The sequence below is a fragment of the Pan troglodytes genome, chromosome 1, assembly GCF_028858775.2.
Source record: "Pan troglodytes isolate AG18354 chromosome 1, NHGRI_mPanTro3-v2.0_pri, whole genome shotgun sequence".
Taxonomy (NCBI): domain Eukaryota; kingdom Metazoa; phylum Chordata; class Mammalia; order Primates; family Hominidae; genus Pan; species Pan troglodytes.
Genome location: NC_072398.2, coordinates 116,203,541 through 116,460,161, shown reverse-complemented (window position 1 = coordinate 116,460,161; position 256,621 = coordinate 116,203,541). Strand labels below are relative to the sequence as shown.

The following is a 256,621-nucleotide window of genomic DNA, read 5'->3' as shown; positions in this document are numbered from 1 at the left end:
AGTGGAATTTTTCCTTGAAATGCAATATTGTTCAACTTTTGAAAGTAAATCTATAGGGCTGAGCACATTGGCTCACACCTATAATCCCAGCACTTTGGGAGGCCAAGGCTGGCAGATCACTTGATGTCAGGAGTTCGAGACCAGCCTGAACAAAATGGTGAAACCCTGTCTCTACTAAAACACAAAAAGTAGCTGGGCATGATGGTATGTGCCTGTGGTCGCAGCTACTCAGGAGGCTGAGACACGAATCTCTTGAACCCGGGAGACAGAGGTTTCAGTGAGCTGAGATCACGCCACGGCACTCCAGCCTGGGCGACAGAGCAAGACACTGTCTCAAAACAAAAACAAAAACAAAACAAAACAAAAAGAAAGTAAATCAATAGGAATTACCATATCAGCCAAACTAAAGGAGAAAAGCCATACCTTCCTCTCACTAGATGCAGAAGGATGGTTTGACAAAATTCAACAACTATTCATGAAAACTCTAAGCAAACTAGGATTACAGGTTGAGACTTCCTTAACCTCATAAAGGGCATCTTTGAAAAACCTATAGTTAATATCATAACTAATGATGAAAGACTGGGTACTTTCCCCCTAATATCAGGAAAAAAGGTAAATATGTTCACTCCTATTACTTCAGTTCAACATCGTACTGAAAGTCCTTGTCAGTGCAGTAAGGCAAGAAAAAGTAACAAAAGGCATACAGATTGCAAAGGGATAAACAAAACTGCCTGTATTCACAGATGACATCACCTATGTAGAATCTACATAGAAACTTAGGTTTTAGTTGCTTTTCTTCCCGTTCTGTCTTTTTTTTTTTCTTTTGTAGAATTGGTGTAATATTTTCCTTAAATGTATGCTAGAGTTCACCAGTGAAGCATCTGGAGTTGTTTTGAGGGATGGTTTTAAACTATAAATTCAAATTTTAAAGTAAATGTAAGACTGTGTAGCTTATCTTAAGTTTTGCTAATTTGCATCTTTCAAAGACTTTATCCATTTCATATAAGTTGTCAAATTTTTGGTGTAAAATAGTTTATAATTTTTTTGTTATCCTTTTAATATCTCCTTTGTTCAGAGCAGCAGTTCAAATCACAGTCAAACTCTAAACTTCACTCGATGGCTTGGCATCTGTCCCATATGAGAGCAGCTCAAAGGTCAGTAAGAGATGTGGGCAGATGGGCATCCCCCTTTAGTCTCTATTCTTTCGGGGATTTCCTCTTAATTTTCTTTGTGCTGTGGTTGCCCCATACTCTGGTTCTTCTAGCCAGTAATATGTGGGGTTTATATGGAGCTTTAGCCATTCTACATAGTGCAGGCTAGAACCTGCCTTGGCCTAAAAGCTGTTAAATCTAAAAACTCATCAATGCCATTTTCTTCTTTCATATATTGGCTTCTTCCAGCATCTTCCTGCTTTTAATCACTCTCCAGTGTCTTCAGATACTGTTTTTAAAAATATATTTTGTCCTCTGTGTGTGTATATAATTTTTTATGTAGATTGATCTGATAAAAGATGCTCAGATCTTACTGGAGATGAAATCTCCATTGCTTTTTATTTTTAAACCACTACCACTAAGACTCCAAAATTATCAACTCTTTTCCATATGAAGTATAATCCACTTATAAAGAACAAGATTGTGGGGAAAATCTTTCACAGATCCTATAAGTCTGAGATAAATCACCCCAATAATTTCAGATCCTGTAGCATTTTCTTGAGTCCGCTTGAAATTGTAGGTATCAAGCAATAAACCAGGAATCCCATACCCTTCCTGGCTTTTAACAGGGCAAAAGTTTGAGTCCTCACTTTATTACACTTTGTACATCATGCTTTCATATGTGACAGTGCAGGGAATACTTAAGTCAGATAAAAGTTTATTTTACATAAAGATTTTTGCCCTGAATCCTCCTTCCTTTCCTATCCTACTGAGCTAAGCTGGAAAACCTAAAAAGATATATGAGGTTCTCTTTAATAATTTTTCCTTAAGCCCAGTGGAAATGCTACACTATCAGCAACTTGCTTTTCTCTTCCAGGATGTCCTGGTTCCCTTTATCTTCCAGGCCATCAAAAAGTCCCAGAACCTTGATCATGCTTAGATTTTAAAAAAATCTCCTAGATAAAAGAGCTAGCTAAGTGAGGGACAAGTGGAGTAAAATCCTTTCTCTTGGGAGGCTGAAGCAGGAGGATCACTTGAGCTTAGGAGTTCAAGTCCAGTCCAGCCTGGGAAACATAGAAAAACCCTGTCTTTTTTTTTTTTTTTTTGAGACAGAGTCTCACTATGTTGCCCAGGCTGGAGTGCAGTGGCATGATCTTGTCTCACCGCAACTTCTGCCTCCTGGGCTCAAGAGATCCTCCCACCTCAGCCTCCCTAGACTACAGGTGCACGTCAGCACTCCCAGCTAATTGTATTTTTTGTAGAGACAGGGTTTTGCCATGTTCCCCCAGCTGATCTTGAACTCATGAGCTCAAGCGATCTGCCCGCCTTGGCCTCCCAAATTGCTGGGATTCCAGGTGTGAGCCACCACGCCCAGCCAACTGTATATATATAAAGCACAAGAATCGCTTGAATCTGGGAGGTGAAGGTTGCAGTGAGCCAAGATCACGCCACTGTACTCCAGCCTGGGCGACAGAGCAAGACTCTGTCAAAAAAAAAAAAAAAAATATATATATATATATATACACACATACATATATATATACACACACACACACATACTTTTATGTAGATTGATCTGATAAAAGATGCTCAAATACGTATATATATGTGTATATATATACATATACATATATACGTATATATACACACATATATACATTTACATATACACATATATACACATATACACATAAACACACATGTGTATATATATACACACACATGTGTATATACATACATACATATATGTGTGTGTATATATACACACACATATATGTGTGTGTATATATATATAAAAAACCCTTTCTCTATGGTAGGGCATCACTCTACGTCTTTATCTATTCTTCCTTTCGATTATCAGTAAATAAAATGCTTATTTGTGCACAGACATCTTGATAGGCAAAGGAGAGTTGATAACTCAGGAATAGTCCTTGTCCCCAGGTCCCTTTCGTTTAACTCTGTAAATAAAAAATGCAGCAGCATGTTACAGGCTTTATGCTAAAGATGCGGACAGTGTCAGGATTCACAAAAGAAGGAACGATCAGTTTTGGCTGAGGGTGGGGGGTCCAGGTGAGATTCTGTGTGTGAGTACGTGTTGGCAAGGTGCACAGAGATGAGGGTGAAAGAACTGGCAGCTCAGGTATGGAGATGCCAGGCCTGAACCCACCTGGTGTTTTCAGGAAACTACAGGGACATTTGTATGTTTGGTGTGTAGGGTATGAGGTATGATAGAAGGGGAGGCTGGGGAGGGAGGAAACATGAAGGGCTTTGTTACATGGTTAAAGAGTTTGGACTTCATTTTGTAGAGTATACTGAACTGTGAAAAATGTCTTAATCAGGACAATAGCAGGATTACCTCTATGTTTTAGGACATGCATTTATTTCTGTATGTTCTTGATGCTTGTCAGGGTCCCTCCCTAAGGAGTTGGTCTGAGAGGTAAGAGATGGGATCACAGGGAGGAGACATGGTCAACCATCTGGTCTAAAATTAGACTACAGTCATCTATTGTGTGCTACACTGAGCCTCTTTTCATGCCAGATATGGTCTGGGGACCAGACCTGTTTGGACATGGCTTGGGTGAGAAACTGGTTGCCTTTTCCAAAGATGATTTGGATTTCAAGAGGAAAATCACAGCATCAGAGTTCCAAGCAAAGGGGCACTGTAGGCCAGCAAGACTGTGCAAAACTTAAAGGTGCAAAACTTAAAGCTGCAAAACAACCAGAATTAAGTCTACCTGAGAACATCGCTGGGAAGAAAATTAAGGCCATAGGTATAGCTGGAAATAAAATTGAGAAGTGTTACCATACTGCTACTGCTTAAAAATCAGAAAGAAAAGAATAAAGATGAATTCAATCTCTTCCTGAAAGCAGGACTAAGAGGTCCAGGCATGATGCTTGGAGCTCTAAAATGAGCGTAATAATGGAAAGTTGGGAGCTGCATGCAAATGGCACAGGAGAAATGTGTTTTTCCACAAGTCTACCTTTTCTTCTCAGGATCCGAAGGTCCCCACCAAAATCAGGGCAGCTTCTACAATAATGGGCTTAGGAAAGAGTTAGGCAGATATTCTCAAACTGTCTGTGGCTCACTGAGCCTCAGGCCAATCTTAGCTAGTAATGACATTTATAATGTGACAGTGCCTAAACCACTTGCCTGAAATGAACTATAACATGACAGTTGATTAAAACTATGACTTACCTCACCAGGGTCTTTTCAGAAGCAACCCCATCAGAAGCTGAATCTGTAAGGAGAGAGAGATTAGGAGGCCAAAGTCATAGGTTTATTCCCTGTATGGGTCACTTCATTCTGCTCTGCAATCCCATATCTCCTGTGACTTCCCCCAAGATAGGTTAAATGCCCTTTCCAAATGCTCTCATAGAACCCTCTATCTATCCTATTACAGCACATGTTATAATTTACTGGACCTGCTATTTAATTTTCTTTCTTTCCCATCAGAAGGGAGTGAGGGAAGCCACCAAGTGGAGGTTTCTTTCTGCAATGGCAGCAAGCGTGTGGCATGGTGGGAAGCTCTGAACCCAGAACACCTGCTTCCAAGTCCTTGCTCTACCACTGAATAGTTTGAAATTGAACCTGTTTTTCAACAATAAAGAGGAAATAATGGCACTTATTACATGCCATTATTAATGAGCCAATGAAAGTAAGGATTCTTTACTAAGGGCTATTTGGATGTTAATTAATCATAATATTAACCAGTCTTGAGACTGTCCTAGCAGGGTGGGTGCGATTGAGGTGGCAGAGGTATAGGGAGGGCATTTCTGAATGAAACTGATAGTACAGAAGAGGGAAGAGGAGGGGAGCAAGTAGGGGCACAGGGCGTAAGCAGTGGAAAGACAAATGAAAAGGAAGAGAGAAAGGAAAATGAAGAGGGTCCCAGAGCTGTGCTGTTGAATACAGTAGCAGTAAGCCCCATGTGGCTATTAAGCTAGTTCAAATTGAGATGGGCTGCTAGAGTTGTTATAAAAAAAATGAAAAATGGCTCATTGATGTTTATGTGACATGCATGTGAAATTACAATATTTTTGATATATTGGGTTAAATAAAATATAGTATGAAAATTAATTTTATCTATTTAATTTTACTTATTTTAATGTGGCTACTAAAAAATGTAAAAGTATGTATGTGGCTTGTATTTGAGGCTTGTGCTACATTTCTATTGGGCAGTATTACTCTAGGGTATTTGCTGTCCATGAAATAAGTGATAAGGAATATAAAAATTTTTGAGAATTTGGCTTTTCAAAGTAAAGTCAGGGTACATGTAAAAATTGAATTTATCTCACAAATTTATCCATTTTTAAAGTTAATTTCACTGACACGCTTTAAGCATCTGTTCTGTGCCAAGGACTGAGTACAACACAGGCCAAGCCCTTCAGGAGCTTACACTGTAACCATAGATGAGGATGGGAGAGTCTCTTGTAGCTCACAGTATTCCATGGTCATCAAGAAAGTGTTTGACTGACTCTAATTCAGTGTCACCAGACTAGGGGTCCCCAAATGTATCTTCAAGTTAAGAACAAACAACATGATGCCAGGAAATCTAACTTGGTTTGAATGTTTTTCTTCTTGCTGCTGCCAGGGTGCCTTTGAGTGTTTCAATGTCGCATGTGGACTTAGATGAAGGGCAGGCTTTCGGGAGCTGTATTAGCTGAATCTGTAAGGAGATAGTGCTTAGGAGGCCAAGGTCATAAGTTTGTTCCCTGTATGGGTCACTTCACTCTGCTCTGATCCATGCCTCAGACTTGCTCCCTGTAAACCCAAGCCAGCTGTCTTGTAAATATGCTTTGAAACACTTGGGGAACAGGGCGAGAACATATGCAGGGAGCTGGGCAAATCTATCACCACCGATGGATTGGAGCAACAACTGAAAACACATTCTCAGTCAAAAGCAAGGAATCCCGGGAGGAGAGCCCATAAAACTTACATATCACCTCATAGAGTGGACCCAACTGAAACCAACTTTTCCCTGCACATTTCTGCCTGAAGTCATTAACTAGGATGGAGCTTGTAGGGCAACGCTTCTGGAGGCCATAGTTCCTCGATAGAGCAGAACACAGGCAGCATTCACTGGGAATTCAGACTTCTGCTAAAGGTGGTGTTGCCAACAAGCACGTGGGGCCTCCCTGTTTGACCTACAGAGATTGTTTAGACTTGGAAATACGGGCACCTATCTCTTGAGTGACCTGTCTGCTGGTAATATTTACATCCACATTCACACAGAAAGGTGGTATGTTTTAATTCCAAGCTGAGATTCAGCCCCATGCTCCTCACTGAAGCATCGCTGACAGAAAGGCTGGTCTGGGATCTCCAGCTACACAAATAAATACTGAAGCAAGGCCTAACAGGAAGACTCTCACTACCCAATTTCTTCCAGATGGCAGTGATGGATGGCTGTATGTTTATGTTTACTTGGTTTCCCAGGTGACTGGTGTCCTGGTTTCCACTGGTCATGGTTTGATGAGCATTTCTTCGAAGATGTGAACTGCCTACCCCAACGGCCCAGCTCTTGGCCCAACGGTCTACACCACGCTCAAGATTGTCAAGAGGTCATTGTGCTTGTTGGATGGCTAGTTAACTCTTTACTCACCACTTCTTCCCTGACCCTCTTCTTGTAAATTTCTAAAACTAGCAATACAAGATTCAAATCTAAATCATCATACAGAACTGCATGTTGGGCAGAATAATGGCCTCCAAAGTATCCATGTCCTAATCTCCAGAACCTGTAAACATGTTACCTTTCTTGGCAAAAGGGAATTAAATTTGCAGATAAAATTAAGGTTGCTAATCGCCTGACCTTAAAGTAGAGAAACCAGCCTGGATTATCTGGGTGGGCCCAATGTAATTACAAGTCTCCTTTAAAGGGGAAGAGGGAAGCAGTAAAGATGGTCAGAGGATGAGATGTAAGAGGGACTCGACCTGCCCTTGCTGAAGGAAGGGGGCCACGAGCCAGAGTAGTGTCCTCTAGAAGCTCTAAAAGTCAAGAAGAGAATTCTCCCCTAAAGCCTTCTGAAAGGAACTCTGCCCTGCTGATGCCTCAGTCTTAGCCCGGTGAGATGCATGGTAGACTACTAATGGAACTGTAAGGTAATACATGTGTATCAATTTATGATAATTGCTTATAATAATTTGTTATAGCCACAGTAGAAAACAAATACACACCTAGACAGGTTGAACACTCCTTGGCCTCCACACTCTGCTTAATGTAAGAAGTACTCCTTCCCTTAGCACAGTGTAACCTAGTGGAATGCATTCTTCCTCAGGGTTGCTAGAGGCTGGAGCACACACATGGCTTTCTACAAAATTTAGGAAAGTGAGCAACGATGGAACCCTAATTGGAGAAAATATGTAATCACTCATCAAGTCCTCTTGGTACTATCTGAGTAGAGAGAAAGCACATGGGCTTTGGCATCTAGCAGACATTGGTTCAAATCCTGGCTCTGACATTTAATGCCTGTGTGATCTTGAGTGAGTTAGCCTCCCAGATGTTCAATTTCTTAAGGGACACATCATACCTACCTCATGGGGTTGTTGTTGTAAAGAGTAAAAGAGTAAATAAAATAAGGTGTATAAAGTACCTATCTCAGAGCCTGGGGGGCAAGATAGAAATCCAATAAATCATGTTATCTTCTACCTTCTTTGTAATCATTTCTCAGATCTCTCCTGTTGTCTCCAATCTCATGACCCTGGATTGAGTTAGTTTCATCATATCTCTTGCCAGGACTGTTTTAACAGCTCCTAAAGGGCCGGCTCCAGACTCCAATCCTTCTTCACAGCCTCTACGGCTATCTTCCTAAAACATAGATTTTCTCATAACACCTCTTCTGCTGTAAAACCTTCAGCAGCTCCCTGTGGCTTGTGGATGAAAAAGTGTGAAGTCCTTTTCAAGGTTCGCATGTATATTAGTCTGTTTGCGTTACTCTAAAGGAATATCTGAGACTGGATAATTATTTTTTTGTTTAGGTAAGGCGGATAATGTGCTGATGTAACAAGGTTCAAGGGTGGCATATCTCATACATGCTCATGAACAGCCAATCATCACACTCTTGAACTACAAAAGAATTGGGTAACATAAAGAAAAGAGGTTTATGGCCAGGTGTGGTGGCTCACGCCTGGAATCCCAGCACTTTGGGAGGCTGAGGGGGGCAGGTCACAAGGTCAGGAGATCGAGACCATCCTGGCTAACATAGTGAAACCCTGTCTCTACTAAAAATACAACAAATTAGCTGGGTGTAGTGGCGGGCACCTGTAGTCCCAGCTACTGGGGAGGCTGAGACAGGAGAATGGCATGAACCCGGGAGGCAGAGCTTGCAGTGAGCCAAGATTGTGCCACTGCACTCCAGCCTGGGTGACAGAGCAAGACTCCATCTCAAAAAAAAAAAAAAAAGAAAAAAAAAAAGAGGTTTATTTTGGCTCACAGTTCTGTAGGCTATACAGGAAGCTTGCTGCCAGCATCTGCTTTAGGTGAGGACCTCCAGAAGCTTCCACTTAAGGTGGAAGGCCAAGGGGGACCTGGCATGTCACAAGCCAGAGAGGGACCAAGAGTGAAAATGGGGAGGTCTCAGACTCTTTTAAACAACCAGATCTTGAATGAACTGAGTGAGAACTCACTCATCACCAAGGGGATGGTGTTAAGCCATTCATGAGGGATCCATCTCCATGATCCAATACCTCTCACCAGGCCCCACCTCCAACATTGGGGATTACATTTCTTTTTTTTTTTTTTGAGACAGAGGCTCGCTCTGTCACCCAGGCTGGAGTGCAGTGGCGTGATATCGGCTCACTGCAAGCTCCACCTCCGGGGTTCACGCCATTCTCCTGCCTCAGCCTCCTGAGTAGCTAGAACTACAGGTGCCTGCCACCACACCTGGCTAATGTTTTATATTTTTTGTAGAGACAGTGTTTCACCGTGTTAGCCAGGATGGTCTCGATCTCCCGACCTCGTGATTCACCCACCTTGGCCTCCCAAAGTGCTGGGATTACAGGCGTGAGCCACTGTGCCTGGCCGGGGGATTACACTTCAACATGAGATATGGAAGGGACACACACCAAAACTGCATCAGTATGAATCCTTCACAACTTCACCTCTGTCCCTTGCCTCCTTTATCTGTCTAGCCTAAGTTCCTTTCTTGTCATGTGTTTTTCTCATTTCTGTGCCAATGTTTTTTTTTTTTCTTTTCAGCTTAGTTGCTATTTTCTATCTCTGTAATTCCTGCTGCCTCCCTTTTTACCTAGAGAGCTCCTTCTATCTCTTAAGGCCCATTTTAAATGTCACCACTTTTGCAAAGTCTTTTCTAATTCCTCCAAGAAGTTAAGCACTCCCTCTGCTGTTTCCACCATACTATGTACACTGTAGAACTTATCAGACTGCACTTTATCATTCTACATTTTCTGATGACAGAGACAATGCATTTTGCACCTTTGCTCTCAAAGCTTAGAATATTTGCTTTCCTTATAACATATACTCAATATAAAAATATACTTAATATTTGTTTTTATTAGTATGAATAAATGAATGAACAAATATTATGTGAAGAACTCACATCTTTAAAGCTGTTTCCAAGGAATGGAGTTATACTTTTTGCATCCCAGGTTAGCTGACCCAGGATGGCCCTTCTGCGATGTTGTGCATACAGTGAGTCTTCTAACATACTTGGATTATTGAGCAACTTGGCATTTATTCAGTAAGGTTTTAAGGATTTTAGTCATGTCACTTTTTCATTTAAAATTATTTAGTTGTTTCTCCTTGCTTTAGGAGAAAGTCCAAAGTCCTTAGGAGGCTATTTAAGGCCTTAGGTGATTTGACACCTACATATCCCGCTTTTTAATTTGCCGACTACTCTGCACTCCAACAAAACATTTGTAAAACAATTTCTTAAACATGTCTGGCCTTCACTCTCATCTCCATGCCTTTGCAAATACCATTCCTTTACCCATACCTCAATCTTCATCTAACAACTTCTTACCCTTAGAAATGAAGCCCAGGCATCCTTTGATCCAGGCATCCTTTGATACAGGAAGTCTTCTCTGACATTCCCCTTGTCTATCCTGGTTCAGATGCCTGTCCTTTGTATCCCATGAAACCCACTACCTCTATCATACAACATATGGCAGTGTGCTTTTAAATTTTTAATTTATTTAAATAATAGGAATGTAGCCACATAGAAAAAGAGAGAGAGAGGTAGAAAAAGAAAAGTAAAACATGTCATACCACCACCAACAGATCTTTGTGCCCAACTATTAACACTTTCTGGTTAACTTTCAGAAAAATTATTTATGTATCTATCACTCTACGTTACCCATAATTTTTTATTTATAAATAAGATAATATTAAATATGCTACTCTGCATCTTGCTTTCTTCACTTATATGAGAAAACATTTTTATCCCAACACATAGACATCTACTTTAAGATTGTAATGGCTGGCCAGGCTCACTGGCCTACACCTGTAATCTCAGCAGTTTGGGAGGCTGAAGAGGGCGGATCACCTGAGGTCAGGGGTTTGAGACCAGCCTAACCAACATGGTGAAACCCCATCTCTACTAAAAATAAAAATTAGCCGGGCATGGTGGCAGGCGCCTGTAATCTCAGCCACTTGGGAGGCTAAGGCAGGAGAATCGCTTGAACCTGGGAGATGGAGGTTGCAGTGAGCCGAGATCAGAGCATTGCACCCCAGCCTGGGCAACAAGAGCAAAACTCCATAAAAAAAGAAAGAAAAAGAAAGAAAGAGAGAAAGGCAGGGCAGGGCAGGGCAGGGCAGGGAAGGGCAGGGCAAGGCAAAGGAAGGCAAGGGAAGGCAAGGCAAGGCAAGGTGGAAGGAAAGAAGGAAGGAAGAAAGAAAGAAGGAAAGAAAGAAAGAGAAAGAAAGAAAGAAAAAGAAAGAAAAGAAAAGATAAGAAAAGAAAAGATAAGAAAAGAAAAGATTGTAATGGCCAAGGAGTTCAATACCAGCCTGGCCAACATAGTGAAACCCTGTCTCTACTGAAAATACAAAAATTAGCCAGGCGTGCTAGCAAGTACCTGTAATCTTGGCTACTCCATAGGCTGAAGCATGAGAATGGCTTGAACCCAGGAGGCTAAGATTGCAGTGAGCCGAGATCATCCCACTGCACACCAGAGTGGTTGACAGAGCTAGCTAGACTCTGTCTCAAAAAAAATGTATATATATAGTAATGGCCAAATAGTATTCCTGTAGCAATAAAGCAGTAACTTTAATGAATAATTAAATAAAAGCAATAAAAGATAACTGTAGCAATAAATAACTTTATTTAATGATAAAATTGATGAATACTCAGGTTATTTTCAAGTTTTACAATACTGTCCATCTTAGGTTACATTTGTAAGTATATATTTAGGATAAATTCCTAGTAGTGCATCAAAGGACATTTAAAATTTTAAAATATGTTGCCAAGTTGTACTCCAAAAATTTTGCACCAATTTAAATTCCCACCAACAGTATACAAATGTGTTTATTTTAATCTTTGCTTTCCAACCCCACATATAGCAAAACTTTCTAGTGTCTCCCTTTTTGATGAAATATCTCTTTGCTGTTTTGATTGCATTTAAGTATTTTCAGTCAGGTTGAGAATCTTTTCATATATTTCAGGTCATTTGTTGTATTAGTCAGGGTTCCCTAGAAAGACAGAACTAATGGGACAGACGTATATAAAAAGGGGACTTTATTAAGGACTATTGGCTCATATGATCGCATTGTGAAGTCCCACAATGGGCTGTGTGCAAGCTGAGGGGCAAGGAAGCCAGTCGGAGTCCCAAAACCTCAAAAGCAGGGAAGCCAACAGTGTAACCTTCAGTCTGTGGCCTGAGGCCTGAGAGCTCCAAGCAAGTCAGTGATGTAAGTCCAAGAGTCCAAAAGCTGAAGAACTTGGAGTCTGATGTTTGAGGACAGGAAGCATCCAGCATGGAAGAAAAATGAAGGCCGGAAGACTCAGCAAGTCTGCTCATTCCACATTCCTCTGCCTGCTTTATCCTAGCCGCGCTGGCAGCTGATTAGATGATGCCCACCCAGATTGAAGGTGGGTCTGCCTCTCCCAATCCACTGATTCAAATATTAATCTCCTTTGGCAACACCCTCACAGACACATCCAGGAACAATACTTTGTCTCCTTCAATCAAGTTAACACTCAATATTAATCATCACATTTGTATTTTATCTTTTTCTGAGAACTACCTGTTTATATTACTTGCATGTAGTTATTGTTTTCTTTTCTTTTCTTTTTTTTTTAATTTGGTAAAACTTTTTGAAAATTAAGTAGCCATTTATCTGTCACATTTATTTTGAACAACCAATGTAGTATTTGTCCTTAGACTTTGGCTATGGATTTTTTTATTTTTTATTTTTTTTGCCATATAAATGTTTTAAATTTTAAGTTCTTAAAATTTCCTTTCTGGCTTCTGGGTGTGCTGTGTATTGAATGTATTTTCTTGGCTGCTTTTGTTTACCTATTAACAGGAGGACCTTTCAGTCACCTTTCTATTCCCAGTGCTTAGCAGAGGGACCTGCCCATAGACCACTGGATACCAATGGAATGAGGAGATGAGTAAGTGTGAGCACACATGCTCCTACTGGCATAGATTGACATGTTGCCAAAATAAAACAAAAACCAGGCTGACAACGGTTTGAAAACGTCTCTGGGATTTTCGTGGGCAAATGCGAGCAGTTACTTGATTTTAATTCCCACAAGCAGGCCAGAGTACATGATTCTGTGTGGCTCCCACTTACCTACAAACTTTACCAGTTTTACCACCACCTCTATATCCTTTAGTCCATGTTCAAGGATCCAGGTTCAATAACCTAAAGTGTGTGGGCCAGGTAACAGGGTAATTGAGCAAGAAATTAGAGCTGGGCTCTCACAGAATAGAATTCAGGTCACGTTTTTGTCCGCTTGCCCAGCCAAAATTGCCTTTGACAAAAGCAGAAAATTTCCATCTTTTTTTTCTTTTCAGTAAAGCCCTTTTTCCCTTAATAGATAGTTACATATGTAGATAGATAGACAGATAATCTGTCTAGAGCTACATATTTATCTACATATCCACAAACATAAATACATATAATAATGAATTATTATCACTATGTAGAGATATCCAACAATTTCTATTAGGGAAATAAATCTTTTATTGAAGTTCAGAGAGAAAAGCAATCTTTCCTTTCAGAGTTTCAAGGCAACCAATGAACAATTTGTGATTCTAATGTGAAAATGAATATACATTTTATAGATTCTCCTGGAAATTTAAACTGGTTATATACTAGACTGTGACTATTTATATTATTTTTTCTTACTTACAAAATCATATCTTAAAATGCAGAAAACACATTAGTATTATTTCACTCATGCCATGTAATAACAACAAAAATAATATTTGTACAATGTATTACAGTGTTCATTTGTAGGCACTTTCTTGTTTACCAATCTCAACAAAATGGTAAAACAGGAATTATTACTATTGTCTCTTTCATTTTTGTGTGACTCATGCAAACATATACTCTTGGTAAGATGAAATACGAACCTTGGCTGACTCCAAATGTAATGTTTTGCCTGATAAAACACTAGGGTAAAAAAAAACAGAGTGTTTTCTTTATGTAGTCCTTTTACCTCTCCTCCCTAGCATTAGTTAGGTAGGAAATTCAGAATTGGGATTCAAAGGGAAAATGTCCATTCATGCCAAAAGATTATTTTAAGAGGCAAGAAGAAATGAAAAATATATAAGGAATTTTATTACAATATGCTACAGCCACCATATACCTCAGTTCATGTTCAAGGATCAAGATTCAATAATCTAAGCCATGTGGGCCAGGTAATGGGGTGGTAGAGCAAGAAATCAGAGATAGGCTCTAAGAGATTAGGATTCAGGTCAGATTTTTGCCCACTCACCAGTCTAAAATTGCCTCCAATAAAAGCAGAAAATTCCAACCACGCCCCCCCGCCCCCCACCCCCACCTCAGGTGTTTGCTTTACTGAAGGCAAGAAGTCCTGGGTCCTAAGGAGATCCTGTGTCTGCTCTTAAAAGCTGGCAGGGCTAAGAGGGCCAGACAGTCTTAATTGAGAATTTCTTAACTTAATTGAGGTTGGGTTTCAATTCCAGTCTTGGAAGAAGCCGTATCTCTCTAACCATCTCCCTTGTCAATGCACAAATCTCACCCCAGTCTGCTTGTTGAGAAGCATGAGAAGAAAGGTCCTTAACTATGCAAAGCCATGGTTCTGATCCACACTGTATGGTTTAAAAGAAATTTAAGTTTACTCCTGGACTCTTTCCACATGTTCTTGATATATCATGAATTACAAAATAAATAAAAATCCTCTTTTGGAGAGGTCAGTGTCCAAGCAAACTAAGAGAGACAGATTGGCTCAAGCTGGTGGCCCTCCATTTTCCTGCATATAGTTATAACTTAAGAAATACATACCACTTTAGACAGGTTGCTTCCAAAGTATAGAGGCTGTTAGAAACCACAGCACTGTGACTCCGGCATGACATTCTCATTGATTTCTCAGTCATCTCACCAGGATTCTTACGTGAAATTGAGAACAACTTCCCCGATGGCAAGTGCCCCGTACGTGGGGAACTTCTGTTTTTTGGTATCCCTTCTCCCCAGCCCATCCTGGCCTCTTGACTGGCCATGTCAATGTTAAGACAGGATAATAGTAGCTTTGGAAGAGGATTGGGCAATGAAAGAAAGTGTAAGGAAAATGTCCAAATAGAGTCCCAGAAAAAAATCTGAGTCATAGAATTGGCCAGAATCTGACAGTAGGTAAACTCAAGAGAAGACACTCAAGTGGAACAGAGGCAGAAACAGAATCTATGGGCAAATCTAAGGTCTAAGTCATAAGGAGTTAATAAGGAAGCAAAGCACAGAAGTCACGGTACAGAGATAGTAGTCACAATAGTCCAGTTAAATTCTAAAAAACAGCAGGGACGTCCTCTTTTAGAAGCCCTAGCTCCTTGACCTGTGGACATGACTTCACTTTGAGACCAAGGGTTGCAACCCTGAATTTCAGGAATAGAACAACAGCTGCCTGTACTGCAGCAGGAGCAACAATGATGCAAACATTGATTGGCTCTGCTGCCAGAGCATCACAAGTCCGGGAAACAGGTTGGTTCTGAAATGTCAGTGGTCAGGCCTGTGGGAAGAACTAGTAAGGAAACTCCAGTCATGGGAATCTCCAGGCTCTGTGTCCAAGCTTGTATTCCTTGGCCTTACTACTACTGTCAGCTTTAGCTCTTTATTTTTCTTGTTCCTGGTTAAAATACTAGTTTAACGTTTTTCTTTTTGATTTTGTTTTGTTTTGTTTTTGAGACAGAGTCTTGCTCTGTTGCCCAGGCTGGAGTGCAGTGGCATGACCTTGGTTCACTGCAACCTCCTTCTCCTGGGTTCAAGTGATTCTCCTCTTTCAGCCTCCCGAGTAGCTGGGACTACAGGCACACACCATCACGCCAAGCTAATTTTTGTATTTTTAGTTGAGATGGGGTTTCACCATGTTGGCCAGGCTAGTCTTGAACTCCTGACCTTAGGTGATCCACCTGCCTCGGCCTCCCTGCCTCGGCTGGGATTACAGGCGTGAGCCACTGTGTCCGGCCTCTTTTTGATTTTTAATTGTATTTTTTAAAAAATTAAAAAAGTACTGCATGATCATTGTAAAAATTCAAGTAACTTAAGAGTATACAAAATACAAAGCAAGAGTGCCATTCTCACACTCTACTCTCACTCCCCAGTGGAAACCAATGTTAAAAATTAGACCTGTATACCTTTAGAATTTTTCAAGGTTATTATATTTTTGAGTATGGTCACTATATATATATATATATATATATGTGTGTGTGTATATATATATGTGTGTATATATATATGTGTATATATATGTGTATATATATGTGTGTATATATGTGTGTGTATATATATGTGTGTGTATATATATGTGTGTGTATATATATATGTATTTATATATGTGTGTGTGTATATATATATATATATATATTTTTTTTTTTTTTTTTGAGACAGAGTCTGGCTCTGTTGCCCAGGCTGGAGTGCAGTGGCGTGATCTCGGCTCACTGCAAGCTCCGCCTTTTGGGTTCACGCCATTCTCCCGCCTGAGCCTCCCGAGTAGCTGGGACTACAAGTGCCCGCCACTGCACCCAGCTAATTTTTTTTTTTTTGTATTTTTAGTAGAGACGGGGTTTCACCATGGTCTCGATCTGACCTCATGATCCGCCTGCCTTGGCCTCCCAAAGTGCTGGGATTACAGGCGTGAGCCACCGTGCCTGGCCCCATCACACTGTGTATATTATACTGCAACTTCTTTTTTTTTCTCATTCACATATTACAGATTCCATTCCATTTCAATATATATGTGTCTACCTTATTCTTGTTGATGGCTACATAGCAGTCATAGTAGAAATATGTAAAATGTATTAATCACCCCTCTATTAATTTGCTATTATAAATAATGTTGCCATGAACATTGTAATACAAGTATTCTGGCCCATTTGTACAAGGATTTCTATAGTATAAATTCTTAGAAGCAAATTGCTGAGTCAACAGGTATGTATGCACATTAAAATTTTTTATAGGTCCTGCCAAATTCCCTTCTTTGTTCCAGTTTATACTTTCACTAACAGTGTTTGTGAGACTCTTTCCTCCACACCCTAATCATCACTGGATGTTATTGCTTATTTCACAAACCAGAGTCCGATTTGATTTACAGTCCAGGCTTTGTAGCTACGGGCCTGGCACTAATCTTTTGGTTCTGAATGCTACCCTGGCAGGCTAGAAACCCTGGTGTAGGCTTCTTTTTCGTTTGTTTGTTTGTTGAGATGGAGTTTCACTCTAGTTGCCCAGGCTGGAGTGCAATGGCATGATCTCAGCTTACCGCAACCTCTGTTTCCCGGGTTCAAGTGATTCTCCTGCCTCAGCCTCCCGAGTAGCTGGGACTACAGGTGCGCGCCACCACACACAGCTAATTGTTTGTTTTTAGTAAAGATGGGGTTTCACTGTGTTAGCCAGGATGGTCTTGATCTCCTGACCTCGTGATCCACCCGCCTCGGCTTCTTGACTTCTTCTTCTGCTACTACTACTCTTGCATACACTGGGGATTATAAAAAATTTGATACCAACAATTTCATACATTTTTCAGTTTACATAGTGTCTTCCCTATGTGAGGATTTCATTTGATCCTCACAAAGTTTCTGTTAGGTGTGTAGGGAGGAAATTTTTATCTTGGTGACTCATACCAGCTTTCTTAAGTTCACATGGTTAACAAAGGAAAGAACTAGGACTTAAATACAAGTTGGCTAAGTTCAAAATCCAGGTTCTATTTGCCATTTCCCCTTCTTCCTCTTTGGAACAGATAACCATCAAAAAGTTTGTGTTTCTATCAATTGCTTTCTATTCATTTGAGATGTCCACGATCTCTAGAGAAGCTCAAGTTTGTTGATTGGTTGGATGGATATGGAGCTGCTGTAATTTGTGACTTAGACGTATCAATGTTGCTTATAAAAATGCTTTTACAATTTCAATATTCTGGCATGTAACCCAAGATGACTCAGGGCAACATCTCCAGGAAAAGATGCCTGGCAGGGTGCCAAGAGGCCTCATGATGACCTTATCTAGTAAGTCTCAGTGCGGCAATTGGAACCAGACCTGTCAGACCCCAAAGCCTAAGCCTTTTGCATTTACTCTATGCACTTCCTCGTATAGACCAAGATGCTCAGGGCAGAAGATCAATGCATTCTTTCCTTATAGGCAAATTACACGAGAAGCCAAATTCTCAGAAGGTTGCATGCTGAGCATGGAATCAGAATAAGGAGAGTTCAGGGTGTCAAGAAGTGAATTTCAGCTCAAGTAGCTGAAGGCATGCTTACCCATTAGGGAGTCACACATTCAAAATCCAACAGATTCAGAAGAGTGTAACATAGATGAGTGAAGCATGTCAGGGAGCAGGCGATGATAGGGAATAGTGGGGACTATGGGGGGCCAACTGGAGAGTGCATGCCCTTCTAAAGGAGGCAGCCATGGCATCATAGCTACAGCCCATTGTGGCCAGTCTGGTTAATCTAGGTTTTCCCAATTTTTCATGAAAGGCTCGATATATGGATTTTTCTATGTGAAATTAGTTAACAACTTATTCAACTTTAAAAAACAGTATGACTCAATGCAGTGTGGACCAGACTTGATCTACCAGCTGCTGGACCGTGAAGTTTTACTACGGGTAAACTTTCACCAAGAAAACTTCAATTCTCCAAGCCATTTAAAAATGGCATCTTCACCTCTAAACAAATCAAGATCAGCATTCTTCAGATCTTCCTTTTTCCCCTTTGGGGCCAACCTCTGTTTATGGTCATTCTCCAGATAGAATAGAACATATTTCATTCTATTTCCTCATACTAAAATACACTTACATTTCAGTCATATCTTCTTGGAGGATTCCCATCTCAACTTTTGATTGGATTCACACTTACGTAGCATGACTTATTCCTTTGCATTTTTATTGCTACCATTATTATTTTTGGAGTTGTCATTCTTATGCTAGATGACTTTGCTGCATTGAGTGTGAATTTTACTAATTGACCTCTCAGAGACACACCAATTTCCAAGTCCTAAGAGGTCTTTCACTGCTGTTATATTGTGGGGACAACAAGATTATTTTGCCTTTTCAGACATTAAGAAATTGTTTTTAAGTAAACACATAACTTTATTGCCTTACAGATTATTATTTACTGAATGATTTATTCTCCTAAGAGAATTTGGCGAAGGAAGTGAACAGCTTATAGGAGAAGAAGGAGAGAATAGGGAAAGCTCTTCTAGATACCAAAACAAGCAAGAAGAGTTGGGCTGGATTTTAATTCAAAATAAAGTCTGAACTTTTCTTCCCCATCTCAGTGATGCTGAATTGACCCTCCTCCTCTCCAAATGGAGAGATGGCAGCTCCTGCCTTGTGGCACACGGTAGCCTTCAGGAACCTGAAACCATCACTGAAAAGTGCAGGAGGAGGGAAGGCACCCAGAGAATGGAAGGTAGCTCTGCCCTTCCTCAGGCACATCACATCATGCCAACCCATATACGACATTGTAATGCATCGGGTACATTTCCAGAAGAAATGAACTTGTGAATTTCACAGCATTTGGGCATGGGGACTTCACCAACATCTTCAGTCATATTCATAATCAACTAAAAATACTATCTTCAGTTAACAAGTGTTGGTAACATTATAAAAGTATTATTTCTGAGACTAGTTCAATTTTTAAAATTCTTTTCTTTCTTTTTTATGTGTTCATTTTTCGTTATTTTTATTCTTTTAAAAAAATTTTTGATTCTCTTTTCCTTTTTTTAAATCTTTGATTTATTTTTTGTCTTCAAAATCTGTTCCCATGTAATTCAAAATTTACTAATCAGACTACCATCTTGCCTTTAGTGTTGAGAGATGACACACAATGACACATTACAAAATAGATGACATTCATCTAGAATCTAAATAGCTAAGAATCTAAAGCAACCAGATCTTTCTCTCTCCCCCACATGGTCTTGTACAATGACACTGATGCCCACTCAAATGAGCCTGATATCTTCTAAGATTCTAAAATTTACCTGAATCATGATAAAGATTATTTTTGCTCTGTAAAGTGTGTCCATTGTTTTCACTGTATGCCAATTCTTTGAAACTTAGAAATCCAAAATAAAAGACTTCCCAGTGCATCCTTAGCCAGAAAATTCCCCACATTTGCTTCTTGACAAGTCTACCAGATTATCCACAAATTTTGGGGGTTTCTACTCCTTAAACCCAGGTGGTGAAGAACATGGTTAAACAGACATGGGCTCAAATCTTGTCCACTTATACCTATAATCTTGGGCAAGTTGGTCAACTTTCTGAGTTCAATTTCTTTAAGTGAAAATTGAGAATAACAATATCTACCTCATAAAGTATTGGTGTGGGGATTAAATGAGGTAATGTGTAATAACTATATATATATATAAAATAATCCTTTAATAAATGTTGCTGCCAACATCTTTTTCAACTCAATCACCTGTTAGAGGGCAAATCAATGACAATGAGGCATATCAAAATGCATTCTGCCCTGAAGGAACCCCCTCCTTTGCTGGAGAGAAGCTGCAAACACCCATGCAACATTGAGACCAATCTAAGACACTTTGCAGGAAAGAGCTTAAGTGACCAGCATATGATGTCAGCATTGCAGGCACTGAGAGATATTCTTACTCCTCCATTTTCACCTGGTCTCTATTGCAGAGCTGCAGAACTGGGACAGAGGAGACCAAGCTCCCAATCTTCCTACCCAGTGTGCTTTACAACCTGCAAGCTGCAGGCTGAGCCTCACAGCCAGCCAGGGATAGTGGATACAATTATCTCCCAGCCCTTTGAAGCTCCAGTCAGGAATATCTGTTGTCACTATCACACGTGATTAGGACAGCAACGTCCTCTTGCAGAAGACATAACTCTTTGTACATCACCCTCCTTCCACCCCTGTTAGAGATCAGGAAGTGTGGAGAGAGGGTGGCTGGCCTCTCTCCTTTTGGTCCAATTTCACATATTGGATTCCCTGCATTAATAAATTGGTTACATTTGCCCAGCATTTGGCAGGCAAGGTTTCTAATAACATTCTGATCCCTTCAGAGAACATGAATCGCTGGCATGCAGGGGGTTCTGGTTACCTCCTCCCCCACTCTCTGCTGCTAAAGGTCCTATACATTAGTAGGGGTCAGGCACTTGCCTGGGCCAGGGCAGTCTAGGACAAGGGCCATGGCTTCGAGGCACTGTCACAGAGCTCAAAGATTTTCCCTCAGAGGGAAAACAGATAACTTTAAGCCCAGGCAATGTGCAGCTTTCTTCAGCTGTCAATCCTACCTGGTTTGCATACAGATTGAGAAAATGTGTGATATTTTACCACAATAATCGGTCTGGAGAATTCAAGGGGGTTGGTGGTGGGTGGAGAGTGAATGGGAGAGAAAAAAATGTGTGATGCAGATGTCTGAGAGTCCCATGCTGCCTGACAACACTCCCTTTGTGAAGCCAACAGTCTTTGGGGATGGAGAGCCTGAAGGGAGACTGTGTAGAATGCATCTACATTGCTCTGACACAGCCTTTCCTATTGCCATGGTGCTCAAAAGTTCCCTGAGCAAGGAGAAGCTCTTGGGCTGAGAAGAGACCCAGAGTCAGGGTCCAGCCACACCTTCAGCCTTGGCGAGCCAAGCAGAGGGAGCAAAGCAAGGGGCAAAAATGAGCTAAAAGAACACCAGCCGACCTGGGACAAACCTAGGGAATCAAAAAGGAGAAAGAGATGGAGAGGGAAAGGAAAAAGAAACAAGAAGAATTGAGAAGAGAGGGAGAGGGAAGGAATTCGATTGAATTCAATAGATATTTTATGTTAGCCTGTACTGGGGAGAAAAGAGTGGGGTGTTTGTTTGTTTGTTTTTTCCGAGACAGAATCTTGCTGTGTGGCCCAGGCTGGAGTGCAGTGGCACAATCTTGACTCACTGCAACCTCCACCTCCCAGGTTCAAGTGAGACTCATGTCTCAGCCTTCTGAATAGCTGAGATTACAGGTGTGCACCAACACGCCTGGCTAATTTTTGTATTTTTAGTAGAGATGGGGTTTCGCCATGTTGTCAAGGCTGGTCTCAAACTCCTGGGCTCAAGCTATCCTCCTGCCTCGGATTCCCAAAGTGCTGGGATTATAGGCATGAGCCATGATGTCCTGCCAAAAAGAGTGTTTTTTTACAGAGCAAATGTATATGGAATCCAGTTCCTGCCCTATAGGAGCTTGCAGATATCAGGCCAGGTGCTGTGGCTCAAGCCTGTAATCCCAGCACCTTGGGAGGCTGAGGCAGGAGGATCACTGTAGCCCAGGAGTTTGAGACTAGCCTTGGTAACACAGGGGAGGCCCCACCTCTCCAAAAAAATTTTTTTTAATTAGCCAGGTGTGGTGGTGTGTGCCTGTAGCTCCAGCTACTCAGGAGGCTGAGGTGGGAGGATTGCTTCAGCCTGGGAGGTTGAGGCTGCAGTAAGCCGTGATTGCTCCACTGCACTCCAGGCTGGGCAACAGAATGAGACCTTGTTTCAAAACAAAACAAAATCAGCCACACAACTCAGTCCTGCAACAGTCCATGACAGGGTGTAATTCCAGACATCAACGCCATGAGGTATGGTAAGGAGAGAGATGATGGTGGGGAGACTTTGTGGAGGTGGTGAGTCTTGAGACTGTCCTAGCAGGGTGGGTGCAATTGAGCTGGCAGAGGTACATTTCTGAATAAAATTGATAGTACAGAGAGGGAAGAGGAGGGGAGCGAGTAGGGGCACAGGGAATAAGCAGTGGAAAGACAAACGGAAAGGAAGAGAGAATGGAAAATGAAGAGGGGCCCAGACTGCCACTCACAATTGCCATAAGCCACCTACCCTTACCTTTAGACCTTTTCATCCAAAGGAATTGGAATTAGAAGCTTCCTATGGGATCCTGGAAACCCCGGGAAATCCACCAACCCAGAAGCCCAGCTCCAGGCCCAGAGGGAAAAGAAGGAAAGAGGGCTGGTGCACACTGAACTTAAGTAGGAAACCTTCCCCTTTCCTGCTGACTTCAGCCAGCCTCACCACAGAGGTCCCCAGTCAGCAGATCTGGAGCCACCGACACATCTCAAAGCCTCCCGTGGGAGAGTCCCAAAGTGGCCATGGGACAGTCCATGATCTGTCTCTCTGCTATTATCCTTTTCTCTGTGGTTTCCAGTATTTCCCAGGGAGATAGGATTTTTTTTTCCCATCTATTTTTTCCAGCTTTTTATTTTGAAAAATTCCACATCTTAACATAAGTTGAAAATATACCATACTGAGCACAAGGTACACTTGAAATGTTTCACCAATTATTATCATTTGATTCCATATGCGGTAGTATGCTGATAAACTGGATCTAGGATAGGAGAAACCCTCATTTGTAGTAATTGCCAATTTCTGTGGTGTAAGAATTCCCACCATGGATGATTTTTTTTTTTTTTTGAGATGGAGTCTTGCTCTGTCGCCCAGGCTGGTGTGCAGTGGCACGCTCTCAGCTCACTGCAAGCTCTGCCTCCTGGGCTCACACCATTCTCCCGCCTCACCTCCCAAGTAGCTGGGACTACAGGCGCCCACCACCATGCCCAGCTAATATTTTGTAGTTTTAGTAGAGACCAGGTTTCACCATGCTAGCCAGGATGGTCTGGATCTTCTGACCTCGTGATCCGCCCGCCTTGGCCTCCCAAAGTGCTGGGATTACAGGTGTGAGCCACCATGCCTGGCCCATGGATTATTTTGAGCAAATAATGACTTAACAAATGGCTTGCAAAATTCCTAAATATTTATCTGCTCTCGAGAGCTGGTAAGAGTTGGCTGCCGTTTATCATATTTTTTTCTGAACTGTTTAAAATTGCAGATATCGGAGCACTGAATCAAATACTTCAGATACATTTCCCAAGAATATAATGTTCTCTGACATAATCACATTATCACACTTAGGAAAAAAATTAGCAACACATGTCCTAATATTAGCTAATATACATTTCCCACTAAAATTTTCCAAACTGTCCCCAAAATGTCTTTTAATAGCATTTTTTAAAAAAATGAAAATCTAGCCAAGATTATATATTGCATTTGGTGTTTTGGTTAGTTTCTTTTATTATTATTTTAATCTTTTTATCTATTTATTTATTTTGAGACAGGGTCGGTCTCTGTCACCCAAGCTGGAGTGCAGTGGTGAGATCTTAGCTCACTGCAACCCCTGCCTTCTGGGTTCAAGTGATTCTCATGCCTCAGCCACCTGAGTAACTGGAATTACAGGAGACCACCACCACACCTGGCTAATTTTTGTATTTTTAGTAGAGACGGGGTTTCACCATGTTGCCCAGGCTGGTCTTGTACTCCTGGCCTCTAGTGATCTGCCCGTCTCGGCCTCCGAAAGTGCTGGGATTACAGCTGTGAGCCATCGAGCCCAGTGGTTAGTTTCTTTTTAAAAATTTTAATTTTTATTAGTGAATAATTGTACATTTATGGAGTAAAGAGATGTTTTGATATATATATACATTATGACATTATTACATCAAGCCAATTAACATATTTATCACCTCATATATTTATTTTTTTTTTGTTAGTGAGTACCTTTAAAATCTATTCCTTTAGCAATTTTGAAATATATAACGCATTATTACTAACTATGGTCACCTTACTGTGCAATAGATCTTGAAAACTTATTCTTCCTAATTGGAATTTTATACCCTGTGGTCAACTTATCCCTATTGCTTACCCTCCCTGCCCCCAGACTCTGGTAACCACCATTCTACGCTCTACTTCTCTTTAGTTTCTTTTAATCGGAAATGATTCCTCTATCTTCTTTTTTTTTTTTTTTTTTTTTTGAGACAGAGTCTCGTTCTTGTCTCCCAGGCTGGAGTGCAGTGGCGTGATCTTGGCTCACTGCAACCTCTGCCTCCCGGGTTCAAGTGATTCTCCTGCCTCAGCCTCCTGAGTAGCTGGCATTACAGGTGCCCGCCACCGTGCTCGGCTAATTTTTGTACTTTTAGTAGAGACGGGGTTTCGCCATGTTGGGCAGGCTGGTCTGGAACTCCTGACCTCAGGTGATCCACCTGCCTCAGCCTCCCAAAGTGCTGGAATTACAGGTGTGAGCCACCATGCTGGCCTATCTTCTTTTTCAGTTGTAGTTTTGTTTTTGTTTTTTAATGACATTGACCTTTTTGAAGAGTCCAGGCCAATTGTCTATAGAATGTGCCACATTCTGGATTTACATGTTTGTTCTTCACAGTTAGATACAAGTTAAATATTTTTTGGTAAAAATATTCCATCAATGTATGTCATATCATGCATGCCTCTTATCGGAAGTCACACAGAATATCAGATTGTTCCAATATTGGTGATGCTAAGCTTGATCATTTAAAGTAGTAGCCACCAGGCTGGGAACGGTGGCTCATGCCTGTAATCCCAGCACTTTGGGAGGCCGAGGCGGGCAGGTCACCTGAGGTTGGGAGTTCGAGACCAGCCTGACCAACATAGAGAAACCCTGTCTCTACTAAAAATACAAAATTAGCCAGATGTGGCTGCGCATGCCTGTAATTCCAGCTACTCGGGAGGCTGAGGCAGGAGAATCGCTTGAACCCGGGAGGCAGAGGTTGCGGTGAGCCGAGATTGCGCCATTGCACCCCAGCCTGGGCAACAAGAGTGAAACTCCATCTCAAAAATAAAATAAAATAAAATAAAGTAGTAGGCACCAAATCTGTCATTTAAAAGGTATCTTTCCTCCTTTGTAATTAACAAATAATTTGTGGGATAATATACTGATGCTCTGTAAATATCCTAAAACACCAAAACCTTTTACTCAGTGGTTGGTATCTGTTGATGATCCTTGCCTGAATCAATTGTTACATTAGAGGCCAAAATATTGTGATTTTCTAATTTTATCACTCTTCTACATTTATTAGATGGCTTTCTTTTTTTTAAAATATGCTCTTTTAGTATCATAATGGACTCAAGGACTTAAAAAAATTCAATGGATTATAATCCATTACTGTTGTTTCCTTCTTGATATTGAAATTACCCCAAATTTGGCCATTGGGAACCTCTTCAAACAGGATCCTGTGTCCTTTTGACATGACCCCATTGATCTTTAGGCCCTTCCTTTCTTTCTGGCACACCAGGACTCCCCAGGCTCATTTGTGTTTGCCCTGTAACAGAGCCAGAAGCACGTATTTCTTCAGAGAGCCCTGATTTCTTTAGTGGGAAATGTTGCTTAGAAATCAAGATCTGGGTGCTAGCTGTGCTCACTGCTGCAGGAATATTATTGCTTTTCGATTTTTTTCAGTTGACGTGGTTGGGGGGAAATGTGTATATATGTATATATAATACATATTATATATAATATGTATTGTATATATAATATGTACATGTATGTATATAAATTAAATTATATATAGTGAATTCCCTAACCCCTATTATTTCAGAATATAACCTTATTTGGAGATAGGGTATTTACAGAGGTAATCAAGTAAAATATGGTCATTAAGGTGGGTCCTAATCTAATAATTCTGGTGAAAGGGGGGATTTAGGTGCAGAGGTACATACAGAGGGAAGATGATCTGAAGACTCAGGGAAAAGATGGCCATCTGCCAGCCCAGGAGAGGGGCCTGGAACAGATCCTTCTCTCACAGCCCTCAGAAAGGACCGCCCTGCTGACACTCTGATTTTGGATAGAACCATGAGACAATACATTCCTGTTGTTTAAGCCACGAATTTTGTGGTAACTTGGTATGGCAACCCTAGCAAACTAATATGCTGCTACATACATTACCATAAGTTTATCAGCATCATCTTGAAACAGCACATATTTATTATCTTACATTTCTGTAGCAGTCTCACAAGGGTCACACCAGACTAAAATCTAAGTGTTGACAGGGCTGTAGTGCTTTCTGGAGTATCTAGGAGAGAATCTATTTACTTGCTCATTGAGGTTGTTGGAAGAATTTAGTTCCTTGTGGTTGTAGGACTAAGGTCCCCATTTTCTTGCTGTCCACTGAGGGCCTTTCCCAGCATCTAGAGGCCATCTGAGTGCCTTGGTACATGGCCCCTTTCCTTCATCTTCAAAACCAGCAAAGGCAGTTTGAGTCCTTCTGGTGCTTTGAATCTCTCCTGCTCCTGCCTCTTCTTCACTGTTGCATCTTTCTTGCCTATGATTCTTCCCTCATCTTTCACTGTTAAGGGCCCATGTAAACTCACTGGGCCCACTGAGATAATCTGCAATAATTTTCCTATCTTAAGGTAACCTGAATTCCACCTGCTAAGTTGCTTTTGCCACGTAACATAACATATTCATAGGTTCCAGGTGTGGACACCTTGGAAAAAGGAGCATTATTCTGCCTACCATGTAGTGACATTGATATACTTACTATTTGTTTTGTCCAACAGCATGCATGGAATAGTTTCAGAATGCCAGTAACATTAAAATTATTTAAAAGTAACCAACTAAGTAAAGTTAAAATTTCTTTGGAATTATTTTTATCTCTAGAATATTTCCCACTGAGGTAGTGAACACAGAGTACTATATTCAGAATTTTACTTGAATTCTTTTCTCTGTGTGGTGAGGCTATCAATGTGATATACAGCTAGATAGATTCATTTGTTTGCTTTTGTATTTGATTTAAGGTTTGTTTATTTTTCATCTTTTCATATTTAATTTTATTTTGTGAATAAGTAAGACATTTCTACAACTGAGAAGTCAAAACTATATGAAAAGGTATTCCTAGAGAAGTCTCATTTCTATCCCGATCCCAGCTCCTGGTTTCCAAGGACTGATCTGCTTCTCTGATTGCTTGTTCTGATGGTCACTGCTGTTGCAGAAGTCAAATTACTAACATATCAATAGCAAATATGTGTTAGTACAAGTCTATCATCATTTTCATCAACTATAGTCATTTATTGCAGATTAAATACTGAGAACAAAAAAGAAGAGAGCAGTCCCTGCCCTAGGGTGTGACAGTCTTCTTGGCGAAATAGACCTGAAGTGCAACAGAGAACCACAGGCAAAGTAGGCTCCACATATGATGAAAGGTTTACCCCCAATGTGTGGTGACCCTGGATGATTCCTCATGATTAGGCCTCCTAAGAAAAACTTCGTGGAGGATGTAAGACTTGATTCAGAGCATTTTAAGAAAGAAAAATGACATAAACAAAGGCAAAAGGGTGTATACCAGAGTGTTTGGGAAACAATTAGCCAACCAGTCTGGAGGATGGAGCAAGCACTGGAGTTGGACCACAGGGAACTGGCTCCAGGTTCAAATGCTGCCCATGTGACCGTGGGCAAGGATTTGCTCCACCGACACCCTTCTCAGTTTCCCTACCTACAAAATGGAGATAAGACTAAGTATTAAGCCATTCTCAGAATAGGTTGATTAAAAAGCAGAGTTTCTTTATAGAAATACTGGGGTAGGGTGGGGGAAGTTGGAGAATCAGGTTTGAAGCACATCACATAGAACCTTCATTATGAGGCTAAGAAGTTTGGATTCTGTCTTATAGGCAATAGAAGCCAAAGGGAGGATTTTTTTAAAACATATGTAATAAATGAATTTTTTTATTACTTATGAGTAAATAAAACATTTACTCATGAGTACATAAAGTATACTTTGACTTTGGTTAGTAATATTATGGGTATATATTTCTGTAACTTGTTCTTTTTTTACTAAGTTATATATTCCAATGATCTCTCCATGCTAATACTTTTGTTCTTTAACCAATGCATTGTATTTCACAGGATACATCAGTCTAATCTATTTAGCAACTTTTTATCATTGTATAGTGGCTCTTGTTCACACAAAGGTACTTCCTTAGAAAGGGTATTTCTATATCAGTGGCTCCCAAATTCTAAACACGCATTAGAATCACTTGGAGGTCTTGTTATAACAAAAATTCCTGGATCTCACCCCCAGAGATTCTGATTTAATAGGTAAGTGGTGGGGCCTGAGATTATACAATTTAACAAGTTCTCAGATGATATTGATGCTGTTGGTCTATATCAAACTTTGAGAACCATCTTTCTATATGATGGACTCTTAGAATTATTGGGCCAAAGCTTATGTGAAATTGTCACTTTGATGAAACCTGCACATCACCTTCCACAAAGATTGTTATCAGTTTGCATTCCCACTGACAATTGTATGAGCATGCCATTTCCCTGCCAACCCTGGTTATGATAACTTTTACTTTTTTGTCAATGAAATTGTAAAAACTGGAAGCTCATTATTGTTTTATTTTTCACTACTCTGAGTGTATTTTTCTTATTTTTATAGTAGCTTTTTATCTTATTACAAGAATAATACTTACTACAAAAAATTTTAAGAACTACAGATAAGCAAAAGATAAAATCATCCATAATTCTGCCACACACAGATCATCACTTTTTTTTTTTTTTTTTTTTTGAGGCAGAGTCTTGCTCTGTTGCCCAGGCTGGAGTGCTGTGGCATGATCTCAGCTCACTGCAACCTCTGCCTCCTGGGTTCAAGTGATTCTCCTGCCTCAGCCTCCCAAGTAGCTGGGATTACTGCACACCACCATGCCCAGCTAATTTTGTATTTTTAAGAGAGACGGGGTTTCGCCATGTTGGCCAGGCTGGCCTCGAACTCCTGACCTCAGGTGATCAGCCCGCCTCAGCCTCCCAAAGTGATGGGATTACAAGCGTGAGCCACTGCACCTGGCCCAGATCACCAATATTAACATTCTATGTATTTTGTAATCTGTTTTCTTTTCACTTAATAACATACTCTGAACATTTTTTCCATATCATGTCATTAACTGCTATTTTGCATTATCAGCCTAAATGGCTGCATGGTGTCAATGGAGTGTTTCTGAATGAGAGCTGACATTGCAAAATGATGTTTTGAGAAGATTATCTAGCAGCGGGATTTAGAATGGGAAAAGACAAGGAAAGTTTCGAGGCAAGAAATTAGGAGACTACTGAAATAATGTAGGAGAGTGGTGACAGTGGGACTGGATAGACAGGAGTGAACACAGGAAACATTAGAAAGAAAGAATCAACAGTCTTGTTAGCCTCTATGATGGAAGCGAGGAAAGATGCAAGGCTAATCCAGCAGGAGGTCCCCAGTTACTAGGATCATAAATTTAAGAGATGCCTTACAAGGAACAATCACTCTTCCAATCTCTGCTCCATGAATTTATCTTGGTACAGGGGATGAAGGGATAAAGTTAACTTTATAGTGGAAGAATTTCATTTAGGAAAGCAGCAGACTTTAAATCACAGAGCCCAGGTTTGATGCCCCCCATTTTAGTGTAAGTATTAATTATTTGAGAGATCCTACGGTGAGGTGTAAAGACCATATACTTCAGTATTAGACAGCATTGTGCCTTACTGCTTTGCCACTTCTTGTGACCTTCAGCAAACCTCTTAACCACCTTGAACTTTTTTGTCTGTAGACAGTAATAATGTTTATTTCATAGGGTGGTTGCAAGAATTGAGATTTTATATATATATATATATATATATATCTCATATATACATATAACATATCATATATATCATATATATATGAGAAACTTGTGAATCATCCCATAACTCAGCTCTTCCTAGAGAATCACTCATGGCCGACCTAGACATGTTTGCTTGTCAGTGAAATGAAGCTCATTGATGAAATAAAGTGAGTTCTGAAACAGTTCCTTCCATGGGTAGCTATCTGCACTGGCATGCAGAGTGGGCTGTGGCTTACTTCCTGAGCTTAGGCTTTGAGGGGTGCTGTGGATGGCTGGAGAGATTATCTGTGTGCTGGGCAACTCCAGAGGTGCCTTGAGAACGTTGCAGAGATGTACACAGAAGAAGCAATGGAGACTTGAAATCAGTGTTGACAAGCTTGGTCCTTACTCTTTCTTATTTCCTTCATCTTCTATCAGCTCACAAGGAACTCAGGCTCAATGTTACCTCTAGTCTCAGTATAGATACTGAAAAAAATAAGTATGCAGGCAAACAATTCAATCCTTCTCAATTAAGTCTTTTCTTCCTTAAAGTGGAGATATTACCATGGCAAATCTGAAGGGCAAATGAGATGTTGCATTTGAACGTGCCTAGCATAATATCCAAGAGGAGTGGACACATTGTTGAGTTTCCTTTGGGAACCTCTGTAAAGCTATCTCCCTACAGGGCAGCAGTAAGTCAACCATGCCAGAAAATGTTTCAGCTGCCTGGTAACCATCTAGTTAGTTATGATTAACAGAGACATCAAAATAGCCATCATCTCCTACTCCTAACCAACAAGTCTCTGACACAGCAAGAAAGACAAAATATCCATTTTCCTAACTTAACTCCCATCCCTCAAGGTTGGAAAAAGGGTAAACTTAGATCCAGTCACCAATACCCAATTTGCCTTAGATGACAATACATGACATGTCATGTATTTCTACAATACCTTATTTGCCTTAGGTGACTTGTCATTTATTTCTACAATACCTTATTTGCCTTAGATGACATGTCATGTATTTCTACATGGCAGCCAACAAATGATTGCCAGGAACACCGGTGAGGTGACTGTGGATCTGGGCAGAGGGGTCTGCCAGAGAAAGTAAACCATTTATTTACTCAGTATCTACTGAGCTGTTGTAAGTCCTTGTGTAATCTTATCTTCACAACAAGCCTATGAAATGGGTGGTATTATAATCATTTTGCAGATGAGGAAACCAAGACTCAGAAAGATTAAGTCGAGGTACAGCATACTAGGTGGCAGCTACCTCCCCCTTTTCCATCTTGCTTTTAATTTAGTTTTTCAACACATATTCCTATCATCTTGATTGCTTTACAGACCAACAATCCTTTAATCTGCCCTAAAGAAGAAGCAGTATAGACCTGATTTCCATCTTTGAATCAGTCTGTCCAATTTCATCCAATTTCAAGCTAAGTGCAAGTTAAATTCAGTGTGTATAGCATTAAATTCCACTGTCTACTAAAATATTAAACCTTGTTATTCTAGTAAGTACTGTCAAGCCCACATTGATGAGATAGTGAATAGTAAAGGCGGCATTATTGTAATTTTTAAGTTAAAGCCTGATTTGTTTGCTCATTTTTTAAAAAGCAAATTCTCATATAGTATGAACCAGTCACTGAATTTTTTAAAACAATTATGTTTTTAAAAGTGAAATGAATGGAAATATGCTGTTTCCTGCTGTTTTCCCCACTCCTTTGCTCTCCTTCCCACCCCGTGTGCATATATTATACATTTCTTTCTTCCAGAGATGCTCACAGCTGTTTCTCTTCCTCTCTCTTGAGCTCTCTAGGCAGCTTTCATTCTTTCACTTAAGCATGCTTGGAGCCTCATGCAAACTCCCCCACAGTATGATTGCTTCCACACTTTCATATGCTTTAAGGAATATCAGCTGAGAACTGCTTATTGATCCCAAGTGGGGAATCCTCTCTTACAAAGCCGTTGGCCATTGATGAAGAAATGTTAAGGCATCCTTGTCCTTGTCCTTGTCCACTTCCAGTTCCTCATGCTGATGCCTCCCAAACTAGGCCCACCCTCAGCTCAGAGCCTCCTTTTCTAAATATTTCTGGTGGAGCTGCTTTTTCTATTTCTCAGACTCTGATCAATGGAACCACTTGGTCATTCTAGTTTTAAATTAGATTGCTATCCAGTTTAGGGATTTTATTTTGAAATCCAAATATGGAAAAGAGTTAGTTGCTCCCCAAGTGCTTAAAGTCTTAAGAGACAAGGTTTCCATCTGCTCAGGTAGCATCACCGGCTCATGTCTTCTTCCACCCACCAAGCAGCAGGAACACTGAGTGGCTGGGCCAGGGTATAGTAGGCAGACGTCGCAGATCATGCTATTCTTGGTTGGCAGAGCCAGCTTTACTGTAGCCTTGTCAGTGCTCAGTACTGCAGGAAGAAATGAAGGAAGGAGCCAGCATGTTTGGAGTGCTTGTTTTGCTCTAGGAAGTATCCACAACCTCTTGAGAAGATTCAATCCCACAATCCTAGAAAGTGAAGACTTTCCAAGGACCTCTCTCCTACCATCACTGTTTTACCAATGAGAAAATTGAGCCCCCAAAAGTTGAATGGTTTGCCCAAGCCCACACAGCACATAAGTAAAAGTGACAGATGGCAGCCTAGCCCTCTGACTCCTAATTCAGTGCATTTTGCATTTCTCCACAGCTGGCAGGTGTTCCACATGCTAAAAGCTCACATTGGAAATGAATTTGGTGCATTGGAAAGCGGCACTGTGATGCCTGCAATCGTTTAATTGTTACATATCAACATGACTCATATTCCAAAGGTGATGCTTCTTTTCTGCCCAGGCACTGACTTTGGAAGCTGCTGCCTGGGCGGCAGCCATGATATCCACACTCTCTGCATCCCCTTAGGTATGGGTAACTGAGTCAGAAAAAAATATAGCACACTTTCTGAATGGTATGCCTTTTGTCACAAAAATTTAATTTTTATTAAGCAACTAAAACTAAAGACTTACACTCTAGCAGGATGACATTTAAAAGATAGTAAGTAAAATTTGGAGCAAGGGTTTTAAAAAAAATAGAGTTCAAAATAGAAATGAGTTAACCTCTTAGCCTTTCCCTCATTTCTGTATACTGCTTTAAAAAAGAATGCTTAACTATTCTTTCATCTACATTATTAGGTAATAAAGTATTCCTCTCCCTGACATTAAGTTTGCCTGTAGGATTTTTCATCTAAGGAAATATGTAATCTCTCACTAATTTTTGGCTAATCCCAAGAAGAATTTTTCTTTACTTCTCCATGTATGCCCTTTCTAATTTATGTTTAAAAAATCCTTTTGATGTTATTATTAAAACCAAAATGAAAAATTCTAGCTTATAACAAAATTAATTCTTAAAATACATTGAGATGAAGCATTATGTGGTTTTTAGATACATTAGATGATGTCTTCACAGGTATTCAGACCATCTACAATCCTCTAAAATTCCCATGAATATTTTTCAAATACCTCTATTCCAGTATCTTGTCACCTTTCTTGGATGAGTGATTTCTAAAACATTGTTTATTCATCGTTGCAGAACAATGGCCCCAGAACCACAGTGGCAAGAATGACTTACAGACCAAACAATTACATTGAAATCATTAAGGTATAGCAGTTGACTCCTTAGGATGAAGACAGACACCTAGAGAAGTAAAAAAGATATACTCATCAGCCAATCATTCAGCAAGTATTTACTGTGAGGCGTTTCAGTCAAGGCTCTTTGATTGTAGGGCCAGCTAGTTTAAATAAAGATAGAGACTGTTGTAAAGGTATCAAGATCTCATGTGAATTGGAGCTGGGAACTGGAAGGCCGCAGGGAGCTGAGACAAACCTTCACACATCACTCCATCTCAGAATACAGGATTCCCCATCTTTGATCCTGTTTGTGCAGCTCCATCCTCCTCTCAGGACACTGTGGTCTTCTCTTGACTTATGGATTCTGCTTCCCCATTCTCCAGCCTGCATCTGAATTTGGCTTGCCATACTGTGGGTTCAGGTCCTAATTCTGCTAGTCCTTTCAGCCTGATTCCCACAGATGATTAGCTCAAATGCTGAGTGTCCCAAATTTCAGAAAGGGGAATGTGATTAGCCCAGGTTGGATCAGGAGCAGTCCAGTCTGCTGTGGCTGTAGAGTCGTGTTTTATAAGCATGGCCATCTCAGGACGCCTTTCATCAAGGGCAAGAATTTGGGGCAGTTACCAGGGAAAAAAGATGTGGGCTGCTTACTGTGAGCACCAACTATGTGTTCTTTCTAGTGCAGTGTGGTGGAACAAAGCTCAGGTATTAGAGTCCATGTAGACATGGCATTCAAATCTAAGTTTTACCACTTGCTAATTCTTCTGGACAAGTTAATTAACTTTCCATTTTAATTTCTTAATCTGTAGAATGGGAACAATAACAGCCTCAGAGTGTTATAGTGAAGATTAAATAAGATGATGTTTGCCAACTGTTTGGCACTGGAAAGTACTAAAAACAATGCTAGTTTTCTTTAGTTCTTGTATATGCTAGGCTATATGCTAAATTTAGAAGTAATACATCTAATAAGGGTTTTCATGACACGTGGAAAGCACGTATCACATTAACATTTGGACTGCTGAAAAACCAAGAATTCTCTATAACAAAAAAGAAGGATATTAAACAAATAGACACTACCCCAACATCTCTCTTTTTGGCACCAAATAACAATATGAGTGACTAACATTTGCTTAATGCTGTACAGCATAAAGGTGTTTTCTTTCTTTTCTATTTTTTTTTTTTGAGGTGGAGCCTCACTCTGTTACCCAGGCTGGAGTGCAGTAGTGTGATCTTGGCTCACTGCAACCTCCACCTCCTGAGTTCAAGCCATTCTCCTGCGTCAGCCTCCTGAGTAGCTGGGATTACAGGCATGCACCATAACACCCAGCTGTTTTTTGTATTTTTACTAGAGCCGATGTTTCTCCATGTTGGCCAGGCTGGTCTCGAACTCCTGACCTCAAGTAATCCACCTGCCTTGGCCTCCCAAAGTTCTGGGATTACAGGTGTGAGCAACTGGGCCCGGCCATAGGTGATTTTCACTTTCTTTTTGTTCTCTTTTCATTCTCCCTACAACCCTGTGAGACTGATACACTTACTAGCCTCTTTTTACTGCTAAAAAATTGGTCAAGATCACATGGTTTGTAATTAACTGATGCGGGATTCAAATCTAGGCCCTTTGACTCTAAAATTCATTATGCTTTTCAGCACACCCAACAGAAAATAATTAAATTCTGTATTGGTTATTTCAGGAGCAGATTGCCTATTTTATTATGTGATTCTTCACCCCCTGCCCTCGCTGCATTGAGATACAATCCAGACACTTTACCATGGCTGCTAAAAGCTCTTCAACAGTTTATTCCAACCTCCCTTTTCAACCTTGTGTAGCCCATTGTCCAAACGCTTCATAGTCTAACATGCCTCTTTGGGATTTTTCAACTTTTCCTATCCTAAGAGTGTCCTTCTCCATCCTCTGGTTCAGTGAAGTCCTGTGAAGCTTTCGTCCCATTCAATCGTTGCCTCCTCTGGAAAGCCTTCCTCTTTGTCCTTCAAGGCAGCTTTATTCCTTCCCTCCTCTGGGCTTCCTTGGCAGTGTGTTCACACCACTTCAAATTAGAGCAAATATGCAGGCTGTGTCAGGAATGAAAGCCTTTTCGCCTTTGTCTCCTAGTGTCTACTACAGCACTAGATATGGTGCCTGTAGCAACAGAACAGGTTGCAGACCTGTGAGATAAAGGCCTGAGCCCCTGAAAAAACATTGGTCTGTGTCAGAGTGGCTTCAGAACTGGGTAGGGCTGGGCTCTGCACGTACCTGGGAAGGAGGTACTCTTACTTTAAAGGACATGTGTCAAAGGGGCAGCACCTTCCATTAAAACAGAGGAGGGTTTAAAATGAGTACTTAGGAAATAATTTTTTTTTAAATAAAAAGCCAGAGCTATTCCTGTCTCCATCAGACAGCCTAATTTGTATAACCGGGCTTCTGCCTCCATTTTTTATTAAATATTTCTCTTTTGAGCTGGCACTCTGCTCTGAGCCCCAGCTGACTTAGCCAGCCTGGCTGCTCCTGTCAGTCCCCCTCTCATGGCAAGGAAGGAGGGCACTGTCAGTAAAAAGGCTTCAGCTTTCAGTGCTTTTATGGGACAAGCTTAAGTTTGCTGAAGATTCAGGTCAAGACCAAGGTTAACTCACTGCAGGGAAATGCTTACAATGGCATAGTAACTCAGAACAATAAACTTGTGCCAAGACTAAAAATGTGTTACTATCCTATACTGATTGCTGCCATATTGATTCATTATGTCAGAGCTTCTTGGATAGCAGTGGCTTCAATCAAGTCTGAATTCACCGGCATCTTTGGGCCCCGGACATTGGGCAATACAGTAACTTTCCAGAAGATGAACTGAGCCAGAAATAATTCCACCCCCTACTTTATACCTCCAGCTCCTACAACAGAATCTCTGCTTAGCTTGGTACCATTTCCTCTGAGACTGGACTTTCTAGAGCTTTCCTGATCGAAACCAGGGCTCAAAAATAAATTTAAGGATGGGAGAACATACCAACTTTAATACAACACCAAGTTTAGAGTCTTTTAACTGAGTTCCGGGAGCTGCCACTGGCTCATCAAAACAGGGTACCGGCTGGGTACAGTGGCTTACAACTGTAATCCTAGCACTTTGGGAGGCCGAGGCAGACTGACTGCCTGAGCTCAGGAGTTCGAGACCAGCTTGGGTAACACCGTGAAAAACCATCTCTACTAAAATACCAAAGAAATTAGCCAGGCGTGGCGGCATGCGCCTGTAGTCCCAGCTACTCAGGGGGCTGAGGCGGGAGAATTGCTTGAACCCGGAATGCGGAGGTCGCAGTGAGCCGAGATCGCGCCACTGCACTCCAGCCTGGGCAACAGAGTGAGACTCTGTCTCTAAAAAAGAAAAAAAAAGGTACTCTGATATCATTCTCCAGCCCTTATTCCCCCAACATTGTCATTTCCAACTACGAAGGTTTTTATTTGGTGCGCCTATTTGCCAAAACTCATATAAATCAGAGTGTATACTTTGTAAGGCTTAGGTTTAATTTTTAAAAATTTAGAAGCTGCATGAGTGAGGTTTGAGATTAAGTGTGCAAAGATGTTTAGGAGCAGCTGCCCCACCCACCTTCAGATTGAGATGGATGGGGAGCAATAGTGGGTTTGAGCTGCCTATAATTGAAAAAGTGTGTGCCCCAAATCTCATACTTATTCTGCATTTCTACAAGAGCCATAACTCTAAGGCTTTCCATTAGAACCCCAATAAAGGGGATGTCTTCAACTTTAAGCATCCCAGATACTCTTGGTGTTTGTTATACTTATAGAACAAGGTTAGACATGTCAAGGATAAAAGGGGAGAGAAGGAGGGCCCATTCCCTGGACAAGCAGCATAAACTAGAAGAGTAGCATTTGTGAATGAATGCATAATAGGAGGGCAAATATGAACCACACAAATCCAATCGCTAACCCTGGGAGGCACACCCATATTGACCACAACAGTTCTCCCAGAAGGTGTCCAGGGCACAGTCAGAGCTGCCAGGTGTCAAGTCTGAGGTCTCCATTCACACTGTCTTCTATGTAAGTGAATGTGGTTCCTAAAGTTGTGCAACATGGTGGTTGTGAGCAGCGGAAGCCACAGGGGACACCAAAATGTGGGTCCCTAGGGCAGAATCCCAGATCTTCAGGCCGGCCCTCTGTAAGCCCTAAAATTGTGTCAGTGGCACCTTCAGAAGAAGCTGAGGAATGGCATTCATATGAACATTCAACTGCTGATCACCTGCTCGGTGAAAAGTGTACTGTATGGTGTGAGGAATCAAATGTGTATGAGAGATGTTTAGTGAGTATCTGAAGGTGCATATGAGGATGGGCTCCCATCTCTTATCTGGCTGTGAGTTTGCTGCTTGACTATAATTTTAATGTGCCAACAGCTCATATACTGTACACTCCTAACACCAATCCCTGTACTTTCCCACCTCACCCTCCCCTGTTTCCTTAACTCTTTCCTTTTAAATGACATGCTACAGACCACAAAATATAAACAACTGTAGATTAGACTTTGGAGTTAGAATCTCTCCACAAATTTGATTTTGTTCTTTGCTCCTTTAGAATATTTAAATTTTGACATTTAAAAGCTCTACTAGTGCTTTGTGTGTGCGCATGTATTCACACTCATTACCTATACACAAATAATTCACAGATGACATTTCTAGTTAAGTACGAGCCCAGGGCTATAAAAAACAACTTTCAAGGGAAACCAACTTTCAAGGTGAATCATAAATTATAGTATTTAAAAGTTGGCAAAAATCCAAATGTGATATTTTATTTTCATTGCAGGTCTATGGAATTTGAATAAGGGCCATTCATAGTTGCTCAGTAGAAGAGTGCTATTTTAGAAAAAGAAAGGAGCTGATTTTCTTTGTTTATTTTTCTGGAAGAGTAAGGCAGGACCTAAAGAGACGATATCAATTAGCACAATATTCTAGTTACTCATTGGAGCTTGCGGAGTTGGTAACACAAAGAACTAAGGGGCAAATTCACAAGACACCTGACTCAGTGTGAGGCTTACAAAAGGGTAGTTCACAGTTATCAGCACACAAACATTACCTGGGGAATTGCTCAAAGTACAGTAGCCCCGGCGGCCCTGAGATCCTATATAAGAGGTCTGAGGGTGATGTAGGTGGTCAGGAAACCATACTGAGAAACCTCTGTTTGCAGTGAAAACCTGCTGACTGATAGTGAACATACATGAAGCGGACATGGGGGCTCATTTGGCTATTCTCACAACTTATTGGTAGGTTTACATTTTTATAGAATAAAAAGTAAAACAAAACAAAAACCAAAACATCCTCTCACTATGCACCTAATTCTCCAAACACCTCCATGTCTCAGAAACATAAGCAAATAAGACAAAGGACCGGGGGGCCTCGGCGAAGGGGATCTCCTCCAGCCTCCAATTCGTGGCTCTGCCTGGGGTTATGTGTGCACTGAAATTTTCCACACTTGTTGAAAAGCCACATAGGGGATGCTTACTCAGAAGTCTGACCACTTCCAATCAGACCAGGTGTCAGACTGACAGCATGTGAGAAGGGGTGCTTTTGTCCCCGAGCCTTCCAGAGGACAGAAGGGGGCCCACTCAAATCCACAGGTGTAGATGTGCTTTGCACGTTGCCAGGTTGCATTTTCTCCACTAGCTGTGGTGAGGAGCCACAGCTAGAAATTCTTTTCCTAGGGGCTAAGAACCCAAACATATGTGACTGATTAGAGCTAATGTCTCATTTCTAATTCTATTGATTCCTTGAAAAGAGCAAGTCTCAAAGACTGTGGCTATTCTTAGCAATTTTGCCTCCTCCCCCACCGTGATCGCTGCCTCTGAGAGAGGAAGGTGGAGGCCCGCAGGGACTCACTCTTGTCAGCTGGGCAGCAGGGATTCCTGCCTTCCTGGTATCAGTGGGGCTCAGTCTCCAAAGCACATGCCTGCAGATCAACACACACTCACACACACCCACATGTGGGTCTCTCTCACCTCCCTTCTTTCCCATTTCTAAGCCACAGCTGTGGTAAGGCCACTCTTAATAACAACAGGGCTTCTCACTAGGTTTAAGAACTCTGTGACTTCCACAGTCAAAGTGTGTTCCTTCTCCTTAGTCTGTCGTCTTCCTGTGATTTGGTAGGAAAGCCTCTTCATGGTCTTTCTTTTAGTTATCACAGGAAATAAAGGAAAAGCTTAAGCCTCATTCATCCAGATCAAGACTTTGGTCCTAAGAGAGGCTTTTCCAATGCAGACATAGCAACATCCCAGGAGGCCTGATCCTTGTGCCCCTCAGAGCAGAACTGAGGAAAAAACACTGTTGCCCGGCCATACCCAGTCAGCCTTTAGGGGAAGGTGGGGCTCCATGCAATGCCCTGCGAGGTTTTCCCTGTGGTGGCCCCATTCAGTGTTTGTTAAGTTGAACTGAATTAATCACATGGAAGTCCCCTGAGTGTTCTCCAAGTGTATCCAGCCCTATTCTGTGCAAAGCCCTGTGGTTTCCCAGACAGTGTCTCAGACCTCATGCCTCAGACCTGGTACAAATGACCTGATGTCTAGTTCTAGCACTGCTACCAGGTAGATGCATGATCTCAGACAATCTCCTGACTTCTCTGAATCTTATTTTCTGCATTAGTGAAAACAAAAGCCTTGAACTGGAATTACTAAATGTTTTCTATGACCGCCTCCAGCTCTACAGAGGTAAGGATAACGATCTGATGGAATACCGGTTTTCCCTTTAAGTGAAAATGTCCACTAAGTTGCCAAAGCCCATCATATATGTTTGTACTCTGTTCTCCATTCTTCTGGCTTGGAAAACAGAACAAGTTGAATGCAATCTCATAGTTCACATTCATACAACAAAAATCAGAGCTTTCCAAGCCAGCACTGGGGATAAAATGATGATAAATGGAAACTAACTTTATCATCCAAAAATACCCCCTCAAACGCTGAAGAAATATTGATAATAACACTCCATCTGCTGAATAAATCAGAACAAGACTGGAGATTCTACTCAACATTGTTTGAGCATGGAGGACAGCCAGTAAAGTACTAGGGTTTCATGAAAACTGATCTCAGGAGAACTGACATAAATAAAGCATGTCAAAGTTTAAAAGAGGAGAATGAAAATAAAAGGAATAGCAGAAGTGTTTTCTGTTTGTTATTATCTTCATTGTAAGAACTCTTGTAGAAATAGCACAGGTCTAGAAATCAAGATGCTTGGCTTCTAGTTCAGTCTTTACCACTGATTCCCACCTAAACTCAGTAAAGTCACTTCACCTCTCTATACAGGCTACCTTATTTGGTGACTGTGAGGCTTAAACAAAAAACATAAAAAGACACTTAGGGAGAAGAAAAGGTGTCTAAAGCTTAAGATGCTATGTGAATAAACTGCATGGTTAATTATAGATAATAATAGTAAAATAATCCTTCCAAGTACTGTAGTAAAAGAGCCCAGGGAGGTAGCTGCAGTTTGAGGGCACCCCCTGCAGGTTGACCCAGAAGTTGGCATCAGAATAGAGACCCGGATTTCCAGCCTTTTGGACCTTCAAGGGAACTGCGCTCAGCCTGGGCTAAGCAATGAGACTTGCAGTGGAGATGGGTGGGGGGAAATTGAGAAAGCCCAGTTTAGTCTTTACTGCCAAGATTCCTGCAGCAATATTATTAAGGTCCACTAGGGTCTCCTCCCCACCCCACCACCAGTCTCAGATCTTTTGGATAAGGTCCAGATTCCTAAAAGAGAGGCTGTTAGTTCTCTTGGCCTTTCACTACCAATGTAAATACTCTGGGGAAGTGCCCAGGTTCTCCCAAAGTCATCTTAAAGTGCAGGGTAGCCCTAGGTGACTGACGGTCAGCTGGTATTTGGAGTTGGAGTCCTCAGGTTTGAAAAGTTCCACCAGGTTGCAGAACTCTTGGCTTATATATAGATTCTTGGTTCCTCTAGTGAGTATCTGTGAGTTCCCCACCCCCAAACAATGTAATAAATGGAGCCTACAGTCTAAATGACTAATCAGCCATATAAATGGGCCCAAATAACTTCTGAGGCTAAAGTAGTAACAGCTGTAAATATTACAGTACATAGTTGGAAACTTAAACTGGGATAAGTCCAGTAATTTATAGGTATCTCTGCATGTTTACATAAATGTGGTGAACTGCCAGGATTGCTAGCATATACCATATGGAAAATAAAAATCATTCTTTGTAGGGGGAAGGGATGCTCTCTTAGATATTCTATCTGGGAAAGAACATGAAAATACATGGAACATGAAAATAGAAAGTAGGGCACGCAATCTGAGCTACATATAATAATCTTTGGGAGTTCAATACCACAAAAAAATTCTTTTTAAAAATTGTGATTTCTGGCTTTTTCCTCCTCTTTCCCAGATCCTTAGCTTCCGATGCTAATAAAATATCTGAATTGCTGCTGCAGAAGCATACCTCTATATTCTCAGGCTTCTGAAATTGTGAGTGTGGAAAAAGGAAGTGTCAAAAATTGTGTTTGACTTTCTAATATCCAAGGTAAAGAAATCCCCAAAGATAAAGAAAAGGGGATTAAGCTATTACTCTGCTTGTCAATCATGACATAGTCCATTTGCACAGGTTTTTAGAGAAAATTTTTGGAGAAGAACTTTGGATTATTTGAACAAATGAGGTATTTCAAAGAATCATAGAATTTTAGCAGTAGAGGGAAATCTAAGAATTATTTTATTTTACAGATGCAGAACTATTTTCCAAAGAGGTAAAGTGGCTTGTTTAAAATGTACTAGTATCAGAGCCATGTCTTTCATTTGAAAATGGGAGAGAAAAAATTAAGTGGAAGAGGAAGAGGCAAAGGAGGGAAGATACTGATTTAGTAGAAAAAGGTACACACAGAAACAGAGATAGATACATACAGAAGGAGAATAAAGAGAGAATAAAGAGAAAGGAGAAAGAGAAGAAGGCAGTCTTGTAAGAGGGCAGAAGATAGAGTGGTTGATGCACAAATATGAGAAAATGCCATCGTACATATTAATAGTAGCCCATGCTTCCTTTTCTTGACATTCTCTACATAATGAACCTACTCTCCAACTTACTAAATGGGACATCTTATAAGAATCCAGATTTCTGGGCATTCCTGAGCATTGGGAAGCTTGCCACCAGCTTAAATAAATTGCTCCTAGTCTAATTTGGACAGTGCAACTTAATATAAATGGCTGGATGAGACCTGAGCAGTATCTGCTCATTTTCTGTTCTTTGTTTTTGTTTTTTGTTTTTTCCCTCAAGCACACCTAAACCATTCCAGAGAGATAAAATTCTTTAGTGATTTTATTTCCAGAAGGAAGTTGAATGCCTTGAAGCATCTGGCCTGATGTCCTCATGTTGTCATAGCTCATAGCTCATCTTTCTTTGTGCCCTGGGCAGCTGATCTGAATATAGAGTATACACGAACTTTGAAGGAAGCTGGTAGGATGGAGTTGGGGCCTCACTGTTTTAATCAAGATGAATTCAAAACCTTTGCTTATCGAGTAGAAAACTTAAACCAGCAGTGAAGAAACAATTGACACTGACAGAAAAGGAAGTGGCAATCAAAAAGGTGCAGGGAGCATAATAAGATTATATTTAACATGGTTATACTCTCCTAGCAGATGACGATGGATTAAATTTACTTGTTGCCTCCATAAATAATTTTAGCATGTGGAATAAGATAGCCTCCTAGAATGTATGAGATAAGAAGTTCAGGAAAATATGTAATAGCTCAAGACAAAACCACGGTTTCCACCTGTATGTCATGGTGATGATGTTTCTCCCTCCTTGAGCTGGGGACTCCCTGTCCAAGCTTCTCCAGCCAATGTTGGGAGCTGCATCACTGGCCACTCCCTTGTGACTCTGCACCTATGTGGGCATCACTGCACACTGCATTTGCCTCTTCTCTTCTGGGGCTCTACTTCATATGGGGGCTATCCACATGGGATACATCAAATGATGACTTGGATCCGGAGTTATTTTTCTCCAAATCGGTCTGCTTCAGGGAAGCACCGAATCTGGCATATGGCAAGTGCTTGAAAATGTTTTTTTGAAAAAAATAAATCCATTATTCCTGAACCCCCTTCCCCACATCCAGCACAGTGCTAAGCACATAGATAATATTTGAGCTTCTTGATGGAGTTTTGCTTTTGTTGCCCAGGCTAGAGTGCAATGGTACAACCTCAGCTCACTGCAACCTCCGCCTTCCGGGTTCAAGTGATTCTCCTGCCTCAGCCTCTGGAGTAGCTGGGATTACAGGTGAGCATCGCCATGCCCGGCTAAATTTTTGTATTCTTAGTAGAGATGGTGTTTCCCCATGTTGGCCAGGTTGGTCTCGAACTCCTGACCTCAGGTTATCTGCCCGCCTTGGTCTCCCAAAGTGCTAGGATTACAGGTGTGAGCCACTGCTCCTGGCCAATATTTGAGCTTGTTTCATTGCCTATGGTGCCCTAAGGGACATGGTGAGGGCCTAAGGCTCAAGCCTAAGGAGTTTACTTTGTCCCTTGCTAAGAGGATACCCAAGAGCCACTCAGAAGCCTCCCAGTGACAAGGCAGGAAGAAGACTATGGGGAAAGGAAGGTGAACAAAGGAAGAGGTGCCTGGAGCCAGTCCTGGTCATGAATGCCTCAGCAACCTTTCCATAGAATACTTCTCTGAGTCCTCTCCTTCATCCAAGACAAAGAAAAGTGATTTCTGGGATCACCACTTCCGTCTCACCCTCTAATAGATATCAAAGGACAAAGTGTTCAACATAGAACCCAAGGAAAGAGACACTAACTGATTGGGTGTCTTTATCCTCACTCAGGGAGTTTTCTCAAATCACACAAACAAGAACAGCACCCACTTTCCCCACCCTCAGCCCCACCCTGAATCTGCTGCTGCTTCTGCTGTGCAGTCTTCTTCACGTAAAGATGAGATCAAGGAGCAAGGATGCAGAACACTCTTGGGACTTTCCCCGGTATTCCAAGGCAAAAGAAGAAACCTAGAGAGAATTAGTAACAACAAACAAATCTCTCTAGGGAAGTGTATAGTACTTTTTAAAAAAGATTCTCCAAAGAAGATATGTAAGTGGTCAAGAAGCACATGAAAAAATGCTCAACATCATTAGCCACAAAAGACATGCAAATCAAAACCACAGTGTGATACCGCTCACACAGGTACAATGGCTAAGATTTAAAAAGACAGAAAGTAAGAGGTATTGGTGAGGACATGGAGAAACTGAAACCCTTCTGCAACGCTACTTGGAGTATAAAATTATGCAGCTTTTTTTGGAAAACAGCTTGCCAGTTTTTCCAAAAGTTAAACAGAATTGTATGACCTAGTAATGCTATATATCCAAGAAAATTAAAAACATGTATTCACACAAAAACATATACTGAAATGTTCATAGAAACATTATTCATAATAACCGAAAGGTAGAGATAACCCAAATTTTTATCAACTGATGAGTAAATGAATAAAAAGTTCTACATCCATATTATGGAATATTATTCAGCCATAAAAGGAACGAGGTATTGATACATTCTACAACATGGATGCACCTTGAAAACATTATGATAAGTAAAACAAGCCAGATATGAAGTCCACTTATTATGTAATTCCATTTAAGTGAAAATCCCAGAATAGGAAAACACATAGAGATAGAAAGTGGATTATTAGAGGGTGTCAGGGGTTGGGTGGAGCGGGGAGGGAGGATGCAGATGCCTGCTACTGTGTCAGGGTTTCTTTCAGGAGCAATGAATATATTCTAGAATTACACAGTGATAATAGCTGCACAACCTTTTGAATATATTAAAAGCCACCGAATTGCACACTTCCTAACAGTAAATTATAGGCATGTGAATTATACATCAATTAAAAAATTATAAGAAGCAGCCTTTAGACTTGTTCAAAGGACAATTAGGACCCTGCTGGAAACTCTAATCTCAACTTGAAAAGTTTTGCTAGACTACTTGCCTCTTCATCTCACCCCCCAACTCATACTCCAAAGCAGCCCCAAACCACAGTCCCTAGCTATTACTAAAGGAAAAAAATAGGAGAGACACCAATCAGCATTGGAGGTGACTTGAGAAGCATTTGATGTTTGCAGACATTCCCTGTAGGGTGTGGGGGAGGAGGTTGAACATAGGAACTTGAATTAATGGAAGATAAATTGCTCCATCTCATGAAGGGATCCAATGCTGACTATGAAAGGAAACCAAAGTGTCTCCAGAGAGGCCTCTTTTTAATACCTTCCCATGTGTTGACTATAAGGGAGCGTGGCCAACATAATCCTCTTTAGACACAAATGTATTTGACTTGAAGAGGAGAGGTCATCCTGAGCAATTCTGAGGCTTGCTTGCTTGCTTACTGAGCTCCTCCTTGGGTCCCAACATTTCTGCTGGCCTAACTTCTCCCCTGACTCAGAGGCTGTGGGTTTCTTCTCCTTGAATCCTCTCTCTCCCTGTGATGTGTGTGAGAGAGGAAGGAATGTCAAAGTGCAACACGAGTAGTTGCCTATTTAACTACTTTAAAATCAGCTCTAAAAAACCAAACTGATTCTAACCAACAGAGTGCAAGATTTTCAGTTTTGCCACACTGATGATGGGAATCAATTTGCTACAGCTACTATGAAAAACAGCATGGAGTTTCCTCAAAAAATTAAAAGCTGAACTAAATCACATACCATATTATTCAGCAATCCCACTTCTGGGTATTTATCCAAAATAATCAAAATTAGGATCCTGAAGATATATTAGCACTCTCCTGTTCATTGAGACACTATTCACAATAGCCAAGATATGGAAATAACCTTGATATCCATCAAACTATGAATGGATAAAGAAAATGTGATATATACATACAATAGAATACTATTCAGCCTTTAAAAAGAAGGAAATTCTGCAATATGAAACAACATATCAACCTTGAGGATATTTCATTAAGTGAAATAAGCCAGTCATAGAAAGAAAAATACTGCATGATTCTACTTATATGAGGTATCTAAAATAGTCAAATTGATAGAAGCAAAGGATAGAATGGTGGTAGCCAGGAACTGGGAGAAGTGAGAAGTGGGGAGTTATCAATAAACAGGCATAAAGTTTCAGTTAAGCAGGATGATAAGCTCTAGATATCTGCATTATAATATAGAACATACAGGCAACAATAAGGTCTTGTACACTTAAAAGTTTCCTGAGGGTAGATCTCATGTTGTGTTCTTACCACAATAAAATAAAATTGCCCCCATCCCCACGTCCACCCCCTGCCAAAAAACCTAAATTGATTATCTTCAGAAGATGCTAGGGAACCAACTAGTTTTTGGAAAATTGGTAAATAAAAGTTTAAAATTTTTAAGGTTTCCTTTTGTTTTTACTATGCAAAGTGTGCCACCGAAGAAACAAAAACCACATGGGTACTTAAATTTCAACAAATTCGAGTTCTCTTTCCCATCCTGCAAGATGATGGGTGAAAAAGTTGAGAAGCTGCATACCAAAGAGAAGAAGCCCGAAGCCAAAAAGGCTAATGCTGGTGGCAAAGTGGAAAGGGGTAACCTCAGGGCTAAAAAGCCCAAGAAGGGGAAGCCCCGTTGCAGCTGAAATCCTGCCCTTGTCAGAAGAATTGGCACATATTCCTGATCTGCTATGTATTCTAGAAAGGCCACGTACAAGAGGAAGTACTCAGCCACTAAATCCAAGGTTGAAAAGAAAAAGAAGCTTCTTGCAACTGTTACAAAACCAGTTAGTGGTGACAAGAATGGTGGTATCTGGGTGATTAAACTTCACAAAACGCCTAGATATTATCCTACTGAAGACGTGCCTCAAAAGCTGTTGAGCCATGGCAAAATACCCTTCAGTCGGCACGTGAGAAAACTGCGAGCCAGCATCACCCCCAGGACCATTCTGATCATCCTCATTGGACACCACAGGAGCAAGAGGGTGGTTTTGCTGAAGCAGCTGGCTAGCGGCTTGGTTGGTACTTGTGACTGGACCTCTGGTCCTCAATCGAGTTCCTCTACAAAGAACATACCAGAAATTTGTCATTGCACCTCAACCAGAATTGATATCAGCAATGTAAAAACCCCAAAACATCTTACTGATGCTTACTTCACAAAGAAGAAGCTGCAGAAGCCCAGACATCAGGAAGGTGAGATCCTTGACACAGAAAAAGAGAAATACGAGATTACAGAGCAGTGCAAGATTGATCAGAAAGCTGCGGACTCACAAATTTTGCAAAAATCAAAGCTATTAAACATCAATGACTACTAACATCACAAAAAGAGAGACATTGAGACATACGTAACCTCTAAGGAAGAGCACCTAATAGTGAGGTCCTATGCTTTAAAACAAGAAGAAAGAAGAAAGAAGAAGGAGGAGGAGGACCTGGATTGGTCACTTAGATACAATCAGAAACACAGAGACTAAAGGAACAGAGTAAACTTTACTGTGGGGAAGCAACCAGCTAATTCTAGACTGTAGGAACCTCTTTAGATTAAGTGTTGCATTTCTTTCAATGAATTAATTGTAAGGAAAAATAAGGAGATGAAGGGGAAGCCTATGGATTAAAAGGCACTTAAAAGATGTTTATCAAAAACAGGTAAAGCTAAACAGGTGTTTAGGAATATACACTTAGGTGATAAGACTATTTTTAAAAAGTGAGAAGTGGTTGCAATAAAAGTTAGGACAATGGTTACTTTTGCTAGAAGAGGGGAGATGTTTGAGAGATGGGCATGTAGAGGGCTTCTGAGGTGGCTGGAAAAGTTCTCTTATCATGGGTAGTGTTTACAAGAGTTATACCTTTAAAACCATTATTTTAACTTGTACATTCTCTTTTTATGGTTTTTTGGTACTTACAATATATTTAACAATAAAAAGTTTTTTAAATAAAAATTAATTAAATAAAACAAGCTTTGATGGGAGAAATGGGAAAGAAAAAACAGAAAATGGAGAAAAATATTAGGAATGTAAGAGAGAAAAGGGTCACATTTGTGACCCCACATCTACATTTCATAGCAAAAACAGAACCCATTTTTTTTAATCACAAAGATGATTTTGGGTGTCATCTAGGACTTCCCTCTTCAAAATGCACAGTTAATTTTGGCCACCTATGACCCTGACAATGAAATCCAGGAGGAGGGGGAAGAGCTGGTGGAGAAGAGACTGGAATTGAGACTGGCTAGCTGATTGTGCATGTGCTGGCTGGAAGAATGGGAAACCAACATCTTAAGACCACCATTTGTGAGAGGCCAGAGTGGCAGCACAGCCCCCAAGAAAGAATGTGGAATAGTGTCTTCAGTGACCCCATCAGAGAGACACCAGCATCCCCAGGAGCAGCTGGAGAAGTCAGGACCCATGTAGGGAAATGTCAGCTGTGTCAGAACCATGGGAGTAGAGAAGGAAGGCCTCTGTAAGAGAAATCTTTCTCTGCCTGTCCACATGTCTGTCAGCATGACATTTTGGGTCAATAAATATTCATCAGGATGCACCATTCCAGCTGACCTATGTTACCCCCTCCACTGGAGGAGAAAATAAACAGGACTGTGGGTGCAGAAGACGTCTGCCCCCTTCAGAGGTGCCTTTGTCCTTTGTGTGTGAGCCAGGAGTTCAGATGAATGTTTACCTCCTTGAATCCTTTGGGACTTTTGCATCTAATATCTGGTAGAGAGTCAGCTCCTTCCCTGTGTGTTAAACAGCAATACAGTGCCATCAACATTGTCAACTGTCAGAGAATAACATTCAAATGGAGGTTAGCTAATCAATGAGCAACTCTTTCTGTTACCTGCTAATGGGAGGGTTCCCCAGGTGGAGTTTGTTTCTTCCTTTTTTGTGCTCCCAACATCTGTTTTCATACATCTGTTTTGGCTTTTCCTCTCATTGCTATTGTTTCTGTATCTGTCTCCACAGTGAGACTGGGAACCTCTCACTAATTTCATCAATATTGATTGAGCAACTCTTATGTACAAAGCATTATGCTAGCTAAAGTGGCAAACAAAGGAGTAACTCCTAGAGCTAAGAGGCAGATATTAAACAACCACACAAATACATGCATAATTATACATTATGTGAGTGCTAAGAGAGTGAAGGGTGAGATGAATGATTACCCAGGGAAGTCTGTTGGATAGTTTCACATTAGGAAAGGCTTCAGTGAGAAAGAATGTGGAGGGATTGGCCAGGCTAGGGACAGGGGAGTGTGTTTCTGGGCAGGGAGTATGTCCAGAGCAGGGGGTAAGAGGAACCCTGGTGCAAGCCAGGGATGGAGAAGCAGGGCCATAATATGAAGAGCCTGGTAGACCATGATAAGGATCTTAGAGTTTTAACCTAAGTACCACAGGAAGGGGTACATGTTTAGAAATGGGGAGATCACTTATAACACTGGACAAGCAGAATGATGATGGAGGCAGAAACAAGAGTGAAGAAGACAGTGATGAAGAAGTCAGCAGATCTGAGAGGTATCTGGGTGACATATTTGGTAGTGTTCTCAGGTGGATGCAAGCAGTAAAGGGTCATTCCAAAACTTCTGGAATGAACATGAACATAGATAAAGGTGTCATTTATGAGCATAACTCAATATCAAAACAAGACAAGACTAGTACACGCACACACACACACACACACACACACGGCATGACTAAACTCATTTACAATTATCGATACAAAACTCATTTACAATTATCAATACAAAAACTCTAAATAAAAAATTAGCAAAGGTAACCACCCAGTAGCATAATACTAGTAGCTAACACTTAATGAAGTATTACTATTTACCACAGGCCAAACACTGTTCTAGAATTTTATTACCTCATTAAATTAATATTTGCTTACAACATAATTACTTGCATTAACTCATTTATCTCCACAACCACCATATGAGAAAAGTACTATTATTATCCTCATTTCACTGATTGGTGAATTGTAGCTCAGAGAGGTGGGCTATTTTTCGTGAATCAGCATAGATGACATTCCCAGACATAATGGCTCCTTTCCATGTAGGATTCCATTTATATGAAGAGGCAATACTAATCCATGGTGTCAGGACAGTGGTTACCTCTGTGGAAGGTATTTACTGGGGAGGAACATGAAGGCCCTTCTTGGGTACTAGAACTGTTATTTGCTAGATCTGGGTGGTGGTTGTGATATATGCATATGGAGTTGTAAACTTAAGACTTGCACACTTTGCTATATGTATTTTTGAACTCAAAAGAAAAGGTATGTGGAGGACATATAGAAGACAAATATTCAATATCTTTATATATGGTGAGCTCTAAAAACCAATGAAAAGTGAACATCAATCCATTAGTGGATGAAGGATATAAACACAGAGCTCACAAATAAAGAAATATAAGTGGAAAATAAATTTGTATGAAATATATGTAAACAGTAAATAAATAAATGCAAGTTAAATATTAATGAAATATTTTTCTCCTAGCAAATTGATCAAAATAAAAAAGGTTGATAATACTTAGTGTCAGTGATAATATGGGGAAATAGATATGCAAATGCTGTGGAAGTAGAAATTGTTACAAATTTTCTGAGGCTAATTTGGCTGCATGTATCAAAGTCTTTTCAGTTGTTACACTTTGAAACAGCAGCGATTCTAGTTCTACAAATTCATCATAAAGAATTACTTGGCCAGGCTTGGTAGCTCACACCTGTAATCCTAGCACTTTGGGAGGCTGAGGCAGGTGGACTGCCTGAGCTCAGGAGTTTGAGACCAGCCTGAGCAATACAGTAAAACCCCATCTCCAGTAAAAAAAAAAATACAAAAATTAGCTGGGCGTGGTGGTGGGCAACTGGAGTCCCAGCTACTCAGGAGGCTGAGGCAGAAGAATTGCTTGAACCCTGGAGGCGGAGGTTGCAGTGAGCCAAGATCATGCCACTGCACTCCAGTCTGGGCAACAGAGAGAGACTCCATCACAAAAAAAAAAAAAAAAAAAAAGAAAAAAGAAAAAAGAAAAAAAAAAGGACAAGCTCCATTCCTAGATGGCCGAATAGGAACAGCAACACACTCCATTCCAAGATGGCCAAATAGGAACAGCTCCTGTCTGCAGCTCCCAGCATGACTGATGCAGAAGATGGGTGATTTCTGCATTTCCAACTGAGGTACCTGGTTCATCTCCTTGGCACTGGTTGGACAGTGGGTGCAGCCCATGGAGGGCGAGCTGAAGCAGGGCGGGGTGTCGCCTCACCCAGGAAGCACAAGGGGTCAGGGGATTTCCCTTTCCTAGCCAAGGGAAGCTGTGTCAGACTGTACCCGGAAAAATGGGACACTTCTGCCCAAATACTGCGCTTTTCCCAAGGTCTTAGCAACTGACAGACAAGGTGATCCTCTCCTGTGCCTGGCTTGGTGGGTCCAACACCCACGGGGCCTTGCTCACTGCTAGCGCAGCAGTCTGAGATCAAACTGCAAGGCGGCAGCCTGGCTAGGGGAGGGGCATCCACCATTGCTGAGGCTTGAGTAGGTAACCAAAGTGACCGGGAAGCCTGAACTGGGCAGAACCCATTGCAGCTCAGCAAAGCCTACTGCCTCTACAGACCCCACCTCTGTGGGCAGGGCATAGCTGAACAAAAGGCAGCAGAAAACTTCTGCAGACTTAAACATCCCTGTCTGACAGCTCCAAAGAGAGCAGTGGTTCTCCCAGCATGGCATTTGAGCTCTGAGAATGGACAGACTGCCTCCTCAAGTGGGTCCCTGACCCTCGTGTAGCCTAACTGGGAGACACCTCCCAGTAGGGGCCGACAGACACCTCATATAGGTGGGTGCCCCTCTGGGACAAAGCTTCCAGAGGAAGGATCAGGCAGCAATATTTGCTGTTCTGCAGCCTCCACTAGTGACACTCAGGCCAACAGGGTCTGGAGTAGACCTCCAGCAAACTCCAACAGACCTGCAGCTGAGGGACCTGACTGTTAGAATGAAAACTAACAAACAGAAAGGAATAGCATCAACATCAAAAAAAAGGACATCTACACCAAAACCCCATCTGTAGGTCACCAACATCAAAGACTAAAGGTAGATAAAACCACAAAGATGGAGAGAAACCAGAGCAGAAAAGCTGAAAATTCTAAAAACCAGAGCTCCTCTTCTCCTCCAAAGGATAGCAGCTCCTCGCCAGCAATGGAACAAAGCGGGATGGAGAATGACTTTGACAAGGTGACAGAAGTAGGCTTCAGAAGGTCAGTAATAATAAACTTCTCTGAGCTAAAGGAGCATGTTCAAACCCACTGCAAGGAAGCTAAAAACCTTGAAAAAAGGTTAGATCAATGGCTAACTAGAATAAACAGTGTAGAGAAGACCTTAAATGACCTGATGGAGCTGAAAACCATGGCATGAGAACTACGTGATGCCTGCACAAGCTTCAATAGCTGATTTGATCAAGTGGAAGAAAGGGTATCTGTGATTAAAGATCAAATTAATGAAATAAAGCATGAAGACAAGGTTAGAGAAAAAAAGAGTAAAAAAAAAAAAAGAATTACTCCAGTATGTATTTGGTTATACAGATAATCATCATAACTCTGTTGTTAAAAGCAAAAATCTGGAAACTACCTGTGAATATGTGATTAGTGAAAAAAGTATTTTATATTCATATAACAGCACAATATGCAGCCATTAAAAGTGATAATGTTGATCAATATTTATTGGCATGAAAATATGGCCATGATATATTATTTAAATCTTTAAAATTGAGGGCCAGGCACAATGGCTCACGCCTGTAATCCCAGCAGTTTGGAAGGCCGAGGCAGGCAGATCACTTGAGGCCAGGAGTTCAAGACCAGCCTGACCAACATGGTGAAACGCTGTCTCTACAAAAAGTACAAAAATTAGCTGGGCATGGTGGCATGCATCTGTAATCCCAGCTACTTGGGAGGCTGAGGCATGAGAATCGCTTGAACCCAGGAGGCAGAGGTTGCAGTGAGCCGAGATCTCACCAATGCACTCGAGCCTGGGTGACAGAGCAAAACTCCATCTTAAAAAAATTAATTAATTAATTAAATTAAAAAAATCACATGTAATTATTGTGTGTATAATATATAAATAAAATTGTATATATGTATGATATAGGTATATATGTCTAATGTATATATAATTATATCTACGTTGGATGGTTGGCTGGATATGAACCAAAATGGTAAGAGTAGTTGTTGGCTGGTAGAATTACTGGGTGGCACTTACTTCTTCTCTACAATTTTTTGTACTTCATGAATTTTTTTAAATTTTAAGTTCTGGGACACATGTGGTGAATGTGCAGGTTTGTTACATAGGTATACATGTGCCATGGTGGTTTGCTGCATCTATCAACCCGTCATCTAGATTTTAAGCCCTGCATGCATTAGGTATTTGTCATAATGCTGTCCCTCCCCTTTCCCCCCAAACCCCGACAGGCTCTGGTGTGTGATGTTCCCTTTCCTGTGTCGACATGCTCTCATTGTTCAACTCCCACTTATGAGTGAGAACATGAGGTGTTTGGTTTTCTGTTTCTGTGTTAGTTTGCTGAGGATGATGGTTTCCAGCTTCATCCATGTCCCTGCAAAGGACATGAACTCATTCTTTTTTATGGCTGCATAGTGTTCCATGGTGTATATGTGCCACATTTTCTTTATCCAGTTTATCATTGATGGGCATTTGGGTTGGTTCCAAGTCTTTGCTATTGTAAATAGTGCTGCAATAAACATACATGTGCACACGTCTTTATACTAGAATGATTTATAATCCTTTGGGCATATACCCAGTAATGGAATTGCTGAGTCAAATGGTACTTCTGGTTCTAGATCCTTGAGGAATCGCCACACTGTCTTCCACAATGGTTGAACTAATTTACACTCCCACCAACAGTGTAAAAGTGTTCCTATTTCTCCATATCCTTGCCAGCATCTGTTGTTTCCAGACTTTTTAATGTTCACCATTCTAACTGGCGTGAGATGGTATCTCATTATGGTTTTGATTTGCATTTCTCTAATAACCAGTGTTGACAAGCTTTTTTCCCCATGTTTCTTGGCCACATAAATGTCTTCTTTTGAGAAGTGCCTGTTCATATCCTTTGCCCACTTTTTCATGTTGTTTTTTTCTTGTAAATTTGTTTAAGTTCTTTGTATATTCTGGATATTAGCCCTTTGTCAGATGGATAGATTGCAAAAATTTCCTCCCATTCTGTAGGTTGCCTGTTGACTCTGATGATAGTTTCTTTTGCTGAGCAGAAGCTCTTTAGTTCAATTAGATCCCATTTGTCAATTTTCACTTTTATTGCAATTGCTTTTGGTGTTTTAGTCATAAAGTCTTTGTGTATCCCGATGTCCTGAATGGTATTGTCTAGGTTTTCTTCTGGAGTTTTTATGATTTTAGGTTTTACATTTAAGTCTTTAATCCATCTTGAGTTAATTTTTGTATATGGTGTAAGGAAGGGGTCCAGTTTCTGTTTTCTGCATATGGCTAGCCAATTTTCCCAGCACCATTTATTAAACAGGGCATCCTTTCCCCATTGCTTGTTTTTGTTGGGTTTGTTGAAGATCAGATGGTTGTAGATGTGTGGTGTTATTTCTGAGGCCTCTGTTCTGTTCCATTGGTCTCTATATCTGTTTTGGTACCAGTAACATGCTGTTTTGGTTACTGTAGCGTCAGGTAGCATGATGCCTCCAGCTTTGTTCTTTTGGCTTAGGATTGTCTTGGCTATATGGGCTCTTTTTTGGTTCCATATGAAATTTAAAGTAGTTTTTTCTAGTTCTGTGAAGAAAGTCAATGGTAGCTTGATGGGGACAGCATTGAATCTATAAATTACTTTGGGCAGTATGGCCATTTTCATGATATTGATTCTTCCTGTCCACAAGCATGGATTTTTTTCCATCTGTTTGTGTCCTCTCTTATTTCCTTGAGCAATGGTTTGTAGTTCTCCTTGAAGAGGTCCTTCATATCCCTCATAAGTTGTATTCCTAGGTATTTTATTTTCTTTGCAGCAATTGTGAATGGGACTTTACTCATGATTTGGCTCTCTGTTATTGGTGTATAGGAATGCTTGTGATTTTTGCACATTGATTTTGTATCTGAGACTTTGCTGAAGTTGCTTATCAGCTTAAGGAGTTTTTGGGCGGAGGTGATGGGGTTTTGTAAATATACAATCATGTCATTGCAAACAGACAATTTGACTTCCTCTTCTTCCTATTTGAATACCCTTTTTTGCCTTCTCTTCCCTGATCATGAATTTTTATAATACAAATTTTATAATCATATATGTAATATATATTCAAAATAAAAAAGATAGCACATTTATCTAGATTTTCTAGCAATTTTTATTTTTAAGCTTCGTCTACCTTGTTTTTCTTTAAATAGTAAAACAAGCTTTAAAAGGCAGTAATTACCATACACATAGTGCAGGGGTTCTTACTTGGGGTGTTGATTCTCACCTGGGTGGAGTAGTTTGAGAATGCCTAATATGTTCTAAACATCTTTTATGAGTTTGGAGAGTTTTCCACATTGTCACTCCACAAAGTGGGGCCAGAACTCACTGTTTCAGGCTCCCTTGCTGCTGACCTGAGAGCATGAGTCTTTGCATCCATGTGAGTCCCAGCTTGGAAGGTAATGCTACAACGAGGTAGACATGCATGGTGTCCATTCCAGGTAAACATGACCACAGGAGCTCCTGGCATCTAGTTCCAAGCATTATCAATGCAAGCTACAGTGTCTCTGCAAGAAGCAGAGTTGTTGCCAAGCATTGGCAGTGACGACGTTTTCAATGGAGCAGATCGTACAGTGTGATTTGATGTTTCTGGCCTGATACTTCCTAAGTCTGCTTCTCTTGCCCTCCAGGAGATTCTGTGAGTTGCTTAATATTTCGATAATTTGTTTTCTTTGCCTAAACTAGAGTAGATTCTACTATTTGCAACGAAGAACTATGCCGAATAGTATTACCTTCATCTCCATTTTACAGATGAAGAAAGTGAACCTTTTTTAAAAATGAAGAAAATTTCCTAAGATTACACAGCTAATAAGTAATGAGGCAAGACTTAAGTGCAAGACCTTTGAGTCAAAGTCTAGGTTCTTCCTACCATGCCATGCTGCTATCTGGAAGATATGTACATATATTTTTACAAAGATTATTAATAATTATAATCTTTGTAATTATATTTGAGTATGGGATATCCCAGAGGAATTTAAAACTAAGATATTCCAATACTCACCATGAAGTGAGGTCATCAATAAAAACAAACGTTACCACTTCACAAATAATTACTGTGTGCCAACACTGCCCATCAGCTATGGGAGGGATCCCAGAGATTAAACACTCTCATTTACAGATGAGGAGCTTGCAGCCCAGAAACATGATAGAATTTTCCTGTTTCAGTCAGTAGGGGAGAGTGAGGAGAGAAAAGCAATTTGTTGACTCCCTTTTCCTTTATATCAGTGGAGGGTGAAGCCACTTATTAACCCATTTAGAAATGCTTGTATCACACAAGTTCAATGCCTAAATGAAAATCTTATTTTAAATGTTAGAAGAAATAAATATTGAATCTATGAGGAATAACCATATTTAAAATATTGCCAACCAGTCCCAGAGATACCCTAGACTACAGCATCATCAGCCCTTCAGGGTGTGTAACTGAGAAGCCTAAAATAGCTTTTGAGAGAAACCTCATGAAAACATCCCCTGGGGAGCTGAGATCACATTTCCACCCAGCTCTGAAACACAGAATTTATTTGACCAGATTCAATGCAAGAAAATTGTTCCTTCTGCAGAAATTGGGAAAAATGTTAAATCCCTTGTGAATCCATGGAAAAATGTAAGATTTAGTGTCTAAATGTTTTAAAATAAAAACATTTTATAATAGACATTACTATCTCCATGTTCATAGATAATATTTTTTGTTTTAATAAAATCCAAGATGTGTTTTACCCTAAGGGCCATTTCTATTGAATCTGGAGGGGGAGAAAAAAACCAACTTGAGTTATACAAGGAAAACTGAATCTTTAAATTTCTGATTCATTTCCCCTTAAATCATCCAAACATTGCTTTTTATGGGCTATGTAATAGCAAAACAGTCTCTGAGGGGGTGTTAAAGCATTTCAAGCCTTGCTTCCCTTAAAATAAAGTAACATAAAATAAGTTTTAAAAGGAGGAAGCAGGCTTCAAGTGAATCTAAATGGTTTACAAAAGGTCTCATCAGGCCAATATCTAAAATGTTTAAGTGAATTCTTAATTTTTAAAATTCTCCTTTTCCTGTTTAATAGTGGAATCTTGCATGAAGACTGTCTTGAATGCTTAAAATATGTCTTCCTATCGGAATAAGAATAAACTTGGTCTCTGAAAAGAGAGCACTCTGCCTTTCTCCATTAGAAATCACCTTGAGATATTTTAAAGTAAAGGAATCGTACCAATTTAAACCATATGCTTGTTTACATCTAATTTATCAGATAACTATTGGAAAATTTTACCTAACTAAGAGTCTTCTTTTTCGTAACCATTGGCTGATTCAAATAGCGGAGTGTGCAGTTCACTTAGGGCCAAATGCAGAATCACGTTAATAGAATTTGAACTTCTTCCATTTTTTAACTCTATTATTGAGATGAATGTTGAATGAAATCAGCTCACTTTTGCCTTAAGCTCTTTTTTATTTTAGTTCTCCCATGGGCCTACTTACATGAATAATAACTTAGGTTGTTTGGAAAGAAAGTCTAAGAAAGCTAATAGCCAGTCGCGGTGGCTCATGCCTGTAATCCCAGCCGTTTGGGAGGCTGAGGTGGGCAGATCACCTGAGGTCAGGAGTTTGAGACCAGACTGACCAACATGGAGAAACCCCATCTTTACTAAAAAAGCAAAATTAGCAGAGCATGGTGGCACATGCCTGTAATCCCAGCTATTTGGGAGGCTGAGGCAGGAGAATCGCTCTCCAGCCAGAGCAACAAGAGTGAAATTCTGTCTCCAAAAAAAAAAAAAACAAAAAAGGCTAATATTGAACGAAACATTTTCTCAAAAATAGTTTAAGACATTGCACTAGTTTGCAAAGCAGAAGAAATCTGCCATACATTCTACATTTCCAAGTAATTGGTGAATTGTCCATTTGAATTTTTAGCTGGTTAAATTTTTGGCTGCCTTGAATCTGAAGAAAGACGGGCAGAGATAACAACATAGTATCTTAAGCAGAAATCTAAGGAAGCCATTCAGAAATTCATCCATTCATTCCATCATCATTTATTCAGTGACAACTATGGGCAGGCAAGATGTTTGGGACTGGAGATATAACAGTGAACCATGGAGCAGGTATTTTCAAAGAAATTGGATGACAAGAGATCTGTTTGGGAGGGCCACAGTTTGGTAAAACAAATACTAATTCTGGGACTCATTTGTAGCATGTTTTATATTTTTAGAGAAAGGAAACATCAAAGCACAAATGGTGACATCTCTTCATTTTTAGTCCTGTGATATTTGGCCAATGTTTTGCATACCCTGAAGAGCAATTCCTATCTGAGATCCAATAACTTCACTCACTAGAGCACATATGATACCCTGGAACATTCATCATTTACCTCTAGTATGCATCTCACCTCTATTTTACTTGCTCCCAGCTTTGGGTCTTTGCCTCCTAGTTCACTATGAAAATTGAAGTGATTGAACTTGTATTATCCCAACCTTCTTTTTGCCACCTTCAAATTTATCTATGTCCTATACATTTAATGCAATTCCAATAAATAGTATTTCCAATATTCAAGAAGGAACTTGCAGTTCATGCAGAAAAATAACATGTGAGAAAACTCAGAAATCTTAAAAATAAAAATGAGAGACAGTTAGCCTTACTAGACAATGCAATATATTTTGGAACTCCAATAAGTAAAAAAGTTTAACATTAGACAAAAAGTGGAAAATCCATGGAGTAGAATAAAGAGTTCAGAAATAGATTCAAATTCTATGAAGGTTCGGTTTATGACAAAGGTGCCATTTCAGACTGGGTAAGGAAGGAAGGGAAGAATTCAAAACATGACGTTGGACAACTGGCTGACTACTGGAAAAAATATTAAAACTGTATTTATCTCATCAAAAATAAATTCCAGATGGATTAAAGATATAAATTTAAAAAATAAAAGATTTTGAAGAAGGCATGAGGAGTAACAGGGACCATATTTACCTTCCTGTCTGAAACAACTAAGAAAAAAGACAAAAATACAATGATTTTAAAACATTAGACAACAGGCAACAAATGACAATGATCCTTGAGAGACACGAAACAAACTATATGAACCCTATTATTGCCCCAGCTCACTGCCTGGAAAGAGTTTTGAGGCCACAGCATAGGGAAGGGGAAACCACCTAGAGCCCAATGATCTCAAGAAATTGAGGAGATGGAGCTGGAGCTGGAGTCCAGGAGGGCCAAGGCAGCTGAAGCTCACAGGGCAGAGTACCAGAGAAAACTGCAGTCCAGAAAGAGAACCCTGGAGATCTTCAGAGGATCCCCTTGCAGTATTCAACTCAGTACTACTCAGCAAATGTGTGTGAGTAAACTAGCAGAGGACCCAGATGCTGGGAAACAACCATCTGAAAGGACTAAAGAGAACAGTGTCTCACAATGGACTGGAAATAGTTCCTGTTCCCATCAACCAGAGTGAAACACCTCAAAACTCACAAGGCGTCATGTAAACTACTCATAAGAGTTTTGCCTCATTAATGGGGGGAAAATATCCCTACTAAATGCTTATCTGGTCTTGCCTAACAGCTTAAAAACAAGACTAAAATGAACCAGAAAAAAATCAAGAATATTTACAAGATTACAAAAATAATAAACATCCAACAAGGTAAAATTTACAGGATCTGGTATCCACTAAAAAGTTACCAAGTATGCAATGAAGCAGGAAAATGGACCCATAATACCAGTGGTTAATTCTGATGAACCAAGTAGGAAAAGACTTAACTTGTTTCACTGTATTTCCTTCAGTCTCTTAAAATTACATAAATATATAAAAATGTACTATATATTTATATATAAGATATATGTGTTTTATGTATGCAAATGTGCATTTATATATACTATATATATATACACACACACACATCTACTTCCTCCTGTCTACCTACTCTGCAGACTATCTAGAAATATAGATGGAGAAAAAATACACAAGAGATGATAGCAGGCATAGAGAATATATTGAAAAGTTTGACAAGATGTTAATTGTGAGTCCCATAAGGAAAAGAGAAAGTAGAAAGAAATGGCTGAGATCTTCCTAGAACTCATAAAAACATCCACAGGTGTAAGAAGCAGGCCAGGACTGCTTTAGTGGGTTAAGGATATATATATATATATACACACACACACACACACACATATATATATATAATTTGAAAGGATCAGAATGTTCATTAATGTGGACTGTAAAATTATAGTATAATTATGTTATAGATGCTATGTAGCCATAAAGTATACTAAAGGAGCTATTTTTTATGTCAGGATATGGACCAACCTCCAAGTCTCCAAAATATACTGCTAGGAGAAAAAGCAAGGAGGAAAGCAACACATAGAGTATACCATCTTTGTATGGAAATGGAGGTGGAGAAAGTCACATTCACACACAGATATAAATACCTATTTGGTTGTAAATGAACAAAATATTTCTGGTATGATACACATATAAATAAGTAATAATGGTTGCCTCTGCAGTGTTGGATAGGCTGGGTGACAGGAATAGAAGGAATAGTTTGTTCCTTGTATATATTTTTGCATCTGAAATTCTGCAGGAGGTGCGACTATCATCTATGTAGATCAACCAATAAGAAAATTTAAAAGCAAACCCCAGCACAATCAAAATGGTCTTCCGCTCTGGCCAGCCAAGTCCTTTTCCCTTTAACTACCTTCTCTGGCCTTTTACAGTCTGTCACTTCTTGGAAAAACTTGGAATTGAGAATTTAAAAGCATGAGGATATCTTTCCTCTATAAGCATCAAACCCAAGGCTGGAGCTCTGTATGGGTTTGCAACAGACTGCTTTTAAATCCACAGGGTGGAGAATTTAGCTTATTTTTAAATTAGGTGGAATTCAGAAAAGAGCTGCCAAAATGATTAAATGGACTGGAGAGACTGGTTTATAAAGAAAGATGAAAAGACCTAAATGTGTGTAATTTGGCGACATGACAGCAGGCCTGGACTGTGGTTAACACATACAAGTACTGAATTTGATGAGTTCAAACACCAGTAAAGGAGCAGAGTAGTTGAGGATATAAGTAGGAAGAGAAAGGAGAAAATACGAAAAGAAAAATAAAGTGAACAGATACTCAGACAAAAGTCTTAGTTGGCCTGTCTGTCTCTAACTACAGAGAGGCATCTCCAGGGAAGCAACTGATGTCTTGTTTCTTGGATACTATCCTAGAACACCTTTACCTTCTCAGCAATTATAAGCTGAAACCAGCTGCCAGACCAGGGGGTTAGAGGTCACCAGAAAAGCTTTTATCTCAACTTAAGCTCCCCTTTCCCACTGTCTATCTCCCTGATCTGGCACTTTGCTGTATTCAAGTGGCTATTTTGCTTCCATGTGCATAACCAATAAGGGGCAGACAGCCTTTTAGGGAGGAGTCTATGCAGAGTACATTGATCAATCAGTCATATTTCAAGTTTCACTGGGTGTCTATGGTAAGTCTGAGAAAGAAGATTGCAGTTCCCTGCTACTGACTGTCAAGGAGTTTGTGGTAGCTCCTGATAGTTCTATCAAGAAGGGACAAGTGAGATTGCCACGTGGACACAGACCAGCTTAACAGCAGCACTGTGAGCACTATGCTGCACATTGGATGGTCCTATGTCCCTAATCAGCCTCTCACTGAGCCCATCTCTGGAGAATATTAAAAAGTCACATTATTGCTATGCCATTGAAAGTGAGTACCATGGGGGTGACTTTGCTTGCTTGTAATGTAACTGCCCAGTCTCTTCACCTGCTACATCTAGTCCATTCCTTTTATTTCATATTCACTAATTCTTAGTCCATATTTATTTGGGCTTGCAAATTAACTTGCCAGAGTATATGCTCAAGGGTGTGCAAATTGATGTGGGTGCATATATAAAAATCTACATTTGTATGTATATGTAATCATGCACAAGTCTGTGTGTGCATTTCTGGATTCACATCCATGTGTTGCTGTGTATATGAGAAAATGCACATATGGGTAAAATGAACCAAAAATTAATTTAAGAAACACTCTGGTAGGGATTCCAAAACTAATACATAAGAGCATATTTTAAAAACCATTCTTGGTTTATGTTTATTTTAAATTTTCTCCATTTTTCAAATGAAGGAACTGAACTGTGGCTGTAACTTGATCCTGATATGCTTATTACTGGCAGCATTAGGTGAGGCCATTCCCCTGTGGGAATAGAGTAGGGTTGGAGGGAATAATCACTATAACTCTCAATTATCCTGGACAAGAGGCAGCTTCTGGGTCAGGAGATGAAAAGTTGGCAGCTATGCCTTAGACTGTGGGTAAGGAAAGAATTACTTCTCTCTGGGCCCCAGTTCTCTTGTGAAGAGGCTCTGAGGAGTCCAGACATGCTAAAGGCCTTTCCCACGTGGTGGAGAGAAGCTGAACTCTGCCATATGGAACAAGGGGAGGAGGCAGGCTCATAGCTACGGTGCCATGATTAGGTTTGCCTACAGATTACAGAAACCCCCAAATAACAGTGACCTAAACAAAAAAGTCCAGGGATACTGTGGTAGCTTCACTAGGTAATCAGGAACTTCATCTCCTCTCGCTCTGCCATCCTTGGCAGCTATTTCCAGCTTCAAGACCATCTCATGTTCCAGGAAGGCTGCTGTAACCTCTGTCATCACATCCTTTTTTGGGCAGCAGAAAAGACAAAAAGGAGGCATCTCCCAGTTTTTTCTGTTGTATTAGCCAGAACTTAGTCCTGTGACCATATCTAGCTGTAAGAGAGGCTGGGAAAGACATCCTTATAGGCTGGTTCATCACCATCTTGAATAAAATTGTTTTTCTGTAACTAAAGAAGGAGAGGATAAATATTGGGGGAAAAGTATTTTCTGCAACAGTTGGGCAAAAATGTGGCCTAGAGAAAAGCCCATAAGGATATGTAGTTGCCAGCTGAAGGATAATTTTGGTATATGCTTCCTTTCGGTGATACCTGAGGCTGTACCAAAAAAGTGATATTAGCTGTTATAACCTATAACCAATAACCAATAACCAATAACACAGTTATTGGTTGTGCTGTGGGGTATTAAAGAAAGTGTCCGTGTCCACTCTTGGGCAAAGGAGACAGCAGCACTCAGAGGCAAGTATGGTGTGCCTGCAGTGACCTCAGGGAGCAGTGGCCCACAGAGAGAACCACAGAGAGCTTTCTGGAGCAACAGAACCACTTCATGCTCATAGGCAATGTGTCTGAGTCATCACAACTGGTGAGGGGGACACAAGCAAGAAACATCCTAGAGACTCCCTGGGAAATACCAGCAGTAAGAATACCTCAAAAGTGGGACTGGGGTCTTGCTGTCCCACAAGTGAGGGTTACAAGGTCAGTACGCTGTGCTGAACCATTTATATGACCTCATTTATAACCATAGACAGGTGAGGCCAGGGGATTATTTGAGTGACACGAAATAAAGGATATATTTCAGAAGTATTTGTTTTCTAAAGAAAGAGTTGGTTAAGAAAATGTGGATGCATGCATTTTAGACGAGACTCCACCTTTTTAAAGTGAACACCAGTGAGTGAGCGTGGTGATTTTCAATGCATATTTCATGGAACTCTCTAGTTTCATGAAGTGAATCAGAGTGCCTCCAAGACCAGAGAGAGACCAATGGGCTAGACTTTGGTCCCCAACCCATACTGATTACATCATATTCATATTTTTAGATTTCAACATAACTTCTCATTTGAAAAATTATTTCTACTGGCCCCACCATTAGAAAGTAATGGTGTAGGTATTAAACTTAGTAATGGTAATCACCTAACAATGTTGACCTCACTGCCTTAAACTAAGAAATACTGTAGAAATGCTATTTAATAAAAGGAAATAGATATGTTAAATCTGCTCCTCTAAAAATTCCAGTCTATCAAGGCTATAGAGAAAATGAAACATTTATACATTGTTGGTAGGCATGTAAATTTAGTTCAATCCCTATGGAAAAACAGTACGGAGATTTCTCAGAGCTAAAAACAGAACTACCATTCAATTCAGCAATCCAACTACTGTGTAACTATCCAAAGGAAAAGAAATTGTTTTATCAAAAAGTTACCTGCATTCATATGTTTATCACAGCACTACTCACAATAGTAAAGTCATGGAATCAACCTAAGTATACATCAATGGTTTACTGGATAAAGAAAATGGGGTACATATATACCATGGAATACTACGTAGCCATTAAGAAAGAATAAAATCGTGTCTTTTGCAACAAAAAGGATGGAGCTGGAGACAATTATTCTTAGTGAAATAACCCAGAAATAGAAAATCAAATGTTCTCACTTATAAATGGTAGCTAAATGAAGGGTACACATGGACATAAAGATGGAAATAAGTCTAACTGGATGCTCCAAAAGTGGGTATGGTGGGAGGGGACTGAGGGTTGAAAAATTGCCTATTGGGTACAATATTCACTATTTGGGTAATGGGTTCAATAGAAATACAAACCTCACCATTGTGCATTCATCTAACAAACCTGCACATGTATTCCCTGAATCAAAAATATGATAAATAACAAACAACAACAACAATTCCAGCCTATACCTACATGAACTGAGATATGCAATATTGGTTACCATGATTAACTCACTAACGAAGGTTCTAGATATCAGTCAAAACATTTAGGAAAAGAAGGGATTCTACATGAAGACAGGCTTTGAAAATTCTTTTCATTATTTTTTAACATTTTTGTATTATAAGTTCTGGGATATATGTGCAGAACGTGCAGGTTTGTTACGTAGGCATATATGTGCCATGGTGGTTTGCTGCACTCATCAACCTGTCATCTATATTAGGTATTTCTCCTAATGCTATCCCTCCCCAGTCCCCACCCCCATCAGGTCCCAGGGTGTGATGTTCCCCTCCCTGTGTCCATGTGTTTTCATTGTTCAGCTCCCACTTATGAGTGAGAAGATGCGGTGTTTGGTTTTCTGTTCTTGTGCTAGTTTGCTGAGAATGATGGTTTCCAGCTTCATCCATGTCCCTGCAAAGGACATGAACTCATTCTTTTTTATGGCTGCATAGTGTTCCATGGTGTATATGTGCCACATTTTCTTTATCCAGTCTATCATTGATGGGCATTTGGGTTGGTTCCAAGTCTTTGCTATTGTGAACAGTGCCACAATAAACATACGTGTGCATGTGTCTTTATAGTAGAATCATTTATAATCCTTTGGGTATATACACAGTAATAGGATTGCTGGGTCAAATGGTATATCTGGTTCTAGATCCTTGAGGAATAGCCATACTGTCTTCCACAATGGTTGAACTAATGTACACTCCCACCAACAGTGTAAAAGTGTTCCTATTTCTCCACATCCTCTCCATCATTGTTGTTTCCTGACTTTTTAATTATCGCCATTCTAACTGGCATGAGATGGTATCTCATTGTGGTTTTGATTTACATCTCTCTAATGGCCAGTGAGGATGAGCTTTTTTTCATATGTTTGTTGGCTGTATAAATGTCTTCTTTTGAGAAGTGTCTGTTCATATCCTTCGCCCACTTTTTGATGGGGTTGTTTTTTTCTTGTAAATTTGTTTAAGTTCTTTGTAAATTCTGGATATTAGCCCTTTGTCAGATGGATAGATTGCAAAAATTTTCTCCCATTCGGTAGGTTGCCTGTTCACTCTGATGATAGTTTCTTTGGCTGAGCAGAAGCTCTTTTGTTTAATTAGATCCCATTGGTCAATTTTGGCTTTTGTTGCAATAACTTTTGGTGTTTTAGTCATGAAGTCTTTGCCCATGCCTATGTCCTGAATGGCGTTGCCTAGGTTTTCTTATAGGGTTTTTATGGGTTTAGGTCTTACGTTTAAGTCTTTAATCCATCTTGCGTTAATTTTTGTATAAGGTGTGGAGGCCTAGTCTCCTCCACACCTTATACACCTTATTCTTCTGCATGTACACCTCCACACCTTATTCTTCTGCATGTGAATATCCAATTTCCCTAGCATTGTTTATTGAAGATTAGCTGGCTATAGTGCATGAATGTTTTCTGGAATCTCTATTCTGTCCCCCTGGTTTATATGTCCATTTTTATGCCAGTACCATGTTGTTTTGGTTACTATAGCTTTGTGGTGCGTGTGTGTGTGTGTGTATATATATATATATTTTATATGTGTGTGTATATATATATATTTTATGTGTGTGTATATATATATTTTATATGTGTGTATATATGTGTATATGTATATATGTATACATATACATGTATATATACACATACACATATATAAATATATATACACTATGTATACATATATACACACGCACATATATAAAATACATTTATAACACACACACACACACACACACACATATATATATATATAAAATGAGATGGGGTCTTGCTATGTTGCCCAGCCTGGCCTTAAACTCCTGGGCTCAAGTGATCCCCCAGCCTTGGCCTCCTAAAGTGCTGGAATTATAGGTGAGAGCCACCTTGCCTGGCCTAGCTTTGTAGTATATTTTGAAGTCAGTTAGCATGGTGCCTCTAGCTTTGTTGTTTTTGCTCAGGATTGCTTTGGTTATTCAGGGTCTTTTGTAGTTTCAAAAGAATTCTAGGATTTTTTTTTTCCTATTTCTGTAAAGAATGTCACTGGCATTTGTACAGGGATTAAAATAAATCTGTAGATAACTTTGGGTAGTATGGCCATTTTAACAATATTAATTATTTCAATCCATGAACACAAGGTATCTTTCCAATTATTTGTGTGTTCTTCAATTCTTTCACCAGTATCTCAAGGATTTTTCATTGCCTTAGTTAAGTTCATTCCTAGGTATCTTCCTTTTTTTATATTATTGTAAATGAAACTGTTTTCTGGATTTCTTTTTCAGATACTTCACTATTACTATATAGAAATGCAGTTGATTATTTTTATCTTGCAAGTTTACTGAATTTATCAGTTCTAATAGGTTTTTTTTGGTAGCATCTTTAGGATTTTCTATATATAAGATCATGTCGTCTGCAAACGGACAGTTTGACTTTCTCCTTTTTAATTTGGATGCCTTTTATTTCTTTCTCTTGTCTAATTGCTCTGGCTAAGACTATGTTGTCTTTCAACATTACGTTACATAGAAGTGGTAAAAAGTGGGCATCCCTGTCTTTTTCCTGATCTTAGAGGGAAAGCTTTCAGCTTTTCCCCATTCAGTAGGACGTTAGCTGTGGATTTGTCATATATGGCCTTTTTTTGTGCTGAGGTACATTCCTTTTATATATAATTTGTTGAGAGTTTTTATCATGAAGGAATGTTGAGTTTTGTCAAATGAATTTTCTGCATCTCTAGAAATAACTATATGGGTTTTGTCTTCCTTTCAGTTAATGTGGTATATCAAAGTTATTGATTTGTGGATGTTCAACCATCCTTGCATCCCTGGAATGAATTCCACTTGATCATAGTGAATGATTTTTTTTTTTTATTTTTATTTTTGAGATGGAGTCTCACTCTGTCACCCAGGCTGGAGTGCAGTGGCACTATCTTGGCTCACTGTAAGCTCCGCCTCCTGGTTTCATGCCAGTGAATGATATTTTGAATAGGTTGCTAAGTTTGATTTGCTAGTATCATTTTGGGAATTTTGCATCTATGTTCATCAGAGATATAGGCCTGTAGTTTTCTTTTTTTGTTGTGACCTTGTCTGATTTTGGAATTAGAGTAAATCGTGACCTTGTCTGATTTTGGAATTAGAGTAAATTGTTGTGACCTTGCCTGATTTTGGAAATAGAGTAATGCTGGCCTCATAAAATGAGTGTGGAAGTATTCCCTCCTTCTCCTCTTTAGCTGTCTGAAAAGGTCGAGGGTCAGTATTAGTTCTTTAAGTGTTTGGTAGAATTCAGCAGTGAAGTTTTCAGGTCTTGGTTTTTTCTTTGATGGAAAACGTTTTATTCCTGACTCAATTTACTCACTACTTATCGCTGTGTTCATATTTCTATTTTTTATTATTTAATCATGGTAGGTTGTATGCTTCCAGGAATTGATCCATTTCTTGTATGTTATCAGATTTGTTGGTGTATGGTTGTTGTTCATAGTACTGTCTTACAATCTTTTTAATTTCTGTGGTATGAATTGTAATGTATCCTTTTTCATTCTGATTTTATTTAATATTTTTTCTTAGTCTAGCTAAAAGTTTATCTATTTTATCTTTTCAAAAAACAAAACTTCATTTTATTGATCCTTTCATTTATTATTTTTTTAGTCTCTGATTTATTTCTGCTCTGAGCTTTAGTATTTCTTTCCTTCTACCAATCTTGGGTTTGGTTTGTTATTGTTTTTCTAGTTCCCTGAGGTGCATCATTAGGTTTTTTATTAGAAATCTTTCTTCTTTGATACGGGCATTTATTACTATAAACTTCCCTTTTAGAACTGCTTTTGCTGTGCTCCACAGGTTTTGGTATGATGTATTTCCATTCTCATTCATCGCAAGAAATTTTTTAAATTTCCCTTTTTATTTCTTTATTAACCCATTGGTTATTTAGGGGCATGTTGTTTAATTTCCATGTATTTATAATGTTTCTGAAGTTTTTCTTGTTGTTGACTTACAGCTTTTTATTAAAGCTACCGCTATTGCTGAAATTCCAGCAGGGAAAAAAATTATTATTGTAAATCCAAGCCTCTATCTTCTAAGCACTTTGTTATCTTCTGAAACAATGGGATTTGGGGGTGGGGTCACACGAAAGTCCTTAGAAAGTTAACTATGGCACTACAATAGAGCTGCTTGCAGTTGGGAGCTTTTAGTAGGCAATATATCATAATCAGCAGCAGAAGATGTAGATTCATGAAAGTAAATCAGTGAGATGTGACTCAGGCTGCTTCTGGAAAGACAGGAGTAATTTCCTTAAGACAGGGTCTGCTCTAACACTGTGAGAAGTGGAGCTCTTTGCAGAAAAGATGAGAATTCCTTCTGAATTAAAAAGCTGCAAGTGACCTTCCAAGGTCACCTAGTTTATTCCCTTCAGGCAGAAACCTGCACTAATGCCATGATAAGGTGGCCTGTTTCACAGACCCTGAAAGAGAGCACATACATTCCAGAATCCCACACTCCAGCATGAAGAACCTTCACTCCCAAGAAATTCTTCTTGGGCGTAAACATAATTCCTTCTGCTATGGCTAGTTTGCTTTTGTTTTTGCTTTCTATTTTCTCTTCCTGAGAGACAAATAAGCTGGTCAAGTAAGACTAAGGAACCAAAGAAGCACAACTTCACAACTTGCCCAGAGTTGGTGAATTCAAAACTAGAGAACTCATTATAGTATCCATTCTTATCCACAGATCTTAAGTAAATGCCTTTCTTGGCAGATAGAGAGCACTGACAGGAGGCAGCTGATCTACCTGTTTGCAGATAACTAAAAATCTTTAAAGCTCAAGGTACTACTCACCAGGGAATCAAGTGTTAGTGCCCCCGTAATCCCTCCACAATAAAAGGTTAAAAAAAATACAGGGAAGGAAAACAGCAATTTAAAAGTCTATAAAAGTGCCAGTTGCAAGGTCTGAGGCTAGTGCTTAAGGGTGAGCAGGAGGTCTCTTTCACCCAGGTAATGACTGTAAGCCCCATAAGGAGATGGTTAAATCAAACACTGAGATGACTGCTCTTAAGAGGGGAAAAATATGTCAATCACACTTTGCCTTTGAAACAAGGAAATTCCTTGAAACTGAGAATGGAGAGTGGAAGGGAGGGAGAATGTCTCCTCATGTGGGTGGCCAGGAAATCAGGGGCCAGAAAAGCATGAGAGGAGAGAGGAAGAAAGAGCCTGAGAGGGAAAAAAACACAAGATTGAATTCTAATCAAAATGCTATGAGGCGTTCACACCAGGCCTTGAGAGAATATTAACAAGGTTACCCAAGGGGGGGCCTTTAGCCCCAGGAATTATTAGTGAATATGGAATTATATTTGCACAAACACTACCAGATGCAAGGGGCTAAATGTCCTGCAGATGTGGAAGGAGCCAGTGTACGTTCCAATAGGCGGCAGCTTTATTTGTTTTACCCTTCATCCAAAAGTCTGGGCAGCACGTTTCTGAGGGGTTGCATTTCTAGAATGACCACCACATCACTAGGCCCCTGTTTCCCAACTGCTGCTTGCACCAGCCCCAAAAGTATCTCTGCCTAGGTCAATGTGGAGTGGCCCTGAGTAAGGTTTGACCAGCTTACCAGCTGACCTCTACCATTTTTTTGTGTGGGGGGAAGGGGATAATAGCAATCCTACGAGAGATTTTCTGAAAGATGAAAGAGTTCAGAGCCAGGTAAATCACAACAATTTCAAAGAGTAGTTTTGAACTCAAATTTTAACCAGTCAGTGTTGGGAAAAGAATGTACAGCAAAACAAAAAGGGCACAAAGGGTCTCCTTATATGAACCTTTAGAGCCCCACAACTCAATTTTATTTATATTCACCACTGCTGAAAGAGACATATCTCATCTCTGTGGTTGGATGAGATGCTGCCTTCAGGGGGTCTCCTGAATGCATAACCCTGAATCATGACCACCATCTTGCTCATGCTGAGCAAGGATTGCCCGTCTGGAGAGAAAGAACTGTTCAGCACACTGATATGACATGTAGAGGCAGTTGACCCTGAAGCTAATGCCATGAGCCTCTCCCAAGTTCCTTGTAGGGCCTTTATCAATATGTAGGCATGGCTGTATGTTTTCATAAAGTTTACGACATTAAAGTATATAACACCAATTAGTTAATACTGTCCTGATTTCCCCTCTGTCACATTTCCCTTTGTGTAGGGTGGCATCAGAGTTGGGTTGAAGATATACTTAGCTTGAGTGGAATGAAATGTATTACATGGTTGGCATCACTTTTGTGTAGAGCTGACTGCTAACCACCTGGTTGTATTAATGGATTCCATAAACACTTCTATCACCAACTGCTCACCAGTGAGCTGGGTGACCAAGGGACATCATGTTGGGATGACCGGCATCCTATGATGCTGAGCCTATGTTGAATTCTGATGTTATGTGAATACATCCCACAATGCCCAGCCCTGAAATTAGGAGAATAGTGGAGAAGAAATAAGATTTGAAATGTACAGAGCCAGAAACTAGTCATAGAAGTATCTAAATCTTACAACTCTTACATGTAAAATCTTGATAAAAGTTTTCCCAAATTTGACAATTGTAAAATTTTACATGACGTTGCAAGCAACAAAATGTGGTATTGAAAAAAATTTCCCTAAACTATCAACAATAAAACACAAATTTTAATAATCATACTAAAGGAAAGTTGAACCATGTTTCTATTCTCTCTATACAATATGGTATTACAAAATTGTCATATAAAGAAGCAATCAGAATCTGTACAACTATATTATATATATTAGAATTATATATATTCCACATAATAGAATATATTACATATTCATATATTATCTAATTATATATTACTAAATATAATAGAATTATATTCTTATATATTATATGTAATATATTATATATTTATTATTTATTTTATATTAAATTTTATATTTTATATATTTATTATGTATTACATGTAATATATTACATATTTATATATTATATCTAATATATTATCATATATAAAATCGTATTTTTATATATTATATGTAATATAATATATATAATGATATAAGTAATATATATAGTATACAATATATGCAATAGAAATATTTCAGACAATTAATAAAAGCAGCATGTTGTTCTCCTGGATTTTGTGATTTTTGTAATATTTGTCAGCTTTCTTTTCGAATTAGTGATTTGTTATTTATTTATTTTATTTATTTACTATTATTTTTTTGAGATGGAGTTTCTTTCTTGTTGCCCAGGCTGGAGTGCAATGCCGCAATCTTAGCTCACTGTTCACCACAACCTCCGCCTCCCAGGTTCAAGTGATTCTCCTGCCTCAGCCTCCCAAGTAGCTGGGATTACAGTTGCTCACCACCACACCTGTCTAATTTTTTGTATTTTTATTAGAGACAGGGTTTCACTGTGTTGGCCAGGCTGGTCTTGAACTCCTGACCTCAGTCGATCCACCCACCTAAGTCTCCCAAAGTGCTGGGATTACAGACGTGAGCCACTGAGCCCAGCTGATTTGTTATGATTTCTTACTGTAAAATATATTCACTTTACTATCTAATTTTATAGCCAGAGTTGTGTATTCTTTTTCTTAAAGAAGGCCTCCAATATTATATAAGATTCAAACCCTATATAACCTGGATTTGCCTTTGGTGCCATGTACCTTCTAAGCATTTTTCAGACTTAAAAATTTTACTCCTCAGCTTATAAGGTAGGCCTTGTTTATACTATTTTACAAATAAAGAAGCTGTGACTTTCAGTCATAGTTTCTAAATGGATTTGAATGAAATATCTGTCTTATGCCAAAGGAAGTGAGCTAGCTCTAGCCCTAATTGTATTTCCCTGTCCCCATAGCTCTATGCTGATTCCAAACTTGAACTTTCTCTGCTTTATTCAGTCTGATTCAAATGGCTTCCACTAAGACCATTCTCTCTACTGTTCCACCCATCTGCCCCCTGAAATACCTCATTATGAACCGATCTGAAAGAACTCAATGTCAGAAAACTTTTCTTCATTTATTTTCCATTATTCTGAAATATGTCCTTGTGGACCCATCTGGCAATTTCTCTTTCTTGTGATATTTACCAAGTTTTATGTAGTGTTTACACTTAATAGAAAGAACCAGGAAAAACATTTCATCTTGCCCGAAGGATCTTTGAAATATTTTTTTAAATTGAAATTCAAAACACACTCCCTCCAGGAAGCCCACCAGATTAATTCCAGGCGGCAAGTCCCCATGCCATCCTCTTCCTTTGTAACTGATTACTAGCTATTCACAGCCACACTGTATGTATTTGCGTATACAGTATTCTCTTTCTTATTAGAAATCAAGATCAGCAATGCTTTAAAATCTTTACTACTTAAACTTAAATGTATGTTTGGATTCCAAAAACTTTGTGGGAACTCAGCAGAATTTTCAGACTACATAATGTAAGGAGGTGAGGTCTGATTTTTTCTTCAGCACACCTCAGTATCTATCATGTTGCTTTCAAAATGAAAAATAAGCAAGTCCATTTAATGCAAAAACAGAAAACCTCAGTTCTGTGGTGGAACAAAAACTCATCAGTCTCCTGGCCTGGTTTCCCTGAATTCTAATGCATGGCTTTAGCTCTTTCAGTGTGTAACCTCCACAAACAACATGGCTTCTATTTCTCTATTTGTAAAATAAGAATTGTGTTATTTCTTTCCCATTTACTTTACAAAAGTCTCATGGGAACAAGAGTTAAATGATTAATGACTGAAAGCCTTTGCACAAACACAAAATACCGAATAAAAATAATCCCTCATTGCCACAGTGCTAGGCACCAATGACCTGATGCTAAATCTTGACTGAGACTGAAGGTAATTCAGATCAACTCTGGGCCCTGTCTACGAATCCAGGCTGCTTTTCTCCTTATGAGGACAATCTGGGCTCATGTACCTTGACTTCCTTCACTGATAGGCCCCCTGCTCATGGCCGTCCCTGCTCAGACCCAACCCCAAGTAATATGAAATCTGGCTTACTGGTTGTAGGGAAGCAACGTGTAGGAAATTGTAACATGTGCAATATAAATTTATTCTCTTTTTCAGCTTATACCACAATATTATTTAGAAAATTATTTGAGATCAAAGCTCAATATTTCATCTAGTTTAGGCCTTTCCAAAGAGAAGCCCCTGCATAACTCTGTAAATGGTTTCCAAGTCAAACAAGTTTGCTGTCAGGACTGAAATAACTGGGGTGTTCTTGAGGAGCAAATACATCTCTATTGATGGAAATTTGTCAAGGTTATTTTAAAGGAAACAAGGGATTCGGGCATATTTTTAGTCAATTGTGCTTATTGAACATAATCTTTTTCTGGTCTTCAGGTATAAAACAGCCATGGGAAATCACCCTGGACTTGAATCTGATCCCTGAGTAAATTCAGAAAACTCAAGATGCATAACTACTCTACCAACCCTGATGCCTATAGTACTATCTTGCCCTAAAACAATTTTCTTTTTATTCTCTCCTCTAAGATAATGAAAGACTAAATGGAGGAGTTCGTCAGAGAAAATAATCACTAAGCTTTGCTATGTTTCATGGTAACAGAGGACAAAGCAATACAATGTGCTTGAGTTTTGGAATCAGACAGACCTGGGTTTGGAATCCCAATAGTACCAGTTACTAGTTGTAGAATCTTGAGCATGTTATTTAATTTCCCTGAATCCGTTTCCTCATCTATAAAAAAAAGACTAAAAATTTAAAGGTAGAGAAATAACAGCAATGGTTGCTACTGTTACATATTGAAAGAGCTAAAGCCATACATTAAAATTTGGGGGTATCAGGCCAGGAGTTTGATGAGTTTATGTTCCATCACAGAAGCAATAGTGATGATTGAATTAGATACTGTATACAAAGTGTCTGGCAGATTGCCTAACTTATAGTACACAATCAATCCATAATAGTTATATTAATCATAATAATGAAAAAATATATTCCTGATCTACCAATAAGTCTATTATAGCCAAACAAAAGATAGTTTTTGAGGATATATATGCTGGGCACTATGGGAAAGGGAAGTACAATGACTTAGAGAAAATGAAACCTGCTTTCAAAGATCAGACTGTCAGAGGCATCTGAACATGAGCAACTCTATCTTGAATAGGGGCTGGGTAAATTAAGGCTGAGATCTACTGGGCTGCATTCCCAGGAGGTTAGGTATTCTAAGTCACAGGATGAAACAGGAAGTCAGCACAAGATACAGGTCATAAAGACCTTGCTGATAAAACAGGTTGTGGTAAAGAGGCCAGATAAAACCCACCAAAACCAAGATGGCGATGAGAGTGACCTCTGGTGGTCCTCACTGCTCATTATATGTTAATTATAATGTATTAGCATGCTGAAAGACACTCCCACGAGTGCCATGTCAGTTTATAAATGTCATGGCAACATCAGGAAGTTACCCTATATGTTCTAAAAAGGGGAGGAACCTTCAGTTCAGGTAATTGCCCACCCCTTTCCTGGAAAACTCATGAATAATCCACCCTTATTTAGCATATAATCAGGAAATAACCATAAAAGTAGACAGCCAGCAGCCCTCGGGTCTCTTCTGCCTGTGGAGTAGCCATTCTTTATTCCTTCACTTTCTTAATAAAGGTGTTTTCACTTCATGGAATCACCTTGAATCCTTTCTGTGTGAAATTCAAGAACCCTTTATTGGCGTCTGGATCAGGATCCTTTTCCAGTAACACAACCATCTAGTTTCACTTTTTAAAATGTTATTAAAGATCTGTCTTATGTATTCTCTGACTTTGCCTGAAGTATATACCAATCATACATTTCAATTGCACAGGTTCTTTAATTGTACAGGCTATAGCTGCTATACCACAATATATGCATTCTTCAAAATCATTGCCTACTATAAAAGTTCATGTTAAAAGAGAATGAGGATAAATGTACTCAACTTTGTAACCACAGCACTAACAAAAATGGTAATTATTACCTGAGAGATAACTTGAAAGTTATTCAAGTCCAGGAAAGCAGAACAGTTGGCACTTGCCTCTGGGGATATTTTTAAATGCATAAAAACAATAGTGTGGTCTGCTGGATGCAGTGGCTGATGCCTATACTCCCAGCAATTTGAGAGGCCAAGGCAGGAAGATCACTTGAGGCAAGGAGTTCAAGATCAGCCTGGACAACACAGCCAGACTCTGTCTGTACAAAAAAATTTAAAACTATTATCCAGGCACAATGGTGCATGCCCACAGTCCCAGCTCCTCAGGAGGCTGAAGCAAGAGAATCGCTTGAGCCCAGGTGGTTGAGGCTGCAGTGAGCCATGATCGTGCCACTGCACATGAGCCTGGGTGGCAGAGTGAGATCCTGTCTGTAAAAACAACAATAACCACAAACAATAGTGTGGGACTTATGCTTCCGGCCAAGATGGAGTAATAGAAATTGGATTTACCTTCTTGCATAAAACACCTAAAAAAACCTGGACATCCTAAGCTAATTAACACGAGAACTGAAAACCAAATACCACATGTTCTCACTTATAAGAGGGAGCTAAACATTGGGTACTCATGGACATAGAGATGGTAACAATAGACACTGGGGACTACTAGTGGGGGAAGGGAGGGAGTAGGGGAAGGGTTGAAAAACTGTCAAGTTTTTACTATGCTCAGTGCTGGATGTCAGGATCATTAGTACCCCAAACCTTAGCATCACACAATATATACCCAGATAACAAACCTGCAGAGGTACCCACTGAATCTAAAATAAAAGTTGAAAAAAAACCCGTCAAAATATCTGGACAAAACCTGGACAAAAATATAAAATTAGAGCTCTCAAGATATTGGAAATAAACAATAAAGGACAGTGATCTCTGAGTGAAGGAAACAAATGAGGCAAACTTCAGAATTTCCCAGTTTACTCTTTAAAAAGAGTTTCCAGGTCATGACACAAAGGACAACACAGGTAGAGCCCAGTGGTCTCCCTCAGGTGAGGAGATGGAGCTGGGAGTCCAGGTAAGCCAATATGGCTAGAGTTCTCAGAGCAGAGAACCAAAGAAGAAAGTGCATGGAGAGTGAGTGTCTGAGATTTGCAGAGGGTCCCCTTCAAGGTTTCCGTTGAGAACTGATGAAGCATGTGAGAGGAAACTACCTGAGACCAGGGAATAAACCATGGTAAAGGATAATAGCAAACTACCCCACGTCTCATACAGGGCCAGGAATAGTAGCTATTTTCATCATCCAGAGAGTAAAACCTCATAATTCATGGGGCTGAGGTTAATAATATGAAGGATTTTGACTCAGTAGTGAGAAAAAATTAACCCTAGGGTAAATGTTGCTCTGGTCCTGCCAAACAAAGCGTAAAAGCATGACTCAAAAGTATCCAATTATCTCTCAATAACCTGACCACGCTCCAGAAAAAGTGCAAGAATATTTTTAATAAAACAAAAATATACAGCATCTCTCAAGATAAAAATCACAATGTTGTGCATCTAAAAAAAAAAAAATGACCAGGCATACAAAGAGTCAGAAAAATCCAACTGACATTGAGGAGAAGAAAATAATTTATCAAAAATACTTTTAAAATGACATAGATTATAGCATTAATAAATAAGAGTAACACAGTTATGATAACACAGTTATATTTGAACACATCCCGTATGTTCAAAAGTTTAGAGAAAAATTTAACAAATTAAGATACATAAGATGTTTTTAAAAATGAACTTCCACAGATGAAAACTAAAATGTATGAAATGAAAAACACAATGGATGGGATAAACATCTGATTAGACATCACAGAAGGAAAGATAAATGAACTTGGAGACACAGCAATAGAAACAATCCAAAACGAAGCACAGAAGATTAAAAAAAAAAAAAGACCAAGAAAAAAATAAACAAAGCATCATTGAACCATGGAACAACTTCAAGCAGCCAAATATGTGTGTAATGTGTAATGAGAGTTGCTAAAGGAAAGAAGGCAAGCAGGGAGTTACAAAATATTTGAAGAAATCATAGCTGAAATATTTCCAAATCTGAAAAAAAACTATAAACTCATAAATCCAAAAAACTCAAAAGACTCCAAGCACAAGAAAGAAAACATGAGAACGTGGGGATACACCATAATCAAATTGCTTAAAACTAGTGATAAAAGGAAAATCTTAGAAGAAACCTGAGAAAAATGACACTTCACATAAAGAGAAACAATAATAAAGATGACTTAGATTTCCTGTCAGACACTATGCAAGCAAGAAGATAGTGTAGCAATATATTTAAAGCACTCAAGGAAAGGCCAGCATTGGCTGGGTGCAGTGGCTCACTCCTTTAATCCCAGCACTTTGGGAGCCCAAGGTGGGTGGATCATCTGAGGTCAGGAGTTCGAAACCAGCCTGGCCAACATGGTGAAACCCTGTCCTACTAAAAATACAAAAATTAGCCAGGTGTGGTGGTGCATGCCTGTAATCCCAGCTACTTGGGAGGCTAAGGCAGGAAAATCACTTGAACCTAGGAGGCAGAGGTTGCAGTGAGCCGAGATCACGCCATTGCACTCCAGCCTGGCAACAAGAGCAAAACTCCGTCTAAAAAAAAAAAAAAAGAAAGAAAGGCCAGCATTATCCTGATACCAAAGCCAGACAAGAGCACTGCTGTAAGAAAAGAAAATTACAGGCCAATATCCCTGATGAACAAACATGCAAAAATCCTCAACAAAATACTAACAAACAAAATTCAACAGCATATTAAAAGGATAATTCACTATAACCAAGTGAGATTTATCACTGGGATGCAAGGATGGTTCAACATATGTAAATCAATAAATGTAATACACAACTTTAACAGAATAAAAGACAAACCCATATGATAATCTCAATAGATGCAGAAAAGATACTGAACAAAATTCAACATCCTTTCATAATAAAAACTTTCCACAAATTATTTATAAAAGGAACGTACCTCAACATAATAAAGGTCACATATGACAGGCCCATAGCTAACATCATATTGATGAAAGTCCATAGCTTTCATCAACAGTGAAAAGATGAAAGCTTTTCCTCTAAGATCAAGAACAATACAAGGGCCAGACACAATGGCTCACACCTGTAATCTCAGCACTTTGGGAGGCAGAGGCAGGTGGATTACTTGAGGTCAGGAGTTTGAGACCAGCCTGGCCAACATGGTGAAACCCTGTCTCTACCAAAAAGTACAAAACTTATCAGGGCATGGTGGCACATGCCTGTAGTCCCAGCTACTCGAAAGGCTGAGGTGGAAGGATCGCTTGAATCCAGGAGGCAGAGGTTGCAATGAGCTAAGATCGCAATGCTGCATTCCAGCCTGAGTGACAAAGTGAGACCCTGACTGGAAAAAAAAAAATAATAAAAAATAAATAAAAAGAAAAAGAAAAAAAAAAGAACAATACAAGGAAGCTCACTGTCACCGATCCTGTTCAACATAGTACTGGAAGTCCTAGCCAAAACAATTAGCCAAGAGAGAGACATGAAAGGCACACAAAGGGCCCAAAACTATAAAACTATTATACTAGGAGAAAACAGAGGAAATTCTTTAGGACACTGGTGTAGGCAAAGATTTTATGGGCAACACTTCAAAAGCATAGGCCACTAAAACAAAATAGGTAAATAGGACTATATCAAACTAAAAAGCTTCTGCACAAGAAAGGAAATAGCAGAGTGAAGAGACAATGTATACAATGAAAAAAAAAATTTGCAAACTATTTATGTGACAAGGGACTAATATCCATAACATATAAGAAACTGAAACAACTCAAGAGCAAAAAAAAATCCCAAAAATCCCATTAAAAAGTAGATAAAGGATCTGAATAGACATTTCTCAAAAGAAGATATACAAATTACCAACACATATATAAAGAAATTCTCAACACCAGTAATCATCAGGGAAACGCAAATCAAAACTGGAATGAGATATCATCCTACTCCGGTTAAAATGGCTATGATAAAAAAAATTTTAAAATAACAAATATTGGAAAGGATGTGGAGAAAATGGAACTTTTATATACTCTTGGTGGAAATGTAAATTTGTAGAATCATTATGAAAAACAGTATGGAGGTTTTTCAAAAAAATAAAATTACAGCTATCATATGATCCAGCAATGCCACTGAATATTTATTCAAATGAAAGGAAATCAGTATATTGAAGAGATAATCTGCATGCCCATGTTTATTGTTATTACAACAGCAAAGATATGGAGACAAACCAAATGTCCATAAATGAATGAATGGATTTTTAAAATGTGATACATATGTACAGTGGAATACTATTCAGCTGTAAAAAAGAATGAAATCTTGTCATTTGTGGGAACATGAATAAGCCTGGATGATATCATGTTAAGTGAAATAAGTCAGGCATAATAAGATAAACACCACATGTTCTTACTCATATGTGGGAGCTAAAAAAAAAGGTTGAGCTCATAGAAGTAGAGAGTAAAACTATAGTTATTAGAGGCTGGGTAGGGCATGGGGGAGGGGAGGATAGAGAGGTAGGTTAATGAATACTAAATTACAGCTAGATAGGGTAACACTAGATAAATTCTAGTTTTATATAGTACTGTAGGGTGATTAGAGTTAATAATTTATTGTATATTTTCAAAAAGCTAGAAGAAAGGATTTTGAAGGTTTCTAACAAAGAAATAATAAGTGTTTGAGGTGATGGATATGCTAATTACTCTAATTTGATCATTACACAGAGGTATCAAAATATCACTCTGTATCCCATAAATATCTACAATTATTACACGTCAACCAAAAACAAAAGGAAAGGAAAATAAAAAGACACAAATATTTTCCTTAAAAAAAAAAAGGCCCTCAAATTGGAAAGGAAGAAGTTAAACTGTCTCTGTTTGCAGATGACATGAAAACTCTAAAGACTCTACCAAAAATGTTGGCACTAATAAAAAATTTCAGCAAAGTTGCAGGATACAAAATCAATAACAATAAAAAAGTAGCATTTCCATGTTCTAACAATGAACTATCTGAAAAAGAAATCAAGAAAACAATCCCAACTACAATAGTCACCAAAAAAAAAAAAAAAAAAAAACAAATGTGTAGGAATAACATTGATGACAAAGATTGAAGAAGGCAAAAACATTTTGTGCTCATGGATTAGGAAAATATTGTTAAAATGTCCATAATACCCAAGGTGATCTACAGATTGAATGCAATCCTTGCCAAATTCCAATGACATTTTTCACAGAAATATAAAAACAATCCTAAAATTTGCCTGGAACCACAAAAGACCCTGATAGCCAAAGCAGTCCTGATAAAAAAGAACAAAGCTTCAGGTATCACATTACCTGCTTTCAAAATCTACTACAAATCTCTAGTAATCAAAACAGCATGGTACTGACATAATAACAGACACACCAATGGAATAGAATAGAGAGCTCAGAAATAAATCCATACATTTACGGTCACTTAATTTTCGACAAAGGTGCTAAGAACAAACAATGGGGAAGGCACAGTCTCTTCAATAAATGCTGCTGGGACAACCGGCTATCTACTGACAGAATAATTACATTAGACCTTCATACATTAGAAAAAATGGTTAATATCTAAAATATATAAGGAACTCAAATAACTCTAAAAAGAAAACAAATAATTGGGTTGAAAAATGGCAAAAGTTAATGATCATGCCTTTGAAGAAAACAACAAAAGTAAATAAAAAGAAAAAAAATTGGGCAAGGGACCTGAATGGATATTTCTCCAAAGAAGACATATCTTAAAAGAAATAGATATTTCTTAAAAGAAGGCAAACAGGTATATTGAAAAATGCTCAACATCACTAATCATTAGGAAAATGCAAATTAAAACCACAGTGAGCTATCATGTCACACTTGTCAGGATGACCATTATTAAAAGACAAAAGATAAGCGTTGGTGAGAATGTGGAGAAAATATAACCCTTGTATGTTCCCGGTGGAGATATAAATTATTGCAGCCATTATGAAAAACTGTATGGAGATTCTCCAAAAAACTAAAAATAGAATTGCCATATGATCCAGCAATCCCACTTCTGGGTATTAACCCAAAAGATCTGAAATCTTATGTTGAAGAGATGTCTGCACTCCCATATTCATTGCAGCATTATTCACTTGGCAGTTATGGAACCAACCTAAGTGTCCACTGATAGATTAATGGACAGAGAAAATGTAGTATATGTACACAATAGAACACTAAAAGGAAATGCTGGCCAGATGCAGGGGCTCACACCTGTAATCCCAGCACTTTGAGAAGCTGAGGGGGGAGGATCACTTTAGCCCAGGAGTTTGAGACCAGCATGGCAACATAGTGGGACCCCTAGCTCTACAAAAAATAAAAAAATTGGCCAGGTGTGGTGGCAACCATCTGTAGTCCCAGCTACTCAGGAGGCTGAGGCAGAAGGACAGTTGAGCTTGGGAGGTCAAGGCTGCAGTGAGCTGTGATCATGTCACTGCACTCCAGCCAGGGCAAAGGAACAAGAAGACCCTGTCTCAAAAAATAACATAACATACATAACATAACATGACATGACATGACATGACATAACATGACATGACATGACATAACATAACATAACAAACATATAAAATAAATAAAATAAAATAAAATAAAATAATGGAAACTAAAAAGAAAGAGATTTTGTCATCTGCAAAAACATGGATGGAACTGGAGAACACTGTGCTAAATGAAATAAGCCAGACACACAAAGACAAATACCATAGGTTCTCACTTATATGTGGAATCTAAAGCAATCAAATTTATAGAAGCAGAGAGTAGAATGATGGCTACCAGAGGCTAGGGGTTTGGGTGAATGGGAGATGACTGTCAAAAGGTACAAAGCCTCAGTTGAACAGGAGGAATAAGTGTTTGTTTTTTGAAATCTATTACATCAGCATGATGTATATAGTTAATTCTAGTGTACTGTGCAATTCAAAATCACTAAAACAGTAAACTTCAAATGTTTCATGACAAAAAAATAAGTATTTAAAGTGATGGATGTCAATTTTATTGATTTAATATCAACCTAGATTTAATTATTCCACATTGTATTAATAAACCAAAACATTGCTTTGTACCCCATAAATATATACAACTATAATTTGTCAATTTACAAAAAAAAAAAAAAATTAACTAGACCCTCATCTCACACTTTGTAGAAAAGTCAACTCAAAATGGATTAAAGACTTAAACATAAGACCTGAAACTATAAACTTACCAGAAGAAAACCTAGAAAAAAAGCTCCATTATATTGGTCTTGGCAATGATATTTTTTAATATGACCGAAATCACTTCTCAGCCTTTTGGCTAAGATCAATTATGGGTATGCCCCCAAATGACAAGCAACAAAAGCAAAATTGGACAACTGGGATTACATCAAACTACAAAGCTTCTGCATAACTACAAAAATAATGAACAGAGTAAGGAGACAACCTGCAGAATGAGAAAATATATTTGCAAACCAAACATCTGACAAGGGGTTAATATCCAAAATATATAAGGAATTGAAACAACTCAATAGTAAGAAAGCAAATAACCTAATTAAAAACTGGTCAGATGACTTGAATAGAATTTCTCAAATGAAGACACATGAATGGCTAGTAGGTATATGAAAAAAATATTCAACATCACAAATCATCAGGGAAATGCAAATTAAAACCACAATGAGATACCACTTCACGCCTATTAGAATGACTGCTATCAAAAACACAGAAGATAAGATGTGTTGGCAAGGACGTGCAAAAAATGGAACCCTTATTCACTGTTGGTGGGAGTGTAAATTAGTACAGTCCTTATGAAAAACAGAATGAAGGGCAACCCCGTTTGTGTCCCCTCCCATTTTATGGGAGCTCTGTTTTCACTCTATTAAATCTTGCAACTGCACACTCTTCTGGTCCGTGTTTTTTATGGCTCGAGCTGAGCTTTCGCTCGCCGTCCACCACTGTTTGCCGTCATTGCAGACCCGCAGCTGACTTCCAACCCTCTGGATCCGGCAGGGGTGGATCTGCTGCACTTCTGATCCAGCGAGGCAGTGTCCATTGCTGCTCCCAATCGGGCTAGAGGCTTGCCATTGTTCCTGCACGGGCTAAGTGCCTGGGGTTCATCCTAATTGGGCTGAACAGAGCTATAACACTCAACGCATGGCCCAAGATTCCATTCCTTAGTATCCGTGAGGCGAAGAACCCCAGGTCAGAGAACAAGAGGCTTGCCGCCATCATGGAAGCGGCCCGCCATCATCTTGGGAGCTCTAAGAACAAGGACTCCCTGGTAACATTTTGGCAATCATGAAGGGACTTCCAAAGCGCTTTCGCTTGCTATTCTGTTCTATCCTTCCTTAGAATTGGAGGAAAATACCGGGCACCTGTCGGACAGTTAAAAACGATAGGGCGGCCACCAGACTTAAGACTCAAGTGTGAGGCTGTCTGGGGAAGGGCTTTCTAATAACCCCCAACCCTTCTGGGTTGGAAGCGCTGGTCTGCCTGGAACCAGCTTCCACTTTCAATTTCCCTGGGGAAGCCAGGGGCCGACTAGAGGCAGAAAGCTGTCATCCCAAACTCCCGGCATTAGCCGGTTGAGATCATGGCGCAGCCAGAAGTCCCTACTCAACAGTCACCCGTGCGTGTGCCTCTACCTTTCCTTCTGACCCATACCTCCTGGGTCCTGACCACAACTTTCTTGAAAGTGTAGCCCCAAAATTCTCCTTACCTCTGAATCTACTTCCTCTGATCCCTGCCTCCTAGATACTAATGCTTCAGACTTTCACTTCCTCTCCCAAGTATTAGTATCTCCAAAGGGATCTAAGGAAGCTCTACGCTGCGACCTTAGGCCCCTAGGCTATGAACCCAGGGAGTCTTGTCCCTGGTGTCCCTCCCAATTTAGGCATACAGCTCTCGACATGGGCAGTTATGTGGGACCTGTTCCACACCACCCTTGCCAGGGCCTTAGAACTGATAACCCAGTATTGTAACAACTGGAACTGGGTCTACAACAACATAATAGATCAGGATAAAAGCAAATTGAGTAAATAAAAGGGAGGCGCATAGTCCTATAGTGGCAAATGGGGGCAATGAGCGAACATCCTTCCACTGTGTTTCCAAAATCCATTTACAAAAACAGAAAGGAGAAAGAAAGAGAGAAAGAGAAAAATAGAAGTAGTAAAGAAAAAAGTGTACCCTATTTCTTTAAAAGCCAGGGTAAATTTAAAACCTATAATTGATAATTGAAGGTCTTCTCTGTGACCCCATAACACTCGAATACCATTTTGTTGTCAGTGTAAACAAGGGCGTAGCCCGAAAGCACTGAAGCCACTGACAACCAGTAGCCTTTCCATCAAAAATCCTTAACCCAGGAACCCATGGATGGCCCAAATGCATTCAATCTGTAGCAGCAACTGCTTTGCTAACAGAAGAAAGCAGAAAAATAACCTTTAGAGGAAACCTCATTGTGAGCACACCTCACCAGTTCAGAACTATCCTAAGTCAAAAAGCAAAAAGGTAGCTTACTAACTCAAAAATCTTAAAGTATGGGGCTATTCTGCTAGAAAAAGGTGATTTAACATTAACCACAGCAAATTACCTTAACCTAGCAGATTTCCTAACAGGGGATTTAAATCTTCATTACCATACAAAGGTCTGACCAGATCCAGCAGAAACTACCTTCAAGGCAGGATGATAGATGGTTCCTCCCGGGTGACTGAGGGAAAAAAAAAACCACAATGGGTATGCAGTAATTGATAGGGAGACTCTTGTGGAAGCAGAGTTAGGAAAATTGCCTAATAATTGGTCTGCTCAAACATGGGAGCTGTTTGCACTCGGCCAACCCTTAAAGTACTTACAGAATCAAAAAGCCCAGTGTAGACCCTCACTGGGATGCAGAATACATGGAGATTGGTGCCACAGACATTTACTAACTTGCATGCTAGAAGGACTAAGGAAAACTAGGAAGAAGCCTATACATTATTCAATGGTGTCCACTATCACACAGGGAAAGGAAGAAAATCCTACTGCCTTTCTGGAGAGACTAAGGGAGGCATTGAGGAAGCATACCTCTCTGTCACCGGACTCTATTGAAGGCCAACTAATCTTAAAGGATAAGTTTATCACTCAGTTAGCTGCAGACATTAGAAAAAACATCAAAAGTCCACCTTAGGCCCGGAGCAAAACTTAGGAACCCTATTGATTTCACAACCTCGGTTTTTTATAATAGAGATCAGGAGGAGCAGGAGGAAGGGGACAAATGAGATAAGAAAAAGGCCACCGCTTTAGTCATGGCCCTTAGGCAAGCAGACATTGGAGGCTTCGGAACACGGAAAGTCTGGGCAAATCGAATGCCTAATAGCGCTTGCTTCCAGTGTGGGCTACAAGGACACTTTTAAAAAGATTGTCAGAATAGAAGTAAGCCGCCTCCTCATCCGTGCCCCTTATGTCAAGGGAATCACTGGAAGGCCGCTGCCCCAGGGGACGAAGGTCCTCTGAGTCAGAAGCCACTAACCCGATGATCCAGCAGCAGGACTGAGGGTGCCCGGGGCAAGTGCCAGCCCATGCCATCACCCTCAGAGAGCCCCAGGTATGCTTGATCATTGAGGGCCAGGAGATTAACTGTCTCCTGGACATTGAAGTGGCCTTCTCAGTCTTACTCTCCTGTCCCAGACAACCGTCCTCCAGATCTGTCACTATCCGAGGGGTCCTAATGTGTCTGGAATTGGTGGGTTCTTGGTCTCACTGACTTCAAGAATGAAGCCGCAGACCCTCGCGGTGAGTGTTACAGTTCTTAAAGGCAGCGTGTCCGGAGTTTGTTCCTTCTGATGTTTGGATGTGTTTGGAGTTTCCTCCTTCTGGTGGGGTTCATGGTCTCACTGGCTCAGGAGTGAAGCTGCGGACCTTTGCGGTGAGTGTTACAGCTCTTAAGGCGGTGCGTCTGGAGGTGTTCGTTCCTCCTGGTGGGTTCGTGGTCTCGCTGGCTTCAGGAGTAAAGCTGCAGACCTTCACCGTGAGTGTTACAGCTCATAATGGCAGTGTGGACCCAAAGAGTGAGCAGCAGCAAGACTTATTGCAAAGAGCAAAAGAACAAAGCTTCCACAGTGTGGAAGGGGACCCAAGCGGGTTGCCACTGCTGGCTGGGGCAGCCTGCTTTTATTCTCTTATCTGGCCCCACCCACATCCTGCTGATTGGTCCATTTTACAGAGACTGATTGGTGCGTTTATAATCCCTGAGCTAGACACAAAGGTTCTCCACGTCCCCACTAGAGTAGCTAGATACAGAGTGTCAATTGGTGTATTCACAAACCCTGAGCTAGACACAGGGTGCTGATTGGTGTGTTTACAAACCTTGAGCTAGATACAGAATGCCGATTGGTGTATTTACAATCCCCTAGCTAGATACAAAGGTTCTCCAAGTCCCCACCAGAGTAGCTGGATACATAGTGTCAATTGTTGCATTCACAAACCCTGAGCTAGACACAGGGTGCTGATTGGTGTGTTTACAAACCTTGAGCTAGATACAGAGTGCCGATTGGTGTATTTACAATCCCTTAGCTAGACATAAAGGTTCTCCTGGTCCCCACCAGAGTCAGGAGCCCAGCTGGCTTCACCCAGTGGATCCTGCACCGGGGCCGCAGGTGGAGCTGCCTGCCAGTCCCGTGCCGTGCGCCCGCACTCCTCAGCCCTTGGGTGGTCGATGGGACTGGGTGCCGTGGAGCAGGGGGTGGCGCTCGTCAGGGAGGCTTGGGCCGCGCAGGAGACCATGGAGGCGGGGGAGGCTCAGGCATGGCGGGCTGCAGGTCCCAAGCCCTGCCCCGCGGGGAGGCAGCTAAGGCCCGGAGAGAAGTAGAGCACAGCAGCTGCTGGCACAGATGCTAAGCCCCTCACTGCCTGGGGCAGGTGGGGCCAGCTGGCCGCTCTGAGTTTGGGGGCCCGCCGAGCCCATGCCCACCCGGAACTCACGCTGGCCCACAAGCGCCGCGTGCAGCCCCGGTTCCCGCTCGCGCCTCTCCCTCCACACCTCCCTGCAAGCTGAGGGAGCCAGCTCCAGCCTTGGCCAGCCCAGAAAGGGGCTCCCACAGTGCAGCGGTGGGCTGAAGGGCTCCTCAAGTGCCGCCAAAGTGGGAGCCCAGGCAGAGGAGGCACTGAGAGCGAGCGAGGGCTGCGAAGGCTGCCAGCATGCTGTCACCTCTTACTAGGACAGCCAGTCACTAGATACTTCTCCCAGCCACTAAGTTGTGACTGGGGAACTTTTCACATGCTTTTCTAATTATGCCTGAAAGCCTCACTCTCTTGTTAGGGAGAGACATTCTAGCAAAAGCAGGGGCCATTATCCACCTGAACATAGGAGAAGGAACACCCATTTGTTGTCCCCTGCTTGAGGAAAAAATTAATCCTGAAGTCTGGGCAACAGAAGGACAATATGGATGAGCAAAGAATGCCCATCCTGTTCAAGTTAAACTAAAGGATTCCACCTCCTTTCCCTACCAAAGGCAGTACCGCCTTAGACACAAGGCCCAATAAGGACTCCAAAAGATTGTTAATGACCTAAAAGCCCAAAGCCTAGTAAAACCATGCAGTAGCCCCTGCAATACTCCAATTTTAGGAGTACAGAAACCTAACGGGCAGTGGAGGTTAGTGCAAGATCTCAGGATTATCAATGAGGCCGTTGTCCCTCTATACCGAGCTGCACCTAACCCTTATACTCTGCTTTCCCAAATACCAGAGGAAGCAGAGTGGTTTACAGTCCTGGACCTTAAGGATACCTTTTTCTGCATACCTGTACATCCTGACTGTCAATTCTTGTTTGCCTTTGAAGACCCTTCGAACCCAACTTCTCAACCCACCTGGACTGTTTTACCCCAAGAGTTCAGGGATAGCCCCCATCTATTTGGCCAGGCATTAGCCCAAGACTTGAGCCAGTTCTAATACCTGGACACTCTTGTCCTTTGGTAAGTGGATGATTTACTTTTAGCCACCCGTTCAGAAACCTTATGCTATCAAGCCACCCAAGCGCTCTTAAATTTCCTCGCCAAATTTCCTTTCCATGGCTACACGGTTTCCAAACCAAAGGCTCAGCTCTTCTCACAGCAGGTTAAATACTTAGGGCTAAAATTATCCAAAGGCACCAGGGCCCTCAGTGAGGAATGTATCCAGTCTATACTGGCTTATCCTCATCCCAAAACCTTAAAGCAACCAAGAGGGTTCCTTGGCATAACAGGCTTCTGCTGAATATGGATTCCCAGGTATGGCGAAATAGCCAGGCCATTATATACACCAATTAAGGAAACTCAGAAAGCCAATACCTATTTAGTAAGATGGACACCTGAAGCAGAAGTGGCTTTCCAGGCCCTAAAGAAGGCCCTAACCCAAGCCCTAGTGTTAAGCTTGCCAACGGGGCAAGACTTTTCTTTATATGTCACAGAAAAAAAAGGAATAGATCTAGGAGTCCTTACACAGGTCCGAGGGACCAGCTTGCAACCCGTGGCATACCTGAGTAAGGAAATTGATGTAGCGGCAAAGGGTTGGCCTCACTGTTTACGGGTAGTGGCGGCAGTAGCAGTCTTAGTATCTGAAGCAGTTAAAATAATACAGGGAAGAGATCTTACTGTGTGGACATCTCATGATGTAAATGGCATACTGACTGCTAAAGGAAACTTCTGGCTGTCAGACAACCGTTTGCTAAAATATCAGGCTCTACTACTTGAAGGCCCAGTGCTGCGACTGTGCACTTGTGCAACTCTTAACCCAGCCACATTTCTTCTAGACAATAAAGGAAAGATAGAACATAACTGTTAACAGGTGATTGCTCAAACCTATGCCACTCGAGGGGACCTTCTAGAGGTTCCCTTGACTGATCCTGACCTCAACTTGTATACTGATGGAAGTTCCTTTGTAGAAAAAGGACTTCTAAAAGTGGGGTATGCAGTGGTCAGTGATAATGGAGTACTTGAAAGTAATCCCCTCACTTCAGGAACTAGCGCTCAGCTGGCAGAACTAATAGCCCTCATTCGGGCACTAGAATTAGGAGAAAGAAAAAGGGTAAATATATATACAGACTCTAAGTATGCTTACCTAGTCCTCCATGCCCACACAGCAATATGGAGAGAAAAGGAATTCCTAACTTCCGAGGGAACACCTATCAAACATCAGGAAGCCATTAGGAGATTATTATTGGCTGTACAGAAACCTAAAGAGGTGGCAGTCTTACACTGACAGGGTCATCAGAAAGGAAAGGAAAGGGAAATAGAAGGGAACTGCCAAGCAGATATTGAAGCCAATAGAGCCGCAAGGCAGGACCCTCCATTAGAAATGCTTATAGAAGGACACCTAGTATGGGGTAATCCCCTCCGGGAAACCAAGCTCCAGTACTCAGCAGGAGAAATAGAATGGGGAACCTCACGAGGACATAGTTTCCTCCCCTCAGGATGGCTAGCCACTGAAGAAGGAAAAATACTTTTGCCTGCAGCTAACCGATGGAAATTACTTAAAACCCTTCACCAAACCTTTCACTTAGGCATTGATAGCACCCATCAGATGGCCAAATTATTATTTACTGGACCAGGCCTTTTCAAAACTTTGAAGCAGATAGGCAGGGCCTGTGAAGTGTGCCAAAGAAATAATCCCCTGCACTTCAGGCCACACATTTCAATCCCTGTATCTTTAACCTCCTTGTTAAGTTTCTCTATTCCAGAATCGAAGCTGTAAAACTACAAATCTTCAAATGGAGCCCCAGATGTAGTCCATGACTAAGATCTGCCGCAGACCCCTGGACCAGCCTGCTAGCCCATGCTCCGATGTTGATGACATCGAAGGCACCCCTCCTGAGGAAATCTCAACTGCACGACCCCCACTATGTCCCAATTCAGCAGGAAGCAGTTACAGCGGTCATTGGCCAACCTCCCCAACAGCGCTTGCGTTTTCCTGTTGAGAGGGGGGACTGAGAGACAGGACTAGCTGGGTTTCCTAGGCGACTAAGAATCCCTAAGCCTAGCTGGGAAGGTGACCACATCCACCTTTAAACACGGGGCTTGCAACTTAGCTCACACCCAACAAGTAAGGTAGTAAAGAGAGCTCACTAAAATGTTAATTAGGCAAAAACAGGAGGTAAAGAAATAGCCAGTCATCTATCGCCTGAGAGCACAGGGGAGGGACAATGATCAGGATACAAGCCCAGGCATTTGAGCCAGCAACGGCAACCCCCTTTGGGTCCCCTCTCATTTTATGAGAGCTCTGTTTTCACTCTATTAAATCTTGCAACTGCAAAAAAACAAAAACAAAACAAAACAAAAAAACAGTATGAAGGTCCCTCACAAAATTAAAAACAAAACTACCATATGAGCCAGCAATCTTACCACTGAGTATATATCCAAAGGATATGAAATCAGAATGGTGAAGAGATATCTGCACTCCCATGTTCACTGCAGCATTATTCACAATAACCAAGCTATGAAACCAACTTAACTGTCCATCAACAGATGAATAGATAAAGAAAATGGGGTACATATACACAATGCAATAGTATACACTCTTTAAAAAGAAGGAAATTCTGTCAATTGCTACAACGTAGATGAACCTAGAGGACACTATGTTAAGTGAAATAAGCCAGACACAGAAAGACAAATACCACATGATCTCACTCATATGTGAATCTAAAAAAGTTGAGCTTCGCTGGGCACAGTGGCTCATGCCTGTAACCCCAGCACTTTGGGAGGCTGAGGCGGGTGAATCACTTGAGGTCAGGAGTTCAAGACCAGCCTGGCCAACATGGTGAAACCTCACCTCTACTAAAATACAAAAATTTCAATTTTTAAAATAAAAAAATTCAATTTCTAATTGCTTCTATTGTATATAAATACTATTAAATTTGTAAATGTACAAAACATCAAAAAGTATGAAACAGGGATAAACTTGACAATAGATGTTTAATATTTGGTTACTGCAAACTACAAAATATTGCTGAGAAAAATTAAAGAAGATCTAAGTAAATGAAGTGATACATTGCATTAATGAATAGCAAGATTCTATATTGTTAAGATGTAAACAGTACTCCCCAGATTGATCTATGGATTCAATGCACACCCAGTAAAAATCTACATAGGCATTTTTTGGAGAAATTGACAAGGTGATTCTAAAATTTATATGACAATAGAAAGGCACTGGAATACTCAACACACTTTGAAAAAGTAGAATAAAGTTGGAGAATATACTACCTGACTTGAAGACATTATAAAGTTGTAACAATCACGACACTGTGGTATTGATGTCAGAAAGATAAATAGATGTATAGAACAGAATAGAGAGTCAACTGATTTTTAACAAAGGAGCAAAGGCAATTAAATAGACAAAGGAGAGTTTTCCAATAAATGGTTCTGGAACAATTGTATATTCATAGGCAAAAAAAGTGAACTTCAATCCATAACTCACAACATACTACAAAAAATAACTCAATTTGCATTATACACCTAAATGTAAAACCTACAATTACAAAACTTTAAGAAGTATTTGTTTGCTAAGTCATTTAAGTTACAAATATAACATTTCAACCCTAAGTACTTCAGCATATATCTGAAAAATTGATTATTGTATTTATTCATGTTATTGTTATATCCAATAAAGTTAAAACTGACACCATAACATTACCTAATATACAGTCTATACTCAAATTCCCTTAATTGACCCAGTAATATTCTTTTCCTGCTATTTATTTCAACCCAAGATCAAACCCAGGGTTACAGACGAATTTATTTTTCATGTTTCTTAATCTCTTGTAATATAGGACAGTTCCCTCCTTCCAACCTTTACTCACTTTATGACATGGACATTTTTCAAAAGCCCATATCTGTAGTCTTAAAGAGTGCTCAACAATCTGGATTTGTCTGACTGGTTATTGCTGTTTGGATGCAGGTTAAATATTTCAGCAAGTATACTACATAAGTGATGTTGTACACTTCCCATTTCATCCCAGCCAATACACCTAACATCAGTTTGTCCCATTGGTAATGCTAAGTGTTAATCATTTATTTAGGTGGCATCTGCTGAATGTCTCCATTTGGAATATGCCTTTTCCATTTGTAATTGATAGCAATCTGTGATGTAACACTTTGAGATGTATGGATAATACTCTGCTCTCTATTAGCAATTTATCATTGATGATTTTTACCTGAATCTGTTATTGCATAAACGTTGCAAAATGATATATCTGTAAATTTATCATCCTTCTACATATATTAGTTGGTATTCTTTTGTAAAGGAGAATTTTCCTCCGTCCTCCTGTCTTTTCTTTAGTATCACTATACACATGGATTTTTAAAAATTCAATGCATTATATCCAATTATATTATCATTATATATAATAAGTAATCACACATTATAATTAATGTGTTATATGTTATTGAGATTCTCAAACTGTCTGAAATGTGGCCACTGGGAGCCCCATCCCATCAAGCCTGTTCCTGTGTTCTTTAGACATCTTTTTTTTTTGAGACAGAGTCTGGCTCTGTCATCCTCGCTGGAGTGCAGTGGCATGATCTTGGCTCACTGCAGCCTCCAGCTCCTGGGCTCAAGCCATCCTCCCACCTCAGCTTCCCTAGTAGCTGTGACTACAGGCACGCACTACCATGCCTGGCTAATATTTTGTATTTTTTGAAGAGATGGGGCCTTGCCATGTTGTCCAGGCTGGTCTTGAACTCCTGGACTCAAGCGATCTGACCATCTAAGCCTCACAAAATGCTGGGATTACAGGTGTGAGCCACCGCATCCTACCTAGACATGTCTTTTCCAATCTTTAAGCACTCCATTGATTTCTGACACTAAATATTCCAGGGTTGTCTTGTGGTTTCCTTTCTCCAAACTTAGAATTAGCCATTTGCCCAAAAAGTCCTGTTGTCTTTAGTGAAGAATGATATCTGGAAACCAAGATCTAATTTCCAGATGTGTTTAATGCTACTGGTACAGAGCTCATCATGGTATCCTCCAGTTTCAGAGTTCCTCCTAACTTTTCCCCATTTATATTTAAATCTCTTTTCTTAAACAGGGAAAACCTAAGTTCCCAACTGTCTGAACATAATTTTTTCTCCAGCCTGCAACACAGATAAAATAATTTCAGTACTCTAATGCCACTTCTAATAACAAATCTACTACTTCAGATTTTATTGCAGATCTTTGAGTGATGGATCCCATTCACATTACTATCTTCAAAAGTTACTTTCATTCTTTTTACCTGCATCACTATGTTATCAACTTGTCAAGTGTTTTTTTTTTTTCTGAATGTATTCAATTGTAAGGTTTGCTTCTTTCAACTTTTCAGTTTATTTCTGAAATTGTAAAACATTCATATGACTCAAAAATTCAAACTGCATAAAAAGATATACTCAGGGATATCACACTCCCCTCCCTGTCTTATCTAGCTCATTACCCCGCCCCCCCCCCACCCCACCGCCCAGTCACCTCAGGTCATTATTTGCATTTTTGGTTTATCCTTCCTGTGTTTACCTTTTACAAAAATATGCAAATACATACACATATTTTTATTTCTCCTTCTTTCTGACATAGATAAAACTTACTATATATACTCTGTGGAACGTTGCTTTTTTCCACAAGAGTATATCCAGGAGATTGTTTCATATTGGGACATAGAGGCTTTCCACAGTATTTTTTTTCTGAGACAGAGTCTCACTTTGTCACCCAGGCCAGAATACAGTGGTGCCATCTCAGTTCACTGCAGCCTCGACCTCCAATGTTCAAGCCATCCTCCTGCCTCGGCCCCTGCCAAGTAGCTGCGACTACAGGCCCATGCCACCACCCCTGGCTAATTTTGGTATTTTTAGTAGAGATGGGGTTTTGCCATGTTGGCCAGGCTGGTCTCGAACTCCTGAGCTCAAGCCATCCTCCCTTCTTGGCATCCCAAAATGCTGGTGTGCCACCATGCCCAGGCAGCTTTCCTCAGTTTTTTTGTGGGTACATCATACCCCACTGTGTGAATATATCATAGTTCACCATTCTCCTATGGCAAGAAATTAGTTTGTTTCCATTTTCGTTCCTTTTTTGTGAATAATTTTTGTGAATAATTTTAATTCTATATATATATCTGTGTGTATATATATGTGTGTGTGTGTGTGTGTGTGTATATATATAAATTTTTTTGAGACAGAGTCTCGCTCTGTCACCCAGGCTGGAGTGCAGTGGAGCAATCTCGGCTCACTGCAACCTTTGCCTCCCAGGTCCAAGCAGTTCTCCTGTCTCAGCCTCCCGAGTAGCTGGAACTACAGGCACCTGCCACCACACCTGGCTAATTTTTGTATTTTTAGTAGAGACGAAGTTTCACCATATTGGTCAGGCTGGTGTCAAACCTCTGACCTCAGGTGATCCACCCACCTCGGACTCACAAAGTGCTGGGATTACAAGCATCTGTTTTGTGGAAATATGTTTCCGGAGTTACGTGTCCATGAGTGTCTGAGTCTGCTAGGGCTGCCATAAAAAAATACCACAGATTGGGCCAGGCGCAGTGGCTCATGCCTGTAATCCCAGCACTTTGGGAGGCCGAGGTGGGCGGATCATGAGGTCAGCAGATCGAGACCATGCCAGGCGTGGTGATGGGCGCCTGTAGTCCCAGCTACTAGGGAGGCTGAGGCAGGAGAATGGTGTGAACCCGGGAGATGGAGCTTGCAGTGAGCCAAGATAGCGCCACTGCACTCCAGCCTGGGTGACAGAGCGAGACTCCATCTAAAAAAAAAAAAAACCAGAGACTATGTGGCTTAAATAATTCGAATGCATTTTTTCACAGTTCTGGATGCTGGAATTCCAAGATCAAGGTGGCAGCAAAGAGGATTTCTTCTCAGACCTCTCTCATTTGGCTTGTAGATGGCTAACTTCTCCCTGTGTCTTCTCTTCACTTGGTCTCTGTGTATTGTCTGTGTCCTAATCTCTTACTACAAGATTGGATTAGGGCCCACCCAAATGATCTCACTTTACCTTAGTTAACCTCTTTAAAGGCTCTGTCCACAGATACAGTCACATTCTGAGGTACTGGGGGTAAAGATGTCAACATATAAATGTGACAGGAACACAATTCAGTTCTTAACAAAGAGTAAATGCTGGTATTGTTAAATTCACTTCATTGGGTTTATACAAGCTTGCACTATCACCAGCAATCAAGTGCTTCTTTTTATTTATTTTTTTTAAATACAGTTGAAAAAAACTACTGCTTAGCAGCAACCACACTAAAAGTATTTCCTTTCATATTAGAGGCTATAATTTTATTTCTTCTATTTCAGCTCTCCTTGCCTAGACGATCATGTTTGAGTTTCACAAATTTCACGTTATATTGACATAATTTTCCTTTTCAAGAATTGCATATGAGGTACTTAATGTTACAGAAACACTTTGTGGCAGGCCAGGATGGATTTTAAGTTGTCATGACTCAGATGTCTTCCCTTGAATCTGGATGTTGTTTCCCAAGGAATCCTTGCCCTGAATATCTTCTCTACTATAATAATGATTCTGAGAGTGGGACACGTGGGTTTTCTAAACTAATGAAAATGTGTCAACCTGGAGTTGCATCCTAAAGTCGCCGAGTTTTCAAGTCTATGTGAGGAAGAGAGGAAGTAAGTACACTCTATTCTAAAAAAGCATAAAATGAAAAACATTTTAGGGTATGAGAAAGAAAGACTAAGTGCAGTACTTCCTGATCATTGTCCCTTGCATTATCGGTGTATCATGAAAAATAAATTCTCATTCTAGGGATTATGACTTCATGCGGAGGCAGTAACACTGCAAGAGATTTATAGCTATCTCTGGTCTCCTGCATTTTGATACCACAGGGTTACCGTCTCCAATTCTTACAGGTGAGTCCTTTTTAAGGTCTGTTCCTTTCCCTGCCATCAGCTTGCCCTTATTAAATAGAGCTTTACCTGGTAACTGCTCCCTACAATGGTTTTCTATTGATGAATAGTCTCATATTCTAGGCCTTTATTTTCCAAGTGAAATTTCATTCCAAAACCAGTTACAAACAAGTATTCTGAATCTCTTTAATCTTTTAATTACAAAAGAAAACATCCTCACTATATCAAGTTTACATAGTACAGATGTCTATGAAAGTAAAAAGCAAAAGTTATTCTTTAACTCCAGAGGTAGCTTATAATAGTATTTATATGTTTTTTAAAAATCTCAGTGAGGGAGCAGTTGGGAAATACACTGTCTTGCACTGTTGCTGGGTGTGTATGTTTGGTAACATCTCTGGAGATGCACATAATCTCAGAATTAGTGATTCACTTTTAGAAATTTACTCTGCAGGTATAAGATTTATTCTCTTATATATACAAATATATATTTACAAAAGTTCACTGGAAGTATTGTTTGCATTAGTAACTATCTAAACACAATTCAAATGTTCACCAAAAAGAGGTTGTATAAACAAATAATAATACTCTTACTCAACAGAATACTATAAAGCTTTTGTTTTTTTTTTTTAATTATACTTTAAGTTTTAGGGTACATGTGCACATTGTGCAGGTTAGTTACATATGTATACATGTGCCATGCTGGTGCGCTGCACCCACTAACTCGTCATCTAGCATTAGGTATATCTCCCGATGCTATCCCTCCCCCTTCCCCCCACCCCACAACAGTCGCCAGAGTGTGATATTCCCCTTCCTGTGTCCATGTGATCTCATTGTTCAATTCCCACCTATGAGTGAGAATATGCGGTGTTTGGTTTTTTGTTCTTGCGATAGTTTTTTTCTTAAGAGACAGGGTCTTGCCAAGATGCCCAGGGTAGATTAGAATTCCTGGGCTCAGGGGATCTTCCTGCCTCTCTGCCTCCCAAATAGCTGGGACTACAGGTATGCATCACTACACCCAGCTGTTGATTTTTTTAACTGAGGTGTATATGTTTACTAATATGCAAAGATGCTCAAAGCACAGTAAAGAGAAAAATCAAGTCACAGAGCTTGTAAGGGAAGAAAGCATGTGGGTATTTGTGACACCTCTGTAATATGCATAGAATTCTTCTAGAAAGATGCACAACAAATGACTGTTTCTCTTGGCAGTGGGATTCAGGAGTTGGGGTAGTAGGTTGGAGGGTAGAACTTTTACTTCTTATTTTGTATTCTTCTTTAGTTTGAGGGTTTTTTTTTAAACCATGTGAATGTATTCCTTTTAAAATTGAAAAAAAATATTTTAAAGAAGCAATTTCCATGGTCTGGACTTGACTTCTATTTACAGTCCCCTGTTAAGCAGATCATGACGCATTAGTTTTCCACTGTTTCCTGAAAAAAATTTTTCTACATCCCTTCTTTTTAATAGCCACTGTACATAATGAAAGAAAATGGTTGAGTTTTGTCTAAGTTATAGTACAGCTGGTAGGGAAAAGAAAAACAAGTTGGGCTTTATATTACATAATTCTTTGTTCTGCTGTAGTAACACACATAAACTTCCAGGCAACATACCAAGATATGCTTAAGCAAAAAGGAAAAGAGCAAGAAATCTGAAGTGGACAGCTTAGGCTGGAGACGTGTAGAACATCTGACTACCCGACACCACATTCCTAATTGTTTGTTACATGTTTACTTTCTAGATCCTGGAGACCAGGAAATAGTTTTCTCATACCAAAACTACATTACAGTTGTAAAACGTGAATGCTTAGTTACTTAGTTATTGGGAAAGATTTGACTAGTATTTATTTGAGGAAGATCAAGAATGATTAGAACTCACTAGATTGAGGTTTTATGAAAGAATATATTACCATCTTAGACTTACAAAATTTTTTACAGTTACACAGAGAGAAGTATACGCTAAGTCTTGTACAGCTGGCCACAGTGAAAATCACACAGCATTGGACTGCAGGACCATCAGCATCTTATTCGGAGAATTTCTAGCTGTATCTCAGAGTTGCAACATATTATTGTTGGTCATGTCATTCCACGGTACTGACATCTTCTAAAAGTATTGGATGGCACATGTAAATTAAAATAAAATGAATATTTAATTTCATTTTTAGAATACTTAGCAGTATTTTGCAATTCCCCTGGAGAACTGGCAGCTCCATGGGCTGCTGCAAAGCCAGGGCTAGCAATCCCTGCCAGAGAAGACCACTAGCATCAACTGCTTCTAAGAAGTCAGGAATGGTATGAAATGGAAGCAGAATATGTCACTGTCACTGCTTTGATTTGATTTTTTAAAATCAAGAATTGGCTTTCCCAAGTAGGTACCAGAACAGTGCTACTGTTCAAATATTTCTTAAAACTCTGTACTGTCAATTATGGGAAAGCAAAGCCTGGGCACTTTCCCTGCCCTCCCTGACCAATTCCAGCAAGGAAAACCATCTGCTTTTCTTTGGCAAAGCCCAGAACAACTGAATGCTCTGTGCAACAAGAAACAGTTCCTCCCACCATTCCTCTGCCTCATCCAAATACAGCTGTTTGCTTCAGTCTGCAAGTGACTGAATGCACGGGTGATTTTTGTGTCCATTGTGTGAAAACAAACTAACATTTGCAACCCACTTTTAGAGTTTTCAAAGCATTTTTCCCTCTTCTATATCCTGTGCTCTTTCTTCACACACAATCACAAGTTAGAGGTAAACTGAAGTTTTTATGATGTACTCAACCTTCCCCCCGCATCAGAGTGTCAAATCAGGTTGAAAATGAAATTGGTAAATAGCTATTTGAGAATTGTAGGAACATTTTTATGTTTTCTGAGAAATAATAAATTAAAATTGAATTTTAATCACAACCCCACCTTCCAAAATGAGAGTTGAAGTTCTGATGTTTTAAAATTTGACCAAACTAGTATCTATGCTGTTTTATTCTATTCAGTTCAACGGAGCAGTTATTTATTGAGCATTCACTGTGCACAGGGTATATGCCATACAACCTCAAGCAAGGCTGGTCATGGCTCTAGAAGGATCTTAGGGGTCTGTGGAGAACATTAGACAGTGAGGAAATGGGCTAGGGTGTGAGTGATCCTTTGAAATGTGGGAGCACAGGGTGCTGAGGGAGCTCCAGGAGGGACACTAACTCCATCTTGGGAGAACATTTCTCATGTGGCTTCACATCTTCACAGTATGTTAAGCAGAAACATACTGTTTGGATTATAGACAGTGGTGTGAAAGCATCCTGTTTGGGAAAAGCAAATGAAAACATGCATATTTTTCCCCTTGGCTTTGTCCATGTTCATCATGTTTTCTTCCAAGTTCCTCCTCTTATCTCATCATGGGCTTATGACTCCTCATGAGCTGCACAGGATGCTGGCTATAAACAGAATCCTGGGAAAGGGTCTGAAAATGCCTGTGTAATGCCAGGGCGTGGGAGGCAAAGAGTGAAGGGTCCAGGCGGGGACACCAGGAGAGAGGAAAAGACACCCACAACACAGCTGGCTCTGGTTAGCAAAACAACCAAGGCCAGGGTAGGCAAGGCCAAAGGGCCTGAACCTTGCTAAGGATCAGACTGCTGAGCTGAGATGTTACTTTTGGGAATCTCTACTTGACCCTCTCCACCCCAGTACTGTCCTCTAAGCAGGGTTGAAGGACCCCTCTGGGCCTCCACAGAAACCTTGTTTCTCTCTCTGGTCACAGGAGCTTCGGGTGGGGCAATCCCCTGTTCACTTGTCACTCCTATTTAGCTGTAAGTGTGTAGAGTTCAAGGCTGCTCTTTTATCTTCAGTGTCTTTCATACTGCCTGGCTCAGACTAGCTTTCGGAAAATATTTCCTTTTTTTTTTTTCCCCTGAGATGGAGTCTTGCTCTGTCGCCCAGGCTGGAGTGCAGTGGCATGATCTTGGCTTATGCAACCTCTGCCCCTGGGATTTAAGCAATTCTTCTGCCTCAGCCTCCAGAGTAGCTGGGATTACAGGTGCACGCCACCATGCCTGGCTAATTTTTTTGTATTTTGGTAGAGATGGGGTGTCACCATGTTGGCCAGGCTGGTCTCAAACTCCTGACCTCGTGGTCCACCCACCTCGGCCTCCCAAAGTGCTGGGATTACAGGCGTGAGCCACCATTTTTTTAATTAAAAAAAAAAAAAATACTGGGCTGGATGCCATGGCACACACCTGTAATCCCAGCACTTTGGAGGCTGAGGCTGGAGGACTGCTTGATGACCTGTAATCCCAGCACTTTGGAGGCTGAGGTGGGATGACTGCTTGATGCCAAGAGATCATGATCAACCTGGGAAACACAGTGAGAACCCTTTTCCAAAATAAAAAAATAAATAAAATAAATTGCCTGGGTGTGGTGGCACATGCCTGTAGTCATAGCTATTTGGGAGGCTAAGGTTGGAGATTCTACTTGAGGCCAGGAGATTGAGGCTACGGTGAGCTATGATTTTACCTGTGCACTCTAGCCTGGGTGAGACAGTGAGACCTTGTCTCAAAACAATTAATTAAAACATGAAAAAATACTGGAAATCTTCAAATTAAATTACACACACACACTTAATCCTACTGCTTTTTTAAAAAAATTACATTAAGATGTAAAAGTTCCCCTTTCATGTCCTCCCTGTTTTCTTTGCTAAAACGGATATATCAACGTATACACTAAATGGTGGTTGAGTCAACTAATAAATGAGTGAATAAACACTCTTGTCTGTGTTGAGATCAAATCCTGGAAGCAGGCTCCCGGCTGTTGCATCTGGAAGTCTAAGCATTGGTCTCGAGTCAGGTGCAAATCCTACCCCCTTGAATTCAAGGTTGGCCATTCACTAGCCATAGCTGTAGCTGCTAACTAGTAAGCTTCTGAGAGCACAAATTATGTTCTTTACCTCATATTACTACACATTGTTCCACCAAAAAAATGAGGAGGGGTGCTCAATAGCTACTTATTAAATAAGGAATCAACAAACTGTCCCTGCCTTACCTGCCCAGCCTTTTTCTCTTAAGATGCAGTGAATAGAACTTGTATTAGTTTCCTATTGCTTCTCTAAGAAGGTATCACAAACTTGAAGGCTTACAACAACCCAAATGGCTGGGTGCAGTGGCTCAGACCTGTAATCCCAGCACTTTGGGAGGCCAAGGCAGGTGGATCACCTGAAGTCAGGAGTTCGAGAACAACCTGGCCAGCACATGGCAAAACCTCGTCTCAACTAAAAATACAAAAAAATTAGCCGGGCGTGGGGTGGAGCCAAGATGGCCAAATAGGAACAGCTCCAGTCTACAGCTCCCAGCGTGAGCGACGCAGAAGACGGGTGATTTCTGCATTTCCAACTGAGGTACCGGGTTCATCTCACTGGGGAGTGCTGGACAGTGGGTGCAGGACAGTGGGTACAGCGCACCGTGCATGAGCCGAAGCAGGGCGAGGCATCACCTCACCCAGGAAGCGCAAGGGGTCAGGGAATTCCCTTTCCTAGTCAAAGAAAGGGGTGACACACGGCACCTGGAAAATTGGGTCACTCTCACCCTAATACTGCACTTTTCCAACGGGCTTAACAAATGGCACGCCAGGAGATTATATTCCTCACCTGGCTCAGAGGGTCCTATGCCCACGGAGCCTCACTCATTGCTAGCACAGCAGTCTGAGATCAAGCTGCAAGGCAGCAGCGAGGCTGGGGGAGGGGTGCCCGCCATTGCCCAGGCTTGAGTAGGTAAACAAAGAGGTCGGGAAGCTCGAACTGGGTGGAGCCCACCACAGAACAAGGAGGCCTGCCTGCCTCTGTAGGCTCCACCTCTGGGGGCAGGGCACAGACAAACAAAAGACAGCAATAGCCTCTGCAGACTTAAATGTCCCTGTCCGACAGCTTTGAAGAGAGTAGTGGTTCTCCCAGCATGCAGCTTGAGATCTGAGAACAGGCAGACTGCCTCCTCAAGTGGGTCCCTGACCCCCAAGTAGCCTAACTGGGAGGCACTCCCCAGTAGGGGCGGACTGACACCTCACACGGCCGGGTATTCCTCTGAGACAAAACTTCCAGAGGAATGATCAGGCAGCAGCATTTGCAGTTAACCAATATCTGCTGTTCTCCAGCCACCGCTGCTGATACCCAGGCAAACAAGGTCTGGAGTAGACCTCCAGCAAACTCCAACAGACCTGCAGCTGAGGGTCCTGACTGTTAGAAGGAAAACTAACAAACAGGAAGGACATCCACACCAAAAACCCATCTGTAAGTCACCATCATCAAAGACCAAAGGTAGATAAAACCACAAAGATGGGGAAAAAACAGAGCAGAAAAACCGGAAACTCTAAAAATCAGAGTGCTTCTACTCCTCTAAAGGAACACAGCTCCTCACCAGCAATGGAACAAAGCTGGACGGAGAATGACTTAGACAAGCTGAGAGAAGAAGGCTTCAGAAGATCAAACTACTCCGAGCTAAAGGAGGAAGTTCGAACCAATGGCAAAGAAGTTAAAAACTTTGAAAAAAAATTAGACAAATGGATAACTAGAATAATCAATGCAGAGAAGTCCTTAAAGGACCTGACTGAGCTGAAAACCACAGCACGAGAACTACATGATGAATGCACAGCCTCAGTAACCGATGCAATCAACTGGAAGAAAGGGTATCAGTGATGGAAGACAAAATGAATGAAATGAAGCGTGAAGAGAAGTTTAGAGAAAAAAGAATAAAAAGAAACAAACAAAGCCTCCAAGAAATATGGGACTATGTGAAAAGACCAAATCTACCTCTGATTGGTGTACCTGAAAGTGACAGGGAGAATGGAACCAAGTTGGAAAACACTCTGCAGGATATTATCCAGGAGAACTTCCCCAATCTGGCAAGGCAGGCCAACATTCACATTCAGGAAATACAGAGAACGCCACAAAGATACACCTCGAGAAGGGCAACACCAAGACACATAATTGTCAGATTCAACAAAGTTGAAATGAAGGAAAAAATGTTGAGGGCAGCCAGAGAGAAAGGTCGGGTTACCCTCAAAGGGAAGCCCATCAGACTAACAGCGGATCTCTCAGCAGAAACTCTACGAGCCAGAAGAGAGTGGGGGCCAATATTCAACATTCTTAAAGAAAAGAATTTTCAACCCAGAATTTCATATCCAGCCAAACTAAGCTTCATAAGTGAAGGAGAAATACAATACTTTACAGACAAGCAAATGCTGAGAGATTTTGTCATCACCAGGCCTGCCCTAAAAGAGCTCCTGAAGGAAGCGCTAAATATGGAAAGGAAAAACCGGTACCAGCCACTGCAAAAACATGCAAAATTGTAAAGACCATCAAGGCTAGGAGGAAACTGCATCAACTAATGAGCAAAATAACCAGCTAACATCATAATGACAGGATCAAATTCACACATAACAATACTAACCTTAAATGTAAATGGGCTAAATGCTCCAATTAAAAGGCAAAGACTGGCAAATTGGATAAAGAATCAAGACCCATCAGTGTGCTGTACTCAGGAAACCCATCTCACGTGCAGACACACACATAAGCTCAAAATAAAGGGATGGAGGAAGATCTACCAAGCAAATGGAAAACAAGAAAAGGCAGGGGTTGCAATCCTAGTCTCTGATAAAACAGACTTTAAACCAACAAATATCAAAAGAGACAAAGAAGGCCATTACATAACGGTAAAGGGATCAATTCAACAAGAAGAGCTAACTATCCTAAATATATATGCACCCAATACAGGAGCACCCAGATTCATAAAGCAAGTCCTGAGTGACCTACAAAGAGACTTAGACTCCCACACAATAATAATGGGAGACTTTAACACCCCACTGTCAACATTAGACAGATCAACGAGACAGAAAGTTAACAAGGATATACAGGAATTGAACTCAGCTCTGCACCAAGCATACCTAATACACATCTACAGAACTCTCCACCCCAAATCAACAGAATATACATTCTTTTCAGCACCACACCACACCTATTCCAAAATTGACCACATAGTTGGAAGTAAAGCACTCCTCAGCAAATTGAAAAGAACAGAAATTATAACAAACTGTCTCTCAGACCACAGTGCAATCAAACTAGAACTCAGGATTAAGAATCTCACTCAAAACTGCTCAACTACATGGAAACTGAACAACTTGCTCCTGAATGACTACTGGGTACATCACAAAATGAAGGCAGAAATAAAGATGTTCTTTGAAACCAATGAGAACAAAGACACAACATACCATAATCTCTGGGACACATTCAAAGCAGTGTGCAGCGGGAAATTTATAGCACTAAATGCCCACAAGAGAAAGCAGGAAAGATCTAAAACTGACACTCTGACATTACAATTAAAAGAACTAGAGAAGCAAGAGCAAACACATTCAAAAGCTAGCAGAAGGCAAGAAATAACATCATAGCAGAACTGAAGGAAATACAGACACAAAAAACCCTTCAAAAAATCAATGAATCCAGGAGCTGGTTTTTTGAAAAGATCAACAAAATTGATAGACCACTAGCAAGACTAATAAAGAAGAAAAGAGAGAAGAATCAAATAGACGCAATAAAAAATGACAAAGGGGATATCACCACTGATCCCACAGAAATACAAATTACCATCAGAGAATACTATAAACACCTCTATGCAAATAAACTAGAAAATCTAGAAGAAATGGATAAATTCTTTGACATATACACCCTCCCAAGACTAAACCAGGAAGAAGTTGAATCTGAATAGACCAATTACAGGCTCTGAAATTGAGGCAATAATTAATAGCTGACCAAATAAAAAAAGTCCAGGACCAGATGCATTCACAGCCGAATTCTACCAGAGGTACAAGGAGGAGCTGGTACCATTCCTTCTGAAACTATTCCAATCAATAGAAAAAGAGGGAATCCTCCCTAACTCATTTTATGAGGCCAGCATCATCCTGATACCAAAGCCTGGCAGAGACACAACCAAAAAAGAGAATTTTAGACCAATATCCTTGATGAACATCGATGCAAAAATCCTCAGTAAAATACTGGCAAACCAAATCCAGCAGCACATCAAAAAGCTTATCCACCATGATCAAGTGGGCTTCATCCCTGGGATGCAAGGCTGGTTCAATATACGCAAATCAATAAATGTAATCCAGCATATAAACAGAACCAAAGACAAAAACCACACGATTATCTCAATAGATGCAGAAAAGGCCTTTGACAAAATTCAACAGCCCTTCATGCTAAAAACTCTCAATAAATTAGGTATTAATGGGACGTATCTCAAAATAATAAGAGCTATCTATGACAAATCCACAGCCAGTATCATACTGAATGGGCAAAAACTGGAAGCATTTCCTTTGAAAACGGGCACAAGACAGGGATGCCCCCTCTCACCACTCCTATTCAACATAGTGTTGGAAGTTCTGGCCAGGGCAATTAGGCAGGAGAAGGAAATAAAGGGCATTCAATTAGGAAAAGAGGAAGTCAAATTGTCCCTGTTTGCAGATGACATGATTGTATATCTAGAAAACCCCATCCTCTCAGCCCAAAATCTCCTTAAGCTGATAAGCAACTTCAGCAAAGTCTCAGGATACAAAATCAATGTGCAAAAATCACAAGCATTCTTATACACCAACAACAGACAAACAGAGAGCCAAATCATGAGTGAACTCCCATTCACAATTGCCTCAAAGAAAATAAAATACCTAGGAATCCAACTTCCAAGGGATGTGAAGGACCTCTTCATGGAGAACTACAAACCACTGCTCAGTGAAATAAAAGAGGATACAAACAAATGGAAGAACATTCCATGCTCATGGGTGGGAAGAATCAATATCGTGAAAATGACCATACTGCACAAGGTAATTTATAGATTCAATGCCATCCCCATCAAGCTACCAATGACTTTCTTCACAGAATTGGAAAAAACTACTTTAAAGTTCATATGGAACCAAAAAAGAGCCCGCATTGCCAAGTCAATCCTAAACCAAAAGAACAAAGCTGGAGGCATCACGCTACCTGATTTCAAACTATACTACAAGGCTACAGTAACCAAAACAGCAGGGTACTGGTACCAAAACAGAGATACAGACCAATGGAAGAGAACAGAGCCCTCAGAAATAATGCCACATATCTACAACTATCTGATCTTTGACAAACCTGACAAAAGCAAACAATGGGGAAAGGATTCCCTATTTAATAAATGGTGCTGGGAAAACTGGCTAACCATATGTAGAAAGCTGAAACTGGATCCCTTCCTTACACCTTATATAAAAATTAATTGAAGATGGATTAAAGACTTACATGTTAGACCTAAAACCATAAAAACCCTAGAAGAAAATCTAGGCAATACCATTCAGGACATAGGCATGAGCAAGGACTTCATGTCTAAAACACCAAAAGCAATGGCAACAAAAGCCAAAATTGACAAATGGGATCTAATTAACCTAAAGAGCTCCTGCACAGCAAAAGAAACTACCATCAGAGTCAACAGGCAACCTACAGAATGGGAGAAAACTTTTGCAACCTACTCATCTGACAAAGGGTTAATATCCAGAATCTACAATTAACTCAAACAAATTTACAAGAAAAACACAAACAACCCCATCAAAACATGGGCAAACGATATGAATAGACACTTCTCAAAAGAAGACATTTATGCAGCCAAAAAACAAATGAAAAAATGCTCATCATCACTGGCCATCAGAGAAATGCAAATCAAAACCACAATGAGATACCATCTTACACCAGTTAGAATGGTGATCATTAAAAAGTCAGGAAACAACAGGTGCTGGAGACGATGTGGAGAAATAGGAACACTTTTACACTATTGGTGGGACTCTAAACTAGTTCAACCATTGTGGAAGTCAGTGTGGCAATTCCTCAGGGATCTAGAACTAGAAATACCATTTGACCCAGCCATCCCATTACTGGGTATATACCCAAAGGATTATAAATGATGCACTATAAAGACACATGCACATGTATGTTTATTGTGGCATTATTCACAATAGGAAAGACTTGGAAACAACCCAAATATTCAACAATGATAGACTGGATTAAGAAAACGTGGCACATATACACCATGGAATACCATGCAGCCATAAAAAATGATGAGTTCATGTCCTTTGTAGAGACATGGATGAAGCTGGAAACCATCATTCTCAGCAAACTATTGCACAGAGAAAAAACCAAACACTGCATGTTCTCACTCATAGGTGGGAATTGAACAATGAGAACACATGGACACAGGAAGGAGAACATCACACACTGGGGACGGTTGTGGGGTGGGGGGAGGGGGGAGGGATAGCATTAGGAGATATACCTAATGCTAAATGACGAGTTAATGGGTGCAGCACACCAACATGGCACATGTATACATATGTAACAAACCTGCACGTTGTGCACATGTAACCTAAAACTTAAAGTATAAAAAGAAAAAAAAAATTAGCCGGGTGTGGTGGGCGCCTGTAATCCCAGCTACTTGAGAGGCTGAAGCAGGAGAATCGCTTGAACCCGGAAGATGGACGTTGCAGTGAACCAAGATCGCTCCACTGCACTCCAGCCTGGGCAGCAGAGCAAGACTCCATCTCAAAGAAAACAAAAACAAAAACAAAAACAAATGTATTAGCTTACGATTCTTGGGGTAAGAAGTCCTGAAATCAAGGTGGAGGCAAGGCTGTGTTCCATCTGGAGGCTTTAGGGGAGAATCCAGGCTTTTCTTTTCTACCTGCATTCCTTGACTCTGGGTCCCCTTCCATCTTCCAACCTCTGTTTCCATCATCACATTTCCTTCTTAGACTGACTCTCCTGCTCACCTGTTAGAAAAACCTCTATGATTACATTGGACTAACCAGAATAAACGAGGATAATATTCTCATTTCAAGATTCTTAATCGCATCTGCAAAGTTCCTTCTGCCATATAGCCATCTTCAGGGCCCATCATTCTACCTACCTTTGGGGCAGAGAAACAGAAAATCTGTGCACGTACTGGTCCACACTCTCCTAAAGAGCAGTGTGACTTCATTTGCATTCTCTTTGATCTTAGTTTCCTTACTTGTAAATAAGAAAATGCATTTAACAAATATGTTACTAGACATGCACATTCTGAACTTTGAGGATGCATAATAAAGCAGACAAAAGGCCATGCTCCCATGCTGCTTATGTTCTAGAGGAGGAGAAAATAAAGTAAAATGTTTTAGGTGGTAACTGGTGAGCACTGGTGAGGAGACCAGCATGTCTGGAGTAAAGCAAAGCAGGGGGAAGGTAATGGGGAAAGGGCCAGAAAGAGAGGTTGGGATGGGGGATGCAGGTCACTTAGGTCTTATAGGTTTTGAGAACTTTGGATTTTTTCCAAATGACATGGAAAGTCACTGGAGGGTTTTGGGCAGAGTAGTGACCATGACCTGACATGCATTTTAATAGGTCACTCTGATGGCTGATTGAAAATACACGGAAGCGGGTGAAGGAGGAAGCAGGGAGATGTCTCGGTACCTTATTCTCTTTACTCTCACCTTTCTTTATGCTCTATTCATTTGCATATCCTTGCTTTCTTCATGCAGTTCTCTCTCCTAAAGGCACCCTGCTCCTCTTTCCAATTCAAAATTCTATACAGACACTCCTTCAAGATTGAGCTCAGTACTCATCTTAGAGCAGTAAGGAAACTTTGGGAGCTTATTCTTTGCCCCCATTTTCAGATGAGGGCACTGAGGTCCAGAACTCTTAGGAAGCCTGTCCAAGGTTATACGAACAGCAAGCAGTGAGGCTAGGATTGCTGACAAAATGTGATTCTAAGGAAATCGCAAGGGCTTCCTGATACAAAGATGTTTCTCTTGAATTTTTTTCTTTTTTTTTTTTTTTGACAAACCCACAGCCAACATCTTATGTCTTGAAATTCTGTTTGTTGTTTGCCTTCTCCTTCATTAAACGGAGATCTTGACAAGCACAGATGGTACCCTATTCAGCTCTGTGTATTTAGTACAGTGCCTGGCACAAAAGACACCCAGTAAGTATTTGCTAGGTGAGTAAATAATGGAATGTCAAGCTCTTGAAAATCTGTGTGTGTGTGTTACTAGTCTCATGTCTTCCCCAAGTTCACCATCTCATGGTGTTAAATGTCAGTTGGACAGGTCTATAAACTTTTTTTTTTGAGACGGAGTCTCGCTCTGTCTCCCAGGCTGGAGTGCAGTGGCACGATCTCGGCTCACTGCAACCTCCACCTCCTGGGTTCACACCATTCTCCTGCCTTAGCCTCCCGAGTAGCTGGGACTACAGGTGCCTGCCACCACGCCCGGCTAATTTTTGTTATTTTTAATAGAGTCAGGGTTTCACCGTGTTAGCCAGGATGGTCTCAATCTCCTGACCTCGTGATCCGCCCGCCTTGGCCTCCCAAAGTGTTGGGATTACAGGCGTGAGCCACCACGCCCAGCCACCAAGGACAGGTCTAAAAACTTATGAGCTGAGTGTTCTAGAAAAGGAGACCTTATTATTGTCTTAAAAAAAAAAAAAGGAGTGGCAACAGGATTAGAGTGGCGATCTTCCCAACACAGTAAAGATCAGAGCTAGAGACCCTCTTCTTTTCCTTCCCTCCTTAATTCTCAAGCAGTCTGGGATAAGAGGGATGAACTAAGTTCTAAACGAATGTCACTCTTTGAGGAGAAACCACAGTCCTGTGTCCTGTGACCTTCTGTGCACTAGGCATGGTAGTCTTGTTTTTACTTAGGTGATAACTAGCAGTGACAACGTAAGTGGTAAGTGTACCCCCGCCTCTTACTCCTGTGGTGGGGTTGTGCATGCAGACCAGGAGAAAGGCCCCAAGAAGTATGTCCCTGTTTTCACTGTCAGTGGTTGTGTGGACTCATAATGAATTATCTAGTGGCTAATATTTTTAAAAATAGGGGACTTGGCTGGGCGTGGTGACTCATGCCTGTAATCCCAGCACTTTGGGAGGCTGAGGTGGGTGGATCGCCTGAGGTCAAGAGTTCGAGACCAGCCTGCCCAACATGGTGAAACCTCATCTCTACTAAAAATACAAAAATCAGCTGGGTGTGGTGGCGGGCACCTGTAATCCCAGCTACTCAGGAGGCTGAGGCAGGAGAATCACTTGAACCCAGGAGGCAGAGGTTGCAGTGAGCACAGATCACTCCACTGCACTCCAGCCTGGGCAACAGAGTGAGACTCTGTCTAATAAAAAAAAAAAAGGTGGAAAAGTTAAGGACTTTCCAATGTCACTTTACTTGCTATAGCAGTGTTAGAACTGGGAATAAAGTCCCATCTTCTTTTCAGTGCACCCACTGCCTTCTGGGACACATTTTCTTGTTTTTTGCTTCAATCCTCCTAGTGGAAGTTTACCCTCTCAGATTACAACTGATATGAACAGATCCTTAAAAACAGAACTGGCACACAGAGAACTTGATGATAAATTGGAAGATGATGCAAGCACAAGGACTGCATCCAGAAATAAATCATATCTTCACATAATGTTTGTAGAAATTGCATTTTGAAAATTTTCCATAGAAATTATTTTACCCACGACAGGAATGCTACTCTCTCCCACAGGGATTTGACCAAACAGAAGGGGAAGCAGAATGGAGGAAGAGTAGTAATTTAGATTTATATACGAAACATTATTTGGAACCTAAGTAATAATCCTTAACTAATCACAATGTTTTATGCATTCTGCTTTTTAGCGGAAAGAGCAAACCACAAGAAAGCAAGCATATATTAGAGAATTAAAAAATGCTTCCAGGGTTTCTTAGGCTCAAAAACTTTTTTTCCCCAACTCTCTGCACTATCTAAAATATCCCATTGCACATTTCCCTCCTCCCTCTCACATGTGTTTTGTTCATTTAACCAATTTGCCAATATTTATTGAGCTCCCCCCTTTTTTTTTCTTAGTTTCCACACACAGCACTGATGAGCCTCTCTTGCATGTGCCTAGTACTGTAAGTCAGAAATGAAGATAAAGGTCTTGCCTTTAAGAAGTTTAATGCCTGGTTAAAAAGTTATCCTAAGATGATTTTGGTTTTTATCATTTTTAGTTTATTCCTAGTTCTGTAAATAGATAGTTCTACAGTGAATATTTTCATTCGGATCCATTGTCTATCATTTTGCATCTTGTTCTGTGCATCTGGGGAAGGGGCTGGCGGAGGGACTGACCTTTACTGACTGGTTAAGTCATATTCCTTTGCCCTGAGGTTCATCAAATGGGAGTAACCAAGAGATCAGAAGATCAAAGGGTGAGAGGAGAGAGAGGCAGGGGTATTTATTTCCCACCCACCACCTCTCCAACACACATATACTTTGTTCTCCACACCTGCAAGCTGTGCGTTGACAGTGGCTCCATTCCTCTTCTAAATGCCACAGCACCTGTCAGGTAGCCCTCTTCTGGAACTCTCTTTTGGGCTAGCAGCTATCATACAAATCATTGCGACTGCCGATTACAAAAGAAGAAGCATATTTCTGAGAACAAGCAAGAAGTAATCCAGTTGGGAGCTAGAGGAACTGCCACAGAGAACAAAAACAGGTCAAGATATTCTTCCTACTTACCCTTCGAAAAGAGATCTGTGGAAAGCCACTTCATATTTAGGTGGCTGAGAGAGTTGTATATTCTCTGTCTTTCATAAACCAAAACCTATACTAGGATGACAAGTAGGGCCAATTTCATTTGGTTGAGCATAGCTTCCTGGAGCACAGTCTTCAGAAAAATTTTGAGGCCCATTCTCAGTACCTGCATCTCAGTCTCTTCCACAGACATGGGGTCAGCAGATATACTCTAAAACGTGGATTCTGACTGTAATACCTATTTCTGTATCTCTAAATGATTGTAATCTGAGACAAGGCAGAAACGAGTGTCTTGAAATACAAGAGTTACAATGGTATCATCTAGCTCTCCTCTTTCTTTCACTCATTTTACATACAAGGAGAAAGAGGCACATACATGGAAAAAGAGGCACGTGAAGGGTAAATGGTTCAGAGATCAGTAATGTATGCAGATTTTCTCCAAGATCATGCTCAGTTCTACCTATTAAGGGAAAAAGTAAAGAAAAACATAGTGGATTGCAGTTGTTAATGCATCTGGGGAAGTCCAATGAAATCTCACTGGCTGAAATGGAATTTGACTGGGACAGTGAGGTCAAGACCCCATTTTTAGAGAGGCAAAGATATCTTTTAATCATGTTTTTATAAATATCAAGATCTAAGCATTATGTTTTACTTTCAGTAGTCACACCTAGGATCATAGCATCATACTAGATAGACAGGGTGTTGGATAGGATCTAATGTAGTTTGATTACAAAGACAAACAGAAAAGAGCCTATCTAAAAGCCACTCGAGGGAGCTTTTTGGAGATCTTGTTAAAGTTCCTTTTGTAAAAGATAAGCTTTGAACGGCAAACCCTGCTCCCCCAAGTTATAAAGTAGCTGGGAGCAAAAGATGGTGATTTTAAAATAGAGTAAGTGTACAGATAGCATAAGGATCTTGTCTTTAGGACCATACCAAGTGGAAAAGATACACCATGCAAAGAGAGACAACAAAGTAAAATACACTTTCAAAAGTCGAATTTTGCTAATTTTAAAGTTGTATTTCCTCTATGGGATACATGTCCTAAGACTGAAGATGAAAAATGGGGATAAGGACCATTGAAATAGTCTTACAATTCTCCCAAATTATTCTCTATTCTAGATCCATACCCAAGGGAGCAATTCTCTGCCTTCTTTAAAGACCTGTTCTCTAATGTTGAAATGGCCATTTGTAAGAGTATGGAGAGAAAACATTAAATAAGAACAGGAATCCTGGGGCCTGTAACATTCCTATGTAATCAGTATTCCTCCTGGTTCTGAACACTAAGGACTCTACATGTAATGGAGTCAGTTTTCATGCATATTATTCACTTGTGTCTGCTCTGACTCTACCCACCTTCCCCACCTTCTCTCAACTCTCATCAAAATATCTTCACTGTTGTGGGGTGGAAAATTGTCCTTAAGGCAAGAAGTTGAACCTGGCAATATAAAAAGTGTGGCCTTGACCCTTAATCTTAAGAAAAAAGTGCTCTGAGAAAAATCCCATTTTGCTATTCACATCACTTAGTCTCTTCTTGGATTTAGCCCTTTCTTCCAGAAATAAAGTGATAATGATGGCTCCCTAAAAAACCCTTTAAGCCTTCCCAAAGGTAAGATGAGCTTCTGATTATTGTCCTTACAGTAAGATGCTATAATTTGCTCTCTCCCAAAAACTACTAGGGAAAGACAACATCTTTTTACATTAGGGGTGGAGATGAGAGTATCAGCCTTTAAAAATAGGACATTTGCTTGTTCTGACTTTGAAACCTGACACAAGGATGTGGCTTTATGTGGAACCTTCCCCATTTGGACCTGCCCTAGCTTTAGCCTCTTCAGCTTTACCGTGGTGTCAAAGTAGAACATTCATCTGGAGATGGATTTCTTTTTTTTTTTTTGAGATGAGTTTCGCCCTTGTTGCCCAGGCTGGAGTGCAGTGGCACAATCCTGGCTCACTGCAACTGCCGCCTTCCAGTTTCGAGCGATTCTCCTGCCTCAGCCTCCCGAGTAGCTGGGATTACAGGTGCCTAGCACCATGCCTGGCTCATTTTTGTATTTTTAGTAGATGGGGTTTCACCATGTTGGCCAGGCTGGTCTCAAACTCCCGACCTCAGGTGATCCGCCCACCTCGGCTTTCCAAAGTGCTGGGATTACAGGTGTGAGCCACTGCGCCCAGCCGAAGGTTCTTCTCATTGTTGCTTTTATTTGTGTGATTTTGGTCAAGGTACTTAATATCTGTGGACAAGTTTCATTAGTTATAAAATAAGAGGAAGAACTAAAGTTAAGCCAAAGGCAAAAAAAGAATAATCATTATTACAGTTTCCCATATACTTTTATGACTCTTGGAGGTTATCTCACTCAAAAGCAGGATCTGCCTCACTTTAATTTGGGTCCTTATAATAGGTCCAGCATAAGATGGCATGGTCAGAGAACATGTACAGAGAACTATAGTCCATAATTATGAAGAGAGAGGTTTGTTTGCTTTTATTATGGAATCTCTTCTATATTTGAAAAAACATACTCAATATAAATGAAAGGTCAGGGGTGAATGAATTGTGCTTTAAATAAGTTTTGAATACAATTGCCATCTAGTCTTTGCAGTCTGCAAAATTCTTCTTTAAGTGAATAAATGTGTAGGGCAACTCTCCATTACCTTGATCAGCATCTAATACCAACCTGACACTTAGAATTAAATTAGAGAAAGAAAATTGGATACTTTGAGACTTGAGGGCTGATTATACTGCTTGAACTAAGAATGGATTTAAACTCTTCCCTTATCCCATTTAAATCTAACTAGGTATAAACTCTCCATTACTAAGGAATAGAGGTGTGTCTGCAGAGGTGGAGGTTCCCCTTGATGTTCTTGGACAAGGAAACCTAATCCTTTCTTCTGACACACATGGTTGCAATAGAAACCATTTCCCAACTGCCAGTCTGGTTTTAATCTGTTGTTTCTAGCAGGAGAGGATTTGCAGGGAATGTTAAGGAGAGAACAAAATTACCAGAACTTACTATAAAGTAAAAGTGTTGATGAGAAATCAAAATTTAAACAAGTGTTCAAAATTGTAAGCATGAACATATGTAGACATATAGTTCACGTTATAAGGATAGGACTATAAAACTTTTTAATCTTAGGTATGTTTAAAGTCTGCTTTCCATACAACATTTATATCTTACTTTACCAAAGTTCTTTAGCTTACTCAAATGATAGCAATGGTAAAATACCATCATTAAATACAGTGGTGCTTCATTTAAACACCACTGTTGGAGAATGAATTATTCCATAGGAGAATTTTCCATATAACCAACTGCATAATACACACTTTTCTTTTCTTTCTTTCTTTTTTTTGAGACAGTCTTGCTCTGTCGCCCAGTGTGGAATGCAGTGGCTTGATCTCGGCTCCCTGCAACCTCTGTCTCCCTGGTTCAAGCAACTCTCGTGTCTCAGCCTCCTGAGTAGCTGGGAGTACAGGCGCACACCACCATGCCTGGGTAATTTTTGTATTTTTCGTAGACATGGGGTTTCACCATGTTGGCCAGGCTAGTCTCGAACTCCTGACCTCAAGAGATCTGCCCGCCCCAGCCTCCCAAAGTGCTGGGATTACAGGTGTGAGCCACTATGCCCAGCCCATGATATATACACACTTTTAAATGTTAACCATTTTGTATGAAAACATTTCAAAAGTGTATTGTAGGTTTTTTCTTCAAAGATACATTGAATAATATATCTTTCCCCGAGGAGTCACGGTTACCATTATTAAAAACTTATTAAAATAAGTTAAATATACTGAGCTGAATATATTCCTCCTCTTAGAAGATGGTGAGCTTTGTAGTCATACTTTCCCCAACACCAAAATGCTTACTGTGAAAAAGTACAAAAGTAGACAGAACTGGTTCATTTTTAATACATCCTGTGTCTTTTCTGTTAACTGTTCCTTCTGGCTGTTAAAAGCATAACAATTGCTGACAATAAGCTGTGTAATTTGTTAAAATCCAATTTACTTTTAAAAGAGGTGCCTACTCTGCATAAGAGACTATTCTAGGTGCTGGGGGAGATGTTAGAAATATAAACTATAGTCCATGTCCAAGAAGCAAGGCTGGCTGAGTGACACCTGAGAGTTACCAGGTCACCGCCACGGTGCAAAACACAGTTTATTACTTCTAACAAAGTCTAAAAATTAGCAAATATTTTCAATTTTAAAAATCAGGATACTAAAGTTACAAAACTTGTGGTCTTAAAGTCCCACCTTTTTTAGTGGGACTATGTCTTGGAAATACCTCCCACGGAAATATTATTGGTCATAGGAGTCTGCAGATAAGACTAAGAACTACTTCTTGAAGAAATAAAGTAGGTACACCCTTTGACAGCTTTTGGTGCACCATAGTCTTATTGCTAGGTTTTATCTCTCTATCTAGATGACTAAAGATGTCAGAAAACTAATCTTGCTAATTGCTAGGGTCATGTAATCTCATTAATAAAATATATGTAAAACACTGTACTATAATGCTTTGCTCTATGTATGAGTAAAACATGTAGGGCATTTATTAAACTGCATTTTACAAGGCATAACATATATCCCCCTTCCCCTGGCAAGGTTTGTTTCCAGGGTCTCAGTAATATCACATTCTTTGGGTTCTACAACACCTCTTGGCTCCTTTATTTCCATCATCTGGCTACTTTCATTCCACAAACTCTATCTGATGGTCTCAAGGATTTCCTTGGTTTCAATTACCATCTGTTTTGTAGTTCAAATCTCTTCTGAGCTCCAGACCCATGTATCTATTTAATGGGCATCACATTTTGGAAGTACTACAAGCACCTCAAATTTAACAGCCAAAACCAAACTGATCAGCTTTGTTGAAGACTATAACTTGATTTCCTAGTTTTTTTTTGCCTTCATCCCTTTCCTGCTCACTTCCAAATTACACCAATTATACTTGAACTTCACCAGTACTTTGTATACCTACAAGATTATACTATATGGTTTTAATTTACTGTTTTGTCTTACCCTGGTAGATTTCAGCTCCTTTATAGGCATCTCTTATCTCCTACCTCTCCTTGGTAATTTTCAGTAGCTGGATGAATTATAAACAAAACACATAAAGGAATTGTCATGAATTTCTTCCAGTTATATTTTTACTGAAACACTCGTTATCTGTCTGGGAGACTTTTAGGTGAATTAACAGAAGCAGAAGAACTGTATTAAACTTTCTCATAACCCCAAACAAAACAATTTCTTCCATCAGGTATAACCTTCCTGCAGCCTTCCCTAGACTAGGCTGAAACACCACAGTCATAACCACTCCTCCTTAAAACTTGCGGTGCTTGCTTCTTTAACACCTATTAAGTGAACATCATTTATTTATCCGCTACTCTATTAGACTGTACACAACTTGAAGACAAGATATGTCTTTCTCTGTACCTTCAGTGCCTAGCACATTACGGTAGGGTTCAACAAAGTTTACAGGACGAATGAAATAAGGCCACATAAGCCCAGTGCGGTGGCGCATGCCTGTAATCCCAGCACTTTGGGAGGCCGAGGCAGATGGCTTGGCTTGAGCTCAGGAGTTTGAGAGATCCTGGGCAACATGGTGAAACCCTGTCTCCACAAAATACAAAAATTAGCCGGGCGTGGTGGCGCACCCTTGTGGTCCCAGCTACTCAGGAGGCTGAGGCAGGAGAATAGCTTGAGTCTGGGAGGTGGAGGTTGCAGTGAGCCGAGATCGCGCCATCGCACTCCAGCCTGGGCGAGAGTGAGACCTTGTCTCAAAGAAAAAAAAGGGAAATGAGGCCACACATGTCTAAAAAGACCACTTATATTACCCTCTAAGAGAACTGGGAGTTCCTAAACAAACTTTTTAAAGGTTGCCTTCACATAGCTAAGATCAGAAATGCAGCCTACTTGACTTTCTTCCAGTCTAAAGCGTTGCTACTAATAACCCCCAAGGAAATTCTCCTTCCAGGAAGGCTGCGCAGACAAGGGATCCAGGGAAAAACACTAAAGCCCCACCCCGTTCCTGTCCCCACCTGCTCGGCAAGAACTGCACTCCGCCTGATAGCGGCTGCGCTGCGCAGCCTGGAGGCCCAGGCCGCGCCCCGCAAGCAGGAGTCGCGAGACTGGGATTGGCTCTCTGAACAGACGTCATTCCGAACAAGACGGCTCCGCCCTTCTCAAGATGGCGCTGCACTCAATGCGGAAAGCGCGTGAGCGCTGGAGCTTCATCCGGGCACTTCATAAGGGATCCGCAGCTGCTCCCGCTCTCCAGGTAACCAAAGACGGCCCTTCCCTCCGCGGCTTCCCATCCCGCGAGGTTCTTCTCATCCCACTGCCCTCTATTTATTTCTCTCCTCCCGCTTCTTAGGGAAAGTACATGCCTTCCCTCGCCTAAGGTCTACTCGTCTATGACTGTCGGCCTGTTCAGAGCGTAGTGACGTTGCAAGGATACGTGATGACGTAAAGGTTTCTTGGTGGAAAAAGCGCGCCGCTTTCTGACCTCTTGCTGCCACCTCCAGTTCTGGGAGCGGAGCGCCGCCGCTGTTGCCGGGCAACGCGGTGAGCCTACCCCGCGTGTGATGTTTTCAGAGACCGGTTGTTTTAGAGACTGCTCTTCTTGTGGTCTTATTACTGTTTTTACCCTCCTTACCCTAACAACACGCTAAGGGGCTATCGGAGAGATTAGAGAAGTTTTGTTAGGCATTGGGCAGCTTGGGTCGGGGCAGCAGGTTGGCAGTGTGGTACTTGAGCAAGTGTCAGTGCATCTTCCATTCTGGTTGCTCCTGGTGGCTCCACAGCACTGCTATATCTAGCAGGCTGTGAAAGAGTGACCGCAAGCTGCTACAGAGTTTGTCCTGTCCTGCGCTTGACAACACTGCTGTTACCATTAATCTCGTCGTACGGAGACCATGTCGCGGCCTGGTCTTATTGGGAATTGTCTTAAATATTTGGAATTTTACCCTCATAGCAAAAAAGTCAGGGGGAGGGGATACCCTTTCAGTTATTCGGGCTTTTACCAAACGTCTTCCAAGTACAGTCTCAGTGGCAAGCACTTTGACGTACTTTATCTATGGGAGATATATTCTGGGAACTAGAGAGAAAGGAGAGAATGTGATTTTATTAGGTAATTTCCTGGCATCATTTGCATATGCATTGCCATAATGAGTAGGTGTGAGGATGTCACACCTATTGTAACTGTTGTGTTGAAAACAGCGCTAGACTGGAAGGTAGCCTAGAGGTCAAGGGTTTGGTCTGCCACTTGATAGCTGTGTGACAAGTCACAGTCTCTCTGGGACTTTTTTTCTTTTTTTGCTCATATTGAGTGGAGGAAGAGAGCTGGACTGATTGACACGTTAATGTTCTTTCAACCTCTGGAAAATCTATAGTTCCATGATTATGAAGCCAAAACAAAGCCAATGAGAGTAATTATGAAAACCAAAATTTAAGTTCAACTTATTTTTCTAGTCATGTCATAAATTTTTTGAACTTCCGTTTTTTATTAATGTGAGCCTCACAAAATTCTTATAAGCTAATATATTAATATATACCAGAAAGCTGCTTGTCAACAAACAACTATTCAAATGTTACCTTAAATTTCAGCAGCAATGTTAGGTAAGACAATTCAAAATTAGATAAATTTATCAAAAATTCCTCTCCTTGAAATTTGAGGGTTTGATTCTGCAGAACTAGAATTAGATGATTATTTATAATTAATAGCACATTAACACCTATGCTATCAAAGTAGCTAAGCCGTAGACCCAAACTTCCCCTTATTCCAAACTAAAGAATTGAAGATGTCTTGAGAATAGAGAATCAAAGAGAGAGAGAAAAAAAAGACAAACTGCAGCCTGCTAATGACTGCCCAGGGAAGTTTAAGACACTAAGTCATTATAAATGCTAAAGAAAAAATTTCTTAAACCTCTACTATTGTTTCAGTGGCATTTATGAATAGGGCTATTAAAGTTAATTATTAATCTAGATTGTTTCAAGATGTAGAAATTCCAGTACAGATGAATGTTTCTAAACCTTTAATTTAGCTTTGAGTAGAATAAGTATTAAATGTGAGAGTATTTTTTTAAAGTATAAATCTACATATAATTTCAGTCATTGAAAATGATGGTTTGAAAGATTAATGTGGTTTTTTGAAAGACTGAGAAAAGATACAAAATTGTGTTCATAGTGTTATTACGATGTTATGTTTATATATAAGTGTTTATATAAACGTATACATAGAAAAAAAGCCTGGAAGGGAACAAACATTTTTAACTTTTTTATTTTGCTTTGGCCTTCCTAAATAGTGGGTTAAAAGTTATTTGTTTCCTTTTATAGCATTACATATTTTTCACATGTCTAAATTGAAGACACACACTTTTTAATAACCAGAAAAACGTTTTGAAATCATAAATCTTTATACAGATCTTTAGTCATTAATATCATTTGTGATATTTTAGGTTTCTGAGGAAGATACTTGTCCCACAATGCCGTTATTAAAATGGCCTTAAAAAAGGACTACTAAAAATTTATGGCCACTTTTCCTGTATGTATCTTCTTTTTCTCTTGAAAAGCTTCCTTTGAAGTCAAAGGGATTTTGTGAACAGATGCAGAAATATGTGAGAGAGGCATTGGATTCTTAAACCAGATGCATTAGACATTTTTATGATATCTCATAACCTTTGTAGAAAAAAATTATTTTGCAAGAGTATAGTATAATGGGAAAAAATGTATATTTATCATATGAATGGTTCCATCAAAAACCAAGAAATAGCCAAGTTAGTTTTTATTAGCCTTGGCTGTGCACTTACTCCCTTAGGTGTAAAGCAAAAGTGAATGAGCCATAACAGTGCTATGTTAGAAACTCTAACTAATAAAGTGTTGTGATTCCTAAGTTGTTTTAATGGTTTTTAGTGTTTTCTTTTTTTAAAACAAAATCTTCGGTAAAAATGTTGGCATAGGGCATCTTTGCTTATCTCAGATGCAGGCTTTTACCTCTCAAGGCCAGATGTAAACTCAAGTTGAAAATAAAACATAGGGAGAAACAGGAATAACAGCACATCACTCCATACTCATTATTGGATGTCTACAATTTATATGAAAACGGTTTATTTTGCCAGGTGTTGCCTGACAGAAAACTGTTGAAATCTGACAAGATGAGCGTAGTCATAGAGTCAGAGGAATTAAGATCTGACATGTTCTGTTTAAATGTTGATGGTATTAGGTAAATTTAAGCCTGTCATCATTGGCCAAACACAGAATCCATACTTCTTTAAGCACTAAGTCATGATTGTATTGTGCAAAGAGTGAAATATTGATGGTTAGATTTTTGCAAAAATATTTGTTATTCAGTTGAAGTATGATAAAGTGTCCACATTTTATTGCAGTTGAACATGTTTCATTATTAGCGGTTCCTAGCCTGGGTTTGGCCAGTATTCACATAATGTTCTTGCTGTTAACGATCGCTAAGTATAGCCATTAAATGAAGAATTACGCCTAAAAAAAAAAAAAAAGCGTGGTTTAAAATTTTTGACCCTGTATTTAATTCTCACAAGATTTAAATTTTTTTAATTTTAAAATAATTTTAGATTTACAGAGTTGCAAAATTAGTACAGAGAATTTCTGTATACCCTTCACCAAGCTTTGTCTTGAATAATCATAATACAGTTATCAAAATCAAGAAATTAATATTGGTACAATAATAGTAATTTAGCTACAGACTTAGTTCAAATTTCACTAGTTTTTTCACTGTCCCTTTCCTTAGTCCAAGATCAAATCCAGGGTCCCACAATGCATTTAGCTTTCATGTCTCTTCTAATGCATACATTTTCTCTTTCATGACCTTGGCACTTTTGAAGAGAACTAGTCAGTTATTTTGTAGAATGTCTCTCAGTTTAGGTTTGTCTGATTTTTCTTTGTGATTAGACTGAGGTTATGGATTTTTGGCAAGAATACCATGAAGAGATATTGTTCATAACAAGGCCTTGAGGCAGGTATTGCCACCTTATTTCAAACGTGAAGAAATAGTCTTTGGTTAAGTAACTTGCCCAATGTCACACAATGGTGGAATTAGGATGGTAAGATTTAATGTAGGCATTTCATTCCATATTTTGCAATTAGTATTTGTTATTGTAGGTTTCTGCAATGTTAATAACATTAAATTGGTGTAGTGTTCCCACTGACTTTTAGCTTTTCTCTGCCATGTATTGTTCATGCAACATGCAACATGAGCTAATCAGCATGGTATGTGTTCAAGAGCTACTACAATCATCTGGGAATTTTGCTAGTTGATTACTCTGCCAGTTTGATGAGGTTACTTCATCTCTCATGGCAAATAAAGGTGTTGCATGGATCCAGTCTAAAGCTCCTTTTAATCTCAGTCGGTGAGTCTTATTTGTTTAAAGTGCTTTTGTGGTTGGTTGCTTTTGTGAACTGACCTAGTTTATTAAAATGATAATAATATTTAAATTCTTTGCAATATAGCTTTGAGCAGCTAATGAAAACTACTGACAGTAACTGTTGAAAATATAGACGAAGGAAGAACTGTAGCTGAATGCTGAGGATTTATGCTAGCAGATAGTACGGCAGCCATGGCCTGGAAATGCTGAAGAGAGTGATGCTGCTGACCTCCAAATTCTTGCTCAGTGTATCTTTCGAATGACTGCAAGTTACAGAAGAGCTGTCTGCAGAAGCTTCTACAACTATATGTACACACACACACACAGACAAATATATATTTTTGTATAAATATATTTATACAAATTTATTTATTTATTTATTTATTTAAACATCTATTGGCCAAGCACGGTGGCTGACGCCTGTAATCCCAGCACTTTGGGAGGCCGAAGCAGGTGTATTTCTTGAGCTTAGGAATTTCAGACCAACCTGGGCAACATAGTGAGACCTTGTCTCTATAAAAAATTCAAAAAATTAGCTGGGCTTAGTGGCATATGCCTGTAGTCCCAGCTAGTCAGGAGACTGAGGTAGGAGAATCACCTGAGCCCAGGAAGGCTGCAGTGAGCAGCGATTGTGCCACTGCACAGTTAAGATCCTGTCTGAAAAACAAACAAACAAAAAAACCCCAAAACCCGTCTCTATCTATCTATCTATCTATCTATCTATCTATCTATCTAATCTATCTATCTCTATATTCCATGTCTTTCAGAAAAGGAACTAACAGCTAGTGCCTGCTATGTGCTAAAGTCTCATGGTATGTGTTATACATACTTTATCTTATTTACTTCATACAACAATTTGTAAATATTATTCATCCCATTTTATAAAAGAGGAAACTAAGATTCAGAGAGTTTAGGTAATTTTCCCAAGTCACAGAGTAAGTAAATAGCAGTGACACAGTTCAAACCTAGTCTTGCCTATGCTTTTCCCACCTTACCAGTAGTCTTTTATCAAATGAAATCTTACATGAATCCCTGTTATATAAAACAGGTAAAAGCAAAGCTTTTCTGATTTAAGAAGCAGAGGAGTATTTTTAGCCCTGCTTGTTTGATTTCCCTCTCCCCCATTACCCGCCCCACTCCACAACCCAGGGGCTCCTGAGACAGTGCCACACAATTTTGGATTTCTTAAGATGTAGTTTGAAAAATACTGCAGCTTCCATAAATATCTAAGTAAGTTTGTTGATCAGGACCACATATGATGGATGGATTATTTTTAAGGAGCTGCACCGTAAATGAGTGGTTTGAGAGTATTTACTTTGATGTGTATATATTTTATAACTACAATACAGTATTCTATTGATCTTAAGCTACATGAGAGTACATGAGATAATAGCAGTCAAACAACTTTCTTTCCTTTTCTTGCCTTCTTTCTTTTTTACAGCTTACTGCTGCCAAACATGCTGATCTTTGTGCCCAACGATAATGCTTTGGATTCAGTCTGTCACTGTTGTAACTAACCTAGCCTCTAGCCTCCTCACAGAGAACACTTATTCTAGTTCTTTTCTTGACTCTATTCTAATGCCACCATTCAAGAGTTCAAGAGTTTCTCTTCTGAAGATTACAATATGAGGCCTAAATCTTTCTCCTAAATTTCAACAGAGAAATTTACTCCTTTAGGGTAGAAGCTGCTCAGCCACACTGTGAGACCCTAGATGCCGAGAGATAATTTATAGGCACAGAGATGATATGCTGACTCCAGCTTGACTTAATTTAACTCTGCTCAGGCATTTAGTTTTCTCTCTCTACCATTTCTTAACAATATTCTATCTTTTTTTTCTCCAGTTCAGAGGCTTCACAGATTTCCTGAACTTCTCTGCTTACTGAGCATAGCAAGGTCATTTATAGGTCCTTGCACTGACCCATCACCTGAGTTCTGTTAGGTTTCTACTCATTAACCAAAATTCATCTGTAGCTTTCTTTTTTTCTTGCCACACAGTCTTCTGTTTTTTTTTTCTAGAGCTACTGCTCCATTTCTAATTGAGAAAGTCCTAATTGAACCGACTTCTGGTTGGCTAAAGAACTGTTTTTCGTTTTTGTCTTTGTTTTTTTTTTTTTTTTTTTTTGCCCCTTTGCCTCCTAAAAAGCAGAGTGAAGCCAATCTGATGTTTAATTCATGGATATTCTTACAACTTCCACTTCTACATCTTTTGCATTCTTTGTGGATGCACCAAACAGCATGCAAGAATGTCAGTTTCTCCTTCACATTCTTATCTTCATGTTCTGATTGTGACTCACTGAGGATGGAGCCCTGAATGACCTTGGTTAGGTTGCTTATTATCCCATTTTCTTGAGATGATAGGTGTAGATTTTTCAGTAAGGTAGTTGAAAGTATAAAATAAAATAACATTTACCTTGTAAAACATTTTAAAGTGGAATCTATTCTCTTTAATAATATCCTATTTTAATACAGCATTTTGTAGTTTTTCAGAATGCTTCACATTCTCATTTACTCTTGAATACAACATACAAAGTTCCTCTATTTAGCCATCAAAAATTTTTACTCGTTGATTAAACTTTTATTGTGCCTTCCCATTTTTTTTAACCAGTTTTGCAAGATGATGAATATAAAGTAAATATCAGTGTTCTTTCAAGTTTTACTTCAGTGACTATTATCCTATTTGTACTAAAATTAGTTTAATGTTTAATTCATTTTTGGGCCCTGGTCTGATAGTACCATGATAATTTCAGTTATTACTAAACATGATGATAATGGAGGTGGTGGTGATAATAACAAACATTCATTGGATGCTTACTATGTGCCAAGCATGGTTTTAAGTATTTGACATTCATTAACTCATTTAATCCTCATAACTCAATAAGGTAGGTGCTATTAGCCCTATTTTATAGATGACGATGTTGGGAGGTTAAATAACTAACCTAAGGTTACATAGCTAGCAAGTGTCAGAACCAAAATGTAAACCCAGCTAGCCTGATTCCAAACCCTGTGCACTAACTACAATGATGATAAATTCTGAAACAAAGTACACATGTTAATTTGCTGATAACTGCCTTGTAACTTTTAAATCTGTTCTATGAAAGTCACTTATATATCTTGCCATGGTGACATGTAGAGTAGAAATTATAAATCATCCTTTGTTGTTGCTATTCTTACAGTCTTGTTTGGCTCAATGAATTATGAGAAAGAAGCAAAGCTGTCTTGTAAATTTATCTCCATGTCTCTATTTGGCTACTACCACTAGGATTACCTTGTATAAAATAAGGGCTTTTAACACATGAGTCCCAAGGTGCATGTAGGAAGTTCTATTTATACACAGTCTATAGCTAAAAGGGCAACCTGCACAGAGCCCTGCAGGCAGAGGAGAGGTGGTGAGAGCTAAAGCTGATGGCTGACCAAGGGACTACTATCTAGGGTCTAGTTGGGATTTATGGCTAGAGTGCTTTCTTCAAGAAGTGGCAGAAGTACAGTCGGAAGGTGGGAAATATGAAGATAGTGTTGTGGGCCATTTCTGCAAGGGACAAGGAAGAATTTGATTCTGAAAGATTGTCCTTTGAAGGAGTTCTTAAAGAGGTCTATAATTCATTAATTATAGAGTATTAAGGTGAGTATATTAGTATATTAATTAGAATGGTGATGAGGCTTTAAAATTAGCAATATTGAACAGAATTCATTTTATACATCAAACAGGGCTTCTCATGAACTTTTTGTCATACTCCTCATGAACAGAGACTTTGCATGGAGTGTTCAACTTTATTATATGAATAAAGCCTACTCTTTATTCACCATGTTACTTTGGACCCCTTTTGGGAAGCAGGAGAATATAATAGTGAAGGGAAATGGAGCTGTTTACTCAAATCGCAGATTTGGATTCCTGTCCTCCCATGGGGAGAATGGTCTGAGCAGCCAGTTCATAAATTTGCTGGAAAAGAGAAGAGGCTTCTTGGGCTGAGGGTAAGTGTGCAGTGCGAAGTTGGAGTCCCAAGGGAGGTGTAAAGGACCAGACTGTGTGGAACTCTTGCCAGTCCTGGGGAGAGAGTCAGATTGGCCCACCGACTGGCTACTAGCTACCTGGCAAACTTTGGCTTTTCCCATGGCTGGCAACCTTCCAGCTACTCCCATGCCACTAAGCTATGAGACATCCAGACTCAATAAGTTGACTGGCTCTTCATTAAGAGGAAGTGGGGGAAAGTAGACCATGCATGACTATTTGGATCAGCCAGGCCTGGCTCTACCACCACATTTTAAATGTGATTCCAGGCAGTTTTTTGACTTCACTAAACCTCAGTTGTCTCATGTGCAACATGTTAATAATACTCCTCACATTGTAGGAATTTTATGTAGATTTGAAATCCTACCATATATAAAGTTCCTTGGCCACTGCACAGCACCTGGTAGGTCCTCCCTGCTTGATGATGACTTCTTCAATAGTATATAATTCTATCCAACAACCTTTCTCTCTTTTACTCTTATCACTCTTAGTAGGATTCTTCCCATTGCCATACTATTCTTCCCGCCCCCCACCACACCCCCTAGAATCAGTCTGACTTTGTTAATCTCCCAAAAGCAGAGCTCTAATTATGTTGTTCCCTTGCTGAGAAGCCTGTGGGGGCTTCTCATAAAGTCCAGACTTCCCACAGAACGTTTAAAACTTTGTACAGTCCGGGCCGGCGCTGTGGCTCACGCCTGTAATCCCAGCACTTTGGGAGGCCGAGGCGGGCAGATCACGAGGTCAGGAGATCAAGACCATCCTGGCTAACACGGTGAAACCTCGTCTCTACTAAAAACACAAACAAATTAGCCGGGTGTGGTGGCGGGCGCCTGTAGTCCCAGCTACTTGGGAGGCTGAGGCAGGAGAATGATGTGAACCCGGGAGGCGGAGCTTGCAGTGAGCCGATGATCGCACCACTGCACTCCAGCGTGGGTGACACGAGTGAGACTACGTCTCAAAAAAAAAAAAAAAAAAAAAAAAAAAAACTTTGCACAGTCCGGATCCAAAATACCTCGCTAGACCATTGCTATCTTACATAGATCCTTTGCCCTAGAGTTCACAAAATTTCCAAGTTTCCTCAGAGCTACTCCCTTTTACTTCCTTATTAATGCCATTACCTCTTCTTGGAAAGGCCTTTCTTCCTATCCTTATCTGTCTGTATTCTATCATTCTTTAAAAACAAAACAGAAATATGTACAGCTTTTTGCAATGTCAATTATACCACAATAAAGTGTTTTAAAACAAACAGCAACAACAAAAAAACCTCAGATATCGGTTCCAAAAACTTTGTTCTTAAGCTGGAAATGATTGCTTCCATTTTGAAATTTTATAGGACATTGTATCTCTCTTATAGAAAAAAAATACATCCTTTATATTCTGTCTCTGTTTTTAGACATTTGCTTTAAGATAGATGGAAGAGCATGCTCTTTTTCATTTAGACCTTTTGTGAATACCTCAGCAGAAAAAAGTTTAGTATGCACCATACCACAGGTGCAGCATAAGCTGCTACTCAACAGGCAGACCTCACCAGGCAGTATGTTTCTAGAGGCCACCGCCAGTCATGAAAGACAGGAAGATTTTCCTGTTGAGCCCTGGCTGTGATAACTATTTGTGTGAGAAAATGAGTTATTATAATAAAGATTTAATTCTTAAATCTTTGGCATAATAACTCTTGTTACAGAAGGAGCTCAATAAGTATTTAATGAGTGAATGAATTCAGTGAAAAAAAATCAGTGAGACAACACATGAGACAGTGCATAGCATTGTCAGCAAGGAGATTGTTGAACTTAAACCATACATTTTTGTGTGCATTTTTATTTATTTAATTACAAAAGATGTGTAATGTTTGTTGCAGTTAATAAGTGATCTTATTATTGCCCAAAGTATCCACATATTTATAAATGATTGGAAGGTCATACCAATTTTATTTCAACAATTTTCTGAGAGGGTATGAATTTCAAACTTGTCGCTTAACTGACTTTTATTGTCACTCTGGCCCTAATTGTATTTTTCACAGGTACCACTAATTATACTAGGATTTGCCACCTCTTTATATTATACTGAGGTTTGTTACATCTGTATATAGAAAAGTGTAGATAGACATACTCAAGATTGAGATGAAAAGATTTTATTTTGAGTATGGTTTTGTCTCAAAGGACTGTCTAGTTCAATAAATGTGCCATATTATCTATACAACAACTGATGTGGTTTTTGCTTTTATAATCAAGAGTATGCTTTCTTCAACTTATAAAGGAAATAAAAAGCTCATTTATTGTATTGACATTGCCTTTTTTTTTTTTCTCATTTACCCACCTTAAGTCCCATTTAAGCAACCTGTCAAACCATGCCTAGCACTTTTGCTCTGTAGATCTTGGTATGCCCTGCATAGATGGAGAGAACAGCCCTAGGTCTCACTGCACCGTTACACGATGTAGACAGGCCATTTGTAAGCTAATGCAACTTCATTTTTCTTTGCACCTTGATAAATGCAGAGAAATGTGATTCAAGCAGATTTTATATCTATATAGCCAAGGTTGTGCAAAGAATTTATATTTTCTTCTTTTAAAGTGGCCAGTGATATTATAGTAGTTGGTCAGGAAAGCTTTATTGCAATGCTTGCTTACCAAATTGTCATTACATGTTTAATAAAACCTTTAATTGTGCTATATCATATCTGTTAGAGAGAATGGGATTTCTTTTGTTTTATTTTTATTTATTTTTTATTTTTTATTTTTGAGATAGAGTATCGCTCTGTTGCCCAGGCTGGAGTGCAGTGATGCAGTCATAGCTCACTGCAGCCTTGATGTCCTGGACTCAAGTGATCCTCCTTGTGATACTCAGCTTCCTGCGTAGCTGGGGCTACAGGCACAAACCACCACATTTGGCTGATTTTTTTGTTTTTTATTAAACACAAGGTCTCACTATGCTGTCCAGTCTGATCTCGAACTCCTGGGCTCAAATGGTGTTCCTGCCTCAGCCTCCCAAAGTGTTGAGATTACAGGTGTGAACCACTCTGCCTGGCCAAGAGGATGGGTTTGATTGCGGCATCTTTCTGGTAAATCTATGTCTAACTGTATTCAAGCTGCTATAACAATATACCATAGACTGGGTATCATAAACAACAGACATTTATTTGTCACAGTTCTGGAGGCTGGGAAGTCCAAGATCAAGGTGCTGACACATCCAAGTCTGGTGAGGGCCTCCTTCCTAGTTCATTCTCTGAGATCTCTTTTATGAGGGCACTGATCACCTCCCAAAAGCCGCACCTCCTAATGCCATTACATTGGGAATTAGGTTCCAAAATATGAATTTTGGGAGGACACAAACATTCTCTTGCAGTCTGTGACTACAGTGGCCAGACATCTTGTAAAATCCAGAACCAGTTATACTTTATAACCATAAATCTTTAAAGTGTCTTTGAAATTTCAGTGTTTCAGCATCCACATGACATCTCCTGCACCATTTCTCACATTCTAAAATAGAACAAAACTTCTTTAGCAGACCATATTTCCTTAATTTTGATTGAGAATATATTAACATATCTATGACTAAAATAGAGACACAGCTTGCCCTCTTGTCTTTCTTTTCCATCTAACTAGCAGGGTTTTTGGTCAGGCTTCCATGACACCTGTCTTTTTGAAAGTCAGATGCTTACCTTTAGACCAATCATGTGGATATAAAGTCAGCCAGTTTCCATTTTGACCACAAGTTAGAAGGAATGGGGAATGAGAGGGGTGGCTCTTCAAAAACGAGTAACAAAGCCATGACCACTGATGGGATTACTGTCAGCTGAATACCATTTAAATTGCATTTTCTGCAGGGAGATCATTAAGAATAAAGCATGTACATTGTGGGGGGCGCAGGGTGGGGGTGGGAGTGGGTGGGTGGTGGGGAATGTTAAATCAAGCTTTTTTAAACTTCTCTCAGTTCAAACCCTGGGGAAAAGACCAGAGTTGAGGAATTAAAAAAGGGAGACAGAGATGGCAGAAGAATCATTAGAGTGTAGATCTAAGGATTCCGAGGGTGTAGTGAATGTCAGGAAGAAGAAATGAAGAGCAAGATAGTGACATGGTAAGATAAAGACTAAAAATTATCCATTAGAATTTAGCCTATAATCCCAGCACTTTGGGAGGCTGAGGTGAGCGGATCACCTGAGGAGTTTGAGACAAGCCTGGCCAACATACTGAAACACCATCTGTACTAAAAAATACAAAAATTACAGGCCAGTGGTTGTGGGGGCCTATAATCCCAGCTTCTCGAGAAGCTGAGGTAGGAGAATAGCTTGAACCCAGGAGGCGGAGGTTGCAGTGAGCCAAGATTGCACCACTGCACTCCAGCCTGGGCAACAGAGCAAGACTCCATCTCAAAAGAAAAAGTTAAAAAATTTAAAAACAAAGAATTTACAGTTGGTATTATCACTAAAGACATTAGCAACAAAAGCTTTAGAAGAGTTATTAGTGCAGAAGGTTAGTTACAATGAGAGAAGAGGTGAGAAAATGAGTTTTGCTCTTTTGACGATCCCGATTGAGAAGGGAGTGAGCATGTAAAGGGAGCTATAAAGAATGGCCTTACCAAAAATTTTCTTGAAGGTAAGGTCTTTTGGGATGAAAGAAACTTGAACATGACCATTAGAGCAAGTAAAGATAGAGAGATTGACAATACAGGAAAGAGATGGAAAGAAATGGGAAAAATTGTAGTCCAGAGCGAATGATTGAACACTAGGAGAGTGAGAGAAAGGTAGAGGTAGGTGTGGGTCTAGGTAAGTTTGCTGAGAATAGTGTGGGAAATCGAGGAGCTCCAAACCCTGTTGAGCATCATTCTCTCAGATGGCTTTAGTCCTGAGGTGATGGTATAGGTTAGTGGGTTTGTATATGGGTTCTGCAATAAGTCTCCTTGCATTCAAACCAAAGTTCTTCCACTCAATAAATGGGTATCCTTGAGCAAGTTACTGAGCCTCTCTGTACCTCATTTTCATTTATAACATCGATAAGAACATCGAGAGAAAAGCTTGAGCTAGACTGCCAGGATTTGGAGCTAGTAAGCTCTACTGCTTACTGGCAGTGTGACCTTGTGCAGTTGCTTGATTTTTCTGTGCCTTAATTTTTTTTCATCTCTAAAACAGAGACAGTAATAGTATCTACCTCAGTTTTTGGCTCTGAGCAGCACCATGGCGATTGGAAAGAACAAGCGCCCTATGAAAGGCGGCAAAAAGGGAGCCAAGAAGAAAGTGGTCGATCCGTTTTCGAAGAAGGATTGGTATGATGTGAAAGCACTTGCTATGTTCAATATAAGAAATATTGGAAAGATGCTAGTCACCAGGACCCAAGGAATCAAAATTGCATCTGATGGCTTTGAGGTTTGTGTGCTTGAAGTGAGTCTTACTGATTTGCAGAATGATGAAGTTGCATTTAGAAAATTCAAGCTGATTACTGAAGATGTTTAGGGCAAAAACTGCCTAACTTCCATGGCATGGATCTTACCCATGACAAAATGTGTTCCATGGTCAAAAAATGGCAGACAATGATTGCTTCATCTGTTCTGTGTTGGTTTTACTAAAAAATGCAACAATCAGATACGGAAGACCTCTTATGCTCAGCACCAACAGGTCCTCCAAATCCGGAAGAAGATGATGGAAATCATGACCTGAGAGGTACAGACAAATGACTGGAAAGAAGTGGTCAATAAGTTGATTCCAGACAGTATTGGAAAAGACATAGAAAAGGCTTGCCAATCTATTTATCCTCTCTGTGATGTCTTCGTTAGAAAAGTAAAAATGCTGAAGAAGCCCTAGTTTGAATTGGGAAAACTTATGGAGCTTCATGGTGAAGGTAATAGTTTTGGAAAAGCCACTGGGGACAAGACAGGTGTTAAAGTTGAACGAACTGATGGATATGAACCACCAGTCCAAGAATCTGTCTGAAGTTCAGACTTTTAATAGTGGCAAATAAAAAGTCCTATTTGTGAAAAAAAAAATAGTATCTACCTCAGAGTGTTACCATGAGTGTGAGAATTCAATCAGTTAATATTTGTAACGATGTAGAACAGTGCTAGGCACACTGTAGGTATTATGTAAGTTTTTAAAAAGGGTTTTATAAGCAGGGTTGAGAGCTTAATTGAAATCAGAAATTGTAAATTAGATTTGAAACAAAATTCTGCATTATTTTGAGATTTTTTTTTTTCAAAACTGCTCAGCTATTAAGGGGTATAAGTGAAGAATGAGTTCTTTAGCCTTGATCCAGGATTGGAGTTTTTGTCTTGGCTATTGGGACACTATGGCAAGGGGAGTTGAGGTTGCTCGGGAGAACATAGTCCAAGTGATGACCATGGGGCCAGGCTGGGTAGAGAAGAAGAGAAGACAGGTAGGGAGTGCTGTATCAGCAAAAAATGGAAAAATCAGAGTCTGTAATTTCTAAATAAGCTTGAAGATATAGTGGGAATTAAAGGATGAAAGAGTTAAAAGGTAGAAGGTTGCAGACTGAGTAGAATATTGACATTTATGATTTCAAAAATGGAGAAATTCTGTGTCATGGCAAGGCCCAGGGTATAACATGGGAATAAAGGATTGAGGTTGAGGAGATCCAACAAATGTATTGAATGCTAGTGTATTGGATGGGTAGTCTACCTGATAATTGAACTCTCTTGGAGAACAGAATTTGACGCAGAGAGACAGCCAGCTTCCTAATCCTTTAATCAGTTTAGAAGAGTATTCAAGAGGTGGAAAGATAATAACAGAGGCCTGAATAAGTGTAAATATCTACTCTCCTCTCATTTATGTAGTCATGTAAAACTTTTTGGACCCATTGTCTCCTGAATGATTAAAAGACCCTGTTCAGTGGAGGATTATTTGAATATGTCACCTGGTGAATTCTGTCCTCATCTCTAATTCATGAGAGTAATAAGGTTGTGAGTATTTTATAGTATTGATTCATTCAACAAATATTTATTGAGTACTTATTATATGGTAGGTATTGGAGATAGACTAGTGAAAAGCAGAAATCTTAAATTCTAGTAGGAGAGACAGGCAAAAAGTAATTAAGATATATAGTATGTTAGATAATAGTGATATGGAGAATAAAACAAAACAAAGCAGGAATCAGGAGGTGGGGACTGCCAAAGGGTATCACAGTTGTAAATTAGGTGGTCAGCAGAGGCCCCCAAGAAGGTGACTTTTAATGGAAGACCTGAAGGTGGTGAGAACATGTACAAAGTAGACATCTGAGGGAAGAGGATGCCAGGAAGAGGAAAGAAGAATGGAAAAGCCATGAGGTGGGGGCTAAACTGTCATGTTTGAAGACCAGCATAGAGGCCAGTATGGCTGCAGGAGAGTGAGCATTTTCTGTAACAAATGCTATATAGCACTTACTATGTGTTGGATACTTTTCTAAATACTTCACAAGCATTAACTCATTTAATTCTTGTAACAGCCCTATAAGACGTTACAGATGAGAATCTGTGAAACAGATGTTAAGTAACTTGTCACACAAGCAACAGAATGCACACAGCTAACAACGGTGAAGAGCCAGGGCCTTAACCTTGGGGTGGTTTGCATTATGCTGTTTATTATAGTAATAGTATACGAAGTCAGATGGCTAACAGGAGGGTGGACGTGGGGAGGTCAGTTGTATAGTACCTTAGAATAAATTGTAAAGACTTTGGCTTTTTCTGGGATTAAACTGGGAAGTCATGGGAAGGTTTTGTGTGGGAAAATAACCTGATCTGATGTAAGTTTTAAAGTCTCACTCTGGTTATCATGTTAAAAATAGAATATAGAGGAACAAGAGTAGAAGCAAGGAGACCAAGTAAGAGGCTACAGGATTCAAGCAAGAGATGATGGTGGCTTGGACTACGGTGAGTGGTGAAGATGGTTTCATGAGGCATGATCAGGTTCTGGATATTTATTTTATTTTTATATTTTATTTCATGTCATTTCATTTCATTTCATTTCATTCCAATTTTTGAGACAGAGCCTCACTCTGTCACCCAGGCTGGAGTGCAGTGGCACTATCTCGGCTCACTGCAACCTCCACCTCCTGGGTTCAAGCGATTCTCCTGCCTCAGCATTCCAAGTAGCTGGGACTACAGGCGCACACCATACCTGGCTAATTTTTGTGTTTTTAGTAGAGACAGGGTTTCACTATGTTGGTCAGGCTGGTCTCGAAATCCTGAGCTCAAGTGATCTGCCCACCTTGGCCTCCCAAAGTGTTGGGATTACAGGCATGAGCCACCATACCTGGCCATGGATATTTATTTTAAAGGTAGAGCAAATAAGATTTTCTGACTAATTAGATGGAGGATGAAAGAAACAAAAGAGTCAATGATGATTCCAAAGTTTCTGGCCAGAGCAACTGGAAGAATGAATTTGCAATTTACTGAGACACAAAATAATGCAACAGTAACACGATTTTGGGAGGGAAGATCAGGGGTTATCAGGAGTTAAGTTTTAGGCAAATTGAGTTTAGATGCTTCGTGAACATATAAGTGGAAATGTCAGGTAGGCAGTTAGATATGTGAGACCAAAGCTCAGGAGAGAGGTATAGATGGAGATGTACATTTGAGAGTCCTTAGTATAGACTGTGCTGAAAGCCTTGAGATAAGGTGTAATTATCTGTGCAGTAGGTTTAGAAAGAGAAGAGAAGAGAGGAGAGGAGGGGAAGGAGGGAGGGGAGGGGTGGTTCAAGTACTAAGCCTGTGAACATTCCAACATTAAGAGGTTGGGATGATGAGAACCAGACAAGATAGTATTATCCAGATAGGTAAAAGATGAGGAGGAAGTGGTAACATGCTGGAAGCCAAGTTAGGAAAATGTTTTATAGACTAACATTAACGTGTGTGTATGTGTGTTTGCATGCACACAAGTGCATGCTCTTGCACACAGTCAAAAACACCCTCCCCTCCCTGACACACACATATCTTATATGTACATGGAATGATAAGGAGTATCAACTACTTTTCTTCCCTGATTAACATAGTCTCTACTTGCAGGCAGATTTAATTGGGAAGCCAAATTATTACGTAAGATAGCTTGATGGGTATGGAATCAGAGCAAAGGGAGTTCATTGAAGCACCTCATTCGCTAGGGTAATCAAGCTATCATTACCCAAAGATCCATCTCCAGTATGGGACACACGTGTTCCTTGGGCAACACATTGCTGGCCTGTGCCATAGTGCCAATTGACTTGGGCAGTTCTTTAAAACACAAGGCCAAAGTTTTCCCAGTAGAGCTTCTTTTTTAAAGTTTCCACCCTTCAAGGGAACATATTCTTTCTTTAGATATGTCAATGTGCCTAACTTTGTTTCTATAAGTGTATTAAGTCTTGTCCTCAGAGTTCTTAACACTTTTTGATGGGGAAGGGTGTGGTCACTATTTCCTTTGATTAAAATGTGGATCTTCTATCTTGAAAAATGCGTATATGCATTCTCAAAACTGTATACAGTTTCACAAGTTAATAAACCCAAGTTAAGAACTCCTACATTTTTTTCCTATCAGAGAGCTGATTTTTTCTTCTCAATTTCTCTTACTTCTCTTTTTTTTCTCCATCACCCCCCTCGCACCCATTTCCCCAAGTCCCCAGAGTCCATTCTATCATTCTTATGCCATTGTGTCTTCGTTGCTTAGTTCCCACTTGTGAGAACATACTATGTTTGATTTTCCCATTCATAAGTTACTTCACTTAGAATAGTGGTCTCCAACTTCATCCAGGTTGCTGTGAATGCCATTATTTAATTCCCTTTTATGGCTGAGTAGTATTCCATGGTATATATGCCACACTTTCTTTACCCACTTGGTTGATGGGCATTTAGGCTGGTTCCATATTTTTGCAATTGTGAATTGTGCTGCTATAAACATGTGTGTCTACATATCTTTTTCATATAATCACTTATTTTCCTCTGGGCAAATACCCAGTAGTGGGATTGCTGGATTGAATGGTCATTCTACTTTTAATTCTTTAAGGAATCTTCATAGTGTTTTCCATAGTGGTTGTACTAGTTTACATTCCTACCAGCAGTGTAAAACTGTTCCTTCTCACCACATCCATGCCAACATCTATTACTTTTTGATTTTTAAATTATGGCCATTCTTGCAGGAGTAAGGTGGTATCACATTGTGGTTTTGATTTGCATTTAGCTGATAATTAGTAATATTGAGCATTTTTCCATGTGCTTGTTGGCCGTTTGTATATCTTCTTTTGAGAATTGTCTATTCATGTCCTTAGCCCACTTTTTGATGGGATTGATTGCTTTTTTCTTGCTGATTTGTTTGAGTTCTTTGTAGATTCTGGATATTAGTCCTTTGTCAGATATATAGATTCTGAAGATTTTCTTCCATACTGTGAGTTGTCTGTTTACTTTGCTGATTATTGCTTTTGCTGTGCAGGCACTTTTTAGTTTAATTAAGTCCCATCTATTTGTCTTGGTTTTCATTGCATTTGCTTTTGGGCACTTGCTCATGAATTCTTTGCCTAGGCCAGTTTCTAGGAGAATTTTTCTGATGTTATCTCCTAGAATTTTTAGGTTTGAGGTCTCAGATTTAAGTCTTTGATCAATCTTGAGTTGATTTTTGTATAAGGTGAGAGATGAGGATCCAGTTTCATTATTCTATATGTGGCTTGCCAATTATCCCAGCACCATTTGTTGAATAGGGTGTCCTTTCCTAACTTTATGATTTTGTTTGCTTTCTTGAAGATCAGTTGGCTGTAAGTATTAAGCTTTATTTCTGGGTTCTCTATTCCTTTCCATTGTACTACGTGCCTGTTTTTATACTAGTACTGTGCTGTTTTGGTAATTATAACCTTGTAGTATAGTTTGAAGTTGGGTAATGTGATGCCTCCAGATTTGTTCTTTTTGCCTAGTCTTGCTTTGGCTATGTGGGCTTTTTTTTTTCTTACATATGAATTTTAGGATTGTTTTTTCTAGTTCTGTGAAGAGTGTTGGTGGTATTTTGATGGGAATTGCATTGAATTTATAGATTGCTTTTGGCAGTATGGTCATTTTTACAATATTGATTCTACCCATTCATGAACATGGGATGTGTTTCCATTTATTTGTGTCATCTATGATTTCCTTCAGCAGTATTTCAACGTTTTCCTTGTAGAGCTCTTTCACCTCTTTGGTTAGGTATATTCCTAAGCATTTTATTTTATTGCAGCTGTTGTAAAAGGGGTTGAGTTCTTGATTTGATTCTCAGCTTGATTGCTATTGGTGTATAGCAGTGCTACTGATTTATGTACATTGATTTTGTATCTGAAACTTTACTGAATTCATTTATTAGATCTAGGACCTTTTTGGATGAATCTTTGGGTTTTCTAGGTATGTGATCATTTCATTGCCAAAGAGCAACAGTTTGACTTCCTCATTACCAATTTGGATGCCCTTTATTTCTTTCTCTTGTCTGATTGCTCTGGCCAGGGCTTCCAGTACTATGTTGAATAGAATTGGTGAAAGTGGGTATCCTTGTCTTATTCCAGTTCTCAGAGGAAATGCTTTCAACCTTTCCCCATGCAGTATAATGTTGCCTGTGGGTTTGTCATAGATGGCTTTTATTACCATAAGATATATCTCTTCTATGCTAATTTTCCTAAGGGTTTTAATCATAAAGGAATGTTAGATTTTGTCAAATGTTTTTTCTGCATCTGTTGAGATGATCATATGATTTTTGTTTTCATTTCTGTTTGTGTGGTATATCATTACATTTATTTACTTGTGTATGTTAAACCAACCCTGCATCCCTGGTATGAAACCCACTTGATCATGGTCGATTATCTTTTTGATATTGTGTTGAATTCAGTTAGCTATAGAAGATTTTTGCATCTATGTTCATCAGGGATATTGGTCTGTAGTTTTCTTTTTTTGTTATGTCCTTTCCTGGTTTTGGTATTAGGGTAATGATGTTTTCATAGAATGATTTAGGGAGGATTCCATCTTTATCTTTTGCAATAGTTTCAGTAGGATTGGTACTAATTCTTCTTTGAATGTCTGATAGAATTCGGCTGTGAATCCATCTGGTCCTGCACCTTTTTTTGTTGGCAATGTTTTTTATTACTGTTTCAATCTCATTACTTGTTATTTTTTTAAAGAGTTTTTGTTTCTTCCTGGTTTAATCTAGGAAGTTTGTATATTTCCAGGAATTTATCCATCTCCTCTAGGTTTTCTAGTTTATGCACATAAAGGTGTTCATAGTAGTCTTGAATTGTCTTTTGTATTTCTGTGGTGTCAGTTGTAATATCTCCCATTTCATTTCTAATTGAGCTTATTTGGATCTTCTTTCTTCTTGGTTAATCTCACTAATGTGTATCGATTTTGTTTATCTTTTCAAAGAACCAGCTTTTTGTTTCATTTATCATTTGTATTTTTGTTTGTTTCAATTTCATTTAGTTCTGCTCTGATCTTTGTTATTTTTCTTCTGCTGGGTTTGGGTTTGGTTTGTTCTTCTTTCTCTAGTTCCTTGAAATGTGACCTTAGATTGTCTATTTGTGTTCTTTCAGACTTTTTGATGCAGGCATTTATTACTGTGAACTTTTCTCTTAGCACTGCTTTTGCTATATTCCAGAGGTTTTGATTGGTTGTGCCGCTATTATCATTCAGTTCAAATAATTTTTTAATTTCCATCTTTATTTCATTGTTGACCCAAGGATCATTCAGTAACAGATTATTTGATTTGCATGTATTTGTATAGTTTTGAGGGTTCCTTTTGGAGTTAATTTCCAGTATTATTCCACTGTGGTCTGAGAGAGTACTTGATATAATTTCAATTCTCTTAAATTTATTGAGATGTGTTTTGTGGTCTATCATATGGTCTATCTTGGAGGATGTTCCATGTGCTGATGAAAAAATGTATATTCTGCAGTTGTTGGGTAGAATGTTCTATAAGTATCTGTTAAGTCAGTTTGTTTTAAAGTATAGTTTAAGTCCATTTTTTCATTGTTGACTTTCTGTCTTGATGACCTGTCTAGTGCTGTCAGTGGAATATTGAAGTTCCCCACTATTATTGTGTCTATCTCATTTCTTAGGTGTAGTAATAATTGTTCTATAAATTTGGGAGCTCCAGTGTTAGGTGCATATATATTTAGGATTGTGATATTTTCCTGTTGGACTAATCCTTTTATTATATAATGTCTCTGTTTGTCTTTTTTAACTGTTGTTACTTTAAGGTATGTTTTGTCTGATATAATAGCTACCCCTGCTCACTTTTGGTGTCCATTTGCATGGAATATCTTTTTTCCACTCCTTTACTTTATGTGAGTCTTTACGTGTTAGGTGAGTCTCTTGAAGACACTAGATACTTGGTTGGTGAATTCTTATCCATCCTCCCATTCTGTATCTTTTAAGTGGAGCATTTAGGCCATTTACATTCAACATTAGTATTGAGATGTGAGGTACTGTTTTATTCATCATGCTAGTTGTTGCCTGAATACCTTGGGTTTTTAAAAATTGTGTTACTTTTTTATAGGCCATGTGATGTTTATGCTTTAAGGAGGTTCTATTTTGGGGTTTTGTTTCAAGATTTATGACTCCTTTTAGCAGTTCTTGTAGTGCTGGCTTGGTAGTGGTGAATTCTTTCAGCAGTTGTTTGTCTGAAAACAGCTTTATCTCTCCTTCATTTCTGAAACTTAGTTTTGCTGGATGTAAAATTCTTGGCTGATAATTATTTTGTTTAAGGAGGCTAAAAATAGGACCCCAGTCCCTTCTGGCTTGCAGGGTTTCTGCTGAGAAATCTGCTGTTAATCTGATAGGTTTTCCTTTATAAGTTACCTGATGCTTTTGCTTCACAGCTCTTAAGATGTTTTCTTTCGTCTTGACTTTAGATAAACTGATGACTATGTGCCTAGGTGATTATGTTTTTGTGATGAATTTCCCAGATGTTCTTTGAGTTTCTTAAATATGGATATCTAGATCTCTAGCAAGACCAGGGAAGTTTTACTTGATTATTCCCTCAAATAAGTTTTCATAACTTTTAGATTGCTCTTCTTCCTCAAGAACACCAATTACTCTTAGGTTTGGTCATTTAACATAATCCCACATTTCTTAGAGGCTTTGTTCATTTTTAAAATTCTTTTTTCTTTGTCTTTGTTGGATTGGGTTAATTCAAAAGTTTTGTCTTTGAGCTCTGAAGTTTTTTCTTCTGCTTGTTCAATTCTATTATTAATACTTTTCAGTGTGTTTTGCTTTTCTTTAAATGTGTCTTTTATTTCCAGAAGTTGTGATAGTCTTTTCTTTACCATATCTATTTATCTGGGAACTTTTTCATCCATATCCTGTATTTTTTAAAATTTATTTAAGTTGGTTTTCACCTTTTTCTGGTGCCTCTTTGCTTAGCTTAATAATCAACCTTCTGAATTATTTTTCTGGCAATTCAGAGATTTCTACTTGGTTTAGAGCCATTGCTGAAGAGCTAGTGTGATCTTTTGTGGGTGTTATAGAACCTTGTTTTGTCACATTACTAGAATTACTTTTCTGGTTCCTTCTCATTTGGGTAGACTGTTTCAGTGGAAAGATATGGAACTCAAGGGCTGCTGTTCAGGTTCTTTGGTCCCACAGGGTGGTCCATTGATGTGATGCTCTTCCCGTTTCTCTAGGGATAGGGCTTCCTGAGAGCCAGACTGCAGTTATTGTTATTGCTTTTCTGGGTCTAGCTACCCAGTGGGGCTACCAGGATCCAGGCTAGTGCTGTAAAGAGTCCTGTGATGTGACCCATCTTCAGTTCTCCCAGCTGTGGATACCAGCACCTGCTCTGGTAAAGGTGGCAGGGGAGTGAAGTGGACTCTCTGGAAGTCCTCGGTTGTAGTTTCGTTTAGTGCACCAGTTTTCTTGAATACTGGTTATGCTCACAGTGAAGTTGTCACGTGAACAGACTCAGGACCTCTGGTTAGCCAGGGTGGAATTAGCTGTTGTTTTCTCTTTCTTTGGAGCAGGGTTGTTCTGCTATTAGTTGAATTGGTTGGCCTCCAGCCAGAGGTGGCACAGAGTGCCAGCTGCAATAGTAGAAGGGGGATATAGTCTTGCCCTACATTGGCCAGGATGAGTACTCAGGTTTCTCAGGTGATGGGCAGGGCCATGGAGCTCCCAAGAGATTATGTCTTTTGTCTTTGGCTACCAGGGCCAGTAGAGACAAACCATCAGGTGGGTGCAGGGTTAGGCAAGTCTGAGCTCAGACTCTCCTTAGGTGGGGCTTGCTGCAGCCACTATGGGGGATGGAGGGGTGGTTCTCAGGCCCATCGAGTTATGTTCCCAGGGAGATTATGGCTGCCTCTGCTGTATCATACAAGTCACCAGACAAGTGGGGGAAAGCTGGCAGTGACATGCCTCACTCCACTCCCATGCAGCCAGCAAGGCCATTCTCACCTTCACCGTGCCTCCCTAACTGCACTGAGTTTATATCCAGGCAGCAGGAGAACAGGGCTGAGATCTTGCCTTAGCCTAAAAGCCTCCCAGCTGAGAAAGCAAGCAGGGCTCTCAGTCCTTACCTCCCTGCCTGCCTGAACCTTTGGCTGTGACTTCTGTGTTTGTATCTGCACTTCCTGTTCATTCCTCTCTACTCCTCTGCCCTGGATTCTACTTAGGGAAGTTCGTGCTCGGTTGAAATTATTACAGAGTTCAGCTAGGAGCTTCCCTTAGCCTGTGGCCTCTCCCCAGTTCCACTGGCTGCATTTCCTTCTCCAAGGACCTCTGTGAGATAACGCCAGGAATGGCTTCCCTGGGGCTTGAGCTGAAGACTGGGAATGCTTACAGGGCTCTTTCTGCTACTTGTACTTTTATATTTCACTTAGCTCCCTAAATCCATTTCAGCTCTAAGTGTGGTTAAATCCTCCCGCGATCTGGATTTTTAGGTTCCCCAGTGAGGATGTGTGCTCAGAGGCTTTTTCCCCCTTTCACACTTTGGGAACTCACAGTTTTTTGGCTATCTTGTGGCATTTGCAGCAGAAAGCCACTTCTTTCAAAGGGTCTGTGAATTTTTTCAGTTTTCCTGGTATATTCCTGCGATGGTTCTTGGAGCCAAAGTTCACAATGTGAGTCTTCAGACACTGTTCTGTTCTTTCTAAGTGGGAGCTGCACATTAGTCCTGTCTCTTACCTGCCATTCTTTTTTTCTCCCTAACAACTCCTACTTTAAGTTGACTTATCTTTGTTTTACGGAAGAACCCGGAAGGTAAACGTATTTATTTCTTTCAAATGCTGAGCCCCCCCTCCTCAATGTTGCCTCCTCCACTTACTAACTATACTTACTCCACTTACTAACTACAAAGCTGGTTTTATGCTGTATACCACAGGACTTTTATGTGAATAGGTATTTCTGGTATGATAGAAAGTCAAATCTTCAATAAGTAAAGTCTGGGAGAATGAAGCAGACTTTATATCATATTCCTTACTATACAAATGTACTTAGAGTGAAGGTCTAGTGTATGCTTACACAATAGCGCAAACGCATAATGCTTATGCTAGTCAATTCTGAAATCAGCCTTTAGTGAGGGTATGAGAGTCTTTCTATAAGACAATGCTGCCTAAACATTTGGGAACACACACACACACTTGGTTAATGTTTTGAAGGAAATAGTGGAAGAGTAAAAATATTTGCCTGAAGGGAGAGAAAAATGCTTTCCAGAATATTAACAGTAACACCCATCTGAACTTCACAGAAAGTGTCATGGGTGTCAGTGATTAGAACTCATCAGATATGTGGCTGTCCTTTTCAACCAGAAGATCGATTTGAACCAGATTACCACATTCATGGTTTAGTTTTGAAGAGAGAAAGAAAGAGAGAGAAAACTAATTATTTGTCTCTTTGTTCAAAGGCCTTTTTGTATTGTATATCCCTGAAAAGCTCATAGGGGAGCCAGCCTTCACATCCATTAAGGTTAGCCCTGAAACTGTTGAATTTGATCTCTTCCATTTGCCATCTGGATACAGTAGAGAAAAAGCTATGCTACATTGGGTTGCTGGACACTATCCAGAAAATAACATGTCAGGGCATCAAAGGCTTGAGGCACTTGGTCCAGTCTGTCTAATGATCACAGGCAGGGTCTGCTCTCCAGTTTTGTAATATGTTTTATTTTTTCAGTGACAATATATATCCCAGCAAAATAGATCACAAGGGTTACTGCCAACTTGTCAAAGCTAGGATACTTCCATCATAGACTTCAAAAAAAGACCATATTTTAATTGGGCAAAGCTCGATTGCCACAACTGAGGAAGCTCCATCGCCCTTTATCCTAGTCTATCCCCTTTCTTATAGACAGCACTTACTGCAAGAAGGATTCTAATTCATAGATTGTTTCATCCCATCCCCAAGTCCCAAATTTAAAATGTCATTAATATTGACACTATTTAAAATTGTATTAATTATCCTGTTTGTAAGTGGGCCTAGTATCTGGCTAGTTAATGACCATACTGGCAGCTTTCCAGAAATCTGACAACCACATCTCATTATTCACACCAACTGGAGCCAATTGAAGCTGATTTTTTTTTTATTCTGTTATTTTAAAATGTGGATGGGAAGCAACAGCAGTGGCATGTCTTCTAGTCTCCTCTGAGATTGGGGAGGAGGCTTGCATAATAGGGCTTATAATATCAGGGAGCATATGGCTGCATTTAAGGTAGCTGGAAGCCATCTACGCTGTGATAAAACAGGCTTTGGTTTAGTTCTTTGCAGGATGTACTTAGGAATTCATTTATAGCTTCTGCAGTAGGTAAAACTGTAGGGAATTGCTATTTTGTCTCTACACAGGGATGGGATGGCAAGAAGAGTTGCCAAATCCTACCCATGAAAATTACTTTTCTTGTGGACAGTAATGGTCCTCAACTATACTCTGATTACTAGGACAACTCCCAAATCTCCTAACCTGAACCAGGAAGCTGAAGAAGCCTTGCTAAGTTGTGGCTGGGTTACTAAAAGGGGTGTTGTGTACCTTGTTCAGGTTATCTGGAAGGTCCAAAGTTATTATATTCTGCTCCAAACTGATACTGTCAGTACTCCTATCTTCTCATCATTTAGGGACTTTACTCCAGAACTTTCTTGTTATTCTTTTCTTCTTTTAGATCCTGGTATTGAAAACAAACAAAGTCTCCTCCAAACTATAAAACAAGCAAAGCAGTGTTAATTCTTAGCAATATTATCCATGCTAAGCATTGTACACATACTCATAGCTTCCATTTGGGCACTTTCAGACTAGTCTGTCCCTTTCTGTAGGTTGGTGACTTGTTTTTCCTTTAGTGTTTACCTGCTCTCAGATCCCCTCTCGGTTTAAAAATAAAAGAGGAAAGGCTGTTAAAATCAAGTCATTACTAGAGCCAGACTTCCTGGCCCCACAATCTCCTACCTGAGTTACTTAAACCCTTCTGTGCCTTAGTCACCTTATCTGTAAAATACAAATAATAATAGTGCCTATGTTATAGGTTTGTTTTGATAGCTAAGTAAGGTATATAAAGAAAAGAGCATAGTGTAGGAGAGTGCTCAGTACTGTGTATATTTACTACTGTTGTTTCTTATTAGATATAACTTAGAATAGACAAGTTTACTTATTTTTACCTCAAGCAAGTATTTAGCATCTTAAGCCTTTTATTAATTATTGTAAATGAAAAGAGCTCGAGGTGTGCTGAAAGAATTACAGAGATTAGCAAGCAGGAGAGTTGAAGCAAGAGAGATCCTTAAAATTATATTATTGTCTTATTATAGTTGAAGAAATAGTAGAAGCATAGGGTGTTGGAAAGAGCCAAGAGGCTCAATCCCCTATGAGAAGGTAAACTCCAAAAGTGCAGGGATTTGATCTTTTTGTTCAGTTTTGTCTTACCAGTACTTAAAACAGTGCCTGGCCTCATGATGGTGACCTCCTTATCTTCAGTCATCTCCTTGATCTCAGCTTAGTCCCTCACAAACTCCCATGATTTTTTTTAAAGGACATTTATCTTTTACTTTTAAACTTTAAAAAAAAATTTACTGCCAATATCTGTCTAGACCCCTTCCTAGTCTTAAGGAATCTGCTATCTGAGTGAGCTTTGGGGTGACACAAACCCTTTCTGCTACAATGGAAGCCAAATTGAGGGATATCCTTACTTTCTTTGCCCTTAGGTAAAATGAGCAAGGAAAGGCACATGACCTGGGCTTAGACAATAGGTTTCACCTGCTTGGGCATATGACTCTTACAGGGGGCAACTAAAAGACAAAGGGGTGGAGGATGAGATTCATGGTTGTGGTCTAGGCCCTAGCAGTATACAGTGGCAGTGTCAGCATCCTGACTGCGTTGTTTCTGCTACTCAGCCTTTTCTGCTTTAGGTAGGCAAACTCAATTTGTTGCGTACAGTAAGAAATTTTGAATGGCTTCAAATCCAGATCTTGTCATCACTAACAGTAGCATAACTTCACAAATATCACCTTTTAGCATTCTAATCTCTAAACCCTACCTACTGACTGTGGACTCACTTAGTCAACTATGTTTCAACCTCATCATGTCACTTATCTATTGACCTTACTTCTTTCTCATGATGTGTCACCCTACTCCTTACGGTCAGTCATGGTAGTCACTGCCTTACAAATACTCTCAATCCCTTTGCAGTCTCTTCCTCTGTTGTGTGCACTCAGCAAACCCCCACTTACTCTTCACTTTCTTCACACTTATGCTCAAAAAGCCAAACAAGACTGCAGAAGAATATTATATATTACAGTTAGCTAACTTTAAATTCCAGAACAAAAACTGCAAATGGGCATTTACTGTTGCCTGGTAACTTTTTCTAGTAAATTGGCTTGCCCCACTCTCTGAAACTCTGTGTTATTTCTACTTCTGAAACTCTCCTTACTTCCCAGACAGTGTTCTCACTTCATACTTCATTAAGAAAATAGAATGAGACATGAGCACCATATTTTTGTGTTAGCAGTACGCCTGTGTTCTCTGTTGTTGCAAGACACAATGGAAGAGATGTTCCTGCTCTTAACATTGGTTGCTCAGTCCTTCTGTGTTCTGCATTTACTCTCTGCTGACTTTGATGATTTAACACCTGTTTTTATATTCTCTCTCTTCTGCATCATAAATGTCTCCCTCTCTGCTGGGTAATTTCCATCACCATAAAAACTGCTCTGATATTTCCCAATTAAAAAACAATTTCTTGGCTCTACATCTTTCTTTACTGTTGCCATGCTTCTCTGCCACCTTTCATGGTAAACTTTTCTAATAAAGTTGTCAGAGTTGGGTATATAAGGAATTTAGACATCTCCACTTCATCCTAACAACAATTAAAAAGCTGAACAGGCCAGACGTGGTGGCTCATGCCTATAATTGCAGCCCTTTGGGAAGCTGAGGCGGCCAGATCACCTGAGGTCAGGAGTTTGAGACCAGCCTGACCAACATGGTGAAACCCCGTCTCTACTAAAAATACAAAATTAGCCAGGCGTGGTGGTGCATGCTTGTTATCCCAGCTTCTCAGGAGGCTGAGGTAGGAGAATCGCTTGAACCCAGAAGGTGGAGGTTGCAGTGAGCCAAGATCGCACCACTGCACTCCAGCCTGGGCAACAAGATCAAAACTCCGTCTCAAAGAAAAAAAAAATGTGAACAAACTCAAAAATCAAACCTTCTTAGATCTGTCAAAGAAATGAGGTCACAGTGAAGACTTCTGCCCCCAAAAATTGGAGATACAGATATTTGGATACAGAGAACCACAATGTACTGGTATAAAAACCCATGAGCAGAAACCTCCCTAGGAACCAGTGACCGAGCAGGGATATCCAAGCTGTAATTGATGAACTCCTGGAGGCTCAGCATGGAAAACTCTGACAGTTGAAAATATGAGGGGGACTCAGTCATGTGGGGAAGCCTGCATTTTTGTGAATTTTCCTTCCAGAAGTTTTACCAGGTTCTCACAACAAATATTAGAGAAAAATCCTCTAGTGCTTCCAGCAGGGAGAAGGGGAAAGGAGTCATTTTGAAATATGCCAGAGCACTTTTTTTAACAAGGCCTCAGAGGAAACTATTTTACCAGAGACTAATCTACTGAAATTTGGCATAGTTGAACCTACCTGGAGGAAGGCAGATTCCCAACTTCAGCCTCCTCCAGCCATCCTGTCTCACCTAAGAGGGGGAGAGAGATGAAAAAATAAGCTGAAAAGCACTTGCGAATTTCACAGTTCAGGGTCACAGGTTCACCAAATCACTGAGACCTAATCATAAGACTGTAGAATACTTCATCGCCCCCTACAACTTGCCACTACACTATTAAAAGCCTGTTTACTGAAGTTCCTTTTACCTAGTAGATTATGTCCACCTTTGAACAAAAAGTTACAAGACATACTAACCAGTAAAAAACACAATTTGAAGAGACTAAACAAGCCTCAGAACTAGAGTCAGATATGTCAGGAATATGAGAATTATTAGACCAGGAATTTTTTTGACTATGATTAATATGTTAAGGGCTTTAATGGAAAAAGTAGACAACATGAAAGAACAGATAGGTAATTTAAGCAGAGAGATGGGAATTCTAAGAAAGTTTTAGAATGCTGGAGATCAAAAACATTGTATTAGAATAGAAGTGAAGAATGCCTTTGATAGGTTCATTAGTAGGGTGGACATAGTTGTTGAAAGGACCTCTGAGCTTGAGACAACAGAAACTTCCAAAACTGAAAAGCAATGAGAAACAATAAAAGATAAACAAGAAAAGAATATCCAAGAACTATAGGACAACTATAAAAGTTACAAATACATGTAATGAAAATATTTGATGGAGAAGAAAAAGAGACAGGAACAGAATCAATATTTGAATAAAAATGACTGAGAATTTTCTCCACATTAATGTTAGACAGCAAACACAGATCCAGGAAACTCAGAGACCACCAAGCAAGATAAATGCAAAAGCAAACAAATAAAACCCCCAAAACTATACCTAGGCATATCATATTAAAAATTCAGAAAATCAAATATTAAAAAAAAAAGTCCTGAAAGAAGCCAGAGGGAATAAACACCTATAGAGGAATAAAGATAAGAATTACAATTGACTTCTCTTCAGAATCCACGCAAGCAAAAAGAGAGTGGAGTGAAATATTTAGTGTTAAGAGGAAAAAAAATCAATCTGGAATTCTGTTCCCTGTGAAATTATTATTTAAAAGTGAAGAAGAAATAAATACTTTCTTAGACAAACAAAGATTGAGAGAATTTGTTACAGGACACCTGCCTTGCAAGAAATGTTAAAAGAAGTTCTTCAGAGAAAAGGAAATTGATATAGGTCCGAAATTTGGAGCTACATAAAGAAAGAAAATGCATCAGAGAAAGAATAAGTGAAAGTAAAATGGAAACTTTAATCTTTCTTATTCCTAATTTAGCTAATAGATAACAATTCGTTCAAAATAATAATAGCAACAATGTATTTGATTACATATGCATATGTATATGCTTATTTATGCTTATGTATAAGGGAAATGAATGACACCAATGATACAAGGATGGGAGGAAGGAATTAGGCATATTTTGTTATTACTAGGTATTTGTACCCCCTGTGAAGCAGTAGGTGTTATTTCAAAGTCACTTGGATTAGTTGTAAATGTATGGTGCAAAGTCTAGGGCAATCGTAGAAAAATAAAAAAAGTGTAATAGATATGCTAAAAAAGGAAAGAAAATTGAATCATATAAAATGCCCAATTAAAAACTACAGAAAAGTGTGGAAGACAAAAATAAGAACAAAAAGCCACAAGTAGAAAACAGTAGCAAAAATGGTAGATATTAATCCACCTATGTCAATAATCATTTTAAATGTCATTGGTTTAAATATACCATTTAAAAGACAGATTGTTGAAGTGGATCAAAAAAACCAACAAGAATCAACTTATGTTGTCTACAAGAAACCCACTTTAAATATAAAGACACATACGGATTTAAAGTAAAGAGATGGGGATATACCATGATAAAACTAAATAAAAGAAACTAGCTAAAAGGGGATCAACTGTATTAATTTCAGACGGAACAGACTGAATGTCAAGGAAAGTTATCAAGGATAAAGAGAAACATTACATAATGATAAAGAGGTCAATTCTCTAAAAAGACATGATAATCCTTAATGTATATGTGCCTAACATCAAAGTGTAAAAATACACGAGGCAAAAACTGATAGAACTCCAAAGAGAAATAGATGAATGCACTCTTATAGTTGGAGAAATGGAGAGATCTAGCAGGCAGAAAATTAGTAAGGCCATAGAACTCAACACTCCATAAATCAACTGAATAGAACTGACATCTATAGATGATTTGTATCTCACAATAGTAGATTGCACATCTTCTTAAGCTTACATGGAATATTCACCAAGATAGACCACATTCTGAACCATAAAACAGATCTTAACAAGTTTCAGAGAATAGAAATCTTACAACATCTGACCTTAGACCATATGGAATTAAACTAGTAGTCAGTAACAGAAAGATAGCTGGAAAATCCTCAAATACTTGATGATTAAACAACAAACTTATAATAACACGGTGCTCAAATATAAAATCTCAAGAGAAATTCTAAAATATTTTGAATTCCATGAAACTGAAGGTACAACTTATTGAAATTTGTGGGATGCAGTGAAAACAGTGCTTAGAGGGAAAATTATTGCATTAAATGAATATATTTGAAAAGAAAAAGATCTAAAATCAGTTATCAGAACTTTCACCTTAGATAGTAAACTAGCAAAATAAAAGCACATTAAGTTGAAAATAAGCAAGTGAAAATAAATAATAAATTGGAGCAGAAATCAATGAAATTGAAAATGGGAAATCAATAGGGAAAACCTACAAAACCAAAAACTAGTTCTTTGAAAAGTTCAATAAAATCAATAACATGCCTCCCAAAAAAATAGTAATAAAATCACTAACCCTTAGCCAGGCTAAGAAATAAAGAGATGACACAAATTACTTATATCATAAATGAAAGAAGGAATATTACTATGGATCCCACAGACGTTAAAAGGATAATAAGGGGATGTTATGAACAACCCTATGCCCACAACTTTAATAACCTAAATAAAATGGGCCAATTCCTTGAAAAGCACAATTTGCTAAAACTCACAGAAGAAGAAATAGACAATCTGAATGGGTCTAAATCTGTTAAATCAATTGAATCAATAATTTAAAACCTTCCAAAATATAAAGTACCAGGCCTAGATGGGTTCGCTGATGAACTCTAGTAGATGTTTTAGGAAGAAATTGTACCGATTCTCTGTAATCACTTTCAGAAGATAGAAGCAGAGGGAATACTTCCAAACTCATTCTGTGAACCCAGGCATTACCCTATACCAATAAAAGACAAAATACAAAGACATTACAAGAAGAGAAAATTATAGATCAGTATGTCTTATGAATATGGATGCAAAAATCATCAACAAAATACTAGCAAAGTGAATCCAACAATGAATAAAAAGAATTATACACCATAATCAAGTGGGATTTATATCAGGTATGCGAGGCTGGTTTAATATTTGAAAACCAATGAATGCAATCCATCACATCAATAAACTAAAAAAGAAAAATCACAAGATCATATCAATAGATGAAAAAAAGCATTTAACAAAACGCAACACTCATTCATGATAAAAACTCTCAGTAAACCAGGAATGGAAGGGAACTTCCTCAACTTGATAAAGAATGCCTGTGAAAGACCTGCAGCTAACATCATACTTAATGCAGAGAAACTTGAAGCTTTCTGCTAAGGTTAGAAACAAGACAAGGATGTCACCACCCCTTTTCAACATTGTGCTGGAAATCCTAACTAATATCTCTCTCTCTCTCTCTCTCTCTTTCTCTTTCTATTTCTCCAACTATAAGAGTGCATTCATCTAGAGAGAGAGAGAGAGAGAGAGGCATTATATAGGAAACAGGTAGAAGGAGACTATATCAGTTGACTGTGTATATATTTACAGTCAAAGAAAGGCAATACAATGGAAGAAAGAGTCTTCATCAAATGATGCTGGAATGATTAGACATCTGCTTGAAAGACACGAATCTAGACACAGACACTACACCCTTCACTTAAATCCAAATGGACCCTAACACTAAATGTAAAATGCAAAACTATAAACCACATAGGAGACAGCATAGGATAAAGTTTACATGACTTTGGGTATAGCAGTGACATCCATAAATGAAATAATTGCTAAACTGCACTTCATTACAATTATAAACTTCTGCTCTGCAAAACACAATGTCAAGAAAATGAGAAGTCAAACCACAGACTAGGAGAAGATATTTGCAAAGGACAAATCTGATAAAGGACTGTTACCCAAAAATATACAAAGAACTCTTATAACTCAATAATAAGAAAATGAACAACCCAGTTGAAAAACGGGCAAAAGACCTGAACAGACACTTAAACAAAGATATACAGATGGCAAGTAAGCATATCAAAAGATGTTCAACGTCACTTATCATTAGGGAATTGCAAATCAAAACAACAATGAGATATGACTACACACCTAACAGAATGGCCAAAATTCAAAGCACTAATACCTCCAAATGCTGGCAAGAATGTGAAGTGACAAGAACTTTCATTCACTGATGGTGGGAATGCAAAATAGTACAGACACCTTGGAAGACAATCTGGCAGTTTCTTACAAAACTAAATATACTCTTACCATACAATCTGGCACTCATGCTCCTTGGTGTTCACCAAAATCAATCGAAAACTATGTTCCAAAAAACCTGCATGTGGATATTTGTGGCAGCTTTATTTATAATTGCTAAAAGTTGGAAGTATCCAAGATGTCTTTTAGTAGGTGAATGGATAAACTGTGGTACATCCAGACAATGAAACACTCTTTAGCACTTAAGAGAAATGAACTATCAAGCTATGAAAAGATATGGAGGAAATTTAGATGCATATTACTAAGTAAAAGAAGCCAATCAGAAAACGCTACATATTTTATGATTTCAACTATATGACATTCTAGAAAAGGCAAAATTATGGGGACAGTAAAAAGCCTAGTGGTTACCCAGGCTTTGGAAAAGGGAGAGATGAATAGCCACAGCACAGAGGATTCTTAGGGCAGTGAAACTCTCCTACATGATACTATAATGGGGGATACGTGTTATTATACATTTGTCCAAATCCATAGAATATACAACTCCCGAGGGAAGACCCTAGTGTAAACTGTGGAGTTTGGGTGATTATGATGTGTCAGTGTAGGTTCATTGTTAACAAATGTACCACTATGGTGTGGGATGCCAGTAGTGGGGAAGGTGATATATATGTGGGGACAGAGGATATATGGGAACTCTATTTTCTGCTCAATTTTGCCGTGAACCTAAAACGTCTCTAAAAAATAAATTTATTAATTTAAAAAGAACTGTTAATACTTTCTCTACTTCTGACCTTCTTAAACAGCCTATTCCAAGTTGGTTTTTATTCCGTTGTCTTCCTTCTACCTATTTCCTACCTATCTTTCTTATTAAAATCTTTAGTAACCTTCACAGTGCCAAATCCAATGGTCAATATTTAGTACTCATATTCTTTGATCAGTCATTAGCATTTGACACAGTTGACTCCACCCTCCCTCCTAATACACTTTTTTTTTTTTTTTTTTTTTTGAGATGGAGTCTCACTCTGTTGCTTAGGCTGGAGTGCAGTGGCTCAATCTCGGCTCACTGCAACCTCCACCTCCCAGGTTCAAGCGATTCTCTGCCTCAGCCTTCCTAGTAGCTGGGATTACAAGCGCGCATTACCACACCGGCTAATTTTTGTATTTTTAGTAGAGACAGGGTTTCGCCATGTTGGCCAGGCTGGTCTCGAACTCCTGGCCTCAAGTGATCCGCTCACCTAGGCCTCCCAAAGTGCTGGGATTATAGGTGTGAGCCAATCATGCCCGGCCTAATGCCCTTTTTTAATGCCTTGGTTTCCAGGACACCACGTTCCTGTTTTACTCCTACCTCCCTGGCTGCACTTTGTCGGTCACTTATCTTGGCTCCCCACTCCACCAACCTGTATGAGTTGGCAGCTCCTAAGCTACCTCCTGAGTTCTCTACCACACAGTTTCCCTCAGTGAGCTCATCTGGTTTCATCTTTTAAATACCATGAATATGCTGATGATTTTTGAATTACTGTTCCAACTCTCCCCTATGCATCAGATTTGTCTCCATTTACCTAATTAACATTTGTGTATAGAAGACTAATACTAAGCATCTTAAACTTGTCCAAATAGAACATTTGATGATAATTTTCCATATTAGTCCCATCACAGAAAATGGTCCTAGGTACCAGTTTTACCAATTAATACTTAGTATTCATCCTTGGTACCACCCTTTTCCTCAGCCCCACACCCATTTCACCAGCAAGTCTTATTGAAATTCCCTTCCAAGTATTTGTCAAGTCTGTCCACATCTCTCCATTTGCTTGCCAAAAATACCCTAATCAAATCCACTGCTGCTGCTTACCTCTGCTCCTGCAATGATTTTCCTGCTTGGATTCTTGACTGCCTTCTATCATTTCTTGATCTAGAGGCCAGAGTAATCTTTGTAAAATATAAATCTGATTGAATCACTCCTTTCTTAAAAATCCTCGAATCATTTGCCAGTCCAAGCTCCTTGTCATAGCATACAAGGCCTTGTATGATCTGCTCCCTCACTGCTTTTCCAACCTCATTTCCTGCTGCTCTTCGTCCTGTGATCACTTGATCACTGCACACCAGGAACACTGATTTCCCTTTTTGTTCTTGCCGGTTTTTTTTTTTTTTTTTGGCCTCTTCTTACAATTTATTATCTCCCATATTATTTAGGTAAAAGTTCAAATGTCATGTGCTCCAAGGTACTTTTCATGTGCGTCCTATCTAAAGTAGGGAATTCTCCATTACTCTGTTATTTCACCATGTTTTTTTTTTTTCATGGCACTAATCACATTCTGTATTTATCATTGTTATTTGCTTTCTTATTTTTTACATGTCTCTTTATGGAATTTAAGCTCCACAATACCAGGGCCACATAGTAGATGCTGAACAAATAATTTGTTGAATGAATGACTCTCCCACTAATTTAGTGTTCTTGGGCAATTTGGTTAATTTCTTGAGGCATCAGTTTTTTCATCAGCAATGTGTTGCTGTTTGACTTTTCTATATTTATATTTTTATATTTTATATTTTTAATATTCTTATGTTATATGATTCTCAAAAGGAAGAAAATGGAGGCAAGGACACCAGTCAAAGTTTATTGTAAAATTATAGGTATAACGGGGAAAGGATCCTAATATTATGGGTATTAGATAGTTTAAAAAGAATTTGTTACGTCTATATATATTGACCTGGAAGGATGTCTATGGTATATTGTAAGATGGAAATAAAAGCAGAGTAATATATGGAAATATATGGAAATATGGAAAGTGGAAATAAAGGCCTGGCTCAGTGGCTCATGCCTATAATCGCAACAATTTGGGCGGACGAGGTGGGAGGATCACTTGAACTCAGGAGCTTGAGACCAGCCTGAGCAATATAGTGAGATTCTATCTCTATTTAAAAATATACTTTTTTATTTTAAAAATACATTTTTAATTAAAAATAATACATTTTTTAATTAAAAGAAAAAAATATATATTTTTCCTTTTTAATTAAAAGAAATCTGTATTTTTTCTTTTAATTAAAAAAGAAAGTAGAAATAAAGTGCAGAGTAACATATGATCCCAATTTTGTTTAAAAATGTGCCCTAACATATGTAAATTGTTTCATATTTTTAAATAAAGTTATAGATAAATACACTTGAGTCTTAATTTTGATGGCTTTATTTAGGGTAATATGAAGGAAGGAAGAACAAATTTTTTACCTTTTACTTTATATAGTTCTATATTATTTGACTTGTTACCAGAATTATTTGACAATTTTTTAAAATCTAGTATGGTGAAGAGGAGTAAAAAGATGACATTATGGCCTGAAGTTTCAGTACAAAAAAGTTAAAGTACAAATTCTCCTTTAAACCACAGGATTCCTTTTCCAGAGCTTCTAAAGGAGATATTGGGTCAGTGGCATATGATAATTAAAATAGTATATTATTAACTACTAGGTATGGGCCTGATATTCCTATGTCTAGCTCTTGTAAACTTGATTAGGCCCAAAGCTCTTGACCCAAATCCAAATGTTGGGATGTGAATTACCACCTATCTGAGGTAATGGGTACCAGAGACCAACTTGAGCTACTGCATGAGGGAAGAGCAAGTTGAGGAAGCCAGACCTGGCCCTAGCGTAGGCTTATAGGGATAACAGAAACGGCAAGACTCCTCTGGTGAAAAAGAAACAAACAAAAAACCACAAAAACCAAAACAACCAACCAACCAACAAACAAGCAAACAAACATGGACCAGTAATGGTCCTTGAATCTGGTCAATTCGATGAGCAATTCTTTGACACAAGTAGTAAACAAGATCAGATAAATAAAGTAAGCCCTCTTGTTCTCTTTTCCGTGAATATTACCTGTTGTAGCAGATAAAAAAGTAGAAAACTGCTGCTTTAGATCCCCATTTATTGAGAATAAAAAATGAAGAACCAACAAAGACAAAATTAGAGAAATCAGAGTGTAAAATACAAACAACGCAGTGTAGCTTCATGAAAATGAGAGGGGAGTGTTTTATAGGATGATAATAAACAGTGTCAGTTGATAGATTCAAAGAGATCATTGAAGAGCAGCAAGACAAAAACAGCCTATTGGATTAAAGGATTAGGAATCTTTTTTTTTTATTTTAGAAGAGCTTTAGTAATTCTGTGGGTAAGAAAGCAGATTGTGGAGAGATTAAGGTGGGGTAGCTTATAGGGAGTTAAAGTGGTGGTGGCAGGTATAAAGTTCTTAAAGGAATATTTGGGAAGAGTAGGAAAGGGAGAAATGACCCAAGATGGGGGTAAACCTCTTTATATTTCCATAGAGTAGGAAAGACTTGAAGGATCTGATAAAGAGATAAAGATTAAAGATGGAAAAAACATAAAACCTGATGCAGAAATATTCTGAAGAACACAGAAAGGATAGAATTAGTAGCACTGTGGGAAAGGGTTAATCTTAGAGGGACCCCTTTCTGTGAAGTCAAAGACAGAGGATGGTTATCTATGTGGAAATATTTGCAAGTACGAAGTAGAAAAGTTGGTATAATGTACTGAATTCAGTAAAGTAAGAACTGAGTTTACCGGTTAAATAGAGAGAAGCTCTTGGGAGCTTAAGCAGACGGAGATTTAAAATTAGTTCTAAGTAAAATAGACCAATGAATTGGGTGTGCTTGGCACAATCACAACTGGACTATAGACTTCTCAAGGGAATTACTATTTCATGACTGTTGTGTTCCCACTCCTCAACACAGTGTTTGGTACATGGCTAGTGCTCAATAAATGTAAATGGATGGATGAATGAATGAGGATCTGGCATTTTTATTTTAACTAAATCGAATTATTGCCCACCCCCCCAACCCCCACCGCCACCACCGCTTCCAACAAGGGCCTGGGTGAAGTTAAATGTAATCATTAAACTAAGTCCATAGTGGTCTGCAGTTTGTAAATAGGACTTAATAAAATAGATGATTATCTTTTTTATAAGCCCAAAATTGTGTGTGTTGGCTTTCTTAGGATAAAGGGTAGTGGTAATATTTTATTTTGGCAGTGCTGGATGAAAAGGAGGAGTTGTTAGATCTAGCACACATTGTTCTGCGGCTTGTAGCTCTGGAATATTTGTGGTTTCAGTGGCCCTTAAGGAGCCTGCTCTTTCCTGCTCTTGCGTCCTCATCAGAATGTTCCAGTAACTTTGAGATAGTTCAGATCTCCCTATTTAAAACTGAAGAAATGACTAGCATGTTTGTTAGAGAGGCTTGGGAGCTTGTGTTCAGGAATCCTGTGTTAGATGTGATAAGTGAACACCAAGATTGCAGATTTGAGGACATGTGGGTTTACTTCAGTAAAAGATTTTGATGAAAATGAGGACAGGGACAGACACTGCTTGAAAACATAAATAGGCTTATAGTCTTTTATTTTTCTATGAGAATAAACAGGAAAGTAATTATGAAATTATCTCATTTACTCATTTATTTAATAAGTATATATTAAGCACCTGTATTATGCAGAGAAAAATGTTAGTAAAATGTGACTTGGTAACTGGGAAACATTTTGACTATCCTTCACAAAAAGTAACATGACTCTTATATTGTTTTTATTTTATTTTTATTTTTATTTGTACAAATTTGTGGCATACATGTGAAGTTTTGTTACATGTATATAATACATAATGTGAAATTTTGTTACACGTATATAATACATAGTGATCAAGTAAGGGTACTTAGGGTGTCCATCATCCAAGTACAATACATTTTTGTTAACTATAGTCACCCTACTCTGCTACCAAACATTGAATTTATTCCTTTTATCGAACTGTATGTTTGTACCCTTCAACCCACTTCTCTTCATCCTCCCCTCTCACCCACACTCATCCCTCCCAGTCTCTGTTATCTATCTTTCCACTCTTTACTTCCATATGATCAAATATTTTAGCTGCTACATATGAGTGAGAAGATGGGATGTTTGTCTTTTGGTGCCTGGCTTATTTCACTTGCCAGGGACGGTGGCTCAAGCCTATAGTCCCAGCACTTTAGAAGGCCATTGTGGGAGTATCACTTGAGCCCAGGAGTTTGAGACCAACCTGGGCAACATGGTGAAATCCCATTTCTACAACAAATACAAAAATTAACCGGTGTGGCTATTCAGGAGGCTGAGGTGGGCGAATCACTTGAGCTTGGGAGGTCGAAGCTACAGTGAGCCGAGATCAGGCCACTGCACTCCAGCCTGGGTGACAGAGTGAGACCCTGTCTCAAAACAAACAAAAACCCCCCAGTTCTATCCACATTGCTGTAAATGGAAGGATTTTATTTTATTTTCTAATGTCTGAGTAGCATACCATTGTATATATGTACACATTTTCTTTATCCATTCATCTGTTGGTGAACACTTAGATTGATTCCATAGCTTTGCTATTGTGAATAGTGCTGCAGTAAACCTGCGAGTGCAGATATCCCTTTGATATATTGATTTCTTTTTCTTTGGGTAGATACCCACTAGTGGGATTGCTGGATCAAATGGTAATTCTATTTTTAGTTTTTAAAGACATCTCCATACAGTTTTCCATAGAAGTTGTACTAGTTTCCATTCCCACCAGCAGGGTATAAGAGTTCTCTTTTCTCCACTTCCTCACCAACATCCATTATTTTCTACCTTTTCTGATTTGGGTAAGATGATATCTCATTGTGGTTTTGATTTGCATTTCTCTGATGATTAGTAATATTGAAGATTTTTTCAAATACCTGTTTGCCATTTTCATGTCTTCTTTCGATGAATATCTATTGATTTCCTTTCCCTACTTTTTAATGGGATTGCTTTTCATTTGTTTGTTTTGCTGTTGAGCTGAGTTCCTTGTATATTCTGGGTATTAGTCCCCTGTCAGATGAGTAGTTTGCAACTATCTTCTCCCATTCAACAGGTGTCTATTCACTCTGTTGATTATTTCTTAAACCAAAATAAGCTTTGAAGTTTAATTAGGTCCTACTTGTCTATTTTTGGGTTTGTTGCCTGTGCATTTGAGGACTTAGTCATAAATTCTTTGCCTAGCCAGTGTCCAGGAGAGCTTTTCCTGGGTTTTCTGCTAGTATTTTTATAGTTTCAGGTCTTATGTTTAAGTTCTTCATCTATTTTGAGTTGATTTCTATATATGGTAAGAGATAAGGGTTCAGTTTCATTCTTCAATATGTGGCTCTCCAATTTTCCCAGCATTATTTATTGAAGAGGATGTCCCTTCTCCAGTGTAAGTTCGTGCCTATTCCAAATTTATTTCCTAATGAAAGTTGAAATAATTCTGATACTAAAACACACATTTATCCTCTACTAACTAGATGACATTAGGAGTTTGCTGTTTCTTCCTTACTGCTGAAGACATTAGTAAGACCAAAGCGTTTTCCTCCATATTGCTTTTGGTTCTTAGGAATCTTCGCAGTGGTAGGAAACCCTGACCCCTTGAACCATAGCAGCAGCAGGTGAGCAGAAAAGGAACTAGATTTCAAAATATTTTAAGATGTGTTTTGTTGTATTGAAGTCATCATACAACATCTGATATTGATTTTGAGATTCTTAATTCATTCTTTTTAAAGATTGAGATTAAAAAACCTAAACACATTTCCATGCAGTTTTCCCATAAATCCCATCCATTAACTCAATTCAAAACATCCTGATCCTGCAGTGTTGTGCTGTGTTTCTGCCCTTGCTGAATTAGGAGTGCTCTTGGGTGTCTCGTGGGGTATGTGCAGTGCTGTCTTCCAGAAAAGAGAAAATGACACTGTATTATAGGTTCAATGTATACTCTAGCTAAGGGCAAAACTAGTCAAAAATCAAACTGAATTTATACTGAATTTCCCTATATACTTGTGAATGCCTCTTTCACAGAACATTGTTAAAATAAATATCAGGGCCGGGAATGGTGGCTCACGCCTGTAATCCCAGCACTTTGGGAGGCTGAGGTGGGTGGATCACCTGAGGTCGGGACTTCAAGACCAGCCTGGCGAACATGGTAAAACCACGTTTCTACTAAAAATACAAAAATTATCCGGGCATGGTGGCATGCGCCTGTAATCCCAACTACTCGGAAGGCTGAGGCAGGAGAATCACTTGAATCCAGGAGGTGGAGGTTGCAGTGAGCTGAGATCACGCCATTGCACTCCAGCCTGGGTGACAGAGCGAGACTCTGTCTTAAAAAATAATAATAAAGCCCGGGCATGGTGGCTCACGCCTGTAATCCCAGCACTTTGGAAGGCCAAGGCAGGTGGATCACCTGAGGTCAGGAGTTCGAGACCAGTCTGGCCAACATGGGAAAACCTCGTCTCCACGAAAAATAACAAAAATTAGCTGGGCGTGATGGCGGGCGCCTGTAATGCTAGCGACTCGGGTGGCTGAGGCAGGAGAATCGCTTGAACCCAGGGGGCAGAGGTTGCAGTGAGCCGAGATCGTGCCATTGCACTCCAGCCTGGGCAACAAGAGCTAAACTCTGTCTCAAAAGAAAAATAGTAATAAAATAAAATAAATATCAGGAAATTATCACATAACATCTACTCTGAACTTTAAAGTGAGATTACTTGCACTCTAAGGAGAGTTGAGGAACTTTATAAAGAGTTTATGAGGTAGCTTTTAAGCACTTATTATTCTAAGAGTATTTTATTAAATTTAATGTATTAGGGGTTGTTTTGTTTTGTTTTAAGACGGTGTCTCGCTCTGCTGCCCTGGTTGGAGTGCAGTGGCACGATCTTGGCTCACTGCAACCTCCACCTCCTGGGTTCAAGCGATTCTTCTGCCTCAGCCTCCCAAGTAGCTGGGACTACAGGCATGTGCCACCATGCTCGGCTAATTTTTGTATTTTTAGTAGAGACGGGGTTTCACCATATTGGCCAGGCTGGTCTCGAACTCCTGACCTTGTGATATGCCCGCCTCAGCCTCCCAAAGTGCTGAGATTACTGTTCTGATGGTTGTAGGTATTGTTACCTGAAAGATGGCCAGCTGGGATAGGCAGTCTGAGAAGGGATAATTTGAAAATTTTCCCTACTCATCTTGGGAAATGGCCTGCCTCTATCTTCATCCATCATGGGGACTCTGAGTGTCATGGGATTTAAGACGAGACTTCAGCTCCTGCATTCTATAAGCCTCATGTAGTATTCATTTCTACTTCATTCATATGCATATATTGAATCCCCGCTCTGTTGGTGTTAGGGATAACAGCATGGTTCTTTCCCTCGAGGATTTCACTGGCTGGCGAGGGTAGTGGACATGTAGGAAAAGTAAGTTACAGTACAACTATGTGCTATAATAGAGGGAGGACAAAGCAATGTAGTTGCTTACAGGAGCAAGTGACTCATCTTGTCCTGGGGATTTGGAGAGTGCTCCACAAATGTGGTAACAGCTGCACCAGGTCTTAAAAGATATATTGAAATTTGTTAGGTCAAGAAAGGGATTCCAGGCAGAGAGAATTGCAAGTGCAAAGTCTTGGAAGTTAGCAAGAGTATGGAAGTAAAAGAAGTATACAATTCATGGAGGGGAATGGTAGAAGAAAAAGGCTGAAAAAGTAGACTTGATTCTTATTAACCCAGTAGTGCCAGTGGGGTGGGAGGTCAGCAAAAAAGTTAAAATTGTCAGAAATATGAGAGAAATTGAAAAATACTTTGTTATATAAAATATCTGATCGGTAATTGGGCTATTTTTTCTGCTACAGTATTTTTAAAAATCACACATTTCTCATCAAGATAGAAAATAAACAAAGAAAATCACTTCATTATAACTCGACTGATGACATTTCAATAGCATTGTTTTTACCCAGCTGGGGTTCCACCTGTCCACACAAAACAGCTCTGTTCCACTTGGTACATACATTTCTCACTGTCCTTTACTGTTTGATGGTCCAGACATGAGCATTTACAGTTACCTTATAATTATTTGATAGTAACAGCAAAACAAAAGTCTGTGTTATTTTTCCCAAAAATGTCCAGGAGTTTACCAGTTGAGGCAAGCAATGGTATCACGTGTGGTACCAGGTATTTTATCATTAATAACTTTTCATGGTACAGTAATTTGTCATCTAAGTAGATGAAAAGTAATGCACTTTGAAGATACATTTTCAAACCACGTGTTTGAAATTGTCAAAAATGAGAGCACTATTTGATTTTTTAAATGGAAACATTGTAATTGTACATATTTATGGGGTACAATTTAATATTTCAATACATATGTATATAGTATAAAAAGCCATATTCTATTCATGCTAATTATTTTATCTACTAAAATGTAGTATAGAGAATAATTATGTACAACATTTAAAAATTTCCAGTTGGGGAAGGAGGAGTCTCAAAAACTCATAAGTAAATTGCATTTAAAATTATTACAGTTTGAGTGTGAGTGTTGATTTTATGGTGAAGCTATTGAAAAATTATAATTTATTGACTTAAAGCATATTTGCAAAAGTAGAATATACCCATCTAAAGATATAAAATATATAAAAATAAAATCAGAATTGAAAGTGTATTGTTTACTGCAAAAGGAATATGGTAAATATTTCGCTGGTGAATAAAGTCAACTTGTTAGAGTTGTTAGAAAAGCAAAATAAAATATAAAGGAGAACATTATTTTGACCTTTACATTTACAATTGATTACTACAAGAATGCTCATATTCCAAATGATATAATTGACATTAGAGAAACAAAACTTTGTTGCTGCATTACTTTACAATTGAAATACATGTTTCCTCAGTATATTAAACAATACATTATAAGCTAACTTAATAACAATTTTTAAATTGTCATCAATTTATGTAAGCAATCAGGAAAGGAAAGGCTCTCTTAATTAAAGAAATGTCCTTGAATTTTATTAGGCACAATAAGACAACTGACTAGGAGTGTAGTTATTTTATAAACATACACAGACACAGAGACACACACAGAGCAAGTGCAAATTAGAACCATGATGGTGCCACTAAACATGAGTGGAAGATTCAATGTGACGGTAAAAATTTAGAGGAAGAACTAAGTACTCGATTGTGTCAAATTCTAAGGTTTACCAGTGAGTTTGAGAAACTAAAAACTCTTCAGTGCCCCCCAATACTGACACTTCCTTGATAACATCCTCTCTGCATCTCTATATAGATTGCCAGTTTCTTTACAACTTGTATAAGAGGCTCAAAGATATGACATGCAGGAAGCTATGTGGTATGTCAGAAATATATTGGACTACTGGCTGGGTGCAGTGGCTTGCTCCTGTAATCCCAGCACTTTGGGAGGCCGAGGCAGGTGGATCATGAGGTCAGGAGTTCCAGACCAGCCTGGCCAAGATGGTGAAACCCTGTCTCTACTAAAAATACAAAAATTAGCCGGGCGCAGTGGCAGGCGCCTGTAATCCCAGCTACTTGGGAGGCTGAGGCAGGAGAATCCCATGAACCCAGGGGTGGCAGGCGGTGTGGAGGTTGCAGTGAGCCGAGATCGCCACTGCACTCCAGCATGGGTGACAGAGTGAGACTCCACCTCAAAAAAAAAGAAGTCTTTTGTTCACAGTGAAAGGAATGTTGACTTTGAAATTATGGATTTATATTAATGTCACTATAAACCAATGGGAATGGTAATTTTTAAACAAACTTGCTAAATATTGAGAGACTAAACTACTAAGTTAATAAATTATATATAGCAGTGTAGCTTTCTCTCTAGATGGTGTCTCACAATGGATTTCTGTTGCTTGACTATTTTCTTAGTGAATATTTAAACTAAGGTAGTGACTGAGATTTGGTGATCTGGTTAAGTATTTTGAAACACATTTTGAATAATATAGCTCAGTGTTAACAGGGAATTAAATATGATTTTTTTCTTACTCATTTCACCTTCCCTATACTGTATATTTGGAATCGATCATTAAAAAAACCTCCAAAAGAAAATTAATCTATATAGGACTATTTGTTCCCTAACCTTATAGGCTGTCATTCAGAGCTTCCAGAGATTATTGAGATAATCTTTTAAACATAAAGAGGGATGGTGAATTAATGATTGGCTGATGATACTGGTTTGCAAATTTGAATTTCTCTCTCTTTTTTTCTCCTAAAGTTATTTATTACATACAAGAATTCTTTGTAAAGGAGGAAATGGAGAGATTTAGCTCAGAGGATGCAAAGTAGCAGATATGTAGGATGAACAAGTCTAGAGATCTAAATACAACATGAGGACTATAGGTAATAAAATTGTACTGTATTTGGGATTGATATTAAATAAGAATTTAGCTGCTTTTGACATAAAAACAAAAGAAATTGATAACTATGTGGGATGATGGATATATTAATTTACTTCACTATAGTAACCTTTTTGGTATCTGTATATATCCCATAACATCATGCTGTATACCTTAAATATATACAATAACATTTATTTTTTAGAAGTTTTTGTAAAGAACTTCAAAGAAAATTTAAAGACATGTTTACTTGTTTTTTTAAAGTAAAAGAAATAGTTTACTGCTTATTTAAAAAAAAAAAAAACACATATCTCAAAACCGTTTGGGCTGGGGTAATTATGCCAAAAAACAATCTCAAGATTTCAAAGGGGGAAAAAAAAGTCCTTTTGGAGAGCAATAATTGATCATGGAAGTTGAAATAGTGCATGCCATACTGCTTCATCTGGAAAATGGTATACAATCAATATTTTTTTTTACCAAAGGAAATAAATATTTGCTAAGTTTAAATTTACATTTTTCTGAGAGATTACAGCATAATGAAAATTTCAGAGCTACTGTTTAAATGGAAGAAATAAATGGAACAAAGTCAACTATGTGCAGTAATTTTATGGAATCAATGCAAATGTGATCCTAGAACTTTGATCCCAGAACAAAGTAACAGCAACTTCATCTATGATTATAGCCCCTTAGTTGATGGCTGTTTGTTTATTGGACATGGTCTATGTAATAATGCTTCCTGCCTCTCAGCACTACTACCTACATACAGTTGTGGTTTGGTCAGTCACCACAACCCGTGCAGAACACTTTTATTCTATTCTGCATTGCCCCAGGGCTTGCACTGTCTTGGAAGAGAAGGCCAGTGTCCTGGATGTGAATTTCTGACAGAAATAGTAACCAGATTACAGATCCTGAACAACTGACCTTACTTACCTTTATCAATTTAAGACATTAGTCAAGTGTGCTATTAATAGTTTTCTAAGTCTGCCATAACAAAGTACCACAAACTGGGTGGCCTAAAAGAACAGAAATGTATTCTTTCACAGTTCTGGAGGCTAGCAGTCTGACACTGAGGTGTTGGCAGGGCATGCTTCTTAAGACTCTAAGGAAGAACCCTTCCTTGTCTCTTCCTAGCCGCTGGTGGCTCTTCGCAATCCTTGGGATTTTCTTGAATTGTAGCTGTATCACTCCAATCTCTGCCTCCATTGTCATGTGGCCCTTTTCCCTCTATGTGTCTGTGTGTCTTCTCTTCTTTTAAGGACACAAGTCATTGTATTTAGAGCCCACTATAATCTAGTATGACCTCATCTTAACTGATTATATCTGCGAAGATCCTATTTCCAAATAAGGTTACATTCTGAAGTTCTAGGTAGACATGAATTTTGGAGGGACATAATTCAACCTACTACACCAAGCAATGGAAGTACACTAGAAAAATGGCATGTAGTTTTTTTTATGTTTTAGGCTTTAAATTATAGATCCTAAAGATTACTCAGTGATTTTTCGGTGAATATGATACTTACTCTAGTGTTAGGGTAATCAATGAAAAATAGCATGTTTTAAAATGTTAAATGTAAAACTTGAACTCTATATTTCTCATAAGACTTCTCACTTGTTTAATTAATGTCGATTCATGGGGATGATTGCCCTTACTATGCCTAAGTAATCTACATATATTTGAAGTCAGATTATGAAGGATTTTATACACTAAATTAAGGGTTTGGATTTGATTCTGTGAAAAACGACGAATCAGTGGAGATTCATTACTTTTAAATGATAGTTCAGGTAATAGTGTAGAAGATTAAAAAACTCAGAAAAAAGCTATTGAAACAGCACAGGTGAGATGATTGTGGTTTAGACTACATTGATGGAGATGGAGAAATGAAATTGTATTGAGAAACATCCCTGATGATTTAGTAATTGATTAGATGATGAAGATAGCTAATATTAAGCATTTTCTATGTGCCAGGCACCAATCTAAACACTTTTTATGTATTAATTTGTTTAATTCTTGCAATTCTCCTATAAATCAGTACTATTAAAATTTTTATTTCAGGTGATGAAACTGAGGCACAAATACTTGCCAAAGATCACATAGCTAGTAATTGGAGGAGGCAGGATTTGAACCAACAGAATCTGGTAAGGGAAAGGAAAGAGTTGGGGATGAATCTTAAGGTTAGGAGACTAGGTAGATGGTTGTATCATTAGCCAGAATTGAGAATACAGTGCAGAATCGGGGAGAGTTGACCTGAAGGTCATGGGTCAACAGATTTAGTTTGGGATATAGTATTAAGTTTGAAGAGCTGCTCGTGGGAAGTAAGACAGGTGATAGTAAGTACTAAAAATAATATTTGATGTTAATTAATTTTTAGATTAATTTCCTTAATAAAGATAATGTCATTTTAAATGTATACATTATGCAGCTATGGTAAAACATGAAGAATTGGTGACGCTGGCTACTAGTCTTGGAAAGCAAGAGTGCTTTAACAGGGTGCAATTCCTTGTGATAACGTATTCTCATATCATCCCTACATTAAGTTAGGTAGGCAAATAACTATCTTACCTGGAACTTTGTGAATGTTTTGGTCAGTCAGAGAAAGTAGAGGAATTCCTAAGTTTGTACCCAGCTAGTCATTAGTGAATTTACTTCATTACAAACTCTCTTTATATTCTCACTCTTTGATCCATGCATCCCACCAAAAACACCCCTGTGTTGCTCTAACCACGGGGAATTCTAGATTCTAGTTCAAACTGGGCAGTTTATGGGAACTGCTTTTGTTGAAATGATTAAATAAAGAAATGCCTGTGAATTATCCTTCCGAAGCACTGCCTGTTTTCTGTGTCATTTTGGTCTCATTAATCAGTGTTGCAGCCAGGCAGACACTGTGCTGTGTATTTTACTGTCCTCAGCACAGCGGCTTCTACATCTCTGCTCCCAGGCCGACACATTGGGGAAAAAGAGAGAGGGAAACCATCAATCTTCCCAGTTGCACATGTCAGCAGTGATTCCTTCCCCCTTCCTGTTGGCTGTCTCTCTCACCACCTGTGTTTAGAATTAGCACTGAAGCTGCTGCCCAGATGAATAAGAACCACTGTCCTTGTCACCTGCCCTGGTATGGGCCACCACTTCTCAATGAAACAAGTATATCAAGCAGTCAGTTATCTTTAGCATGAGCAGTGTAAGAGAATCACACACCCCTTAGAAGTTTATTGTAACATAAAATTAAAATTTTAGGCCATACATTCAGTGAATCAAAGGGGTAAAACAAATAATTTCTTGAGTGCCTTGCTATCTTCTCATAATCTCCCTCTGAAGTACATATGGCTGAAGTTAATCGACCTGGGTTCAAGTTGTGGCTCCGCTATTTACTAGGTATGGACCACTCATTTAACCCTTCTGTGCCTCAGTTCCTTCATCCTTGTGAAACAAGTACCTCAGAGTTTTTATGAGGATCAAATGAGATAATACATTTATAGCTCTTGCTATAATGCTTCCCATTTAGTAAGCACTCAATAAATGTTAGCTATTATTACCATTAACCTCGTTGTCCAAATAATAAAACTGAGTTTCAGAGAGGTTACATAATTTGCAAAAGGTGCTAGGAGGCATAGAAGGATTTTGAACCTAGCACTGTCTGATCCTCAAAACTCAAGTCCTTTAGATTACACTACATTGTTTCTATTTTAGTTTCATTTTACAAATTACTTAATATCTGAACTTAATAAATCATTTAACATTGTCTGTCTTAATTTCCCATTATTTAAAATGAAAATGGTAATAACCAACATTCCTGTTAGTATGAGACTCTTTTAGTTACATATCAACTAATTCAATCAGACCACCATATGCCGAAAAACTAGGCCGATTTTTCTTTTGAGACAGGATCTTGCTCTGTTGCCCAGGCTGGAGTATGGTGGCACAATCATTGCTCACTGCAGCCTCAATGTCCAGGCTCAAGCAATTCTCCCACCTCAGCCTCCTGAGTAGCTGGTACTACAGGCATGTGCTAGCATGCCTGGCTAATTTTCCTGTATTTATTTATTTATTTTTATTTTTTTTCTGGTAGAGACAGGATCTCCCTATGTTGACCAGGCTGATTTCAATCTCCTGGCTCAAGTGATCCTCCCACATCGGCCTCCCAAAGTATTGGCATTACGAGTGTGAGCCACTGCATCTGGCCCAGGCTTATTTTTAAAATTTGGTGACAGAAAAATGACATGCGTTTTTTAAAAAGTTAAACAATACAAAAAGTCAAAAAGGAAGTCATTACTCCCATTTCCTTGTATAACCACTAGTAAGTTAGGTATGTAGGCTGTCTTCCTTGTCAGCATTTATCTATTTAACAAATGTCTATATAGAACCTTCAGGGGAGTACTGTCATTCCTCCCATTTCACAGCTAAGGAAGTTCCGTGATTTGTACAAGGAAGCACAGCCGGTGCACAAGAAGGCTGGCACTGGACTCACATGTCTGACTCTAGATTTGGGCTCCTCACCTCCACCCTGTGCCAATTCTCAGTACTTAACAGGACCTACCTTCATATCTATTCCATAGTATTTCATTATATAAAAAGAAAACTATAACTTATTTAGTATTTCCCCGAGTGATGGACATTAGTTGCTTATAATTCTTTTTTTTTTTTTTCAACTTTAAAGTTCAAGGCTACATGTGCAGGATATACAGAGTTGTTACATAGGTAAATGTGTGCCACGGTGGTTTGCTACACAGATCATCCTGTCACCTAAGTATTAAGCCCAGCATCCATTAGCTATTCTTCCTGATGCTCTCCCTCTCCAACCTGACAGGCCTCAGTGTGTGGTGTTCCCCACCATGTGTCCATGTGTTCTCATCATTCAGCTCCCACTTACAAGTGAGAACATGTGGTATTTGGTTTTCTGTTCCTGGGTTAGTTTGCTGAGAATCATGTCTTCCAACTCCATCTATGTCCCTGCAAAGGATATGATCTCATTCCTTCCTATGGCTGCATAGAATTTCATGGTGTATATGTACCAGTATAATTCTTTTGTAATTAAATAATCAGGGGGAACACCAGATCTTCTTACATTCTTGTGTGAGTATTTCTATAGGACAGATTTCCATACATTGAATGGTTGGGTCAAAATAAAATAAAATTTTGATCTCCAGATATGGTTAGATTACTGAGAGCTTATTCTGTGCCAGGGTTATACTAATAAACTTGTCACAGTCCTCCTAACCACCCTCTGAGATAGGTACTATTATTATCCCTATTTTGTACATGTTCAAAGCCACATAAGTAACTGGGCAAAGTCTTGAATCCCGGCAGTGTGGCACTAGATTCTGCTTCTCAGCCATGGTTTATAACCAAGCTAGTTATCACAATCATATTTTAGTGCTTGGTTTTGTCATTCTTCTAACTTACTATAAGGCTGAGTTAACAACCTGAGCTGACAGAAGGGTCTGATGATGCAAATGTGGTTGGAACACCCTGTAGTCTTATATCAGTCTACAGGTTGGATGAGAAAGGGAGCCATGATTAGCTGGAACATGAGACTTATTTGCTCTTGGAAGAGGTGAAATAACAGTCAAAAAAAATCCCTTTTTTGTAAACTATTTTATGCCAGGAAACTAACTTTAGAAATGTGTTTTCCTGTTTGGATTGTGGGTACTTTGTAAGAAATTCACACTGTCTCTCAAAGGTTCAGAACACTTGAGATAGTCAGGGAATTATATCATACATTATATATAAGAATTACTGGCATCTCAGCTTCACTTAGCCAAGGCCACATGATATTAGTCCAGGTCTTGGCCAACCAACTGAGCTAACCATGAGACCCACTTACAGTGCTCGAGTGTTGAATCCAGACTTTCTGGTAGGAAAGATCAGAAGGAAGTAGGGAGTTTGCCAAGCAGGGACATGGGTAAAAACAGTATCTCTATGCAGAGATAATTTTGTCTCCAATCCATTACTGATGTTGAACACTCCTCAGTGGTATTACTTCCTTGGTGATGTCCAGGCTATATATGCTTTCTGAATCCCTGAGCCATAGAGATTTATGGAATTGGACTTTGCCAAGTAAGTCTACCTAGCCATCGAAGATAGCATGCCTACTTGTTGTCACAGGTGTCTTCTCTCACCAGCATAGAGGGTACGACCACAGCGTCATAATCTTCTGTCCTTCGTGGCTGCCGCATGTAATATCCAAACTGCTGGGAGCCAAAGGGGCCTCTGCCTATACATGATTAAATCATTGCATTAGAGATTTCATTACCTTGAAATGTAAATTACTAGCAAGTGAACTTACTCTTCACATTTTTAGTCCTTTTATTTGTGTGTGTGTGTTTCAGTGTTTCCTAGCAGGTTGGCAGCTTTGGAAGATAATTATGTAGCAGTTGGCTTAGAACAGTGGTTTCTCATTCATGGCTTCATGTTAGAATCACCTGGGGAGCTTTTAAAACTCCCATTGCTCATGCCAAATCCCAGACTGATTAAATCAGAATCTCTGGGGGTGGTGCCCAGGCATCAGTATTTTTTAAAGCTCCCAAGTCATTGCAGTGCAGCCAAGATTGAGAACTGTTGGCTTAGAAAGGACCTTCTCTTTTTCATTCATAATGTTTTTATCTGTACCTCATTTTCTGCAGTTGAAGTGAATTTTAAGAATAGATTATTGTTGCCCAAAAACCTCGCTCAAACTTTAGCATACATCAGAATCACTGAAGAGGCTTGTTAAAGCCCGGGTCGCATAAATATTCTCATTTCTTCTGGGATAAGCCCCACTCTTAGAATTCCTGATTTAGTAGGTCTGGGTTGGAACCCAAGACTGCATTTTTAACAAGTTCCCAAGCCATGATGCTACTTCTGGTACTGGAAACGCACTTTGAGAGCCTCTGTTCTAATCCCTTCCTCTCACTTCTTTCTGCTCTTTACTTTTCCACCAGCGGTGGCCAGGGCTGCTGCCTCTGACAGTCCGTACAATATCAATAAGAAAGGCAATTAATGCATGAGGATGTTTAACCTGTTACTCCACCTCAAAGTAATCATACAATCTAACTAAAAAGAATTTACTGTATATGCAAATACAGCCTCCTCTGCATGCATAATTGCTCCCCTTAAGTCCTTTCTAATACAAAATCAAAGCCACCACTGAATAGATTTCTGGTGTCCAAAATGGACCTCGGATTCCACTTTCCCACAGAAACAATTTTATGGATGCTGGTTAGGTACAGCTGAAATCATGCTATTAAAACCATTCTTCAAGAATATTGTAGGCTCAGAGAGACTTTGATGGTCTGCTTCCCATTTAAAGAACCCAATTTCTGAGTTTCAAAGAACCAATTTTTAAACAAACTCCTAGAACGTAACTTGTTTAACATTTGCCTGCAACTGAAACATTTGACTTATTTTCTTTATAGTTATTTTACCCTTTATATTTGGAACTAAAGTATGGGAGAAAGGATTTGTCATGATTCAGTTAACATTTATTAGGGGACCACAACATACCCGGCACTGTGCTATTTACTGGGTATATAAAGAAGGAAAAGATAGTCCCTGCCCTAGAAGAGCTCATATTCTAGGTGGGAAAATATATCTATGGAGCAAATAAAAAAATATTTACCAAGTTATCGATGTGATATGTGCAATAATGAAGAATTGATGAAGGAGGCATCTGTTCTTCTGAGTGAGAGAGAGAAAGAGAGACATTGATGGTGTGTGTGGTGGAGCATGGACCAGGTGTGGGTGTGTTTGGTAGGAGGAAGAAGCATGTTTAAGAGTCTCAGAATCAGTGAGAGATTGTTAGGGCTTAATGACCAAGGAGAGTTCCCCATGCAGAAAAGAGGTTAAAGGGCATTCTAGGATGGTGGAAGAGTGTGAATGCAGAGGGGAGTACTCTACAGAAGAAAGGCAAGTAGTCAGCTGAGTTCCCCAGGTGGTGTGATTGGAGAATGACTGGGAAGGGCATTGACCACCCCACAAAGTCAGAGTCTTGTTTCAGAGGAAGAAATGAGAAGAGTTATGCTAAGTCAGCATATGTGATATTTGCACCTCTATCCCATATTTTAGTATCTTTCTTCTCCTGTATATTCCCCAATACCCTGAGGAAGACAGTTTCAATTTCAACAAAATATTAATACTTTGAAAATGTCTGAAATCGGTTTTCAGACTGTGCTCTGAGAAGCCCCCTTTGTGCTTGACTGGGGTGAGGTCAAAAGAGCAGTCAGGGACCCACCAGAGCTCCCCCACTGACTCTGCTATTATCCATCCACCTCTCAAGCTTTTCTTTGGACAATTCCACTTATTAGGCACATCTAAGAATATTATATTTGAAAAAGGGTACACAGTTAGAAAAGTATTAAAACCAGTGTAATTAATCCTCGCATGTTTAGTAACAGTCTGACGACTTGGTGTGGGTAGCCACATATCTCAGCTGCTGGCCAAAGGATAAATGTTCTCAGATAATCAGCTGAAGAGAGGAATCAGGCAGGTGTCAATGTGGATGTGTGAGCAGTGATAATTGTTGGTATGATAAGCCTTTAGTTGGCCACAAGAGATAATGAAAATATCATATACCCCCAGAATGAACACTTGAAAATCAATGTTAGAATTTTCTTATGAAGGCTGGGTGCAATTGCTCACACCTGTCATCCCAGAACTTTGGGAGGCCAAGGCAAGAGGATCACTTAAGGCTAGGAGTTTGAGACCAATCTGGGCGAGATAGCAAGACCTTGCCTCTACGAGAAATTTAAAAAATTAGCCAGGGTATGTGCCACACTGCCTTGCCTGGGCACTGATACCTGAACACTGAGTTTGGGCCCATGGAGATGAACCCTTTAACTAAGGTGAAGCTGATCAATGAGCTGAATGAGCGAGAGGTCCAGCTTGGGGTGGCCGATAAGGTGTCCTGGCACTCCGAGTACAAGGACAGTGCCTGGATCTTCCTGGGAGGGCTTCCTTATGAGCTGACTGAAGGGGACATCATCTGTGTGTTCTCACAGTATGGGGAGATTGTTAACATTAATCTCATGTGGGACAAGAAGACTGGGAAATCCAAAGGATTCTGTTTCCTCTGCTATGAAGACCAGAGGAGCACAATTCTGGCCATTGACAATTTTAATGGGATCAAGATCAAAGGAAGAACTATCCGAGTGGATCATGTGTCTAACTATTGCGTTCCTAAGGACTCAGAAGAAATGGATGATGTGACCAAAGAGCTCCAGGAGAAGGGCTGTGGGGCTCGTACCCCCTCACCAAGTTTGTCTGAGAGCTCTGAAGATGAAAAACCAACAAAAAAGCGCAAAAAAAGACAAAAAGGAAAAAAAGAAAAAGAGACAACTGACTGGGAGGTACAGGCAGAGCAACCATCCTCTTCGTCACCCAGAAGCAAGACAGTAAAGGAAGAGGACGACCCTGGCCCTAAGAAGCACAGCAGCAAGAACTAGGAGAGAGCTCAGAAGTCAGTGCCTAGGGAGGGGCGGAAGCTCCCCAAGGCCAGGACTGCCTACTCTGGTTGGGCAGAGAACCGAGAGAGGGAGCTGAAGAATGAGAAACCCAAGCACGAGCACAGGTCCTCAAGCAGGAGGGAGGCAAGAGAAGAAAAGACCAGGGATAAGGACAGAGGGCGGAGCTCAGGCACACTTTCTAGCCTGTACAACGGGCGTTCTGAAGGGCGTAGTCATAGAAGTAGAGGTAGGAGCCGAGATAAATCCCATAGGCATAAAAGGACCCAGCGCTGCCGGGAGCAGGAGTCTTTGAATTCCAGTGACTGTAGGCGTCACTGAAGACTGTTCAGCTGCTCGGTAGATTTGGAAATAATTATGTTTTTTAAATGCAGTCAAATTCAGTTGGATTGTTACTATTTTTGTATCTAAAACTCCTGGGGCTGGATTCTTTTAACCCCTTGAGTATTAGAGTCATTGAGAGGGCTGCAGCTACATATCCTGGATATTCTTCGTACCATTCATTGTCCCTGAACCAGAGTACGTGCCCTGAATGTTGATTCATAAATATGGCTCTTGAACCTGTAGACCCAATTGAAGATGGAATTTTCAGGAAAGGGAAAATACCAGATAATTCTAGAATTCTAGTTTTGTGTTTGATGTTTAGAGCTCAGCATCGTGGGACCTTTCCAGTTACTAGGTTTGGACAGCTTGATGTGAATGAATGGGATAGGATTTTTAAGATCAACCAGCTCCATGCCCAAAACCTCCTGTTTAAAAAAATGTTTAATGTATTTTCTTTTTCATTACAACTTTTTTGTTTGATAGGCCTCTTTCCAAATTTTTTCCTTGCAATGTATTTATTATTTATTTGTATTGAGGTGAAATTCACATAACATAAAGTTAACCATTTTAAAGGGAACAATTCAGTGACATTTGGTACTAAACATCCACAATGTTGTGTAACCATCGCCTCTGTCTAGTTCCAAAACATTTTTTATCATCCCAAAATGAAACCCTGTACCCATTAAACAAGAACTCTCCATTTCCTCCCTCCTCCCCATCCCTAGCAACCACCAACTGACTTCCTGTTTATGGGTTTGCCTATTCTGGATATTTCATATAAATAGAATTATACCAAAAAAAAAAATTAGCCGACATAGTTGTGTGTGCGTCTAGTCCCAGCTACTTGGGAGGGTGGGTGGACTGCTTGAGCCTAGGAGTTTGAGGCTGCAGTGAGCTCTGATCGTCCACAGTACTCCAGCCTGGGCAACAGAGAGACACTCTGTCTCAAAAAAAAACAAAAAAAAAAAAAACAAAAAAAAAACTTATGAGGAAAAACTAAATTTTTTAAACATTTTATATCATTTTTTGTACTTTTAAAATTGTAGTGCTTCTTGATCTATTACCTGTACTTACTGTCCTGTTCAAGATAATAATATGCTGTGTTAGTTAGTATGTTATGGCAAGAATATGACACTTGCTGATTTGGTTTAGCAAGTAGTGTTATTAGGAATTAAAATATTTTGCACTACATTTAATTTTCTAATTATTTATGTCATGTTTAGATAATTGTTAATTTAGTTTTAAGCTTCTAAGACAAAAAAAGACTTGCCTCCTTATTCTTTACTTACGTATAACCTTTGCATTTAAATATAGATTAGCTGCCCTGAGGTGATGATGTAATCCTTCCTGGGAACCAAAGTGTCATGACTTTACATTTTATCATTTCTTCCTGCTGGGGAGACAGAAAAAAAGACCTGAAGAAAATAGCCCAAAGAGATGTTTAGGTACAAAAGAAATAACTACGGAAGAAAAGAACAGTATAAAATTAAAAACCTGGTGTCTTAGTTCACTCGTGCTGCTATAACAAAATACTACAGACTGGGTAATTTATGAAGAACAGATACTTATTTCTTACAGTTCTGGAGGCTAGGAAGTTCAAGAGCGAGGCACCAGCCTTGGTGTGTGGTGAGGGCCGCTCTCTGTTTTCAAGATGGTGCCTTGTTGCTGCATCCTCCAGCAAGGAGGAATGCTGGGTCCTTACATGGTAGAGGGGGTGGAAGGACAAAACAGTGTATACTTTCTCTAAATCTTTCCTTTCTTTTCTTTTCTTTTTTGGAGATGGAGTAGCGCTCTGTCACCCAGGCTGGAGTGCAATGGCGCTATCTCATCTCACTGCAACCTCTGCCTCCCGGGTTCAAGTGATTCTCCTGCCTCAGCCTCCCGAGTAGCTGGGATTACAGACATCCACCACTGCGCCTGGCTAATTTTTGTATTTTTAGTAGAGACGGGGTTTCACCGTTTTGGCCAGGTTGGTCTCAAACTCCTGACCTCAAGTGATCCACCTGCCTTGGCCTCCCAAATTGCTGGGATTGCAGGTGTGAGCCACCACACCCCAGCCTGAAGCCTCTTTTATAAGGGCATTAATCCATCCATGAGACAGAACCCTCATGACTTAATCACTTTCTAAAAGGCCCTGCCTTTTAATACTACCACGGTGGGGATTTTCAATTTGAATTTTGAGGGGGTCACAGCTTCAAAACATGGCACCTGGGGAAGAACATTATGTGGTGTGGTGGCCAGAGCACTGGAGTTCTGAATTGTGGCTCCAGCTGTGCCACTAGTTGTGTGCCCTTGGCCTTTTCATTAACATCTCCATGGTATACTTTCCCCTTCTGAGAAGTGTGTTGGGGAGAGGGGTTGGGTGGGAGTGGGATGCTTGAAGCCAAGAAGTTCTAAATTGCATTCAGTTCAGTGTGATGGAAGGAATATAGAATTTGGAGTCCAGTGGCAAGAGCTCAGATCCAGATCTGACTCACCTGCCTGTGACTTTATGCAGGTTATTTAACTTAGCAGTGTCCTTCCCTAGAAAATGATGCCTATGATTCCTACCTTCACTACATGAGATGAAGTACATGAAAGGGCCAGGGCATGTTTCTGATAGCTAAATTTCATCACAAGAAGGAAAATACATCTGCAAAAGCATTCCATCACATGATAGAAGGATGGTAGGTACAGCACGTGTAAGGAAAATAGATATGTAACTCTTAAAATTTGAAAATGGCTTAAATAAGCCTGTGGGGAATATTTTTAAGAATTAAGTTGATTCCTTTTAAACTCTTTTACTGAACTAACAATACATATTAAGTGCTTATCATTTATGCCCTTAAGGAGCTCACAGTCTAATTGGTTAGTCACTCCTTTTTCTTTCTTTTTAAAAATATTTTTCCTTCAGTTTTAATTGTAGGCCAACAATTATTTATTTGGAGGTGATGTAGGACCTTCTTTCTCTTATACTGAATTAATATTTACTCTATTGATTCCTAGGTCTGAGCATCTGGTTTTATTTCTAAGCAGATGCTTAGAAATGATGAACCCATTTTTCTTGGTGCTGAGTGAGCATTTCTTAACAGACCTGGACTCTCCAGTGCTTTCCGGAGGAAAGAGCTGACTATGGCAGAACAATGCTGAGGCATGGCCAAACCTTCAGAGGAGCACCAGTGTCACGCCGGGTCTTCTCTGTTTCAGCTCTTCAACCCTTAATTGCCAATAGAGGCATTTTCAAGAAAATGTTGAAGATAATTTCAGGAATGTAGGATTGAAATAGTAGGGCAATGTAGATGATAGAATTGAGAAACACTAACAGAGCTAAGGAGTGACAGCTTTAAACAATATTTTAAAATTTATATACAATTAGAAGAATAAATAGACTTATAGAAAGAGATTTTCATCCCAATTACCTGGTAATGTTATTGAATACTTTTTTATTACAATCTGTGATAAAATGCCATTTATGTAACCAATAAGACATAGTGTGGCCATTGAGCCAAGTTTGTGGTTTACCTTTGACTGTAGTTAAAACAAGTGTGATGAATGAACAATTGCTGTTACAGCTGGATACAAGCAGGACTTTGTAAGAAGAGTCTTGAAATCTTTAGTTGAAGTCTATTTCTCACCACTGTACTGAAGCTGAAAGTGTTTCAAAGCTAGTAGGCAGCCTTCTTTTGATGGATCTTATTCACTTGAAATTAAAGACAGAAGCTCTCCTAATCACAAAAATTCTTTTGCCATAATTAATAACTTGGGAATTTTCAATTGCTTTTGAGTACAGTAAGAAAATTAAGGAAATTACACATTTTGGATGTGCTCAGTACCTTACAACAGGAATAGTTTCAGCTATGTCTGTCAAAATGATAAGTATGCTCTACCTTTGATTTGAATACCCACCCTCTCTTCTAGTATATGTCAAATCCTAGAGCTGAAGCTCCCCAGGGATTTGGCACTGCTGGTTCTGTTATAAAAACGAGCCAATAAATGTATAGGCTGGAAGTGGCATTTACCAGGGAAATATGCCTGAAATGAAATGAAGACCTACTTTCTAACATGCTTCTTTTTTAATCCTCTGCATACTGTGATGGAATTGTAGGTTGATGCTCCAGGCTTCCCCTTGAATGAATGCCTGTGGGCTAGGCTAGAAGCTGTTTTCTTTGTGGTTTGTCTCCTGTCCAAACCCATGGGAAGCCCAAGCTCCTTTCGTTTTCATTCTTTTCTAACTCTAGTGCTTTTGAACACAGAACCCCCATCCTCCCACCACCCAAACTCCACATTCCAACCCCATGATTTCATGGTACCTGGCATGTCTCCCCTGCCATGCCGTCAGGCCGCCTGCTGACTCCTGCAGAGGGAACAGACGGGAACATAAACTCACTGCAGAAGAGCAGGATGCTCTCTGTATATTTTTAAGACCAGGTATCCAGTTCACAATTAGAGGGTGTATTTTTTTAACAGCGCCTTGAAAATTGAACAAAACACTTCTCGTTGGTCTCATTGCTTGATAATATCATTCCCTCTGCACTAATGTACAGAATCCCAGGAACTAGAGAATGGAAAAGATGTATTAGATCATTTCTAGCCCATTCCCACTGGTCACAATACTTTTTTCCCACAGTCTCTTCTCTGGTGCTTTTCTCTTCTAGTTTTCTCTAGAATTTGTTTTCTCCATTTCTCCTGGGGAATAATTTCTGAGTTTGAAGATGGAGGAATATATGTGAAAATATTCCTATTATTTTCAACTTAAAATTCCTAGTCTTTATAACCCTTTACATTACCATAAACAGTCCCTTATCTTCCTAGGTCAAGTATTTCAGGATGGTATTTTTTTCCTTTCCATTTATTAACTTCAGAGTTTGTTTTTCTGCTTTGCTTTCTCTCTTCATCAATCAGTCCCTAAAGCCCATTAATCATTTCTTACTGCACTGAAAATTCCTTTGCTTATTCCCATATCAGGAATCCAGAGCTGGTTAGGGTCCCTAGGTCCTGGAGGAAGCCTCGCTAATAGGTACTCATTCTATGCTAACTTCTCTCTCTCTCTCAATTCTCAAGTAGGAATTATTTTAAAAATATTGTTTCTAGATTATGATTTGGGGATTTCATCACTTGAAAGCCTTTTATGTGTGTGTTTGTGATTTTGAGTGTAAGATTATATTTGTTCTCAATTACCTGAAAGATGTTTTTCATATCCTCAGAGCCACAGATCATTTGGGTTTCCTCTTCAGTTCCTGGATCAAGCACAATTCTGGACCATGGAGCTATGATGTAGCATTCTATTTTAGGGCTATCATCTTAGGAGTTGAGAGGAAAATAGACTATATTTGTAGGATTTGGAATACTTGGGGAAAAGGAAGTGCCAAATTTAAGTAACCTTGGCACTCACATATCAAAAGTAGATTATCTCTCAGGAGCTAGCATTAGGTATAAAAAAGACTTAACATGGCTTGTGGCTTCCTGGATTGGAGGACTCAATATTATAAAGATGTCAGTTCTCCCCGAAACAATCTATAGATGCAGTGTGATCTCAGTCAGCAACCCCAACCAGCAATTGCAGCTTCTAATCTGATCTAAAAAGAAGAAGCAAAAAATGAACAGGGTTTTTTTTTCTCTTGGGACTTGACAAGATGATTCTAAAATATATTGATATGTATAAAGGGCCAAGGATGGATAAAGTACTCTTGAAGAAAAAGAAGGTGGAAAGCCTCACTTTAGCAGGTTCCAAGACATATTTTTAAAAAGCAATGTGATACTGACACAGTGACAGACAGATAGACTAATGAGTCAGAATTGAAAGACCAGACCCTTACCAGATTCTTCATAGAGGGATCCTTGATTTATGATGGCGATGGAATTTCAAAGCAGTGGGAAGAGACAGTCTTTTCAATAAATGGTGCTAGAATAATCAGATATTCATATAGGAAAAAAAGAAGAAATTAGATGCTTATCTCACACCATATGCAAAAAAACTCCAGATGGATACAGACCTAAATGTGAAGAGTAAAGATAAAACTTCAAAGTGCACACACACACACATTTTGTATATGCATATGTGTGTGTGTCTAGCTATATGTATGTATCCATATATGTGCACACACACACACACACACACGTGCACCTTCATAACTGCAGGGTATTGAAAGATTTCTTCTATGATACAATAATCTGTTATCAGAAGTTATATATCTGATTCATAAAATTAAGTACTTATCTTTATCAAAAGATAATATAAATAGAAGACAGCCATACAATAAGACAATATATGCCCTACATGTAATTGACAAAATATTAGCATCTAGAATATGTACAGATTCTGAAATCAATACAAGACAATCCAATCTGAGAAAAACAGGCAAAATAATTTAAATAGGCTCTTCATAGAATAGGAGGTAAAAATAGGTAGTAATCATAAAAAGAGTTCCCAACTTCTTTAATAATCAAAGAGAATTAAACCATAATGAGATTCTACCTCATTTCCATCAGATTAGCTAAAAATAAAAAGACTGCTAATACCAACTGTTGATGAGGATATGGAACAACAGGAACTTGGTAGAAAGTGTATAATGTTACATACTTAGGAATAGTTCACTGTATTGAAGTACTACAATTGAAGATACGTATACATACCTTATGACTCAGCAATTCTACTCCTAGATATATACACTAGAGAAACTTGGCTCATAATACATTAAGATACCTGTATAATAGTGGTCTTTTTTGTCCCTGTAATTTTTTATTTTGCAAATTTTTAAACTGACTGAAAAGTTGCAAAATTAATACAATGAATATAATAAAGTCTTAATAGATGGTAGCTAAGCAAAGCATAGTAGCTAGTAGAGAGAGCATACATGGGCTTTGAAGTCAGTGATATCTGGCTTGAAACCTCAACTCCACCACTTACTAGCTGTGTGACCATGGGCAATCTAGTTAAATCTGTGAGCCTCACGTCTCTCATCTATAAACTGGAGGTAATAATATGCCTACCATATTACGTATTAAAATGATTAAATGCATTAATATATGTAAAGCACTGGGCATAAATGCTTGCAACATAGTTGTTCAGTAAATTATTGCTGCTATTGTTGTTTTGCTGTGGTGGTGGTTAAAAATGATAATGATGCATTATATTTTCTCAGGGCCTTTTAGTTACAGCATATTTATTGATACATACTCATTTTTGGTTTTTCACTATGGAATGTATTATAAAATAATTCAGGGGAAAAATAGCAATTTTTTTTACTTTGTATTGCATTTTTTTCTTTTCATTTTCCTATTATAACTTCAGTATTAGAAAGTACAAACCAAAGGGAAAATATGACCAGAGTAAAAATGCTTTTTATAATTTAAATAATTATGTAGAATTAAAATTTCCTTTTGAAGAATTGAAAACCCAAATATGATTTTATTAAAAGTAAAAGGAAACCAAGGCATAGAAAATTTAAATAACCTTATTAAGAAGCAATATTAGAAATAGAGTGTATGTTTTCTAATTTCTAGCCCAAGATCTCATACACCAAATTATAATATCAACAATATAAAAAAATCTTAAGGCAATAGTAGTAGCCTTTGGCACTAATGCTAAGGCCTTCATTTCCTTAACTGCAAAATAAATTAAATGACACGAAAAACCCTTGAGGCCTCTTTAATCTCCAGTGAAATTTCATTCTATGTCTGAAGGCTTCCTCGTTGACCACCAAACCTCAGTTATCTTTTCCTCTTGGGAATTCCTCTCTGAACCCTATTCTGTATCATTCCAAACTGGTCATGATCATGTTACCATGTTATACCTTTACTTATCTTTTCATAAACAATACCCTCTATCTCCAATTAGATCACATGCTCTTGGGGACGCAGATCTTTTCCTTTTTTTTTTTTTTTTTTTTGAGACGGGGTCTCGCTCTGTTGCCTAGGCTAGAGTGCAGTGGTGCAATCTTGGCTCACTGCAGCCTCCACCTCCCAGGTTCAAGCAATTCTCCCACCTCAGCCTCCGGAGTAGCTGGGATTAAAGGTGTACCACCACGCCCAGGTGATTTTTGTATTTTTAGTAGAGACGGGGTTTCACCATGTTGGCCAGGCTGGTCCCAAACTCCTGATCTCAGGTGATCCACCCTCTTCAGCCTCCCAAAGTGTTGGGATTACAGGCATGAGCCACCACGCCCGGCCGCAGATCTTTTCTTATATGTCTTTGCATTTGTACATGTTTGAGTGCAAAAACATTTTTAATATCATTTTTTTGTGCCTAGTAGCACCTAGCATAGTGATTTACAGTGTAGGCACAAAATAAACGGATGATGATGACTGTCAGATTGTAGTTTACAAAAATATAACTAGCTCCCATAGCTATGATAACATGGGCATAGGATTCATGGGATTCTGCCTCAAAAGCAAATATGCTTGTTTTCCTTTGTTCCAGAAAGACAGCAAGAAGCGAGTATTTTCCGGCATTCAACCTACAGGAATCCTCCACCTGGGCAATTACCTGGGAGCCATTGAGAGCTGGGTGAGGTTACAGGATGAATATGACTCTGTATTATACAGCATTGTTGACCTCCACTCCATTACTGTCCCCCAAGACCCAGCTGTCCTTCGGCAGAGCATCCTGGACATGACTGCTGTTCTTCTTGCCTGTGGCATAAACCCGGAAAAAAGCATCCTTTTCCAACAATCTCAGGTCAGCTTCTCAGATTAGAACTGAGAAAACTCTTATTTGTAGATTATTTGAGGAAAAAATGTTGAATGGTTCATACAGCCCCTGCTTGTGATTTTTAAAAAGTGTTTGAAGGTGACTTTTTCAAATGTGATTTTTTTCAGCTTAATGTTTTACTTGTACTTATATCATTAAGTATCATTATATTGCAAGAGTATTTTTCAGCTTTTCCTCCACTGTATTCGGTAAGTTTATGATGCTTCATATACCAAGAGTTGTGTTTCATTAGTACTTCTAGCCCTGGAATTGTTTTGCTATGCTGGGTTGCTTTCAAACTGATTACTTTGTGTTGTTGACTAATCTCCTTGTGATCAAGGATAGAAGTTAGTGACCAATAGTTTTATGTAATTCCAATGTTGCTTTATTAGATGTTCTATTTAGAAGGTCTGTTGGATAATTCCCATTGTTCATTCTTTGTATAATAGTTTTTGAGAAGATTTGATAGCACAAGTTGGGAAATTGGAAGACAAAGTCCCAGTGTCTTGTGTCTAAGCCAAGAAAGGCTTCATAGCAAAGCCAAAATATTTGACTCATATCTTCACTATGGATGAATCAGTTTATTCTTGGACAGGCCGATAGTCTGGCCTAGAGACAAGGCAATCAAGATACACCCTAGAAAAAGATGAAAATTCTAACTAGATCATGCCTTCATTATGTATCTGCTTTAACCTTAGGACAAAGCCCAGCCAAGGAATGGTATGTTATACATGCTATGGTACATGTTAACATGCATGCATATATGCAACCTTCCTTGATTGTACATTTCTATCATTATTTTTATATATGTTTTGTTATACATAAAACTTAATGTAATGATTCTTACAGAGCAGACAGTTAAAAAATATGTGATAAACGAAAAGAGTATAATGATCCCTTGGCATCCAAAGAGTGTTGGCTCCAGGACCACCAAAGCTACCAAAATCTGCAGATGCTCAAGTTCCTTATGTAAAATGGAATCATATTTGCATATAACCTACACATATTCTCTCGTATACTTTAAACCATCTCTACATTACTTATAATAACCTAATAGAATATAAATGCTATGCAAATAGTTGTTATACTGTATTGTTTTTTAATTTGTATTATTTTTCTATCGTGGTATTGTTATTTTTTGATGCCTAAATACACACTGATTTCATATATATATATACTAATTTTTTAAATTTTTAGAGATTAGGAAGGTGTATGTGCAGTTTTGTCACGTGGATATGTTGTGTAGTGGTGAAGTCTGAGCTTTTAGTGTACCTGTCACCCAAATAGTGAACATTGTACTCAATAGGTGATTTTTCAACCAACATCCTCTTCTTGGCTTTTGGAGTCTCTAGTGTCTGTTATTTCTCTCTGAATGTCCATGTGTACCTATTGTTTAGTTCCCACTTATAAGTGAGAACATGCAATATTTGATTTTCTGTTTCTGAATGATTTCACTTAGGGTAATGGCCTGTATTTCATGTTGGCCTCCATGTTGCTGCAAAAGACATGATTTCATTCCTTGTTATGACTGTGTAGTATTCCATAGTGTATATATAGTGGCGGTGTTATTTTTTATTAGTTGTTTTTTCCTAATATTTTCAATCTGCTGTTTGGTTGAGTCCATGGATGCAGAACACACAAATTCAGAGGGCCAACTGTATGTTTAAAAAATAAATGCAGTTATCAACTTTGTTGCCAGCTTGTAGATAATTTGATAAAATAATAGAATCTGATCTTTAAAAGGACCATAAAGACAATTTACCTCAACTTCATTCCTTATAGTTGGTCAGGAAGGCTTTGCTTACACATGACTTTTCAAATTCAGCGTTGGACAGATCCAGTTACTATAAAATACTTGCTTTTACTGACCAAATATCTACCTCCATATAGTTTCCATTCATTCATTTAATTTCTGCTCTGTAAAAAACAATAAATCAACTCTGTTTCCACACAACTGCTCTTCAAATACTTGGAAAGACATTTATTATGTACCATTTGTGTCTTACCCTGTAGGTCCTTACTGTATAGGTTTTGCCTTCTACAAACTAGCTGTCCCTGGGTCTCTCGCCTTCTTGGTCATCCTATCTCAAAAGCACTCTCACCTTCTTTCTGAAAAGAATGTGCCTGGAGCTTCACATCCATTGCCAATGTTGGAGAGCTGTTCATCATTAGAGCCACTTTTTGAGTCACCTAATGCATTTTGCAAAGCACATCATCTTCACTTCATCTAAGCTGTTTTTAATACAAGCTGGCTTTTGATCCTTAGCTGATACTATTTCTAAAAATTGTATTCCCAGCCACAAGTACCTATTTCCATACTTCTTGTAGATGAATGTCTAATCTCCACAAAGTAACCACTTGCCAGATTGGTTTTTAAAGTGATCTTTAATATTAAAGGCTTATTTACAACTACATCCTGTACTTGCACTTTGAGCTCAATCTCTCAGGAATGATTACCATAGTATAATTTTTTTTTACTTTGTAAAGGATTTTTAGCAATGACCTTCATAAGCATCTAAAATTTGCAATAATTGAGATATGTTCTTCCATGTGGAACTTTGTTGTTCAAAATAGCAATTGAAGAGGTAACCCACAATATGGGAGACTTTGTAGAGACTTCCCCATTAAGGAGGGACAAAATTCACCTTCTCTTAAAATGGAACCTAATGAGCTCATTGGGTCTAGGTCAGAGAGTGGAAGGGACAGACTTGACTGGTATGTGCCCGTCTTCTCCTCATAGCCTTAATGCAGTTGTAAAGCTGTTTTATAATTCACCTCCTGCCATCCCTCACTTCAGCTCCATTGTGGAGAATTTTGATAGTTTGCCAGCAAAATTTAAGGGAGGTACTCATCTTGCCTACATTATACAATTTGTCTCACAAAGGCAATATGAAAAATTTCCTCAGGTGTCTTTGTAACCTAAGATAAACTTGGTCTTAGCCATTTCGTCCTTTGACTCAGGTAACCAACCTTACTACAACTCTGTGGATGGATGGATGGATGGGATATTTTATCAGGCTTTCTTTCCCCCTTTTTAAAAAATGTAATTTTATTTAAAAATATTTTTAAAAATGTATAACAATAGAGAGAATATATACTATACCCCATCACTTGTTAACATTTCATTATTTGTCTCACTGATGTTACTTTCTTTTCTTTTTTTTTTTTCTTTTTTGAAAGAGAGATAGGGTCTTGCTCTGTTGCCCAGGCTGGAGTGCAGTAGTGTGATCATAGCTCACTGCAACTTCGAATTCCTGGGCTCAGGATCCTCCTACCTTAGCCACCTGAGTAATAGCTAGGACTACAGGTGTATTCTACCACACCTGGCTTTTTTTTTTTTTTTTTTTTTTTTGGAGAGACGGGATCTCACAACGTTGTCCAGGCTGGTATCAAACTCCTGGGCTCAAGTGATTCTCCCAACTTGGCTTTCCAAAGTGTTGGGATTATAGGAATGTGCCACTGTGCCTGGTTGATGTTATTTTCTTTGTTGAAGTATTTCAAAGCAGATACCACACATCATGGCATTCCAATCCCTAAATATTTTAGCATGCCACTATAAATTCAGGAAATTTTCTTACATAACCATAATACTGTAATGACGCCTAACAATGATAATTCCATATTATCATCTAATACCCAAATTACCCTGACTCTCCCAAAAATGACTTTTATAGTAGGCTTGTTTGAGTGAAGATCTACCAAGGTTCACATATTACATTTGATTATGGATCTTAAGTCTCTTTTTTTTATGCCTTTTGATTTGTTCATCAAATTTTATTTCCTGTAAAGTTAGTCCTGTGCTTAAAAAGAATTAAAACTTTGATTTTTTTATGCTTCTACTTTTTTTCACACCTTTGATGTATTGATCAAGTTTTCTGTTTGCTATAAAGTTAATTATTTTGAACTTAAAAATAAACCTTAGTTTTTTAGTTGCTTTCTCTTTACACTAATCTGTGTTAACTGATCGTTAGTGACTATAAACTGCTGTCCCACATAGTTGCTCATCACCATTTTCATTAATTTGAGTAGAAGCTGTGCTTACCTACTGCCCATGGATTGCCTGGAAATGAACATTAGACATCAGCTTCTTTAGAATGGCCATAATGCTTCAGTTTGTTCATGGATGATGATGGAAAGGTCCTCCTCATGCCTTATCTTAGAGCCATGAAGGCATGTATTGGCTTTTGCTTCTTAGAACCATTTTCAAGTAGAAGTATAAGTGAGTAAACTAGTCTTCTGGAAACAGTTATTATCTTAGCCACATGACCCCATTATATACAGAGTTCTAGTAGGTGAAAGATCATCATGGTGATGACTTATGTTTTGTAATACAAAAATCAAGAAAAAAAGTCTTTTTTTCTTTTTCTTCTTTTTAACAGGCAATGCTAGGAAGAATTCTTTTTTCTTTATTTTAAATTGACAAATAAAAATTGCATATGTTTATGGTGTACAACATGATGCTTTGAAATATGTATACATTGTAAAATGGCTAAATCAAGCTATATAACATATATATTACCTCACATACTTACCTATCTTTAAGTGATTTTCAGGTATACAATACATTATTATTAACTATGGTCACCATATTGTACCATAGATCTCTTGAACTTATTCCTCTCGTCTAACTGAAATTTTGTGTCCTTTGACCAACATCTTCCCATTTCCTCTTACCCCATTCTACTGTGCTTCTATGAGCTCGATTTTTTAGATTTCACATATAAGTGAGCTTATGCTGTATTTGTCTTTCTGTGCCTGGCTTATTTCACTTAACAAAATGTCCTCTGGGTTCATCCATGTTGTCATAACTGACAGGATTTCCTTTTTCAAGGCTGAATAGTATTCCATTGTGTGTATATACTGTATTTTCTTTATCTGTTCATCTGTTGATAGACACTTAGGTTGATTCCATATTTTGGCTATTATGAATAGTGCTGCAATAAACATGAGAGTACAGATGTGTCTTTGACATACTGATTTTCTTTCCTTTGTATATATACCCATTAGAGGGATTGCTGGCTTATATGATAGTTCTGTTTTTAATTTTTTTGAGGAACCACCATACTGTTTTCCATAATGGCTGTACTAACTTACTTTCTCACCAACAGTGTGCATGGGTTCCCTTTTCTCCACATCTTTGCCAACACATATTATCTTGTTTTTGTTTTTGTTTTTGTTTTTTTGGACAGAATCTCGCTTTGTCAGTGCAGTGGCACAATCTTGGCTCACTGCAACCTCTGCCTCCCGGGTTCAAACAATTCTCCTGCCTCAGCCTCCCAAGTAGTTGGGATTACAGGCGCCTGCCACCAAGCTCGGCCAATTTTTGTATTTTTAGTAGAGACAGGGTTTCACCATGTTGGCCAGGCTGGTCTCGAACTCCTGACCTCAAATGATCTGTCCACCTTAGCCTCCCAAAGCGCTGGGATTACAGGCATGAGCCACCACACCTGGCTTGTTATCTTTTTAATAATAGTCATTTTAACAAGTGTGAGGTGATCAATCTGTATAGTCTCCAATAGAGGGGGGGCTGAAAAGAAAATAATCATATCATTTTCAGATTTATAAAAAAATGCTTATTAGGAAACTTATTTATTTATTTATTTATTTATTTATTTATTTATTTATTTATGACAGGGTCTCACTCTGTCACCCAGGTTGGAGTGCAGTGGTGGAGTGATAGCTCACTGCAGCCCCAAACTCCTGGGCTCAAGCAGTCCTCTTGTCACAGCCTCCCAAAGTGCTGGGAGTACAGGTGTGAGCCACTGTGCCTGGCCAGAAAACTATTTTTAAATGTGTAAGGCTGGCTGGACATGGTGGCTCACACCTGTAATACCAGCACTTTGGGAGGCTGAGGCAGGAAGATCCCTTGAGCTCAGGAGCTCCAGATCAGCCTGGGTAACAAGGTGAAACCCTGTCTCTACAAAAAAATTAAAAAATTAGCCAGGCGTGGTGTCGCACGCCTGTGGTCCCAGCTACTTGGGAGGGAGGCTGAGGCAGGAGAATCGGGTGAACCCAGGAGGCAGAGGTGGAAGTGAGTAGAGACCACGCCCCTGCACTCCAGCCTGGGTGACAGAGTGACACCTTATCTCAAAAAAGAAAAACACAATGTGTTAGGTTTACCAAGCTATTTCATGTATATGACTTCTCTCTTAATCATCAAAACAGCCACAGGAATTAAATATTACTGTTATCTTTCACTAATGAATAAATTAAGGTATGAAGAGATTAAGTAAATTGAAAATGTACTTAAAATGATCTTTGAGCAGTACCTGGTACTTAGTAAATACTCAGCATATAGAACTTTTTCATTAGCTGCCTAAGGTCACCCAGTTCGTAGGTGGCAAAGCCAGGGCTTTTACAGTTTTCCCCTAAAGCACCACTTACGGAAGATGTACTCATGAGGCGGGAACCTTGTTCTGTCCCCTGCCTACGCACCCTTCTCCAGCCCTCACGTCTCTGCTTCTGGAGATGCTTGTGGAGGGGAAGTGGGGAGTTGGAGCTGACCTCAAGGCCCTCATTATTTCTCACCTGAACAATTAAATTACTCTTTCACTCCTGCCCTAGCCTCACAGTTTGGCAGTTCATTCCCCACAAGGCAGCCACAGTCACCTTTCTACTAAAAACACATCAGCGTCTCTCTCCTGCCCTCATGTAAAAATCTAAACTCAGCTTAGCTAGAAATCCCTTAAAAAATGAAGCCCCAGAGTACACTAGGCCAGTGTTTTTTCTACTACACCACTCAGTTATGCAGACCTTTTATTACCAGTTTGTGTTTGGATGATCTGATTACCTTCTACCAATGACTCTTTAAAGCTGAAGAAAATATAATTTCTTCTGGTTTAATTTTGAGAAGATTTGATAAATCAGTCCTTAACTTACAGAACAGATAAATTAGAGATTATTTATCTACATTTTTAAAAGGCTTTTTGCTATTTCCTTTATACTGGTAGGTTTATAGTGTATTTAAGCATTTAATTGATCATTAAATATGTAACAGAAAGGATAAGAATTTAGAAAACAATTTTATTTAATGTTTTGGGAGCCAATTCCAGTTAACATTAGTTATACCCACCTCCCCATCACACAATTATTTACAAGTAAAATTAAGAATTTTTGAAATTATGAGTTAGAGAAAAATATTATTTTATAATGTGCTTTTTTCAGCTATATTCGTTGTGTTAAGCAAATTACTTACAGCTAAATTATAAAGGCTATTTTTCTGTGTGCTATTGTTGAACATTAGAAAATGTTCTAATGATGGCTTGAAATAGGGAAAGGATTTAGCTATGTTACAATGTTGACTTTTACCAGTAATTTTCATCTCCAATCCTTTGCATTCTTTCTCAGCAGTCTGACTGGAACAATTCAGACTTACTGAAGATTTTTCTCATTATTTTCTTTTTCTTTCTCTCCCACTGGCCTCTAGTCATGTGCTTCCCCTAAAATATGTTCACCATATGTGGGGAATTTTATAGACTCTCTCCTCTCAAAGGTGTGTGTGTGTGTGTATGTGTGTGTGTGTGAGAGAGAGAGAGTAAGAGAGAGAGAGACACGTCATGGGAAGGGGGTCATGCCTATGTGTGTGTTTAGCAGAGGTTTCCATCCCCACACCATAGTTAATGGTCTTTTATTTCTAGCAAGCCAGCAGGCCTGAGTGCAGATCCAGTCTGAGTCGTACAGCTGCCTGGGGTACAGGCCTCTACATCTTTCACTGTTACTCTGCAGATGGAAGATAAAAAGTGGAGGACATAGCTCTAGGCACTGGATTTCTGCCAAGGCAAGGAGAAAAGGACAGTTGGGGCCACCAGATATTGTGTTACGAGGGTCCAAAGAGACCAAGGAAAAGTTGAGGGAGGAAAGGGGGATTTGCATCTCTGGAATGTGGGCTCATTCTCTAATTAGAGTTATGTTGTTTCCCAGGAAACAAAAATCAGTAATGATGAAGAGAGGCAATGGAGGAATTGGTTTCTGAATGACAGCCAAAGTAACTGACTACATAAATCTTGGCTTACTATACATAAATAAAAGTTATACCTCACCAACTGTCCCTTGTCTTAGAGGTATAAAACCAAGGCCTTAAACTGGACAGAGAGTCTAGTGCTTCCATTATTCTGGTAATTTAGGAAACATATTTGAGTGTATTTATATTTGTTAAACTCTCAAAGTTGTTTGCTACCAACAATAGGTGCTCTTTCAGCTCACAATGGAAAGGGAGCAAACGTCTGCGTAGATTAGTGGACTTGGAGAATATATTTGTAAAATTGGCATCAACTCCAAAGTTCCTAGGAGGAGATAAGAATCTAAATGGCCCAGGGCATAAATGATAAGTTTGGAAAATTATTATATCATCAAACTCTGCATGTATTTCCTTCTCCACAGTTTCCAATAATACCACTTCCTTGCCTGGATCTATGCTCCTGTGTGACATGATGAACAAGCTGCAGTACTTGTGTTACTTCTATCCTGGACATAGGAACAGGTGATAGGTTAATTATACCTTCAAGAAGAATTCTTTTCTTGCTGTCAAAACAGTAGTGAAAAAAAAAAAAATAGAGGCTTTGAAGCCAGACATACTCAGCTTGAATCTTACTGTCACTTCTTTTTGGTTGTGAGACTATGGGCAAGTGGCTCAAGCTCTCTGAATCCCATTTTTAATGTCTTTAATAGCAATTTAAATAAGATAATATATTTTGTCTAGCAAATGTTAACTTTCTATCACCCTCCTCCACTATATACAATGCTCCCACCCTAGGCTTCTTGATATTGAGAAGGGTTTATATAAGGGTAGAGTGGGATAGAAGATGGAGATAAAGTTAATGACAATGCCTCTTTTTATCTTCAATAATAAAGTATTTTCAGAAGAGTTTGTTGTCTAAGGTTTTTTGAGGACTTTTTAAGAAATATTTCAAACATTCATAAAAGAATGAAGATGAATGGCTGCCTTTTGAATTGCTTGCCTTTTGGCATACTTGCTTCATGTGGTTTTTGTTTTTTACATATTAAACATTACAAGTATAATAGAAACTTTTCCGCTTAGTTGTAACGCCATTTTCCTCTGTGCCTTCCCAGAGGTAACCACTATTATATTGATTTGATACTCATCATTCCTACAAATGTGTTTATATTTGTATTGCATATAATATAGCCATTAACAATCTATATTATTTGTTTTGCATGTTTTAAAACTGTGAATGGCATCATGCTGCCCATATTCTCTTGCATCTATTTTTTGTGTACAATGTTACATGCTTGGGATTTATTTAGTTTGACTGCTAAATACAGTCAAACTAACTAAATGGAAACTGCTAGTACAGTGTTCCATTGTCTGCCTCCTTAACAGTTTATCCATTTTCCTGGCAAAGGATATTTGGATTTTTTTCCAGCTTTTTATTACTGCAAACAATACTACAGAGGGCATACTTTTATCTGCCTTTTGTGCACATGTGAAAGACTTTCTTTAGCTGTATTAATATATGCCTAAGAGTACATTCAGGAGGATATATGATATATACATCATTGGCCTCAGTGAATGTTGCCAGTTTGTTCTCCAAAATGGTATTCTAACTTACATTACCACCAACAGGAACTCTCCTCAGCAACATTTGGTGTTATTAGACATATTACTTTTGGCACTGTAATGCATGAAATGTGCCATCTTATTGTTTGAATTTCCCTGACTACTGGTAAGATTAAGCATTTATTTCTTATGTTTTAACTCCTTTGTTTTCTTTTGTGAATTGTTTGCTCATATCTTTTGACTATTTTTTAATTGTATTTTCCTATTGATTTGTAGAGGTTCTTTACATATTCTGAGTACCAATCCTTTGTTATACATTATCATTTTTCAGTTTGTAGCTTGTCTTTTTTTTTTTTTTTGAGACAGAGCCTCTCTCTGTCACCCATGCTGGAGTGCAATGGCATGATCTCAGCTCACTGCAAGCTCTGCCTCCCAGGTTCACGCCATTCTCCTGCCTCAGCCTCCCGAGTAGCTGGGACTACAGGCGCCCACCACCACACCCGGCTAATTTTTTGTATTTTTAGTAAAGACGGGGTTTCACCGTGTTAGCCAGGATGGTTCTCGATCTCCTGACCTTGTGATCCGCCCACCTTAGCCTCCCAAAGTGCTGGGATTACAGGCGTGAGCCACCGCACACAGCCTTGTAGCTTGTCTTTTAATTTTTAAATGCTGTCTGTTGTTGTACAGAGTTTTGTTTTTTGGTTTTTTTTAATATAGCCAATTCAGTATTTTCCTTTATGGTTGTATGCTTCTGGAGTATGTTTTTAAGTTATTCTATACTGGCCTAGTGTGATAAAGCTGTTCTTTTATATTATCTCTTGAATGTGGTAAGTTTTGCTTTTCACATTTAAGACTGAGTTATGTAGATCTTACAAATTCTGTCACATTTTATTTACAGTATTTTTAAAAATCACATTGGTTAATACCACAGCTCTCATCAGGAATGTCTTGACATATTGGAAACTGTCTAATGCATAATGATGGATATATGTTTTCTAAAATTCTAATTTATGCTAGAAAGCTGAAATGTTTATAACCAATACCATCTGTGGGTTGTTTTCCTTGAAATGCCTTTGTTCCTTTGTTTCCTCTTGATGAATTTTGTTAGAGACTACTCTCTTAATCATTTAGAGGATATACTTTTGATTTTGTGAGGCTGTTATTGTATCTTTTTTATTTATTTCCTTTTTTTTTTTTTTTTTGAGACAGTCTCACTCTGTCACCCAGGCTGGAGTGCAGTGGCATGATCTCGGCTCACTGCAACCTCTGCCTTCTGGATTCAAGCTATTCTCATGCCTCAGCCTCCCAAATAGCTGGGATTACTGGCGCCCACCACCATGCCAGCTAATTTTTGTATTCTTATCTAGTAGAGACGGGGTTTCGTCATGTTGGCCAGGCTAGTCTCAAACTCCTGACCTCAAGTGATCTGCCTGCCTCCTTTGTTTTTTATTTCATTAGTTTCATTCCCTCCTCCATTTTATTTTCTTTGAAATTATGTGGTTGTGCTTTTACTAACTTCTTGAGTGGACCTCATTAATTTTCAGCCATTCTTCTTTCTAATATAAACATTTAAGCAGTATAAATTTCCTTCTAAGTTCTGTTTTGTCAGCATTGACAAAGTTGTGATATGTTATAGTATTTTCACTATAAATCAGTTCTGAATAATTTCTAATTTTCACTATTATTTCTTATTTGATCTATCATTTATTTAGAAGTATGTGTTTAGATTTCCAAGTACAGGGCTCTTTTTTTAACTTAACTTTTTTAAAAAATTGATTTCTAATGTCATTACATATTAATCAAAGAATATAGTCTCAATGCTTTCAGATCTTTTGTATTTTTAAAGCTTGAATTTAGCAAATGGCGAATTTTTACAAATGTTCTATTTGTGCTTGAAAATACTTTCTATTTTCTGATTCAGTGAATTTCAAATTTTTTATTGTTTATGACTATCAGTAAAAGATTTTTGAGACTTTCCTTTAAGATAGGTATATACTGTACATCATTGTATTAGTCTGTTTTCATGCTGCTGTTAAAGATATACCCGAGACTGGGAAGAAAAAGAGTTTTAATTGGACTTAGAGTTTTACATGGGGAGGCCTCAGAATCACGGTGGGAGGTTAAAGGCACTTCTTACACACCAGCGGCAAGAGAAAAATGAGGAAGAAGCAAAAGTGGAAACCCCTGATAAACCTATCAGATCTGGTGAGACTTATTCACTATCAATAGCATGGGAAAGACCGGCCCCCATGATTCAATTACCTCCCGCTGGGTCCCTCCCACAACATGTGGGAATTCTGGGAGATATAATTGAAGTTGAGATTATGTGGGGACATAGCCAAACCATATCATTCTGCCCCTGGCCCCTCCAAATCTCATGTCCTTACATTTCAAAACCAATCATGCCATTCCAACAGTCCCCCAAAGTCTTAACTCATTTCAGCATTAACCCAAAATCCACAGTCCAAAGTCTCGTCTGAGACAAGGCAAGTCCCTTCTGCCTATGAGCCTGTAAAATCAAAAGCAAACTAGTTACTTCCCAGATACAATGGAGGTACAGGTACTGGGTAAATACAGCCATTCCAAATGGGAGAAATTGGTCAAAGCAAAGGGGTTACAGGGCTCATACAAGTCCAAGATCCAGTGGGGCAGTCAAATCTTAAAGCTCCAAAATGATCTCCTTTGACTCCAGGTCTCACACTCAGGTCACACTGATGCAAGAGGTGGATTCCCATGGTCTTGAGCAGCTCCACTCCTGTGGCTTTGCAGGGTACAGCCTCCCTCCTGGCTGCTTTCACAGGCCAGCATTAAGTGTCTGTGGCTTTTCCAGGCTCACGGTGCAAGCTGTCGGTGGATCTACCATTCTGGGATCTGGAGGATGGTGGCCTCTTCTCACAGCTCCACTAGGCAGTGCCCCAGTAGGTACACTGTGTGGGGGCTCCAACCCCACATTTCCTTTCCACACTACCCTAGCAGAGGTTCTCCATAAGGGCCTCGCTCCTGCAGCAAACTTTTGTCTGGGCATCCAAGGCATTTCCATACATTTTCTGAAATCTAGGCAGAGGTTCCCAAACCTCAGTTCTTGACTTCTGTGCACCTGCAGGCTCAACACCACATGGAAGCTGCCAAGGCTTGGGGCTTCCACCCTCTAAAGCCACTGCCCGAGCTCTATCTTGGCCCCTTTCAGCCACAGCTGGAGTGGCTGGGACACAGTGTGCCAAGTCCCTAGGCTGCACACAGCACCAGTACCCTGAGCCTGGCCCACAAAACCACTTTTTCCTTCTGGGCCTCTGGACCTGTGATGGGAGGGGCTGCTGTGAAGGTCTCTGACATGGCCTGGAGACATTTTCCCCATGGTCTTGAGGATTAACATTAGACTCCTTGCTACTTATGCAAATTTCTGCAGCGGGCTTGAATTTCTCCCCAGAAAATTGGTTTCTCTTTTCTCCCCAGAAAATTGGTTTCACATAGTCAGGCTGCAAATTTTCTACACTTTTAGCTCTGCTTCCCTTATAAAACTGAATGCCTTTAACAATATCTAAGTCACCTCTTGAATGCTTTGCTGCTTAGAAATTTCTTCTGCCAGATACCCTAAATCATCTTTCTCAAGTTCAAAGTTCCACAAATCTCTAGGGCAGGGGCAAAATGCTGCCAGTCTCTTTGCTAAAACATAACAAGTCACCTTTGCTCCAGGTCCCAACAAGTTCCTCATCTCCATCTGAGACCACCTCAGTCTGTACATTATTGTCCATATCACTATCAGCATTTTGAGCAAAGCCATTCAACAAGTCTCTAGGAAGTTTCAAACTCTCCCTTATCTTCCTATCTTCTTCTGAGCCCTCCAAACTGTTCCAATCTCTGCCTGTTACCCAGTTCCAAAGTCACTTCCACATTTTCAGGTATCTTTTCAGCAATGCCCCACTCTACTGGTATCAACTTACTGTATTAGTCTGTTTTCATGATGCTGATAAAGACATACCTGAGACTGGGAAGAAAAGAGGTTTAATTGGACTTACAGTTCCGCATGGCTGGGGAGGCCTCAGAATCATGGCAGGAGGCAGAAGTCACTTCTTACATGGAGGTGGCAAGAGAAAAATGAGGAAGAAGCAAAAGTGGAAACCCCTGATAAACCCATCAGATCTAGTGAGACTTATTCACGATCATGAGAATAGCATGGGAAACACGGGTCCCCATGACTCAATTACCTCCCTTTGGGTCCCTCCCACAACACATGGGAATTCTGCGAGATACAATTCAAGTTGAGATTATGTGGGGACACAGCCAAACCATATCAATCATACAACTTTTGTATAAAGCAAAAATTTAAAATATGGGATTAAAAAATGAATATAAGTAAAAGTCCTTTTTTTTATTTTCTGTGCTTCAGGAGATAGTCTTGCACAGCCTCTGAGAATCACAAATCTCATTTTGGAAACCACTGTTTTAATTGCTCATCTCCAGTGGCCACCATGCTATCTTTGTAGGTTCAAGTAAATATTCAGAATCATGAGACCACCACAGGTTATGTTTGGTACTAGTCTACTTAAAAAGGCATAGAACAAGAACCTTAGCTTGCCAGCAAGGTAGCTTCTCTAAACAAGAGTCCTTACTAGAGCAGTCCCTGTAGCAGTAGGCAGCTAGCTCCAGGAGGTATTTTCTCTCCAGGTGTACTCATAGGTGTAGGAACTATTTTTTCTCCAGCTCAAATGCAAGGAGATGAGATCTACATCAGTGGGTGGTACAATCTCCCTTACCAAAGAAGCCTCAGTTTTCCACAAGAGCCAATATCTATTTTTACATTTCATGTATAGACCTTGGCGTCACTGAAAGAGATGTACCAGTTACAAGGGTCACTATACTCAGGAAAGCCTCAACTATTACTTTCTCTCAGGTATTTATAGTTCTCTAAGCCTAGATGTACTTTACCAGCTGGGGATTATTTTTATCATAAGCAATGTTGCCTAGCAGTGTTGTTAACACATACTGTTTTATCTGGTAAGTACAGACCTAGGTTGTTGATCCAGAGTCAGAGTCTCATGGAGCAGGTGAAAATGTTTTGTTAACCTGCTTACTCAGTTGGCTACTAGATTCCATTAACTAATAGAATCCATTAGATCAGTCATGTTGCTGCTCTTTTGATTCTCTACTACCATTTCTGTACTTACAGACAGAGCAATAACCTGTGAACACTTTAATGCTGTAAAAATAACTATGAGGAATTAGTTTCTCCCTAAGGGAGAAGGTAGCATCCAACTTCCTGATCCTAAATATGTAGTTTCATGAGACTATGTTCCTTTATTTTTTCAATCTTCTATCTCTATCTTCCTTAAGTGGGTTAATTTCTACTGATCTATCTTTTCATTCGGTGACTCTTCTGCCCTCCCAATCTGTGTTTAAGACTTTATAATGATATTATTTCAGATATTGTATGTTTTTATTCTAGTATCTTTATTTGCTCTTTTTTATTGGTTTAAAAAATTTATCTGCTGAGATTTTCTATCTGTTTTATTCATCTCAGGAATATTTTCTTTTGTATCTTTAAGCATAGTTGTAATAATCGCTTCAAAATTTTTGCTAATTAAATACAACATATGGAACATCTCGGGTTTGGTCTCCATTGACTGCCTTTTTTCTTAAGAATGGTTTTTGTTTACCTATTTTTTAATATGTCTAATAATTTTGGCTAGTATCTTGAATATTTTAAATGACAAATTGAAGAGATTTTAAATTATGTTGTATTCCTCTGAAGAATATCTTTAAAAAAAAATCTGTTGTTTTTTTAGCAGGCTCAAGCCCCAAATTGTCTTTCCAGTAGTAAGCAATAATTGAAATATTTTGCCGGTTGTTTTAGCCATTGTTGGACAGCTTGGAGGTGGCCCCGTGCATGTGGAATTCAGGGGTTGGCCAGATACTTGGGTAGAGTTAATACATAGAATATAAGGCTATACCACTCTGACTCTTTATTTAGAAATTTCACTGCTTATTTTCCAGGCATTATGGTCACCCAAACTTTGTTTTTTCATTCTTCAAGCCAGTAAGAATGCAGGTTTCTATCATATTTAGATGCTTTTTATGTCTGCAACTGAGGACTGCCCTCAGACAGAAAGTCACAAAACAGGACACTTATTCCGTGTTATCCTTTTTTTAAAAGAGTAAACCACACCCCTAGTTTCTGCCTGCTTTCGATTGTTCTCCAATGCCTTCAGGCCATTGATTTTTGTATTTTGCTCAGAGTTGAAACTTGCTATCTGTGTTAGAATTTATCCAATAGGAGCTTGCTATCAACTGAGTTGTATCCCTCAAAATTCATATGTTGCTCCCTTAACCCCCAGTATGACTGTATATAGAGATAGGGTCTTTAGGAAGTAATTAAGGTTAAATGATGTCCTAAGGATGGAGCCCTAATCTGATAGGCCTGTGGCCTTATGAGAAGAGGGAAAGATGTGTCTGTTTTTCTCTTTTTCTGCCTGCCATGTGGGGTTATAGCATGAAGGCAGCCATCAGTAAGCCAGGAAGACAGGAAGGGAGCACTCACTAGAACACAACCATGCAGGCCCCTTCATCTCAGACTTCCAGCCATCAGAACTGTGAGAAAATTAATTCCTGTTATTTCAGCAGCCCAGTCTATGGTACTTTGTTATGGCAGCCCAAGAAGACTGATACCAAGCTAAGTAGCCATTACTAGAAGTGAAAGCCTTGTTTTTAGATTGGATTGGAAAACTCAATATTGTTAATATGTTATCTTTTAAACTTTTAAGTTCAGGAGTACAAGTGAAGGTTTGTTACATAGGTAAACTTGTGTCTTGGGGGTTTGGTGTACAGATTATTTCATCACCCAGGTATTAAGTCTAGTATCCATTAGTTATTTTTCCTGATCCTCTTCCTCTTCCTACCCTCCACCCTTTGAAAGGCCCCACTGTGTGTGCTTCTCCTCAATGTGTCCATGTGTTTTTATCATTTAGTCCCCACCAATAAGTAAGAACATGCAGCATTTGGCTTTCTGTTCCTGTGTTAGTTTGCTAAGGATAATGGCCTCCAGCTCATCCATGTTCCTGCAAAGGACATGATCTCCACTTTTTTTTAATATTGATCTATAGACTTCTCACAATCGCAATGAAAATTTCAACATACATTTTTATATAAACTGACATACTGAATCTGAAATGTATAAGGCCATGCAAAGTGCTTAGAATACTCAAAACAGCTTTGAAAAAGAAAACACAACTAGAGGACTTATACTGCCTTTCAAAGCTTATTATACAGCTATAATAATTGAGAGTGTGGTATGGACATAGACTTACAGGTCACTGAAAAGAAATGTAGAAAGCTGAAACTGCATCCCTTCCTTACACCTTATACAAAAATCAATTCAAGATGGATTAAAGACTTAAACGTTAGACCTAAAACCATAAAAACCCTAGAAGAAAACCTAGGCATTACCATTCAGGACATAGGCATGGGCAAGGACTTCATGTCTAAAACACCAAAAGCAATGGCAACAAAAGCCAAAATTGACAAATGGGATCTAATTAAACTAAAGAGCTTCTGCACAGCAAAAGAAACTACCATCAGAGTGAACAGGCAACCTACTAAATGGGAGAAAATTTTTGCAACCTACTCATCTGACAAAGGGCTAATATCCAGAATCTACAATGAACTCAAACAAATTTACAAGAAAAAAACAAACAACCCCATCAAAAAGTGGGCGAAGGACATGAACAGACACTTCTCAAAAGAAGACATTTATGCAGCCAAAAAACACATGAAAAAATGCTCATCATCACTGGCCGTCAGAGAAATGCAAATCAAAACCACAATGAGATACCATCTCACACCAGTTAGAATGGCAATCATTAAAAAGTCAGGAAACAACAGGTCCTGGAGAGGATGTGGAAAAATAGGAACACTTTTATACTGTTGGTGGGACTGTAAACTAGTTCAACCACTGTGGAAGTCAGTGTGGCAATTCCTCAGGGATCTAGAACTAGAAATACCATTTGACCCAGCCATCCCATTACTGGGTATATACCCAAAGGACTATAAATCATACTGCTATAAAGACACATGCACACGTATGTTTATTGCGGCATTATTCACAATAGAAAAGACTTGGAACCAACCCAAATGTCCAACAATGATAGACTGGATTAAGAAAATGTGGCACATATACACCATGGAATACTATGCAGCCATAAAAAATGATGAGTTCATGTCCTTTGTAGGGACATGGATGAAATTGGAAATCATCATTCTCAGTAAACTATCGCAAGAACAAAAAACCAAACACCGCATATTCTCACTCATAGGTGGGAATTGAACAATGAGATCACATGGACACAGGACGGGGAATATCACACTCTGGGGACTGTGGTGGGGTGGGGGGAGGGGGAGGGATAGCATTGGGAGATATACCTAATGCTAGATGACGAGTTAGTGGGTGCAGCCCACCAGCATGGCACATGTATACATATGTAACAAACCTGCACATTGTGCACATGTACCCTAAAACTTAAAGTATAATAAATAAAAAAAAAAAGAAATAGGGAATCAAGAAGTAGACCCACATATATATGGTCAAATATTTTCAATGAAGGGTTCAAAGCAGTTCAGCGGGGAAAAAATAGTCTTTTCAGCAAAGGGTGTTAGGTCTCCAACTAGATGTCCATGTGAGGGAGAACATGAACCTTGACTCTCACCTCATACCATTCACAAAAAAGATCAACTTAAAACCACCATAGACTTAAATGTAAAATCTAAAGCTATGAAATTTCTGAAAGAAAATATGGGGAAAATTTTCCAGGCCTTTAGGATAGGCCAAGATTTCTTAATAGTACACAAAATCACTTAATATAAGAGAAACTATTGATACATTTGATTTCATCAAAAGATAAAGCCTCTGTTCTTCAAAAACACCATTAAGAAAATGAAAAGGTAACCCATAAAGTGGGAGCAAATATTCACGGTACATATATCTGGCAAGGCTTTTATCCAGCTGTATAAAAAACTCTTAATAATAAGGAGACAACCTAATTTTTTTTCTTTTTTTTTTCTTCTCAGATGGAGTCTTGCTCTGCATCCAGGCTGGAGTGCAGTGGTGGGATCTCGGCTCACTGAAACCTCCACCTCCCGGGTTCAAACAATCCTCCTGCCTCAGCCTCTAGAGTAGCTGGGATTACAGGCGCCTGCAACCATGCCTGGCTAATGATTATATTGTTAGTAGAGACAGGGTTTCACCATGTTGGCCAGGCTGGTCTTGAACTCCTGACCTCAAGTGATCCTCCCGCCTCAGCCTCCCAAACTGCTGGGATTACAGGCATGAGCCACTGTGCTCGGCCATGCTAATATTTTAAATGGCCACTTTATTTGAGTAGACATTTAACAAACAAAGGTAAGAAATGGAGCCAGGTGCAGTGACTCACGCCTGTAATCCCAGCACTTTGGGAGGCCGAGGCGGGAGGATCACGAGGTCAGGAGTTCAACACCAGCCTGGCCAATATGGTGAAACCCTGTCTCTACTGAAAACACAAAATTTAGCCAGGCTTGGTGGTGTGCACTTGTAGTCCCAGCTACTCGGGAGGCTGAGGCAGGAGAATCACTTGAACCCAGGAGGCAGAGGTTTCAGTCAGCCGAGATCGTGCCACTGACTCCAGCCTGGGCGACAGTGCAAGACTCCATCTCAAAAATGATAATAATAATAACAAATGGCTAATAAACACATGAAAAGTTCAACATCATAGTCATCAGAAAAAAAACCATAGTAAGATACCAGTTCACCCACTTGGATGACCAAACTTAAAAATACTGAGAATACTATGCTTTGGTAAGTATGTTGAGAAACTGGGATTCTTTTACATTGCTAGTAACACTGTAAAATGATAAATCTACCTTAGAGAACAGTTTGTCAAAGTTAAACGTATACTTACCACGTGACCCAGCAATTCTACTCCTAGGTATTTACCCAAAAGACTTTACCAATAATCTACAAAAAGAGTTGTATAAAACATGCTGAGTATTAAAGCCAAGCATAAGAGTTTATATTATATAATTTCATTTAAATGATATAGAATAAGCCAAACAAATCCACAGTAACAAAACTGATCAGTGGTTTCAAGAGCAAGGGGTACAAAGGGACATGAGAGAACTTCTTTTGGGGGAATCAAGATTTTCTGTATCTTGATTGGTGTATAGATTTGTCAGAATTCATTGAACTGAGCAGCTAAAATGAGTGCATCTTATTGTTTATAAAGTATGCCTCACTAGGCTTGATTTACTATATATAATATATATGGTGTATATATATTATATATTTAGTCTATAGTCTAAGTCTACAAATATATAGAATGTATATGGACTAAATATATACTATAAAAATATATAATGTTTAAATGAATAGGCTCGTAGGATGTTGTTATATGAACCAAAAGAAAGACGGAAAGCCCATGGAATTGTGTAGTGTAGGGAACACTGCAGATAGTTTACTGCAGCTAAAAAATTGGTATGGGCCAGGCGTGATGGCTCATGCCTGTAATCCCAGCACTTTGGGAGGCCATGGCAGGCAGATCGCTTGAGCTCAGGAGTTTGAGACCAGCCTGGGCTACATGGCAAAACCTCGTCTGTACTAAAATTACAAAAAAAAAAAAAAAAAAAAAAAATTAGCCAGGCATGGTGGCACTTGCCTGTAATCCCAGCTACTTGGTGGGGCTAAGGCAGGAGAATCGCTTGAGCCTGGGAGGTCGAGGCTGCAGTGAGCCAAGGTCACACCACTGCACTCCAGCCTGGGCAGCAGAGAAACAGAGAGAGACCCGTCTCAAAAAAAAAAAAAAGTTATGGTATGAAATTTTCATCTGATCTTTGAATCATGTATTCACAATGCAACCAAGAAACAGCCTGCTCAGAGTTTTATTCCGTAAACTAATAATTTGATTTGTTGATGTATCATGTTCCCTATACTGATAGTTTATTTGTTTCTTTTATCAACTGCTTTTCTTTAATCCCCCAAAATTGTCCTCCAATCCATAACTTTTGGCTATTTCCCTTCAGATTTTCTTTCTTTCTCCTTTCAGATATTCTTTCTTTCCTTCCTTCCTTCCTCCCTCCCTCCCTCTTCTCCTCCTCCTCCTTCTCTCTCTCTTCTTTCTTTCTTTTCTTTCTTTCTTGCCTTTCTTGCCTTTCTTCTCTGTTTTTTGTTTGTTTGTTTTTTCTTTTTGGGACAGACTATCCCTCTATTGCTGAGGCTGGAGTGCAGTGGCATGGTCTCGACTCACTATAACCTCTGCCTCCTGGGTTCAAGTGACTCTTGTGCCTCAGCCTCCCAAGTAGCTGGGACTATAGGTGCTCACCATCATGTCCAGCTAACCTTTTTGTACCATCTTGCCTGGCTAGCTTTTTTGTATTTTTAGTAGAGATGGGGTTTTGCCATGTTAGCCAGGCTGGTCTTGAACTCCTGACCTCAGATAATCCACCTTCCTCAGCCTCCCAAAGTGCTGGGATTACAGGCATGAGCCACCATGCCTGACCACTTCTCAGATTTTTTTCTAGCCATCTCGTTTCTCTCTAATTCTAGACTTGTATTACCAGCTATCTTCTAGACATCTCTGTGAATATCTTCAAAGTCTCAAGTTCAACATATCTGAAACCAGACCTTTCTTTTTGCCTCAAACCAGCCCTTCCATGTGACTTTTAAAAACAATTTATTGAAACAAAACTCACATAACATAAAATTTACCATTTTTTCCAACTTGAGAAATATGTTTCATCTATATTTTTATATAGCTTTTTAAAAATTTTTGAAATTTCTAAAATACATTAAATTTATCATCTTAACCATTTATAAGTATACAGTTCTGTAATGTATATTCACATTGTTGAACAACCAATCTCTAGAACTTTTTCATCTTGCAAAACTGAAAATTCTATACCCATTAAACAATAACTCATTCCCCTCTACCCCACAGTTCCTGGCAACTCCCACTTTATCTTTTGTTTCTATGTTTGACTACTCAAATGTATACCTCATACAGATAAATCATACAATATTGGTCTTTTTGTGGCTGGTTTATTTCATTTAGTATAATGTCCTCCAAGTTCATTCATATTGTAGCATGTGTCAGAATTTTCTTAATTTTTAAGGCTGAATAATGTTACATCATATGTTTGTACATTTCATTTATCTAGTCATCTTATAATGGACATTTGGGCTGCTTCCATCTTTCAGCTATTGTGAATGATGCTGTTTTGGGCATGAGTGTACAAATATTCTTTGAGATCCTGCTTTTGATTCTTATGTATATATATGAGAAATGGAACTGCTGAATCATATGGTAATTCTATTTTTAATTTTCTGAGGGATCGCTATGCTATTTTTCATAGCAGCTGCACCATTTTACATTCCTATCAACAGTATACGAGAGTTCTAGTTACTCCATATCCTCACCACACTTACTATTTTCTGGGAGAGAGATATATATGGCAGCCATCCTAGTGGATATAAGGTGATATCACATTATGGTTTTGATTTGCATTTCCCTAATTATTAGTAAGATTGGGCATCTCTTTCATATGTTTGTTGGCCATTTGTATATGTTCTTTGGAGAAATGCCTATTCAAATCCTTTGCCCATTTTTCAATCGAGTTGATGTTTAGTTTTGTTTTTGCTGTTGATTTGTAGGAGTCCTTTATTTAAAATGTTTTATTTAATAATAATATTGTTTTATTTAACAATAATTTATAATTAAATAAATTATAATTTATTAAATAGTATCATTTAATTATTATTATTATTTGATAGGGGGTATCTCTCTGTTGCTCAGGCTGGAGTGCAGTGGTGTTATCATAGCTCACTGCAGCCTTGACCACCTGGGCTCAAGCCATCCTTCTGCCTCAGCCTCCTGAGTAGCTGGGACTACAGGTACATACCTCTATGCCTAGCTAATTTAAAAAAAAAAAATGGTTGGGGGATGATAGAGATGGGGCCTTCTTGTGTTGCCTAGGCTAGTCTTGAATTCCTGGGCTGAAACAATCCTCCTGCCTTGGCCTCCCAAGTGCTGGCATTAGTGGGGTGAGCCACCGCACCTGGCCTTAAGAGTTCTTTGTATAATCTGGATGTTAACTGCTTGCCAGACATATGATTTGCAAATATTTTTCTCCCATTTTATAGGTTGCCTTTTTACTCTGCTGATTGGGTCTCTTGATGGAGAGAAGTTTTAAATTTCAATGTAGTTCAAAAAACCTTTATTATTTTGTTGGACCTAAGTTCCTGGGGCTATCAAATATATCAACATAGAAATTTTAAATACAATCTTACTGAAAAGATAGGTTTGAAAAAAATCAGCTGTCTGCCATCAATTTCTCTACAGGACAATTCTCTTATTTTTTGTCATGGTAGCTAATTTGGGGGATGTACTAGTGGTAGATTATTATTGTTCCCAGTTATTCATTTTTATTTATTGTAAGAGCAGAGATTATCAAACTTTCTGTGAAAGGATAGATAGTAAACATGTTAGACTTTGCAGGCAACACGTAGTCTCTATCACCACTGCCATTGCTACTATCTCTTCCTTGTCTTCTTTTTCTCTTTCTTCCTCTCCTCTTTCTCCTACTCCTTCTCCATTTTTCCTCTTCTTTTTTAAAAAAAAAAATTTGATTACTCTTATGAAATGCAAAAACCATTCTTAGCCCATGGGTGGAACAGAAAGAGTCCACAGGCCAGATTTGGCCTGGGAGCAGTAGTTTGCTGACCCCTGCTTCAGAGGATTATATGTCCTCACCCATTGCCTTGTGACTTCTCCTGTGGGAGAGGCATCTCTTTCTGTCCCACTGATGTTGGACTTGTCCATGTGGTTTACTTTAGCCAGTGGAAAGTGAGTGGGCATGATGTACACCATGTTCAGGAAGAATCTTTAAGAGCCATTGCATGTTTGCTCTAGCTCTCTTGCTCTTTTTCCTTCTGACATGAGAACAGAATGTTCAGATAGGGGCTATTTGTTCAACTTGGATACTGGAATGAAAAGATCTATAAAGCAGAATTATAGCCAAGCTATAGGTACCAATATGTCATGTGAAAGAGGAAGAAATAATTCCTGTAAGCCACTTAAATTTGGGGGCTGTCTGTTACCCTGTATAGCCTAGCATAATCTGATGAATATATTGTTACAGGTAAACATACACACAAGCAAAATAAGCAGTAAAATTTACATAGAGGTGACTTTTAAGTCAAGAACAGCCTGACAGAAGCTACTTATTTAACTTTGGAAGTATTAGACTAAGAAAACATATAGAGAACTCCAGATGTGTACAGACATGTTTATTGGCAAACAAGAGTACTGAGTGGGGGAAGACCAGTTGAAGAGAGTGAGCTTATATTGATACAGAGATTCCTTAATTAAAATCAGAACCCCAGAGTTCCTGTTAAGGGGATTTGTCATGGGGATAGTAAGAGTCTAATAAAAACAACTCAGCATAAATTGCTAGTTTCCAAGAGGAAGCAATAAATGAGAATTTCTGAGTCTAAATAGTCTTCCAAGTGTCCTAACTAAAACTTACAGGACCCAATTCCTAGGAAGATAACATTTACATGCGAAAAAGTAAAATCTTAAGGGACACAGAGATTTGATCCAGGATTTACTGAGCCAGCTAATTGCTTGAATCAATTGATTGATACCTAGCAGCTATATCTTTCAGAATCATGCTGTCTATCCTGCACTCTTTCTGTTAATTAAATATTTTTGAAATTAAAAAATATTAAAAATTAGCCCATCTCAAATCTTTAAAAATACAGCAAGGGCCGGGTGCGGTGGCTTACGCCTTTAATCCCAGCAATTTGGGAGGCTGAGGCGGGTGGATCATTTGAGGTCAGGAGTTCAAGACCAGCCTGGCCAATATGGTGAAACCCCGTCTCTACTAAAAATACAAAAATTAACCGGGCGGTAGTTGCATGCATCTGTAATCCCAGCTACTTGGGAGGGTGAGGCAGGAGAATGCTTGAGCCTGGGAAGGTGGAGGTTGCTGATCGCGCCACTACACTCCAGCCTGGGCAACAGAGTGAGACCTTGTCTCAAAAAAAAAAAAAAAAAAATTACAGCGAGATACCAACTCATATCAGTCTGAATGGCTATTGTTAAAATATCAAAAAATAACAGATGCTGGCCAGGTTATGGAGTAAAGGGAACACTTATACACTGTTGACGGGAGTATAAATTAGTTCAACCATTGTGGAAAGTAGTGTGGCAGTTCCTCAAAGAGCTAAAAACAGGACTACCATTCGACCCAGTAATCCCATTACTGGGTATATACCCAAAGCAATGTAAATCGTTCTACCGTAAAGATACATGCACACATATGTTCATTGCAACACTATTCACAGTAGCAAAGACGGAATCAACCTAAATACCCATCAATGGCAGATTGAATAAAGAAAATGTACATATACCACATTTTACCATGGATTACTGTGCAGCCATAAAAATAAAAAATAAGATCATTTTCTTTGCAGGAACATGGATGGAGCTGGAGGCCATTATCCTTAGCAAACTAACACAGGAACGGAAAAACAAATGCCACATATTCTCACTTATAAGTAGGAGCTAAATGATGAGAACACATGGACACATAGAGGGGAACAACAGACACTGGGGCCTACTTAAGGGTGTAGAATGGGAGGAGGGAGAAGGGCAGAAAAATAACTAATAGGTACTAGGCTTAGTACCTGGGTGATAAAGTAATCTGTACACCAAACCCCTGTGACATGAGTTTACCTCTATAACAAACCTGCACATGTACTCCTGAACCTAAAATAAAGTTTAAAAAAAAAAGCAAAATGCAGAAAATGGTAAAACTTTCATATTCCCAACACCAAAAATGAATATTAATATTTTGTCATATTTGTTTCAACTTTTTTATATTAAAAACATTATTGATGAAGTTGAGGGTTCCTTCAGTTCTTTCCCTTCCTATTCCCTTTACCCCTCCTGATTGCGTCTCTTTCCTCTATTCCCAGGCAACCAAAATCTTGGATTTGGTGTCAATCTAGCCCATTTTTTATAATTGTTTTCATGTGTAATTTGATGAACAGTATATAATATTTTTGTTTGTATGGTTTAAAATTTTTTTCGTAGTTGGTATAATAGTACAGTACTTTTTTGCAGTTTTTTTCACACACTAGTATGTTTTTGTTATTCATGTTTATTCATTTAAATCTACCTCACTTATTTGTATACAGTATGCAACTATATACATATGCCACATGTTTAGACATTCTCTATAAATGTCTAATGTTTACTTTTATGCATGCATTCATTAAATATTTATTGAGTACTTACCATGCCCTAGGTACTATAGCATGATATATTAGTGAATATATCAGAGAAAAATCTTTGCTACCATGCTACTTATGTTCTATTAGAGTAATATAAAATAAACAATAAATAAATAAGCCAAACATAAAGTATATTAGAAGGTGATGAGTGATATGAAAAAAGATTAAGGAGAACTGGGAGTGGGATTGAGGGGAACAGACTCAATCAGTGTAGTTTGGGTAAGCCCCCTTGGTAAGATGATATTAGAGCAAAGACAAGGTGAGGGCGTTAGTCAGTGAATATCTAGGGAAGACAATTCCTATCAGAGAAAAGCCAGTGCAAGCCCTTAATGTAAGAGTGTACTTGGTGTTTTCTGGGAACACCAGAAGGCCAGCATGGCTGGAGAAGAGGGACAAAGGGGATAGGAGTAGGACTTGAATCACAGAGGTTACAGAGTTGAAACGGAGGAGATGACTGTGCCTCATCTTACAGGCTGTTATGAGGACTCTGGCTTTTACGCTGAAAAAATGAAAAGTACATGAAAGATTTTGAGCGGAGGAGTGATGTGATCTATGTTGTAAAGGCGTCACTTAGGCTGGTGTGGTAACAATAGACTGTAGGGAGCTAGAGTGGAAGCAGGGAGACCAGTTAGGAAGTTATCACAGTGTTCTGGGGGAGGATTGATGGTGTCTCACACTGGAGTGCTAGCAGTAGATGTGGTGAAAAGTGGTGAGACTTTGAATATATTTTGAAGGTAGAGGCAACAAGATTTGCCAATGGATTAGATACAGAGTGTGAGAGAGTACGAGGAGTGAAGAATGATGCCAAGGTTTTTGCCTAAGCAACTGCAGAGTTGGAGTTACCATCCAAGAGATGGGACAGCTGTGGATACAGCAGATTTGGAACGGAGGATCAGGAGTTACGTTCTGGATGTGTTGAGCTTGAGAACCTGTTAGATATCCAGATAGAGAGGCTGAATAGGTAGCTGGATATATGAGTCTGGAGGTCATCAGCAAGGTCTGACTGGAGTTATAAATTCAAAAGGCATCAACTATACATATTTTACTTAAAGCAGTGAGATGATATGATATTGCAAAGGGAGTGGGTATAAAAAACAATAGAAGAAACAAAGACTGAAACCTGGGTGTCAGCAATTAAGAAGTCAGGTTAAAGGGGAGGAACCAGCAAAGAGACTGAAAAGAGAAACTATTGAAATACGGAGAAAACAGCAGATGGGGCAGCCAGAAGGGAGATGGTTTTCCCCTGGAGTTGGGCCGCTTGGTGGCCCAGGTTGTCCTCCGACTTCCCCAGACAAACCCCATGTCGTTCCGCCCGTCAGTGGCCCGCTGGTGTGCTGCCCGTGTTTCATGTGTTCTTCCGCTGATGTGCTCCCCTCGATGTCCAGCCGCCTGTGTGTCTGCCTGCTAAGGTCTCAGTATTTTATTTTATTTTATTTTTTACTTTTTATATTTTTGGGACAGAGTCTCGCTCCGTTGCCCACGCTAGAGTGCAATGGCTTGGTCTCCGTGATCTCAGCTCACTGCAGCCTTTGCCTGCTGGATTCAAGAGATTCCCCCGCCTCAGCCTCCCGAGTAGCTGGGATTACAGGCACCCGCCATCATGCCCAGCTAATATTTGTATTTTTAGTGGAGACGGGTTTCGCCATATTGGCCAGGCTGGTCTTGAACTCCTGACGTCAGGTAATCCGCCCACCTCGGCCTCCCAAAGTGATGGGATTACAGGCGTGAGCCACCGCGCCTGGCCGGGTCTTGGGGTTTTTATAGGCACAGGACGAGAGTGTGGCCGACCAAGGTGATCTTGGAAAATGCAACATTTGGGCAGGAAAACAAAAATGTTTCTCCTCATCTAGGTCCATGGGCACATGTCCGCGTGTGGAGCCCTAGCCATAGACCATGCCTTGCCCCTCTTTGATATCATTTAAAGGGACCACACCCTTCCTTTCCCCACTTCTGTATCATTGTGATATTAAGCTGTAGTTATGCATGATGTTGCCATTGAGGGAAACTGGGTTAAGGGCGTATGGGATCACTCTGTATTATTTCTTACAACTGTATGTGAATGTACAATTATCTTAAAAGTTAAAACAAGTATTTCTAAAAATTATAATAATAAAAGCCACCATTTATTGAGTAGATACTATATGCTAGGTTCTGTTTACATACTATCAAGTGGATATTATTGTTAACCTCATTTTATAGAGGGGAAAACTGAGACACAAAGAGATTAAATCACTTACACAGAGTCACTCAGCGACTAAGTGGCAGAACTTGCATTCAGATCCAGGCAACCTCACTCCAAAGACAGGGCTCTTAACTACTTTGCAATGCTTATTGAGTATCTGCCTTTATATCCTGCCTTCTAGTCTCACTCGTCAGCCCACTGCAATTTACCTTTCATCCCAATCACTCCCCTGAAACTGCTTTTGCCTCAATCACCAAGTCTGTTGCCAAACCTAATGGTCCCATTCTTTTTACAGCCTTTGCTATTGCCCACGCATTCAACAAATATTTCCTGAGGTACATTGTATGTCTCAGGACATACAATGTACCAAGTTACTTTCTACAGCTGTGAAAAAGATAGGCAAAACTGCTGCAACTGAAGAATGCACCTTTTAGAATTAGAGGTCTGAAATCTTCAGTTCTTTCTTTCTACTCATCACTGCTGACTTGTTTGTGGATGGTCAATAGGCCGCTTTATTGTCCATGCCTTTGTTTTTCTGTGGCTAATCAGGTTATACAGCTAGTTTGTTTGTGGTTTCACAGCATAAATGATAAAATATTATATTTAGATACCATTTTTCCTTTTTCTCCCAAGTGGAACTCTGAACCTTTCCATGCAATTGTCATGAATATGAATGAAGTAAGACAACCAAATCCTGAAGTATCCTACCCTTCTTATATAATTATTAAAAATGAATTGTAAAAAATTAATTGCCGTTGACCTTTTACCTACTTTTTCTGTATGAAGATAATTTGAATTAATTTTATGCTCACTATTTTGGAAACACCAGGAAGATCTCTGCAGAATATTAAGTTTCATTCCATATGTCCAAATAAAAAGCTACTCCAAGGAAAATACTCAGCTTCGTGGAGACATAGTGGTAGCTTTTTGCATATCACCAAAGCTAAGCATTTGAATCAGAGTTAAAGAGGCGTCATCTTGTCTCCTTCCACATATCCATGGTTATTATCTGTGTTTTCATTCCTTTCTTCCAATTCAGTAAAGAAGAAAAAAAAATTCTCTCCTACTTCTTCATGCCAGAAAAACAGCTCTTGTTTTATTACTTCTAATGGGAATGTATTTTCCTTGGTGATTGGAAGCAACTCTAGTCCTCTTGCCTACATCCAGGGTTAGTTTCTGTTTTTGTCTGATAGCTATTTGTTTACAGCAGCAGTTAGCAATTTGCATGGACAGTGTGTCAATGTCATTGCCCAGAATGAAACCCAAATGCCTCTTGGAAGAAAGATGACAGATTCAGCCCAGGGACTTGCAAAACTTTAAAAGTGGTTCCTTATCAAACACGTGAAAAACAACTCTTCCCTCTCTATAACTTGAGGAAAAAAATGAGAAACTATCTTACAACAGATGGCGATTCCTTGTTAGTACAACAGGCCTGGGCTGATTCAGCTCCACTCCTTTATGTTCTTTTTGCAAAACCCACAAAGAACACATTTGGGGCCACTTTTCAGAGTTGGCAGCAGTCTCTGCTTTTTAAGGAAATCATGTGGATGAAAAAAAAAAAAAAGCCACAGTTGATGAAGGGCTTGTAATCCCCAGAGTAAAGAAACGGGATGCATAGGCCTTAAATTCTAGGTCATCAGGTTTGGTAGCTTGATTAAATTTGGTCGAAACAAACAAATTTGGGGCTGGGCGCAGTGGCTCACGCCTGTAACTCCAGCACTTTGGGACGCTGGGGTGGGTGGATCACGAAGTCAGGAGTTCAAGACAAGTCTGGTCAAGATGGTGAAACCCTGTCTTTCCTAAAAAGACAACAACAAAAAAAAAAATTAGCCAGATGTGGTAACAGGTACTTGTAATCCCAGCTACTCAGGAGGCTGAGGCAGAGAATTGCTTGAACCTGGGAGTCGGAGGTTGCTGTGAACTGAGATCACACCACTGCACTGCAGCCTGGGCGACAGACTCTGTCTCAAAAAAAAAAAAAAATTGGGGGAAAGTTTATATTTTCTTGCTGATTAGACTTCTTAAAAAAGAAAACAGAAAAGGAGGAGAGGAAGATGAAAAAGAGGAGGGAGAGGAGGAAGTAGAAACTATAAAAATACCTTTTGGGGTGATGGAATGATAAGGTGATCTCTAACTTTCAAGTTACCCTAGATCTAAAGAATTCAATCTTTAATGTTAAGTCCAGTACCTTTTTCCACCACTTATATGTAAAGTACTATAGCTGCTTTCATGTATTTAGAAGTTATTTAGAGAGGCTTGGAACCAGTGTGTGAGTGTGTGTGAGTATGTGAGTGTGTGATAGAGAGAGAGAGAGTGTGTGTGTGCCTTCTTAATAAGCTTGGCTTTTTACAGATAGAACAGATGCCTCAGGACATCATGAAACTTTCTCACTGAAGATGTTGAAGCAGAATCACCTAAGAGTCTATGCTTCATGAATCCGAACTAAGCCCCCTTCACCTGTTCTTATAATAACCTTAATTTGGGGTATTTTCAGACATTTAGTGTAATACTTACTATTTAGTTCTTCTTATATGCAAGAAAACACTGGCCACCTTTACTAATGTTCTATTTTATTTCTTTAGGTGTCTGAACACACACAATTAAGTTGGATCCTTTCCTGCATGGTCAGACTACCTCGATTACAACATTTACATCAGTGGAAGGTAAATGCCAGTAATCTGATTAATAAACAGACAAGAAGCTATTTTTCCCTTCCTGTTTATTTTTGTGTTAGGCTCTGGGAATCCTGAGTTTACTCTCCTCCCTGGTCTGCCACTCACTAATGGTTGGAACATCATCTTTAACCTCCCTGCTTCAGGGTATTAAAAGGAAAATAAAAGGATTTTCCAAGATTCCTCCTGGCTTAAAAATTAGGTTCATTGTTTTTATCTGTGTACAGTTGAATCAGAGTTACCTTTGGATAGACTTGGTAATGACTTTGAACAACCACGTTATAGTTAATAAACAATCACAGATTCTAGATTACTAGACTCTGAGGTTGCCTCCCATTTCCACTGGAATTAACTGGCAGTAAGGAAAGAATGTTTTCATTGTGGAGAGAAGAGACAACATATTTTATTTAACATTTAAACAAGTTGAGTCCAGGCAACAGTTCAAACTCACAGAATAATTAGGGCTATACTTTTTCTAAGACGTTCAACCAAGAAAGATAAATTGGATGATTCATAGTACTTTACTTCCATTTATTTTTGCAGTCGGATAACCCCAGGGTAGGTAGCCCCCAACTACGTCAACACTAATTTCAATTTCAAGCTTCTTTTGAGGTATTTTCAGGGCCATTGGTTTCCTCAAAAGCTGGTCTTCAGAAGCCTTCACACATGCTACAGAAAGAAACAGATAAAGCTTTAAAGTGACAGTGCCTAAATGATATGGTCTGAATGTGTCCCCTCAGAATTCATATGTTGAAACCTAACTCCCAAGATGATGGTATTAGGAGGTAGGGCCTTTGTGAGGTGATTAGATCTTGAGGGTGGGACCCTCATGAGTGAGATTAGTGCTCTTGTTAAAGAGGCCCTAGAGACACCGCTTGCTCCTGCCATCATCTGTGGACAGAGCTAGAAGTCACTGTCCATGAACAAGGTTCCTCACCAGACACTGACTTTGCTTTAATCTTGGACTTCCCAGCCTCCAGAACTATGAGACATAAATTTCTGTTGTTTATAAGCCACCTAGCTGGGTATTTTGTTATAGCAGCCTGAGTGGACTAAGACACTTAATACATAAGACGGTACTAGTAATGCTGCAGATTCATTACTTGCCACAAATTAGAAACAAAGTTTCATAATGTTATCTGCCATATTTTGGTTTTAGGCAATACTTTCCCATTGTACCATAGTATTCTACCATTAAGTGTAATGTTGAAATCCTTTTTATAGGAACTGAATACTAATCTAATAGGAACTATTCCCACTTTAAAACAGCATCTAAAGATCTCCTGCTAGTACATTACTAGTGCATGTACTGATATTCTGGAAAAGCCTTTCCATTAGTATATAATTGCTTGTTTGTAGGAAAAACATGAATTTCAAATCCCAGTCTTATCCTCAGGTATGTTACTGTCTTCTGTGGTGATTCCTTCATTAATACTAATTAAATACTAGTGATATCTTCTGTGAGTCTTATGTCATAATAGGTGCTAGAGATATAGCAGTCAATAAGAAGTAACCCCCTTCATGAGACTTATAGTCTGTTTGGGAAAAGACAATTAAACAAGTAATAAGAAAGTGTAAGAAGTGCTCTGAGTACAGGATTCCAGTGCTATAGGAGGATCTGATAAGGGCATCTAGCCTGGTTTCCATTGGGACAGCAAAAGGTGGAATAGTGGCACAGAAGGGTGGGGTGAGGGTTGCTGAGGTCAGGGTTATTTAGAGGATTAATGAGTAACATATATGTAAAACATCTGGAGCACATAATAGGCACTCAATAAATATTAATGCTCTCCACATTTTCCCTCTCCCTTGTAATTTCAAAGTCCATTATGCTAATACGAAAAGGCTATAGCAGCTATAAATCATGCTGCTATAGCCTTTTCGTATTAGCATAATGGACTTTGAAATTACAAGGGAGAGGGAAAATGTGGAGAGCATTAATATTTATTGAGTGCCTATTATGTGCTCCAGATGTTTTACATATATGTTACTCATTCATGCACACGTATGTTTATTGCGGCATTATTCACAATAGAAAAGACTTGGAACCAACCCAAATGTCCAACAATGATAGACTGGATTAAGAAAATGTGGCACATATACACCATGGAATACTATGCAGCCATAAAAAATGATGAGTTCATGTCCTTTGTAGGGACATGGATGAAATTGGAAACCATCATTCTCAGTAAACTATCGCAAGAACAAAAAACCAAACACCACATATTCTCACTCATAGGTGGGAATTGAACAATGAGATCACATGGACACAGGAAGGGGAATATCACACTCTGGGGACTGTGGTGGGGTGGGGGGAGGGGGGAGGGATAGCATTGGGAGATATACCTAATGCTAGATGACGCGTTAGTGGGTGCAGCGCACCAGCATGGCACATGTATACATATGTAACTAACCTGCCCAATGTGCACATGTACCCTAAAACTTAAAGTATAATTAAAAAAAAAATGCTTTTGTGGAAAAAAAAAAAAAACAAAAAGGCTATAAATTGAATGTGATGGCAACTTTTAAAAATTGGGTTCTTCTTCAATTTGCACGTTTCCAAATTAAACTTTCATTATCTTTACCTGGTGATAATTGTGAACTAGCCTTTATCATGAACTTTGTAATTAGGGGATGTAGTGAAGAAATTGTATGTTCAAACATTGAAATTTCCTTTGAATGGCCTAGAGCATTGGTTGCTATAAGCCAGAAACCACTTGAAGTATACTCAGAAAAGTTAAGTTTGTAACTAAATTACGAAACACCAAAATTAAGATGGCTAAGGAGAGAAGCTGTTGTATTTTCAGACTGAGCCTTAAAAAATATGTCTGCACCTTGGTAGGGGTATCCCAAGTTTGTAAGCTCATGAGCTTCGTCCCTGGAATAAAACAAGTTTATAAATTCAGTTGCCCAGTTCATTTGGAAATAATCAGACTTGAGAGAAATGATTCAGATTAACTAAATGAGTAAGATTTGTCTACACACCAAAGTATCCATTTATTTTACAAGAGATGCTATACCTTAGGCCTTGAAACTGCACAGAATATTGCCATCTAATAAGTAGCTCTACTCAGAGAATCAAACGACATGTCAGCAATGTGCAGCCACAGCAAGGGAGTTAGCATCATTAGGATCATGTTTAGTGAGTACACAGTAGTAGTTTATAATCAGCATCTATTGCCCCCCCCCCAGTTATTAAATGTTTCTAACATCATCTCAGGTGTTTCCATCAACTTCTCCATTAAGGAACTGTTTTGGTCTATACAACCTGTACTGTTCATTGGGTCACTTGACCCTCACTGCTTCAGCATGCTTAATCACCTAAGAATCAAGACAGGTCATTAGGATTGGTTAGATGAATATTTCTCTCACTTACTTTTATTTTTTAAATGCCATGACTTTTTTGTTTTTTGTTATTTAAATGTGATTTTAAGGGAACATTCCAGTTTTCTCAGTGGCATGCTGTGAGACTTTTTGGGAAGTCTCCACATATAAACAATAGGGCTTTTGATATTAACTCATGTTAATTTGTAGAGATTTAATTTCATGATAATTTGTGACCTTGTCTGTGAAATCTGGAATTTATCCGATTTGGAACCAATAAATGCCTGTATCCTTACTTTAATAAAATAAATAAGAAATAGTAGCAGTGCAGGATCCCTTAAAGGGGCAGTGATGAAATGCACTCACCTTATTCCTGCCTCAGCCTGGAGCATGAAGACAAGCCAGCCGGAAGATGGCTAGAGTTGCTAAAAAGGAACCGATGTATAATGTTATTACAGGTGGCTTCAGATCACAATTTGCTTGTTTTAAAATTTTCTTAATCTAGCAGTATAATTAGGTTCAAGTCAGATTTCAGATTTCTTCCCCTCCTCTCTTTTCACCTCTCACAGGCAAAGACTACCAAGCAGAAGCACGATGGCACGGTGGGCCTGCTCACGTACCCAGTACTCCAGGCAGCCGACATTCTGTTGTACAAGTAAGAAGAGAGTTCAGCCCAGTCTTATACATACTCATGGTGACAAGAGAGTGTTTTAACCTATTCAATACAGACTTGGTTCATGGGCAAGGGGAAGTGCAGAAAGGGTCAGACATCTGAATCAGTTTATATCTATTCCCCAGAAATACTACATTATGGAAGTATGTTTCTACATGTATAATATACTACATTATAGAAGTATGTTTCTGTGAGAAACTAATAATATTAAGAGCTAACATTTAAATAGCGCTTACAATGTGTTGGAAACCATTGTAAGTGCTTTATATACATCGACCCTTACAACAACCTTCTAAAATTTGCACTCTTATTGTCCCGATTTTACAGATGGAGAAATGGAGGGACAGAGTGGTTAATAGCATGCCCAAAGTCATGTAATTAGCAAGGCTTGGAGCCAGGATTTGAGTCCAGGAAGTTTGGATACAGAGTCTGTGCTCATAACCAGTAGCTATATATATTTCCCCAGTAATGATTAAACTTCAAGCATTTTAAATGTTGATTTTTATATATTCTAGACTCTAAAGCAATGCTGTCCAATAGAACGCTCTGTGTTTATGGAAATGTTCTATGTCTGTGCTATATCCTGTAGCCAGTAGCCACATGTGTGGCTATTGAGCACCTGAAGTGTTGCTAGTGCCACAGAGGAACTGAACTTTAAATTCTATTTAATTTTAATTAAATTTAAATAACCACTGTATTAGACCTACAGGTTGAGAGCAAGTTTTTAAAATATGATGTAGGGTACCTGTACTTTTCCTGGACCCATAATCCATCCAGTCAGCTACTGCTGACACTTAAAGTCCTCAAAAATATACACCTGAGGATGCTGATCCCTGCATTCACTGTACTACTGGCCAGGGCTTCTGATTTCATCCCCCTCTCAATTCTTCCGTGCTAACCCCTCATCAGCCTCCCTTGACCCCCATTTGGCCTTCTAGAGATAAAGCCTCCCAATTGGCATGTTCTTAGGGCCATGCTACTGTGAAAGCTTCTGGGAAAAGAAGACACTTCACCAGTGTTTTTGCATCCCTTCCCCCTAAAGCTGTGAATTGCAATTCTTTGCATGGAAGTCTGATAATAGCATGAAGATGACAGTATCTATACCTCTTGGCATGACTCCAGAGCCCTTGTGCAATTATGATGGAAACAACCAAAAGAGCAGCTGCTTAGCTCTACAAACAGGGAATGTCCATGAGTACATGCAGCCTATCTTCAATTCTGATGAAAACTTGCAAGGATTATTTGTCTGTTTGTTGTATTAACTTGTATGCTGGACTCTTGATAACATTTATTATTTGTAATAAGTAGCTTTTGACTTATTTAAAAGGCTAGAACAATATTCTCCAATAAGTAACAAATGAAAGTATAGTGAAAGTCTTAATAATACATTTTCTAGAGAGGTAGGATATTTGCTTGAAAAGGTTCTGTGAAGAAACTTGACTTTCTCACCTGTAAAATGGGAATAATTATTAAGCACAGGATTATTAAAGGATTAAAATGAAATACAGGTCAGGCAGTACTGTGACTAGGAGCTGTTACTTGGTTATGACTAATGATGACTATGTCTTTGATAATTACAATGTTGTCTAATTTTGTTTCAAGGCCTACTTCTTTATAGAACCAAAGGCTAGCCAGGTGTGATGTTGCATGCCTGAAGTTCCAACTACTTGGACGGCTGAGGCGGGAGGATCACTTGAGCCCAGCCTGGGCAAAATAGTGAAACCTTGACTCCAAAAACAGAAACAAAAAACAAAACCTGAGAATTGTCAGCACTAGAATAAGAAAACACATGAGCGTGGTAGGTTTCCTTAATAGTTCAAGAGCTGTAATGGAAGAGTCCTCTGAGTTTAGGGCTATGGAAAAGCATAAACTTTAACAAGAATGACTACACTCTTAATGATACCGTGAAGCAAAGGATGGGAAGGAGCTTTAAGGAGCCTCTTCTTTAATTCCATTGCTTTACAGCTTCAGTCCAGTGTGGTTTAACAACTTGCCTGAAGCTAAGTAGCCAGTCAGTTGACTTTGGAACATCTGGGCAAGACTATGGGTCTACAGCACTTTTTCTGCTAATGTACATTTTGTATTTGTCTCATTATGTTTTCTCTCAAGTTTAGAAGTTCCTAATTGCTCGATAATAAGTAGCAGAGTCAGGATTTAAACTCAGGTTTGATTTTTAAGCTATATCATTGTTTTCCCTGTAACAGAGATGAAGCACTTGAGGATATTTTTATTTGTTTTTGTTTTGCTTTGTTCCACACATTTCTGGATTTTGAAAAAGGTCATTGCCAGAATGTCTATGAATATTTGTATTATAAATGTAGATAGGTAGAATGGTAGATTGAAGGGTGGATAAAACATCTGTGGTTTTTTTTCCTATCAGCAAATCTATGTGTGACCTCTTCATAAAATTCTGATGCAAGCCAAATACTAGTGTTTCCTTTTATCAAAATCATCATTAGAATGAGTGGCATGGTGGGTCAGAAAACAAACGTAATAGAAAGGAATGGAAGAGGAGCCTTTCAGATAAGTTTATAAAAGATTTATGTAACTATTTTGGCAGAACTTGGTAAGGAACCCAGGAATGGACAGCTGAGACCATCTTCAGCTTGAGAGTATGATAAGTACAAGAAATTTGAATACAGACAAAATATTCCAGTGCTCAAAAATAGCAAGTGTTCATAGTTTTTATTTTGCATCTGTATTATTTTTCCAAATGCCTAATTTCAAATAGCTGGCTATATATTAAGTAAATGTTTATTTCTCCCCTTTCTCTCTCTGTGTATATGTCTCTCTGTCTCTCTGTTTGTGTGTATGTGTATGTGTTATATATATGTGTGTGTGTATATACATATATATACACACACACCCATACACATAAAGGCACACACATACATATATAATTTTTATTAAACTACAACAAATAGTAGCTAAGTACCTACAATGCCACTGATCCGGAAAAAGGGCACTATACATGGCCTTGAGGGAAAGGAAAGGAAGGACTTGACGTGTGTTGAGCATTATTTGCCAGGCATCTACTAACTGCTACACACTCATTATCTATTCAGTTCTCACAATAGGGCTATAAAATAAGTGAGTGGCATTATCCCCATTTTACAGATGGGGAAATGAAGTTTCAGAGAGATTCCACTAAATTCATTCAGATAGAGATGAAAGTGAGTATCTGGGCTAATCAGATTATCTTTCTCAAGAATCTGAAAAATTTGGGAAGAGGATAAGAAGACTGGAAACTGACGGGCACAGTGGCTCACGCCTATAATCTCAGCACTTTGGGAGGCCAAGGCAGGCAGATCACCTGAGCTCAGGAGTTCAAGACCAGCCTGGCCAAAATGGTGAAACCTTGTCTCTACTTAAAATACAAAAAATTAGCCAGGCGTGGTGGTGTGTGCCTGTAGTCCCAGCTACTCGGGAGGCTGAGGCACAAGAATTGCTTGAACCCAGGAGGAGGAGGCCGCAGTGAGCTGAGAGTGCACCACTGCACTCTAGCCTGGGTGATGGAGCGAGACTCTATCTCAAAAAATAAAAACAAAAAGAAGACTGAAAACAAAAGCAAAAATGATATAGAAAAATGAGAAAACAGAGGCCTCAAGAAACTGCAGGCAGAAACCAAACCAAACCAAAACCCAGAAAGTATAGAGAGTAAAATGATTGCTCAGAAACTTCAGACTGGTAGAGTCAGAGAAGAGGTGTCATCATAATGTCTAAGAATCAGGCTACTGCCATTGAGGACCATTGAAAATAAGCTTTTTGAGAGCTTTGTATTATTATTATTTCTCTTTCTTTGAGACTGTCATAAAACAGCATTTGAGAGCTTTTTCTAAGAATGCTGGATTTCCTATAGCTGCCTTGGAGACTTCCAGTTCTTGAAGTGCTTCATTCTTTGTGAGGCCAGTTGAGCCTGGATTTTTCCGAGATGCAGGAAGCTACTCATTTCTGTAGTCTGCTGATATCCACATATTCACCCACTCTACCTAAGCAATAATTTTTTATCTTTCTCTTTCCACTTTACCTCTATTAGGCAAATGCCTACACCAAACCAGAACCCTACTGAAAGGCAGTATGAGAAATGTAGTTTCCAGGCTGCAGCCCCTGAAAATCAAGAGGTAGCATAGAAGGGAGAGAATGGTGCTGAGATGTCAACAGATAATCCAGTACACTCTCTAAAAAGTAACAGGAAGCTATTTGTACATTTTAAGGATACAGCGAATTTGATATTACTTATACTTTTAAAAGAGAATTGATTAAAAGACAGAGAATGAGTTTTAGGAAGACAAGAATATCTGGAGCCATCTATTTAGAGGCTATTTCACTAGTCTAATGTGGGCCATGATGGTGACGGTGAAGATGCAGAAAAGTAGACAAATATAAGAAACATTTAGGAAGTAAAACTGATAGGACGGGATGTGTATGAGAGGGAGGTATCAGGGATGACCCGATATTTCTGACTTACCCAACTGGATTGATAGCATTGCCATTCATTGAGATAGGGGATGCTGAAGGAGGACTGGCCAGAAGAATTTAGAGCTTCATTGGGTATCTCTCTCCTCCTGGAGGCCTTAAATCTTTAGAAAGTAAACCCTTCGTTATATCTTTCACAGTACCCAGCACCAGGACTTTCACATCGTGGGTCTTCAATAAGTAATTGCTGAATTAGAGAGTCATTATTGCATATCCGACAAGCAACTAGTGATGAGGAATTAATCCTTTATGACAAGAAAACACCACCAAACTCCTGTCCCAGCCAGGCTGGTTAAAGGCAGCAGCACTGAAAACTTACAAACACAGCCAAAAAAGTAGAAAAAGAAATAATAAGAGAACAAATCTCTGTGAGCAGATATATGTAGGCAACGATTATTCATCTGGACACTAATTCTGCCAGAAGAGTGGGGTGATCTTAAGTATCATAGATGCAAAAAGGAACTAAGCAAAAGAAAAATGGTTTAGTCACCAAAGGAGAAGATCAGAGGCATTATTATATGACAGAAGTTATAACAATCAAAATTATGAAAGGCTTTTGTTTTATGTTGTGTCTAAGAAAGCACAGTCAGAGTAACTTAAAAAAAAGGAAAACAGAAAAAAAGAGAAGACACATTAAAAGGGATATCATTATGCAGGGTATAAATTTTTAAAGAACAGCACTAAATTATTTGAAGTGAAAGAAAGACTGAGGAGAAAGGCTGAAAATATGAAGAGAATAAGGCACATAAGTGAGTAGAATCAAAGACAAGATGAATTAATGTAAAGTGTAAACTCAATGGATGAGAAGTAAAGGCTAAGATAAATTATAGGAGGTGAAAGGAGCAGCAGGAGCACAGGGAGGGAAGGCTAGAAACAAACACACTAAAATCAGATGAAAAAGCCAAGTGGAGCAATGGGGCAGATGAAAAAGATTAAAATTTTTTAAATCCTTTTTGTTTTTAAAAAGCAAAACCCCACAGAATTGTTAGAAAAGAGGCGAGGATCCGACATCAGGCAAAGATGCATGCAGAGTCATTATGAAAACTAAATGTGTTTTCTGTTTAGTTTGGTTGCGTTGTGAATCTGGAACCATTTTGACATGTGGAAATATTCATTTTGATGTGCTTAAAGTGTATTGATTATGGTAATTGTTTTTTCTGTGTTAGTTGCAGTCCATTGTGATTTCCTATGGGCTACTGTAATTGCTTTCTAATCTGCTCTGTTGGCTAATTTGGCTTGGGGGCATCAGGTGACCTCTGCATGTCAGCCTCACTATAATTACAAGACAGGTGTAGCGAAGTCCACTCAAAGAAGAGAAAGTTACAAAGGTGGGGTGTCTGCATGTACATTCCAGAGAGGAGTATCATGTAGGACCATGAGTGCTGAGGAAAACATAAGAAGGAATATTTTTGTTTTTGCCACTCACTGATCCAGTGGCTTTCTACTCCAGGCTGCGTGGAAGAGAGCAATGGCTATGGCCCTAATAGTTATTCTGTAGAATTTCCCACATTCACTTATTTATTTTTATTTTTATTTTTCGAGTCGGAGTTTCACTCATTTCCTAGGCTGGAGTGCAATGGCGCAATCTTGGCTCACCGCAGCCTCTGCCTCCGCCTCCGGGTTCAAGAGATTCTTCTGCCTCAGCCTCCCGAGTACCTGGGATTACAGGCATGCACCACCACACCCAGCTAATTATGTATTTTTAATAGGGACCGGGTTTCGCCTTGTTGGTCAGGCTAGTCTCGAACTCCCGACCTCAGGTGACCCGCCCACCTTGGCCTCCCAAAGTGCTGGATTACAAGCGTGAGCCAATGCACCTGGCCAACATTCACTTATTGACCTGAGAAGAAGAGAAACCACTCTGGGTCTGCTGTCATGGTCCTTACATTTTGCCTTTCCATTGATTGTTCTGTTCTTGTTTTCCTTAAATTAAAAGAGCTCTCAGAATTCCTGTAACATACCATTTATATTTTGGGATTACCTGATCAGATATGTGAACTGTCAGTTTCAAGTAAGTTTTCTACGCATATCAGGATCACTGCCCAGGTCTGTGACTATCTCTGGGATTATGCGTTACTATTTGTGGTATGTCAGCTCTGAAAAAGGAAAATGATCCGGTGTGAAAAAAGTCAGTGTACCCCTCATCAAGGTTCTCTATAGTATCTTTATTTTACCATTTGTCCTTCATTTTACCTATATTTGTGCTTCATCATGTCAGATATTAATGAATATATAGATATATATTATATCAATAGCAACCATTTATTGAGCTCTTACTATCAATTAGTGTACGTGTTATCCATGAAAGAGCTATATGAGGTAAGCTCCATGATGACCCTCACTTTACAGAGGAAACGAAGGCTTAGAAAGGGTAAGAAACTTGCCTATGATGGCTCGCTGCTTTTTTCACAGGAGCAATATTGTTTCTTTGATTAAAAAAACCTCAGAGCACTGTATTACTTGTATTATCAGGTATAAACTCCCAGCCAAGCATTGCATATATAAAATTGCCTGTTTTTTAATCCCGCCGTAATGCTTCAGTATAAAATTTTCCTCATCAAGACTTCTCTATAATGGTTCATTCTTCCCTTATTTGATGTACTATGTCATGATCTGACACTGCAAACTTTACATATGGGATTAAACTCATGATAAAGTCATTCCCTATATTCTGATATTTTTGGTTTCACATCTTCATTTCTTAATAATATGAAATATTACAGATAAAATTCAAGTCTCTTTTGTTCTTTTCTTCAGATCTATTTCCTTCCCACCTTCTCTAGAAGCAGCTACAATTACAAATTTGGGGAGGAGCTTCCAGTATGTTTTTTTACTTATTATTACAGATATATTTCCATAGGCACTTGTAAAATTTACGTAAATGTCAGTGTATTTCATGTTTTCTCCAACTTGCTTTTTTCATCCCACATAGTTTTTGATAGCCATCTACACTGTACTTGTAGATTTTAAGTTCTCTGCAACATATTAATTGTCCTGCGATTGCAATGTACTTGAAAATGAAGCTTACTCCAAAGAATATTGAATTACTCCCTATGTGACAGGGAGGAAAAACTCTTGCCTGAAGAACTTTCTGCTGCCTTTGATTTGAAGAGTGGGGTGGGGTGTCTTTCAAGTATGAGCTGTAGTTCTGAGGTAAAGAGCATCTGGTCAGGGCTGGGAATAATATGTGCTGACTGGGTGAGGGAATGAGGAGTAGTTTTAAAACACAATTGTGCCTAAAGCATATGCTATTTAAAATCCCATTCCTCCCTCCCAGCAAGATCCTGTCATGCTGGTGTTGATGGCTGTATTCCTCTGCTGTGGAAAAAACACAACTAGAGTAGAGAAACATCTCTTTGGCTTTTGTCTGATCCATAGATAAAGACTTAGGTCTAAACATTCCCTCTATAGTTGGTGAACATTTGTTGAATACCAACAGTGAAATATTCACAGGAAATTCAGCTGCTTGCAATATCATTTCTGTCTCTAAGAAAGAGCCTTGCTGTTGTTTTTCTGTCTGTCTTTTATTAAAGGTCCACACACGTTCCTGTTGGGGAGGATCAAGTCCAGCACATGGAACTAGTTCAGGATCTAGCACAAGGTTTCAACAAGAAGTATGGGGAGTTCTTTCCAGTGCCAGAGTCCATTCTCAGTAAGTAAGAAACTTATAATTGTTACATCAGGGTATATTCTAAAGAGAGGATTGGACAGTAGACAGGCTTGGAACTTTCTTGGGACTAACCTCAGCTTTCTTGTAGACAGGCTTCAGGATCTGTAACTAGAGTCCTCATTGTTTTCTCTAGTGTAGGACTAGAAAGTAGACTACGTTGGATTCCTGAAAAAGATGTTGGATTATTGAAAAGGATAACTAAAAATATTTTAAAAGTATGGAAGAGACCAAAAATTTAAAATAATATTTATAAAGTAGTATATAATTTATGAAGTATGAACAGATGCTTCTTGACTTATAATTGGGTTACATCCTGATAAAGCCATTGTAAGTTGGAAACACTGTTAATCAAAAATGCATTTAACACACATAACCTACTGAACATCACAGCTTAGCCTAGCCCACCTTCAGTGTGCTCAGAACACTTACATTAGTCTATAATTGGGCAGAATCATCTAACACAAAGCCTATTTTATAATAAAGTATTGAATATCTCATGTGATTTATTGAATACTATACTGAAAGTGAAAAACAGAATGGTTGTGTGGGTATTTCAAGTACAGTTTCTACTGAATGGATATCACATTTGCACCACTGTAAAGTTGAAAAATCATAATTCAAACCATTGCAAGTTGGGAACTGTCTGTGTGTACATCTTGGTGATCTGTTTGTTTTGTTTTTGTTTTGGGTATGTGTGTGTTGGTGTTTTTAACCTAGCATCCATGAAGAAGGTAAAATCCCTCCGTGATCCTTCTGCCAAAATGTCGAAATCAGACCCTGACAAACTGGCCACCGTCCGAATAACAGACAGCCCAGAGGAGATAGTACAGAAATTCCGCAAGGCTGTGACGGACTTCACCTCGGAGGTCACCTATGACCCGGCTGGCCGCGCTGGCGTGTCCAACATAGTGGCGGTGCATGCCGCGGTGACGGGGCTCTCCGTGGAGGAAGTGGTGCGCCGCAGCGCGGGCATGAACACTGCTCGCTACAAGCTGGCCGTGGCAGATGCTGTGATTGAGAAGTTTGCCCCAATTAAGCGTGAAATTGAAAAACTGAAGCTGGACAAGGACCATTTAGAGAAGGTTTTACAAATTGGATCAGCAAAAGCCAAAGAATTAGCATACACTGTGTGCCAGGAGGTAAAGAAATTGGTGGGTTTTCTATAGGAAGTTTCAACGAATCACAGCAAGGCTTTTGTGCCTTGCACTCCATGCATTCTGATAACGGCAGCTTTCCTAACAAGAAAAAGTTATAGTTTTGGGACATTTAATTTGGTATAGCTGATTATTGGCTTTATTTGATGAATATTGCTTTGTAGCTTTGAAATACGACAGTGTTCCAAATCCCATCAACAAAATGCTGTGAACAACAACAACAAAAAATAAATCAAGAAGGCATAGCTGTCTGAATCCCCAATTATTGAGGCACACTCCTTGGCCTGCACAAATGTGATTGAAGTAAGGAGTAATTTGGGAAATGGAGTATCATTTGTGCTTCTCTCTGGAGTACTTACTGTAACAGATGCACACTTTATCTACTTCAACCCTTTTATAAAGCAATATATAGAGGTCTTAGATGTATAATCCTTGAGAAGCCATTTGATCAGATGCCAATTTGTATTCAGAGCTCATAAAAACAAGTCCATTCTTATAGTTTGTTTGTCACTGAGACGGTGCCTGATTTAATATATTTAAACTGCTTAACTTGTTTTCCAAGAGGTAACACCAACTGTTCCAGCAATAATTTGTTTTTTAATTCAGAGATATGGGATATGATCTTCTAAGGAGGTTGCATTATTTTGACCTGATTTATTTATTGTACAAGAGCCCAAGTCCCTGAATTATATTCTTAATAAGTGCTTTCTTGCATTCATTTCAGTTTAGTCTCACCAACCCCCTATGAATTAGGAGAATTATTGTCATTTTACACATGAGGAAAGTGAGGCTGAGAGAATCCAATCAGCTTATACGATATCACTCCATAAGAGAAGCAAATCTGAGAGTAAAACCCTTACCCCTTATTCTTAAGAATAGTGCTTGTTTATTCAGTACAAAAAAAATGCTGAAAGGCAGCGTTTTTTAGACTCTAAACATTCTGATTTTGAAGGTGGGTATTGGAACGACTGATGATGTTTATATCATCAATTCAGCCAATAGACGCGAACTTAAAATCTGGATTCACACAACCGTGGTCACATTTCCCCATCAGAATCCCCAAAGCGGGTCCCAAGATCTCTCCTCTACGCTCATTGCAGAAATACTTTGAAATAGGTTCTGCCAGTCTACAATAGCAGTGAAGACTGACAAATCAGATATTCCCAATGACTGACAGCTTCTCGTCTTGCCTCTACCTCAGTTAAGTAATGTCACCCTGAAACCTAGCTTTTCTGCACTTCCATTTCTGACACCTGAAAATGAAAATGATAATCCTGACTTATACACCAAGACCTGTTAGCAAGATCGATTTTGTAGCAGAAATTGCTTATAAGTTTTTTGTCAGTAAGGACCATGATCACCATTTGTACATACATAACTAGGTTGTTGAGCAAAGCATTTTTGCTCATGTTTCTTAAGGAAGTAGAGTAGTCCTTGTGTCAGAACACATGTTAATCCACAAAATGCCGCATCCCAGATTCCAAATTAAAACATCGTTTTTAGGATTCTTGGAGCTAGGCTGGATCATGGGAAAGGGAAACATTTTGCCTTTTGTATCTTATACTGGAATGGGATGTCTGTAAGTCCTAGAACCTCTTTGAGCATATTTCTTACAAGCCTCTGTTTTTTCCCCTTTAAAGGAAACTTTGAAAGGATTGTGAATACTGGAAAATGACAAAACTAAAGGTAGATCTATCAAGCCAATTGTCTGTTTATCTGTTTGTGTGGTTTTTACCCCCTTGCAATACCTTTCCTCCAAAAAATTAAGGCACTATGGAAAGAATCTCAGAGGAGAAAAACAGATAACTTGTGATAACTTCCAGGGACCGAAGTCTATGCATTGGTGAGGGTGGACTTGTTTGCAACCTGTTGTTATTTTTTTTAAGTGACCCAACTGTTCAAGTCCATACTTGGCCCATAATTATTAAGAGAATCTTATCCGGTTAATCAGTATTAATCAGGATTCTTCAGAGAAACAAAACCAATAGGATATATATCTGTATATTAGAGAATTTACTATGGGGATTAGCTCACCCAATTATGAAGGCTGAGAAGTTCCATGATCGGCTATGTGCAAGCTGGACCCAAGAGAGATGATGGTGTGATGCAGTCCAAGTCCTCAGGCTGGAGAACCAGGGGAACCAATGATGTAACTGTCAGTCCAAGGCTGAAGGCTTGAGAACCTGGGGGCCACTGTAAGTCCCAGAGTCTAAAGGCCTGAGAACCAGGAGCTGTGATGTCCTAGGGCAGGAGAAGGTGAAGTCCCAGCTCAAGAAGACAGCAAATTTGCCCTTCCTCTGTCTTTTTCTTCTAGTCAGTCCCTCAACTGATTGGATGTCAGCCCATATCGATGAGGGCGTATCTCCTTTATTGAGTCTACTGATTCAAAGGCCAATCTCTTCCAGAAACACCCTCACACACACACCCAGAGTAATGCTTTACCAGCTATCTGGATATCCCTTAACTCAGTCAAGTTGACACATAAAATTATCCGTCACGGCCGGGCACGGTGGCTCACGCCTGTAATCCCAGCACTTTGGGAGACCGAGGTGGGCGGATCACGAGGTCAGGAGATCGAGACTATCCTGGCTAACATGGTGAAAACCCCGTCTCTACTAAAAATACAAAAAAAAAAAAAAAAAATTAGCTGAGTGTGGTGGGGGGCGCCTGTAGTCCCAGCTACTAGGGAGGCTGAGGCAGGAGAATGGTGTGAACCCAGGAGGTGGAGCTTGCAGTGAGCCGAGATCAAACCACTACACTCCAGCCTGGGCGACACAGCGAGACTCCGTCTCAAAAAAAAAAAAATCCATCACACCCAGTGATCTCAGGAAGTTGATAAAAGAGCCAAGTATGAAACCTAGATCTATTTTCACATCCCTTCCACTTATTGTTTATAGGCCCTTCACAATCTTTCTAACGGAGATGACAAATTGGAGAGAAACCTAATTTTTTTTTTTCTGTATGTTTTGTGGGAAGTCGAAATGGTGAAAAATATTTCAGATGGTAATAATAATGGTCATGTAACTGGTGCTCTGAAACCCTGCTTCAAACCCACTTTGACAGCTGGTCACTCAACACAGTGGGGGTGTCTTGCCCTTTGTAGGTGACCCATAAACATTTATCAAAAGTGTGTATCAAAAAATGGGCTAGAGGTTTCTAATAAAGTGTGAATTTTTTTTTGCAAAAGCCCTACTGATGTACACCATCAAGATGCTTATCATAATAACACTATTGAGTTCTCATTGTGTATCAGGCACCATACTGAATGGCTTATAACAGTGTTTTTCCAAGTGTGGTCCCCAGACCGGCAACATGAGCATCACCTGGGAACTCATTAGGAATGCAAATTATCTGACTCCCTCAGACCTGTTGAGTAAAAAACCTAGAGGATGAACCCAGCAATTGGTGTCTTCGCCTTCCAGGTGATACTGATGGCATGCTGAACTTTGAGAACCATTGCTTTATTTGCATTCTCTAATTTAATCTACAAGCCAATAAAGTAGATACTGTTATCAACCTCAGATTGCAAAAGTTGAAACTGAGGCATGGGAGGCTGAGTTACTTGCTTAATGTAGTTCAGCTTCTAAAGGGAAGATTCTGGTTTCAAATCCAGGTCACCTAATCCAGAGCCCCACTAGGCCACAGTGACCTGTATAAGGTCTTTTGGTACGTATGGGGGGCAACACTGTCCAATATGGTATGTGTCCATTTAAATTGAAATAATTAAATTTTAAAAATTGCTTCCTTAGCAGCACATTCAAGTGCCCTGTGGCTTCATGTGGTTAATGCCTGTCATAGTGGATAATATAGATGGAGAACATTTCTGTCATAGAACCTTCTATAGATACTGCTTCTTCAGTATTCAGTTTACTGGTTTTGCTTATAATAGATCAAATACATAAAGTTCAAGACTCTTCCTGGAGAGTTCTTCAACTGGACAATTCTTGAAGATAGTAAAAAGATTACTTGAGAATGACCATATAGTTTGCCAAACAATGTTAAATAATAAGAGCTATTACAATATGTATTATATACTTGCCATATGCTGAGCACTTTGTAAGTGTGTTTATGTTCAATATCTTATTTCATGTTTATATCAGCTCTATAAGATAGGAACTATTAATACCAGTTTTTAAAGTAACATTCAGCAACTTGCCAAAAGTCACATATTTATTAGGAGTCTCTAGCTTCTCCTAATTAAGAACTAAGAAATATCCCTTAATTATTGTGCCTAAGGGAGTAGTCTCCCGCTCTTCATTGAGTCTAGAATCTTCTCCAAGTACTTGTGATACTCTCTTGTGTGTCCTATGATATTCTTAGCCCTCACTTCTCCCTCCTTGCCTCCTTTTCCCCTCCCCTCTCCTTACTTTAATGCTGTTATAATTATTCCCCCAAAAGTTCTTCATTTGTACACAGAGCAGTCCTTAGTTTGCTCTCACATGCAGCCTTTGATTTCTTTCAGTTCACCCTATCAAGTGCTGTGTGCCCCTGTTACTAGTTAAAGGGAATAATTGTGCATGTGACAATTCTTGGTCTCTTTCTCTTCAACACAAGGACTCTGTCTATGTTCTCCTTGTGTGTCCTCCCTATGTGATCGACATTCTCTTTTCAGTCTGTCAACTGGATGCATCTTTTGAAATGTTTTGGCTGGGAAGAGTCAATCCCTCCCTGAGACTGAGCTGAAAACAAATTGCCTATTAATAGCACTTAACATTTTCAAACCACCCCCTTTAAGAAGAACAACCTGGAGGCTTTACTGTTAATCATTTTAAGTCCTCATATGTTAACTCTAACCGTTCTGTTATATTGGCCAGGCAGGGATTATCTTCTTTCTCTAGGAAGGAAACTGGGTTTCAGAGCTATAGTGACTTTATCCTTAGATAGGTAATTCAACATTATGACAAATGTTTGTGTAGGCACTGAGGAAATGCAATATGACTACAATTTAGAGGAGGACACACAGAGATACCAGCTAGCAAATGCTGGGTGTGCCTGGGAATGAGTAATTCACAGGAATGTTCAAGGAAGGAATATGATCGATATAGGACAGGAGAAAGGGCTTTTCAATTAAAAAGTAGGGCACAGAAACAGGAGCACATTTAGGGAAAGGCAAATTCATACAATATGTGGACAAAATTAGATGGAAATATTTTGTTGAGTCATATGAAACTGTAATATTTGATTACTATTTTTTACCAAAAACACTGGCAGTTCCGTATGGATTCATCTAATATACTCTGTGAACAAGCATTTGTGGAGTGCCTGTTTTGCAGGTACAATCCAAGTACGAAGAATTAGAAATTAGACACAGTCTCTACCCTCAGGCTCCTTGTCTATGTAGAGATGGACATGGAAAGCCAGTGAGAGGTCGAATAGGAATTATAACCAAAGTCTTCTGAGTCTTGTCCCTCTCCTGTGCATTAGCTGTGGCATTTGCTCTTAATTATTGGGAATGTGGCCTCTAGATGTCACAATCACTTAGTAGTCCTTGAATAAATAAAATATTTAATATTTGATATAACCATGTTGGCTCAGTGGAATGCAAATTCATTTTATAATATGCCCTCCTCACTTCTACCCACCTATGCACATAGCAAAGCAGGCCTACAGTCGTCCTTTTCTTCTAAGTGTTTCTGAAAATCAAATGATATAACTTTATATGACTCTAGGATAAAATGATCTGGTTTTACAGATATCCCTTTGTGGGAGTAATATAAACATACAGGCTCTTCCTGGGAAGAAAGCCATGTCCCATTTCCTATCTGTAAATGCAGTGCTGAAGAAGTGCTACGTGCTTGGCCTTTACCACCAGATCTCCCCACAGCAGACTGTCCTGTAGGGAAACCCATTGCGAAAAATTGTCAGTTCCAATAAATAGGTTGTTCAGCAAGTTCCCTGAGTTTGCAGTAGCCTCCCCCAAAAAGAGGCTTCTGTAACGATTTTTTTTTGTTTTAATGAGAGACTGCGTGGCTTATTCAGACATGAGTGTGGGAACCAGACCTGGGGAGAGAAGTGTTCCCACCATGAACCAGACGGCCAGTGAGCAGGAAAGGTGTTGTTCCTCAGCAATATTCCAGAAGAAAGTTCCTGCACTGAAGGAGGAGGTGAGGACTCATGACGATGAAGGCCACAATATTATTTTATTATAGTTTCCTCTCCTGGGCCCCTTATAGAAAAATTAACAAATAGAATTTCTGGGGTTGCTGATTCCTCAGTGAATTATTATTCTTTCATTTTTTCTGTGCCTTCCTTTTCTACTTGCTGTTTTCTTTTTCATTATTATTATTATACTTTAAGTTTTAGGGTACATGTGCACAATGTGCAGGTTAGTTACATATGTATACATGTGCCATGCTGGTGGGCTGCACCCACTAACTCGACATCTAGCATTAGGTATATCTCCCAATGCTATCCCTCCCCCCTCCCCCAACCCCACCACAGTCCCCAGAGTGTGATATTCCCCTTCCTGTGTCCCTGTGTTCTCATTGTTCAATTCCCACCTATGAGTGAGAATATGTGGTGTTTGGTTTTTTGTTCTTGCGATAGTTTACTGAGAATGATGATTTCCAATTTCATCCATGTCCCTACAAAGGACATGAACTCATCATTTTTTATGGCTGCATAGTATTCCATGGTGTATATGTGCCAAATTTTCTTAATCCAGTCTATCATTGTTGGACATTTGGGTTGGTTCCAAGTCTTTGCTATTGTGAATAATGCCGCAATAAACATACGTGTGCATGTGTCTTTATAGCAGTATGATTTATAGTCCTTTGGGTATATACCCAGTAATGGGATGGCTGGGTCAAATGGTATTTCTAGTTCTAGATCCCTGAGGAATCGCCACACTGACTTCCACAGTGGTTGAACTAGTTTACAGTCCCACCAACAGTGTAAAAGTGTTCCTATTTCTCCACATCCTCTCCAGCACCTGTTGTTTCCTGACTTTTTAATGATTGCCATTCTAACTGGTGTGAAATGGTATCTCATTGTGGTTTTGATTTGCATTTCTCTGATGGCCAGTGATGGTAAGCATTTTTCATGTGGTTTTTGGCTGCATAAATGTCTTCTTTTGAGAAGTGTCTGTTCATGTCCTTTGCCCACTTTTTGATGGGGTTGTTTGTTTTTTTCTTGTAAATTTGTTTGAGTTCATTGTAGATTCTGGATATTAGCCCTTTGTCAGATGAGTAGGTTGCAAAAATTTTCTCTCATTTTGTAGGTTGCCTGTTCACTCTGATGGTAGTTTCTTTTGCTGTGCAGAAGCTCTTTAGTTTAATTAGATCCCATTTGTCAATTCTGGCTTTTGTTACCATTGCTTTTGGTGTTTTAGACATGAAGTCCTTGCCCATGTCCTGAATGGTAATGCCTAGGTTTTCTTCTAGGGCTTTTATGGTTTTAGGTCTAACGTTTAAGTCTTTAATCCATCTTGAAATGATTTTTGTATAAGGTGTAAGGAAGGGATCCAGTTTCAGCTTTCTACATATAGCTAGGCAGTTTTCCCAGCACCATTTATTAAATAGGGAATCCTTTCCCCATTGCTTGTTTTTCTCAGGTTTGTCAATGATCAGATAGTTGTAGATATGCGGCGTTATTTCTGAGGGCTCTATTCTGTTCCATTGATCTATATCTCTGTTTTGGTACCAGTAACATGCTGTTTTGGTTACTGTAGCCTTGTAGTATAGTTTGAAGTCAGGTAGTGTGATGCCTCCAGCCTTGTTCTGTTGGCTTAGGATTGACTTGGCAATGTGGGCTCTTTTTTGGTTCCATACGAACTTTAAAGTAGTTTTTTCCAATTCTGTGAAGAAAGTCATTGGTAGCTTGATGGGGATGGCATTGAATCTGTAAATTACCTTGGGCAGTATGGCCATTTTCACAATATTGATTCTTCCTACCCATGAGCATGGAATGTTCTTCCATTTGTTTGTGTCCTCTTTTATTTCACTGAGCAGTGGTTGGCAGTTCTCCTTGAAGAGGTCCTTCACATCCCTTGGAAGTTGGATTCCTAGGTATTTTATTCTCTTTGAAGCAATTGTGAATGGGAGTTCACTCATGATTTGGCTCTCTGTTTGTCTGTTGTTGGTGTATAAGAATGCTTGTGATTTTTGTACATTGATTTTGTATCCTGAGACTTTGCTTAAGTTGCTTATCAGCTTAAGGAGATTTTGGGCTGAGACAATGGGGTTTTCTAGATATACAATCATGTTGTCTGCAAACAGGGACAATTTGACTTCCTCTTTTCCTAATTGAATACCCTTTATTTCCTTCTCCTGCCTAATTGCCCTGGCCAGAACTTCCAACACTATGTTGAATAGGAGTGGTGAGAGAGGACATCCCTGTCTTGTGCCAGTTTTCAAAGGGAATGCTTCCACTTTTTGCCCATTCAGTATGATATTGGCTGTGGGTTTGTCATAGATAGCTCTTATTATTTTGAGATACATCCCATCAATACCTAATTTATTGAGAGTTTTTAGCATGAAGGGTTGTTGAATTTTGTCAAAGGCCTTTTCTGCATCTATTGAGATAATCATGTGTTTTTTGTCTTTGGTTCTGTTTATATGCTGGATTACATTTATTGATTTGCGTATATTGAACCAGCCTTGCATCCCCGGGATGAAGCCCACTTGATCATGGTGGATAAGCTTTTTGATGTGCTGCTGGATTCGGTTTGCCAGTATTTTATTGAGGATATTTGCATCGATGTTCATCAAGCATATTGGTCTAAAATTCTCTTTTTTGGTTGTGTCTCAGCCCGGCTTTGGTATCAGGATGATGCTGGCCTCATAAAAGGAGTTAGGGAGGATTCCCTCTTTTTCTATTGATTGGAATAGTTTCAGAAGGAATGGTACCAGTTCCTCCTTGTACCTCTGGTAGAATTCGGCTGTGAATCCATCTGGTCCTGGACTCTTTTTCATTGGTAAGCTATTGATTATTGCCACAATTTCAGCTCCTGTTATTAGTCTATTCAGAGATTCAGCTTCTTCCTGGTTTAGTCTTGGGAGAGTGTATGTGTCGAGGAATTTATCCATTTCTTCTAGATTTTCTAGTTTATTTGCGTAGAGGTGTTTGTAGTATTCTCTGATGGTAGTTTGTATTTCTGTGGGATCGGTGGTGATATCCCCTTTATCATTTTTTATTGCGTCTATTTGATTCTTCTCTCTTTTTTTCTTTATTAGTCTTGCTTGCGGTCTATCAATTTTGTTGATCCTTTCAAAAAACCAGCTCCTGGATTCGTTAATTTTTTGAAGGGTTTTTTGTGTCTCTATTTCCTTCAGTTCTGCTCTGATTTTAGTTATTTCTTGCCTTCTGCTAGCTTTTGAATGTGTTTGCTCTTGCTTTTCTAGTTCTTTTAATTGTGATGTTAGGGTGTCAATTTTGGATCTTTCCTGCTTTCTTTTGTGGGCATTTAGTGCTATAAATTTCCCTCTACACACTGCTTTGAATGTGTCCCAGAGATTCTGGTATGTTGTGTCTTTGTTCTCATTGGTTTCAAAGAACATCTTTATTTCTGCCTTCATTTCGTTATGTACCCAGTAGTCATTCAGGAGCAGGTTGTTCAGTTTCCATGTAGTTGAGCGGTTTTGAGTGAGATTCTTAATCCTGAGTTCTAGTTTGATTGCACTGTGGTCTGAGAGATAGTTTGTTATAATTTCTGTTTTTTTTACATTTGCTGAGGAGAGCTTTACTTCCAAGCATGTGGTCAATTTTGGAATAGGTGTGGTGTGGTGCTGAAAAAAATGTATATTCTGTTGATTTGGGGTGGACAGTTCTGTAGATGTCTATTAGGTCCACTTGGTGCAGAGCTGAGTTCAATTCCTGGGTATCCTTGTTGACTCTCTGTCTCGTTGATCTGTCTAATGTTGACAGTGGGGTGTTAATGTCTCCCATTATTATTGTGTGGGAGTCTAAGTCTCTTTGTAGGTCACTCAGGACTTGCTTTATGAATCTGGGTGCTCCTGTATTGGGTGCATATGTATTTAGGATAGTTAGGTCTTCTTGTTGAATTGATCCCTTTACCATTAAGTAATGCCCTTCTTTGTCTCTTTTGATCTTTGTTGGTTTAAAGTCTGTTTTATCAGAGACTAGGATTGCAACCCCTGCCTTTTTGTTTTCCATTTGCTTGGTAGATCTTCATCCTTTTATTTTGAGCCTATGTGTGTCTCTGCCTGTGAGATGGGTTTCCTGAATACAGCACACTGATGGGTCTTGGCTCTTTATCCAATTTGCCAGTCTGTGTCTTTTAATTGGAGCATTTAGTCCATTTACATTTAAAGTTAATATTGTTATATATGAATTTGATCCTGTCATTATGATGTTAGCTGGTTATTTTGCTCGTTAGTTGATGCAGTTTCTTCCTAGTCTCGATGGTCTTTACATTTTGGCATGATTTTGCAGTGGCTGGTACCGGTTGTTCCTTTCCATGTTTAGCACTTCCTTCAGGAGCTCTTTTAGGGCAGGGCTGGTGGTGACAAACTCTCTTAGCATTTGCTTGTCTGTAAAGTATTTTATTTCTCCTTCACTTGTGAAGCTTAGTTTGGCTGGATATGAAATTCTGGTTTGAAAATTCTTTTCTTTAGGAATGTTGAATATTGGCCCCCCACTCTCTTCTGGCTTGTAGAGTTTCTGCCGAGAGATCTGCTGTTAGTCTGATGGGCTTCCCTTTGAGGGTAACCCGACCTTTCTCTCTGGCTGCCCTTAACATTTTTTCCTTCATTTCAACTTTGGTGAATCTGACAAATGTGTGTCTTGGTGTTGCTCTTCTCAAGGAGTATCTTTGTGGCGTTCTCTGTATTTCCTGAATCTGAATGTTGGCCTGCCTTGCTAGATTGGGGAAGTTCTCCTGGATAACATCCTGCAGAGTGTTTTCCAACTTGGTTCCATTCTCCCCGTCACTTTCAGGTACACCAATCAGACGTAGATTTGGTCTTTTCACATAGTCCCATATTTCTTGGAGGCTTTGCTCGTTTCTTTCTATTCTTTTTTCTCTAAACTTCCCTTCTCACTTCATTTCATTCATTTCATCTTCCATCGCTGATACCCTTTCTTCCAGTTGATCACATCGGCTCCTGAGGCTTCTGCATTCTTCACGTAGTTCTCGAGCCTTGGTTTTCAGCTCCATCTGCTCCTTTAAGCACTTCTCTGTATTGGTTATTCTAGTTATACATTCTTCTAAATTTTTGTCAAATTTTTCAACTTCTTTGCCTTTGGTTTGAATGTCCTCCCATAGCTCGGAGTAATTTGATCGTCTGAAGCCTTCTTCTCTCAGCTCGTCAAAGTCATTCTCCGTCCAGCTTTGTTCCGTTGCTGGTGAGGAACTGCGTTCCTTTGGAGGAGGAGAGGCGCTCTGCTTTTTAGAGTTTCCAGTTTTTCTGCTCTGTTTTTTCCCCATCTTTGTGGTTTTATCTACTTTTGGTCTTTGATGATGGTGATGTACAGATGGGGTTTTGGTGTGGATGTCCTTTCCATTTTTTAGTTTTCCTTCTAACAGACAGGACCCTCAGCTGCAGGTCTTTTGGAGTACCCAGCCGTGTGAGGTGTCAGTCTGCCCCTGCTGGGGGATGCCTCCCAGTTAGGCTACTCGGGGGTCAGGGGTTAGGGACCCACTTGAGGAGGCAGTCTGCCCGTTCTCAGATCTCCAGCTGCGTGCTGGGAGAACCACTGCTCTCTTCAAAGCTGTCAGACAGGGACATTTAAGTCTGCAGAGGTTACTGCTGTCTTTTTGTTTGTCTGTGCCCTGCCCCCAGAGGTGGAGCCTACAGAGGCAGGCAGGCCTCCTTGAGCTGTGGTGGGCTTCACCCAGTTTGAGCTTCCAGGCTGCTTTGTTTACCTAAGCAAGCCTGGGCAATGGTGGGCGCCCCTCCCCCAGCCTCGCTGCCGCCTTGCAGTTTGATCTCAGACTGCTGTGCTAGCAATCAGTGAGACTGGTGGGCCATGTGCGGGATATAATCTGGTGCGCCGTTTTTTAAGCCCGTCGGAAAATCGCAGTATTCGGGTGGGAGTGACCCGATTTTCCAGGTGCCGTCTGTCACCACTTTCTTTGACTAGGAAAGGGAACTCCCTGACCCCTTGCGCTTCCCGAATGAGGCAATGCCTCGCCCTGCTTCGGCTTGCGCACGGGGCGCGCACCCACTGACCTGCGCCTGCTGTCTGGCACTCCCTAGTGAGATGAACCCGGTACCTCAGATGGAAATGCAGAAATCACCCGTCTTCTGCGTCGCTGACGCTGGGAGCTGTAGACCGGAGCTGTTCCTATTCGGCCATCTTGGGTCCTCCCCCTTCTACTTGCTGTTTTCTAGTCATCTTTAAAGCTCCTCTAACTCAGCACAAAGACAAAGAATTCCCTAGTGATTAGTGTGCATCCACATTTATGCATAATGGTCATTTGCTTTTGCCTCTGGGGCATCCTGAATTCATCTCTTCCCCCTTCCCTGTATTGCGGTTGATGTCCAATTCAGCTACTGCTGTCATTTCTCTTATCTATTGCTTTTTCTGCTTTTTGCTAAAGAAACAAACCCCTTCCTGAGCCCTTTTCAACTTTGGCACTCTTCTAGCTTGGTGCTTCAGAACTCCCGCCCATGCTGTTGTTGCTGTTTGTAACGTGTAAAATGTTCCTGTCAAGCTTTTCCCTGCCTCCCATTTAGGTTACATTACTCTCTTCCATGGTCTCCCTTGATGTCTAACACCACACGCTTATATTGTAACTGAGTGTCTCTTGTGCTCTTCCTCTCCTCCCACTATTCTGCAACAACTACCACCGTGTGTCTCACTCTTACCCACTGTCAGTCCCATTGTTCTTTCTGCCCCAGCTACTATCGAGGCTTCCATTCTGGACTTCCATGCATTTCTCACACCTACAACTTCATATTCACCAAACCATGTGTTCCTCCATGCTCCTCTAGTGAGTACAGGACATTCTCATGCTCCTTTGATACACTGGCGTATTGACATGTTGATATAAATGAAAGGGTCTTGCATTTAGATCCATATTAATACCAAATTAACAACATCTGTATTAAGCATAATTGCTTCCCTATCTCACTTTATTCCCCCCCAAAATATGTACAAATACATAGAGAACCCTAATTGTATCTATTGCTCAGATTTTTGTCACTGTACACGTATATTTGCCATAAAGTTTTTGTGACAGAGACTGCCAACTATCCGCCAGTATCCAGTCTCTTTTTCCTCCTTTTGAAGTGGGAGAGTCCCCTGATACCTCTCGCAGGATGTGTGACAGGGTTGTGGCTCACCTGTTCGGTCACCTCACTGCTCAAATCCCTAGCCAGAGGGGGAGCATACAGATGGGCACGTGCAGGGCCCAGGGAGAGTGCTTTTGGGTCTGGCCCCACAGTAGTATCTAGAGGTGGGTACCTGCAACCCCAGTGCTACAAAGTTCTTTCAGCTTTGCCATTGCAGACAGCTTGAGTGTTAATCAGCTCAGTGGACCCTCTGCCTTTTTGCAAAGGCAGAGGGCCAGTGTGACAGCCTTCTTTATCCCGAGCTCTTTCCCAGTGTCCTGGAAGAATCAGGTCACACGCAAGCTTGAGGATGAATGCAAGATTTTATTGAGTGGTGGAGGTGGCAGTGAGATGGATGGGGAGCTGGAAGAAGGGGATGGAATGGGAAGGTGATCTTCCTCTGGAGTTGGGCCACCCAGCAGCTGGACTCCTTTCTGACTGCCCCCAGCCAAACTTCTCTTGGCATTCAGATGTTCCTCCTCATCTCTTTTTCTCTGCCACGTTGTTCCACCGTCCATCATCTGGTCTGCTGGCTTGCTGGTCTTTCCCTGGAGCCTAGGATTCACGGCTTATATGGGTGCAGGACAGGAGGCATGGCAGGCCAAAAGGCAACTTTTGGGGCATAAAAACAGGAATGCCTATTCTCATTCAGGGCCCCAGGATCCAGGCTTGAGGCTGGGGCCTTTGCATGGAGATCATCCTCTTCTATCCAGTATTTCACTGTGTCCTGTCCATATCATTTTTTAGTAATGGAACCCTCACTCTGAATTTTAGCAGTGCACATAGCCCAAGGTAGAGACTAAATTTCCCACCCTACCCCTACAGCAAGGTATGGGCCTGTAAATTAGTTCTAGCCAATGGGATATGAGCAAAAGTGATTTGTGCAATTTCAAAGTCACTTCTTTTTTTAAAGCAAAGTGTTCCTCTTTGCCCACACATCCTGAAACAGCATGTTTGACCCATTGCTGGAAACCACAAAGGAAAGATGGACAGAGTCAACCCCTCAGCCTGGGTTTCCGGACTCAGCACGCACAGCTACCTTTCTACCCTGGACTACTCACCTACCTCTGGACTGTTGTGTGATAAATCACTTTTATCATATTTAAGCTATTTTGTCTTGGGATCTCTGGGTTCCAGTACTTTAGGTACTACCCCAACTAATATACTGATCTTACTAGACTCTTTGTCTAATGTCTTCCCTTCAAGTAGGTTGCTTCAATTCAATGCAACCAACATTTTGTGAAAGCCTTCTATATGCTGAGGCAGCGAGTAGTTCTCCAGGTATGGTTCTCAGACAAGCAGCATCAGAGTCTCCTGGGAACTCATCAGATACGCATATCCACAGACTCCACCCCACACCTACTGAATGAGAAGCTCCAGGAATAGGGCTCTGTAATCAATTTTAATAAACCCTTCAGGTGATCTAGATGTACAGATGTTTGAGAATCACTGTGCTGGGGTGAAGTGGGTCAGGAGCAGGAGGTGGTTGAGGGCAGAGCTAAAAATGAATAAAAACCACCTTCTATCCTGAAGGAGTTTACATTGGAGAGAGAAGTACAGAGAAATAATGTTATGAAAACAAAATTATTGTCTTGACTTTCTGCTGTTTCCTGCTTCCCTTTTTCGTCAGATTAATTCACAACAATTTAGCCTAGATTGTTTTAGTTTTTATATGTGATTATTTATAAACAGCCTAAAATTTTAGGCCATTTGGGTCTATGCAAATCCTAAAAGGGGAAATAATTTAAGTTACATTGGTAGATAGGGTGAACAGAGATTAGATCACCAATATTAGAATCTTAGAATCGATGAGGATTTACTGAAACCAAGAATGGGGTGTTATTTTTCACAGTGGGTAGTAAAATTACAGTACTTATTACCCTGTAAAGGGTTATATGGCCTAGAAATAAAAACAGTTGAGCATGGATTAGATTTATGAGTGAGAAAGTCATAAAATTCCAATAAGCATGAGTTAGGAATGTTCAAATTATTTCTGAAAATGTCTGACATCAATATCGTAGAAGGAAACTACCACCTTTGCTGTCACCACCTCTTATTATAATCTTCAGTGTTCAGAACACTAGTCTAGACCAGACTAGACCAATGTGGTATTCGTTGTGGGCTGGCAAGTAGACTGTGTGAGAATAAAGACTCTTGTACCTAATGTGTTTTGTATAAAACCTGTGCACACTTCAGATTAGATAGATAATAAAGGTAGAGAAGATAAGGGAGACAATGGATGCAACTCATAAAAGAAAATAATTATGATTTGAGATTAAAGGCAGTTTGCCATTATTCTTACTAACAAGAGACAACCGAGATAATTGAAATCTGAAGATAATCTAAAACCTAAATAAAATATTATTATTACTATACACAGCAAACTAATCTAATGTCTTTGGCATAGGAGCCAAATACTTTGGACAGTGCTAACATGATGCAGAAGAATTAGCAAATTCAAAGTCTAGCCAAACTTGGGACTTCAGTGAATCTATAATAGGTTCTTTGTCATAATGAAGACATGGCAGTTAGCATTGCCCTACTTCCCCCAAATTATGTGACTCTTTAAAAAAAGGGTTGAATTTCCCCACCTGCTGTTAGAAACACAAAAGTCTTTCTGCATAGCTGCTAAAAATTATTTTAGCTTTGGCCCATACATTTTTTTAAATCTTGCAGTGTCTTTACTATCAGTTTGGTAAGATACAGCCACTTTATCTCTTTTTCTCCCTTCTTTTTTCTTTTAAGAATTCTTCATCCATCTTCTTTCCAAAAATACTGTGAGTCAGGATTTCTATTCCAAATAATTTGGAATCAAAAGTATTCAACAGTCTGGAGGCAAATGAGGTTTTTATTGCATTTTTATTAAGAGCAAATTGAACTGTGTGGGCAGGTTAGAGAGGGGCTCCTCTGTAAGGCTTCAGCATGCCCCACTGTTGCACCCAGCAAGGACTCATGTTACAAGAATTACGTCTGTGATCTGCTTTTATTGACTGGCCGGGCCCAACAGGCCCCTGGACATTGTCAGACAAGTTAACTCCTTCTTGAGCCTCAGGAACCTTCCACAGGAGGGCTTATGTGGCTCCCACAGGTCTCTCTGTCTTTCTTCTTATAACTTACAAATATTTTCCTAATATGAAGAAGTGTTTGGTAAACTATAACGATATTTCATCTTCACAAACCCCTATAATACATAAGAATTACTGTCCCCATTTTAAAGACAAGTTTTCCCTGAGTACTTTGTTACCAACTTATATGTTTTTTTGCAGTTGAAATTTGTACCATAAATTACTATCCTTTTTAAAAACTCTTATGTGTTCTTATTTGTAAGTGTCTTGGAATACAAATTGTTGCAAAAAGATTGAGGGCTTTTATGTGTGTTTTTGTTTTTGCAAATTACTCCTATATGAATCACAACGCTGAGCACAGAGCAAATGCTAAATTAATGCTTACTGATGGAAAACAACCCTGATAAGAGAGAGGTTAGAGGTTGCAAATTCACATGGCTTCACGGGACAGGTAAGTATGTAAATCCATTAGATCATTTTACAAATATTTATTCAGTGCTTATTATATGCCATGCAATTTTCTAGTCACTGGGTGTACAGCAGTGAACAAAAAAGACAAAAATCCCTGCCCTCTTTGAATTGACATTGTAGTGGAGAGATACAGACCATAAACCAGCAAGGAAAGGCAGGTTGCCAGGTGATGAGTGCTATGTAGAAATAGAAAGAAAATGGAGAAGGAGCATTATGAACTGAATTGTGTTTTCCCCAAATTTACATGTTGAGATCCTAGTCCCCAGGATGTCAGAATGTGACTCTTTTGGAAGATGGGCCCCTTAAAGAGATAATTAAGTTAAAATGAGGCCATTAGGGCATATCCTAACCCAATTTGATTTATAAGCAGACGGGATTAGGACACACAGGCAAACACCAGGAGAAAAGACCATGTGAGGACATGGCAAGAGGGTGGCCATCCACAAAGCCAAGAAAAGCGGCCTCAGAAGAAGTGAAACCTGCCAGACCTTAATCTCAGCATTCTAGCCTCCACGACTGTGAGAAAATAAATTTCTGTTTAAGCCACTAGTCTGTGGTATTTCGTTATGGCAGCCCTAGCAAACTAATACAGGGTGCTTGTTTTAATAGAGTTTCAAAGGATGGTTTCATTTAAGCAGAAGACTGAATGAAGTGAGAAAGAAAGCAATGTGATACGTGAGGGAAAACCAGTCCAGGCAGAGGGAACATCAAATGCAAAGGTCTTGAAGCAGAAGGATGCTTGACTTGTTTAAAGAGCAGCAAGGAGACCAATGTGGCTAGAGTCAGGTAAATGAGAGGGAAAGTGGTAGATGAGGTCAGAATGTTGATGGGGGTCAAGGCTTTACAGGCCATGGTAAGGATTTTGGCTTTTACTCTAGGGAAGTAGGACTGGGGAGCCATTGTAGGTTTAAGTTATAAAAGGTTCATGTTGGCTATTATGTTAAGAAATAGACTACAGGGGTCAGAGATGGATGTGGGAAGACCAATTAGGTGGCTATTTTGATTGACCATGCAAAAGGGAAGGCTTGGAGTAGAATAATAGAGATAGAAGTGGTAAGGCATGGTAAGATTTGGGATACCTTTTAAGGTAGAGCTGACAATATTTGCTGATAGATTGGTTGTGATATTTGAGAGAAAAAAAGAAGTCAATGATAATTTAAAGCTTTTTGACATGAGAAGTTAAAAGAATAGACTTTCCATTTACTGAGATGGGAAAGACTGTAGGAGCAACAGATATGGAAGGGTTAGGAGTTTGGTTTTGGGCATTTGGAGATGTTAATTGATCACTTGTCTACCTGAAAGTAGAAGTTGGCCAGGCATGGTGGCTCACATCTGTAATGCCAGTGCTTTGTGAAGCCAAGGAAGGAAACTTTCTTGAACCCTGGAGTTTGAGACCAGCCTGAGCAACATAGTGAGACCCCCATCTCTACAAAAAATAAAATAAAAAAATAAAGTAGCCAGGCATGGTGGCACATGCCTGTAGGTCTAGCTACTCAGGCGGCCTAGGTGGGAGGATCAATTGAGCCTGGGAGGTTGAGGCTGCAGTGAGCCATGATTGTGCCTCTGCACTCCAGCCCGGGCAAGAGTGAGAGCCTGTCTTAAAATATAATAAGATAAATAAAAAATAAATAAAAGTAGAAGTCAGAGAGAGGTCCAGGCTAATTAATTAATGAATTTCAAAGTCATTAATATGTAGATAGCATTTACAGTCAGGAGTCTTGATGAAATCTCTAAATGAGTGAGCATGGACAGGGAAAAGAGGATGTGCAAAGACTGATCCTGTTTAGAGGTAGAGAGAAATGAGAAACTATGCAGCAAAGAGCCTGAGGAAAGAAGCACAAGATGACAAAAGGAAAAGCAGGGTAGAGTTTTGATTGCCCTGAAAGCCAAGTAGAAAAGCTATCTTCAGGAAAAAGACTAGTCTATGTCAAGTACAGTGAGGACTGAAAAAGGATCACTGGATTTAGCAACGTGTGGGTCACTGGTGACCTTGATTAAAGCAGTTTGGGTGGATAGTGGGGTCAAAAGTCTACCTGAATATATTTAAAAAGGAATGGAAAGAGAAAAATTGGAGACAATGTTCTTGACAACCCTTTCAAGGACTATTGCTGTAAAAGGAAGCAGAAAAATGCAATAGTATGACAGTGATTTGGAATCAAAAGAGGGTTTTGTTACTGTCTTAGTCCATTTTTTGTTGCTATAACAGAATACCCAAGACAGGGTAATTAATAAATAAAATAGGTTTATGTAGCTCATAGTTCTAGAAGCTGGGAAGTTCATGATGGGGTAGCTGCATTTGGCAGCTTTTGGTGAGGGCCTCATTCATGTCGTGTCAAAACATGGTGGAGAAATGGAAGAGGAAATGGGCTTGCGGAAAAAAGGACAAAGCAATAGAGGTCACCTCACTTTATAACAACCCACTCTTCTCTCTCAGGAGCTAATCCATTCCTGCAAAAACTAATCCATTCCAAAAAAAAAAAAGAAAAGAAAAAAAAAACCACTTTTGTCTTTCAAGAAAGACATTAATCTGCCTTAAATACTTAATCACGTCTTAAAGGCCCCAACTCCCAACACCATTACATTGGCAATTAAATTTCAACATGAGTTTAGGAGGGGAGAAACCATATCCAAACCATAGCAGTTACTTTTTAGAATGAGAAAAATAATTGCATATTTGGATGGGAATGATCCAGTAGAGAGGGTGACTTTGATGATTGAGATGTTAGAAAGGACAATTACTGGAGCAATGTCCTTGAGTAAGTATGAAGGAATGGGATCCAACCTGTTCACATGTAGACAGGATTTGGATGGGAGACCAGAGAAGAGAGAAGGAATATAAAGACACAGAAGCAGATGGATTTTTACATGTGGTTAAAAAAAAAAAAGCATGAAGAAGTTCTCTTGTTGCTTCAATTTTATCAGTGAAATAGGAATCAAGGTCCTCAGCAGAGGACTGGGATGAGGGAGGATGTGTTGGAAGTTTAAGGAGAGAGGAGTAGGAGGTGTGAAATAGTCATCTAGGGAAGAGGGAAATGTAGTAGAACTGCCAGGCAGCATTTAAGGGCTCTCTTGATGCTAAGGAACATGAATTTACAATGAGAGCAGTCAGCTCAGTTGATTGTTTTGTTCCAACCACATTCCATTGTGTGGGTGTAGGTGGAGACAGAATGTAGATAGAATTGGATTTAACCTAGAGCTGGGCTTCGCCAGGTGATTGAAACAACAGACAAAGAGGTAAACGACCTGAATACATGTGCCAGATGCCAGGGTGTGAGTAAGGGTCATGGCATTCACACAGGGCAAGGCGGGAAGTGAGGATGTGAGGGGTGTGGAGATGTTGAACGATGATAAAAATCAGTTGATTGAAGGTCCTGGTGGTGTCAACAAATTGAGGGAGTGAACTGGAAAGAGAGGCAATGTTGGTCAGAGCTTGAAATTAAGATTATGGGGGTTCAACTCTTGGTAATGACAAAGATTAAGATATGGCCCAAGGAATGACTGTTGATATAGAGTGGAAAACATAATCTCTGGAAGAGAGAAGGTCAAGAGTCTACGGTAGTATAAGATCATTTACTTCAACGTGAAACCACAAAAACTATGCTGGGAGAAGCACTAGAGACAATGATAATGATCCAGGAATAAAATCTTCAAGAAATGAGGGGGAGTGGTCTTGGGAGTCTGTAGACTGATAGCATCATTTCCAAAACCTGGGGCAGCAGGGAAATTAGGGAGAAGAAAGGGATAACAACCTGGAAGTATCAATAAGGAGCAAAGAGGACAATTTCTCTACCTCCAGCTGCCAGTATTGTGTGTAGGCTGGAGCACAAGATTCCCCACAATTCCAGCACCAGCTAGGTAGCAGGCCTGAGCTGAGTCGTGAGTGCGGAGTTTTTCCGTGGTCAGCACTTTAGAAGATTATGTTGGGGGCATTCAGAAACCTGTGGTTGGCCATGTGGCTGTAATTTCTTAAACTACAAATGCTCTTTCATCATTTATGTCATCAGTAAACTTTCATAATTCCACTGTTTAGCCCTACTAGTCTGAATTCTAGTCAAACACATTCATTTTTGGTTTTTGTTGTTGTTGTTGTATTTGAGAGGGAAGATGAGTAAGGAAGGGACTTACAGCTAGTCTAATTCTTCTTGAGAACTTCCTTAGAATATCTCAGAAACTTCCAGATAGGGCTGCTGTCCTAGAACAAGCTCTCTCTCAAGTAAGGAAACCCGGAATATCTGGGGCTGCCCAGGTAGACACAATCCCTCTAGGAATCTGCTGTGATTTCCTTTGGCAGCTTTGTTCCCAAGGTCTGCAACCACTGGCCCACAGTTGCTTTAGGCCACCATTTTGCTTGCTGTGTGTTCCATCTCAGTAATACCACTAAAATGACACCATTTTTCTAGGCAAAGATACTATTCTGCTCTGGATACTCCCAGCTTTTAGAGTTAATTCCTCAGCATGAGCAGCTTTGATTTCCCAGAGCGCACCCACATTAGCCAGCAAGAAGAAAAGAGCATTGAAGTAAGTGATGATGCAGAATCCCTCAAGTCATTTCCAAAAGAGGCATTCCAGAAATGTTTTGAGCAATCATTTATATAAGATATAGAATCCCAGGGTAATTTCTTAGAGGAACAACTCTCATTTGTTATAAATTCCGGGGTTTTAAAAGATACATCAGCCCCATTACTCTCTACACAATTTCAATCCTTTAATTCTTTAAAATTTCTTACCTGATCAAAAGAAAGAGCCCTGCCTAGTTACAGTTGCTATTCACCATTATAGGTAACGTGTATGGCTGAGATAGAAAATACTTCTGATTTTGTGGATTTTGGATCAAACCCAGCATTGTGTGCCTTCTAATTTAGTCAACATTCAATTCAGCTATAGGGGGTTTTTAACATGCTAAAGCAGAAATGTAATAAATAATCAAAAGGTGAAATAGTCATTACTAAGAAGGCCAGCATTCCATATTATGCTTTACATCCTAGGTGCAAGGTGCTACTTAGATGGCAATTCAAGAACGCAGAAGTCATTCTAGTTGGAAAGCCATAACTTGATCTCCAGTGCCTATGTTTGTGATGGGGAAATTTTCAATGAAAAACAAAAAAGAGGAGAAAATAGAATGCTCCTTGAAAACATATTCTATGTCTTATTACACAGTCTGGCACAGGCACATAAGCCTACATGATGCCTTGGCTCCTATGGGAAAATCCAATTGATTGGCATTCCTTTTCCAAAAAATATAACCTTCTGTGAAGATATATTAAGGTTGTCTCTTTCCTGATTCTCTCTGGCCAAGCAGAATACATTTATAGGAAAGGATGTCATGGATGTGCTTGGAATAAGGCCAAACTAGTGCCCCAGTGGATAGAACCTCTGTGATGATCTCATTAGTATCCACACGAACTGACCGCTAACCAGTCATCACAGCTTATGACAGTGCAGCTCAACTCATCCCCTTTTCTGTGCATTCATATCCTAATAAGGTAAGATCAGGAGGGAAAAGCGGTAGTTCTGGAGAGAATGTGGGCAGGAAGAGATATGACCCAATCAAAGGAGGAGTCTGAACAAAAATTTTCCTACCCCTGGACCACTATTACCCATCTACAGGGATACTTGGCACTATCCAAGGGGATACCTGCACATTAACTTCCACTTAACATGTTCCATCTTAAGCTGAATCTTCCCCTTCACCATACTCTAAGATGATTAATCAATGTACCCAGCAATATGCAAGATGTTGTATATAATGAAAGTATTAACATTGAGTCTCTGATCTCATGTTACAGTTCAGTGGGGGAGACAAAATTTAAACTGATTAAACATAGTGCCTCACGATTTAGCAGAAATGATCTTGCTTTGTAGGACACACATTAGTGCAAGAAACTTGTCATTTTTTAACTAAATGGAGTTAAATTGCCAATCCTGTTTGTGCTCCTTTGCTTTACATTTCTCAAACATTCAACCAACAATTATTTGTTGCATGCTGCCTGTTATAAGCAAGGCACTATACTGAACTCAAGAAAAACCATGGTAAACATGTAATATTCCAAGGATATTAGTATTGATTAGTAACCCTCCCACACCAAATTCAGCGTGGCATTCTAAACAAATACTTTTTTAAAATATGATTTTAATCTTCTCTTTCCCCTTCTGGTGTGCATTTTCAATCCTAGTACAAAAGCACTGAAAGTATTTTGGTGGAGTGACATGCAAAAAAAACAAAAACAAAAACAAGTTTGTGGTGTAAAAGAATAAACAGTATTAGCACTCTCTTCTGCCCCTGGAAACATGAGGACTGTCTGACTGCTCTGGGGGTTCCCGTTCTTTTGGAAGCCCTCAGCTGGTCTTCAGCAGCAATGATGACATTAAGGAAAATTGCATTCTGCTGCAGAATTCAGTCCCTTCATCTTTCTCCTTTCTCTAGAGCATGAAGCTAGGGGCCCATAAAGGATCTAATATCAAAAGGAAGAGGGTAATACCACTACATGGAGAAGAAAAAAATAATAATTACCAAATTTCCTGAATAGTAAACAGCTTTTAAAAAGAAGAAATAGCTGAACCCTTTGATAGCTTGGCCCTTGGTCTGCCCGTGAATGCCTTAAGGATTATATCATCAGACTGACTCCAGCAGCCCGCGCTATTGTTTCAGAAAGAGGAAACTAGAAAGAAGGAAAAGAAGAAGAAAAGGGGATGGGTGGGAGCATGTCTGCCTTTTGGGGAGGAGAGCGTTTGATTTTTGGAAGTGCAGTTATCAAATGTAAGGCTAGAAAGACAAATTGAAAAAATTCTCAGTGTCTGTGGGCAGGAGGTTTCTGGGGCCATTTTTTCCTTTTGGGGGGATTAACATAGCCTTTGGATTCAATAACTTTTCTATCACAGATGAAATTAGCTCTGAAGAGAAATAAAGCGACCTGAGATTGCCCAGAAATGTTATTCCTGAAAACCATCACCTGGGGGCAGTCTTGGGACTGTTAATTTCCTCTACCTCACTGGTAGATAATTCACTACTTTTTTTCAACGATGTACTGTTTCTTTATCTGTGGTTGAAGAGTGAGAAAAATGGGCAAGAGAAAAGGAGGCTTAGGCACTAGAACTTTCACTCTCCTCAACCAGCCAGGAAGCGACCCCATGTGAATGCGCAGGACGTTCTTGAAGTCGCAGAAGTTTTCCTTTGGAGCTCTGAAGCGGAGCCTCGAAAGCTGGAGGCGGAGGGGTGAGGCAGTACACACTAACTGGTCCACCGACCCTTAAGATCTCCGCGCCGGATGAGATCGAGAAGCCGGGATTCCCAGATCCCGGGAACTAAAGGAGGCCTCACCTCCACCCCCACCCCGCACCACTGCACACACACGCCCGGGAGTTCCTGGCCCGCCGCGCCGGGCCAGCCCCTCTGTTCTGAGACCCTTGTCTCCCGCCCACTACCCCGCGGAGCCTTGTCAGCAAAGGAAGACAGGGCGTGGGCCCCGCTAGGGCCCATGTTTAATAGTTCACGAATTCCGGTGGAGGAAACGGAGGCTTCGGCGCTCAGGCCTCCCCTAGGTCTAGTTGCGGCCACAGTTATAAGCTCTGGTTCATAACCAAGAGCGCTTGGTGGTTCTCTCCCGGTGCGTTTCCCGGCCCGAATCTGGGCATCCCCGGGGACCTCACCTTGGGGTGAATCAGAGCTTACCCCCAGGCCACGGAAGCCGACCCAGGCGGCCTGCCCCCTCCTTGGGCCGGGCTGGGGCTGCTAGGCGCGTGGCAGCGAAGCTGGATACGGGCTCACTGTCCGCACCCTGCGCAGTCAGGGCCACCAGGCTACCTCAACCCTTCGTGGTGCTTCCCATTCCAAATTAGCATTGAGAGCCCGTGTGACCTTCGCGTGCCAGCGGATAGAATCTGCGAAAGGGAAGCAGACAGTGGCCTTTCCCGTTTCCTGGGCTGTGCGCGGGTGTGCTGGGCCCAAGCGCCCGCTGGGCGTCGGGGCTTCGCCTTGTCGCGTGTGCCTGCGCGGGGCCCGAGCAGCGGCCAGGGCCAGCAGTCAGGCGTGCGAGCCGGAGTACAGGCACAACCCGAGAGCAGGGAGGCCGAACAAAGCCAGGTCCCGCTCCACAGAACAGCAGTGGAGGAACACTTCTCCTTCCTCCCCCACAGGGCCACCCCGTCAAAGAACAAGACACCCTCAAAAGTCGGGAAGGGACACTTCCTGAGGGACAAAACGTCAGGCAGAGAACTCAGAGTTCTTCGAAGGGCTTGGCCTCGGCGTTAACCACGACCCGGTCCCGGGAGCCTCGGGCCCAGTCCCCACGCCCAGTGGGCGCCGCACCAGCCGTGCGACAGGAGCCTGGATGCCCAGGAGGCGGCTCCAGGGAACTCACGCGCCGCCCGTTTCTCCGGAGGTTGTGCCTATGGGGCAGGCCTTCCTAGGAAAGAAGGGAAGGGCCGTCGATTTTCAGAATCTAAATATGTTGAATTCAAAACAGCATGGTTTTCCCCTTCTAGAAGACGGAAAAGAGGGTAATACCCGGGTTGGGGTAGACGGGGACACTCAGCCGCTCTTCATCTCCAAGCCCCTAGAAATAGGGCGAGGTTGCCTTTTTGCCACATCGCCGGCTGCCGAACCCACCCGCGAGTCCGGCTCACCTGGGGAGGTAACGCGGCCAGGTTACAGGGGACGACCCCCAGTTCAAAAACCTCGTCAAAGGTCCCCGCGCGTCCCGGAGCGCGTGAATTCACCGGCAGCGTCGGGTCCGAAGTGGCCCACGGACCGAGCGGCGCGTTTGGGCGCAGAGCAGGCTTTCTAGAGGACCCTGGCCAGGGATCTGCCCCACGGCTCTCCCTCCCCGCAGCCCCACCTTGCTCCGAGCGGCGGCTGCCCGCCCGCGCCGACAAAGGCAGGCGCAGCAGCGGGTCTGCGTCTTAACATCGCAGAGTCGCTGGAGTGGCGCAAGACGCCCTCCTCTTCGTCAGGTGCGGACGGAGCTTCACACGGAGGCTCTACTCTCCTCCAAGACACGAAGAACGTGCAGAGTTGCGAAGTGTGTGTTGGCACCGCCCTCTTCCTGCGCTACAACGGCGGGCGGCTGTAGTCCCTTTCCCGCCTGGCTCCGGCGCGCCGACAGCCTCCCTGCCTCCCCACTGGCGGCAACACTGCGGGCCCGGCTGCTGAGCTCAAGCCTGGTGAAAAAGCTCGCGGCCAGGGCTTTCCCTGAGTCGTACGCAGCCGCCAGATTAGATAATTTAGAGATCCGACGCCACGGGGGTATGCGCTTGTCTCTCCCGCACAGGTGCAGTGGAAACGATCATACGCGGTTAAGATTGAGGCTACGTTCCCAAAGACTAAATGGAAAAACAAGAGCGATGTTCGTAAAGGGAAAACCCGTTTGCTTCACCAGTTTAAGGTGAAAGTGAAAATGTTTTCAACTTGATAGAGCTAGATGTTTTTTTCTGCTCTCTACTTCACTAGACAGAGCTAGGACGAATGGGCCATTAGGGAGGTAGTGTGCAGTTTTATAATGTCCTCTTCATCCTTAGAAGAAAAGTCTGCAGTTCGCAGTGCCCTCTCCTCGCTGCCTTCGCATTAAGAGAATTGTTATTTACTTCGGCCGCGGGTGCTGGGAGAGCTTGAACGCAGCGGCATCTGGATGAGTTCGGGTGGCATTCAACTGCGACCCCTTACCTTTGCCCCCAAGGCTTCTCGTGCCATTAATTTCCACTGCAGTCTATGGCTGGATTTTCTATTACTTAGGTTATTTTGCCTTCCTCTCCACTCCTTTGTTCTATACTCACCAATTAGACCCCAAAAATACAGAATCCCAATATTGGTGTACCTCTCTTTTCTTGGCCTGGATTCAAAGTCGCCGTCCAGGAATGTGTGTACCTACAGATTCCTATGCTAAGGCTGCTGAGCGTCTTCCACTAGCTCCGCTAGGGAGAGAGTCTGAGCATTTCATACCGTGAAGTATGAATTGGATTTTACCGACTATTCCATGAAGCCACAGGCAACTGGGTCATTTGCTGCTACAAGGCTGGGATAGTGTCTGCTGGCCTGGTTACACGGATATAGCAGATAAGTTGGTAAGGGCACATGAAAATGACTGTTAAAAAGCTAAGTGACTGGTCAGTTAGGAAGAATAAGTTCAAGAGACCTATTGTATCACATGGTGACTGTTGTTAGCAATTTTCAAGAATGTATTGTTTCCATGAAAATTGCTAATAGATTTTAGATGTTCTCACCACACACACCAAAAAAAGTATGTGAGGTAATGCATGATAATTAGCTCAATTTAGCCATTCTACAACGTACACATATTTCAAAACAACATATACATGGTAAATATATATCATTTTTGTCAAATAAAATTTTTTAAACTAAGTGATATTTTGAGTCTACTTGTGGAGTTACTGAATTTCAAAAGTAAGGAAAACTAAATCCACCCTCCCCACTCCATCCTACTTTTTTTCTAGGTATGATTACATTCTATGTAAGTAAATTTGTATAGTCATGTGTATATTTGTGTATACATGTGCCTGTGTGTGTATATACTGTTGAAGTGTACACTTACGGAAATTGCCTTAAGTCAGTCTCTTCAATGCCATAGTCATTGAAAAGAAATCCATTGGTTGCCCGGTTATTTCCAACCTCCTTAGAATGATTCTGGAAGAGGAACAGACTTTAGGAATGGAAAGCATTATTTTAAAAAGATTTAACATATTTTGCTTCTCAGCATTATCCCCAAAGGTAGTAGGCTGGAAGCTGGAGCTCAAGGCTATTCCCCCTCCACTTCCACAACTGCACAAGAGGAAAAGTGTGAACTCCTAGGGCACCAGCAGACTTGTTGCCACCTCTGACATTGACCCAAAGTGTGTGTGTATCCTGAAGTCTGAGTCCCATCACTCAGAGTTCTGAGTTGTGTCACAAACCCGCTATGAAGCCAAATTGGAGTTTGCTGGTTGAATGTGTACTCGGACACAACACACACACACACACACACACACAGACACATACACACAGACACACTCATACACATATTTACAAAGGAGAGCCTAGCAAAATGCCCTGTTTATGGTAGACATTCAATGATTATTTGCTGAGGGAATGCATGAACTTATGTGCATATCTACTTTGTTCAAGGCAAGGGTTTTCTTTTTAAACTAAATAAGTTTGTATGTGCATATGTAATACATATGTGACTAAGAATTGTGTGCATGGAATATAGGAAGATTTTTTTATTTGTTCCTTTTTGTCTTCTAGTTCTCCTGAGTAGCCCCCTCCCCCATGTCTCTGCCAGGGCCTTAGGTCTTTGCAACCAGTTGGTAAAATTATCCGACCCCCACCAAAGCCTGTCAGTCAGCCAGTAAAAGCAAATGCATCGGTTTAGTTACATCCTTGCTTTCCTCACAGATCACACTCATGTTTCTATAAAGGTTCTTGGGCTGATTTCATCCTGCACACCCGTACATTCCTTTGCAACTCTCTCTAGGGGGTATACTGATTGGGTTTCACAGGCCTGCAGACAGGCAGGTCACCCCTGTTAGCCCACCTCAGCCTCAGTCAGCATTTTCACAGAGTGGCTGAACTTCTCAGAAAAGCTTAGAGTCTTAATTTGGGACAGGAGTGCCAGCTCCAGAAAGGACAGAAGTCACTGTTCTCACTCTAGCTAAGACTAGTCTCATAGTCTATGTGTGTTTTACAAAATCATGCATTTAATCACAATAGTGTGACTTCAGAAACTACAAACCTGGCACCTCGGAGAGAAGAGTTCAGTGGCAGGACTTTGGAGCTTAGTGGGTCTCACTCTCGCCACCCAGAAGACCCCAGGTCTTCATCCCTCTGAGGGAGTTGGAGGCTCTTCTTCTAGACCCTAGCCAGGCCTGCTGCCACCTAGAGGATGCTGATACCCTCTTCTTTCCACTTTGCCCAGACCATACAACCCCCCTGCCCCGGCCCCACCTTTTTTTTGTTTGTTTGAGAGGAAGTTTTGCTCTTGTTTCCCAGGCTGGAGTGCAATGGCGCAGTCTTGGCTCACTGCAACCTCCGCCTCCTGGGTTCAAGCGATTCTCATGCCTTAGCCTCCCAAGTAGCTAGGATTACAGGCTCTTGCCACCACGCTTAGCTAATTTTTGTATTTTTAGTAGAGACGGCATTTCGCCATGTTGGCCAGGCCGGTCTCGAACTCCTGACCTCAGGTGATCCTCCCGCCTCGGCTTCTCAAAGTGCTAGGATTATAGGCGTGAGCCACCGCACCAGGCCCAGACCCTTTTTGACCCTTTCTAAGGGATAGCAAGCTTGGAAGGAGCAGCTAGCAGTGCCCCAGTTGCTGCAGGGGAGAGAAGGAGCTAATTTCTCCCCATTAGAGCAGAATCAGTCTCCTGTATCCAGAAAACCCAAGCAAACAGAACAAATAAAGACTCTTCCCTTTCTCTTTCTCCTCTGTCTCCTTTTCCTTTCCTCCACCTCTCCTCTTATTCTCCTTCTTATACTTTGGGAGTACCAGAAGTCCATGAAGGGAGTCATCTCTAGAGGCTTTGGCCCCAGAACCACTGTCTGCTTAATCAGGAGGGTGATGGGGACAGAAAAGTATTTTAAAAGTTCCACTTAAAGCCCCACTTTGTAAAACAAAAACAAAATCAAAAACTAGTAGCAGCTGTTGAGGCAACCTAGAATGTTTCAGATCTCATACCCAGCCCATCAGGAGAGACAATG

The 256,621-nt window shown here is 39.7% G+C and overlaps 2 protein-coding genes, 1 non-coding gene and 2 pseudogenes across 13 annotated transcripts; 4 read left to right on the top strand and 1 right to left on the bottom strand.

The window, feature by feature from the left end:
* Window positions 1–8,123: 8,123 nt before the first annotated feature.
* LOC112207509 (small nucleolar RNA U13) lies at window positions 8,124–8,224 on the bottom strand. Its single transcript, XR_002941949.2, has one exon. It is a non-coding gene; the product is annotated as a small nucleolar RNA U13 (small nucleolar RNA).
* Window positions 8,225–47,035: 38,811 nt separating this feature from the next.
* Window positions 47,036–48,168, top strand: LOC107967734 (large ribosomal subunit protein eL6-like; annotated as a pseudogene).
* Window positions 48,169–118,866: 70,698 nt separating this feature from the next.
* WARS2 (tryptophanyl tRNA synthetase 2, mitochondrial) lies at window positions 118,867–252,648 on the top strand. Of its 11 annotated transcripts, XR_010152728.1 has the most exons (11): window positions 176,973–177,186; window positions 182,919–183,176; window positions 213,782–213,862; window positions 217,762–217,847; window positions 225,875–225,993; window positions 226,729–227,150; window positions 228,806–228,851; window positions 233,127–233,269; window positions 243,827–243,916; window positions 248,337–248,454; window positions 248,922–252,648. XR_010152728.1 is itself a non-coding variant. In XM_063798063.1 (8 exons), exons 1-7 carry the CDS (start codon window positions 118,873–118,875, stop codon window positions 228,824–228,826), a joined length of 1,077 nt encoding a protein of 358 aa, XP_063654133.1. In that variant the 5' UTR covers window positions 118,867–118,872; the 3' UTR covers window positions 228,827–228,851; window positions 233,127–236,620. The 11 variants fall into 11 exon arrangements, 8 of the variants coding, with proteins under 8 accessions (XP_063654133.1, XP_063654129.1, XP_003308338.2 ...); XR_010152730.1 differs by lacking the exon at window positions 233,127–233,269 and having other exon boundaries at window positions 176,974–177,186; XR_010152727.1 differs by lacking the exons at window positions 176,973–177,186; window positions 243,827–243,916; window positions 248,337–248,454; window positions 248,922–252,648 and adding exons at window positions 118,867–118,962; window positions 241,350–243,756.
* LOC134808838 (small ribosomal subunit protein eS1-like) lies at window positions 131,426–134,675 on the top strand (annotated as a pseudogene).
* Window positions 165,067–175,433, top strand: LOC129144248 (RNA-binding motif protein, X-linked 2-like). Its single transcript, XM_063798089.1, has one exon. The coding sequence runs from the start codon at window positions 173,555–173,557 to the stop codon at window positions 174,176–174,178; it is 624 nt and encodes a 207-aa protein (XP_063654159.1). The 5' UTR covers window positions 165,067–173,554; the 3' UTR covers window positions 174,179–175,433.
* Window positions 252,649–256,621: the final 3,973 nt, after the last annotated feature.

Bases quoted from the DNA above. Each gene is read 5' to 3' on its own strand.
- WARS2 (XM_003308290.7), top strand. From the start codon at position 118,873: ATGGCGCTGCACTCAATGCGGAAAGCGCGTGAGCGCTGGAGCTTCATC. The intron at 118,963-182,918 runs GTAACCAAAGAC...CCTTTGTTCCAG, and splicing joins CAGCTGCTCCCGCTCTCCAG to AAAGACAGCAAGAAGCGAGT. The intron at 213,863-217,761 runs GTAAATGCCAGT...CACCTCTCACAG, and splicing joins AACATTTACATCAGTGGAAG to GCAAAGACTACCAAGCAGAA.
- LOC129144248 (XM_063798089.1), top strand. From the start codon at position 173,555: ATGGAGATGAACCCTTTAACTAAGGTGAAGCTGATCAATGAGCTGAAT.